Raw genomic sequence first — 238,083 nt, 5'->3', positions numbered from 1 at the left:
ACCATCCAATTCCCGTCGCAAGGTGTGTGTTGCTGTGGAAATACCCGCCCACATCCCTCCTTCCGTGTATCGACACATATCCATCAGCTTCCAAAAGTCTACATCCTCCTCTAAGCCGCTGGATTCATCGTCGGATTATTCAAACAAAACTACAAGGAGCCGGGCTAACCCTACCTGCAGGGGACTGGAGGTCATTGGTAGTCAAGGTGGCACTGCCTTCGAAAGATCCCATTCTGTACTACCTCCACAGCCCGAGGCTGCAAGATGGTGCCCCCCAAGAAGCTGCAGAGTGAAATCGGGAACAACGGCAGCAAGAACAATATGTCCTACAACAAGAGAGATGCCGCTATGGGTAAGGCCGACGGAAAGGGCCAGAATGGTACGCACCCCTGCTCAGACACCCGACATGACGGATCTAACAGCCAACAAGGCGCTCGGTCTGGATTTCGAACTGACACCGCCATCTCCACCAACAACCGCCTGGGCAACGAGCGAGCCCTTCAGCCGTGGGTTCCAGACGCCGGCGATGGCATTGATGGGAGCTTGGAGAAATCCTCCAGCGGCGGAGCCTGGGACCAGTTCGCCGAGAACGAGCGACTCTTCGGCTTGAAGACTGACTATGACGAGAACATCTACACTACCACCATTGACAAGAGCCATCCTCAATACCGCGAGCGCATGGCTGCTGCAGACCGCAAGGCTCGAGAGATCGAGCGAAGCCTTCCCACAACGGCTCACGTCGCCGAGGAGCGTGTGATGGACTTCGTCGGTGGTGGTGGTAACGATCAGGGCGGTGACGAGGAAGACAAGTAAGAACGCTTCCTTCGTCATGTCCCGCTGCAACGTTCAACTGACAATTGGTTTAGGTATAGTGGAGTCCGGCGCGACAAGTACACGCCCCCAGCCAAGCGAGCTCCTTCATCTCAGTCTACGGTGACTGGCGCCCCTGTCGATCCCGCAATCATCTCTTCGCAGCTGAGGGCGCCGGCGAAGAAGCAAACCGCGGTCAAACCAGAGGATGCCAAGCTCCTCAACCAACTCGCAAACAAGGGCGGCGCTGCGCAGGGAGGGGAGGCTCCCAAGCCTGCTGATTCTAAACCTGCCGCGAAGCCGACTCCGAAGCAAGAGCCAGCAAAGTCAACCGAGTCGAAGCCAGCGGACGCGAAGGCTACTGCTGCGAAGGCCAACGATGCCAAGACCGACAAATCCGCTGCTGCAGCCCGTCCCTCGGCGGCCACTAGTCGCACCATCTCTCCTCAAGTCAAGGAGGGTGCACCAAGTGCTGCCTTGACTGTGGAGCGCGATGTTCTCAACTCTTTCAAGTCGTTTGCTAGCCAACAGCGACAAAACGCAGAGAAAGTTCGGAGCAGCAAGGCCAAGGCCGACAAGGAGGTCAAGTTGACAGAGTTGAAGAAGTTTGCCGACACCTTCAAGCTGTCAACCCCCGTCCCATCCGATCTGATTGGTATCATCGCCAAGGACCCATCCAAACAGAAGGAGATCCAGGCAAAGGCGCTCCAGAATGCTGAAGACATTGCCCGTGCCAAGGCAGACGCTGCCACAAAGCCCAAGGAAACTCCGTCAAAGGATGGTGCTTCTAAGTCGGCTGCCGACACCCCGGCCACACAGTCTGTCACTACAGACACAAGAAGTGCCTCACGTCCGACTCCCACGCAGCACACGATATCTCCCTCGAACGTACCGAACCGGCATCCGAACGCTCGTCAATCTTATGCTTCTCCCCAGTACCACACCCAAACGTACCGGAACGACAGGTCAGGACAGCACATGGCGCAGCAGAATCGTCAGCCGCTGGCGCAGCGTCTCCGCAACGTCGAGCAACAGAAGATGTCGCAACCGCCGGCACACCCGCATGGTGGCGGCCAGGATATGCGTCTCCCTCCGACTGGGCCGGCAAACAATAACGAGGCGTTCTCTCGACGCATCACTGGCGTTCCGAGCCACATTGGTGGAAAGTTAAACCCAAATAGCCACGAGTTCAGACCCAGTCCCTTCGCCGCGTCTTTCAACCCCAATGGTCACCCCAGTGCGGGATCTAGCCCTAGCTCCTCCGCTGCAAACAACGCGCCGACGAGCGATGCGACGACTCTCGTGAGCTCGGCGCCCACTGGCCAGCTAATCCGCCGCAAGACGAAGACGGTTGATGTCAAGAAGTGCTACATCCTTGCTCACGTCAAGACTTACCAACCACCTCAGGGCCGCAACTGGGATGACAACGAAGGATTGAGACCGTCCTACGACACCCCGCCTACGTGGAGACAGGTTCAAGATAATGAGAAGCCTGATTCCACGATGCACATTACGTCCAAGGAATTTCTGGAGCGTCAATCATTTGCCTCCTCGTCCATCGCCACGCCTAACCACACGCACGTCGTCCCCAGTGCCCATCAGCATCAGCTCCCTTTCCATCTGCAGCAGCCTGCGCATGGTATGGGCCCGCGCCAGTCACCTCATATGCCGCCTATGCCGATGCAGAATCAACATGGAGGCCACGTGCCTCACGGACCCTACCAAAACATGGACGATCACAGGATGATGCACTCCAACTCGGCACAGTCTTTTGCGTCGCCTCGAATGGGCCAGGTTCCTATCACCTACACGCCAGCCATGGGCTCCGCCGGTCAGGTGCCCTACAACCAGCCGATGATGCAGCCATTCGTGCCAGGCACGCCGAACATGGGCGGCTTCCGCAACTTCTCCAACAATCACCAGTACATGCCGCAACAGCCTGGTGCACCTATGGGAGGACCGATGATGCCGCAATTCATGAATCCCCAGGGGATGGTACCAGCACCTCAGATGCCAATGTACGCCGGAGGCCATGCGCAGTTCATGCCTCCGAACGCCGCGCCGCCCCAGCCTATCCCGGGATCCAACGGCTATCCTAGTCCCGGACGACCAGTCGCGCCCATGATGGCCCACCAAGGTTCGCAGCAGGGTCAACCGGTGTACGGCATGAGTCCCAACGTGCAGTACCAGCAGCCGGCCTTCACCCCGCAGCAGCCTGGCGGTCAGGGTAAGATGGTACCTGGCGCCCGCTTCCAATAAGTTGCTAACGGTTCAACTTAGTTGGCAGGGGTTACAACGGTCCGGGTCCTCAGCACTTCGGGACGAGTCCCTCCCAAATGCATTCATACGGAGCCCAGCATCGAAGTGGAAGTAACACCTACGGAGCCAAGCCCTTCAACAACCACGGACAACACCAAGGGTCTCAGCAGGGCGCGGCAGTCCCAGCCGGTGGCCCCGGGCGCGGTCCTGATGGCTCCGAGGAGGCCAAGTGAATGGTGAAAACAGCACCGTGGCAGAGGTAGACCGTCGCCGTCTGGAATGCCGCCCTCGCCAACATTTATGCCTGGTCAGCTCCCGCTGTTAATCGAATATTGTTTACCGGCTGGACTTGAGCGGACACAGGCACTTCGGCATTTCATGGCGGCAAGGGGGATTATGTTAGGGGGCCCATCCAGCGGCAGGCAACGGGGTCGATCCTGTTGCCCGAGCATTGGATGGAGGTATTCTTTCTGTGCGCCATACCATTTATCGGCAGAAAGTTACTTGTTGGCAAGAAATGATCCAGGTTATTCTTGCAGGATAGCTAGGTGATACGGAGGCGAGGGAGATGCTGCCGCTTGGATGTCACCGAGGGGGGAGGTGACTGGGTCTGGCTAGAAGTAGGAGACGATTGAGGACCAGAGAGGACGAACGTGGGGACGTTTGGCCATGATCCGGATGCGTACCTGAAGGCTGGGTGGTGCGGACAGCTCAGCAGAGATATGAGGGGCAGAAGCGTGAGAGCTGGCAGTTCAGGCTAGAGCCATCTATCAATAGGTGGCTTGAACATGATAAACCATTACTTCATACACATGTCCAACGAGTGGCTGTCGTCTGTCGCCCATGTCGGGAAAAATAAACTCTGACCGAATGCTTTAAATTTGACCCCGACGACCAGTGTTCACCTTGGAACTGGATGGGTGGTCAAGAGAAAAGGGAGAAAAGAATGAGGGCTTCACTAGTGTTGCAGCGACGACTGGGGCGGAAACTACGGCATCGAAGTGCGCCCTGGGGCGGCAGACGAGTTTGAAAATGGAACATGATCATGTGTAGTTGCTGACAGTTACATAAGAGAGATTCGGGCTCGCGTTAGGCGCAGGAGGGTCATATTTTTAGGCGTGGCAGGGTTGAGATGACGCAGGCGGCAGAAATAAAGACAGAGTCGCATTGTGCGGGTTAGATATAGCACACACACACAGAGATGGGGAGAGGGCTGATGTGAGAAGGTTAATGACAGAATTATCCAATGTCAGTCGCCTGGTGTGGCCGGCTGGGATTAAGGTAAGGTATGATCGGTCGGGGCACGGCGGGATCAGATCACAGGAGAGAGGTTAAGGGACGGTCGTGGAGTTCGATTTTCGGTCAAATGTGACTACATTTTGCTGGGCGGCAGCGGTGGTGGGTGGAGGATGGCAGGAAACATTCTGATTCGTGGCGGCTGCACAGGGCATGCCATTTGACGGCGCATGTCGCATGTTTCAGGTCTTCACCTTTCCTAACCTGGCTGGACGTTTTACCTACTTAGCAGAGGAAGAAAAAATGCCTGCGGGCCTCGGCCCCAGGTAACTGCGTTATATAAGCTACGTGGTTCAAAAAAGAGACTTTTTGAGACTAATTAACAGGGTACTCACAGATAGTAGCTACACTACTGCGAATCCTCCTACGCCTAATACCACTATATCTTAGCTAATAGGGCTATTTACTATACTAATATCGCTAGTATCTCTAATAATATAATCTCTAAGGGTTAATGTAAAGTACTATTATTAATTACTATTAGTATATATTTAAAAACTTTTTATATATAAGTAATATATAGTTAGTTTGTTATTAAGCTTCTTAGAAGCTATATATAGCTTAATAAGCTAAACTAAACTCTTTAATAATAACTTATCTTACTATCTATTAAAATTAGCTTAACTATCTATTCTCTTAAAGCTAATATTCTTAATAAGATTTATATAGAAGTAAGGATATTATTAGAAGTTAGGATCGTTTAAATAGCTAACTATAGTAATCTCTATATTATAAATATTAGTAAGATTAAGTTAAGCTATTTTAAAAGGGATTAATAAAGATATTATAGAGAGGTTAATATAGTATTATAATCTCTATAGCTAGCTTAGCTAGTTTTATAGCTACACTAATCCTTACTTTTAAGGTTCTCTATAACCTTAAAAAATAAGGCTAAATAGTAGTATATCTATTGATGCCTTGAAGCTTATTAGTAAAAAAAATCTCTTTCTAGAATACTAAAAAACTGGGTAACAAAACCAAAGCAAAGCAGAGGAAGAAAAAAAAAATCCCCGTCACGTCACAATCGGTTCCCGGGGGAGGCTGCCGCTTAGGGAGGCGCTGGAGCGGGGACACCTGGTCAAGGAAGGGGGATGCTGAGGGAAAATCGCAGATCCTGGACAGTGGGACCATTTGGCTTGGCCCACTGCGATTCCCTCATTTGCTGCTGTTCGATGTTCAGATGCCTGAAGAGCGCAACGACTACCATGCACCTCGTGGTGGTGCAGTGCTTCCAACAACACGTTCACTGCGGTGGTACAGCTGGAGATGAGCGCTGTGAGGTGGTGTCACAGGGCAGGTTGAGTAAACGGGCTGCGCCAATCACGGTAACGGGCGGCTCACCGATGCCAGGCACGCGGGCCGTCTGATTGGATCCGGTCTGGATCCGAACCGTCGAACCCGTCGTGGTGCCCCTGCTCTCTTCAGTGAGGTGCAGTGTGTCGTGCTACATTGCTCCCAGGGCAGGGAAGGAAGCTGCCCAAGGTCTCTTTGAAGGCGGCGGCGGCGACAACGGCCAGAAGGTAGGTCAGTTTGCGCCCCTTGCGCTTCAGATCTTTGGCGCGCAACTGCCGCTGTGGCCTCCCATTCGTGCATCCGTCCCTTCGCCAATGACTGGGCTGGATCAAACCTCACGTCTAGTTTCTGACCAGTGACTGCCGCTCTCTCCGTGTTCATCCCACTTTTTTTTTTATTTTTTATCGGGGCAGAAAATCAGAGACAAACGCGCCTGTCTCTGTCTCTCCTCTCTGTCAGTCTTAGCCTTAGCGTAGGTATCTTGGGCGCCCTCCCGCCGCTGTCCCCGCCGTTGGTACAAATGTGTGTGTCCCTAGAGACCACGCCTTTGTGGAGCGACGACGTTGAGCTGGGCCCACAATGCGGCGGCAGGCGTGGTTGGGCCGTTCTGTGCTAGGGCGCAAGGGGTGAAGACACAGGAATCTTGCGGTCCCTCTAGGCGCAAGTCGAGTTTCTCGAGGTTTTCTCGTCTGTTGGACAGGATTAAAGGGCACGGGAGAGCCGAGGGTTGCCGCCCGATTTTTGGATCTGAAAAAAGAATCCAGAGGGAGAAGGAAAGGGAGGCTTGGATTCAGAAGTAGGTCGTAGGTCGTAGTCCAGACTGGATCGGCCGGCCTGGGTACAGATACTCTGGAGGGATTATCATGATGGAAACCGCCAGCTCAGAGCTGCCAGCATCCGAATAGCCGATTGCAAGAACAGCTTGAAGCTGAGGTAGATCTACAAGCGTCTAGGAGGCATCCAGCTTGCGAAGATGAGGTATCTCAAAGTAGAAGGTGCCGAAGAACCTGAACAGATCCTGAACAGTGCAGGGAAGCAGCAGGCCGACAGGGGTCGTTCCTTTCCGGCGCGAGAAGACCATGAAGGGTAGGAGTGGTGTTGGCCAAGCGCAGCGCACCCCGCGACCGCCAGCCAACCCGCAGGCGGGACGGGATCACCTCTCCTCAGGGCAGAATGCAGACAGCCTGGTACCTGCACTAGAGCGGGATATCTGCAGAGTCTGGGAGGCAGACCGGCCCTTCACCCTTGCCTTCTTCGCCCTCCTCGCCCTTGACCCTGGTTCGGCGCGCCTTGCCTTCCTTCGACGGGCTGGTTGACTGCGGATCTCATCAACGATAAAGAGCCCGTGACAGCCTCCCGCCTTCCTGAGTCTCTTGCTCCATCCGCACCTGACATCAACAACACCTCGATCGGGTCTCGGCTTCTCTTTCTCTTCTCTTCCCTTACCTCACTTTCCATTCTCTTGCTTCCTGACCTTCCCTGATATTGCGTCACACACGACACCAAATTCACTGTTGCTCAAGCAGAAACCAAAATCCAAACTTTTTAGCCTGGGTACCTACCTTGCCTGGCTTACACACCTTCCTTACACACACACACACACAACACACACCTGCGCACCAAAGTAGCAGACCCACGAAGAAGAAGGCACGCCGTTCCTTCCCTGCCTCCTTCCACATCGCAACGGTTACGTACTGGGCTTTCCCGACCAACCTTCTTGCACAACCAACACATTCCTTCCTTACTCTTCATCGTCAGTCCTTGGACTTTTGTTTTCCTTCAAACTGTGCTCGAGTCTGCAATCCCCATTTTCGGATACAAAAAAATCCAAGACGCCCGTCTCAGTCACCTTGACTTGAACCGTCTCACCCTCATTCACCTCTTTCACCTTCACAACAACAACACAACCCCAAGCCCGGGATCACACCTGACCCGCGCACATATCAGGACGAGGAGCAAACTCACACTCATTCAAGAGCCAAGTTTTCCCCAACCTTCACCTACACCCTTCCATCTTCTCGGCCTTTCCTCGAGATTCTTTTTCTTCCTCTCTCAATAACCTCAGGAAAAAGACATCATGAAGTACTCCTTCGCCGTCACCATGTGGTCGCTGCTGGTCAGCCAGGGTATGGCTCACATGGCCATGACCTACCCTCCTCCTCTGCGCTCCAAGGAGAACCCGTTTTCCACCTCGGCCAACATCGACTACAGCATCACCAGTCCTCTGAGTGCTTCGGGCAGCGACTTCCCCTGCAAGGGCACCCTCAACCTCCTGGGAACTGCGGCTGCCCAGTCGGTCGCTACCTGGCAGGCCGGTCAGCAGTACAACATGACCATCGCCGGCGGTGCCAACCACAACGGCGGTAGCTGCCAGGCTGCTCTCTCTTACGACAAGGGCCAGACCTTCACCGTCATCCACAGCTACATCGGTAACTGCCCTCCCGCTGGCACCTCGTCCTTCAAGTTCACGGTCCCCGCCGACGCTCCTGCCTCCTCGGATGCCCTCTTCGCTTGGACCTGGTTCAACAACGTTGGCAACCGCGAGTTGTATGTCCCCCAGCTTTCTCCTCGAGTAATTCTGAGCCTTGCTGACCCTTCACAGCTACATGAACTGCGCCGTCGTGACCGTCACTGGTGGCAGCAGCGGTGCCTCAAGCAGCGCCACTTCCTCGTTCAGCAGCCGCCCCAAGATCTTCGAGGCCAACATCGGCAATGGCTGCAGCACTGCTGAGGGCTCTGACGTCGCGTTCCCCAACCCCGGCCCGGATGTCGACAACACTTCCAGCAAGACCGCGCCCCCCTCCGGCAACTGCGCTGCCGCTGCTGGCGGTGGCTCCGGTGGTGGCAGCTCTGCCGCCCCCGCCAACCCCGTCGCTTCCAGCGCTCCGGTCGCCAGCAACCCTGTCGCTGCACCCTCTTCTCCTGCCGCGGCTCAGCCTAGCGTTGTCGCTCCCGTCTCCTCGGCTATCCAGAGCGCGCCTCAGTTCAGCCTTGCGCCCACCACTGGCGCCGCTACAGGCTCTCCCGTCGCCACTTCGCTGTGAGTAGCTTTCCCACCCACCCACTCACTTCTGTAGATCACATTGCTAACCGTCTACAGCCCTGGCGGCGTCTTCATTCCCGTGTCCAGCAGCAGCGTCTCTTGCGACTCTGAGGTGGAGACCAAGACCACTCTCGCTACCATCAGCAGACCGGCTCAGACCAACGCTGCTCCCACGGCTAGCGACATCGTGCCTGTCCCCACTCCCACTGCCCTTCCCTCGGGCGGTGCCAATGCTCCAGGCTCCATGACTCCTGGCCTTGCCTGTACCGATGAGGGCCAGTGGCTCTGCATCGAGGGCACTCACTTCCAGCGATGCGCTTCCGGACGGTGGTCGGTTATCATGAGTATGGCTGCTGGTACCAAATGCCAGTCCGGAACCACTGAGTTCGTCACCTGGGCCAAGAAGAGAAACCACAAGAGAGCCCACGTCCGCCGCTTCCGCTCTGGACACATCTGATTCTTCCAAGGGATGCTTCGATGGCAGCTAGCATGACGGGCCCTTTGGTCTAGACTGTTATGTCGCTTCCGAAGACCTTTACGTTTTTATGCCCTTTGGATGATCAATCACGTGGGCTACGACATTCTTATGAGAACTGTATGAGATACGCGGGATGGGGGTCAAACATCATAGACATGGGAACAACCTGGTCTGGTTTCGCAATTTCGGCGTTGAGGTTGACATTGAATCTCCAGGACTGGCTCTTGGTTGGCATGGTATGGTTGGCTGGCAGGCAAAATACGTCAGGTAAAACAAATAGCAACGCGCAATTCAATGATCGTTGTAACACGAGAAAATAGCGCGGATGATTTGATGCTGTGACGTTGATGTTAAAGTGAAAAAGACTTTGGGGTCTGCTGCAGGTGGAGAGCGCCTCAATCACAGGCATCCGCCAGCTGCCACCAGCTGGTATAGAGCACAATGCACCTGCACGCCACCGTAGGCAACATCAGCACCTGTTCTCTGTTGTGGCTGGAGCATTGAACCTGAGACTTCACATTCAACTAAAAGGCGCCGCTCACTCACGAACTGCACCAACCAGCGGCATAATTATCCAAGAGACCGACTGGGCTTGGGACGGGCAATTGTTGGACAAATTTTGACGACGTCGCGTTGGCCTGTGCGGCCGCGCCTGACACATTTGGTCCCTTGCAACCAGGGTAGCTCTCACTCACGTCGACCGCATCCTCAGAAGGCTGGAGCAGGAAGTGATGACTGGAGGAACACGCTCATGAGGCTTGCTCAATAACCCCAACAACGCGAATATGGCGATACCATCCGGCAGAGCGTCGTTCAAGAAGAAGGATGGTGTCTTGACGTTGACGCCGGATCAGCAGTCCGTCATCTGGACACCCGCGCCTGGCAATGGCCCGCCCACCGTATCGCTATCGCTTGCCAACATCACGAGTGAGTCTTTCGAGTTCATGAGCTGGCACCGCTCGCTGACGTGACAACAGACTTGCAACAAACACCAGACACCGCGGCCAAGGTGATGCTCAAGATCTTTGAGAAGCCACCTGATGCCACAGACCAGGTGCCGTACCTCTTCCACTTCACGTCAGAAGAGGCCCGATCCGAGGCGAACGCCATCAAGGACCTCCTTTCAAGACTCCTCGCCGACATACGATCCGGCGACCACAACCTGCCCAAGCCAGCCGGGACACCAAACCCTCACGCAAATGGCGGGAACTCCACCCCCAATCCTGGGGCAGGCGGCTCAGGCTCCGGCTCCATGGCTTTCGCGAGCTCTGTCAACTCCAAACCCAGCACAGCGCGTTGGTTCGACGACGCCCATCTCAAGGGCGATATCGAGTTACAGCAATCCCTCATGAAGAAAGACCGGACCCTGCACCAGACGTACATGGACGCCCGCGCCACAAAACCCGAATCCATCTCTGACGCTGCGTTTAACGCGCAGTTCTGGTCCACCCGCACCAACCTACTCCGTGCTCACGCCATCGAGGTCAACCAGCAAAAAGGAGCCTACAATATCCTGCCCGCCATCAAGCCACGTCTCGAGAACGATGTGCTCAAGCTCGACATCACCGTGGAAATGGTCCAGCTCATCATGGCACAGCACCCGCTCGTCAAGCGTCTGTACGACGAGAACGTGCCCAAGGTGCCCGAGAACGAGTTCTGGTCGCGCTTCTTCCTCAGCAAGCTCTTCCGCACCCTCAAGGGCGACAGAATCTCGGACGAGAAGAAAGAGGGCATCCGCCGCGACGCGCTCTTTGACGCCCACGATGCGAGCGAGAACACGGCCACGTTCCAGCGCAAAAGCATGGCCCAGAGCGTGCCGCACATCATCAACGTCTACGGCAACGAGGAGAACCAGGGCGGCTTCCGCAGCGGAAACCAAAAGGACGTCGAAATGCGTCCCCGCAAAAACGTGCCCATCGTCAACACCCTCAACTCTCTCAGCGAGAGAATGTTGGCCAACGTCGCCCCCACAATCGACAGGGAGAACGGCGACGATCCAGAAGACTCAACCTTCCAAAAGCTCGCCCTTCGCGACCTGCAAGGCGACGCAAAGGAAAACAAAATCATCCTCAACGTCAAGGAACAGAACCGCTTCTTCTCCAAAAAGCAAGAGACACAATCAGCAAACAACCTCGCCTTTGCCAAGCAGAACCCCGCCGACGTCATCTTCGAGATCCAGTCGGACCTCGAGATGATCGAGACGGACGACGCCGACGGCCTTAACCTCCGCGCCGGCATTGGCATCATCGACGACAGCGACAGCGACGAAGAGACCCAGCGGCGTCCGCACGTCGGCTCCCGCGCGGCACGCAAGGCGGCCGGCGAAGACATCATGGCGGGCATCCGCCAGCGGCGCTCTGAAAAGTACGGCGACGCCTCGGCCGACGCGACCAGGCCCATGGGCCTCCCAGCCGAGATTGCGGAGCGCTGCCAGCTGACGCACGCGACGACCGTAGAGTTCCTGCACCAGTTCTGGAACGCGTTCCTGTCCGGCGACCCGGACCGCGCGAACGAGCTGCAGTATCTCGTTGAGTCTCTCAAGCGCTCCGCCGAGCGCATCCATGCGGTCGCCGACGAGGCCGAGAAGGCCCGCGACGACATCATCGCGGCGAAGAAGAAGGAGATTATAGACCACTACAAGGCAACCGGCAAGAAGATTCGCGGATGGCGGCCGGAGCACGAGAAGGGCGGACGCAAGGCCGTGCTGGCGGTGATGCAGCCCACGCTGGAGGCGTTGAAGAAGGCCCAGGCAGATTACCAGCGGGCTCTCGCGGCCGAGGGCGTGCAGCTCTCTACGGAGGCCTGAGTTACATGACCCTGCCCAAATTATTAAATTGTTCTCGAGTTGAATACGTCATGAGAGACATGGCGCGAATGTAGTAGTACTATAGATCTTTACAGGAAAAAGCCCCTTTTTTATTTCGCCAGTATCATGCAGCTACACGGCTATCATCACTTCTGCAACGTACCTGATGCAGCCAACTACCTAGACAGATATCTCAATGTTGATACACTCTTATCCGTCCACTCTCAAGCTTCTCTATAGTCGTATAGACCTTTCACGAGACGGGACCTATCGCGGGTTTTTTATGGAAATCATACAGGCCCAGGGAGAATATGAGATGATACCTTTCCGGTCTACTAGCAAGAGGTTGCCCTCTTGAAACGAGAAAACAGACAAAAGAAAGATGGATGGAAGAAAAAAAAAGGATCGAGTCTGAATTTTTTAAGAATGAGTTGGTGATTTTACACTGCAACAGCTTGCCGTACCCTAGCCTCCTCCGCATCGCTCGGCGTCGGGATGACGCCGAAGCCCATACCCTTACGCTTCTGGCTGTTCTTGGACCGCACGTCGCCGTACTTTTCGTCGAAGCGCCGTATGCTCTTGAGACTGTCCATGTCCTCGCTGACGCTGGCGGCAATCATCTTGAGCGCCTTGTCAAAGTGATGTTTCCTCAGCGTGCGCTTGGGGGGGAAGACGTAGGGCTCCGGGCCGGTGTGCTTGGCGGCCTCCTCGGACTCCTCCTGCACGGCGGTCATGGCGGCGGCGACGCAGAGGTTCTTGAGGTCGGAGCCGGAGTAGAGGACCGTCTGGCGCGCAACGTCGTCGATGGACACGGAGTCGTCGAGGTCCTCGCCCTTGAGCAGGATGCGCAGGATCGAGGCGCGGTCCTGCTTGAGGGGGAGGTCGACGAGGATCTTGCGGGGCAGGCGGCGGAGGACGGCGTCGTCGAGGTCGAAGGGGCGGTTCGTGGCGACCATGATGAAGGCCTTTGTGTCATTCATGCCGTCCCATTCCCGGAGGAACTGGTTGATGGTCTCGCGATGGGCGGCGCGGTTGCGTTGGCCGCGGGCGGCGAGCAGGGCGTCGGCCTCGTCGATGAAGATGACCAGCGGCGAAAGCTTCTTGGCCAGGGAGAAGAGGGCGCGGACGTTTTTCTCGGACTGGCCGACATACATGTCGTTGATGCTGGCGCCCGAGACTTCGAGCATGTTTGCGCCAGACTCCTTGGCGACAGCCTTTGCTAGGAGAGTCTTACCGGTACCGGGGGGTCCATAGAGAAGGCAACCTGGGATCCTGTCGGTGGCGAGAACGCCATAGGTGAAGGCTTCAGGCCGGATCAGGGAGAGGGATGTGAGGAGCTTGAGAGCGGACTTGGTCTCCGGGTCGGCGTGGACGTCATCAAAGGTTGTCTTGATCTCATTGGAGTTGACGAGGCCTGCCAGCAGCTTCTTCTCGTAGTCGTTGTAGCTGCCGGATACACGAAGACGTTCGGGCTCGGCGCGAGCGGAATCGGCGGATGATGAGGAGGGAGAGGAGGGTTTTGAGCGGGTTGGTTTGTCCTGGACGCGGTGCAGTTGGGCGGTGCTGTAGGAGCTCGACTCCACGACGTCGAAAAGAACGCGCCAGGACTGGTCTGGGGAGACGGAGCCCTGGCAGGCGTAGAAGAGGCGGGTGATGTGGTAGACGTCCGGAAGGGGGAGCACAGAGGTGGCGAGGACGCGGGGGATGAGAGAGACTTCCATGTAAGAGCCTTCTGCGTCGTCAAGAAGGAATTGTGGTGGGTGCGACTTCGAGACGCCGACGATGCGGAGCTTGGAAGTGTCCGGGGAGGACCCGGCGATGGTGCGAAGCATGTGTTGGATGTTGCGCAGGTTTTCTTGCAGGTAGTCGTTTGCCTCGTAGATCTTCTTCGTGTTGCTTGCGTTGGTGATGCGCTGAAAGTTCAGGGGGAGCGGAACGAGGCATTCCTCGGCAGCAATATCCTTCCGTGTTGTGGCGTACTGCTCCGATGGGTTCTCGTTGGAGGAGGTGCCGACGAGCGTCACTCTCCGGCCAGACCGCCACATTGTGTCAACGATGGAACGCAGTCTGCCAAGGATGAGAGCCCCCTCAAGAGTCATATTGAGCTCAACGAAGTCATCAACATGGATGATGAGGTTGCGATCCGGTTGCGAAGACGTCTTTGTCGTCGCGTTGGCGATCTCCTCAAGGGCGGCATTGATCTTGAGGTTCTCCCAGCGGTCGACGGAGGGAAGCATGTAATCCTTTGCGCCCTCCTTGATCTTCTGAAGCTCATCCTCCATGGGGTTGTTGAAACCGTTTCCTCCTTCTTGTTGGTTGATATGAACCCACGCAGCCTCAATTTCTCCAGCCACATCTTCATCGCTCGGCTTGGCAGGCTCCTCCGATTTCGCCAAGCGGCCGTTCATCTCTGCCGCGCGGTATCCCATCATGGAGATGGGGCCTCTGGAGTATGCGCAGTCCTGGCCGATGTAGTCACCCACGAGCATGCCCAGCTCCTGCGCATCAAGATGGATGATGTCCGCTTCTACGCACGAAGCAACATGCTTCATGAGTTTCCTCGTATGGCTTCGACCAGTGTAATTCGGGATGTGAACGACCGTAAGAGGCCTCTTGAGTTCCCTACCCAGCATGTCCGTTGTTGGTTGCAGCGCAAGCTCGGCGCGCACCGCCGTGACGATCTCACCCCGAATCCTAGGATCAAACAATCGCAGACCGTCACGTTTTGGCAGCGGCCGTCCCTCCTCGATATACTGCTCGACAAGCGTCTGGAGTACACCATCCTGATCCGCTGTCTGCTCCTGTATGGGATCGCTATTTATTGTGTCTCTCGTGTGTTGCGACAGAAGGTTCGACAAAACAAACTTGTTAGAGTAGCGAAGCATGTCGGCGAAGTCTGTCGTGGGAAGCGGCTCTCGGGAGCTTTGCAAGTTGTTTGAAGACCGCATCTCGTCAATAGAAAGGCTCAACCACTGCGATGCTTCAGCCAGTATCCTGTTCCGCCTCTCAACAGCCTCGGTATTGCCCTCGCGCAAGTTGCGCAACGCATCCTGCAGCCTCGATTCGCTCCATGAAGCCTGGCTAAACACTAGATCCAAGTCCTTCCATAGCAGGTCGTGCCAGCGGGCGCCCATGTACCGGTGGTGCCAAAGATCGTTCGTGAGGGTATTGATTCGGTTTTCGGGGTCGTAGAGCGACACGTTGCTGTCGAGGAAACTCTGCGGCAGCTTCACAGGCGGAAGCTCGTCCGCCGCTCTCGGCCTCGAAAGGCGCGCTCGGGCAGACGCAAACGCGCCGCCTCTCGATCTGCGGAAAGCCGACTCGTTTGTGGGCTGTTCGGTTTTCACACCGTCCTGATCTCTGCTGTTGCCGTCATCCTGCTCGCTCGCGGGTTTTTCTGGTGGCTTTCCGTCGTCTGCGCCGCCTTCGGACGGGCCTTTCCGCAACCTGAAGGACGGGTGGAAGTGTCGACACTGGCGGCGGGCCGAGAACGCTGCTAACCTCGACGACGCAGAGACTCGAGAGGCTGAGGCAAGGGCCCGTGGCCCTATTGCATGCATTCGGAAGAAACAAGGGCGATATGCCAATAATTGGCGGTGTCGTTGTAGGGCGAAAGCACTCTTTGTCGACAAGCTGTTTGAGCCGGCGCTGTGCTTAGTGAGGGCGGCGGAATCTCGGCAGACTCTTCACCGAGCCTCACCGAGGACCACACCGAATGGGCTTGTGATTCGATCGAGAAATGGGGCCCATGACCCAGCCAAAATGGATGTCATCAGGTGTACTAGAAACAGTGCGAGGATTTTACATCTGTGCATGTTTTTATTTGTATTGTCGTTGACGCTCCTGCGCCTCATCTTCGCACCCATGCCCTTTGCTGCCAACCATATGTCATACACTCGTAACGCTATTCATATGATATTCAGAATAACGCGAAATCTTCAAAATCAAATCCTCCTTGGGCTCCAGGCGCTTTCTTTCCACTAATCCACCATTGGCTCCATACGCGAAGTTGGTCATGCAAGGTGATGAAAAGCTCCTGATTGTCCCAGTCAAGTTTGATCGTGCCATGTGCAGGTTGCGTCGAACTGTTGTCGCAAGTACTTCCTGGAACCGTCCACACCGGGCCCTTGACCACCCAGTTCCTCTGTACGTCATCTACAATGACTCGAGACCACTCAAGAACCATGGCATCTTGAATCTTGAAGTTCTTAGCCTCTCTCAGACGCCGGAAGAGGCCTGAGGGAGATAGAGGCGGAACCTGTGATCTCTCAAGTTGAGTATCCAGATATTCTTCGGCTCCGTTGACGAGGACGCTGAACCAATTAAGGTGTTCCATGACTTCATCCCACCACTTCACCTCACCTTGCTTCAAGGAGTAGGACTCGAATGTTGGCTGAAGGGTGTTGACTAGCCAAATGATTTTCCTCAGCACGTGAATGTGCTCTGCGCTGACAGGGGTGCCTCTCAAACCAGTCGCCCAGTCAAGCGTAGATGTGATCAGAGTAGACATGGCGGTCAGCACATCATCGTTTAATTGGCGGGCAACGACTGAACCATTCCACTCCAGCTCTAGAGCGTCGCAGAATACATCCAGCAGAGCGTAAGCTTCAGGGCTAGACTTCGTAGCGTGCAGAACTGCAGAAAGCATTCTGAGGGTGAAGGCTACTACGGCGTCGCTCTGCATAGCCGTCTTCAGCAGCAGCACTTGTTGTGGCAATCTACCCAGCTGGAGGGCTTTCTTGAAGTTATTGAGCAAGAGATAAAACAGGCTACTGGCGATTCCAGTGTTGCCCTCCGCCAGCTTCAGGCCATAAGACAGGATTTTGGCCACTTGCAGCTCAGGATCCTCAGCAGGGGGAGAGTACGCCTTGCTCACCTCCCTGAAGAAAGGGGGCACTTTGCAGATGTCCGTGCCGTAGGTTGTGATGAGGGATATGATGTTGCGAACAAATCTGACATAGGTTGAATGCTCTGTCGAATCGTTTGTTGAGTCGTTGGCCGTGACTTGAAGATCAGTTCGCATTTGCTGCATGGCATTGTCCAACGCCTTTGAGAAGTTGGATAGTTCTTTCTTCTTTTCGGCAGCATTCATTGTCTGCAGGGACTGCCGCATCCATTTCATCGCGTCTGCAAGAATTAGTCGGCCGGCCCTCAATTTCGGCTAGGGGCACTTACACTCGAAGAAGTCGCGATTAGACATGTAACCTGGATTGGCAACAAACCCTAGTGTCCTATTGGGGACATAGGGAAATCTCTGGCGTTGCATTTGCTGGCCAAGCTGATTTTCAAATCTTAAGCAGTGGTTTGGTTGAACAATAATCAGCAACCACAGATGGAGGAGATCAATACCCATGTCCTATTTCAAATCAGCAATGGTCATGTCCAGCGAAACTTTGTGACTTACGTCTAGCTTCACATCCCCCGGCCTCTGCATGACGGTCGAGAGAAAGAGCGGAAGGTATGGCCGTTGTTCCAAGCTGAGCTTATGAGGCATATTGTCGAAGAGACCAAATCTATGATTGCGCTTGAAGATTTGAGAGTATTGCTTTGGACATCAGTACATTGTTCTCTGAGGTAGAATCTCAAACTTACCATCATTCGACAGCGGACAAAGAGGCTGGACGTCATGCCAGATAAAACCACGCACTGCTCAACGCACGCACTTGAAACAGACTTGACCAAGGGTTTGCCTTTGTTGGCTTGGTTGGCCAAAACACAACGTGACATGGAGAAGAATCCAGCGGCCAGCTCACGCTCGAGCATCTAGGAAACTGTCAGACTCGAAGAGAAAGAATGGGTGATACGGCTTACTAGGATAGCTTCTTCCGACTCCACGCCCACCATGCTGTCTTGGCTGTCCCCGTCTTCGTTGAAGACTGTCTCAATCCGTACAATGAGTCGTTCAAAGGTAGTCAGGGAGGCTTGCAGAAGTGCCGACGGGAAGTCTGCAGGAAGGGCGGAAAAGTGCTGGAAGACGTGTTGCAATTGGACTGACACATGTTAGTATGGATTTTCAGAAAATGAACTGGCTCTAACTGACCAGTACTTGAGGCAAGTCTTGCCAGCTCCAAGCTGTTTGCATATTGTACGACGTCCATAGACGACTTGACAGAGAAAAGCATGATCTCCATGGTAGCAGCCTTGTTCTTTTCTACGATTGCGTTCATGAAACTTTCGCTGATTCTATTTGTCGCATCCTTCGGCATTGCCAAGAATTGTCGTTGCATATCAGCCGCGGCGGAATTGTACTGGTCAACCAACTGCTTGAACACGTCTGCCTGCCAGTTGGCCAGGGGAAGGAACGACAGAGAGGACTCTTCGTGTACCACGAATCGTGCGAGTTGGTTCCAGGCCCGCAGGCTGATCAAACAAGCTTCCTTGTGAGAGCTAGCGGGAATGACGAGCTTCTGCAGGTTGTGAATAGGAGGCCGAAGATCGGGCGGCGCGGCCCAGAACAAGGTGCAAAGAAGATCGTGGTGGTTCCTGAGAGCAGCCAGATCATGTGCGTGAACGTCCTGTTCCTTCGAATATTGTCGGTCGTGATTGGGAAGAGTGCGAGTCACCAGATTCCGAATGTCGTTGACCATGTCCTTCTTCCTCAGCTTCTTGATGACCAACGCCACCAATTTGAGGAAAATGTGGAAGCAGCGATCCTCTGCTTCAACCTTCAACGACGGACTAGTGTGGAGGTTGTCTAAAAATCGAGCAGAGCGGAATGCCTCTTCGTTCCGCAAATGAGACAGATTCTGAGAACCGAAGAAGTCGAAAATTGTGCCAATGATGCCACTGCATTTCTGCCATCCCCATTGTTCCACCAGATAGTGACATCTGGCCACCAGCGTGCGGCAATAGTCATTGAAGCTTGGAGATTGACGGGGGTTGTCGCGGTAGAGCTGGAAGACGCGCTTCAAGACTTGCTGAGGAAGGTTCCAACCTTCCACCGGGGTGTGATGTCTCTTGTCGGCAATGAGAACGCCCAGATTATCGAATTCGCATAGCGGCAAAAGGGTGAACATGTCCTTCCATAAACACTCGAATTCTTGTGCATTCGACCCTCGAATGATAGCCGGCTTGATAAGATGAGGGAACGTGACGTCCCAGAAATTCATCCTCGGTATCCGAAGACTTTCCAAGACCCTCATCAAGACTACCCAGGCGTGTGGAACAACCTTGTCAGAGCGTATACCACGCTCACGATACCTCAACGTCTGAAGGTCATCATAAAGATTGGTGACCTCGTCCAGTCCAGACGTTAGAAGGCTGCTGACGAGTGCTTCGGCAGCTTTCCTGAGGAGGTTTTCCAACGTGAAAGTTTCCGAGATCAGCGAAGCACGGTTCTGGCAAAGACGAACTGCAGAAGAGACGATGAGCAGCAGGTTTGAAAGTACGTCCGTCAGCTCTAGACGTTGACTTGAGTCTAGAGACAACTCGGAATCCAGGCGAGACAAGGAAGCTCGGGTCACATCGCTTAGACGTGTGACAAAAGAGAGAGCGCCATTGTCGTCGGTGAAGCTCATTGACTTGAGAACGTAGTCCAGAACAAAACGCGCTGCATCTTTGGCGTTGAAGCCAGCTTCTGATGTAGGCACAGGCTTCAGGACTTGATCGAGCATTCCATCCATCAAAATGCCGAATTCCGACGAAACCTGCTCAGTCCAGATGTCCCACCGAAGAACCTGTTCTCCCAAATGGAACGATACTCGAGGCCGAGACTCCCAGAGCTTGTCTGAAAACCGTTCATCAACTGCGGAATCAACCTTGCCGCTTCCTATGAGAGTACTCTCGTGGAAGAACACTCCACGATCGAGTGGGAATGTATCAAAGTGCTGCGTGTAGTGGGTACCAAAGGGGCCGAGGCCAAGCAGTTGGTTATCAGCATGCGTAGTCCTGGGCGCCTCTGCTGGGGTGGACACATCAGTCGCGGGCAAAGGATCGTTTGCATAACGAAATTGGGCAGCGGCGACGTCGATTCGAACGGGCGGAACAGCTTTCCTCGAACGTTTGGGGCGATGCTTCTCAGTAATCGACGGCTCGGGAGATCCTCTGGTTTCAATGACCCGCTCTGAGACGACAGAGCATGCATCGTCAATAACAGAGTCCAAATGCATACTCCGGGCGGATAGCGACTGTGAACGACTTCGACGAAAGAGAGCATCAAGTGCCCTTTTCCTAGCTTGGAAAGCAATTCTGCCCGGCTGCTCTGCCAGATCGGTTTCAAGCTGCGCTGGTCTATTGGTGGCATGTTGGCTGGCGAATGAACTTTGCCGCGAGAGTGGCCGTTGCGGCCGCCGACCACTAAGGGACGGGGTCGCGACCTGGTCATTGTCTTGTATCGTTCTCGCAGGCTGAGTGGCCGTCCGACTCTTAGGGGAAGCTGCCGTAGTCTGCGAAAACACATTCGTCGAAAGCTGAGCGAGTGGATTTCGCGCAGTGGGTTTAGTTCGGGTGCTCCATTTGCGTTGCAGCCCCTGGCGAGGCTGTATTTTATTTCCTTTCCACTTTTGCAACACTGTCCCAGCATCGACATTGTCCTTCCTCGTTGCTAGACGAATTGTCTTGTTCCTCGGGCTTGACTTTCCCAGATTGCGTCTGCTCTGAGCTGCCCGCGCTGCAACCTTCAAGAACTGCGGCGCATCTGGCTCGATGACATCCAGGATACTCAAGCGCGGGGGTGTCTTCGCCCTGGCGATAGCTTGAGGTGAACCAGGCGCTGATTTCTGAGTGGTCACCCAGGGATCCAGGCGGGGTGTTGTGGTGAATCGGCTTGCGCTTTTTGGAGGCCTTCCACGTTTCTTTGGCTGAGCATTTGAAGTCGATTTGCTTTTCTTGAGTCTCTTCGCTGGACGGAACGACTCCTTGAGAGTCATCTGGCGTTTTCGGCTCGGAGCCATCTGATCAACTCCGTTATCTTCCATAGCGGAAGAGTCCCCATCGTCAAGCTCAATGACCGGTGGTCTACGTCGTTGAGGGGACATCGTAACGTTGACCAGAGCGGTTCCAGCAGGCCGTGACGCCGACGTTGGTTCTTCATCGGAGTCATCAAAAATGAACGACGCCGTTGTTGTAGACGTCGAGCGACCAATACGACGGACGGCAACCCCACGTCGCTGCGTCATTTCAGGCGATTGTTCGCGGTGATGCTGTTGTGCGGGCTTCGGGCGGCTTGCTTGTTGGTCAAGTCTAAGCCATGATGCCGGGAGAACGCCTCGGATTCTTCGACCAACGTTTCTGAGGGCTTCCGATTCGCTCTCTGGGCCACTGCCAGCACCATCCTCGGATTCTGGTGCAGACATAGCAGCAAAGTCTCCAAAATCAGGTTGATCGTCCTCTGCGGCAGAAATGTCGTCCATTGTAATATCAGCAACTTCATGATTTGCGGGAGCTGAAGCTTGTCTCGGCGGCGACGGTGACCGAAAGGGGTCATCGTCGTCATCATCGTCAAAGAGGACTTGAGCAAGGTCCGTCCCAGACGGTGGGATAGAGCCGGCTCCTAAATCGACGGGGGCATTCGGTAGCTGTGGAGGTAAAGGAGAAGAAGAGAGAACGCCGTAGATCTCATCATACGTCTGAAATGTCGGACCTGGAGGCGGCTGCTCGGTCGTGGCCACCTCCTTCACCGGTCGAGACCTGACAACGCCTGTGCCTATAAGCCTTCTTCTCTTTTTACCCTGTGCCGTCGTCGATTTGCGGAAAATCTCGTCAATCGAGGGAAGATCTCCGTTGTCGGACAAGCTGGTATTATCCGTTTCTCCATCATGGCTCGGTTGACTGCTCGGTCCACCCTTATGCTTGGGTGACGAGGTTCGAAGCGGAGAAGGAGACGGCGACAGTGACATTCGCAAGATATCGTGACTCAACGGTTCCTCCAATCCATGAGACTGGCTCTCGTCCGTTGTCTCGTTCTGTCCATCCAATACGCTCTCTTGACTGGCTTCGAAATCCTTCTCCTGGGAATCCTCATCGGCTCTCTGTCGCCTGGCGGCCGGCTCATTTGGCATCGTGACAGGCCGTAATCCGTGGGATTTGAAGACTTTGCTGTATTGTGCATTTTCGATCAAATATGGATGTTGCTGGATCGGTTTTCGCGGCCTGAAGGAGCGGGCATGCTGGGCGGCAGTTTCCCTCGCAATTTGTTCGTCCCTGCTCGTGTCCGAGTCTCTCTGTCTGACTGGTGGCCGTGGTTGACTGCTCAAAGAGGATAGTCCGTTTCTCGGCAGACCTTCTGGACTTGTCCGTGGACTCTCTTGACGCATTCGCGGACCTTCTGGGCTCGTTCGTGAACGCTGCGGGCTCGATGGTGGGCTCTGCTGACTCCTGGGAAGGCTTTGAACATTTTGTGCTGGACTTCGTCCTCTCCTCAGCGAGCTAGATGGCATCCTGGGTGGACTTGCCATCAGAGCTGTAGGGGGTGGCAGGCTTCGAGTATCGTTCTCGCGGGGAAACGCAGGCGGAGGGGCTGTGATCTTGACATAGCTCGTAGATATGCTGTCGTCACCTCCGAGAGGATCTGGGGACTCGTCTCGGCCGCCAACTGTGTACATATGCCTCGTCGGCGGAGGGGCCGCAGCTGGCAGGTCCTCTAAGTCAAAAATATCCGCGAGATCGTCCACATCTTGCGCCGAGGAAAGGGGCGAAGAGGCGGGCTCTTCGACAGGAGGTCTAGTTTCCTCTGGGCTCGAGGTCGGGGGATTCGTCTTCGAAGTCGCGTCTGCGTTTGCTTGGGAGGAGGAGGGAACATCCCACACACTGTCTCCGGGGGCTTGCGGCGACTGCAAGGCTTCATCGGGTCTCTTCATGGGAAGGTCGGCATCTTGATGGGTTCCCTCGAATTCCTGGCTATCGAAGTCCAGTTCGTCGTCCGAGTCTGGGACCTCGCCCAGTTCTTTCCAGTTCGCCATGGCGTGAATCGTTCATCATAAACAGCTAAACATGGTATAACAAAGGTTTCGCAAACGACGTGCTTGAGAATTTCGGGTGAATAGAAAAGAAGTCCTGGGATGTGATGCTTGGTCGGGAACGAACCGTGCATTACCTAAGATTCAGGTACCCTTGAATCACTAGCTGTAGCGTGCACTTCGATATATGTTCAAGCCGGACGCGTTCAGACGGTCGGTGAGCGCGTTTGGTGGGGTACGCGCTGTCGCGCGGTGGCGGGTGGCTACGGGGGTGAACCACTTTAGCTCAAATGCGTGCACGGCCGGCCGGAGCCGAACTTTTTTTGGGGATGGCACCGTGAGCTCCAGCTGGCAGCTACGGCTACCGATCTCGGTATTCAATTACATCACATTCGACTTGACATTTGCGACTGGGTTCAAGCTGGAGATACTCTCCAAACACCGACCTTACCGCCTATCTTTCCGCATCATCAATCACAAGTTCCAGTAATCCCAAAGCTCTAGACATGAGTCTCACCAAGAACATTCTTCCACTCGTTGTGGCCGTAACAGCTGGCGTCGGCATATGTTCGTTCCCTGTCCCTGCAAGCGCATCGCGAAGCTCGTTCTTGGCTTGAAACTGACAGTGGTGATCGCTGCAGCCGTATACACTCTGAAGCCCGGACTAGAACAGCAACAGAGACTGCGGGAAGAGCGCGAACGGGACCAACTCCACGCCGCCGCATCTGGAGCACCCAAAACTCCTGACCAGCCAATTCAAGCCAAACGATAGCGGAGACCAACTCGGATCTTAGTGACACCACGAGAACTCATGAGCTACAATAGCTTCGAAACTTAGAGGGGATATTGGTGGGCTACGACATTCCGAGCTTTGCTCGTCCTCCTTAGACATAGGAGGCTTCAGGCATCGGGCAGAGTGAATACAGGTTCACAAGAACAGCTTCATACCGACAACAGGGCTGGCGCGTATTTTCAGACTCGCAATAATTCCATCGACTTCTTATAGTTGCGCCACAAGCTACGTGGTTCATTCATAGCATACTCAGGATCGAATACACCGGGAGAACGGCTGTCAGCTGTCAAAGCTGAGTTTTGGGGGTTGCTTGGCTAGAAGCTGCGCTGTTGTCTTGTATGATCTCAAAAGATAGATCGATGAGCACCACAGAACTTCTCCTGAGGCCATTGGCCGGAGGCGGCGAAAATGTGCTGCCCAAGTTAGTCAACCGGCAGGGGCATGCATCAACAACACCTTGATGCTATTCGCGCTGTCTAATGGTGGCCCAGTGCAGCAACTCGAGAGCCATTGCGGTAAAAACGAAAGCATTCTTCGATAGACAGCATGGTATACAAATGGAAATACAAGCCAAATCCAAATGAAATGTTATCATGTTGAGTCGCAGCCTCGCAAGTGACGCCATCGAGATCCCGGTCAAACGGCGACGGCGGTATTCGGAATGGACCGACAACCGAGCTTGCACTTGCACCACCACCAACACAAAAACAAAAGCTGTCAGCCCAGACACCGAGGTGAGCTCCCAGCTGGCACCCCCGGCCATTCCATCGATCCCATTGGAAGCCCAGTCCGTGCACGGATCAGTTTACATCACGTGATGCCCCAATCACCCAGTCGCAGCCGGCGTATTGCAATCGAAATTCCAATCATACGATTGCCCGGAACTTCTAGGTAGCCAGAAAAACCCTCTTTTCCCTTTCGAACAGAACAACCACCTCCTCGACCACCGAACCCGCGAGCAACCTCCACCCGACCGCCCCCGTCAATTGACAACCTCTCCCCTCCGAGCCCAGCGGTATCTCGATTTTCTCTCTTGGACGACACATAACGAAGCCGACACGATGTTCAGAACCCCCACCGTTTCCCTGGCCCGCGCCGGCCTGCGCGCCGCTACCCAGCAATCGGTCATCCGCCGCGCCGCCACCACCCACGCCATCTCCAACCCTACGCTCGCCAACATCGAGAAGAGATGGGAGGGCATGCCTCTCCAGGAGCAGGCCGAGCTCTGGATGGCGCTGAGAGACCGCATGAAGGGCCCCTGGGCTGAGTTGACCCTGCAGGAGAAGAAGGCCGGTGCGTTCTTCACCCGAAAATTCCACACACATTTTCTTTTGTCGTCGATCGCCAAGTGGTCCGATGTTCCGAGAGAGGGTTCGAAGCTATTCGCGAACAGCTCTCGGTTCCCGTCCCCCGCCTTCCCCCCTCCCATCCCAATCGTCCTTTGACGGGCCCGGGTCATCTATATAAATACCTCTTGGTCAAGCTCCGGATGGATGCAACGCCAATTGGATTGGCACGACCGTCCAATGTGACCGGGCTTCATATCCCTGTGCATATGCATTGCGTCACAACGAGAGAGCCTCACAAAAAAACTAACGCAAATTGTCTCAACAGCCTACTGGATCGCCTTCGGCCCCCACGGTCCCCGCGCCGGCCCTGCCCCCGGTGAGGGTGCCCGCGTCTTCTGGGGTGTCATGGCCTCCATCGCCGCTACCTTCGTTATCTTCGGCTCCGTCCGCATGCTCGCCGGCCCTGCTCCCGACACCATGACCAAGGAGTACCAGGAGGCTTCCAACGAGTTCCTCAAGGTATCAACCCTCCGCACCGACACAGACGGCCTCTGTCTGGCTGATCAATGGCTGACCCCTCGCCTCCTAGGCACAAAATTCCGACCCCATCACCGGTCTCTCTTCCGAGGGCTACTCTGGCAAGGGCATGGTCCAGTCTCCTCCCAAGAACTAAATCGATACCATCTTTCCCTTTCGTCTCTAGAATCACAATCACAATTCGACCATGGCAGTTTGCCCATGTATAAAACTAGTAGAGCTGGCATGGGCTGGGGGGCTTGCGACGTGACTCGAGGACAACCATCTGCTTGGTGTAAATACTGTACCAAAAGAGCCGAATTCCAAGCAAAGTTCCATTTGTTTTTTAATACGCAGACTATGAATGATTCAGAAATTACATGCCGCCGTGACAGCTGTCACCTGTGAAGCGTGAGGCATCCCGTGACACAGAAGGTAAATAACTGAGTAATCTCTTGATAAGTCTATTTAGTTTGGGTCTACAGATGATTTGCTTTTGCGTGGTTCTCGTTACAACAGCTTCAATTAATTTTCGTTTCCATCTCAACTTCTTTTCAAACGTTTCCCGGCACGATGTCCTTCAGGCATTGACTTCCCTACATCTAAGAGTTTTGGGTGACAGGAGACTCCAAACCAAGCACCTAAACATCGTTAGTTTTTGCGCAAAAGTCCGCTTCATTAGATTACGTACCAGAGCAGTCCGGCTTGGGATGTACACATGAGTCCAATTCTTGCGGTTGTTCCATTCCATGGGCGTGGTAAAAAAGCGAGTGCCTTCATCAATGCGACCATGGCCGCCAACATCCTTGTGGTCGGTGTTCAGAATGACCTTGTACGTTCCAGAAACCTCAATGCCAATTCGGTAGTCAGCGTAGCTCTCGGTGGGGTGGAAATTGAAAATGAAGACAACGCCGGCCCTCTCAAAGACGATGACCTTGTCTCCCTCGTGCTTGAGAGAGATGTATGCTTGTGGCGCCGCCAGCCAACCGTAGTTCTGCTCCGTGGTGTTCATGAGACGATCAAAGTGGTCGAGGAACTTGTAGCGAAGGAGGTGATCATCAGTCAGGTTCAGCTGGCGACGAGCGTACCAGAATGAGTTCTGGTTGCCTTCACGCGGGAAGTCGAGCCACTCAGGGTGCCCAAATTCGTTACCCTCAAAGTTAAGGTATCCTTCTCCGCCGAGACCGTGGGTCAACAGACGGATCATTTTGTGGAGGGCCATGCCACGATCGATTGTTGGCGTCAAGGGGGTGAGGGTCGACATGTTGGTGTACATCTCGGCATCACAAAGATGCATCATCAGGGTTTTGTCGCCAACAAGCCTAAAATGGTCAGGTTGGCTGGAGAGAGGGAGGGAGGAGAAGACTTACGCCTGGTCGTGACTCTCGCAGTATGCAATCGTCCTTTCGCCATGTCTTCTGTTCGTGAGGGTAAAGCAAATGTTGCCAATATCCCAGTCCTCGTCCTTCTTCTCCTTGAGAATCTTGATCCACATATCTGGAATTGCCATGGCAAGACGATAGTCAAAGCCAACACCACCAAGGGAAAGGGGAAGACAGAGAGCGGGCATGCCAGAGACATCTTCAGCAACAGTGATAACTTCTGGGTAGAGAGAGTGGAGCATCTCGTTGGCAATCATAAGGTAGACGATGGCCTCTTCATCAGCATCGGAGCCAAAGTACTCGTGGTAACCCCCAGAAAACCCACTGTTCTTGTCAGTGCGCTCACCCTACGGAAAGGGTCCGAATGCTTCAAAGTACTTACGTGCCAATACCATGGTGTAAATACAGCATGCTGGTCACTCCATCAAAACGGAAACCATCAAAGTGGTACTCATCCATCCAAAATCTCAAGTTACTGAGAAGGAAGCGCATGACCTCGTGGTGACCGTAGTTGAACAGCCTACTATCCCACAGCTCATGACGACCGCGGCCACCTTCATGGAAGTACTGGTGGTCTGTTCCATCAAATTCGTTCAGTCCGTCCAACACGTTCTTGGAGGCGTGACTGTGGACGACGTCAAGAAGCACGACGATGCCCATGCTATGAGCAGTATCGACCAGCTCCCTCAAGTCCTCGGGTGGTCCATATCGGCTACTCGCAGCAAAGAAGTTGTTGATTTGGTAACCAAAGCTGGCATAGTACGCATGCTCCATGACCGCCATGAGCTGAATGACGTTATACCCAAGGCTCTTGATTCTAGGCAGCATGTTGTGGGTAAACTCTTTGTAGGTCGCAACTCTCAGCTCAGGAGAGGAAATTCCAACATGTGCTTCGTAGACGCGAGCGCTCTTAGGCTTCTGCGGCCTCGGGTGTTTGAACTCGTACTTTTCGGCTGCGGGTGGGTTCCAGAAGCGAGCTTCGTACGCGGGGGATATGGACAAGTCTTGCGTCACGTATTTGATCCATGCGGGAAGACGGTCGACGCGCTCGCCGCTCGGGAGCTGCAAGGAAATCTAGTCGCCAATGAGCTCATGCGCGATTCAGCGCAGTAACAGTATGGCACTGACCTTGATCTTGGAGTTATGGGGAATGGCAGCTCCGCCATTGACGGCAGGGAGAGTGATTTCAAAGACGCCAAAGTTGTTCTTTGTCATCTCATGGGAGTTTCTGTCCCAGTTGTCTTGAGAATTCCAGGTAAGCAAGTTTCTAGCAGGAGACGCAAAACGTAAGTCTTACTGAAATCGCCGGTGAGGAAGGCCTGGGTGGCATTAGGAGCCCACTCGCGGTAGACGATGTTGTTGTCCTTGTCTACATTGAATCCGAAGATGGACGTGCCCTACGATCGGTCAGTTCTAGATCGATACATTCGGTGACATGCATTTTTTGTACCTTGGAGAACTTTTCAATGCCGCCCTCGGTATCGTTGATCTTCTGGATCCAGTCCTGGGCGCGGGCGTAGCGCCGCTTGAGGGATTCCTGAAAAGGCGACAGCCAAGGATCGAGCTTCACGACACCTGCACGCGATTAGCAAATGCTCAAACAGAGCCTCAGGGTCCCGTGTTTCTCACCAGTGCCATCGTTGGGGATGCCCTCGGCAGCTCCCTGGTTCCCGTTGAGGGTAATCGAGTTTGCCGAGTTCTCGACAATGGCGGCCATGGCGAATAATGTCGATTGCGCTTGGGACGGCCAGATGTTTGAATGGCGGGGTAGGTCTCGCGGCAGTTGGTTGTTATTGGTATCTATCAATTGCAGACGCAGAACGTCAGATGTTGCTCAGGAGGGAGTCAACGCAGGGTAAGGTAAGATGATTTAGAGGAAAGTCGATTGGGAAGCTACCGTGCCCCGCGTGTGAAATGTTGAGGTCGGGGAGAGCTCAGAGAGCTATGGACAAGTACCTGTGCTAAGCTGGGAATTCAGACCTTTCCTAACGTAGGACGGTAGGGGTCTGAAGCTAGACAAGGAATGCGCAGATTGGTAGCAATCTCGTCAGGAATTGGGCGAGTCTGGAATCTGTAGAATCTCGATCAAACGTTGGGCTCGTCCTCACTTGAGCAACAAAGTAGGTGGGAAAGGCGGGGAGCAAAGCAATCGAAGATGGCAGAGTGATATCGAAGGCACTTGTCGTCATGCAGTGTATGTCAGTGTCCAAGATAGATGGTTCCCCCGCACTGCTTGGGGCAAGCTTGGGATGGATTAGACTTTCATTTTATCGGACGCGACAGAGGGAAGAGCTCGGGTATATTATCAGCGTGGTGCATATGGTATGACGTCGTGGGGCAACGCACTTGGCTTGTCCGATTGTGATGGCGAGTAGCTCGCAGCTTCAGGCAAGCAAGCAAGTAGGTAGGTACCATTATGGTCAATTGGGCTGGGCTGTCACGCTCTCCAGTGTCTCTTCTCTCCGCATTCTGTGCGGCCCTTCCGCCTGGGGATCCGTTGGTCTGGGGCGACCAATTCAACGAGAATTGCTGCATCGGAAGCGACAGGCCGCTAGAGAGGGACGAGAAAAACACGATGCCGCCACCCGAACACCTCCCTGTCGATGCCTGCGTCTCAACACAATCGGCAGACCGAATCATAGCAGGTGGACGGCCTTCCAGCGAGCCATTCAGCAGCTCGCCACCTCCGACGTGGTGGTGGGGGATGGCACGCTGAAGGTTGGGGTGCTTTTAGCGACCAATGTCGAGCTCAGCTTGTTGGACATGAAAACTCGAACTCGGCTCCCCCGTGTTCTTGCGTGGTGTAGCCTGCCGTCCTCCGCGTGCTTTGCTCCTTTCAGGCAAGGATGAAGGGCGAGTGAGGTGCGACAGGCCACTTCCCCGGCCAGTAGCAGGCCAGGCCAGCAGGGTATCCAGCCAGTACGAGCAATCTGCATCAGTGCTGTGGAACCAGTTTGTCGTTATCGTGCCAGATTGCCATCACAGACACGTCGTGGGCCTTCTCAGAATCGCATGCCAGACGCACAGTGGTGGAGCGCTGGACGTGGAGTGGGCTGCTGGGCTACACTGTATTCGTACCAAGCTAGGTACGTAGGTGGGTGAAGCTCCCTCTCATACAACATCTCAGTGCACATTGCTATGAGGTCTATCCAAACAATACGAATCAAATAAACATCCCCTGACGTTGGCATTCATCCAAGACAGCGCCCGGCCGTTGAAGGCGATGTTCCGGATGGGGCAGCCGTTGTGTTCACAAAACAAAAGCAAGCTTGGCAAGATCTGTCAATTCACTGCCTGAGACGCCTGCGTCCGGAATTGGTTGGACCCAATGTGCGTATGGTCTCCTGACCCCAGCCTGGAGGTTTGCTATGGAATAGTTGGGCTTTGCCAGGAGTCTGACTTGTGTCTTACAGCCTACTGGCATGTATGACATGATCTGATCTGTGAATATCCCGCAGAGCCGCCCATTGCCCGTCCCCAGTTCGTCTACGGGTGGCTGGCAGGAGACGCCGCCTGTAAGGAGACTGTAAGGAGACCAGGGGAGCTCTCCGAGATGCCAGTTGGGTCGGCACTAACACTGCAGCGCAAGCAGCAGGGTCTGCGATTGGAACATCACAGACACGATAGCGATAGAATTGCGTCATGAGTGGCCTCGCGTTGCGATAAGCTATTTCCCATCAATGTCAAATTGACTTTGGAAAGGCAGCAGCAAGTCGTGTCAAGGAGCAAATAAACCATCTGATAACAATCAACTGTATCCCCAATCTTAGCCGCTCCTAAGCGCTGGAACTTGAGCTCCTCAACCCCGCATCCGGGCCACTGCGGCGGGCAGCTCTGACCAAGCTTCCTTATGCGGCCAACCAGCCACAATCTCACGACAGCTGCCATCTACTCCGGTAACCGGACTTTCAACCCGCACCACCAACGTCTACTCGACACAAACGCGACAGCTACCTCTCTAACGATCATCACCCTTCAGCCAGGCTATGGTTCCCTTATCGGGTCTCCTGCACCATGCCTCTACCCGTCAGGCCATCGGCCTACACCTGCGCACGCTGCCTGCTGCTTTCCAATGCTAGGCGCCCCTTCTCCGTCTCACCCGTCGCACGAGTCGCACCGAGACGCACTCAGGACTTCAACTCCGGCTTCACGAGCAGCTATGATCCGTCTACCGAGACCGGCCGAGGTCCCATGTTCAACAAGAACAAATTCGGCGTTCCGCAGTTCTATCCCCGAGACCTCAAGAAGCGCGTCGACGATTACGTAGTCGGACAAGACCGAGCAAAGAAGACGATATGTTCTACCATCTTCAACCACTACCAGGGTGTTAGAAGAAGGACGAACCAGGGCCATGAAGAGAGGGTTCAGAGGGAAAAGGCCGAAAGACAGCGATATGCTCGGGATAGGGATTTGCCCGAGAGGCGGGACGTTCATCCCGTCCAAGGTCAGCGCAGTCGCTACTCGCCCTTCCAGCGCTATCGTGCTGATGAAGAATGGCCGCAAGATGAGTTCCCTGGCCATGCTGAATCTGTCCAGCACATGGACGAAGGTTACAGTTCGCCGACCGGCTTCGACGGCTCTTACCTGGTCGAGGAGCCCACGACCCCGCCTCAAGTCAAGATTGACAAGAGCAACCTCCTCCTCATCGGTCCTACCGGTGTTGGCAAGACCTATATTTTAGAGTCAGATGATGGCCTCCAGTCGTTCCTCATGTTTCGGTTTGCTAACTTCCTGCAGGACTCTAAGTAAGAAGCTTAACGTGCCTTTTACGATAGCCGACTGCAACTCCTTCACCCAAGCCGGTTACATTGGGCAGGATGTGGAGACGTGCATAGAACGATTGTTGATCGAAGCGAATTACGACATCAAGGCGACCGAGCACGGCATTGTCGTTCTGGACGAGTTTGATAAGCTGGCCAAACGGGACAGCATGAACGGTCGAGATGTTGGTGGAGAAGGCGTCCAGCAAGCTCTTCTGAAGCTGGTTGAGGGCTCCAAGGTGACCGTCAACGTCAAAGACAACAGGTCATCGAGGTCCGCTTCACCTATCACGACGAACTACACATCTTCAAGTTCAACGTCGGCCCCGCAGTCCACTCCTCCGCAGGGCAAGGTCGATCAATACACTATCGACACCACAAACATTCTATTCGTCTTTTGTGGCGCGTTTGTTGGTCTCGACAAGGTAGTTGTACGAAGAGTGTCGAAGCCCTCGATGGGTTTCGGCTCCGAGTTGCGAGCTTCACAAGGTCTTGGCAACACCCATCCCATTCCACGACAGTTGTTCTCGCACCTACCGCACGTCGACGCGGAGGCTCCGGCGTCTGCGTATACACCACTCGATCTAACAACTCCTGTAGATTTACAGGCTTTCGGGTTCATTCCTGAGTTGATTGGCCGAGTGCACAATATCTGCGCTCTCAGCCCGTTGTCCCTAGATGACCTGTTTAGGATTTTGACGGAACCGCGCAACAGTCTCGTTGCGCAGTATACCGCTCTGTTCGAAACATATCCTTCACGCTTACACTTTACTAGAAAAGCATTGTACGCCATTGCTGAGAGGGCTGCCAAGTCTGAGACTGGCGCTCGTGGCCTCAAAATGGAAATGGAGAGGGTTCTGGCTGAGCCCATTTTCGACGCCCCCATGCCGTATGTATTGATTACCGAAGCCTGTGTTAAAGGTTCCCAGAAGGCAGGTTACTGGGGTAAAGATGGGAGACTGGAGGTTGAGCGTCGGATAGCTGAGGAAGATTCGGACAATGCGCCACATACTTCAGAGGTGACTTTCGAGCAGTACCGAGAAGCTGGCCAGAGCGGCGCTTGAAGGCCATGGCATATATACCACGATTTGTTTGGGAGCATATACCTGTGCGCGGTATGGAGTTGGGGAGTAACATGCTTAGTTGAGATGATGATGCACCCATACGCGAAGGCTGCCGGGTTTGCGGGTTTGTGCAGAAAGGGTTCGCTCCATCTGATAAACCATAATGCGTAAGGTGAAATTTTGGAATACATAATTCTGTTTTGTTCACTGGAATAAATCATACAGATCGAACATATTCACGACATTGTAGCGAATCAGCAAAACGCTTGCAGAAGTTTGTCTAAGTAGCAAACAATCGATCATGTTGAGCCACGATTTTCATCAGCGTTCTCACAGATCAGAATAACGCTGATAACCACGGGTGCTTGATCGCTTCTTTGGAAGACACGATCCAGAGTGAAATGACGGAAACGGCAGGGTGACAGGTAAAGCCACAGCTGATGTAATCTATGTCTTATCACCTAGCGGCCCTGTCAGAAATGCGCGTTGTACCCATGGTGGTCCTTCCTCCCAAAGTCACTATGAGGTTCCCCGTGATTTTGAGAAAGTGACTGATTGCAGGATATCTCTCGGAGCTTATTAGCAAAAGATCAATCAGCTGTATTTAGAAAAGATGCAACAAAGGCTTAGAAAAAAGAAGAAGGAAAAACAATTGAATATCGTTACGTACATCAAGTCCCGGGAGGCGGCGCTGACTGTTGCTGCCACAGGTGACCGCCATAGGTCATCCCCACAGATGACAGATGACCACTGACCAGCAACCAATGCCATGACCAGGATATCCCTATTCTAAGAAACCTACAATTTTTCTCCACCAGTCCCAGACAGATTTGCCGCAGGCCCGTACGAACCCGACCCCCTTCTTCCGAGGACCGACTCAACCCCGGCCCCGTCATCGTACAGCTTCAGTTTTTGCTTTCCTTTCCCTTTCCATGTCCATTCGACTCCCTACATTCCCTCCCATCAACCCCAACCGCCACCATGTTGCGAAGCTCCGTGTGTAGAGCTGGCACTCGGGTGCTCCAGGCCTCGAAACCCACGGCCTCGTCGAGCTTCTCGACGATCGCGTCGCGAACCTCTGCGAGGAAGCTCGCCTCTGCTCGTCGCCCCTTGGCCTTGACCAGCCAACGTCATTATGCGAGCGCAACCGACTCGGCCCCGAACCCCAACGACAACTTCCTGTCCGGCAACACCGCCAACTACATCGATGAGATGTACATGCAATGGAAGCAGGACCCCAAGAGCGTTCACGTCTCATGGCAGGTCTACTTCAAGAACATGGAGAACGGCGACATGCCCATCTCCCAGGCGTTCACTCCTCCCCCTTCTCTGGTTCCTGGTGCCATCGGTGGTGTTCCTGCCCTCGGCGCCAGCCTCGGCGAGGGCTCTGAGATCACCAACCACTTGAAGGTCCAGCTTCTCGTGCGTGCCTACCAGGCTCGAGGCCACCACAAGGCCAACATCGACCCTCTGGGCATCCGAAACGAATCCACTGGCTTTGGTAACATCAAGCCCAAGGAGCTTTCCCTCGAGCACTACCAGTTCACCGAGAAGGATCTCGACGCCGAGTACGAGTTGGGACCCGGCATTCTCCCCCGCTTCAAGAGAGAGGGCCGCGAGAAAATGACGCTCCGCGAGATCATTGCCGCCTGCGAAAAAATTTACTGCGGTTCCTACGGTGTCGAATTCATCCACATCCCCGACAGAGAGAAGTGCGACTGGCTGCGCGAGCGCATTGAGGTTCCCCAGCCCTTCAAGTACTCTATCGACGAGAAGCGCCGTATCCTCGACCGTCTTATTTGGAGTTCGAGCTTTGAGTCTTTCCTCGCCACCAAATACCCCAATGACAAGCGTTTCGGTCTCGAGGGCTGCGAGACCCTGGTTCCCGGTATGAAGGCCCTCATCGACCGTAGCGTTGACTACGGCGTCAAGGACATCGTCATCGGCATGCCTCACCGTGGTCGTCTGAACGTCCTCAGCAACGTCGTCAGAAAGCCCAACGAGTCCATCTTCAGCGAGTTCGCCGGAACTGCCGGTGGTGAGGACGAAGGCTCCGGTGACGTCAAGTACCATCTTGGTATGAACTTCGAGCGCCCTACCCCCTCCGGAAAGCGTGTCCAGCTTTCTCTTGTCGCCAACCCTTCCCACTTGGAGGCTGAGGATCCTGTCGTTCTCGGCAAGACCCGTGCTATCCAGCACTACAACAACGACGAGAAGACTCACCGCACCGCCATGGGTGTCCTCCTCCACGGTGACGCCGCCTTCGCTGCTCAGGGCGTTGTCTACGAGTGTCTTGGATTCCACTCTCTGCCGGCCTTCTCGACTGGCGGCACCATCCACCTCGTTGTTAACAACCAGATCGGTTTCACCACTGACCCTCGTTTCGCTCGCTCCACCCCCTACTGTACCGACATTGCCAAGGCGATCGATGCCCCCGTTTTCCACGTCAATGCCGACGACGTCGAGGCCGTCAACTTCGTTTGCCAGATCGCCGCTGACTGGCGCGCCGAGTTCCAGCAAGACGTCATCATCGACTTGGTCTGCTACCGTAAGCACGGCCACAACGAGACCGATCAGCCTTCCTTTACCCAGCCTTTGATGTACAAGCGCATTCAGGACCACGATTCCCAGATTGGCATCTACATCAACAAGCTCCTGGAGGACGGCAGCTTCACCAAGGAGGATATCGATGAGCACAAGCAGTGGGTCTGGGGCATGCTCGAGGAGAGCTTCTCCAAGTCCAAGGACTACCAGCCTACCTCTAAGGAGTGGACCACTTCCGCCTGGAACGGCTTCAAGTCCCCCAAGGAGCTGGCCACTGAGGTTCTTCCCCACAACGAGACCAGCGTCGACGGCAAGACTCTGGAGCACATTGGCACAGTCATCGGCAGCACTCCCGACGGCTTCCAAGCTCACCGCAACCTGAAGCGTATCCTCTCCAACAGGACCAAGTCCGTTGTCGAGGGTCAGAACATCGACATGCCCACTGCTGAGGCTCTGGCTTTCGGTTCGCTCGTCACTGAGGGCCACCACGTCCGTGTTTCCGGCCAGGACGTCGAGCGTGGTACTTTCTCTCAGCGTCACGCTGTTTTCCACGACCAGGCGACTGAGGACACCCATACTCCTCTCCAGCACATCAGCAAAGACCAGGGCAAGTTCGTCATCTCCAACTCCTCGTTGAGTGAGTTCGGCGCTCTCGGTTTCGAGTACGGTTACTCTTTGTCCTCCCCTAACGCCCTTGTCATGTGGGAGGCTCAGTTCGGTGACTTCGCCAACAACGCTCAGTGCATCATTGACCAGTTCATCGCTTCTGGTGAGGCCAAGTGGATGCAGCGTACTGGTCTTGTCGTCTCTCTCCCTCACGGCTACGACGGCCAGGGTCCCGAGCACTCTTCCGGTCGTCTGGAGCGCTGGCTCCAACTCTGCAACGAGGACCCTCGCGTCTTCCCCTCTCCTGAGAAGTTGGAGCGCCAGCACCAGGACTGCAACATTCAGATCGCCTACATGACCAGCCCGTCCAACCTGTTCCACGTCCTCCGCCGACAGATGCACCGTCAATTCCGCAAGCGTAAGTTGCTATGGTTCCAAATTTTCAACAAAGTATGCCTGCTAACATGAAACAGCTCTTATCATCTTCTTCTCCAAGGCTCTCCTGCGTCACCCTCTTGCCCGCTCCAACATTGAGGAGTTCACTGGAGATTCTCACTTCAGATGGATCATTCCCGATCCTGAGCATGAGACTGGTGCTATTAAGTCCAAGGAGGAGATTGACCGTGTCATCCTCTGCTCTGGTCAGGTCTGGGCCACTCTGTCCAAGTACCGCGCCGACAACAAGATCGACAACGTCGCCTTCACTCGTCTTGAGCAGCTGAACCCCTTCCCCTGGCAACAACTGAAGGAGAACCTCGACCAGTACCCCAACGCCAAGACTATCGTCTGGTGCCAGGAGGAGCCTCTCAACGCGGGAGCCTGGAGCTTCACGCAGCCTCGTTTGGAGACCCTGTTGAACCAGACTGAGCACCACGACCGCAAGCACGTCATGTACGCGGGCCGTGGACCCAGTGCGTCTGTTGCTGCTGGTAACAAGGGCCTGCACAACAAGGAGGAGCAGGAGTTCCTGGAGATGGCTTTCAACGTTAAGCAGGACAAGCTGAAGGGTGAGTAAATTCGAAAACAGACGGTCACCTTATGACTGAAGGGAATGGCGAGGAATAGAAGATGGGAATGGAAGGGATCAATCAGAATGGCGGGCGCAATTCCTGGCTTGTACAACTGTAAAACTATACCTATGAGTAATAACCACACGCCCTCCATGACGGAGAGATTGTGCAAGTTACAGCAAACGGACGGGCAGGGAAAGCATCCTAGATACACTAGCATCAGGGCGGGTCACAGCGCCGCCTTTTAGCGATATACCTGCTATCTACTGAATTTAAGTTATGTTCAAAAGATGTTCATGAGAATGAGAAGGGAAAAAAGAGGTGACAGCTTTGATAAACTCAAGTTAATAGGATTAATACGTAGTCACTGGAAAATCTCATTGCCGTCATGAAAATAACATCTTACAGTTGTCATGAAGTAGAAAACTCTGTTTCGTAAGATACTCAAAGAGAGTAAATAGGAATCAAAGGCTTACAGAGGGTGAGTTGAACCTTGAAGGCGTGTAGTTGCGATATCGCTGTCCAGTGTCGGCGGAAAGTCCTCGGCTCGGGGGCGGATTTGGTGATGTTCGGAGAGCGGAGAGTGAGGAGTCGAGCCGTGGTGGCAGGCGCTCATCACCGGGGAAATCAGGGACACGTACTCGGGGACACTGGACCTGGAGGGCACTGGTTGCTGGGCTTCTCTGTCTTTCTTCCCTGGTGCCTGGGGCTGCAACAATTGCCAGGAAAAGAGGACCCAACATTTGCGACATTCACCCACAGTACCCACTGCGAGTGGAATCTCTCAATGTCTGTTTTTTTTCTTTGCTTCTCGACAGCATCGGGCTAGAAGGACAGAAAGTTCCCAGTTTCCCAGGAGCTGCCGGGCTCAGCGGGAAGGCTAGAAAAGTGCGGTCCAGCGGTTGTCAGTGGTGTCCTTGCGGCTACGTCCAGTGTGTCCAGTGCTGTGTGTCGCTGTGTGTCATGCTCTCCAATTGAACCCGAACGTGGACCCGGTGTCTCCCGGAGGGACCAGGACGCCTAGATCGGGATTAGCGTGACGAGGTAATTTTTCCTGCTCGATATCCGATCACGTGATGCCCCCAGCAAAGCTCTAACCGACGAAGCGTAGATTCCGAGCAAAACTGCTCACTTCCTCCTAAGTCCTTCCCCAAACCTCAACCATCACCTCTCCACTCCCATCCGAAGTCGCCCTTTTTCATCTGTCAAGATGTTCAAGAGGTTCGTACCATCTTCCTGATCGACTTTTTGAACCGTCCCGCGTTCAATTGGCCCCAATTGAGCTAACCATGCCCGAATAGCGGCATTTCCTCCTTCGCCAGGGCGGCTCGCCCTTCTTTCGCGGCGAACGCTACCCGCCGCGCCATCAGACCTGCCAACTTCAGATTCCCCGCGAGCAGCAGATTCGCCTCTACTGCCGGTGTCGGTGATGGAAAGATCTATCAGGTTCGTGGGCCCCTCGTTGCTGCTCCCTTCCGTTAACCCGAGGGCCATGTCGGTTACTGACAACAACACTTCCACAGGTCATTGGTGCCGTCGTCGATGGTTCGTAAACACCGAGAGAAAAACTTTCATGGGGCCTGCCTCCATCTCAACGACCTCGATACTGACATACAATGCAGTCAAGTTCGACACTGCCAAGCTCCCCGCCATTCTGAACGCCCTCGAGACGACGAACAACAACCAGAAGCTGGTTCTTGAGGTGTCGGTACGTACCTTGACGGACACCGAAAAAAATAACTGCCGCAAAGTTCCGCATCTAACACATTTCAACAGCAACACTTGGGTGAGAATGTCGTCCGTTGCATTGCCATGGACGGTTAGTACTATTGCCTGGAAAAAGTTTTCCGCACTCAAACTCACGCTCTTCCAGGTACTGAGGGTCTCGTCCGTGGCTCCAAGGCCACCGACACTGGTGCCCCCATCACCATTCCCGTCGGCCCCGCGACTCTGGGCCGTATCATCAACGTCACTGGTGACCCCATTGACGAGCGTGGCCCCATCAAGACCGACAAGAAGCTTCCCATTCACGCCGAGCCCCCCGAGTTCATCGACCAGTCCACCACCGCCGAGATTCTCGTCACTGGTATCAAGGTCGTCGACCTCCTCGCCCCCTACGCCCGTGGTGGAAAGATTGGTCTCTTCGGTGGTGCCGGTGTCGGCAAGACCGTCTTCATTCAGGAGCTGATCAACAACATCGCCAAGGCCCACGGTGGTTACTCCGTCTTCACTGGTGTCGGTGAGCGTACCCGTGAGGGTAACGATCTGTACCACGAGATGCAGGAGACTTCCGTCATTCAGCTTGACGGCGAGTCCAAGGTCGCCCTGGTGTTCGGTCAGATGAACGAGCCCCCCGGTGCCCGTGCCCGTGTCGCCCTTACTGGTCTTACCATTGCTGAGTACTTCCGTGACGAGGAGGGACAGGATGGTGAGTTTTTTCTCGCAGCAACATGCGCCACGATCGTCTCGCTAACCAGGTCACAGTGTTGCTCTTCATTGACAACATTTTCCGTTTCACCCAGGCCGGTTCTGAGGTGTCTGCCCTGCTGGGTCGTATCCCCTCTGCCGTCGGTTACCAGCCCACCCTCGCCATTGACATGGGTGGTATGCAGGAGCGTATTACCACCACCAAGAAGGGTTCCATTACTTCCGTCCAGGCCGTCTACGTCCCTGCTGACGATTTGACTGACCCTGCCCCTGCCACCACCTTCGCTCACTTGGACGCCACCACTGTCTTATCCCGTGGTATCTCCGAGTTGGGTATCTACCCCGCTGTCGACCCTCTTGATTCCAAGTCTCGTATGCTGGACCCCCGTATTGTCGGCCAGGACCACTACGACACCGCCACCCGCGTCCAGCAGATCCTCCAGGAGTACAAGTCCCTTCAGGATATCATTGCCATTCTGGGTATGGACGAACTTTCTGAGGCTGACAAGCTCACCGTCGAGCGTGCCCGTAAGATCCAGCGTTTCTTGTCCCAGCCCTTCACCGTCGCCCAGGTTTTCACTGGTATCGAGGGTAAGCTCGTTGACCTTAAGGACACCATTGCCTCTTTCAAGGCCATTCTGTCCGGTGAGGGTGATGCCCTTCCTGAGGGTGCCTTCTACATGGTCGGTGACTTCGCCTCTGCTAAGGCGAAGGGTGAGAAGATTCTGGCGGAGCTGGAGAACAACTAAACGACTCCTGACGAAAATACCAATGAGCGTCGAGAGGTGGGCATATAGCCTGTGTATAGAAGAGGAACGATGGAATGGGGAGGTTTCTTAGCTCAATTCAAGTCTCTTTTGTGAGCTGTGTACCAAGAAATCTACTTAATTCCTCTTGTAGTTGAGAGAATCTCCTTATTTCTTCAAACGCCGTCCCGTGCCGATTGTGAGATTACGCTCCCCCCGCCCCGGTGATAAAGCTGCCCCTGCAACGTTCTAGACTGTCACTTGCGTGAGCACCCCGCGCGAATCGGTTATGACGTTGGTTAGCCCCCTGCCTGATTGGTGTATCCCATGCAGATTCTCTTTCTGGGGTAGAAGTACCGAAGGCCGGTCTGGGCGGATACTTATCTCGGGTGTGTCGAACACGCCATTCATTCATTCACTGCCACGACCATTGAACATTGATCAATGATGAATCTCTAGACTTAAACCACTACTCTAAGTTCAAACAGCTATTGTTCTGTTATCCTTCGTCTTGTAAACCCTATCATCATCCGCCCATGCTGCACGCTCCACGCCATCCTCCCTCGAAAGTAGTCAAGAAGGATGGACAATCTAGGAATCGAACCTAGGACCTACCCCATGCGAAGGGGTCGTTATACCACTAAACCAATCGCCCGTTTACCTGCTTTAAAGGCATGATGCTGTGATGGGAAGCATGGTTGCAGATTGGAATATGAAGGGCGAGCTGATGGGCTCTGGGAGTCGATGGATGGGGTGTAGTTGTGTCTCGCGGGGATGAGTGGCTGAAGTTTAGGCGCGGGTGATTGGTGTTGAGGTCGGGGCTGGGAAGGCGGTGTCACGTTCGGAACGTGTTTTCGTGTGTTTGTGAGATGCTGCGTCGTCCTTGACGGATGTCTGAAATGTCGACGAGTCCTGAGTCTGAGCATTGAGCTGTATCTCGGGAGTATCAGGGCCAAGGATCAATGCTCAGGCGAGGATCGTTGGTGGCACTGGCGGCTCACGACTGCACATAGAAAAGCTAGACCCGTTGGGAATGAGCAGGTTTGTGGTTTTTAGAGAACCGTAAAGATGTCTATCGATGGATTTTTGTACACGTCCAAGTTTGCGAAGAGAGCCATGTGGCCTTCACCATTGTGAGAATTCGCTTCGTTATATTCGTATGTTCTATTCGACCAGGGAACAATGTCCGGAGAATTACCGGGTAGAAAAGCCACGAGAGGAATGTCATGTCGAAAACAAAGCAGACCAAGTGGGCTGTAACACGATGCCATGTAGCTGCCGTTTGCTCTGAAGGCTATCTGTTAGAGAAATTAACATCACTGCGGTGCTTGCATTTAGAGACTACACGCACATCATCAGCCGCCTATCTATCAGAAATAGCTGGTAGTGTCTATTGCGTCTCCTGGGTAAGGCAGGTCAAGGCCCCCCCGCCTGAGCTTATGGATAATTGCATCTCGGAAGGTAGTCGTGATATCCAATTCTTACATTGGAGGACTTGTGTACAATTGTCTGTAATTGGGGTCCATTCGTGAAACTGATGATTATCTTCATTTCCGTACAGTTATTATCCATAATACGTCTCGGAGTGCCCTTTCTTTATCGATGCCAGTGGCGCCAGTGCATAGGCATTTTCACATAAAGCTTTCCTGATAGGGACTGTTTCTTACGTGGGAAGAGCACCATCAGCGGGCGATTTTATCCCGGGAAGGAATCTCAGACGAGCTACGTTGGCCTGGGCTGTTATATGTAGATCTGAAGTGCAAAGCTGGGCGCAGCCCAGGGATGTGAATTATTTTGTCCCAGGGATTATCACAGAAAGGAACCAAATATACATAAGCACGTTCGGAAGATAGCTCCCACACTTCGACTCATATTCGGGATATATCTTCCTGCACGAATTGGATGAATGTGGTTGCGTCAGGTGAGGCGTTATCTGTCAACATCTCTAGGTCCGTATTCTCAACGACACAGGTACGTAGGCTCTGCTGCAACGAGGGCAACGTGTTGACCTTGCACAATTCTGTGTATAAAACTCCTACCAGCTACAGGTCATGAACTATGTGTCGTAGTTGGTTCCCTCGGTGGGTTATTGCTCTTATCTTCTACAATGGCGCTGAGATGTTATTTAGTCTCTTGCATTCCATGCGTGTTCTTCGAGGAAAGTTTACATTTGATTGACATCGCCACGCCCGAAGACTTACTTTCGGCAATAAAAGGATGTACTGGATCTCATCGAGAAATTAGAAATACAGACAATCTTCTGCTTCCTGCTCGCGAGGCAAACATGTTGAGGCTCATGATCTTGTCGTCAAGATACATATAATTCTATCTGAGTTTATCTCACGACTTATCGTCTTATTCCTTTCATTACAGAACTGAAAACCAGCTGCTTGGCAGTGCTGTGAGATTATTCCCAGTGAATAGGCACTTCAGAACATAATGGACGTCACTGCATCGGCGACTCTCGTAGCATGTCCCCTGGACAGCCATGGGAAAGATGACCAGTGGCACTGCACCCCTTTGGTATGACCAAGAAACTGAGACTATGTAGCATTTATGGGAGAAGTATGCGCAGGATCAGCGGGCTGTTTACAGCCTCATGATGGGGCTTCATGCTTGCCACGGTGTAGCATCATAGACCGAGGGAAGGCAGCCGGTGGCAAGAAAGCAGCAGTTGAGGCCAGAATAAACTTCACTCACATGGATGAGAAGACAAGTATTCTTTGAAGAAGTTGATGTACATTCAGGCAGAGTAGGCTTTTGTCCACCTAAACCGACATCGAGCAACCCCTATACATGACTTCACAAGTAATGGCTCATATGTTTGATCTCCAGACGAGTTTTTCATACAGACCAAATAAACCCCCAAACGGTTCACCCACACATGATGATGGCTGAGGATAGCCTTGGTATCGCAACGATCGTCAGAGGATATGGCATAGAAAGAACATAACATGGGTCTGTGTTGAATGGTTCATTTATACATTTTCAACTAAAGGGACGACCAACGCCCGTAGCAGTCGACCAACTGACAAACAAAACGATGCAGATGCTGGCATTGAAATCGATGTTTTAACACCATATGGGTATCAGAAGTCGCATGAACAACTTTCCCTTCTCGCGTAGCCTGCCCAAGACCTTTTTTCAAAGTCTCTTCGGTTCACCGGTGAACCTCTTCTCGCCACAAGGCCCCCGGTCAAACTCATTGTAACCAATTATTTCCATCATTATCATGTTTATCATGGACCTGACCTATGCAGCGGTCGCTTCTTTTCCGTTTGCCGCCCCGTTCCCATTACCCGCTCCTGTGGCGGGATGGTGCTGCCCCAGACCGAGGACCCGTTGCAGGCTTCTTCTAATGCCCTTGCCGGTTCCAGCCTCGTCATGGCCCTCTGTCTTTTCTGCCCTGCCCAGGAAGCCGAAGCTCATTCTACGAACGGCGTTCTGCCCTGCACCCTCTGTGGCGGACTTCTTCCTCCGCCGCACAGCGACGATGCCAACGTCGGCAGCCGGCTTCGGAGGCCACTCACCGTCTCGCTTCCACCCTACGACACAGGCTCTAATCATGTCTGACAAGTTGACAGGGCATGAGGGCGTCAGGGCGTGTACAATCACCTTCTCGTACAATGAGATGTACACCGAAGGAGTGATGGATGCACGCATTGGGTTTCCGGGAGGAAGCAGGGGCGCGGGTAGAGGAATCAGGGTCTCGACGGGGTACGTCACAGCCGCGGCCAATGCCGCTGACCGTGCGGACTCCTTAGACTTTGACGCAGTGAGCTCTTTGGTGAGCTCGGAGCCATCCGACACAACGGCCGAAGCATCGTTGCTCGGCCGCTGCTGCAGAGAATGAGGCGGCGACGATGGAGACGCACCGAAAGATGCTGGCGAAGGCTGGGACATTGAGGAGCGGAAGAAGAGGCGGCGGGGCGACAGCGGCGAGAATGTCTGCGTGGGAGAAACGGGTTTGGCGCGAACGCGCACCGTACGTGCGCCTGTCCAGGCATTGCGCCTCGCCTCGAAGCAGGCCAGCCCTTCATTCCACTGCATTTCTTCGCGCAGTGCCCGCCTCCGCGCCGCACGCTTCTCGGCGACGGAGGCTTTCACCGCGGCGCCGATCGCATCGGGGCTGTCGAAGCGGAACGGGGAGAGAGACAGTGGGACGGGTTCCTCGTCGGAGAGGTCAGACACCCATTCCAGGCGAGGCTTGAAGCGTGCCGGGTCTTCTGAGACTGTGCTGTAGACGGACTCTGCATCGCTGTCTGAGAAACCCCCTTCCTCGTCGTCGTCGTCACTGCTGTCCATGCTTTCGACTGCCACATCGTCGTCATTCGTCGCCGTCTGCGTCGCTTCGGGCTTGGGCTCGGCGGTGTCTTGAGTCTGTTCTACGGGTGCTTGTACGGGCGCATCAGCCTCGGTTGCTGGCGCTGGCGTCGGTTTTGGTGCAGCCTCACCATCGCCGTTCTGTTTTTGAGGTGGGATGACTGGTGGCCAGACAAACTCCCAGTCGTTGCGGATCTTGGAGGCAAGGTACTTCTTAACTGCCTCCTTCTGCTTGACCTTATCCTTGCTCAGGAGGTCTGGATCATAGTCAGGCAAGTCCAGCGTCAAGGGCTGCTGGGACATGGAGTGCCTGAACTTGGCGAGAGGCGAGCGTGGGGACTTGTAAATGTCTGAGAAGATCATCTTGGTGGTGGAAGATGAAGAGGCAGCGGTGGTGTGCTGTGGCTGGCTCTTTGGCTGGGTGTTGGCCTCAGGCGCAGCAAGAGAGGAGGATGGAGGAGGGGAGGAAGAAGTAGGCATGGAAGGCGACAGGTCTGGCTGGAAGCAGGGCGTCTGCTTTATTATATCGGGATGCGCAAGTGAAGCTCCCGGTCCAGCAGCCGTGACCGGGGATGTAGTAATAGTTACCGCAGCTGGAGTAGTGGCAGCTGGGTCTGGAGTAGCAGCGGTCTCCGTCGCAGTCGCGTGCGGGGTGGGCTGGTGGTGCGGGTGATGGAGCGCGCCGGTTTCTGGGGTGGTGGCCGCGGCCGCGAGTGGCCTGATGGTGGCTGCCAAGGGGGCTGGATTTGGTCAGTTTATAATTCCGTCATATGTAGAATAAATAGGCCTGGTCGATGTTTGTGCAGTGAAGTATGTGTTGTGCACCTAGGAATCATGCATTGAAAGTCTGGGGCATCGGATGAATAAGAAGAGAAAAGCAAGGCGAGGGGAAGAAACAGGAGCGGAAAGCGAGACAGTCAAGAGGGGGGATGCGAAGTGCGTGCCACTCTCAGGCATCGTGTAAGGCAAATGGCTGTTGGGGAAGCAAGGTAGTAGGTAGGTAAGGTAAGGTAGGTAAGGTAGGTAGTGTACGTTTTGTGTGCGTGTGTGTTGCGTGTGTTATGGCGGGCGTATGGCAAGGAAGCCAAGCCCGGTCCAGAACCTTGACTTCTGCGTCCCGTCGTCGTCGTCCACCTCCCGTCTGTTTCCCTGAAGGTAGGTTCTTCTTTGCGTCGGTGCCCGTATGTAGGTAGGTATGGGGAAGGAGAATGCGGGTGGATGCAGAACAAGAGAGAGAAAGGCCGCATACATGAGAACAAAAGGAAGCAGCCCGGGGGAGGGGAGGGAAGGCAAAAGCGACAAAGCGAGGCTAGCGGCCCTGTGCCCGGTGTGGTGTCTCTCACCTACCTACCTTGATCTGATGTACGAGAAGCGGTGTCGTTGGCGTTGGCCTTGTCGCCGCCGGGGGCAGACGCAGCATCTTGGCCGGACCTGGACATGGATGCAACAGCTGAAGGATCTGCCGTGGCTTCTGCTCTTGGTGCTGTTTTTGCTGTTACTGCTGCTTGAGCCATTGACGCTTCAACTGGCGATGTAGACGCCATGGTTTTGGCCGATATTTCTCGTGCTCACTTTTTTCCCCTCCTTCCTCTCACAAAACTAGGAGAAACTAAAAGGCTGCCCAATTGGCAAGCACAAACCGCCTGGCACCCCAGTTCGTGAGGACCATTTTTTCTTCGGGGCGGGCACAGGGTTCCATCACTAAAGCGTCGGATGCGCCTCTGTGGCGGCTGTCTGAGCCGGTGAGATGAGAAGCAGAGGTGTCCCCGCTGCTGAGCCCGCTCTGCCCTGCCATTGCGCACCTTCAAAGTATCAAGTATCAGAACATTCTGGAGGGGGGTCGGTTACCCTCTCGCGGTTTAAGGTTCGCCATAGAGGGAACCCGAGGCTTAGCAGGTTTAAAGTATTCGTAACCAGGAAGCAATCCGAAGTGTTGAATTGTCAGGCCAAGGAAGTGCGGCAGTCTGTGGCCCCTGGTGTCTCTGTCTTTCCGTGACTCTTCTTTTGAGCCCAGGCCCTCTCCGAGTTAAGGTAGGGTAGCGGACGGGGAACACTGGAGACAACTGGAGAGCGCACGAGGGCAAAGTGGGGAGAGATGGGCAACGCTCCCGTCCACGAGACATGCCATGTCTGCAAAATCTTTGCCCTTGCAAGTGACTAACTGCGCTCCTCTCTCGTGATCGGACTCCAGCCAAGACGTATCGAAGACTCCATGACCATGGCCACGACGGCTCAGCCTGCCGCGCTCGGAGTCTTGTTGGAAGTGCTTCAGATCCTTCGGTACCTGACGACGCCCAGGTGAAGGAATCTTGTCTGTCGTCGCCGTCGCCTGTCACTTGCTTAGTACAGACAATGGGCAAACCGCCCTAACGCAGTCCCAATCCGTCTAGACCACTTTTGGTTTTGTTACTTAGTTTTTTTAGTGTTCTAGAAAGAGAAAATTCTTATTAATAAACTTTCAGGTATTAATAGATATACTACCTATATTTAGCCTCATCTCTTAAGGTTATAGAGAACTTTAAAATTAAGGATTAGTATAGCTATAAAACTAGCTAAACTAGTAGAGATTATAATACTATATTAACCCCTCTATAATAATATCTTTATTAATCTCTTCTAAGATAGCTCAACTTAACTTTATTAACGTTTATAGTATAGAGATAACTATAATTAGCTATTTAAATAATCTTAATTTCTAATAAAACCCCAGCTTTTATAGGGATATTATTAAGTACTATATTAGCTTAAAAAGAATAGATATGTTAATCTTAATAAATAGTAAGTTAAGCTGTTACTAAAAAGTTTAGATTAAGCTAGTAAACTATATATAGCTTCTATAGAGATTGATACTATAGTAAATACTACTATATAAGCTACTTCTTATTTAAGTATAGTAAGCCTTTAAAGCTATATTAATAATAATTAATAATAGTACTTTATATTAAGCTTTAAATATTAATTAATAGAGATATTAGTGATATTAGTATAGTAGATAGCTCTATCAGCTAAGATATAGTAGTATTAGGTACAAGAGGATCTGTAGTAGTATAGCTATGAGTACCCTGTTAATTAGTCTTAAAAAGTCTCTTTTTTGAATCACGCAGCTTATATAACGCAGTTGCCTAGGGCTGAGGCCCGCAGATCCATCTAGACCACTGCCTGGCTTGCCAGTGACAGATCCAAACGAGGCAACAACATAGTCTCGCGAGCTAGACTCCAAGAAGAGTGTTGGCGCCTCCGGTGTCGATATTCCCGGCGAGCTGCAGCAAGGTCCCCTTCTCACCTGCTTTGCCAGCCAACCTCACATGCTGCCACGGCTGCCAACCATTAGGCTCCCCCCGCCCGGCTTCTTGCAGGGTGCAGATCCGGGGTTTTTGGTTGGACGGCTGGCCCTGGGGGTTTGAAGGATGCGTGGATGGAGCGTGTTTGGTCCAGTAGGCAGTAGGGACGAACTGTACTCAGCACAAAGTACCAATCTCACCAACACGATCACGAATTATACACCTGGATACCTGTCCTCGGAATCCATCCATGCTGACCACGAGAAGGGAAACATGACGCTCTCGACGGATTGATTACCAATCCGGAGTTGGGCTGAGTGGTTTCCCACAACCATGCGATAACGGCGTTGAGCGCCCGTCTCTTACCCCAGCTTGCGTGTCCGAGATCTTCTCGTCGCCTACTCAATCTATGCTCGACCGTGCCGGCATCGCACCACTCCCACATATCGGTGCTCAACACTCACGATCCCGCAGGCGAGATACAACCCACGACAAAACGATGACAAGCAGATCAACGAGGGACAGCCAATGGCATGGTCCTGCACAGCAACGCTCTCTGTGATTTGGGACCGGACTGTGATAATGATCGTCACCGTCATTGACAAAGGCATCTGTCGCGGGCTTGGCTGCCACCGGTAGGGTGCCCACCACCACTAATACAGCCAGCAGCAGCAGCAATAGCAGATGAAATGTTGTTTCCGATCGAAGGCCAGAGTAATTGCGGAGAACAGAAATAAACAAGCTCCTGCGAGTGACAGGCCCGCGTCCGGGCACCACATGACTTGTCCTCCAATTGGCAATGCAGGGTCCTTGGTGTGTTGCAATTTTGCTACAGTGCCTATGTGCCCCGATATGTTGATTACATAAGATATCTCAGCCGACACTGTCACGTCACCCTACAGCCATCATCAGTCGAAAGGGCATTGAATCCAAGAGCCGACGGCCATCTCCGAGGTTCTCAGGCACCGACCTGTGGATACTCGTTAGTGAAGCAACTGTCGCAATCAACCACGTGAGCGATTTAGTTTGCGACTTGCGCATGCCGGATGGACATGCGGGACGGATGATGGCCGACGCAGATTTATGCCAATTAACCAATTCTGTCTAGAGACCTAAGAACAATTACCAGCTTCTGCTGATCTACCTATATGCTGCGTACGATACCAGTCTTCGCCCAACGCCGTTGTTATCGGATACAAGTGCTCCGTGTTTCTATGATGAGTTTTCTCTGAGTCGTGAAGACTGGCGCGGGCCTTCGTCCTAGGCGACTTCCTCGACCATCTTTCCGGAGTTGAGTCCTCCGGGAACAAACACCTTGCCCGCCGGTCCGCCGATCATCTCCTCCGGCACGGCAACGATGCTGCCCTTCTTGGAGTTGACCCAGCGGACGAAAGCTACATCTGCCCTTGGGGGCTCGTTGCTGGGAGTATCGTTGCCAGCTGCCTGGCCCTTGCCCTTGGTCTTGGGTGCCTGCTTCTTTAGAAGCTTGTTGATGGTTTCCATCTATGCTTGCGTTAGCTCTCGCGCTCAAATACTGTTTCAATACCAGGGAAAATAAGCATGTTACCTTGACTTCTTCGTTGCGCTTCTCAGACAAGTTGCGTCGACGACGAGCCATTTCCGCTCTTCTCATGGAAAGCTCCTCCGCTGTGAAGACCTTCTTTGCTTGAACCTCTGTTACACAGTTAGCGCGTCTCCTCGATCTCGTCAGTAGGCATATTAATTACCATCCGAGAGCTTCATATACTGCTGAGGCTCTTCCTCAAAACGAGCACGTTGTCTCCTCGTCATCTTAGTCAAGTCCGGCGTTCCCTCTCGGCTGCCAAGTTCGCTGTCTCCCTCACCCTCGGCATCTGCGACCTGAGTTTCGTCGGCAACTTCAATCTCCTCCTCTTCACCTTCGGCATCTTCTTCCTCACCCTCGGCGTCCTCTTCTTCGCCCTCAGCGTCTTCCTCTTCGTCTTCTTCGTCCTCCTCCTCATCGTCATCGCCGGCGCCTCCAACATCGATGCTCATGTCCATCGTGTTCTCCGGGTCACTGACTTCAATCTCACTCAACTCCTCCTCATCGTCGTCGTCATCATCCTCGATGACTCTCGCCGCCGCCGGTCGCCGAGGCGTAACCTTACCAGCTTTCGGCAATGAGATTTTGATCGTGGAAGCCGCAGGGGTGTCCATGTCAGCGTCGCCATCGGCATCGTCTTCGCCCTCGGCGTCGACATCCATGTCGTCCTCATCGCCATCAGCGTCTTCATCGTTGGGGTCCTCCATCTCCTCGTCCTCATCCTCTTCCTCCTCACTGTCGGACTCAACTACGTAGCTCTTCTTGGGACCACGGTTACGTTTTCCAGCAATGATCTCGCTGCCTCCAAACGAGCCCCGGCTGTTTACAGAGATGCTGTTTCCGGTGGAATTCCTGCCTCTGCTGGTTGCCTCACGAAGCTTATTCGCGGGAACTTTGACGGTAAGGTTGAGGTGCTCACTGCCCGGCGACGAGGGCGGGCCGCGAGACACACCGGAGGTGCGACCCTCTGAGCGGCGAGCGCGGGTGGACATATTGCTGCTTCGTTCGCTGTCGGCCCAGTCAACGAGTGCTTCGGAAGCCTTCTTGGCCGCTGAGCGGCGCGGTCGAGAAGCCATTGTGTGTGATGGTCAAGGATATATGAAGCGCGTTTGCGGATTGCTTGGCACCGGGGGATGTGGCTCAATGTGAGTGTTGTTGCGCTTGCGGGCTGGGTGAAGTGTGTGAGGGAGAAAGGATTTTGGGGGTAGGCATGCAACGGTTGTGTTTTTGGGACGATCGGTGGGGGATTTTCCCAAGATTGCGAACGTGGGAGGTTGAAATAAGGTAAGCTCGGGGGGCGGAAGTCCAGACAAGGAAGGGTTAAGGTGAGGTGGCACTGCTGCTAGGAATCTGATCCCCTAGATACGGGAGATGAGGTAAGGCAACGTCCGTAGTAGCGGTAGCAGTGGCAGGCCGAGATGCATGGAAGTTATTAAAGCGTGCGACTTGCGGTAAGTTTACACCTTTTTTTAAACCGTCCACGTGCGGGCGCTTTTTGTTTTTTTTGCCTTGTTTTTTTTTTGCTTCTGCTGGCCGGCTACTTTCCCTCATCAAGTTGCATTCTTGGCGCGCAGAGTGCCGTGCGTGTACCTTGCTCTCCTTGAAGATGTTGGTTTTGGGCCTCGAGGTAATTTGCCGTTTGTTTGCCTCACTTGAGTTGGCAAACTCGCCTCAAGAACGATGTGATATGTGATGAAGAGATGGTGTTGACAGTAGATGCAGCGCAGAGAAAAGGCTCAAGTCGAAACAAATGTCGCAATTAGAGATGATGGCTTACCGATTGTTGAAACCCCTTCCCGGGATAGATGATAGACGACGGCTAGCCGCAGAATACGCGCAGCGGCAAGTGGGATAATTCGCCCTTCTTCCCCTTTGGTGGCCTATCGCCTCTCGGAGCAGGACCCCAAGCACGACAAGGCAAGGTACAGAGCAGTAAAGTAAGAAGCGGTGGCTGTGAACCAAGCCAAGATGGGCAGAAAACAGGACCCCCTGAACTGAGACTTTCTGGCTATTGGATCTCGTGTCGCCTCCCGCGTCGCTACTCTGCGTTTTTCTCTCCCTCTCAACGCCTCAATGTCTTGCGCGCTTCGAGAGTCTGTCCCCTTTAGCGAATCCACTCGCTGCAGGTCCTCTTTCGAAGGGTTGTAACGCAGCAGATGAGAGCTTACCTTGATTGACCGTGGCTGGAATTGGTTGCTGGGTCTGCCAATCGCTCGGTCGGTGAAGCAAAGCGTCGAGCGGAATGGTCAGAGATCGTCGGTGACAGGAGAGCGACCAAATCGGGTGATGTCCTGGGTTGCTGAAACAATAGATCCCTCGAACGATGAAAGGAGTACTCGTTGTATAGATGAGACGGATAAGAATGAGATGGCTTCGATATCCAACCCTCTGGCGTGGTATTGCGCTTTTCACCAGGCTCACCTTGAGTTCAGCGCGAGGCAAGCTTCACTCTGCAACAGGCGCTGAAGTCCGCTGGAGCACCGGAAGTTGAAAACGGAGACCCGTAATGTGTGGACACCATGGGCACCGTGCATTGCCCCACATCCCGCCACCCCAGACGCGCTGCAGCTTAACGGTGTCCCGCCGTAACAAGCCAGACGGGCTCCTGGGTCGCGTTTTGTTCGGCTACAGGTGCCCGTAATGAACGTTTCCTTGTACCAACCTCTCCGTTTTCGCGGTACTCCCAGCCGAGGCATGTGGTCATAGGTCCCGAACGCCGATGTTATTCACCACCTACCGAGAATTAGACCGGCTGTTTTCCGGTGATTGACCTCGCGCCGTCCTCAACGTTAGCAATTCCTTACTTCCGCCGAGCTTGTAGGATCATCGAACATGAGCGACTCTGATGACAGCGGCAGCTCGTCAGGCATTCCTGCCTGGCAGCGCGAACAACAACAGAGCGAGCCCCAGCTGGATGTTGAGTCTGAGCCTGCATCGCAACAATCCCAAGAGGATACCCCTACCGATGACAAGCTCGAGGTCGCGCGGCGCTTCCTTCAGGACGACGAAATAAAGGACGCACCAAGAGAAAAGAAGGAAGAGTTTCTCAGGGGCAAGGGGCTGGAGCCTGCAGAGATAGAGGAGCTACTGGGCAGCGGTTCAGCACCAGAACCAGCGCAACAGGTAAACCTCGCTTTTCACTCCTTGCCCGTCGCATCGCGACTAACATGCCCAGACTGCGCGAACAGAACCCGTTGAAGCCGAGCCAGCAACGATCCCAACACCCGAGCCGCACGCTCCTACTCCCGCTCCCGCTACCACACAAAACGAGATCTCTCTTCCAAGAACAAACGATAATCCCCCCGTTGTTACATACCCCGAATTCCTCACCAAACCAACCCGCCCACCACCCCTAGTCACAGCAAATGGCATCTTGAACACCCTTTACGCCTTTGCCGGCATTTCAACCCTTCTATACGGCACAAGCAAGTTCCTCGTCGCCCCTATGGTCGAGAACCTCAACGAAGCCCGCACAGAGCTCCACGACGCAACCAACAAGAAGCTGTCGGCCATTATCGAGAAACTCGAAAGCACCGTCTCCGAGATCCCCGCCCCCAAGAAGACCGGCGCCGAGGCACCAAAGGACGACGGCACAAGCAGCGACCCGGACGTCGAGGATCCTTCAGAAATGTTCCACCGCGACATCGGCACCCAGACGTCCAACCCCCCGACGCCACCACTAGGCTCCTACATGGACCAGAAGCATGGAAGATGGGGCACCAGTTTAGCTGGACAAGGGAACAATGCTACCGCCGACGCGCAGGTGAAGAGCCTTGCGCAACACGCGACAGAGATCAAAGATAAGTGCATCGCCGAAGCGGAGGATCTCGCGCACGTCAAGTCTGAGATGGACTTGCTCAAGGATGATCTTATGCAGCTGGCGTATCCAGCACCTAAGGAGTTCACGGGCGGTCTTTACGGCTTCCGCTCCAACGAGCCTGATGACGAGACCAAAAAGGCCAAGGACAACATCCGACGTATCAAGGGTGTGTTGCTCAGTACAAGGAACTTCCCCGCCTCCGTCAGGTAGGGAGTAATCCTACATTTTCAAAGATGGAGATAAAAGCGCGGTGTCTATCCGTATGTATGTGGAGTGGCGAGCAATATGATAGGGCTCGGCATGTGAATGAAGCGTCGTCACTCGTCAGCCACTAAGGGGGACCTCATACACTCGAACAAACGCTGGAAAGAGAGCCGCTGAGTGCCGTAGTATGATTAGTCGTGTTCTGCTGTAATATGTCATGGGTTGGCTCTGGCGCAACTTTCTAATTCTATGCCCATTTGTTATGCCAACTTTGTCTTGATTCAGGAGCCCTAATGCTCTGTGCAATGTAGCTATCTCAACTGTGTGGACAATGCCCATAGGTGTTCAGATACAATATTCGTACAAACCATGTTCCGTCTCCATGTGAGGCAAGAGTTACACGCCTCGTTGCGCGCGTCCCCAAACCCCCATGATCCCTTTCTGCCGGATCCATACTATCACCTCCTACCATCCTCTGATGTCTCCTTTCTGTCCTGGATGCGTTTGTACGTAGTTTCCTCGGGGATTCGCAACCAGTCAAAGATATTCTTCCATGAGCCAACGTAGATGTGCTCGAAGTTGCGATTCTCCGCTAGTTGCTGTCTCTCGTACCACTCCACGGTTGGCGTGAACGTGTACGAGAATACCGACCGTGATGAGTCTCGCCTTGCTACGTCCTTGACCCATTTGAACAGCAGGTTCTCGCAACGACTCGCTCGAATCGGCCTCGGGCTACGAGGCGGATGAAAGATGGTCTTGCTTTTGGGGTCATCTTCCTCGGCAAACAGATCTTCAGTCGGGTCTAGTTCCATGTCGCTGGGGGAACCGGTGTGGGCTTGTGCATCATTCTGAGCCCGCAACACAACCGGACGGAAACCATTCTCTATCAGGTCTTTCTCCTCGGGCATCGTGGCTTGGTCGGGATTCATGCACATGGTCTCCAAGGCATCCAGAGTCGCGTCGAGTGGGAGAATGTCTCCAGACGGTTGTTCTCCCCCAAGCCAGACTCTGGTAAGCGGGAGATCTGGATTGTTGAGTCTGCCATGCTCCTCCACAAATTCAATCAAGTGTCGCTGAGCGTGATTCAATCGAGAAATTGGTATTTGGCTTTCAGTCGGAAAATTGATCCTGGCCGAAACATCCCAAATGACAATTTCCGAACCTTCCCAAGGTCTGATGGTTGGGTGCTCTGGTCGATAAACTGCGATCCAGGGATGTCGACCCTCCCACTTATGTTCTGCCACCTGTCCTTGAGGAGTATAGAACAGTGAAATGTAGGTGTTGAACAGCTTTGGTACATTAAGCTCGGGTGTGTGTTTGGGCGCGTGGACTGGAACCATCTTGGAGTAGAACGGCCACGGAAACTCGAGCCACTGCTTGTATGTTTTCAACTCTCGGTAGAAGTCCCTGAAAGAGTCGGCCGTTACCTCGACATCTTGGTAATAGCCGACCGTGAAGCCGTAAGCTTTGGCGATGATCTTCGGGGGTTTGCCGGTCCTAATATTGCCCATGCGCTTCGAAAGATCCATTAGAAAGGGGGTTATCGAGCGAGGGTCCCAAGAGGCCAGTCTTGTAGTCCCCATGGGCAGTAAACGGTCCACGCTGCTAGGGTCAGCTCCAGGTTGTGCTGCTGGGTTCGGCTCACCCTCAGCAGCCAGATCGCGGTCCGTTCCGGGCGAGTAAAGAGGGAGATCTTCGTATTTGATGCTGTGTCGGGCTTCGAGGCAGCGGTCAGTCCCGAGCACGAAGAATTTCCGGAACTGGTCGTATTGAGTCTGTGACCAACAGCCGAACCAGTTCACCAAGCTTTGCTCGTCGTTGGCGTCGATACATTCTGGAGCAAAAATGATCGGCTCGAGCTGTTCGTCAGCCTCAATGCTTTCCATGAAAGATTGCCGGAAACTTTCGACCGCTGTCCAGGTCTCAAAGCGAGCCATACAATCATCATAGCCAAGTCCTGCTTTCTGTACGGCGTCTTGTGTACTGCCTCCGGCTAGCATGCTCCTCATCTGGTCCGCCCTGTCCAACGCAATACCTTGAAGAAACTTGGATAGACTTGCGGCTGCCACGATCTTCGTATTGGAACTAGGCTTTGCATGTGTCTTCTTGTACCAGTCAAAGAGTTGCAAGGCACGCTGCGGCTCAGCGACGAGGAAGCTCGGGGTGACGAGGATCGCGCTACCGTGCGGAAACAGTCTTGTCAGTTCAATCGCACCGACCTCAGTTATGTCGTGTGCAGAACGAATGGACGGATACGCTGGACGCAGTCGAAGAGACTCGCCGAGGCACCAGAACGTGTGAGCGGGCTTTTTGTTGACGAGAAGATTCAAAATGCTGGGATAACGATGGATCACGTCGACGGTTGTTTCGTGGAATATGACAACGCCATGGTTCGCAATCTTTGGATCTATGAAGGCTCTCCAGTCGCCTGGTGTCTTTGACGAAAAGACGCGGCAGTGCGGATTTTCCATATGAAGCCACTCGCTTACAGTATCGAGCATTGCTTCTCTGGACGGGGGAAATGCCAAATAGAAGTTATGGCGTACGTCCTTCAAGCCAGTCGGCATGAGCCGATGGTAGTCGAGGCCAAGCAGGGTTTGTAGAATTGACGCGCGCTTGTCTGTCAAGCTCGACGCAATGGGCCTCTGTCCCGGGATAGGTTTGTGATGTGGTTTGTATATGAGATACCTGAGGGCGACGTCAGACGGGCTTGATTCGTAGTTCAGGTCATCGACCTCTTTCATAGCAGACTTCCATTCGTCACAGCTCGCAGGATAAACAATGATGGAAAAATCCTCATGTAGGCATGCGGCCCCGAAAGATCCCACTTTAAGTTTTTCAGCAGCGCTTTTGATCGCGCCTTCCCCTTGGGACGATATTGCCTTCACAGCTCCCTGAGATAAAACTCGCTCAAAGAGAACTGGGCGTTGTGCAACAAACATGCGAACGTGGAAGGTGGTGGAGAATTGCAGGATGTCTTGTGCCTCCACTTCAGAGTACCATTTCTCAGGGTCGATGCGGAGATTATCGAAGGTCACCTGAATTTGTTTGCTTCCTCTTGGTCCCATCTCAATGTTCTTGTCCAAGCTGTGCATAAACGTTTTCCCTCTGTTTTGATAGTCCGCGATAGACAGCTTCTTTATGGTAGGCTGCACTTGTTGAGGCTCGAGAGGCTGGGGTTGATGAGATGTGGTTGGTTGAGGGGGAGACTTGAGCCGCTTTGGTCGGCTAGTTGAAGAACTATTAACGTCCATGTCCTCAGGCTCATCAGTAAAAGGGATTTGAGGGTCCCACTGAACAGATTTCCTCTTCTTCGCTGGCGGACGCGATGGCTGCGACTGCTCTGAAGTTGAGGGAACCGCTTCCGACGCCGTGATGCTCGACTCACTAGCAGACCTGGGGGCAAGGTCATCAGCTGGGCGCTTCAACACTGATCTAGGCTTGGCGATTGCGTTGCTGGTGTTGGACTGAGGTGGAGGACCGCCGCTGATGCTGAATAGCGTAGACGGAATAATAGGCGGCGCTTGATCAGCCTTGTCCCGTCCTTGCAATTCAGCTTTCCTTCTAATACGGTGGTTGGTGAAGGCGCGCGGGGATTGATTCGTGTCGGCCGCATTGTCACTCAATCGGGATCGCACGCGAATGGGCTTCCCGCTTGTGAATATGTTGCCTGCGGCCTTCACCATCGTTCTCGCGCCCGGTTGAGTCTTTTTGGCCGTCTTGGCAGGCTTCGAGAATTTTGAAGCGAGGGTTGTGAGGCTTCCGGCTGTCTTGGTACTGTATCCTCTTGTTACTGTGGGTTTCCTTGCAGTGCCTTGATACCCAGTCGGTTTTGATACAGCGGATACTGTCGGCGGACGTTGCGACGCCAATGCGGGCGACTTCTGTTTGGTCGGTGACTTTGACTTTTCTCCTGATGAGGCCCGTTTGCGAGGAAGGGATGCATTTCTCTCGGCTGCTTGCTTTAGTGACTGTTTGGGCCGGTCCTCGACCGAAGGGAGAGCTTGATCGATCTGCCGTTTTGATGTTTTCGGAGGAGGGAGAATGTCGTTGAAATCGTCTTGACTGACATCGTCGTCGCTGGAGTAGTAGTCCTCTTTGGATTCCCCTTCCCATAGAGTAGGCCGTAGGCCGCGCCGAATGCGTAGGCGATTGCGTTCTTGATGCCGGTCGAAACGATTCCTCTGGAAGTCCTCACAAAGCTCGTACCAGCCCTTGATGTCGAACTCTGGCTCGTCGCCACGTCTTTGTTTTTCTTGCGTCGCTTTCCACTCGTCCAGCAAAATGCTTGACGCGTTTTCAGGCGGCTCCCACGTAGCTCTCTCAAGAGGATATCCTGTCCATTCTACCAAATAATATTCTTTACCATCCTCAGTCGTTTGGTAGAGAATCTGTTCCACCGACCATTCCTCGTCCGAATCATGTTGTGATTCTAATGAGGACGTGATGGAGATGTCGTCGTCGTCTTCGTCGTCTTGCTTGATGGGGCTGCTCTGCGGTCGAGGGGAGGCCGCGTTCACAAACAAGCCCGGAGTACCCATTGCGAATTCAGGGCACGGAATTCATCGCATCTTCGGAAGATAAAAAGCGCTTTGGTCGGGTGGATGGTTGCGTTGGCACACGTGCGTAATGCAAGCTGAGTTGACAGACTTGCAGGACCTCGTTTGTTGAGAGTAGCGCAATGAGTGTGATGGAAAGGCCTGAAAATCGAAGATCCCAATGAGAAAAGACGGTTAACCAGACGCAGTGTGGCGAAGAGATGGAAAAGTTGACAGCAGGAGTCCTGGGGGTGTGTTAGACTTTGTGATTTCTCTTCATCGCGTAGGAAAAAGGAAACGTCGATGAGACTGCCCCGGAAATGTCACCGGATGAGCCGTCACAAATCGTTCACTTACCGGCGGGTATCGTTCGTCGTGGGGTTGATTGTTTGAGTGAGGTTGGATATGTGTGCGAGTCTGGAGAAATAACAAACGGGTGCTGATGAGAGCAGCCCTTAAAGTCCAAGGTATCCCGCGTTGAGCCGTATTTATCTGAGTGAGGATGTCGGTTATTGAGATGAGGCAGGGACGATAGGCACAGAGGCTTTTGGCCCGTGCTTTCTGTCGCCGGGTCTGATGGGGCCCAAGGAAGAAGGAGGGGTCTGACAAGTGCCATCTTAACGGGAAAGCGCAATCTTCCCCATGCTACTCGGTAGCTAGTTACTTATACGAACAAGAGCTCGACGGATCGTGCTACCTCATGACGTAGAGAGCTTTAAAGTTGTTTAACCCCGAGTTCCTGGTCTGACCGACATGTTCTTTTCAACGCCGGCGGTTTTTTTTTTTTTGTGTCTAAGTGGCAAGTACTTACCAAGGACAGATAGGCAGGCAGTGGCATGCAAGCATCATGGCATGTTTTGGAGCATGAGAAAGCAGTCAAAACAGGGGACCTTACCCATATTATTTGTGTAATCCGAGTCTCCCGGCTCTTTTGATGATCACCTGCGGGCATATCGACGGAAACAAGTCCGTTACTATCCCAGCTCGCGAACATGCGGGGAAGCAAGCTTATAGGTAGAGACGACCTATTTGCGAGACAGTTCGGCATCCGAATAGAAGAGCATCACCTCAGTCGCCCAACCAGGTTTGTGGCTCTACGAAGGTCATCCGGCGCTGTCAGAGCACTGCCGCCTTGCCTACGTTTCTCGTCTTACCTCATAGAAGACGTCAGAGTGTGAGATGTGATGCGAAGCATTGAAGTAAGTACACCAAGCTCCGGTGCGGGCAAGGAAGACGTTTCTCAGATCGGGCCACGGGTTCGGCACACGTGATCCTGGATATGAAACGCGACACTTCCGGATACCGACGGCGGAATCCCATCATGGACACTGCAGTTGACCATATCTCATATACCTTACGCAAGTTCTTAGGCAGTCAGACGGGACGGAGAGGGAGAAACAGACAGATGACGGCTGGTGGTTGGTGCATGTTCTGCGGTGGTGTGGCTCAGCGGGTTGTTGTCTTTCCGGAACGTGGAGGATCCCCCTTCGACGCTGATGAAGGCAGGCAAAGAACCAGGGAATCTGAATAGGCACCTACGTGCGGATGGAAGGCATTGTAGCTAAGAAGGTCGTCGTCGTGCAAAGAGATGGAGCGACCTTTCTTCCTGGCCAAATCCCCCTCTCCACAGCCCGGGCATGATTCTACATAGGTAGGTAGGTACGCAGGGAGCTCCTCATTGATGATGTTGACAACGTCACCTGCAATGCCTTGTTCTCTTTGAAATACCTGGGTAAACATCGCCGCTGTTCGTCTTCCTTCTCCCCCGGTCAGTCTATTTGAGGGACTTGTAAGCCTGAAGATACATTATATCCCATTGCTTCGCTTAGACACCTTCTTCCGTCTCACAAAGGTGCTTTTGTGCTACAGCAGCCTCCCTGATCCCTCGAGCGCCCCGGTGTTCCATCTGCTCCATGCCTTGGTGGACACCGCAGCCCTTTTCAGCGCAGCCCCGTCCCTTTCCCCCTTTGCCCAACTTTCCCTTTAGTGGCTGACCACCTCCAGTACCCAGCCCCAGCCAATCCCAGTGACCCAAAGCTGCTGCGCCGACACCATCATCCAGCAACCTTTGCTGCCTCACCTCCACGCTCCTACCTACACCTGCACCTGCACCTGCACCTAGACCAACCTGCACAGTCCACCTTTTCTAGGTACTTACTCTCCAGTGTTCTGTTCTGGTTCAGTTCTAGGCCCGTACACCTTGCCTTCGCCTCAACTCAACTGCTTTATCTCTGGAGGCCGCGCACACCTCCATCGAGCCGCAGAGTCCTGGTTTCGCATTACCAACTATTCTACATCTCCAGCACTCGTCCACCGCATCGCATCCAAACCGTCAACATGGCCAACGACGAATATGACGTGAGTTCTGCCATCCGTAATCGCCCATTGTCCCCTTGGACCCCTTGGACTGCCACTCACCCCTCTCTCCCTCTAACTCTCTTCCCCCCCCTTGCGCTAACCTGTCGCCTTCGCAGTTCCTCTTCAAAGGTGCGCCGACGACCACACGACCTCCCGATCCCATCGCGAAATGGCCACGACGCCTCCGAGTAGCAAGCTGACATTTCACTCCTTCTAGTGGTCTTGATTGGAGACTCCGGCGTCGGAAAGTCCAATCTTCTCAGTCGATTCACCCGCAATGAGTTCAACCTGGACTCCAAGTCGACAATCGGCGTCGAGTTCGCTACCAGATCCATTCAAGTCGACTCCAAGACGATCAAGGCTCAGATTTGGGATACCGCCGGCCAGGAGCGATACCGCGCCATTACCTCCGCCTACTACAGAGGAGCTGTCGGCGCCCTCCTTGTCTACGACATCAGCAAGCACCAGACATACGAGAACGTCACGCGATGGCTGAAGGAGCTGCGGGATCACGCCGACGCAAACATCGTCATTATGCTTGTCGGAAACAAGAGCGATTTGCGACACCTGCGAGCCGTGCCCACAGAGGAGGCTAAGTCCTTTGCCAGTACGTTGCGGTGAACGACCAAGAAACGCATCGTGAACCCCTAGTTGGCTGACATGAGTCTTAGGCGAGAACCACCTCTCCTTCATTGAGACGTCTGCCCTCGATGCCAGCAACGTCGAGCTCGCATTCCAGAACATCTTGACCGGTGCGTTGCTTTGCCCCCACCCATGCAAATGAACTACAAAACACCCACCCCCTGAATTGACCCGCGTTCTGACATGGCTCCTTTCTTCCTACAGAAATTTACCGAATCGTTTCGAGCAAAGCCCTCGACTCGGGCGACGGCGCCCAGGCCTCGATCGGAACCGGTCCCAGCATCGCACTCAGCAAGCCCGCGGATGACAGCGCAGAGAAGAGCGGCAAGTGCTGTTAGGCACCTTGCCCCCCACCCCTGGAAACTTCCTTCTTCACGGCCTTTCGGAGGGCTGCTACGGTCGATATCATGGCGTCTCTCATATGCCCCGGAATCTGTATGTCACTTGGTCAAGGAGGGGTTGTTGCATCGAGGAATGACTAGGAATCCAACGAGTCTTTTTATGATTTCCGAGGGGACGGAGTACAGTCTCGGCCTTTCCTTTTTTGTCCGTTATACGGCTCAGTGCGGCCTGTCTGGGATTTGACGTTTCTGACGATCGCTCTGCCATGCTTACGTAGTTGAATGAATCCATCTTAATGCCTTGGGGTTGCTCTCCGTATGCTTCCTGATGTGAGATGGGGGGTCGAAGACATCAATCGTTGCACGGCGCTACCGCTTGCTCATACGCCTCCTTATAACGGAACGCACACAGAACAGCAGAGCCTGGGACAGCAGAGCCTGGGTTCACGATATTGCAAGGGACGCATGGGTCGCGTCTTTGGCCGCGTGAGCTTGAAGGGGGATGGATACTCATTTTGTACACTACAGCCTGTTCTGACGTACCCTGCCCACACCCACAGTACTGACTGGCATGTGCCATGACTTGACATTGCGATCCTCACAGCTCCTAAATGCTTCCCCTGAGCCGCCATAGGTCTGTAAAGAACCAGTTACTGGAGCACTCACAATGCGAAGGAACACCAAGGGTTCCGTACAGTCGAATAGAATCTTGCCATTGCATCTTGTACGTAGGTAGGTAGCAATGACAGCACGCACAATGAACGGAAGTGGGCTGCAAGCTGCTGCGATCCACAAACTTTCTTTCCCCCCCAGGTGCAGCCCGCTCGGTCTCCTGGCGCGAAGCGCACCCTTTCCCACAGGTAGTCTAGCGCTCCTCGCATTTGCTGAGGTGAGGTGAAGCAGGGGGGTACACCCCCGCCCCGCTCGGCCACCAGCGATAAGCCTTATCTGTCGGAGAAAAGTAGCCTCCGGCAAAAAAAAAAAAAAGTCTGGGTCGCAAAGATCGAAGAACGAGTTGGATACAGCTTTCTGCTACCCTACCTGCTAACTCTCAGAAGGCTTTGCGACCGCGCTTTGTCTCTCACGCCGCCAGAACTTTACGGGGAGCTTTGGAAGGACTTTGCGACTAACGAGCTGAATTTTTCTGAGCCGGAATTCCTTTTCATCGTCCGATTGCCCCTCCCTCGCAGCGCCGCGGTTGATCTTCCTCGAATCTGCGATCGCGATCGTCTCGACGGTTTTGCACCAACAAGCTCCTCGAACCGAACTCAACCCCTTGGATATAAATCATTCGACACAACGACAGTCAAAATGGCGGCCGTCTACAAGAGCTTGTCGAAGAGAACCGACCAGAAGGAGGCAGCGCCGGTAGATGGAGCTGTGAAGAGCGTCAACAAGCAGCGTGTCCTGCTGCTTTCAAGCAGAGGCGTGACGTACAGGCAAGTTCAAAGATACATTACACCCTCTGGATGTCATCTGAGCACTTGCTGATCCATGACTGTCTAGACACCGACACCTGCTCAACGACTTGGCGACGCTGATGCCCCACGGAAAGAGGTAAATTCGGCACGGATCATCTATGCAACTGGAATTTTGGGCTAAGCTTGGGCTAGAGATGTGAAATATGACAAGAAGGGAAACCTCAACGGACTCAATGAGCTGGCTGAGTTGTATGCGACCTGCTTTCCGAACGTGCGCCGGGGCAACGAACGCTGACAGTACCTCTCTAGGTACAACTGCAACAACATCGTCTTCTTCGAAGCAAGAAAGCACAAGGATCTTTACCTCTGGATGGCAAGAAGCGGCAACGGATGCAGTATCAAGTTCCATGTTCAGAACAGTATGCTTGCTGTCTAAATCAGGTCCGAGGCGGCAACTGACATGCTTCTAGTCCACACGATGGAAGAACTCAACTTCCCAGGTATGAACTCATGCTATTGAATATTTTCCTACGCCCCTCTGTTCTCTTGCCATTCTGCCCACATTTGAGGCGCATGGAAGATCACTACATAGCATATTAAGGTGGGAATCATGCTAATATCGTCGAAAGGAAACTGCCTCCGTGGTTCAAGACCGATTTTGTCGTACGTTCTCCCCCCCTCTCCCCTCGGCAACTATCTCCTCGTCCCACAACGACTGACTGAGTACTTAGCTTTGACCAGGCGTTTGAGAATGATGCTCATTTGCAGTGTATGTTTAGCTCCTTACTTTCGGGTGCTCCGGACTGACAACATGGCAAAAGTGATGAAGAAAATGTTCATTGCTGCTTTCGGAGTGCCTCCCGGGGCGAGAAAGGCCAAGCCGTTCATTGATCACGTGATGAGCTTCTCGGTGCTGGATGGCAAGGTGAGATCTGCCCGCCGAGAACTTGCGTTATAGTGACTAACGTACTTGCAGATCTGGGTCCGGAACTACGAGATCCAGGAGAAGGAGGGCCAGGAAGACGATGGAGAAAAGACTGTGACCAAGGGTGGGAAGACGATTTCCACCTCTCTGCAAGAAATCGGCCCCCGCTTCACCCTCACGCCTGTCGTCATTGTAAGTTGACAACGTCCCGATATCCAGTTAGAGAAGTGCAAAGCTGATATCGTTTGCGCGCACGCAGTTGGAGGGGGCTTTTGGAGGGCCAAAAATCTTCGAAAACAAGGAGTATGTCAGCCCCAACCTGGTCAGGTCTGATATGAGAAGGAAGAAGGCGGTCCGTCACACGGCGAGGGCTGAGAAGGTTGTCGAGCGGATGTCCAAGAAGGGTGACCTTGGTCTTCGATCTACAGGAGGCAAGCCGGCGGCCAAGGATGAGCTGGACACCAAGACTTTGTTCGCTTAATAATGAGATATCCACCTTCTTCTTGGGAATGATTGCGTAATGGGAAAAAGTTGTTTGTTTTGTAAGCTAATTGTCACAACGACTGGAAGTCTTGATGATTTCAAGACTGTGTTAGTCCAAAGTTTGCAGTGATTGGCCGGTGAGTCTCATAATAAGGTGCCCAAGCTACAAGCACTGATAGCGATAAAACACCCCCGTCAATTGGCGCTGACGCCAGCCAGGGGCGGGAACCCACTGTGAACCGTACCTGCCTCCCAGAGTCAGTCCGGGCCGACGTTTAGGTCAGCAGGCAGGAGCGACCTGCATGTCCTCTGCGTCACCGTCGCGTCCAACCTCCGTCCGTTGCCTTTAACTCCTTTGCTCTCGCATCTTCGAGTCGCACTTGATCTTCCCACACCGCGGCCCTTAACTACCTAGGCAAGGCTTATCGGGAATCACATTGGCCTACATCGATGACAGCCTCTCCATCGAGGTAAACAATGCCAGTCCGCGTCCTCGCCGTCCTTGATAGCCCCAACGCCGGGGTGGTTAGAAAATAGGCCATTCGGTCTTAGGCCTCGCCGGTGAATTGATTCGTCCGCGAGGTTCGACGGAGGTTTCGTCGCCTCTATTCTATTAATCTCATTTCCTTGGCTAGACTTTACTCGAGTCTACCGGTAGAAGGTTCTTTCACGACGGCCAACGAGACGATAAGCTCTCGTCTGCCCTTCTGGTTGTGGCATCCGTCTGCAATCATTGCGATCCAGGATACTGGTCACCAAGATCCAACGAAAGGGTCACACACAAAGCATAATGCTGCAAATCACCGGTGAACTCTACCACATCTAAACGATGTAGTCTTGTTCTAATGTCCCAGCAGAATCCAACCGTCTCATTGCCGCCAACGGCGTCTGTTTGTGCCTCTGACACATCGAGTTCACTTTTGAGAAACAACTCCATTCGATTAGCAGTTCACAGCAATTTGTTACCTCAATTCATCCGATTGCTTTCTTTGTCAACCGGTGTATCTTTGTGGTGTTATCCGCCTTATCACCACTTACTTCAACCACACCCCAGACACCAAGGCGAAACCCCGTTCACCAACGTCTTCGTTTCAGCAGTCTAGTCGTATCTGCTTCGCTGCTGCCACTGAATTCTGAACGACTTGTGCGATTTGTTGAGCCCCCGAACAAGTCAGTCGTCTCGTCGCCATCTATCAGACAGCATCGTCATCATCATAATCCACGAATCACCTCCACTCCGCGCTGCGGTACGTATTCGAGATGGCATCCAAGTTCTCATCCCTGTTTATTGCATCCCAGCTGCAGTTGGATGCTGAGCGCAAGGTTTCCGATGATGGCGGCAAACTCGAGGGTCTGGAGGGCCTCCCACTTGAGATTATCTTCGACATTTACCAGCAACTTGACGTTCGCAGCATTTTTTCTTTGGCAAAAGTCAACACACTGTTCCATGGACTGCTAAAGAAGAACAGGGCAGTCATTCTGCTACCAGTTTTACAGCGGGAGTTTAATCCATTTGACGAGCTTCTCCAGGTCTACACGGCATCGGATCAGGATTTAGGCCAGTACGGTGACACTTTCCAGCCCCGACGAGTAGTTTTCAGGCGCTTTCCAGGCGACGTGTCAGGAGTTACTCTGTCACAGGGTGGCATCCGTTCAGATTCTGCGCCATCTCCCGAGCAGGTTCTGTTTACCAGAATTCTCACCAACGGCAAGTCGCTGTCTGCGACTACACTACCGGCGCCACGATCAGTCGCCGTCAATGACCGTGATTTTGACTCCTTGCTCAAGTATTGCCTAGTAGTCAGACGGTGGGAAGAGCTCTTTCCTCAACTTCACTGGTTTTCAAACCCAGAAGACTGTCGTCAACTCAAGGATACAGAAAAGTTCAGATTCCGCAGGGCTCTCTACCGCTGGTGGCTGTACGCCTTTTACTTTCACGGCGAGCTTCCTCGACCTAGAGGTGGCCATCCTGAGGCATTTGTCAACGACGTACGAATCAGCCAAATGAGACTCTACCCTTCGACGGAGCTGATGGAGCTGAAAGACCTTTTCACCTCTGTGAAGCAGCTTGTGCGACATTATGTTTATCCAAACCTAGAGCAAAACCTGGAGCCTGTATGCGACTCCTTGAATGATATTCTGTGCCTATTGCTGACACCGTAGCTGCAGATCCAAGACATGAGCTCCTTAGATCGAATGATTGAGAACACCATTCGCGAGCGAATCGTAGATACCTACGCAAAGCTCGACCCGCGAGATCTCATGTTTTATTTTGAAAATCTGTTCAACTATCCTAGGAAGCGTCTTGTAACGGATGTGAACCTTAGGCACCCCAACTTCTCTCGAGATCAAGAATCACTCGAGGCAGCCGTGCAGGCCGTAGTGGATGAGCGCCCGTGGCTCTACGAGGTCGATGACTTGAGTACTGTGGGAGGTATCGTTGATGTCAACAAAGAATGTGAGGATCGCCTCAACAATGACGGTAGTCATGACGGTACGATCCCGGCACCCGGAGCTTTTCAGCGGCCACTCAGCGATTGGGCGCCTCCTGGAGATGATGGCCGAACTCTTGCTGAGCGAGATCATTTCCATCGGTACGCGCGGCGCGTGTTAGGCAATAACTTAGACTAGATTCAGCAGAGATAGACTCTGGCAGTATACATGTGTTTCTCTGCTACACTCATGCGCGCTGCGATGACTTGAATATCGTGTCATTTTGAAAGTGTCTGATGAAATGAGTAACGATGGGGCCTGGGGAGTGCACTGATCCAACTTGCCTGAAATGGGTGCTCCATACCTTAGTGTACGGTGTGTCTTAGTACGAGGCTGCGGTTACAGGGGTGCTGCTGTGCTGTGGCGGGTGCACCCTGCAAGGCGGCAGGCTTGTGGCCAGCTCCCGCCTTGTCAGTGGCCCAAGCCTCCCATCTTGCTCTCACTCACACCCGGCCATCCATCTATTAATCCTCCTATACAACGGTCTTTGCGCAACAACACAGCGTCTCTCTGTTGCGCATATTCTGCCGCTGGATTTATGATTATCCTTCCAGACTTCTTCGATTCGTCTAAGTCGGCAATCTTGACAGAACGGGGCCGCGCCGGTGTAGGTCATCTTGCGCTTGCTGGCAGTTCTCAAGCAAACAAGCCCCTCGACCTCTCTGTCGCATCCTCGACATCAGCCATTGTTCACCCAAGATTGGTAAGTGATGTTATCTCGCATGTTACCCATCAATAGAAGGAAGGAACAAAGGGCCAGCCACGGCGCGGCGTTTCGTGACTGAGTGAACAGCGGAGACCGTACGTCTCTTACGGCACCTTCCTGGTCAGCATCTTTCATCCAAGTTGCGAAAGAAGAGCCGCAATGCGGCACTCAGAGGTCCCAGTGCTCTCATATATGTCTATCCAGAGTTACTGAACCGCCAATCTGGATGATGCTTCATATTCTGCTTTATCGAGACGTCTCCTGCCTCTCACGCACTCACACATGTTCCTGAAGTACATCATTGTATACTGACTTGCATTAGATATTCGGTCTCTCTGTTGGGAATCGCAATAAACAGGCTTTCTCAATTTAGTTTGAGAGACTGCGCCTGCCTGATTCATACTTCAAGCGTATCGCCTCAGATAGAGCCCGGCTGCTTTTCTCTATCGATCGTGTCACGTCTACTCCAGCGCCCAAGACCGTCAACGCAGTCAACGAGACAAAAAGTTAATTTGCATTTCTCACCGCACGCCATATTGCTTGCGCCTCTTATTCCCCCCAAGATTGGTTCTAGATCAGGTTGACCAAAGTCCTAGGGGCTAGTCAACCCAGCCCATCTTCGCACCATGGACGGTGCCGACCCAGACGTCGTCATGGGCGGTGACGACGGGCCATCAAATCACACGTCAACCCCCAACGGTGTCGCCTCGGCTGCGGCTGGTGATCCGAAGAGTGGAAACCCGACGCCATCTGACGAGGAAGAAGAAGAGGATTACGAAGAGTACGATGAGGAGGTAGACGTCGTCGACCAGACCCGCAGACGCGGTCTCCTACCCACGGCGTGTTGCTACGACGACCGAATGAAATTGCATGTTAATGCTGACTTCGGCGCCACTCCTCATCACCCTGAAGACCCTCGTCGCATAGAGGAGATCTTCAAAGCGTTCAAGAGAGCCGGCCTGGTCTACACAGGCCCCGAGGCGAATGTCGCTCAGGTGTTGAGAGACACCCCTACCAAGTACATGTGGAGGATTGGCGCGCGCGAAGCCACCAAGGCAGAAATCCTAACCACCCACACACCCGATCACTACCGCTGGGTCGAAGACCTGTCCCGAATGGACTACGCAACACTGCGAGAAACCAGCAAGCAGTACGACCAAGGCCGAGCCTCTCTCTACGTCGGCAGCTTGACTTTCACAGCGTCGCTTTTGTCTTGCGGCGGTGCCATTGACACTTGCAAACATGTGGTCGAGGGAAACGTCAAGAATGCGTTCGCCGTCATCAGACCGCCTGGTCACCACGCAGAGTACGATCAACCACTGGGGTTCTGCTTTTTCAACAACGTACCTGTTGCTGTCAAGATCTGCCAGCAGGAGTACCCCGCAGATTGCCGAAAAGTCCTTATCCTAGACTGGGATGTCCACCATGGCAACGGAATTCAGAACATCTTCTATGATGATCCCAACGTGCTGTATATTTCTCTTCACGTGTATCAAAATGGAATCTTCTATCCTGGCAAGCCTGACAACCAAGATATCCCAGACGGAGGCTTAGAGCACTGTGGCACGGGGCCTGGCCTGGGCAAGAACATCAACATCGGATGGCATGACCAGGGAATGGGCGACGGCGAATACATGGCCGCATTCCAGAAGATCATCATGCCCATCGCCAAGGAATTCAACCCGGATCTGGTCGTCATATCGGCAGGTTTCGATGCTGCCGCTGGGGACGAACTGGGTGGTTGCTTTGTGACACCTACCTGCTACGCCCACATGACGCACATGCTGATGTCTTTGGCGGACGGTAAAGTTGCTGTGTGCTTGGAAGGAGGTTACAACCTTCAAGCAATCTCTACATCAGCCGTCGCCGTTGCTCGCACCTTGATGGGAGAGCCCCCGCCAAAAATGGACATACCCATGCTTAACAAGGATGCGGCAAGAGTGCTGGCAAAGGTACAGAGCTACCAGGCGCCGTACTGGGAGTGCATGAGACCTGGCATCATACCCGTTCCTGAAATTCAGGATCTCAATGCCACCAGATTGCATGACCACGTCAGACTCGGTCAACGACAGGACCTCTCGCAAAGACATCAGATGATTCCTCTATTCATCCAAAGGGACCATCTCTTCAAATCGTACGAAAACCAGGTCTTGGTGACACCCGACATTCAATCTGCGCGCCAACTGCTCGTCATCATCCACGATCCGCCAGAGTTCCTCGCCCAGCCTGACGTCATCGACCGTCACATCGAGCTTCATAACGCATGGATTGTCGACAGTGTATCCCAATACATTGATTGGGCTGTCAATGAAGATATTGCGGTGATGGACGTCAACATCCCTAGCAAGGTTGTGCGGGACGAGGATATGGATCCATACAACCCCAAGATAGCGGACAAGGAGCTCCTTGCTGAACTCCAGGAGCTCTTGAACTATCTCTGGGACAACTACATTCAGCTTTACGAAGACGCAAACGACATCATTCTCATGGGCGTTGGCCGTTCTTACAATGGGGTCAAACAACTCCTCACGAGCCGAGGTATGCACCCTCAATAAGAGGTTTCCCGGTAATCATTGCTAACTATCCTTCACAGACTGCAAGTCACGCATAGCTGGAGTCGCAAGCTTTGTGGAAGGTATGCTGCGCCCAGTGAAGTCTGACGTGGACAACGAGCTTTCGACGTGGTATAAGGACCATTCGCAAATTTACGTGTCTCACGACCACCCCTGTTGGGACAGCGAGGACACAGTTCGCCGAGTTTCTAAGAGGCGCTTTGGTACTGTTATCCGCAGCGAGACGAGTGGCGTCAATAAGATGATGCAGACGCATGCAGCTGAAGTTCAGAGGTGGATGTTAGACAAGCTAGCGGCTCGTCAAGGTGGCGATACAACTGACGACGAGAAGATGACATGACAGGTTTCAGGGTTGCGCGACTAGGTTGGGTGGAATATCTTTGTGGTGTGAATGGACAAGAGATGAGGCAGATGGCACAGTCACAGCTTCTGTCAATTGTCACGGCTGGCGGCAGAGCATCATTTGGCGGGTAGGATACCAGGAGCTTCCAGGTTAGGAGGGCACACGATGAGTGAGCATGGAAGTTATTTGTCTGGAGTTTTGTGAGCGCAGGACAGCAGTCGACGACGTAGATTTCTGGTTGTCCATAAATCCTGACATGTAACACTGTGCTGCCTTCTACATGCTTCTGTGTGAGAATGAAATCTTTCACATCGCATTCTTGGTGTATCATCTTGTAAGTCGTTGATTGGCTGATCGTCCGGCGACGCTCTTGACATCCTTGACTGTCAGTTGAATTCTGCAGCTGTGATTGGCTTACGCCTGGGACAACTATGTGGGTTAAGTGCATGCAGCGCTCGGACTTTCATTGGCCAAACATTGTCTTATCCGGACTAGGAAGATGGATAACGCCGTTCTCAGCGTCCGAAGTGGGTACCCTTTCAATTTTCAGGGGCCGATCCAATGTGCCTGCCAGCAACCCTGCTCCATCAGACGTCGGCGCTGGCGCATGTAAAGGTAGCTGACCCTCTCAACACCACGACCGCGCGCATCACGGCTATCACGAGCTGTTGCGAGCGCGTCTTTACTCAAACTACAACACCTTCGCGTCAATCAGGCATCATTGACCATGGATCGCGATCGGCGAAGCAGGTAAGTCCCTTGTTGTTTGTTGTTCACAACTTTGCGGGCTGTCGACCCCAGCGACTGGTCAACGACATCCCCAGGTCTCGCAGACTTGTGTTTTCTGCCTTCTGGGCGAACCGGTCTACTGGCCTGGATTTTTGCCATAGGCTGCCTGCTCATGAAGTCATCAAAGCTGCCTTATTGTTTCCTCCTGTATCGCGCTCGACGCTGGTTACGTTGGGCGCAGATGCTCAGAGAGCGAATGGATTCCGCAGCCTTACCCATTGACTTCTATCGCCAAGGCATCCCGCCAAGACGTCATTGCAGCTTCAACTACAGAGTCTTGCTAACGTATAAAATCACAGGTACGAGGACGGCGAGGTCACTAGGTATGGCGCCGGCGAGTCCTGGAGACCCTTCCCTAGAGGGGAGAGGGGCGGAGGAGGAGATCGCTCTCCTCGACGAGCTCGAAGCCCCCTCCGTGACCGTGACAGAGATCGCGATCGTGACCGCGACAACCGCGACCGAGACCGAGACCGAGACCGTGATCGGGACCGCGACAATCGCGACAACCGCGACAGAGACAGAGATCGAGACAGAGACAGGGAGAGAGACCGCGACAGAGACCGCGCTCGCACTCCCCCCTTGACCTCCGACAGCTACGTCCCTGGCAGATCTCCTCGCCGCAGGTCTCGAAGCGGTGACCGCTACCGACGCGACAGGTCTAGAGACAGAGATCCGCGCCCGCAGAGCGACACATGGCGGAGGCGGGACAGAACCCGAAGCCCTGTGAGGCGGCCATCGCCGAGACGTAGTCCGTCAAGGCGTCGCAGTCCCATCGGCAGGTCTCCCGCCATCCGAGACGAGCGCAGTGACCGCGCCAGATCCCCGCGCCGCGATAATAGGGACAGAGACAGAGATCGCGACCGCGATCGAGAGAGGGAGAGGGAGAGGGATAGGGACCTTGATCGACGGGACGACAGGTACCGCTCGTTGCCCCCCTTTGCGCAGAGCCCAGTCTCATCCGCTCCCTTTAGAAGACGGTCGCGCTCGCCGTTTGGTGGACGTGACAGGCCCCCGCGTGACAGAACTCCTCCGAGGAGATCACCGCCTCCTCCGGCGGCTAGAGGCAGCTATCGACCCCGATCTCGTAGCACGAGCCGTCGCGGCGGCGAGAGATACCTCGGATCCTCCTACAGACGAGCGTCACCGCCTCGAGATTCCGGCATCTCGTCGGCCATCACGTCTCGATCAGCTTCAGGCAAGTCGTCACCGCATCCTCCTTCCTCCATACGAGCACGTTCGCGGCCGCAATCGAGGGAGCGGGAGCAGCGGGAGCAGCGGGAACGGGAGCGAGAGCGCGAGCGGGACCCCACACCACCCCTCCAGACCGGCGGCGCTTCTGCCATACCGTCGTCGTCATCGTCCGCGACGGCGCGGGAAGCACCGCCGCCGCCCTCGAACTCGAAGCCTGCCGCCGTCCCCTCTACCGCCGCCGCCGTTGTTGCCCCCCAAGAGCCGGCCCCTTCGCCGGTTGCAAAGACGCCTCCCCGAGGCCCCGCGGCCCTGCGTGCTCCTCCAACCGGCCCTGCCGCGACCCGAAACTTCTCTGCGCCCGCCGGCTCACCCGTTGTCCAGCCACCTAGACACCCGCAGACCCCGAGCGTGCCGCCCCCTCCCTCCCGATCGGACGCTACGAGTCCCACGATCCCACCCGCTGGCCCTCGAGGTTATGTAGCTCCTGCGCGCGGTGGCGGATACAATGGCCGTGGTGGACGAGGCTCTTGGTCTGCCGCGCCTCCTCCTCGTCAAACCCCCGTGCCCACGACATCCCCTTCTGCAACCGGCAACGGACCATCGACCATACCAACCGGTCCGCGCGCCAACCCCTCCAATGCCACCCCAACAACCTCATCAGCACCCAAGGCGTTCAACCCGCCCACAGGGCCTTCGTCCCAACACGGAGGCCAGGGCCAGCGTCTCACACTGGCGCAGAGTATGCTCTCTACCCTCCCTCCTCTCATCCCGGGAGGCAAGATCGACCCGTCTTTACTGCCGACAACTACGGGTATCACCAGAGAGATCGAGCCGCACTACAAGAAGCTCAAGGGCGAAGAGGAGAAGGCACGAGCGGAGCTTGACGCTAAGCAGGACAAGCTGCGCCAGAGCCTGCAGGTATGGGATAAGCTTGAGATGGAGTCCAAGGCATGGAGGACGAGGGTCGATCTTAGTGAGCAGAGCCTCAAGAGTTTGGCCGGAGAGGGCTTGGGAGGTGCCGCGTTCTGATGGGGTCGCCAGCAACTGTTGAACAGGTCATGGAGAGGAGAGTTTCTGCCACTATGTGTTTTGCTTTCATTTTCCCATTCTCAAACGGAGGAATACGGTTTTGGTGGATGAAAGGGATTGACGATGATCATGTACTATTATTAGCGGCGGGAACCATCAGTTCACCCGCGCATGTACGAATTGAGAGGGTACTGCGATAGTCATAGCATTAAAGTCACTTGATACCCTTTTCATGATCGTAGCGACACGTTGTCTTGACAGGGCCCGGGTTGGCTACGCAGTTGCGCGGGGGATATTCTATCTGACTGACGTCTGGTAAAATGGAAACGTTTATGACCCCTTCTTTTGACTTAACACACAAACACACACGAGATCAGATGGTCACTTGAATGGCAAAATGAGCGCTCATATGGTGAGATCCTGGTTGGACATCGCAGCATCTTGGAGCAGTGAGTGGGTAGGATTCAGCAAACACAATTTTATTCCCTGCTTTAGCAAATATTTTTGTATCTGACCTATCCGAGCACGCAAGGTAGGGTAATAATTGATGCCATGGAAAGCACATCCTTGCTAGCTTCCCATATGATCATGTCGTGACGCGTTATCTTGCCCACGTATAATCCGTATAGCCTTCCAGGCGAGTCCCTCTCAGCCTAAGATTCCCATAAACGCCCCAAGAGCCAATCGAGCCTTATAAACAAAGTAAGTAGTCATCCTCACAACCATCCTCCACAGAGTATACGCTCAGGGTCGCATTGACACACTGCTGAGACTATACAATGCATATAAAACTACTCTGCCTTCGGAATTGACGATGATCGGGCAGGGAGCTAGTAGTCCTACTCAAAGTCCATGTCACCATTCCACTCATCGTCGGTCTCGAAGTCACGCTCGTCGTTAAGAAAGTCCTCCATGCCGTACTGATGCTCTCTTGGTTTCTGGTTGTCGATATTGATGTCGACGAAAGTACAGAGGCCTTGTACGAATGTGCCGTCTGAGATAGCAGCATCTCCTGTTTCTTTTGTGTCCTGCTCGGAATCGTCCTCGGATTCCTCCACGGTCTCATCGGCATCATCTCCGTCCTCGGAATCGAATTCGTCGCTGTCCGGCTCGCGATAGGATTTTGGCTTCTGCTTGTTGGTACGGAGCCCTCTCGACGAGCTGCTTCCGCGTGAAGATCGCCCGGGTGCATCTGGAACGACACGGTTGCTGCGACGAGTCGGTTCTCCAGGAGCCTTCCTGGGTCTGCGCTTTGCGGGCGCCGCCTCATCATCCGCCGGCATGCGCAGCGAAAAGTTCGGCTCCGGATCCGTGATTGGCCGCAGGAAGACCTTTTCGAACTTCTCCTGCCATGATTTGCGGAAGTCACTGCGTTCCCGCCAAGGGATATCGAGCATGGCTTTGATAGACAAATATCTGAGCATTGGCAGTACGGAGGCATTGTCTATCAAAGAATGGAGGAACATTTTGGCGGTGTTCATGTCCCAGTTCCGAAGGTTTTCCAAGTGAAGTGTTTCGAGAGCCGATGGCCAGCTAGGTACTTGATCAGAGAGCAGTAAATGATCGTAAAAGGGTTCGTTGTCATCGACAGTCTCCAACAGACTGAAGTATTTGAAGTTGGCCCGTAGCTCCTGAAGGTGTGGGCAGGCAGTCCCCAGCACCGTGAGAAAGGCTAGACTCAAAGAACGATTGTGGTTGAGTACCAGCGCTTCCAATTGATGGCCGTTCGAGATCAGGAACTCCCCGAGGTTATCGGCCGTTACCTCCGCACAATTTACCAGCTCGAGTCGCTTCAACTTGATAGGAAGAAGGGGCAGAAATGCCGTGCAGACAATGGTTGAAGATTCGAAGACCAGATGCTCGAGATGATCCAATACCGTAAGAGACTCGGCTAGGAGCTTCATAGATCTTTCATCTTCAGCAACCAGCTCGGGGTCATCATCCGGATCTTTGTCGAGTCTGACTGACGGTAGTTGGTAGTTGACAAGTTTGATCTTTCGCAGGGAGGTAAAGCTTGGTGTTTGGTGCACTTCCTTCATTCTGACAAGGCTTCCCTCCCAATCCTTGTCCATGAGTCTCGAGCTCCACTGCCAGCTCTGGAGCCGCGTGATGCTCGTTTTGGCACCAGCTTCATCCTCTGCGGTGGGCGATGGCTCGAAGGCTTTCCATAAGTCAGCAGGGTAAGTCCACTTGATTTGCTCTTTCAGCTTGCGGTAAGGCGCTTGGTCATAACCATGTGACAGCAGCACTTCAGACAGACGAGGCAGACTTTGCATTAGGCTGGTAGCAGGCGTGTGATTTTGCAAAGACACTAGCCGGACATCGATGTGGAGTGCCTCAATTTTCGCTCGATAGTTGATGGCCGTCATGGAAGGCGGTTTCTCGAGGAGCTCCGCAAGCCTTTGAGCCTTGACCTCATCCTTGACGGGCGGACGTCGGTAAAGAACTGTCAGAGCAGGTTCCACAAAATCTCGACATACCCGAGCTGTTGCGAGTAGCCAGTTGATATCTTGAACATCCTCTTCTTCGCCAGATATAGCGGCATATCGAAAGACCTGAACCCAGATTGCGTGTTCCATGCGAGGGTCTAACCAGTTCGGTATGATGGAATTATCTATCTCCGATGCACTGGGCGGTGTTTTCCCAGCAAGCGTGGCGTTGATCTTGGGAGGCCGTCCGACCTTCTTCTTAGAAGGCCTGCCACGGCGTCTTTTTGCTGGGGAAGAAGTGGGTGGAGACTTCATCGCATCATCCCCATCGGGCTCATCGTCGGATCCATCTTCGCTAGTCTCGTCGGGGGATGATTCGTCCTCAGGAGTTGATCTTCTCGGCTTCGGCGGGCGGCCTCGCTTCCTGGCTGTCTTTCCATCAATACGTCCAGTGGCGACTTTCTTTAGCCCAGCACCCTCGGCTCTGTTTTCCCTAGCAGTCGCGCGATTTGCTCTCGCCTTTGATGCAGCAGTGGCGCCGGTGGAAGCAGCCGCACGCGCGCTCCGGCGCCTGACTGCGGGCGACGTCTGGGTAGACTCCTCGAAATCGTCCTCTTCCTCCTCCATTGGTTCATCGTCCTCGGAGCTTTCACGGTATTGCGGTCGTGACTGGGTACGTGTGCTCGATCGGAGGGATTGTACTTCTTTCGCGGAATCAGATCGACCACGAGGTTTTGTGACCCGCATCTGAGAGGAAATGGAGGTTGAACGGTTGGAGGTTCGTGACGAATTGCGGCGGGAGCTCGATGCCCGCTGGGAAGCCATGGCGCAAGGATGCGTATGCCTGTGTCGCAAGGATGCACATGTTAGTGGGCGTTGAGGATGATGCTGGGTACCAAGGATCAAGGGCAAGACCAAATACCTGAGGCGATCTTTGCGTGAGAGCTATTGCTATGTCGAGCAAGGTGGCCTAACAATAGGCAAAGAACAAGATTCAGAGTCGGCGCATCGCCTTAAGCCGTCTGGCTATGACGTTTGCGACAGTGCGAATGCGCCAGTGGATCGGAGTGCCGAAAAGTGGTAATTGATTGCAACGCAATTACGAAGGTGCGAAGAATGCGTGTATGCCAACGATGGGAGATGGGACTGGTGGAGCGAGATCGGGGTGGGAAGAAAAGAAAGAGTTTTGGCTTTGAAGAACGGTCTTGAGATGGTGCGGTACATTCACCTTTGCCGGCGACTGGAGTTGGAGTCGGATGTGGTGGGGCAGGAGCGCGCGACACTCGAGTTGAACCAACACAACAGAGTATGAGAGCTTGTAGCCTTGCACTAGCGCGCAGCATTCTCAAGGCTGCCACGCTTGCCCAGGCGCTTGCCGAAAAGATGCCTGGCTCCACACAAACATCTGGCCCGTGCGCATGTCGCCAAAACCTCAGTGTGAAGGTGGCTGCAGAAGCTTTCTGTCGTCAGTCGTGGCTCCCATTCCCATTGTGCCTTGCACTGAGTATTCCGACCAGGTGAGAATAAGTAAGGTAGGCCATAGGATGTTTCGCGGCCCTACACCTTTCTTAGGGCCTGGAAGGTCAAAGTATCAAGGAATGCGAGTTCCTAGTCATGGACGATCGTTAGGGGCTCCGTTCAAAGTCGGCATATCGATTTGACATACTCATGTCTGTTCGTTCTTTTGGAGCAAATCGAGGGGAAAGTTGGCCGTTGAAAGCTCCCGCCTCAGACAAAATTTCAAGACGGAGACCCTCTCCCAATGGGAACACCAAACCAGGCCCAATTCGACCTGGCTGTAGCACCGTCGGGATGCCTGCCGCGTTCGCCTGAGAGAGTCCCGCCCCATTTTAAACTCATTCAACAGCCAATCCTGTGCCGTGGCTGCCTTTGAATGTTCAGCAAGCTGCGGGTTGCCATCAGTCCCCTGTTACCTTAGGTAGGTAGCGTAGCGGGAAGGCGCCAGTGGCATTTGCCGATTGCTGTTCCCTGTTCCTGGGTGGAAACAGCCTACTGGCCCCTGGGCGACAACAATGCGAGCGAGTCCCACCCCCAAATTCACTGTTCCTGGCCCCGGGGTGTTTGGTCCACGTCCACTCCCCTTGGGCCAGGGCATCCATCAACGACGCGCTTCAGCTCACACGTCGCTCTCTCCCAGCTTGACTTGACCAGAACCTGTGCCGGCTTCTCTCCCAAAGCGCCACTATTCCCACCTTCTTGACGCGCGACATTCATTTCGCGCCGGACTCGAACTCACTTTTTCTAGCTTCGAGCCCGCTTCTCTCTGACACTCTTCTTTCTCGTCAAAGCGGCTACGTAAGGTACTTCGGTCTTGTTTCCCCTGTCTCAGCCAAAAATCGCGAGTCGCGTTCTACCGGGTTCCACCCCGTATCTTGGCCATCCGCCATCGCATTGCTTTCACAACGCCTCTCTCACGCACCTCACAAACGCCTGCTTTTGCGCGCCGCCAAAATTTTTCTCCCGTCACAAAGCCCAAAAGGTCGCCATCCATCGACCGAACGGATATTCTGACGGGTGCGCCTCACTTCGCATTGCCATGGGAAGTCACCTGCAGACCACTCGCATTCAATGAGCCTTGGAACAAGCCAACGAGACCTCTTCTCCGGCTCACCCCGTCAAAGTGGGCTTGACGAAGTAAGGGGCGACCGCGCCTGCCTCCGGGTGGACTGAAGCCGTTCAAAACTTAGACTTTCCGGCGCACCAAGCGGCATTCAACCTCTATAAACCTCATATGGTCCCCCTCTTCCAGCTATGACGGCTCACTCGCGGCGTCAGCGCAGCACCCCTTTTCTCCAGAGGAACATCTTGCAAGGCATGGGAAACTCTCAGTCGTCGGCTCAGAAGGCCGCTGCTGCTAGAGAACCCCCCATCGACAATGATGACAACCGCGCCACCAAGCGTCGACGGACCGAGGCCAAGATCCAACCTCACACCCTGCAAGACCAGCTTTTTCATGCCCGCGAGGTTGGCGATGTTCAACGCAACCTATGCGTCCGCATAGGCAAGATCAGCCACAAGGAATCAAAGCGCGTCAGCCTACCTCCGGACGCGTACGAAGATGTCATTAAGCTGCGATCCAGGTGTAAAGTCAGCCTGTGGCACTATGAGACGATCCTCTACTGCAACAGCCAAGTCTGCGACATCACGTCCTTCAAGGACCCTGGCGGACCCTTGCGCATGGCCCGCGTGAGCCTGCCGCGCCCTTTTTACATTCCCAAAGATACCATGCGCGTCAACAATGAGAGGAATAACTCGTTCGACCTGGCCGATGAATATCGCCTCTGCATCGAGTTGGAAGCCGCTGCTCCAACTGTGTGGCCTCCTATCATCTTGAACGGCGAGGAACCGGGCCGCTCGCACAAGTCTGAGGCACATCGCTGGGTTTTCGTCGCCGCTATGTCCAACCTGTTCTCAAGCAAGCCGGCATCGCTGATTCTTAAAGTGAGGACGGGAGACTCAGAGCTTGTTGCGACAGATTATGTGATCGAGGTGGATACCCTGTGGACGTCAGCGTTCGAGGCATCCGCTATCCGTCCTCTGGAAGACGGAGTCAAGCCGTCTATTACCGTCCACCCGGAGCTTACTGGCGATGCCTTCCCCGCGGATTTCCAGCAATTTGAGAGTCCGCCTGTGAGTCCTGTCAAGGAAGTGAGGAATGGCCTTACAACACCTGTGAAGGGTCTCAGGAACGGCGTGGTCAATGGGGACGCTCATGATGATGACGAGGCAGAAGAGGAGCTCACTCCCAATCGGTCTCTCCGGGTTCGTGGCGCCACTAAGAACTACAACCTCAAGGTTTTGAGCGACAAGGCTCAGGGCAGAGAGAAGAAGCAGAGGAGACGCCGGAACACAAACGCCGTTGAAGACGGAACTGTCCTCTACAAGATGCCTAGTGAGCAGGTGCAATTGGACAGCTTCCGCTGCGTTACCTGCGGTGCGGCCCATGATCAACTGCAGCAGCTGCAGGCCCATCTTGTCAACCAGCACGCGGAATACGACTTCAAACCAAAACGTTCCGCTCGGGGCTTGGAATGGTTTGAAGTCGAACATCGTTACAGGTCGTACATGTTTGGTGCGGAGCCCTTCACACTGCGCCGTCCGACGAAGGTCTTTTCTTTGGATCAGTTCGCCGATGGAAATATTTCACAGGTGACCTCACGATTGGATGCTGATGACGAGACTGCCTCATCTGCCCAGCCCCGAGGCCGGAGTCGAGGTCGAAGCAGGCACTCGGCGACTAGGGCCCCGCCTCCAGAGGTTTGTGCTCTGTTGTTTCAACCGACATCGTTTGACTAACTAGGCATAGGCACGTTCGAAGCTAATCATTCCGGATATCAAGCAAACACTGTACGACCCGGTCACAAGAGCCACGTTAGACCCGGGCTCGGAGTACAGGAAACCGGAACCCAGTGACCAATGGCTGATCCAATGGCACCGGGACGCGTTAGCGGACTTCTCAGATGTCCCGCCAGATGAGAGAGAGTACATGCAGGAGTGGGATAAATTCATGCTCACGAAGCGTATCTCATCAAATATTTACTTCCCACGGGCATGGCTGAGCTTTGTGAAGCTCAAGGCGGACTGGCTTCTCTCGTCTCAAAATCGCATGGTCGAGTTTGGAAAACACTTTACCTACCTCTTAGCCAGGAGCAGTCTGGACCATGCTACCGTCGAAGAAGCTCTGGAGCACATTTCAGTCTGCAGAGACAAGCTCGGTGTGCAGAATGGTAATAGCACAACCCCCAAGCCAAAAGAGTCACCCAAGGGGCCTCACATCCGCAAGAGTGCCGCTGGCTGCCAGGTGTGTGGGCTCGCCGTCTTGGGTCCCAGACTGCTGTTGTGTTCCAATGAGGTAAGCCCCCTGCGAAGAACCCCGTCTCTTTCCGTTGCTGATTTGAGAAACAGGAATGTGGGAAGCGTTTGTATCACTCGGACTGCATCAGCGAAAACGCCAAAAAGGACGTTGAAGCCCCCGACTGGCTCTGCAACGAATGCGTCGGCAAGCAGGAACAGCAGTCTAGGTAGACTTGTACAAAAGGAGACAGGGCTCGAACGTGAGGTCGAGCACAAAAGGCGGGCGGGTACATACTTGTTTCTTTGCGAAGCGGACGCGTTTGCATGGGCATGGGCATGGCGTCATCTCATGGGAGGCGTCGATAGAACTGGATAAGCTTAGACAAATCAGGCATATGACCCTTAATATGAACACCACACGATAGCATACATTTTGAAAGAAAGACATGGAAATCATATTGGTAACTTGTCCCATTGAACAAGATCGCGGGTTTGGAAGGGAATAGCAAAAATGTATCGAATTCTGTGTGCCAGCCCCGGCGCCGTTCCTATTGCACATGAAATACAACACCCAGGCTGGGAGCCACTGCCCATTTTCCAGCTAACATTACACATGGGTTCAGTTTACCCGGTTCTCTAAAACCTGTACTTGCTCTCCTTCTTCTCCTTGTTTCGCTTCTCGTCGACCTTTTGCCTCTTCCTCGACTCCTGAGCAATCATTTCCGACAAGTCGTCCTCGTATGCCCACTTGGCACCGATGCCGTCCTCGCGCTTGCCCTCCTCGAACCGCCGGCGCACTTCGTCCTTGCTGAGCCCGTCGTTCTGCTGCAGCGAGTCGACGTCGATGGCAACGTCGACGTCGCCGGGCTTCTTGCGCTTGCGGGTATCGTCCTCCTGACCCAGGACCGGCACGCCGTTGTTGCCCTTGAGATCGTAGACGCGGTCGCTGCCGAAGAAGCCCTCGGCGCGCTGCTGGCGCTCGGGGATGACCTGGTACGCGGACCGAGGGTGTGAGCTCTCTTCGGTGTCGAAGCCACGGCGCTGTTTCCGCAGGTCCATCTCGCCGGCCACAGACGTCTCGACGCCGTGGCCTGGGTAGTCTGTCGGTACGGAGGAGACCATGCCGCCCGATGTCTGGATGCCGCTGGGCGTCTCCAGGCCGCCGGGGACATCGTCGTCTTCCTCCTCCTCTTCCTCGGACTCCTCTTCTGAGTCTTCTTCCTCGGACTCTTCCTCGCGGGGTTGAAGCTCACCCCACAGCGTCTTTTCAACGGGCTCGCCCCCGGCAAGCGGCGCCGCGACCTGCTGTTGTGCGGGGGCACCGGGCTGGTTTGTAAGTCCGAAGACATCACCGCCGAACAACGGGCGGTTGAACTCGTCGACTGGAGGCTTGCCCCAGCCACCGGGGTGGAAGCCCCAGGAGCCGCCTGGTGGGGGCGGCGCGTTGAGGCCGGGGATCTTAAGGGTGGGATATGACGGGGGAGGACCAAAGCGCTGCTGGTTGATGAGCCATGGTGGAGGAGCACCTGGGGGCATGCCTAGAGCTTCCTTTGTGGCCTCGCTGAGCTCACCTGGTCTAAAGTGTTGGAAATCAACCTCGCTCTCCTTGCCCTCGTAGTACACCTCGCCGAAGCGAGTGAGTTCCGGCTTAGTCTGGAAGCGGAAGAACGCGTCGTAGAGCTTCTGGTAATCGATGTCAAGCTTGCCCATCTTGGGAGCGACGCGCTCGCGTTGCTTCTGCTTCAGAGATTGTTGCTCCTGCTTTTCGAGAACCGCGTCACGCATCTCTGTAATGCCTGTCTCGGCAATAAACTTGGGTAGCCTGAAAGGCGGCTTCTCGATACCTCTCTTGGAAGAAAGGTACTCCCTCTTGAGCTGCCAATGGCCGGGCACGGGTACGACGTTTCTTTGCGCCTTGATCTGCACCAGCAGACGTGGGTCTGTTGATGAGACGTCTTGCCATTCGACGACGTCGGGGATCTTGACCAGAGCCTTGAGCTCGGCAATGGACAATTTGTTCATTTGCTTCCTCTTCTTCTTGGATAGTTTGGTCTGCCCTGAGGCCTCCTCATCCTCACTGGGAATGTCGTCCTGGTCCCAGATGACCTCACCAGTGTTTCCGGCGTTGGCTTCCTTGGCGACTTCGTCCTCTTCTAACGACGCGCCGAACTTTAGGAAAATGTCCTTGAACATGGCAAACGCCTCATCGTCGGGGTTGATATCGTCGACCGGTCCGTCAGCCTCGGTCTTTGAGCTGGTATCGGCATCCTTCTTGACCTCGAGGTCCTCGGCGGGCTTCTCCTGGTTCTCGGGCTCTTCAGAATTCTGCTCGTCGGGCTTCGCGGCAGCCTGCTTCATGTCAGCGTCGCGAACACGTGCGTCCGAAGCAAGAGCGCGTACCTCTGTCTGCGCCTTCTTCTGCTCCTTCTTCTTCGCCCGGCGCATCTGGTTCTTCGTCATCTTTGGGGCCGCCATTTTGAATCGAGTTGCGCTGCTGAGCGGAACGACTTGGGTAGTGCTTGAGCAATGAAGTAGGTAAAGACCACAAGACCAATGAATCGTACAGGGTCTGGGCGAGGTCCCATGCTTTGGCGGCGCAAAACAATAAAAAGCACACAGTCGCCGACGGCGGAAGCGCAGTCGGTTGGAAAAACCTGATCACGAAGCGATGGCGATGGGTTGGTTCGTTTGTCGCCCGATGGAGAACAGATCCATTGGTGACGGCAACTTGCGATGCGTGACAGCCGCGCCAAACTTTTGGAGGCTGAACGGACAATTAAGTGGGTCTACGACTCTGCAAGCCCGTCGAGGTCTAGACGGTACGTACCGTTGGGATTGTCCTCTCAGCATGGAAATGGAGCTTTGACTCGCCGGCTCCATCGGACCAGGGTGCTGCACATCCAATTCTATCGCGGTCCAGCAGTGCTTTTAGGTCCAGTGTCCTCGGAAGCACGGCATAACTCTTAATCCAGCTGCAGCATCGCCATCGCGCAGCTGCCAATCCGTAAAGCTGGTTTGCTGCAGTGGATTTCCTCTAGTGGACGCAGTGGGCTTCCCGTGGGGGCGTATCTCCCCTGGCTACCTATGCAGGGATGACAGCCACCGAAAACCAGCCATTCCCAGCTGCTGACGCTGCACCGTGGTGATTCCGATTGATTGAGATGAGGACAGCTTCCCCCAAGCACAGATACGGCCTCGACATTCGTAATCCTCGCCCTTGATCTCGAGACCTCTTGGTTTTTTGTTTTTCTTTTCTTTCCTTTCCTCATCTCCTCGCAGGAGCCCACAGACGACCGGACCTACCTTCAACATCAGAGCGTCCCGTCCATCTGATTTTCTCTCTATGCGAACCTACCTCACTCTAGAGACAATGCTTGAATTCCTTCAGCTCTAAACTTTTGTCGCGCATTATTGCCGCTTCTGTCGCTCGTTTATTCAACAACTTCAAGCACAAGTAAAGGTAAGGCGGACGAGTAATCAATTAAAAGCGTTGTGATTCGCATTACCAGCGAAGCCTGGGAAGCTGGGTTCCATTTGATACCAGTCCTTGACATTGTCCCCGCCAAATTTCCACCCCCAGTATTCGCGTCATGCCTCGCTCCACAGCGTCCAGCTCTTCCATTGAAACCTCCTCAGCATCTGCTGACCATCGATCCTCACAGCACTCGCCCAGACGATCAAGTACCGGCGACGAAAGTGATAGCGACAGCGACAGCAGCGCTTCTTCTGCCACCGGCGGCATGGAGAAGTTTCCCGACCACATCGACTCGCACCTCACCAACGGCTCGAGGGGGACAAGCCCCGCGAGATCCAACGGCTACGCGCTCCCAGGAGCACCCAACGGTGGCGACCGCTGGCAGCCCAGAAAGGAGAGCATCCAAGGTCGCGCCTCACGGTGGACGGCGCCAGGACAACCGGCGACCCGTTATGGCCACGGTAGGCAGAAGAGCCTCGGCGACGCCATCCACAACATTAGGACTAGGGGTGGAAGTGTCAGTCAGAATGCTCATGAGATCGCCGATGCGCTGCGGGCCCCCGTCTCTCCCAAGCTGATTGTGAGTGCTGCTGTAAGATCAAATAGTCTATGCTGGCGCTGACCCTCGCATCGCAGGGGCTCTGCGTGCTGTGGTACACCTCGTCCGCCCTCACGAATACGTCCTCAAAATCCATCCTCACTGCGTTCGACAAGCCTGCGACACTCACGCTGATCCAGTTCGCATTCGTGGCGACCTACTGTATCTTGTTCGCATGGCTGTCCAACGTCTTTCCGAACCTCAAGACGGCGATACCGGCGCTCAAGCACGGGATTCGCTACCCTTCGCGCGATGTCATTAAGACGACCATGCCCCTCGCAGCGTTCCAAATCTTTGGTCACTTGCTGAGCTCGACCGCGACATCGAAGATTCCCGTATCGCTTGTCCACACCATCAAGGGCCTTTCTCCCTTATTCACGGTTCTCGCCTACCGATTGATCTTCAACATTCGATACTCTGTAAACACCTATTTGTCGCTGGTGCCCCTGACAGCAGGCGTCATGCTAGCATGCTCAGGCAAGCACAACCAGTACAGTGGCGAAATGCTCGGCATCTTCTACGCCCTGCTCGCCACCATCATTTTTGTGACGCAAAACATCTTCTCGAAGCGCCTATTCAATGAGGCTGCCAAGGCAGAGGCCGAGGGCATGTCAGCCAGGTCTCAAAAGCTCGACAAGCTGAACCTGCTTTGCTACTCTTCCGGCATGGCGTTCATTTTGACAGTTCCAATTTGGTTCTGGAGTGAGGGAACCGGCATCATCCGAGACGTCCTTCACGACGGCGCCGTCGATCTGAACAAGAAGGTCGGCTCTTTCGACCACGGCCGCCTGACCGTTGAGTTCATCTTTAACGGAACCTTCCACTTCGGACAGAACATCTTGGCATTCGTCTTGTTGTCGCTGGTCTCCCCGGTGACTTACTCCGTCGCAAGTCTGATCAAGCGCGTCTTCGTCATTGTCATTGCGATCATCTGGTTCCGAAATCAGACGACTTTCCTCCAGGGCGTTGGTATCGCCTTGACCTTCGTCGGTCTCTACCTCTACGATCGCACGCACGACCGTGACAAGGCAGACCGCAAGGCTAAGATGATGGAAGTCAAACCAGAGCCCCTGCTGCCCCTGAACACCAAGGATGCGCTGAGTAAGAGCCAGAACGCGCCCGTGTTCGAGAGCCCCATGGTCTCCGCTGGAGCCTTCCAGTCCCTTGCCAACGGGCACGGCGACGATGCGAAGAAGTCTGACGGGCCGAGTAACGGCCGTTCCCGCGGCGCAAGCAACGCCGCCTGGCTGGCACCGGGTACGAAGCAGGAGGACACCTGGCGGCTGGGAGACCGCCAGGCCGGCATGTAAAACTCCATGTATCATTGTTTTGTTTTGTTTTTATGCGACAACTGTTCAATGTACTATCACGACAAGCGCCAAGTATGGGATGGATGAAACAACGCACAAAACTGATGCTCTCTCATGCGTCTCGATGTAACAGAAGCTCGTCTGCGTGGGGTATAGATCACGCCCGCGGTTGCACAAGTGAGGTCACCCTCTAGGGCCAGTCTGATAGACGAAGGACACAAAGGATGCACGCACAGGGAGCGAGGACAAGGGGCGAGGGTGGGGGATTAAGGTATATAGACAGGGCTCTGGCGTTTGGCTAAGAAGATTCATGGCGCTCGTGCTTGAGGACTCTGAGGATCCCGTGGGTCACGCGTCCGCGCTACATCGTCTGTGGATGCGCTGGATCATCGCAGCTAGACGCGAGGTGTTGGCGATATGATGTTGGGCAGATACCCCGGAAAACCGAAATGAGCGCAAAGTTTGGTCTGGCACTACAATCTATAATGTATCGTGATGAAACTGGGGACGAATGATCGTATCATATATCATGTTAATGTGTCTATGGTGAATGTCCAACAGCTCAGTCGATGAGCCACTCTTCGACTTCGATACCGAGACTTCTCCCTACGCCTCTAATAATATCCCACCCTACGTTGATCCTCCACTTGCCGCCCCTGTCCATAGGATCGCCAGCCGTGCCGACCTTCATCAGCAACCTCAAGCTAGCGAGGGTAGAGAGTGCCATGCCGACATCGCCGTCTACGACGCTCGCGGAACCACTGCCAAATATGCTATCAGCAGCCCATTCAGCTCGCAACGCCGCAAAGATGGCCAGCATGCGCTCTAGTACGAAAGCATGCGCACCAAGCAATTTCCGCGAGATCTTGCGGTGTTTGCTGGGGCGTCCACGCTTCGGAGCTACGAAACCGCCTCCGCGACGCTTCTTGCGGCCGTGGTGGAAGGTCGAGAAGAGGACTAGATCGTGCTTCGCGGCGTTGTGGGAGGCTAGGTATGCCGCAAGAAGCAGCAGACGGGCCGTGGTGGGCAGCAGCGTCGTCAGGTCCGTCGTCGGGGGGTTCGGCACCTGCTGAGCGGCATGTTTTGAGGGAGTGCCCGGGGGCACGCCGTTGCCATTCACCGCTGGTCCTGATGTCGTGGCTCCGGGTCCGATAGAAACGATGCCCGGGTTCAGGAGAGATTCATCCTGGAAGTGCACGCGGGAGGCGATGAGGAGCTTGGAGAACTCGCGGGGGCCGTGAGTCCTTGCCAGGATAGGGGCTACGAATCGTGGCCAGAGGGCCTCGCAGCTGTGTCTACACGAGGGTAGTGTTCGGGCCGCGGAGGTTGTGAGAGCATCGCAGACGGCGCCGCAGAAGCGCGTCCAGAGGAAATTTGTGTCGTCTTGCGTTGTGGTCGGGGTCGGTGGCGGCGGGGTTATGGAAAGAATCTTCACGAATTCTTGTTTGGTGTAGTTCGGGAACTGGATATGTGGTGTGAAGGAGGAGCGCAGAAAGAAGGGCGTTGGTGCGGTGACGATGAAGACACAGGTCAGGCATGGTATCTGGGCAGGATGTTAGCTTGCGCGTAGTAGATAGTGAGAGGCTCTTAGAGACTGACTACTTCAGATAATCTTGCCAGTGCGGGAAGAAGGGTGCCCGGGGCATCTCTTTGGCGGTCAATTGAGTCGAAGACAAGTACGAGTCTCCAACCTTCAGGCCTCTCGGTGTATTTGAGCATCTTGCAGAGCTCGACGGTCAGTTGAGCCAGCGACTCGCACTTCTTCGGGGGCGATTCCCATTTTATCGCGTCCACGACCGCGCCTACAGTCCTTTCGAATAGATGTCGTCCAGTGATACATTGTATGGAGTTGACGATAGCATATTTGAGAGAGGATTCCTCTTGCGAATCGTCGTTCGGAGGTTCGGACAGACTCTGGAGAAGTGACTCTACGACGGCCGATTTGCCAGTAGCTTCGGTGCCGTATACCACCAGGTTCTGGCAAGGCGCTGCTGTAGGCTAGGTGCATCCATGAGCTTGAGATCTCGTGGACAGTAGGGAGGCGCATTGAGGACTTACATGGAGGAGAGTGGCCAGAGACTGAATCTGCTGTTCGCGACAGGGGTAGCGCTCGAACAGAGGCGATAGCAAGAGCTCCTCTGGAAGCTGAAAGAGTGAGCCCATGTCTGCATGAAGCACCAGCACCGACACCGCCTCCTGCTTCTCGAACTCTACGCGTGCTGCGGCTGTCACAAGCTATGATCCGAAGGGAAACAATCGGAGTGTCGGCCGAGAATACGGGGTGTCGCGTACCTTTCAGACGGAAGAACCAATCTGAGACGCGCAGTCACATGATGCGCACACTATGGCGGCTCCACTTCCTAAGCTGGAAGCAGTGTGGAGCTTTGCCTCAGAGCCAGTGGAGGAGAGCCGGAGCAGCGGCGCATCTCTCTAACCGCCTTCGGGCGAAGCTCTGGCCAAGCCCGTGATACGGCCCAAGCGTCCCCTCAAAAGCTGTGCCGGGGCTCCCCACCAGCTCCAGGTGTCCCAGCCCGCCTGCCTGGCCACCCGCCCCTCACAAGCGTCCCAAAGTTCAAACGTGCTCTCGCCGAATTCAAACCATGCTGCCAAAATCCCCGATATGGAACAACGTGCAAGGAAGGGGGGGGCATGAGGGAGGGAGGGGCGCAGATGGTTGGTGTCATTGCTTGATCTCGAGGGAGACGGATGGATGGATGAAGGATGGATTGCTCGAATCAGGCTGCCAGACGCCAGCTGCGTCAGCCCTCTTATATCGCTGCTGTCGTTCCTGTCGTTCTGCCTGGCGTGTCCACGCACCCGCCGTACGTGTGATGCGATAGAGAGTGAGCTGCTTGTCTTTGCTTGGCTCATGTCGGTTTCCCTTGGCACTTGTAACGCCGTACTTCTACGAAGGATTTCCCCAACCCGGCCCTAGAACCATGCAACTGTCAATTCTACCGGCGAGTCATACCTATCCTGCGGTCACGGTTGAGCTCAGCTCCAAGTGGGGTCACGGCGGTTGATTCACACGCTGCGCATCCATGATTGTGGCAGTGAACTCAGCCAACATCGGGTTCCGGCCGCTGCTCTCAAACCACAACAACACAGCACCTACTTATTTGAATTGTTCGTGAGGCCTCACAACCACTCACATACTTGAAGATCCTCCTCTCTGGTACTCGGCAGTTCTACCGTTGCAACTCTCCTGGATCAAAAAGGCCCTTAGTCGCGGACTAGCGGGCGACTAATCAACGCAAAGGAGGACGTGTTTTATGGCCCTTCATCCGATCGCTGGGCGTCTCATTCCGTCAGCAACGCAACGTCACCCACTCACTGAACTTTGTTTCAACTCCGACGACGCTCTTCTGCCGTCCGGCCGTTGACAGCGTCCCTGTAAAAGAAGGCCCGAGCATTTCTCCTGCACCTCCGACTTCACATTATCCTCATTACCAAAACATTCATCGCCACTGCCGAGCTCCTTCTTCCTTCATCCTCCCTCTCACCCGTCCGTCAGCAGCCCACCTCCCTTCACTCAAACAAGCTTATCTCCTTCTCCCTGGGGTAACGTAGTCAGCCGGTCATTAGAGCCACCAAAGGACACTCAATGACACGATGACTGTCCTCTCAAACCCAGAACAAGCGAACAACACCTCATCCTCTGGGGGCTCCCCACCGGAGGACAAGCCGTACCACTCAAAACGGCCTCACAAGAAGTCGAGAACAGGCTGTCGGAATTGCAAGACCCGCAAGGTCAAGTGCGATGAGGCTCGCCCGACGTGTCGCAACTGCGTGCTCCGCAAAGCCGAATGCGTCTACCCCGGACCGGCCCACTCCCACGGCGACCACGCTCCGGGGTCTCCCTCATCCAGCTCCGGCTCAAGCTCATCGCGTGCCCATACGCCGGGCCAGAGCGGCGATGAGGACTTTAACGCGATGGTCGTCAAGGAGCCAATGTACATCGCCTCGAATCAGCATGACGCCATCGATATGAAGCTGCTTTGGTTCTATACCACGAATACCTTCAGCTCCTTCGCCACGCAGGCCGGACGAGTGAAGCGGATCGACGACATCCTCAAGATCAAAATCCCCGCACACGCTTTTGAGAGCCCATTCCTCATGGATTGTCTTCTGGGCACGTCGGCACTCCAGCTCCAGCATCTCGGACAAGACATCGCTCCCTCACGAGCATTGCGTTATCGGGCCCGCGCATTCGAGGGGTACCGCAAAGCCGTCGAAGAATTCAAGCCGGAAACATTCCCCGCTCTCATCGCCACTTCACTTCTTCTTACCGCCCTATCATCGCAAATGTTCCGCGAAGAAGGCACCAAGGATTTATACATCATCGACTGGATGATAGTCTGGCGCGGCATCGGTCTCATGATCGATATGGCCACTCCGCAGACGGTCTGGGAATCGGGCATGGCTGAGCTCTTCTTCCGGCCGCCAATCGACCTCGACAAGGCCGCGTTGCACATTCCAAACAGTCTACTTTTCATGATCTCATCGATCAAGCCCGGCGATCCGGACTACGAAGATGTGCCAGTTTACTACGACACGCTCAAGTACCTGGGCTCACTCTACTCCGAGCTCGTACACGGCTTCGGGCCAATTATGACCCTTCGTGTTGTGACATGGTTCACATTTATACCGAAAGGTTTTGTCGAACTGGGTCGGCAAAAACGGCCTCGGGCTTTGGTTATCTTGGCACACTACCTCATGTTTATGAAGTCGGTACAAAATTTATGGTGGATCGATGGTATCGCGGACCGAGAAATTGCAGGAATTGCAAAGTACTTGGGCGAGAATTGGGCAAACGAACTCGCGGCACCACGCCTGGCATTACTCCTGAACGACCGCACCGACGTTGCGCGCCTTTTACTCAACGACCCCGAGTGGGAATCGCCCGGCGACTTTTACAGCGAACCCACAAGAGACCCCCGTGCAGAGGCTCTCACATGGGTTGACGACACCGGTAAGCGGTATAAATCTATGCCCAAGACCGTGGGTGCCTTGTACCCGTCGGATCCAGCACCGAGAACGAAGGCGTGGGAAGGGGAGAACTACTATCAAGATAAGTTGCTACTTTCAGCGCCAAATAGAGATTACGCGGAGTCTGTTTTGCAGGCCATGGACATGGGGGTTCAGGATATGGATATGTCCAGGTGACATTGGATGGGACTGGACTCTACTGGGGCCGGTTGGGTTGGCGGCGTTTGGCTACAATACCCAGTTGAATACTTGACATGCCTACAAAGATACTGAGACGTCGATTAGACAGCGAATTTAAGTGTTGAATACAATCAGGCAGTTCCAGTAGCATCGCCACTATGTGCAGGCAAGGTACATATTTCTTGGGGTTCTACTCAAGTTGGATAAGAGGCAATTGCCTTTTTATAATCAACCAAAAACTTCGACATAGTACATGGATCTTTCCTAAGACGTTGTGCGAGTGAAGATACAAAGGCGACCAGGAAAAGCTCAAAGAAAGACATTGTGAAAATGTTACGGCTTCATGAGAAGAAACGGAGGAAGAGATGAGGGTAGAAAAGGAAACTCTGTAGTTTTATCAGAAAGACTAGGGCTTATATTGCTTCTCCGGCCGCACCCTCAATTCTGTCTCGTTCTTCCCACACTTCCAGCCCGAACTCTCTTCAGAACCAGCTCTTTCCATCGTGCCAGTGATACGAAACGCTGTTGGGCGCCATGAGAGCACCGCATTCCGGGAAGCGGCAGCTAATGCGAAGGTCTCTGGGCTCTGGCACATAAGGGCTTGCGTCGGGGTGCTCCTTCTTCCGGTGATTGATAAGATCCTTCTCCCGACTGTAGCCCTTCTTACCAGTCTTGATGCACCCAGCAACGTTGCAGGGAAATGGAGTAAAGTCGTGGGCTTCCTTCATGTGCTTGGTGTACTCCGCCTGCGTGCTGAAGGGCTTGGTAGAACGCTGCTCTTCTGCGCTGAGATATTTGAAGAAATCTCCCCGATGGAACTCACATCCTGGGTAAGGACACACTGGAGGAATTCCATGCTTGCCACGACGGGAAGGAAGGATATCACCAAGCTTTTCGTCGGCTTCGAACTTGTGATACCCTCTGATATGCTGAACTAGGTGATCCCTTCTCTTGAATCCGTTCTTCCGGCGGTGTTTCTTGCAGAATGAACACGGGTACTTCGGCATTTGGTTTCCAAGAGAGTCAAGGTGTCGATTGAGAACATCCAGTCGAGCAAATTTTCGGCCACATACACAGGCAAATGGACTATGCTGCGCTTCAATTGCGTGTTGCTGTAGCTTTGCCTTGCTCTTAGACACTTCCTTGCACTCTGCGCAAGAGAATGGATGGCTTGTCTCTAAGCGCCGATGACCCTCGAGGTGAGGCCTGCGCTGGTGGGCGTCTCGTTCGGCCTCAGCAACGAATCGCTCTTTACATCCAGCGGCGTTGCATCGGTATGTCTTGTGCCCTTTATTTCTTGCATGGTGGCTCAGGTCCCAATGATATACGGCGCTGTAGCCGCACTCTACGCATGAGTACTTCAATGAAGACGTCGCGTTCACAGATGCACTACTCTCGTGTGAGGTTGGATCTTCAGGCCCAATAGGGGCATCGTGAGTCTCCTCTTCGATGTGCATCGACAGGGCGACATGATCCATACCAGAACTTCTTAATTTCATAAGATAAGTGACTGGACAACATTGGAAGAATATATTTGACTTACAGCCAGTCTCCACCATCGAAAGGGGGGAACAGTCGGTTCTCTTGAATTTTAAAATTCGAGGCAACCATCGCTGGTCGATGGGTCGCGTTTGATTGGGTCCTGTTACTGACACCCTTTTTGTTAGCAAGTGGTAAAAAAAAAAAAATCTCACGGATCCAGGGGTGCTGCAGGGCCAAGACCGCTGTCATCAACGAGGCCACCCTCGTAGCCAATGGGGTCGACAAGATCCATGAAGCCGATGTCAGTGGCGTGAAAGTCGCTCTCCCATTCGACGAGGTACTTGTCGAGGTCGGTGGAGTTGAAGAAGTCAGACATTGCGACGAAGGTGTTTGGTGCGGTGTTGCGTTCAAGCGGCGGGGGAAAATCTAGCTGTGAAGAGCTGTGTGCAAGAGACGAAGGTGTTGCTGGTGCTGCTTTTGGTGAAGAGGCGAGTAGGGGGGAACACCATGCTTATCTCTTTTTGGGAGGAAGCCCTTCGCTGCTTTAACACAGTATCGGCGTAACACAGTATCGGCGAGGTGCAGGACCTTAGCAGGGCAGTAATGTTGGTGCTGCAAGTCGGTGAGTGTCGACGTACGTGATAGGTTGAGAGGCCAAGCCGGCTTCCGCCCTATTTGTGTAGACGAAGAAAACTGACACCCTTTTTGTATGTTGGGAAGTGAGGCTGTACAAACAGAATTGAGAGCTATGATTGGTAAACTCGTAAGCAGCTGCAAGGGTTCAGGAGATGGGCAGGCAGCAATCGACCGTGGGGGTTTGTATTCTGTGCCTGGTTTGGCTACTGAATGTAGAGAGTAGGATATGGGATGTTCTCGCAGATGCTAGCCCGTGGTGGCAGATGTTTCATTGACACAAAAAAGAAAAAGAAACGTGACGGCGGCAGGAGCAAGATGATTTACCTCTTTTGAAAGCTGTTGGTTGTGAAATGGTATTGCCTATTGACATACTAGGCCTCAGAGCTCCTTGCATGCATGACAAGGAAGCAAGAGTGCAAATACAGAACAAGGCAAAGAAGACAGAGACTGGATAGAAATGCCGGCAAACAAGACAGCGGACAACGACATCGTGATTTCTGCAGACAATCAGACGTAAGATATAATGCATTCAAATACAAAAACTCCAATTCGAGACATGCAAAAACATTATACCTTTTCCAAGCCAATTTATCATCCACCTATGGTATTTTCAACAAACTTCAACACAATTCTCCATGCAGTGTTAGCATAAGAAAAGACATGTACAATATCCACCAATTTCTACTGCTCAAACAACGGCGCCGCGGGGTTACCCATGAGCACCTTGAACGTCTCCTCGATCTTGTCCAACAGATCCTTGGCATGTCCCTTCCACGACTCGAACGTCACAATCTCGATGGTCAGCTTGTCGCCCTGGGGGAAGGCCTGGATCTTCCACTCGCGCAGCGGCTCCTGGTGCGGGTAGATGGTCTCCATCCTGCTGCTGGCCGACGAGAAGCCGAGCGTCTCGACGTGCTCGACGTCCTGGTGCACCACGGTGTCGAACCAGTCCACGGACTCGGGCCAGTCGGTGCACAGCTTCGCAATCTCCTTGAGGCCGATGCCCTCGTGCGCCGAGCTGGAGATGTGCTGCTCCTGCACGAGGTTGAGCAGGTCGAGGACGGTCCAGTCGTCCTCGAACTTGACGCGCACGGGGACGTACTGCCAGCAAGGGCCGACGACCATGTCCGCGTTGGGAAAGTCGATGTTGCGGCCGCTGACGACCTCGCCAAAGGTGACGTCGCGGGTGTCCTGGAGGCGGGCAAGGGTGAGGGCCCAGGCGGCGGTGGGAAGGGTGGCGATGGTGACGTCCTTGGAGCGGGAGGAGATGTCGAAGGTGCGGTCGATGGCGTAGTGCTGTCTCTCCGTGACGGGGGTATCGGGCTTGAGGACGTTGACGGAGGAGCCCTGCAGAAGGTCCTTCCAGTAGTCGATGCTCTGGGGGATGTTGGACTTCACGACGTGGCTGACAAAGGAAGAGAAGGGGAGGGCTTTGGGGACGGGCTTGCCCTCGTGCAGCGCGGAGAGCTGGTGGAGCATCAAAGGCAAGCAGATCTCGTCGTACTGGGCGTGGGAGACGCGGAAGATTAAGGCTGATTGTCCGTTGACGCTGTGGACGAAGAACCACTTGACGAAGATGGAGCCGAGGGGCATGCGAGTCTGGACATCGAGATTGCAGAGTTGGTGGGTGAAGGCCTCGACGTCTCCGTCGATCTCGTAAACCTCGACAGGAGTCTTGACGTCCTCGAGGACGACGCTCACGCAGGTACCGTCGTGCTGGACAAAGACCGAGCGAAGGACCTCGTTGCGGGAGACCAGCTGTTGGCAGCTCTGGAAAAGACGCGGGCGGTCAACATCGCTCTCGAAGTACATGGCCTCGTATCGTGCGGAAAATCTGGGGATCTCAATAGTTCCCTTGACGGCGACCTCCTGGAGTGGTCTAGCAGGGAAGGCATCGACAATCTTCCATGACTGGTCAGCCAGCAGGGGGCGCAGGCTCTCAGTCACAACGGCACCAGGATTCTCCAGCAACTCGAAAGGCACGACAGCCTTCGTCTCCTCCGAACTCTGTGTAGGCTCCGAGTCTTGAAGAACGGAGGCCATGTCGTAAAGTGTCCTCTTGGAGAAGACCTGGTTGACAGTCAGGGTAAGGCCGGCCAGGCGGGCCTCGGAGACGAGCTTCATGGCACCGATGGAATCACCACCAAGTCTGAAGAAGCTGTCGTTGAGACCGATATCATTCTCTGGGAGCTTGAGGACACGGCTCCAGAGAGATCTCAGGCGTCTCTGCTTGGAAGACGTAGCAGAGATGCGCTTCGTAGGAGCCTTGGGTGCGACCACAGTCTTCTTGAGGTCGCTCTTCTTTCCGGCATACTCGATGGTTCCATCAGGGTTGAACTTGGCAAGACGATCGGTCTTGTAGAATTTGGCACCATCTGTCTTCTCGGCCCACGAGGCTTGGTCGAGCGTGGGAAGTGTCAGCTCGGTCTTGCTGACAACAACGAGCTCACCAACGACTCCGGGAGGCGTAAGAAGAGTAGAGTCGCTGGGGTTGACAATCCATGCGGCCTCAGCCTCAGGGTACTCCGCCTTGACGGCAGAAAGGCTCTCGGTACTCAAGCGTGACACTTCAGTCTGGTCCTCTTGTGTAAGGTACTTAACATCAGCGAGGGGGGTGTCAGTAAGCTGGCACATTTGCTGGGCCACCTGGGAGAACTGAGCCAGGGCCTTCTCCATCAAGGGCTTGCCAACAGTCTTGGAATCGAAACTGGCCATCACCAAAAAGCCCTTAGGATCGGTAGAGCAGACCAACATGAGTGCGTAGGTGTTGAACTTGAGGGCCTCCTGAGCGGCCTCAGTGTCACCGGCAGGGACCAGGCGGTTGGCAGGGTACTTGTTGAACTCCTCCTGGTCGAGGTCATCGGCGCTGGGGTGGAGTACGATACCAGTGCGGAGCTCACAAGCCTCGAGGGCATCAGGGCTGAGACGGCGAATGTGCTGCAAACCAGTGTGCTCGTAAGGAATTTGCTGAACGGTCTGATCCTGAATATCGTGGAGGAAGTCGTTGACGGAAGTCTCACCGTTGACCTGGACGCGGAAGGGAACGGTGGTAATCATGGGACCCTCAATTTCCTCAGCACCCCTAATAGGAGCGTTACGTCCAGTGAGCGTCTCACCAAAGACGACATCTGAAGATCCAGTGTAGTGGGAGGCAACGTACGCCCACGCACTGCGGATGACAGTTGCAACGGTAACGTTAGAAGCCGGGCGGCCAGTCAGGGGAACGTAGACCTCAAGCAGAGAGTCAGCCTGGGTCTGGTAGCCCTCGTAAGGCAGAGCAGGGAATTGAGTGCCCGTGGCTCCTTGAAGTTGTTCGCGCCAGTAAGTCTCACCAGCGGCGCGGTCCATGCCGTTGAGGTACTTGATGAAGTCCTTGAACTCCGAAGGACGCTTGATCTCCTCGCCGTCAAAAGCCTTGTTGACCTTCTCGACGACCAAAGGCATAGACCAGCCGTCGTACAGAGCGTGGTGCATGGTCAAGACGAAGTGAACCTTTCCAGTCTCCTTGTCGGTGATCATGGCGTATCTGACGAGAGGCTTGCCCAGATCTGTGGACTCATCGCGATCCTTGACAAGATAGCCCTGGAGGTCGTCACCGACAAACCAGGATATTTCCTCCTTGACAACGACCTGAGCAAGGCCGCGACCAGGAACCTGGACGATTCTGGTGCGGAGGATAGGGCAGTCTGCAGAAGCGACGTCAAAGGCCTTGCGAAGTCTGTCTGCAGTCTCGGCGTCAGGAAGATCGACGACTCTCTGGGCAGTGTATGCCGCCTTGACCTTGGCAGAGAGAGCCATCAGACCCTCCTGAAGGGGCGTGCAGGGATAGATGTCCTCGATGGCAGACTCTTCGATACCGCAAAGCTTGGCAGAGTCAGCGCGGGCATCCTCAGGGGTCCATCCCTCCTCAAGGAGAGAGAAAGGAGCGATGGCGACATCGTCATCCTTGGAGACCTTCGTCGCGTTTTGGGCCATCTCCTTAAGCGTAGGGAAGTTGAAGATGGTCGCAACAGTGAGAGCGATTCCCTCTTCTCTGGCAGCAGCGACAAGCTTCATCGCTCTCAGGGAGTCACCTCCAAGCGCAAAGAAGCTGTCGTGCAGGCCGATGGTGGCGTCGCCACCGAGAATCTTTGTCCAGACTTGCTGCAGCGCCTTCTCCATCTCAGTCTCGGGTTCGCTCTTCTCGGTAGGAGCGACACGGAGGCGGGCGACTTGCTCACGGGTCATAGAAGCACCGAGTTCACGAAGCTTCTTGCGGTCAATCTTGCCAGAGACGAGAGACGGCATCTTGCGAAGAGGAATGTAGGCTGAGGGAACCATGTAGCGAGGGATCTCAGCGCCGAGGGCGATATCGATCTCGGCGATGGCTTGGCTGAACTCAGGTGAGAAAGTGGTCACATCGCCCTCGGCATCGGCAGATTCCACAGGGTTCTGCTCGACAACAAAGGCGACGAGAGTGGGCTCGCTGCCACCAGGCTTGATAACCTCAGCAACGATCTTGACGCCAGAGGGCATCTTACCCCTGAGGTGATGCTCGACTTCAGCCAGCTCGATTCTCTGACCACGGAGCTTGACCTGCTGGTCCTTGCGACCGACGAAAGCGATGGCACCAGTACCGTCAGGGTCGTAGCGAACCAGGTCACCAGTCTTGTAGAGACGACCTTGTCTGCTACGGGCAGGTCCTCCACCTGCAAGAAGCCAGGTAGGATCCTCGATGAAAACCTCATCGGTCTTGGCTTTGTCACCGAGATACCCAGGACCGACAACGGGGCCTTCGACAAGAAGCTCACCAACGGCGCCGACGGGCATCAGGCGGTTGTGGTCATCGGGGTCGGTAATCCAGGTGAGGCCACCAACACCCTTTCCAATGTTGGTGGACAACTTGACGTTGTTGTTGATGGTGCAACCGACGGTGCACTCTGAAGGACCGTAGGCAATTACGACACTAGTGGTCTTGCTCCATGTTGAAGCGTCGCCTGCTGAGACGGCCTCACCTCCAAGACCAAGGACCTCGAGAGAGGGGATGACGTCCGCGTCCAGAACACGAGCGACTGAAGGTGTCATGTGAGCCATGTTACACTTGCTGTTGCGGATGGCACCGCTAAGGTCGTTCATGCGCTCCTCGTCAGAGGGAATGCAGAGGCAGCCGCCCGCGGCGTACGTGCAAAGCATGCAGTCAATGCTGACATCGAAGGCGTAGGAAGCGAAATCGAAGCAACGAGTGTGGGCGCGGTAGCCGACAGCGTCGCCACGGGGAATAGCACCGCTGGTGAAGTTCTCGTGAGAAATCACAACACCCTTGGGCTTACCCGTGCTACCGGAAGTGAACTGGATATAAAGAGGGGAGGTAGTTGGCACAACGGGCAGCTCAGGGGCAAGCTCCAGAGAGTCAGACTTGATGACCTCCTCGGAGGCAATGATGACGATTCCATCTCCCGCAATACGACGGCCGAGCTCGCTTTGAAGCTGGGAAGTAACGATGATCGTCGCTCCAGTTTGTTCCACGATGGTGCGCAGACGGGCCTCAGGCTGACTAGGGTCGGTGAGGGCAAAGGCAGCACCGGCCTTCATGACGGCGAGGAGAGCAACCGTCGTCCATCTTGACTTCTCGAAGCACATGGGCACCGTCGAGCCGACGGTGACGCCGCGATGCACCAGATGGCGCGCCAGGCGGGTAGAAAGCTCTTCTACCTCACCGTAGGTGAAGTTTCCGTCCCATGACTCGATCGCTGGCCTGTCCGGACCGTTCGCGGCCACTTCTGAGATGATATCCTGCATGCACCGTTGAATGTTTGGTGGCAGCTCGGCGTTCCAGGTCCAAATCTGCTCGAGGTCCTTCGCGGTAGGGCCGACGGTGTCTCCAACGAGGCGATCGGGGTTTTCGAGGATTGTAGTGAGGATCTCGATGAAGGCGTCAAGCTGGGAAATGGCAGTGCGGTACGTCAGGGCGGCGCGGTCCCATTGAGCCTTGATCACCATCTGCTTCTCAAGGACTGTCGCTTCGATCTGGTATGTCCACTGAAACGACAGATCAGCATACGTGAATTCAGGAAGTTGGTGAAATTAGGACTATGAACGGGTCTACGTACGTCATGAGATCTCTTGGAGGGCGTCTTCTCTGCGCCATTTTGCGCGGGCGTTCCATTATTGAAGTATATCACCGGGACAGTTTGCGCTTCACCGTCCGACTCGTTCGCGTCGAGATCTTTGATGACCTGAAGGGCTTCGGCTATCGAGTTTTCCTTGCTGAACGGTACTTCACTCAGGTTTAAGCTGTTGTGGGTGGCAGAAGACGGTTGTTGGCCTTCGCGGGTTCTGAAGCCCCAGTTTGCACGGCTAAGGCCGTCATCGTTGTTGCGGTAGAGCACAAGGAGCCAAGCAAGGAGCAGCTCAAGCTTGTAGGCGGCGACATCGGTCTCGGCGCCATCACGGGGCGCAACAGCAATGGTTCTCGTCGAGGACGGGTCAACGGTGCCGTTGGTGAGGCCGTTGGTACCATTGGCGTGGTCAGCCTCTTGGTAGGCGGTTCCGCCACCTTCGCCGTCCCGCAAATGCATGGTTCGTGTCTGGTTGTCTTTGATCGAAGGCGGGGGAGGGGTAACGAGCGTTATGAGGTAAGGTGAGGACCGGCTTGCAGCATTTCACAAGCTGACAAGACGAGAACTTCCTCTGGAACGGTTTGGAGTTGAGGTTCCTGAAATTTTTGTGACGAGATCAACCAGCAGGGTGGAGAGCTACCCTATTCCGCGCGCGAAGTTCAGTTGGATGAACCACAAGAGGCTCTTATGTGCAACACTGCAGGTCTTTGGGCGGCATCCTTGCATGGCGCCCTGGAGAGCTTCCCGACTCGTTCTGGATCGACGAACCCCATGGCCGGTACCGCGGCCGAAGCGACGTTCCCTCGCAAACCCGAGCTGCGGCGGGGAGGGTCAGCGGAGAGCTTGTGAAAGGCGCGGGACACACACAGGCCATTCATTTCGCGATGAAGCGCAGATGCGAGCCACAACGGCGCAACGTGCCTAATCCATGAAGCAGTCCGGGTGGGTAGGGTAATGTACCGAGTTGTAGATACTATGTAGGTACCGAGCAAGAATGGACGCGAACGAAAGGGCCGTACTATGCAGCATTATGCCATCGTGCTAGACGATGCCACATTAGCGGAAGAACGTCAGATGCGAATGAATAGAGCAAACCCTCGCGTTACCAATAGGGCAGGAGTTTCATGACGGACCTTTTGCACTAGGACGCCATCTCATCATACGTTGGAGGAAAGGGGGGCGTGTGGTGATGATGTCGTGGGTCAGAATGCTACCCTGCAAACGAGGAAGGAGGGGCTACAAGTACAGGACGGTACCTGACAAGCGGGACCGGGGGGTGTGGTGTGTGGATGTTAAAGAACGGATCTGATTAGCAGCGCCAAGCAGCGTGTCCGCTTGTGGGCCGGAGGCGAGGGCCGGGGACAGCGCCGTCATGGAACCGTCCACGGCATCTATGATCCATCCGTCCAGCGTCTGTGTTCACTGTCTGTGAGAAAATTTCTCGCCGTCGACGGCTCCCTGTAATTGCGCACAAACAAAAAGCCTCTCGCTCTTCTTTCCATCGCGGATCTGATAACTTTAACGGATCACGGCGGCGCTTGGCTAGGGTGTGCGACCACACTGCCACACACTTTGGTCATCACATCATTGATTCCCACGCCGTTGTGGAGTGGAAGGAGTTGGTGATTGTGACCCTACCATAGGACAGCTTCCGAGTCCGGCCAAAACCTGTCCAGCGCGGGCACACGCAACGGCTGAAAGTGCTGCTCCGGCCAGGACCAGATTCCTAAGCAGGTCATGACGCCGTGGGGGAGAAGCGAGTCGTGATTGCGGCATTTCCTTAGCCCCCGTTGCGTAGTAGCAACTGGTGCGAAGTGCCGCGTCAACCCTGAAAGAATTGTGTGAAAACCAGGGCTCGGCACTCGAGTCCACTTCTTGTCGAGCACTGCGGGACGTCCTGCTCCAGTTTGTAAGGAAAAGTCTTCAAGCGCGGCGCCAGCCTAAATATCCAGAAACCGCTGTATGGTCGACGGAAAACAGAAAGTGGGATGCCGCTTCGTCTTGCCTTGCTGCTGGTTCCGAAAATACCGCCTCTGCCCTTTTACGCTATCAACTGGCTATCAGACGCACAACACGAGCTGTTCTCGTCGGATCGAAGCGACCCTCCACTCCAGTTCATCGGATCTCAGCTCACATTCTGAGTTTACCTTGCCTCACTTGCGCCTTGCCCTGCCCTGCCCTGCTCCCGTCTCTGCCTGCTGCGGAAAAACAGACCGACGCAAGACACACGCACAAGTTACAACGCCACAGCCAGTGATCACGCCCTACCGCAGTACATCTCGGCTCATTCCTACAGACGCAATGGGTCTTACCGTCCTACCCGCTTTAATCCCCGACCTCCCCAAGGTATACGATGCATACTTTGCAGCGTTCAAGGGGGACGCCATCCTCAGTCTCCTGTTCCCGGGGGGCACGGAGGGCGAGGACTTCCGCGCAGAGCACACCAAGAACACGGTCGATTATTGGCACAAGAGCCCTACTCAGTACACGCTCAAGTGCGTCGACTCGGAGACCGGCGAGATCGTCGGTATGGCCCTGTGGGATGTATTCCTCAAGGAGCGTACCTACGATGAATACAAGTTCCCTGGCATTACTTGGCTCAAGGGCGAGGAGAGAGCGAGAGCTGAAGAGTTGATCACCCCCATCTGTGATGTGAAGGCGAAGCTCTGGGGTGGCCGGCCGCACGTTTGTGAGTGGAACCCGTGACTGTTGTTTTCATCCTTCCCCTGCCCTCGCTAGTCCGTTCAGCTGCTTTCACCGAGAAAGAACCTTTGCGCCCCCATGCTGTCAGTTTGCTGATGCCGTACGTTTTTCACTCGCGATGCAGACTGCCATGTTATTGCTGTTAGGCCAGAGCACCAGAGAAGAGGTGTTGGCGCGCTCCTGACAAAATGGGGCCTCGATATGGCCGAGCTGGCGGGGCTTCCCGTTTACCTTGAATCGTCACCGCTCGGTTACCCGCTTTATCAGCGATTAGGTTTTGAGACGCTGGACGATAAGGTCGTCCACCGAGCGGCGTTGGTGGGCAAGGAGAAGGACGTCGAGATTCCTTTGATGGTCAAGATGCCATCAAACGCCAAGGGAATGTCATTCAAGGAGTGGCGATCTCAAGGATACCCGCCCTTGAAGTGAGTGGCTGGACTTGGGCTTGGCGACGGTTTGGGGGTGGCTGCTGATGGCAGGGCGATCTCTGTCTGCGTACTGTATCCGTACCGGTATCGTACTTCGTAGTTTGTAGGGCAATACCAAGACTCCTGTGTCACGTACTCCCCGTCCAGATTGTTTGAACTTTGGTGTGTTGCCGGGTGTGGTGCGAATCTGCGAGCCAGGCTGAGAAGAGAAAAGGTTCTGTGCCTAGATTCTTCTGAGGACCTGCATGTCTTGGCTTTGTATATTAAATGGCAGCCAAGCCAAACCCTTGTTCGCATGAAGATCAGGGTGCCCCGCCGACTGAAACGACGTGTCGCGGTGACGAGTCTAACAGCGCACTAAAACCGGAGTGTGGGAGGGAGTGTGGACTTTTATGGCGTGTTGAGGAGGAAGAAGCCACTTGAGCCACCATTGTGGCAGCAGCCTTAGGGAACAGTCCGTCTTCCAGAGTGGGCGACGAAGTGGGCAGATGGTAGACAATGCAACCTGGCGCCTTGGGAAGCGGCAGAATCGACGACGATCCGTGGGCTGGCTTGGGGTTTTAGGAAGGTCTATAGGTTGAGAGGTGAGCAAGCGACTTCGGAGGGTGGGAGCGGAGGCATGTCGGAGGGAGTTGAGGTTACGTTGAAGAAATAAAGCGGAAGGAGGGATGAAGAGGGGCGTGAGAAGGGATGCGATGCGATGCCTCGGGTGAAGAAAAAATTTTGCACAGGGAAAAGCGAAATGTTCCTTCCGTAATCTTATCTGATCCAAGATTTGATTGATTAGATCAAGTCCCGAACCTATCCGAGGAGCCACACAGTCATGGTAGGGTCCATGCGCTAGCATGTGGGAAGAGACCGTGTCTCATTGGCTGGTCGTCATCAGGTAGCTGCAAGTCTCTCCAAAACAGGGGACGGCGGCAGGGGGCGGAAAAAGAACTGCAAACGCCATTCACCAATTCCCGCGTCGCACATGTCATGGACCATGGACGACCAGTTCTTACACACCACACCCTCGCCCGATCCATCGCATCCCACTCTGACACTTCAGCATCATGGGTGAAGGTGTGGGTATTGGCGCTGCTGCAGACTGCCATTGGCATCAACTGACACGATGCCCTGGAAGGCTCGTGGCCCATCTGCTCGACGCGACCTCCCTTAGCCGAAGTATGTGACTGAATTTGAGTGCAAGTCGCCAGTTCAAGGCCTGCTTGGATGACGCGAGTGGCTCTGAATCGGTCGCAAAAGCCCCTCATCCACACCTTCAACAATGGAATCGAGGCCTCCCTGAAGCGAAGCAGTTGCCAGTTCGGTATAGGCCGGGCTGACTGCATGCATTGGCCAAAGGGAGGGTACCCTAGAAGCCAGAGGCGCGCGACTTCGCAACGTCCCGCGGCGTGGCGCTTGTCTTTGGAAGCTCGGAGTCGGAGACCGCAGGGCCAGCAGAGCGAAAGCTTGGCCGGTCCAATTCGGTGGAGTGGAGGCGACCTTGCTCGCTTCTGGCTGGACCCAGACGATCCCCGAAAGCCGTTCTCCGGTGCGGTGACGCAGATGCAGGGCCCAGTACATGGGTTCTCGCTCCAGGCCAGTTATTTCTGCCACGCGAACCCGACAAGGCGGCAGCGTTGTAGGAAGATCGCGGAGTTTCTCCCACTTGCCATTGACAATCTTGACGGCGACGACGACCAACGACGCATCTCGCTCCAGTAGAATATTCAAGCAAGTCTCCATCGCTCGCCCGTCAACACAATGGCCACTGAACCATCAACCACGCCCGTCTCGGAGCCCTTTGCGCCCACGCAGAGGCTGTCCATCCTTCACGGCCCTCGCGATCCACCTCTGGTCGACCTCAGTCTCGGTGAACTCTTGGAGCTTCAGACCTATCAACACGGCACCAAGGAGTGCTTGGTGATTCCCTGGACCGGCGCACGATGGACCTACAATGAACTCAACCAGCAGAGCTTACTGCTTGCGCAGGCTCTGCTGAAGATGGGCATCAAGGCCGGAGACAGAGTTGGTGTTATGGCTGGCAACTGCGAGCAGTACGCCGCCATCTTCTTTGCCGTCGCAAGAGTCGGCGCTATTCTTGTCATTCTGAACAACACATACACGCCCAGCGAGGCCATGTACGCTGTCCAGTTCTCAGGTAGGACCGACTGGCGCAGTAGGAGTTCCAAGCTCACAGTTTCCTAGAATGTAAGATCCTGTTCACCACCAAGCAGATCGGCAGACTCGACAACCGGAGGTTCTTGGAGCAATTGGCGAACGAGGTCAACGGCCCAAAGGTCATCATGATCCGAGGTGATACCAGCGGTTACGAGACATACGACGAGCTCATCAAGTCAAGCTCGCGCCAGAGCCCGAGAGAACTGCACTTGGCCATGAGCAAGGTTGTTCCTCACCAAGTTTGCAACCTTCAATTCACCAGCGGAACCACCGGTCGTCCTAAGGCTGCTATGCTCACCCACCAGTAAGTCTTCTGGTGTAAACAAGGTCAACAGTGCTGACGTTGAAATTAGCAATGTCGTCAACAATGCCCGATTCATCGGTGACCGCATGAGGCTTACCCCCGACGACTGCCTCTGCTGCCCTCCTCCTCTCTTCCACTGCTTCGGTCTCGTCCTCGGTCTCCTGTCCGTCATCACCCACGGTGCCAAGATCGTGTACCCGGCCGAGGTCTTTGACACCAAGGCGACGCTCAAGGCCATTCTCGAGGAGGACTGTACGGCACTTCACGGCGTGCCTGCCATGTTCGATTCCCTGTTCCAGGCTGCCCCTGACGACTTCAAGTCCTCCAAGATTCGCACGGGTATTGTGGCCGGCGCCCCCGTGCCCCGTTACCTGATGGAGTTGATGGTCAACCGTCTTGGTATGAAGGAGTTCACCAGTAGTTACGGTTTGACCGAGGCATCCCCTACTTGCTTTAACGCCTTCACCGACGATGCGCTTGGCAAGAGACTTACGACTGTCGGTACGCTGATGCCCCACGCTTCGGCCAAGATCATTGACAGAGATGGCAACATTGTGCCCATGGGTGAGCGTGGTGAGTTGTGCATGGCTGGTTACCAGCTTCAGGCTGGATATTGGAACAACTCGGAGAAGACCAATGAGGTTATGGTCCGAGACTCCGCCGGTGTTCTGTGGCTGCACACTGGTGACGAGGCTGTCTTCGACGACGCCGGATACTGCTCCATCACTGGCCGTTTCAAGGATATTATCATCCGAGGTAAGTAGAACATTCGTCACTCGGGCCGATTGCGCTGTTCCTTTTTGCTAACAGAAGTTAGGTGGTGAGAACATCTACCCTCTCGAGATCGAGGAGCGTCTCATGGCCCACCCCTCGATCTCCCAAGCCATTGTCGTCGGCCTCAAGGATGAGCACTACGGCGAGGTTGTCGGCGCGTTCGTCCAGCGCGCCGAGAACAGCGAGAAGCCGACGTTCCAGGAACTCAAGGACTGGGTTCGCCAGCGCCTTGGTGGCCACAAGAGCCCCGCGCACATTTTCTGGCTCGGCGAGGATGGCGTCCCTTCCAACGTGCCTCTGACGGGCAGTGGCAAGGTCCGCAAGTTCGAGATGGCTAAGGTCGGCGACGAGCTTCTCAAGAAGAACAAGGTCTCCGCCAAGTTGTAATTTGTAATACTGCCTAGAGATGGGATAAAGATTGTGTATAGAGCGATACCATACAAAAGTGCTTTTTTTTGTTCGTGTTTAGGGCCAAAGAGATGGATAGAATGCCCGTAGCCAGATTTTTACAATTATTTTATATGACGTTGAACAGAGTTTTCATATAAGTGGAACTGAAGCTTACATAGCATTTACTGCACGGAAGTTTGGTGTTTGTGTCTTTCGAAACTCTATCGTGCGTGTCGCAATCGGGTCAATCCGTGTTATTTACTAAAACTTATTCTTACACTTACTTTGGCTTGTTTCCTTATCTTCCCCAAGTCTTGGCAGTGGAATTGCGGAAGAACAGCGGGAGAAGAGCGGCTGACGGGGATGCGCCCGCCATGAGGGCCCCAGTGAGGCCAAATCTGCAGTGAGGCCAAAATCGCCATGACTCTTTGGTTCCAACACGGCAGCTCAATGTGTTTTTCGCGCGCAAGTGCGACAAAGTGTCAGCACTGGTGCAATGCACGAACTATCATAATTGGTTCGTTTTGTAACATCCTGTCTTTTTGGAGAGGAAATCATTTCCTGTTGATTTGAGACTCGGGTTGAAACTGTGTAAGCGGGTGACTCATGAGACGGCCTTACGGCAAGTAAGCTTTCAACGAGGCCTTCTTGTTTGACGATCCAGTGAGAGAATTTGCTTGATGACATTTCCAACATGTGTATAAAATCACCATACATTCAGCCTCAAAATTCAATTTAAGTCCCGTCTCAACCACATCGCAATTGAATCAATAAATCTCCAAAGGCCACCGCAGAGGTTTCAAAGATGTCTCAACCAACAATTGCCGCTCTCGCGAAAGCGTATCCCCACGACCCAAAACACCTCCACTCGGTCATCGTCCCCCAACTAACCCACCGGCTCCGCCTGGCATCTGTCTGGTCCATCGCCCCGTCCTCCCGCGTCCTTGACATCGGGTGCGGCCAGGGCGACTCCGCCCTCGTCCTGGCGCATACGGTGTCCGGGTCCGACGGAGAAGCGGGGTCTGCGGCGGCCGGCCATGTGACGGCGCTCGACCCTGCCCCGGGCGACTACGGAAGCCCGTACACGCTCGCGCAGGCACAAGCGTACATCTCCTCGTCAGAGTATGGCTCGAGAATCACATTTCACCAAGCGGACGCTCCGTCGTATCTGTCTTCCCACTCAGAAGACCGATTCGACGTGGCGACGCTGTGCCATTCCTTATGGTACTTTCCCTCCCAGGACGCAGTCTCGTCACTCTTCACGGCGCTTCACTCGTCTGGCCAGGTGCAGAAGCTGTGTTTCGCAGAATACTCCCTGAAGGCGTCCAAACCATCCCAAATTCCCCATGAGCTGGCGGTCGAAGCCCAGCGCAGATTCCACATGCTGCGAGCCGATCGCGGGTTTACCGTCGACCAATCCAACGTCCGCGGCGCGCTCGCACCGGAGGAACTCATCCGACTGGCCGAGCAGTCCGGCTGGAAGCTGCAGGAGAAGGGCTCGGTTGATACGCCGGGACTGTTGGATGGGCGGTGGGAAGTCGGGGCTGTGGTGGATCCCAGCTGGACCGAGGAGGTTTTGGGGGAGAAGTTGGGGCAGGAAGCGGAAGAGGAGTTGCTTGGTTACGTGGGTAGGATTAAGGAGGCGGCGGATGGATTGAAGCAGAAGGGCGAGGGGACCGAGACGCTGGATGCTGTTTGGGTGGTCATGCAGCGCTGATGAGCAGGGCCTTTTCATGCCATGTCTTCCAAAGAGCCGATTAAGATATTCAAGTCCGATGTACAATCTAAGTGTTGAAAGAATTCAACTCTGACGGCTTCTCATAGTCTTCACTGGGTTCCGAAATTACCTTTTTGAGGTGCATGATTTTTACATTGTTTGAGACCATTCACCACAAACCTTTCGCGATGATCCTCCAGATCGCGAGACCTGTATGCAATCCGACATCACAGAAAGCCATGCTGGTTCTCTTCTAGTCGAGGAATCTAGAAGGAGGCACTAAGACCGATCCAACCACTTTGTTGGTACGGCATCCACTGGGGCAAGACCGATACCGAGCTGAGAGCCGTCTTAGAAATCAATGTCCGGTCCGCAGTCTCCTTGCCGAGAACGCCGTCCGAGAAGGCATCATCGATCTGCAGGCATCCAGGCTCACTTTCAGCAGCCCCATCGCCCTGACCGAGAGACAGAAATATGCACTCAATGGCAGGCACGGCAGATCCTGAGTCACGGTTTCCAAGTTTATCAATCTCGGCGGGGCCCAGATCTTGTACCTGTCCAAAGTGGATGACAACCGTGGAGCTTGAGTCAACATTGGAAAGCATTGCGCTGGGGGTGAGAAAGGGCAGGTTGATGATTCTACCGGTGCCGTACCGGCATCTCCAAAGGCGCCTCCGCGTCCCGAGTACGGGAGTCTCCGAGTTTAAGGTTGATTCCAGAGGCACAGCAGATAGCGAATGCCGGACGCCCGTTGAGCACAGCGGGCGGCAGATGAGACTTGGCAGGCGGGGAGAGAGCCGATCGAGGAGACACTGAGATCGTCTCAAGAGACACGGCGTCTTCTCCTCAGAAGGTGACGGACTAATCCTGAAAGCTTGTCGCTTCGGCAACAGAGACACACAGGAAGCCACATGTCTGAGGAGCAGCACCTGCTGCGCCGCTGTGCCAGACAAAAGGGCCCCCGTTCGTCCCACCTGCGATGGGCGACACTGGAGTGGTGTGGTGGAGATGATGTGAAGGGGAGGGACGAACAAGAGTCGCGCACACCCTGTGATCTGCGATGCTCTGAAGATGTTCCTCTGCGTACCGCCAAAACAGGCCACTTCGTCCGAATCTGACCCCACAAACCCACAAATGCACACGCCCCCCCTCTCCTTCGTTGAAAAAGAAGTGCAGGGACCGCGGGCAGGTTCGGGTTGCGGTACGTACCGGAACATCGGAGCTTAGTGGAGTTTGTCTTCCCGCTGTCCCACCTTTGAGAAAAAATTTGACCTTATCTGATCCGGCTGGTGGCCGTTTCTGTGTGGATCGAAAGGCGCCTCCGACGCCGGAGCCATCGCTGGACCGGGTTCTAATAAAGTTATCAGATCCGCTAAGGGTCAGCCAGTGCAGCCACCTTCCCTGGAACAAGAACCGCCTCGCACGCAACTGGCGGCATCGACATTGGATCGAAATGTCGACGAGGGATGAACATGAGCCACACACCCACACCCTGTCCTGTCCCTCTCTTAACGCCGAACACTGCTCAACCTTTTCTCCACCTTGCTCCGAAGCTGGGCTGGGAACAGGGTGGAAGAAAGTTCGTTCATTCGGAGCATTTTCGTTGCGCCCCGTTTCCCATCGTCCTCGACCCGAGGTCTTGGCCGCTGCGAGTGCACGCCATGGAGCCGTCAAATTCACACGAGGGATCCCTCCCATGTCCACATGTCCCATCAGCGACTCGTTCCCCTAACTCGCCTCCTCCGGTACTCACTTGTATCCATCTAGATGTACCCCCTGGGAGCTTCCAATGGAGCCAAGGCCAAGCGTACCCCGCCGTCAACCTCTCTCCCAGTCTGTCTCTGACCACCACCCCCGGACTGGACCAAGCTGATTGAACGGTGTGCTGGAACGATGTCATGGGCCGGCCCTGGAAGCTGCAAGGCGGCCCGGTTGCTTGCTCGAATGCTGTGTCGCCTGCGGCCTGCAGCCTATTGAAGAAGAAAAAAAATCTGAGCCATGGCATGGCACGCCATACAGCCACCCACGAGCGGCGGGATTCCGACGAGACAGAGAGGGTGACCAGGGTTATCTGCGTTGTCAGGGTGTTCAATGGCTGTAACTCGGCATCTTTTTTACCCTTACTGATTCCAAAAGAGTAGGCGGTGGTGACATAGCCTACGCGTGAAGCTCCGAAGCTCCAAGCTCACATTCTCTTCCAATCTTCCGTCGTCTCCCATATTCCCAAGAAGAGCTTCAAGCTGTGATACCAATTGCGTCAAACTCGAGGACATCTCATACCCCCAGTTCCTCCCGTCGCATACATTCTACTTAATTGGACTTTTCGAGAGACACACTTAGAGCTTCGTCACAAGCAACACCGCAGCCATGTCGGCACCCGTCTCCCTCTCCGCCCTCGCCTCCTCCAACGAGAGCATCGTCAAGCTGCCTCACCCGTACCACGCCGAGTACGCCGTTCAGCGCGCCTTCAACCACGATACCTTCGCCGGCAAGACCGCCGAGGGCGGCCTTCACTTCTACCGCCTGGCACCCCACGCCTCCAACGCCGGAACCTCCAAGCAGGTCCCCGTCCCCGAGCGCCTGCACAGCGAGAACCTCTACTTCACCGAGCCCGCGGACCTCAAGTCCAGCGAGCTCCCCGCCGACTCAAACAACAGCGCCTGGGCTCGTTCCCGCCGCTCCCCGAGCACCGTCTTCTCCTGGGACGGCAAGACCGCGCCCACCCTCGCCCAGGCATGGCTCCTCGTCTACGTCCTCTGGGTCCTGCGCCCGGCCGACGAGCTCCAGCGTCTTGAGCTCCGTGGTGCCGGTGCGGCCGTCCTCGGCCAGCAGCTCCGCGATGTCCTCCTGGCCATCGAGCACCCCGTCCAGAACGACTCCCAGAAGCCCGCCGCCACGGAAGAGCAGGCCACCGTCGTCCTCCTCCGCAGCGCCTTCTGGCAGGGCGCCGGCTCCCCCTTCGGCCCCCGTCCCGTCTGGCTGCCCGCCGAGTCTCCCGCCAGCCTCGAGCGCCCTCTGTCCTCCTACCCTCTTACTCCCCTCCAGCACACCATGACCGCCGTCCCGGCCTCGGACCCGGCCAACCCCAACCTCTACCAGCAGGCCTGGCACCCCATCCGCCCGGCTAAGCCGGCGCCGGGCTCGACCGTGTACAGCCGCTGGATCCCGCACTTGCGCGAGACCTTCTCCATGGTCGCGCTGGACTACCACAACGAGGAGCACCTGCGCCTCTTCCACGAGTGGCAGAACGACCCTCGCGTCTCCCAGGGCTGGAACGAGACCGGCACGCTCGACCAGCACCGCGAGTACCTGCGCAAGATCGACGAGGACCCTCACCAGTTCGCCATCCTCGCGGCGTGGGAGGACACCTTCTTCGCCTACTTTGAGGTCTACTGGGCCAAGGAGGACAAGCTGGGCGGTTACTACGACGCGCAGGACTGGGACCGCGGGCGCCACTCGCTCGTCGGCGACGTGCGCTTCCGCGGCCCCCACCGCGTGAGCGCGTGGTGGTCCTCCCTCATGCACTTCCTCTACCTCGACGACCCGCGCACCACCTGGGTCGTCGGCGAGCCCAAGAAGACCAACGACACCGTCCTCATGTACGACTTCATGCACGGCTTCGGCCTCGACAAGTTCGTCGACCTCCCCCACAAGCGCAGCGCCTTCGTCCGCTGCTCGCGCGAGCGCTTCTTCCAGCTGTGCCCGCTCGGCGAGAACGAAAAGGTCGTCGGCGGCATGCGCCTGGGTCTCGTTCCCAAGTTGTAAATTTGTCCCGTCCACCAGCGTCCCTCCCGAGTGGAGAGTGAGCAGTGAGCAGTGTGTGTGGATCTAGGTACGCGCGACGTAGAGTGGGGTGTTTGTACGTAAAAAAGGTGCCAGCAGCTTTCAGGAATACCTCTGCTGTAGAATTTATTTCCATAATTTGAGTAAAGATCTGATAAGCACAATGTCTTTTTTTCTTGATATGCAGGAACATGATTCATAGCCTAGTCTAATTCGGATCACACACCCCACACATGGGAGAAAATTGGTTGAAGTTCATAAAAGATCATTGCATTTATGTCTAGCGGTAGGCAATTTATTCTAAACTACCGGATGGACGTTGCGTCATCATCATTGCGCCCATGAACACCGTTGTAGCCCCAAAAAAAAAGCAACAAATAAATACCCAGAGAATTTTTCAAAGCAAAGAGCAGATTCAGTTGTCGGCCTTGCCAAGCTTCATGTGGTTCCAGCAGACTAAAAGAACCAGGGTTAGTACCGTTGCGATCAAGTAGACAGGGGTGTCCAGGAGAACTTACTGGTGAAGCCGAGGTCGTCACGGAAGTAGGAGTGCATGACGTCCTCGCCCCACGTGGTGCCCTCAGAGCTGCTGGCAACAGCCTTCTTGCCGACAGCGAGACCGATCATGGGCTCGACGAAGCCGAGCTCGTAGAACTTGGGCTTGTGCTCCTTGTTCGTGAGCTTGACCAGCATCAGCTGGTGGATGTTGATGGCGGCGACGTGGCCGTGGTGCATGGCGGTACCGCAACGCTTGATTCCGGGCCACTTGGCAATGTCGCCGACGGCGATGTGGTCCTCGGCGTTGGGGATGTCGGAGGAGAAGACCAGGTTGGGGTGGATGGGGACGTAGCCCTCCTCGTCCTTGGCGGCGGCGGGAACGAAGTCCGTGGAGGGGGTCTGGCGGGAGATGGCCATGACGACCTCGCTGGCGATGAGCTTGTCGCCGTTGGTGAACTCAACCTCGTAGCGCGCGCGGCCGTTGGCGGTGGGCTCGATCTTGCGCGTCTCCTTGACGCGGGTGTTGAGGAGGACCTCGACGCCGGCCTCCTTGGTCAGCTCAAGAGCCTTGTCCTTGCACAGGTCGGACAGTCCCTCGGAGGAAAGAAGCTGGTTGCGGGAGTGCACCAGGGTCACCTTGGTGCTGGGCTCAACGAGCTTCAACTCGGCGGCCATCTCGATACCGACGGCACCGCCGCCGACGACGATGACGCCATCGGGAGCGTTGCGGACGGCGTGGATCTGCTCCTCAGCCTCGAGCAGGAACTGCTTGCGGGTGAGGGACTGGGGGACCACGGGGAAGGCGCGGCGCAGGCCAGTGGCGCCGATGAAGAAGTCGTAGGAGAAGTCCTGGGGCTGCTTCGTCTCGTGGTCGAGGACGGTGGCGGTCTTGGTGGCCGGGTCGACCTTGCTGACGCTGCCCTGGACGAAGCGCACGTTGGGGCGCTGCAGAGAGGGGATATCTTGGAACTTGACCCAGGACTTGGCGGCGTAGGCAGAGTCGGCGAAGGCAAGCGGCGAGCCGATCAAGTGGACTAAGAAAATAGGTCACGGGTGAGTTGGTGGTCAGACAAGAGGGGCCGCGCCGGGGATTTTGTTCTTACAGAAACCATCACGCTCATCGGCAATGGTGATGTCGAGCGGGATGTTCTTGAAGTCGGCGTGGTGCTCGTACGGGGAGTGAGCGAGGCGGGGGGACTCGCCCTTGCTGAGGTCGAGCAGGTTGAGGGCCGTGGACATGCCAGCATACGAAGTGCCGGCGATGAAGACCTTGAAGGGAGGGACAGTAGGAAGGGAACCCATCTTGTCTTTTGCTGCGGGGTCTGACTGGGAGGAAGATTCTACGTCGAGCGGAGGAGAGGACAGCGAAGAGAAGGAGCGGCGAGAGCAAGTATTGAACGACTCAAAGGAAAAGCCGCGATGGGGGAGACAGGTTGAGGCAAGTGAAGAGAGCGAAGATGCAGTTGTAGACGGGAACATGTGCATACTAGAAAGCAGCAAACATAAAGATAGCGTCCGCCGGAAGCCGAGCGGGCCTGGATCGGAACGGAGTCCTGGTCGGTTTGCGCGAGGGGCACGACGACTGAGACTGGTTAAAGTTGCCCAGAAAATCCCACCAAATCCTCCCAACGAGGACCCAGAATCACCCCTCCATGGAGAAGGTGACGGGCTGGAGGGCAGGTTCAGCCGAGGACGAGCTCCTCGGAGGAAGCACGCTGCAGCCGAGACGGCAGGGCGAAGGGCAATCTGGATCCGCTGGGCCATGGCGATCGAGGGGGCGTCCGACGGGCAGGACAGCGAAGAAGGAGGGGGAGCGCCAGCGGAGATGACGGCATGATTGGGTGGGTTTGGACAGTCACTTTGGGCTTTGGGAGCGGGATCCTAAGTATCTATTAGTGCAACACTGGCGATGTACCGAAGAATCATTAATATCGGTAGCAATGGTGCCGAGAGGGGTGATGGACCGAATAGTTTCTGAAATACGTAGACAGGAGACAGGAGACGTGGTGGCCATCCCGCCGGAGGGGTTTTGGTTTGGTTTAGTCTGGTTTGGCGTGCTGGAGCATGGAGGGGCGATGTGTGTGTGGTTGTGGTTTGCCCTGCCTTGAGATTATCAGATGGTGGAGGAGTTAAAGTTATCAGATCCGTTCAGAGACATGCAAGCCACTCCCAGCGCCGGGACAGACCGGTTTTACTCGGTGACTCCAGGGCTCGAGGCTCAACGCGTACTGGCTGGAAAGATCAACCCGTTACCTAATGAGGACAAGTCAAAGGTACGCGTTCCAGGGCTGCGCCTCGTTTTCAGTGGGCGCCCGGCGTTCGTTCGTTGAATGCTAAGTAAGGTGAGGTGGGCGTGAGGAACAAAAGGTCGGAATTCGAGTTTGGTTTCTCATTGCATGTCGGGTTCCTTGGGTGCCGTCTGACCTGACCGGCCGTTGGGACTAGTGCGTCAGGAGGAGTCCTGGGGCGCGCGGGACTACTCCGTATTGCGACACGTACGCCCAATGGTCTCCCTCTGCGAATTCGAGATGGATCAGACTGGAGTGGGTGTGTGAAATGTGTGTGGGTGGGAGTGACGGTGGGTGGGCGGGCAGCGGCAGCAGCAAGCAAGTCGAAATGCGCTATTTTCCCTACCGGTGAAAATTTTTGGGAAGGCAGAGGGAAATGTCACAGTGAGAGAGAAATGAAGGCTGAACAGGGCAGGTTCGTAGCAAGATCCGCAGAGGAGCCAGGGCCTCCGTACTCGTACCGGCGAACGCCTTACCTCATCCGGAAGGGATTCACCGGGCTTTGCCAAGACAAATTATCAGATCCGCACCCACACTCCGGCATCGGCCCCACTCTGGTCGCCTGCTCCACGTCCCTCGCTCCACATCCTCCGGCCTTCCAACTCCCCAACTCTCCAACACTACAGGGCACTGTATCCGTAGTGTAGCCACCTACCTGCCGCATGTCTCGCCCACAAGCAGTGCACCCTCGCTGGGATCCCACAGGTACTTTTCACGTGCTGCACTTGTAACGAATGTCACTGCACTCACGGCGCTGGAGACACGCTAAACGAGCAAGAAGAGAGACGGCCACTGTCACACACCATGCCTCTTACGCAGTACTCCATCGAATACGCGCCACGATGGTCGATACTTCAGCTCTACCGCGACGACGGGTTTCTTAACTCCCCGTGGCGGGGTCTCGGCGAGCAAGTTACGCTGTCGCGACCCTAAACCACCTGAAAGACCACTCTAAAGCGGATGTTGATGACAAAAGAACGCCTCTATGATGCAAATGTTGAGCCGGTTCGCCGAGACGGTGGCTGTAACGGCCGCGCGCCGATGCTTTGGTGAAGCTACTTCATGTCTGTCCCAGCCAAATGAAGACGCTTGCTCGATGGACCTGGTCGTCAAGTGGGATGCCGCACTACCATTACCATGGTTGTTGAGCGAAATTCGACTTCGGCACCAGCCGAACAGCCAGTCAACCACGCACCCAATGTGACTGAGGAGCAACAACTGCAACTGCATGAGCAGGCCCCAGAGAAGGCGGGGTCAAGCGTAAGTCAACTTCACGTGTGATCGTCGTCCACCGATAAGCTTACATTCGATTAGCGTTTCGAGACCTTCTTCAGCTTCTTCAACCTCTTATTCTATGCCGAACCAACATGGATCGACATTACGCTATTCGTCGTGGGCGGCATCACGGCCGCTGCTGCCGGCGTGCCTTTCCCCTTGATGGGAATCCTATTCGGCCAACTGATCGACGACATGAACGGTGCGACGTGTACCAGTGGAATAGGAGATGCCGACGTGTACATGGACGCTGTCGACGACAAGGTCTTGCAGCTCGTGTACATCAGCATCGGTGCCTTTGTCTTGATATACAGCTATACCACGGCTTGGAGCATGCTAAGCCAGAGACTGGCACAGCGCTTGCGGGAGAAATACTTCCAGAGCTTGCTCAGGCAGGAGGCCGGTTTCTTTGAGAATCGACAAGCAGGCGAGGTTTCATCGCGTTTGAACTCGGATATCCAAACCATTCAGACTGGAACGTCTGAGAAGGTCGGAATCTTCATTGCCACCATTTCGTTCTTCATCACCGCCTATGTCATTGGCTTCATCAAATATGCGAAGCTCGCAGGAGTGCTGGTTTCCCTTATACCGGCGTTCCTGCTCATGTCCATCATCTGCGGAGGGCTCGTCCAGAAATGGACAGGAACTATGTCGGATGGTATTGCGAAGGCCTCGTCAATTGCATCTGAGGCCCTGTCCCATGTTGCCGTCGTTCAGGCTTTCGGAGCTGGACCCCGCCTGGAGGCCAAGTTCTCTTCGCATATGCTTGTTGCCCAGAAGGAGGGCATCAAGAAGGCTGTTGCTGCCGCTACTCAAGCTGGATTCTTGTACTTCCTGGCCTACTCTGCCAACGCCCTTGCCTACTGGCAAGGAAGCAAGGCCATCTCCGAGTCCGTCGCTGGAAGAGGTGACGGTACATCGGTGGGCGACATCTACACTGTCGTGTTTCTCATTGTTGATGGTGCGTGGTTCCGAAAGATTCTTTCTGTTCAGATTCTGACTGTCTACAGCTTGCATCATGCTCGGCACCATCGCACCCCTCTTGCCCCTTTTCGGATCGGCCTCTGCGGCATTTGTCAAGCTCCGAAAGGACATTGAATTCCGTTCTGCCATTGACTCTGTCACCGAAGAAGGCGAGAGACTGCCTTCGACTATTGAAGGCTCAGTCGAACTGAGCGGCGTGACTTTTGCCTATCCCTCCCGACCTGACCAAGATGTGCTCAAGAACGTATCTCTTGTCTGCCCTGGCGGCAAATACACCGCCATCGTTGGCCTCTCGGGAAGTGGCAAGTCAACCATCGCAGGCTTGACCACGAGATTGTACGACCCCAAGGAAGGCACTGTTCTCCTGGATGGTCGAGACATTCAGAATTTGAATGTGAGAAACGTGCGCAGCTATATCAGTCTAGTCCAGCAAGAACCATCACTCCTCGACCGATCCGTTCTCGAAAATATCGCTCTCGGCCTCGTCAACTCTCCAAAGGAGGAACACCAATGGCTCAAAGATACCCTCCACGGACCTCAGCTTGAACAGCTTGCGGAAGATCTGCAAGGAGGAGCCGAGCTCGACGTTGCAACCCAGGAATATGGCTCCGAGGTAGTCGAGATCGCCAACCTCGTACAGCACGCCGCTGATCTTGCCGACGCAACTTCCTTCATCGACCGTCTGAGGTATGGCTTCGGAACACCTGTCGGCACCGGCGGCAGGTTGGTTAGCGGTGGTCAAAGACAGAGAGTAGCTCTTGCACGGGCTCTCATCCGCGATCCTAAGATTCTCATCCTCGATGAAGCGACCGCAGCCTTGGATTCAGCCAGCGAACATCGAATTCAGCAGGCCGTAGAGAGCGTCTCCAAAGGTCGCACCCTGATTTCCATCGCTCATCGCCTGTCTACTATCAAGAATGCCGATAACATCATCGTTATGGATGCCGGAAACATCGTTGAGCAAGGCACCCACGCCGATCTTATTAGTCGTAACGGAGCCTACGCCAACCTAGTCAACCTCCAAAACATTCACATAGCCGAAGAGGACGTAGCCCCATCTCGTGCCAGCACGGCTGTTGAGTCTCTTGACTCCAGAAATACCATTGAAATCGAGAAGAAGGGCGTCGACCCAACAGACCTCGCCAAAGCCATCACAGAAGCCGAAGGAAATGGCACCAAGGAGAAGCCCAAAAAGACGGCGGCAGAGGAACTCCAAGCTAGCGGACTCGACAGCAATAAGTCAGCCTGGCAAGTGATTAGGCAGGTCGGACCCATGGTTCGTCCCCATATCCTCTGGCTTGTTCTCGCTCTTGTTGCCGCCTTCATCGTGGGCTGCACATACAGTGGTTCTGGAACAGTCTTTGGATACGCCATCGGCTCAGCGAGTCCCTGCAACACGCCCAGCTTCATTTCCAGCAAAGGCGCCTTCTACGCCGGCCTCTTCTTCATGATCGCCTGCGTGGAGCTCTTCGCCAACCTGGCCAGCTGGTCCGCCTTTGGATATCTCGCTGAGAAGCTGCTTTACAGGATCCGGGTCCTTTCCTTCCGATCCCTTTTCCAGCAGGAACTCGAGTGGCATCAATCTGAGAATCGCAACCCTACAACCCTCTTATCCGTCATCACGAAAGATGCGGCTGCCATCGGAGGCTTCAGTGGATCCATCATGGGCACGATATTTGCCGTGGTTGTCAACTCCCTGGTCGCAATTATTTACTCTCATATTCTCGCGTGGCGAATTGCAATCGTGTGCCTCGTGATCCTACCCATTCTCCTCGGCTCAGGAATAATGCAAATCAGGGTCCTCTCGCGGTTCGAGGAGAAGCATGCTGGCGCGTACGCCCAGGCTGTCGGTATCACCGTCGAGTCCGTCAACTCTATCAAGACCGTGGCCACCCTGTCGCTTGAACACGAGGTGCTGGGCCAGTACAAGCGTGCTCTCAAGGGCCCGAAGAGGGAGATCATCTCGGCCAGCGCCATCGCTAACATCTGGCTCGCTATCGCAAACAGCACAGGCAACATCATCTATGCGTTTGCATACTGGTGGGGCTCAAAGCAGATTGTCGAAGGCCGCGCGACCCAAACACAGTTTCTGATCATCCTCGTCGCGATGCTCGTGGGAGCACAGCTCTGGGGACAGATGTTCAGTCTTGCGCCCGAAGTGACACGCGCTCGCATGGCCGCCTCGAGAATCTTCAGCCTCCTCGATCTGGATAAGTCGGAAACCGACCCGTCAAGCAAGACCGAAGATTCCAAGGGGAAGGAGAAGGACGTTGAAGCCCTTGCCAACCCCTCGCCACGCCCGTCGCCGGGGAAGGGAGGCGTGTCCATCACCTTCAAGAACGTATCCTTTTCCTATCCCGCCCGCCCCGAAGTCCAGATCCTCGATAACATGAGCTTCACGATCCAACCAGGACAGTTCTGCGGCCTCGTAGGTCCCTCAGGTTCAGGCAAATCAACCGTCATGTCGATCGTGCAACGGATGTACACTCCCTCAAGCGGTACGGTTGAGATAGATGGCCAGGACATCTCAAAGTTTACCACGACCTCCTTCCGCGACGACATCGCCGTCGTTCCCCAAGACAGCGCCCTATTCGACGGCTCCGTAAAGTTCAACGTCTCCCTCGGCGCCCGCCCCGGCCAAGACGCCTCCGACGCCGAGATAACCGAGGCCTGTTGCCTCGCAAATATCCACGAAACCATCGTCGCCCTCCCGCAGGGCTACGACACCGAGTGCGGCCCCAACGGCTCCCAGCTCTCGGGTGGCCAACGGCAGCGCATCGCTATCGCGAGGGCGCTGGTGCGGAAGCCCCGCCTGCTGCTCCTGGACGAGAGCACGAGCGCGCTCGACGCCGAGAGCGAGAAGGCGCTGCAGGAGGGTCTGGAGCGCGCGGCCCGCGGCATCACCGTCATCGCCATCGCCCACAGGCTGCACACGGTTCGCAAGGCGGACGTCATCTTCGTCGTGGAGGCGGGTGCCGTTGCCGCCAAGGGTCGGCACGAGGAGCTGATGGAGAAGAGCGAGAGCTATCGTCTCAACGCCATGCAGCAGATGCTTGGCCACTGATTCTGCTGCTTCTTCTTTCTTACTGGGGTCTATTGGGCTGTCTGGAGTCCGTATGCATTTACCCGTTGTATCTTAGCTACATTTTAGGAGTTTTTACGAGGCGATTGTTGAGACGAAAGATCGGCTGCATAAATACAAACGTCAGCTTGCGATTCGCTCCCAACTTGCCTCAAATTTTGGTCTCTTCTAGACCCGGGTTTTTGCACATGTCCGTCTCCGCGACCGATACTTCTTGGAATCATCATGCATGGATCCCGGGACCGAAGTTGCTGGCGGGTTCGCGGGCTTCTGTGAATCACCGCATGGGTCAGACGAGCTCTTTGACCATCAGGGGCTGCAGGTAGGCTCATGCGTTTTGCTAGCATTCAGTCGGATTACACGCCTTCGGCTGCAAGGCGTCTAAAAACTGCGCGTTACAAGATATCCCAAGTTTCAGATGACATGTAGACAAGAAAGCGGCCCGAAAGACCGATTTGACAGCACGCGTGTGATGAGGTTGTGCGATACGAATGCTCATAGGGGAATCACCGTCAATGTAGGGAGAGAATAGGCAGAAGGCAAATGAGTATGCGATCTAAGGAAAACCACTTGAAATTCATAAGCCCCATTTCCTTGTCAAAAGTCCTCGCAAGCCTTCATCGCTTGGTTGTGATACCAAGCCGCGCAAAAAGGGATTCAATGATGTCGACCAGGGTCGCACCTGACCCCGTCCTGTGACCCCGCGCGATAACGTGACTGCGTTTCTTCATAAGCCCCTACTTGCGGGGGAACCCGATATCCGTGAGAGAAAAACCATTCCTAAAGTGCTGAACCGTAGCAGACCGAAACGCCGTGAACATTCTGAGGTAATGTTGTCAGAAGTTATGGAGCTCACGCCGTCTCGAAACCGCCGAAGGTATTCTCGCCCGAGTAGGTGATGTACAGGAAGCTGCAGACAGATTAGCATGCTGAGAATAATCACAGCTGTCTCAGGGGAGAGCACATACCCATCCTCGTCCTTGTGCTCCTCGTAGATGCTGCTCATGAGAGCGGCAGTAGGGGGCAGGACCTCATCAACGAAGATGAAGATGGCCTTCTCCGGAGAGAGCTTGATGCGCTTGCGGATGACGTAGACGAACTGTCCAACGGTGAGGTCCGCGGGCACGAGGTACTTCTTCTTGTCGATGGTGGCGATATCTGACTTCTCGACCTTCTCGCAGATAACCTGGGTGAGGATGGTGGTTAGCTTGAAAGTGCACGACGGGATGATGGGAGATCGGCGGTGACGGTCGGGGAACGTGGAGCACCAGCGATAACGCGCGAAGCTGACGAAGGCGGCGACGACGATGGCCCCGTACTGCAAACAAGAATCGAGGATGCAGTGATGGGAAGGCAACTTACAGGAATACGATCAGAATACTTCTGACGGATGCGCTCGGCCTCGGCCTTTCGCTTCTCGAAGGGGTGCTCGTCCTTGAACTTGGATCGCATGTTGAAGGTGTTGGTAACGGACGATGGGGTAGTTGTGGGTTCCTCAGTGGTCTGCAGCTGGTGGAGTGCGGGCGACAGGCAAGTTATAGATGGCGAGATGTTTGGGCGAGAAGTGATGATGACAGATGCGGAAGAAGAAGTGTGTAGAAAGGAGAGTTCAGGTAACGAGGGGTCGTTTGCGAAGGCAGACGAGGTGCTAAGGTAAGGTATGGAACGACAAGGTAAGGCAAGCAAAGGTGGTTGCCGCCTTGGGGGTGTCGGTCAGACACACGGGGAATGCAATGGGCGGTCACTGAGTGAATGGTCTGGAGGAAGAGGCGGGTGGCTCAGGCGACGGGGATGCGTACCTGCCTGTGCTGCCTCCATGTACCTCTCTAGGCAGCTGGACAAGGAAAGATACCTGGGTGCGCGGCCCAGGTTAGAGAAGGCTTGGAATGACTAAGCCGCATGGAAGATACTCCCCGCCCCTTTCCCCCTTGGTTTCCACGCTTCCTACTGGTCTGAACTGCCTCAGCAGCACCCATCAGTCCCGTCGTTATCCTTATCGGATTATCGGAGCGGGGCAAGACACCGATTTCACATAGCCAGTCAACTGGTGCAGGTGCGTGCAGGGTGCTGGGGCAAGATTGGCAGAGTCCAGCGCCCAGTGTCCAGCGTCAGCTGGGCAGGTGACCACTGGGAACCAGTGACGGACCACAACCACTTGACGCAGGCTGGCAACCTGGCACACCTACCTTCTGGATCTGGCCTGAGTCACAAGAGGTCCTGGCACACAGTTATTTGTGACTATTCTGCTGCAGAGTACTTGCTGAAAATTTGGCAGAGTCTCACGGGGTCGTGGGAGAGACGATCTCCTGATACGTGCACACTGCTTGTCTGTGCTTGCTGCTGTCCTGTCACCCAAAGGCTTTGAGTGCTTGGTCGTCATCGAGGAGCATCACTATGCCGTTCCTTATCGGCGATACTCTGCCTGACGTCATTTGTCCCCAGTAAGAGGTGACACTGAGGACTCTCGAGGGGACGGCGTAGCACTCAACTCAGACTGAGGCAACGTGGGGACAGTTGCCGGCCGAATAAGTACACATCGTCCGGCCTTGCTTATCTGGCAGATAGGCGGGCTTACTTACCTAAGGCAAGGTTGCAAGACCCGCTCTGGACCTCCGATAGCCGACGATGCAGGTGACAGAATGAATGAACCAGGCGACAGTCCCTTAAGCTTAACTACTTGGGCATTCCATTCGTCTCACGAGGCAGAGGAGGATTGAACCGCTTTCGCAGAAGCGGATGATGGAATCAGTATGGAACTATCATACGATCGTGGTTGCCAGATATGTTGCGCCATCAATGTGGTATTGCTCCCCAGCTCTGGACCCCATGGAACTCGTCCATTGCGACGCGCTGAAAGCTGACGGCCCGACAAGCTGGAAAGGGTCGCTCTGGGGCTGGCAGGGCAGCTCTCCCACTGGTCAGCCGTGCCAGCGACTCGGGAGGGAAGGCGGTAAGGTGCCTCCGGCGTTCGGCGGCAATGCGACACCTCATCCCACCTCACCATGGATCAATTGGGCCCTGCGAAGGCGGGAGCTGTCCAGTCCCACTGCTTATCCTCCGTTGCCGTGACCGGGGTTCCGCCCATAGAACGTGGAACGATTAAGTTGCCGAATTTACTTTTACAGCTGGCCTGACTGGCTCGAACGACTTCCAGTCAGTCCATGATTGCTACTTAGTGGCCTTATGCCTCTTGCCTGGGAATAATCATCCGATTTTCTGTACTCTGTACCCCAAGTCACTCTTTTCTTGCTATTCCCTTTTAGAACTCTGTCTGTATTTATATTTTCTGTCCGGCCGCATCATGGCGTCAATCAGGCATTCGCAGAGGGTGCTCGCACAGCTCGGCAGTTCTCGCACCAGACTCGCAACAGCAACCGCAACCAAGCTCCAACAACCGCAATTGGGTCGCAGACTCGTCTCATCATCCGCAAAGTCTCATTTCAAGGGTCACCAGTCCAACCCGGCCTTCTCCCGACTTCTAATTGGAGCAATTGGTCTTGCTGCTGCAGCACCCCTTGCCTACAAGATGGTACTGCAGCTTCACTCCGTACCACCCACCCATGCCGGTGCTTCCGTCACTTTGACAACCAATTGCTAACCTTCACCTTCTACCAAAATGCAGGCCGTTCAGGAACCCTTTCAACTCGATTCGCCGTCCCTGGCCGAGCGCGATGCCCTCACCAAGAAGGAATCCGACATCACCGAGGAGTCTCCTATGCGCCTGCGCATGGAGAAGTTCATCAAGGAGCAGCAACAGATCATCGTGAAGGAGCTCGAAAAGGTTGATGGAGGAAAGTTCCGCAAGGACGAGTGGACTCGTAAGGAGGGCGGCGGTGGCATCACCTGCGTGCTGCAGGACAGCAATGTCTTCGAGAAGGGTGGCGTCGGTGTGTCCGTCGTCTACGGCACCCTACCCAAGCCCGCAATTGCTAAGATGCGCGCCAACCATAAGAACCTTGATGACAGCGTCGACGCCCTCCCCTTCTTTGCCGCCGGCCTGAGCATGGTTCTGCACCCCAAGAACCCCATGGCCCCGACGGTCCACCTCAACTACCGCTACTTCGAGACAGCCCATCCCGATGGCACCTCCAACGCCTGGTGGTTCGGCGGCGGCAGCGACTTGACGCCCTCCTACCTTTTCGACGAGGACGCAGTCCACTTCCACAAGACGATCAAGGAGACATGCGACGCGCACGACAAGAGCTACTACCCGCGCTTCAAGAAGTGGTGTGACGAGTACTTCTATAACAAGCACCGCGGCGAGTGCCGTGGCGTCGGCGGCATCTTTTTCGACGACCTCGACGAGACCGAGAAGGACCGTGAGAACACATTTGCCTTCATTCAGGACTGCCTCAAGTCCTTCCTGCCCGGCTACCTCCCCATCCTCGAGAAGCGCAAGGACATGCCCTTCACCGAGGCGGAGAAGGACTGGCAACAGATCCGCCGCGGCAAGTACGTCGAATTCAACTTGGTTCACGACCGTGGTACCGCCTTTGGTCTGAACACCCCTGGCTCAAGAGTCGAGAGTATCCTGATGAGTTTGCCCCTGACGGCAAGCTGGAAGTACATGCACGAGCCCGAGCCGAACAGTCGCGAGCAGCGTCTTGTAGACGTTGTGAGGTCGCCCAAGGAATGGGTGTAGATAAGGCAATATGAGGGGTAGAATAAATACCTGGATATGGAGCAATGGGATGCGAGCGATATTTGCTGTACAACTATCCCCTTTTACGGCGGACATAATGAGATTAGACAAAAGCCTTCAGGCGGCAAAACTCAATAAGAGATGTTTTATTCTGTTCATTTCCGCCGAAACTTGTCTGAATGCTTGCATTGGTAACTTCAAACGGTGGCTGCCTCTAATTGAGCGGGAACTATCAGAGCTCCGATGTTCCCAATTTCATACAGCATCTTCAACCACGCATTTTGGCACACACCACGCCACCAAAGCAACTACACTCCGGCGAACGATTTCTTTCCCAAACAGAACCTCATAAACCCAAAATTGCGCTCCAAATGAAGCCAACTCATGCTGTCCAGAGAATACCATGAGCCCATTACAACCAACACCTCGCGCTGTCCTCTCGAGCCTCATAAACACTCTTACAGCATCACCGCTGACCCCGCTGCCACAGCCCGGCAGCAATCCGCTCAAATCCCTTCCTCAGTCCCAGCGTCCGATACTGGTAACCCTCCACGTTCTCTTCCCTTCGCTCGTCCTGCCCGCTCTGGATCTTCTCGACCGCAACCTCGTAACCCGGGTGGTCAAAGTCGACGCACTTCCCTACGACACCGATACCGATACCGACGACGAGGACCAAGTACCCGACGCCGCCGCCGGCGGGGACCCCGCCATCGACCCCGCAGACCAACACCACCCGCCATCATCCCCCTCCAATTCCGACGACCAGGATGCAAACGACCGGGATGGGGCGACAGCCGTCCCCAACCGCGACGAACCGGCAGCATTCCACCTCGTCCGCTCCGTCGCATCCACGTTCCGCCGCAACCAGTCCGCTGCCATGACAACTTCCACGGCGACGACATACCTCGTCCAGCTGGACGCGTGGAACTGCACCTGCGCCAATTTCGCCTTTGAGGCGTTCCCCGCCGGCACGACCGCATCAGAGAGCGACTTGGAGGTCTTGGGCGCTGACGCCGTTGAGGACGAGATCGAGGTGTCTCCTGATTGGCAATTCGGGGGTCTAAGTCTCGATGGGAAGGATTCTGGCGGGGTGCCGTGTTGCAAGCATTTGCTTGCCTGTTTGCTGGCAGAGCAGTGGTGTGACGTTCTCGGGAGCTATGCTTTGGAGAAGAGGTTGGATCGGGAAGAGATTGCGGGAACGATTGGGGATTTGTAAATCATCACGCGATGTGAACCATGGATACTATCAGTTCAAAACATGCTATCATTGTACAAGGCACATTCTTTTCTTGTGAATATGCCTGTTTCCCGCCCCCGGCCTGCCCTTCTGGACGCCGAGATATTATGACATGCCACACGGTCCCAATGTCTATCGCGGGTATCAGTCCCGTGCGTGTGTGGGTTTCCCATCCGTCTCCGTCGTAATCAAGTCATCTACTTCTTCTTCTCCTTCGCCTCCTTATCCTTGTCCGAAGACTCCTTAGACTCGCCGTTCACGCCGTTGGCCTTATCATCCTTCTTCTCCTCCTTGCCGTTTGCCTCGTCCTTCTTGGCCTCCTTCTCCTCCTGCTGCTGTCGGTTCTGGATCTTGTTCTCGATGAGGTCGTGGAAGGCCGTGATCGCACGGATCAGACTGCTGAGGTAGATGGCCATGAGCTGGTCGTTTGTCTTGATGCTCATGGCATGGGAGAGCTCGCCGCCGCTCGACTTGCCGTCACCCTTTGGCGGCGTCGACAGGTTGGGCAGAAGGTTGAAGACGTCTTGGAGGTTGCCTAGAATGGCGTGGTTGACCGGGAGTTGGCCATCGAGGACCTTTTGGAGGTAGGCGCCAATGTCGCGCAGACGGAGGTGTAGCCCTTGGAGGGACTGGAGCTGGTTTGTTATCCGGGTCGACAAGGTGCCGACTGCAACGTCGCGAATATCGCGGAGAAGGTGCTCGACACCAATCTCCTCTGCTTCCTCGGCCTCGATGATTGACGGAGTGTGGACAAAGGTTCTTGAGGTGGTTGTGCCGTCCTGGACATACTACGTCAGTGATAGGTATTCGCTTGAGGACCAAAGCAGGACTCACATCCTTGATCTCCTCCACGGCGAAGTATGCGTCCGTTGGCACGCCCGCCTCCTTCGGTTGTACATCAATAATGACTAGGAGAGGGTTCGGGGTGTAGCGCTTGAACAACTCGTTGATCTCGAGATCCGACGCCCGCAGCTTGGGTCCGGAGTGGTACCAGCCGATCAGCTTTTCCCTTGCATTGACCTTCTTGAACATGTCGTTCATGCCCTCGACGTAGTTGTGGTCCAAGAACCACACTGAGGGGTCCTTGTCATCCTCCTCGAAGGGTACTATGGGTTAATGTCAGCCTCGCGAGTAAAGCCTACGGGTGGTGTGCCGTCGTTGTCATCGTACCTGCGAAACTGTTGGATACGCGGACGTTCTTGCCATCGTTAGAGCCCAAAAGGACACCGACCACTCTGCGTTTCGATCCCTTGACTACCGCCCGGTTGTAGTGATCGACAACGGAAAGAAGAACGAGAGGGGCAACGGAGACGTTCCGTGTGACGAGAGACAGAGTCTCTGCGGTGGTAGCAGGCATGATAGAGGTGTTTTCGTAGCTTCGTTAGGTCGATTGGGTCGGCTTCGTGGAGGATGAAGGGTTGACGAGGCGGCAGTGATTTTTGGATGTTGGTGTAGTGAGTACCGTGAGGTAGTGGTGCTGTCGTACTGCTGAGGCTGCCTTCCCGCCCAGCTTAGCTACGAATCGGGCTTAGGCGCAAACGAAAGCTCGAGCCTCGCCAGATCACGTGGAGCCATGGCAGCTTCCATTACCTAAGCAGGGACTTGGAAGGTGGTCAAACGAAAACAATTGGAGTGACGGAGTGTTCAGACCTTACTTAAGCACAAGCTCTAGCCACTTGAGGCTCAAGCAGTGGCTTGACCTGCCTGCCACCTGCCACCTGCCACATCGGCATCTCGTTTTTCGCGATCAAGATCTCCCGACAGCCAAGTCCGGCGTCGGCCCCTGCTGGCTCCATCTGTGCCCTGCTTTCCGTCCTCACTGACTAAGGAAATTCAACAACGGATTCATTTCCATCTGAGAAACGGGTACTGCGGTATCGTCTCAACAAGTGACATCTGAACACGAAGCCTCCTAGCCTTCTCAAGCCTGCAATGGCTTTCTCGGAGAATTGCGGATGACTGGGATGACCCTAAGAGACTCACATGTCGCACGGCACTAGAAGCCCTCGAGACCAAGACCTGGGCCTGGTGACCTCATAGCAAGGCGTGCCCATCCGGTGCGCCGGAGGCTGGGTCTTCTCGCGAGAGCTTCTGATGCCGTCCGCCGTGCCTTATCCGCATATTGCTTAGTGGTGCCTCTCTAACAGTCATGTAGCGCAATTTGGGTGTCTAGGTCTTAGGAGGGCTAAAGGACGCCTGTACCTGCCCGCAATGGACCTCGGCGGAGAGGGAGCGGCGAGGACCGACCAATGGCGGGCGGAGCGCTGTAACGGAAGCGCACTCAATGGCACCTGGGCGGAAATATGGAGATTGGAGAGAGAGACCTTTGGCAGCGAAACAGCCGAACGAACGCCTGCCACCCTGTTCCCCCAGCAGAACCAGCAGAAAGGGCCCCAGTAGATCTACCCAATCACGTAATCGTTAGCCGACGCCGTGGCCGCCAAATGGTCTGTCACCTGCCTTCACCCACGCGCAAAGCTCGGTACGGCGCAAGTACCCCCAGCCAGAGGTGCAGCAGAACCCAGCGCACTGCAACTTGCCGGGCAGTTCCAGTCCCAGTTCCAGGGCCTTTTAGGTGGTACATCCGTGCCTGGAAACCACTGGAGGCGGGAACCTGGGCGACCTTGGCCGTTCACTAGGACTTCGCAGCAATTCTCAACCTCTTTCGCGACTATTTTTCCCGCAAAGCTTTGTTGCTTCTTCTACCCAGTCCTCCAACCTCGACAACTCTCCTCTCTCCCCTCCCTCTCCCACCTCACTCTTCTCCCTCTTCTCTTGAAGTAGCTCTCTTCTTGCATCTCTTTGCTCACCACTCATCCCTCCGAAAGCCTCGGTCCGGCCTAAGTTCACTCTTCACAAGCCGTCAAAATGAGCAGTCTCGTTGAGGAAGCAGTCAAGAAGCTGACCAACACGGTCGAGAGCCTCGAGTCTAGAATCAAGGCTCTTGAGGACCGCGCGGCTGGCGGTTCCGGCAAGCTCTCCACCGAGGAGGTTCGCATGATCCTCATCGGCCCCCCAGGTGCTGGTAGGTGTCTCCAATTGAGCTTTTTGGCTCGCATCGCCTGCTCGTCGCAACAGCCATGCTGATTCTTAAACTCCCGCACAGGCAAGGGCACCCAAGCTCCCAAGATCAAGGAGAAGTTCAACTGCTGTCATCTGGTAAGCCAATTGACATCTGTCTTTTATGCCGCATGCTTTCGATCATCACTAATAGCGGGTTTCACATCTAGGCCACTGGTGACATGCTGAGATCCCAAGTCGCCAAGAAGACTCCGCTCGGCCGAGAAGCCAAGAAGATCATGGACCAAGGTGGTCTCGTCAGCGATGACATCGTCATTGGCATGATTAAGGAGGAGCTGGAGAACAACAAGGAGTGCAAGGGAGGGTATGTCGGATCTATCTGTCGCGAAACCTGCCAACGGACACCGCTCAGCAGCCGTGGCGCACCAGTTGCAGAGCCAACGTAACGCTAACCTACGGACCAACCTCACAGCTTCATCCTCGACGGCTTCCCCCGTACAGTCCCCCAGGCTGAGGGACTCGATGCTATGCTCAAGGCGCGCAACCAGAAGCTTCAGCACGCTGTCGAGCTGCAGATCGACGACTCCCTGCTCGTCGCCCGCATTACCGGCCGCCTCGTCCACCCCGCTTCCGGACGCTCCTACCACAGCACCTTCAACCCTCCCAAGGAGTACATGAAGGATGACATCACTGGCGAGCCCCTCATCCAGCGCTCCGACGACAACCCGGAGGCCCTCAAGAAGCGCCTCGCTACCTACCACGCCCAGACGGCTCCCGTGGTCGGCTACTACAAGCAGACCGGTATCTGGAAGGGTCTCGACGCCTCCCAGGAGCCCGGCCAGGTCTGGAAAAACATGCTCGAGATCTTCGACTCCCAGCGCAAGGGTGGTCACGCCTCCGGCATCCTCAGCCGCATCACCTCCAAGAACTAAGCTAGCAACCTCCAGAGCCCGTGGCTGTTGCTGTGTCCACGCCCGCCACCACCCCAGGGCGCGCATGTCACACAGACAAACGAGAAGACTTGATCAGAACTCCTTTTTATCGGCTGTCAACCCTTTTCGAAAACCACGGCCGGCAAAGGAAGAGGAACGTGGATCGGAGGAAACGTTTTTACGGAACTGTTATTTTATGGATCATGAAAGGACCGGGAAAGGGGAATACCGTTTCCCAACCGTCGTCCACGCCTTTACCAAGCAGGCTTATATTTTGCGAATGACGTTTTGGCCATTGGGAGGGAAAATTCGGGAGCTTCTCGCACTTCTTCCACGACGACCCGCAACACACTCTCACACACCCAAACGAACCCTATCGTGTAGAAATATCGCACGCTTGTATGTAACACAATTACTGTCTCACTAATAACCAAAACCGGCGGTTTGCAGTTGGATGGGCACCGAATACAAACAATTCTTCAAAAATATGGTTCTTCATCGTCTCTTCAACCCCTGACTGAAACTGCAGAGGTGTGCGTCAGATCGATCGCCCAAAAGCAAGGTGAGTAAAAAAGACGCGTTCGCTACACTTCGGTCCGCGTAGCGCCGAATTCGGGCACCCTCGGCATTACTGTGTCTTACCTGGCCTGTACAAGAAAAAAGTGAAAGGAGGCAAATTATGGGGTCGCTCTCCCCGACATCCATTCCGTCTCCGACGGCCACGGCCCTCATGGGTTCGCGAAAACTGGACCTCTTTCATGCCCCAATTCCCGTCGAAACCGATCTTCTCCCAGCATGACGCAAGACGGAGCTGGCGGCTGTCGATGGAGGTAGATAATGTCGGAGAGGCAACGTTCGGGTCACCGCGGCCGAGGCATTCGCTTGAAAACCAACGCCGATGGGGGTTACTAAAAAAAAAAAAAAAAAAAAAAAGGCAACGAGATGATATCGATAGTTTGGTCCATTCTATCACACTCCTATCAAACGATGAGAAGAAAGGCTTGCTCCTCCCATACGCGCTAGCAACTATGAACAAAGAAAATATAAGGAGGTCGATCACAAAGGGGGCCCGGAATTTGAAGGTAAGTAGGGACGAGAATAAGCCGTTGAAAGGAACAGAGAGTGCCGCCACCATCCCCGCGATGCAATGCAATGCTCCCGAGATGCAGGCCAGCCAAGCCATCCCCTTCACTAAGACAAGAAAGATGCCAACGCCAACGATGCTTTCCGCTACTCCAAAGCCAAACTGCCAGATATGGTGAGATAAGATATAGTAAGAGTTGAAGAGAGGTCTAGATGCTTAGGATGGGTTCCTGCTCCGGGTGAATTGGACACTTTGGGCTGCTCTACCTCCTAGGAGTGGCTGCATAAGAAACATCAGCACTCATGTCCATAGCGTTCACTAGCAAGTTTCGTACCGTTGACCATTTGTCTCTGCTTGCCCAGCCAGCTCTTGGGCACTTCGTTTCTCCTCTGCAACACCACGTGGTTGCTCTGGATACGGCTAGTAAGATCGTACCAGGCGGTGGCAATGAGGGCGTTCTCGCGTTGAAGATTCTTAATGATTTGGTCACTCGCAGCCTTTGCAATTATCGTCAGTCACTGGACAATCATGGGAAACGAGAGGAGAGACGGTGATATCAAATTCAACCGCATCAATAAAGCATCAAAGCATACCTTTTGCGCCGCAGCCGCTTCGCCGCCCTCCGCCGCCTTGAGCTTACGCTGCAGGTCGTACTTTTCTTGCTCGGACTTTTCCAGTTGCTATAAAGGGGTCCCGTCAGTCACTACTGCCCGTATGCGTTGATCATAAATTCAAGTGTCAAAACTCAGCTCTCAGCCGACGCCATGACGAGGGAGATAAAGTTCTTGGGCGCGATGAAGACCTTGATTGGCCAAACACCTTGCTTGCTACATTCTTGATCCATGCCTTCTTCTGCACCGGTTCTTTGTGCCTTGGCTGACATTCTGAGAACGTATGAGGATGACAAGGGGGAGCCATGAGCCGGGGCTTCGGATCGTTGTCGTACAACATCGATGCCCGCGGCTCGGCAGGCAGCTCAGGTGATTCAGGGGCGTCGGGCTCGGATTTAGGGGAAATTTGGAGAATGTGTCTAAAACGTACCGATTGTCGCTCCTTGAGTCTCGCCCGCAGCTTCTCAATCTTGTCTTCGCGCCTCTGGCTAACCTCGCTGGACTCGGCACCATCTTGCCGGCCCTCCTTGGCTTCGTCAAGTTCCTTTCGAAGTTTGTCCTTCTCTAGCAGAGCGTTGATTAGTGAGCTTTGGCGGTTCTCCAAGTCAGCGCTGAGGTTCCTTATTTGTAGGCGCGCTGCCTCAAGCTCCTCTCGAACCGAGGCTGAGATGAGCTGGTCAGTAGATTTGAGCTCCTCCAGGGCAGTAACACTATCTTTGGCAACAGCAGAGAGGTCTGTCCTGGCGCTGAGGAGCTCACGATCCTTGTCGGCGAGCTGAGCTTGCACCTCTGTGAGCTTCCTCTTCTCGGCTTGAAGCTCATGGGTCATCTGGGCAACCTGAATCTTCAAGTTGGCCAACACCTCGCTAAAGTAGTATTGTTGCGTTAGCACTCGTTCCAGGCCAAGTGGGATAAGCATATTAACGAATTCGACTGACTTTTCGCCGCCGCCGCCCCCAATCAAAGCGCTGACTTGGGCCTCTGCGAGCTGGTGCTTTTCAAACGTCTCGTTGTACGTGCTTTGGAGACGCTCCCGCTGTCGTCGTTCGTCCTCGAGCTCTTGTCGCAACCGAGCATTTTCTGAAGCGGAGCCCATGCCGCTACGGAGCAAGTTGTTCTCAGCCTTAAGTCGAGAGACCTCAAGGCTTAGGTTGGGAGGAGCACTGCTGCCAGCACTGTCAAGCTCCTGCTCCAGGCTGAACCCAGCAGAAGCTGCGTCTGGTGACATGGCTGATGAGCCAGCCCCAGTGGCAATCTGCTCCTGCAGCTCAGAAATGAGGCGCTCATCTGAAAGACGCTGAGCGTCAAGAGACTGAAGGCGAGCCCTCAGTTGCATGGTATCATCGTGAAGCGCCCTTCGCTGGGCATCCAGCTCGACGTACTGCAGCTCGTAGTCTCTGAGCTTCGAAGCGTACTGCTCATTAGTCTGTTCCAGCGCCTGATTCCTCTTTAGAACCTTCTCGTATTCAATGAGGTCACGCTGCATCTGCTCCTTTTCGTAAAGCAGGTTGTCCATCTCTTTCGACAAGGTGGATTGGGCCTCGAGCTTCTGCTTGTACCGCTCCACCATATTTGCCTTGCGGGACAACTCTTCATTCTTGAAGCGCAGTTCCTTCACTTCATCATCGAGAGCCTCGAGCTTCTGAGTCTTGGCCTTGAGCGCGGAGACCTCGCTTTGCAGCCGCTCTTTTGCGATACGATCGTCCTCAGCCTGAGCCTCCTGGTTGGCGATAAGCTCATCCTGCTCACGCAGCTTCAACTCAAGCGACCTGATGACCTCCTTTCCGGCACCATCTTGAGCGCTGTGGAATGCTTCCAGCTCCCTTCCCTTTGCAACGACCTCGTCCTTTAGATCGTCATAGCTCTCCTGCAGATGGCCCAAGCGTGTCTCCATGTCTGCGAGGAGCTTTCCTCTTTTGTCTAGTTCGGAACGAAGACGTATGTTGTCAGCCTCCATCGCAAGGTCGGCATCGTGGCCTTCGTGGGTGGCGTCGGAAGTGTCGTCGAGGTCTGCTGCGTCAGCTTCTTCCATGGCTTGCTTCATGTCCTGAGTGATTCGCTGGAGCTGCATGAGGACCGACTTGTCGGAGATGTCCTTGGTAATGCGCATGACGTATCGTTCGTTGTTACTCCCGAGCATCGCGATTGCAAAGAGAACGGCAATGAGCTGTGTGAATTTTCGAATTAGCGGATCCATGGGCCGAAAGAGAACGACAGTGTCCTTTATGATGATAGGTACCTGGGCGATAGCTTCTGGCTGCGCTTCTCTGGCTCTGGGTCGAATGTCCGCAGACTTCACCTTGCCCACGAGCCCGGGGCACTCGCGATAGACCAGCCTATGGATGCCCTTGTAGACATTGTAGAGAGGGCCTTCGCTGGTATTTGCGTCGAAGGAAGGATCGAGGTCCTGCAGGACCTGAGAGAGTAGGATGCCATCGAGATAATCGTTTATTGAGTCAGCCTTCTTGTCGAGTGGAAACGTGTTCGCCTAAAGACACCAAAAGTTAGCATTCTACTCTCTTAGGACCTGAGCTGAGGTCTGCGCCTGGCTATGGAGGTGAAGTTTCCACATTAACGGCGATCCATATTGACCGATGACTTACCCATTGGACCAGCGCGGCCTGCGCGCTCTCTGAATACGGCATGATGCTGTCCGTCTATCGCGTCGTGACTTCGTGGTAGTCGTCGTCGTGTGTCGTCTTTTCCGTCGATCTTTGTCAAGATGGCAGCCCTCACCTCGGATTTTGAGCAGCACGTGGGAAAGAGGCCGGGTTGGGTTCGGGTTCCACTAGGTTCGTCGTGGTGTTCGTGCTTGGTGCAAGTCAAAGCGGCAGGGTATGTTGTATTGTGGTTCCATGTGCTCGGAAAGCTCGCATCGCATATAGGCAAGGTAGTCGGACGGGATCAGACACCTAGGGAGAGTGCGGAGAGAGAAGATAAGGTGTATTAAAGAGGGTTTCGACAAAACCTCGTGTCGTCGGTCGAGGAAGGGCGGTGAAAGGCAAAAAATTGGGAGGAAGCCTTGTTCGCGCACAGGTGGTGGTTGAAAGGGACCTGCAAGTGCTGCTCCTCAGTGCAGCAGGGAAGGGGAGAGGAAAGGGAAAAGTGTCTCGTCGTCCCAAGACAGACGCATTGTTCAAGTCCAATGCTCCTGCTTCCTGCCTCTCTTCTATCGAATCCACTTCAATCTTGCATGACTGACTTGCATCGTACATAGCTCCTCCTCCCCTTATCGATTACCAAAGGCAGCTAGCTAGGCTAGGGGAAGTCTAGTCGAGGCACCTTGCCGCGACGTGCGCGCCTAGCAGCTTTAGCATCAGCGTTGTGATGTGTACCAGCCTGCCGCTTATTTCGAGTTGAGGTACCTGATTTCTCTTTCCCAGGTGAGGTAAACTAAAAGTACCTCAATCGCTCAGGTGGGATCACTCAGTGAAAACAACTGCCGCCGACAGGTACATCCTTACATTAAGGCATCTCCCGCCCCCAAGCCCGAAACTCCAAGTGACGCGAAGCGGGACGGATGTCCAGGGGCCCTGATGCTATAGTGGGGCGGGCGGTTCTCGAGGCCACTGACAGCGCCGTGTTTCCCTCTTTGACCCTTTGGCCATTGTGGGAGACCAACCAAACACAAGCCTCAACGGCTAGCCTTTGAGTCTCCAGTGATTTCTGCATGAGATACCAGCCTGATCCTGCCGGGTTTTCCTTTCTACGAGGGTGTCCTCCGAGTGCCTTGTAGAGAGCCTTTTGACCATCTGCAAGTCTGCGAGCAAATAATCAACATGACACGGTGACACAGGGCCTGCTGGTCGGCATACCGTCATTGTCCCAGACCTCCCTTGTGATGAACAGTAGATAGTGGGTTTCCTCTGAACAATACCGAACACGGATCAAACAGCTCTATTTCCGTAGACTCAAAACCCGTCACTCGCTAGAGCACAGACTCGTCCTGGATGTCCCTTGAGTGCTGCCTTGGCCAACCCCTCCAATATCGCTCCCAGCGTTCCAGTCGCAATCGCCCACGCTCTTGGTTCTCAGATCCTCACGCCTAGATTGCCCACTTCGACAGCTCCGTAGACGCTTGGGAACGTTGGTTCGGCACGGTCGCTGCCGTAGGGTTGCTTTGGGCGTATTGTCTCCCGCTCAGCAGAGATACAACCCGACGGCACTCTCCTCTTGCTTCCAAGACCCTCGCATTCTCTTCATCGCGATTCTTGAAATCGCATCTTCCCCAAAGTGACACTGGCGTCTGGAGCGTGGCTTGCCAATGATTCCCCCACAGCGCGCTTTGACTCGTCTGTGACATGACCTTGTATTCTTCATCAGGAGTCCACACGCCCAATTGGCAAACTGTCCGAGGAACATTAGAAACACCGGCCTTCGTCCCACAGAGTACCCCCTAATGATACAGCATGCCGCCCCCTTTTTCAGCTGCTGAGCTGCACACTGGCGGGACGAGGGCACGAGAGAGCACTCTGGACGATACGTAAGCCTGGAAGAACAGAAATTGCGCCGCATGGTGACATATCCATTTCTCATCAAGTTCAATGGGGATTCTGGACCGTCCAGTGGGGAAGCTGGGACCTGGCAGGAAATCCGCTTTTGATCTGCGAATTTGCGCCGCACACGATTCGCTCTCCACTCCTCAGGCACATCGTCTCCTGTTTGGACTGTCACCGGGAGGCTGAAGGAGTTCCCGTACATAAGGCTTGCTGTTGACGTCGCTCGCCATGTGGTTCTCAGCCGCATCCGTCCTGTCTTCGGCGACTGTTCATCCACCGGGCCGCCATGACGTTGGTCTTGTCGCATTTGGCGAGATCCTACATTCCATTCACTCTTGGGAGCAGCTGTGGCCGATTCAGGCAAAGCGTATGCTTACTATTGATTTTTTGGTTTGGGGCATTGGGTAGGATTCAGCTACTGGCGGTCTGAACCCGTCTCCTGGTCCTATTTGATACTAATGGCGTCCGGAGACGCTTTATAAAGGGCGGGAAACTCCTGACTCCGTAGCAAAAACCCGTCTATGACGAAAATGGGGGGATAAAAAGTGCCTCCTTGCTTGTCCCTGTCGCAGCCGCCGGGAAGGGGGCGGATATCATTTGCCCTCGTGACCTAGTCCAGCCATAGTCAAAGTCCTTTTTTATTGGTCGAATCTTTCACACAATAATCGTATCGCAAGTCGTGTCATCGGTGTTGGCATCTTGAGTTTGATGAGGCGACACGTTGAGCTTAGCCGCTGACAATCTGGTCCTCGTCGACGTTCATGTCATCACCGCCAAAAGCCTTGATGTCGTCGAGGGCCTTGGCTGGCGCAATCGCAGCAAAACCCCTGCATAGGAGAATCAGCATGGAACGCGGGTCACAGCAGACCGCGCCCTGAGGTCTCCAATGAGTCTTACCTGAAGTTATCGAGCATGTTGTAGGTGTGGGTGATTTGTCCCTGAGCCTCAACAATGGCGGCCTTGGCACGATCGATCATGTCCTGGGTGACGGACTTCTTGTCGGTCCAGATGATGACGGACTTCATCTGGTCGACGGCGACGACGCCGGAGACGGCGGTGAGGACGGCGGTCAGGAAGGCGGAAAATCTCATCGTGACGGGTAGAGGTCGACGGTCGTCGGAGTCAAAGGTGTTTGGTGATGAGCGCTTTAGAGTTGAAAAGTGGGCGGGTAGTTCGGGCAGTGCAGTCAGAGCGACTTTGTATCGACCGATTTCGAGGGGTTGCACGAACAGGCGGAAATGGCGAGGGCTCTTCGTATTATGCGGTAAATGAAGCCACCAAGGGTCTGCTGACAGCTGGGTGGGGGATTCGCGGGTGTTAAATGGTTGTTTGCTGGGGACGGAGACGGAGATGGAGCGAGGCGAGTAGTGTAAGGGTTGATGCAAGAAACAAGTTCGACAGTGCAGTTCCTGGGTACAGGTAGGGAGGAAGGACAGCAATGTCTCCTGCTTGGACAGTAGGTACGGTCCGGTGGCGGAATTCTGTTTGTTACTGGCCGAGCTGCTTGATGAGGAAAGACACTTCATCGCTGCAGTAGGCCACTAGCAGCCAACCTCGTTCTCCTACAGGTACCACCTGCCCTGAGAGGTGCAGTGGGCGCGGCGTCATTGGTTCTGGACGTGCCCATCACACTGCACTGAGAGTGGGTGGAGCCGGCAGTGATGGGACAACCCGTCCACACCGTGCTCTAGGGGGAGGGAATGGGGGGGCCAGGGTGCCAGATTGCATAACCATCTGCCCCCAAACACTGCGAACCACCTCTTGGCAGTTCCGTCCACTCCAACACTTCCGCCTGAGTCACGTGTAGACGGTTTCGTTCGAGGTTTGCATGTTCCAGTATCCTGCTACCCCCATCCATCACATTGGGCGCATATTCATGAGCTGTGGATTTAGCCGCTGGCTGAGCATAGGGACGCAAACGATTGCGATTCATTACCAGTACAACTGACCTGCTGGCTCTCCAAGTGGTGTGCATTTGACTCCTCAACGCCGATTCGTGTCCTTTGACAAACTCCAAGCCGTTCAAGTAACCCCCCAAAACAAGTTGTTGGTGCAATCCGTATGCAAGATACTGTGTTACTGGGAGCACCAGATCGCTTGCATAACCCATGGAGGCCTCTAATCCTTTGCACTACCGGTCGTGCTGTCGTTCTCGGCCCAGATGTCCTTAGTCTCCTGCTCGACAGCCCGCATGGCAACGGCAACATCCTCAAGCTTGGCCACGACATCCAACACGCCCTGGTTGACTCGCTGGAAGTAGCGGTCGTTGGCCTCCCGTCTCTTCCGAGCAAGCAGAATGTCCACTTCCGTCTCTTGCTCAAGCTTCGCTCCGAGACGCTCCGTTCCCCCACTGCTTCCCGGTCGAGCGCTACCGGTCCCCGTACTTCGCGGTCCGTCACCGCCATCCGACCCCATGCCTGTCTCTCCGAGAACGGCACTCTTCAAGTTGCGAACTTCTTCCCCTGCCGCGGACGCGTTGGATCGCTGTCCCGTCTCAATTGCCTCGTCGGCCTCGCTGCGCGCCCAGGCTTGGGCCAGGGCAATCTGAGCGGCTCGCAGCTCCTCCAGCTTGCGGTCGTGGTCCGGTCCAAAAACATGAGTTCCGCCGGATGCAGACAGCTCGACCTCCTCCAATGTTGCCTGCATCTCAGCCCACAAGGCGTCTGTCCTGTCGGTACTGCGAGCACTGTCTGCCGTTTTGAGGTTACGACCAGCCGGCCTGGCGACGGACGGCGTGACCACTGAGCCAGTGTGAAGAGATCCGTTGCGTTGCAGGCTCATGACTTGGGGCGGTAACGGTGGGACGCCTGTAGATGTAGTTGCTGCCGGCGCACCTGGCGCGAGGATGCCTGGGAGCGATGCATGAGAGGCAGCTGGGGAGGGATGGAGGAAGAGGGATGGCGGGGGATCCCGCTGCTTTCCTTTGCTTTTGGCCGATTGAGACATGCCTACATTTTGCGTGTCGTCGTGAACATTCCACGCCCTGGACTTCGCGCCTGAGACAGCATCTCTTGAACCTGACGGCATCTGCTCGGATTGGTTGAGAGACCGGTAAGTTGCGGACCTGGGGGCACCCTAGTCAAGCCTGCAGAGACGTGGGGTTCGTCGATTGAGGTGACCTGGCCGATGCATGATTGGACCAAAGAAGTGGCTCGTTCAGCCAGCACCAGCCACTCGGCTCGCTCGAAGCTCAGACCACCTTACACGTGACTGCAACTTTTTGCAGTTCGTCGACTGACTCTAGGGCCACCAAACCCTACGAAAATTCCCTTGGGCCAGCTCAGTTGGGTCAGGTCAACTTTTTCGACGTACGCAGGCCCATACCGTCACCACCAAGTCAAGACTCGCGATACCCCCAAACAAATCGGTACGTTCGCCATCATACCCAAGCCCTTCGCATCCGTTGCCGACGAATCCCAATCAACCGACGACGACGAATTTCCGAACCCACGCCCTTTTTATAAACCTCTTGTACAGAACTTCTGAACTGACGATTTGATCTTGAAGCAACCATGCCTCGTGGACTCAACGCCGCGCGCAAGCTGCGCCTTAACCGCAAGGACCAGAAGTGGGCCGATCTTGGATACAAGAAGCGTGCTCTGGGTACCGCCTTCAAGTCCTCTCCCTTCGGTGGTTCCTCCCACGCCAAGGGCATCGTCCTCGAGAAGGTCGGTGTCGAGGCTAAGCAGCCCAACTCCGCTATCCGAAAGTGCGTTCGTGTTCAGTTGATCAAGAACGGCAAGAAGGTCACTGCTTTCGGTACGATACCCCACCCCGTTATTGTTGGATGCGATTGGAGGAAAAGATGAAGTGGACAATGTCTTCGCACAACGAGAAGACCATGTGGTAGAGAGGTCAAATTGCTGACATTCATTTCTTCAACAGTCCCCAACGACGGTTGCTTGAACTTCGTTGACGAGAACGACGAGGTCCTCCTGGCTGGTTTCGGTCGCAAGGGCAAGGCCAAGGGTGATATTCCCGGTGTTCGTTTCAAGGTCGTCAAGGTCTCTGGTGTCGGTCTGCTCGCCCTGTGGAAGGAGAAGAAGGAGAAGCCCAGATCTTAAGCGTTCGGCACGACAATTTGGGAGGCAGTGGAAGAAAATTCGGCACTCGGAGTTTACGCTTGCATTGGCATCACACGGTTATGGATGGTCCTGACTACTACTGCGGGGTAGACTTTGGTCGATGAAATAAAACATCATGAAAGTCACCAAAACGGACATGAGGCATTGCATCATCTACGCAAGACACAAAAATGGGGCTGCGGGCGTGATGAAAAGGGTATTCCGATTTCTATGTGCTATGAATACAGGCAATGTTGGTACACGTTCCTACGCTATGATCTCCTGCTCCTCCACCTTTTCGCCTTGAATATATCGTGCAATGTAGTCGGCAAAGAGACCGATGCTAATCGCGCCGCCTGTGAGCCAGCAGCCATTGCAGAACCACCACCAACAGTCCTTGACGCTCTTGAGGTTGACGCGCTTGATCATGATGCCAAGCGTCAGTGCAGCACCTCCACAGCTTCCGATGTAGAAGAGAGGTCCGGCACCAGCAGCGAAGCCCGCCATGCCCAAAAGACCGATCTGGACTGCCGCCAGGCCGGTCAGAACCTGCTTCGTCTCGGCGTCATGTTTCAGTGCGATACTCTTGATACCCGCCTTGGCATCATCCTTGATATCTTGGTGGGCGTAGATCATGTCGTACAGCACCGTCCAGGCAACATTTGAAGAGTAAAGACAAGCGGCAGCTGTCAATGCTGCGCTGTTAGAGAGCAGGTCGATACCGAGGGCCGGGAACCCCATCATTGCTCCCCAGGAGAACGTCAGTCCGAGGACGGCCTGGGGATAGTACGTGACGCGCTTGGCGAGAGGGTATGAGGCGACAAAGAGCAGGCTTGGAATGCCGTAGAACAGGCAGGCAGTTGGAAACTGTACCAAGACTCCCAGCCCGGCCAGAAGCTGAGCACCCGTGAAGACAAGTCCTTGGAAAGGAGTGACGGCGCCCCGCGCAATGGGTCGAAACTTGGTTCTCGTGACGTGGGGATCAAGGTTACGGTCCCAAAGATCATTGATAGTACAGCCTGCGCCACGCATGATAAGAGCGCCCGAGGCGAAGAGGAGAGAGGTTCCAATCACTGTGCCGGGAGTTGCCATGGCCATCGGCGCCGCCATGAGTGTCGAGAAGACGCATGGAAAGAAGAGATAGTACGTTCCTACAGGCTTGTCGATTCGGACGAGTTCGGCGTAAGGGACCCATGATGCAGGCAGGTAGGAAAGGAGCCCAGTCGTGGGCGGTGTGTAGACAGGCTCAGCAGGGCCTGTTACAGCAGCAGCAGCATCTTGCGTCACCGCGGCCGTGAGACACTTCGTAGATGTGTGAAGCGCTGTCTGTTGTTGGCGGACTGAGCTCCGGACGATGAGGCTCGTAGTAGGCTTTTTATGCGCTTGAAGTCCAAGCCGCGACGAGCACCTTGTGGGCAAGAGTGCCGATGTCCGTAGTGAGGGCTTACATGCCGTCCGTAAGGAGCCGCTCAGAATGCTGACTTGCCTCATCTTTATGGACTGGAAAACGTCAGTATTAAGTTTTGGCAAGGGGGTAATGTGCCTCGTCGACTCCTATCGGACATCACGAAAGCAAGATTGATGGCTGCATTGCAACGCCACAACGAAATGAGGGTCTGCGATACATTAAAAGGATTGATGCAAATATAAAAAAAAAAAAAAAAGCCGTACATCAATCATGGACAAGCTAGACGGCGCATATGTCGAGTCAAAGGCCGAGCAGTTTCTCATGAGCCTTGCTTGCTCATGGGAGACGGTTACGCTTACACGTTTGAATGTAACAACGTCAATCACCGGACGAAATGCCACCTGCACTCTCATGACGTACGAAAATAATCAAATCCAGAGGAGAAACGCATAGAAATGAAAACAACTCACCGAATACCGGAGACAAGTCTCGCGTTCCACCCACGTTCTCACTTTTTCCACCGAAGAAACCGAATTTTAGAAGCTCCCAGTCAAAGACCCTTCAAAGAGCTGGGTGTGGTCCGTGCTCCCGCCTACCTTTTGATTGGGCGCGCATTTGAGTTTCCTCCCATCTACCTAGGTAGGTAAGTTTGGATAGCTTTGTCCGACGCGACATGCCTGGGCGCTATTACGATTGCCTCGTGTCACTTGCGCCTGCCATCACCCACGACGTGCACCATAGCTTCTTGACGCGCCGAAAGAAAATCGAACTCACTCATTGCCTACGACTTCACCGAGGGCATTTTGCACACCGTGCAGCCCGAATGACTTCATAAAAGACGCGTCTCGGAAGATACCCCACCTGGCGAGGTAGTCCTCGATCGTCAAGATGCCGACCGCTCTGCATCCCCAGGCGAAGTTCGATCCGATCTCGCCGGATCTGGATCTTCATAGCCTTGTCGACAAGACGCCTAACTTTGAATGGGTACTTCGGATCTCGACGGCACAGATCCAAGGCCTTGGTCCCCAAGAGTTCGAGAAGTTGGTGCAACTTCAGGTCATACAGGGTGGAAAACCTTTGGTCATTGAAAAATGGAACGATGTTCTCCCGAAATGGCTTTTTGGCGGCGAATGGCTTGAGAAGACCTACGACAAGAAACGTCAGTCTACACGCCTCCATACGACATCGAGTGCTAACGTGTTTGCAGAGGAAAATGTCCGTGATATTGGCAGCCAAAGCGAGATTCCGATGACCATGGGGCACTATCTGAGAGCGATGAAGCAGCTCACGAATCAGTGGACGCCGAACAATTTCCGCGACGAGCGACGCCAGCGGCTTTACCTCAAAGATATCGACTGCCCACCTGAGTGGCACGAGCACCTTCAAAAGGTGATTCCCCCGAACCTATTTTACATGAACGAAAACATCACAGAGAAGGGAGGGTCGGATAATCGGGTCAGCGATGTCTTCCGTGGCTTGGGCGAGAAGACGATCGCTTCTGCCGGAGATCTCATGTCAAGCCTGCCGGAAGAAATGCGGGCTCAGAACCTTATGTGCTACATCGGCCACGAGGGAACATACACCCCCGCGCATCGCGAGATGTGCGCAAGTTTGGGACAGAACATCATGGTGGAGGCGTCAGGAAGTGAAAACGGAGAGAAGCCAGGCAGCTCCATTTGGTTCATGACGGAAACCAAGGATCGAGAAGTTGTCCGCGAATACTTTCTCTCCATGCTGGGACACGACATTGAGATTGAGAAGCACTTCGCACAGATCAACGCCTGGAAGAAGGCGACCTTCCCAGTCTACATTGTTGAGCAGAAGCCTGGTGACTTCATCCTTATCCCACCTCTGGCACCTCATCAAGTCTGGAACAGAGGTACACGTACCATGAAAGTCGCCTGGAACCGGACGACAGTTGAGACGCTGGATATGGCACTCCACGAAGCTCTTCCCAAGGCTCGTCTAGTCTGCCGTGATGAGCAGTACAAGAACAAGGCGATAATCTACTACACCCTAAAAAAGTATTACGCGCAGATGTTGCAGGCGGAAGATAACAGCGAGATGGGTATCTTTGGACTAGGCTCTGAACTCTTCCGCTCATCTTCACGGTTCAAGCAGCTCGCCAAGGATTTCCGACATCTGTTCTCCCTTTTCACCGAGATTCTTGTCGACGAGATGTTTGCAACCAAGGAAAACAACATCGAGTTCGTCGAGTATAATTCATGCGTCACCTGCTCATATTGCAGATCAAATATTTTCAACAGATTTTTGACATGCAAGCATTGCGTGCGAACTCTTGTTAATGGCGATGAGGATGCATACGATGTTTGCATGGAATGCTACGCCATGGGACGATCTTGCCTCTGCGTCTCCAAGCTGCAGTGGTGTGAGCAGTGGAAATGGTCAGAGCTCACTGAGAACTATGAGCTCTGGCGCTCAATGGTCATCAAAAATGATGGCTTCGTTGACATGGAGCTGTCTCCGCAACCTCTCGAGATCGCCCGTAGCCGACGTGGCAAGAAAGCGCTCGCCCAGATTTGCCAGGAGGGCTTGCGCCGACGACCATTCAAGGACATTTCCAAGATCGAGGAGGAGAAGCGCCTGTCCGAGTCCGAAGATGAGCCGGATCTCGATGACAATGGAAAGCCGAAGAAGAAGAAGTATAAGCGAAAGAAGAAGCAGGGAGATCTTCGCCGTTGCCACGTCTGTTGTCACAAGGATTATGCCTACAAGGTCCAGATGTGCTCCAATCCAGAGTGCAAGGAAGGATTCTGTTACGGAGTTCTCTACCGCGCCTTCGACATGATGCCCCAAACGGTGCAAGAGAACGAGAATTGGCTCTGCCCAAGATGCTTGGGCATTTGCAACTGCGGCGCGTGCCGTCGTGCCGGGACAACCAAGCCGTACACGCCAAAGAACACTCTCCTCGGCCATGACACACGACCAATCGCTGACGACCGAAGCGTTGAAGCGCTTGTCGATTTCCGCGTGCATAACTTGAACTGGCTGAAGGCGTCAGGCGAAGAGGGCCGAAGTACGAACAGCAAGCGCATGAAGCAATTACGAGAACAAGCCGACACTGCCAAAGCCCAGGAGCCGGCAGCTGTTGCAGCCGAGGATATTGCGAACGGCGCCAATTCGGCATCGAACGGTGCGAATGGTTATGGAGATCAGAGCCATATCCTCGACGGACACGATACGCAGCAACTTAATGGCGAAAATGGCTTTAACGGCGATGTCGACATGTCTCAGCAACATGAACAGCCCGTACCGTTCGCCGACATGGGCATGAATGGCAACTGGGACCAGTCGGCTTACCCAGACCCCATGGGAATGGGCGGTCAACGCATGCTTGGAATGGGTTATTACGAGCCATCCGGGCCTGATCAGATTTTGTTTGATCCGTTTCAAATGCCTTCAGCCGACGCTATGGTCTTCGATGAGGAGGCTGAATTCCTCAAGAAGACCCTTAAAGCTGCCAAGAGGAAAGCGAAGCACGAGAACGATCTTGATCCGGACTTCAATGCGCCACGCAGTCACCACAGAAAGAAGCCGAAGAAGGACAACGTAACAGACGAGTCTGCCATGGATCCTGCGTTGTTCGGATCCGCCGTTCCTGACGCCGCTCCCGCAGCCGCCAGCGGTGAGTCCGGCGAGGCAGGTGAAGGCGGCTTGACCGTCGACGACGATCCGTCGGCTCAGCTGGAGAGAGAGGCGCAACAGGACGTAGAGGGCCCACAGCGCTGGAGGGGTGGATGGGCCACGCCTTGGCCTCCGTCCTTCCCTGCGAACGTTCCAGAACTACGACATGCAAGACCTAAGGTGTCTTACGCCGAAGTTGAGGAGCCCGTTATTGACGACCCGGAGGACATGGTCCCTGCTTACAAAGCCAAGCCTCTGGTCGAAAATGATGAGCAGCAACCTGGCGACAGTAGCACTGATCCTCTGGATCTTGCGTCCGATGCCATTCGCGCCCTCATCCAGAAGGGAACCGATGCTGCTGCCGCGGCTGCTACCGAAACGCCGAAGGTCCCTAAGAGACGTGGGAGGCCGCCAAGGGATGCAAGCTCAACTCCGGCCTCGGCCACCAGAGCGGCTGCTGTACCGAAGCAATCTGCGTCAGACGTTGCAGCCAAGAGACGAGAGGAGCGCGCATCTCGAAGATCAAGGCTTAGTGGTGTCGTCACCATTGATGGAGCTAGCTCATTCAACCCCCGAAACAGCATTTACGCCGAGGACGATGATGATGAGCCTGGAGGGCACAATGTCACCGAAGCTGAACTGGAGGCCGAGTTGGAGCGTGAGTTGGCTGGCGAGGACACTCAGCAATCTGTCACGAAATCCATCGAAGGTGCGAGCGCGCAGCCAGTCAAGAAACGGCGTGGCCGGCCACCCAAGAACAAGACCACTGCCCCGGTTGCCGTGGAGGATAACGGCGATAAGTCTCCTCCACCCCCTCCGGCTGGCGCAAGTCAGATGATGTCCATGGCGGCCCGCGTCAGAGCTCGCGGCAAGAAGTTTAGGATCACCTCTCGCAGAGATAGCGCCAAGGGTACACCATCCGCTACACCGGCCCCGTCAGAGAGACCAGCTGGTGAGCAGAGCAATCAGCCGACGCCGAATCTAACGACAGAGAGTGCGCATGTTCCATCCGAGGGTCCGTCTGAGCCTCAAGAAGTCGCTGTGCCAGCCAGAGAAATATCAAAGGAGCCGACTCCAGACATGACGCCGCCGCCGCCGGGGAACTCAGCTAGAGATGCGTCCAAGGAGCAAAGTCTCGATATGACGCCTCCCCCGCCAGGCAGAACGACGAGGGATTCTACGCCTGACTTGACACCTCCCCCTCCGGGCAGAGCGAGAAGAGATTCGACTCCCGATATGACGCCGCCCCCTCCAAACACGACGGGCAGACGCTGGCAAAAAGACGAGAATGACGGAGACTTCGCCGCTCCAGGAGGCTCACCGTCTTCCGCATCTTCTCCCGACTCCGGAATTCCAGGTGCGAGCCCGAGTCCTCCACGGCCGCGACGAGGCAGACCTTCCAATGGGCCAACAATTGTCAAACTTGGGGGGTCCGACTCGGAGTCGGAGAGCGAAATTTCTTCGTCGTCTGAATCCGAGAGCGGTATTGGTTCTCCTGGCTATTCACGAGGTTCTTTGACGGGCAGGGGGGGTGGAAGGGGTCGTGGCCGCGGCCGGCCCCGTGGGCGTCCCCGTGGACGTGGACGCGGTGGCTGAGCTGTCCAATCAAACAGCATTGGGCTTGGTTTTCTTTCCATTAGATGCGGGATCAGAATGGGCGTTTGGGCTCAAGGTTTTGGCAGTTTGTATCGTATGATACCCACAACGAGTGAAATTTAGTAAAGAAGCAGGCAATCAACATTGTGCCTCTTAGTCACTACAACAACTTTCTGCAGGTTCTCAGTGATGCCACCACATATCATAAACTTGGGACAGCATTCGTCGTAAAGGTATCATCTATTCAGCCTCATCTGGTTGCTGTATTACTCAAAAGCGAAATTACGCCACCGAGAGCGGTTTCATCTTCATTTCTCTTTTCTCCTCCCTGCAAGCAGATCTCGTCGTCTGCTCATTTTAACCCATGCTAAATGTACAAAAAACCAACAACGCGTCAAAATACATGCTGCGATGAGCCGCCATTCTACTCCGCCGAGGCCCTGGCAAGAGCCTCGTGCAGGTGGGGTGGGAAGCGGTAGCGCAGCTGGCTGGTGTAGGTGGTCAGGTCGAGCGTCATCTGCCTCATCTGCTCGACCATCATGCGGCGGGTACCCTCGTTGCCGCTGAACTGGCCGCCAGTCAGCTGGTCGCGCTGGCGGGTGCAGCAGATGATGGTCCACATGAGCAGGTTGGGGACGTTGATGGAGACGGGCTGGGACAGGCCCGAGAACTTTGAGGCGTAGGCGCGGATGATGCTTGGGTCGCCGCTGGCGTCCAGGGGGAGGATCTCCAGGGAGCGGATTTTCTAGCAGCAGATGTTAGTCTGGGGGTTTCGCGAGGAGAGGAGGTTGCTACTTACGTCGAGACACTGAGCCCACTGGCCGGCTTCGACAAGAGACTTGATGGTGCTCATTTCCAACAGGACGCGGCAGGCAACCTTGTTCTGGTCCTGGATCTTGCGATGGAACATGGCATCGCGCTCGTACATGGACATCATGGTACGCGCAAGCTCGACGGGGTCGTCGATGGACGCCAGGCTGAGGCTGCTGCCGGCCGCGGCCTCCTGGCCAGCGGCACGGGGCTTGACGGGCATCAGGCGCATGGGGTCCTCGCCAATCTCGAGAGAGATGGCCTCGCTCAAGGCACGGCTGACGATCGATACGACGGTGTCGTACTCGCCAGCCAAGTGATACAAGAGGACGGAGTCGGTGGTACGGCCGTTTTCGTCTGCGAAGCTGGCAGCCTGTACGGTGACTGTGTTGATGAAATCGTTCTCCTCCGTCAGACCAATTAGCGGGCCACGCTCCTCGATGATGCCGCGAATCCGCTGGCCGTCGGGACGAATGTCGCCAATGAGCTTGCTAAACTCTCTTGTCTCGAGGACGAGCTCGCGGAGGGCCTCCCAGCAGAGGTTGGCATGGCGGCGGCCGGCCTCGCCTGCCAGGTCCATGTTGAGGCAGATGAGGGTCAGGTAGTCCACGGCCGAAACGACGTCGGCAGCACGGAAGTCCCTGGTGTAGTATCCAATCATTCTGCCAAAGTTGATTTGGACCAGGTCCTTGACGTTCAGGCTGCGCAGGTCGTTCGAAGCGCTGAATGGATCGGAAGGACGGAGCAGACCATAGTATTCCAGGGCGATGGCGAAGTGGACCGCATCAACGTACGAAAAGGGGTAGAGGTAGGCAATGGCCTCCTCGAACATGCCGGAGAGAACCTGCAAGTAGAAGAACATGCCAAAGCTGCCGCTGTTGTCTTCAGACGAGGACTTGGGGAAATGCTTAGCACCAATCTCCTTGATACTCGACTGCAATTCGGAGAGACCGTACGCCTCACTGGCAACCTCGACTGAGCGGTCGCCTTCTCTGGCAAGGTTGAACTGAAGCCAGATCCAGTCATTGATGTCGGTGTTAAGTCCGTCAAGGCTGCGGTTGTTCAAATCGCAACGACCAATGATCTTGTAACAGGCCATACGGAAGGGATCGATGGAGTTGTCGGGGGCATTGCGAACTCTTTGAGTGTACTCGGCGTTGCATCTGTCCTGCAGCGTCCTCTTAAGTCTACGGTCTTCGTTAGATGCGTAACCGTTGAGGTAACTCTGGAATGTCCGGTCGATGCTGCGGAATTGGTTGCCGTTATCATTAACGTACTTGGCCGCCTCGCTAACGTTACCAGACCGCAACAGGTAGAAGACGATGGCCCAGACGTATTCTCCCCCGACTTGCTGAAGTTCCGTGTTGTCAGGCACCAGATCCTTTCTGGCTGATCGCAGGCGGATATACGCTCTAATCTTGCTAACGATATCGGGACGACCGCCGAGGTTGGCCTCGTGGGGATGTTTTGAAATAAGACCTTCAACTTCCTGCAAGAACTGCTTCTCCAGAAATTTGTTGGCACCCTCAAGTAGCCGCTTCCGCATGGCTATCGAGTTGGACGAGTTGGGGGACTCGTCCAAGTACATCTTGGCAAATTGTCTCTCCTTGGCCGTGGCACCATTGATGGTGGTCTCGGCTTCAGGATCCTCACCGACAATCTCTCTAACGGCATGGTATGCCTCGACAATGTGCGGGGCATACGGGTCGAGAGAGCGGTGCTCAACGTCTGCGAGCGCTGAAAGAATAGGGTAAGGGTGGTTGATAAGGCGAGCCGAGTTGAGGCTGCGAACCTTTTCGGAAAGCTTGCTCTGTTTCTCGCGCAGAGACCTGTCGTCAGTGTTGATGTGGCCGGTCAGAGATCCGCCGTTATCGGTAGAGCGGTCAACATCGGAGAACTCGGGCTGATGCGTGCCGATCTTGCTGGCGTTGCCAATGACAGAACGGTGCATGCTGGACTTGCCCAGGACACTGGCTCTACCGGAGCGAGCGCCAGCCGCCTGACTCTTGGTGCGGCGTGAGCGACCAAAACCGCCAGTTGACTCCCTCATGGACGCCGCGCCTCCGAACGATGCCTCTTCGCGAGGCTTGATTCCAAAGTGTTCGTAGATACGCTTGCGCTGGTTCTCCCACTCCATCGTCACGTTGTCCTCCAGAAAGTTATCAAAATCGCGAACGGATCTCTCGAGGCCGTCGGCAATCATGCTCATTGTAGTCTTCGTTTGGAGGTTCGCGAGGTAGGTCTCGACGTCGATCTCGGCGGGCGAGTAGCCAGTCGGTCTCTCAACACGGCCGGTCTGAAGGTCGAGGGATCCGAGGTCCCTGGCAGCCGTTCCGGGGTCGACACCAGACGCGGCGAGGAGGTAATGTGCTCTGCCATCGGAAGGGCGCTCCTGGGCCTTGGTTCCCAGCTTCTTCAGGCGCTGGCGCAGGTCACCCAGGCCGAGCTGCAAACTGGGGAGGTCCTCGACGCCGCTCTCGCCATCTCCCTGCCTCTTGCTCTTTGCAAAAAGGCTGTCGAAGTATGCGCCAGAGGTCTGGCCCTGCTGAGCTTGCGATTGGTTGTTCGTGTTCTGGTTCTGCTGTTGTTGCTGCTGCTGTCCCTGCTGTCCCTGCTGGGGGAAGAGAGAGCTGGCAAGGGGATTGGTAGTAGTCTGGCTGAGTGTCGTGCCGGCCTGCGTTTGATTCTGGTTGCCGCCGAGGCCGCCACCGAAGAGGGATGGCTTCTGCGCTGTCGATGCCCCGAGACCTCCCAAGCCGCCCAAGCTGAGGCCGCCCGTTTGTTGCTGTTGTCCTTGTTGCTGTTGCGCAGGCTGGCCGAACAGAGAAGACTGCTGCTGCGCCGGTTGCTGTGTCGTCGAGGCGCCAAAGAGTCCACCGCTGGCCTGAGGCTTGTTCTGATTCAAGTTGCCAAAGAGCCCACCGGATGCAGGCGTCGTGCTCGCAGGCTGGGCACCGGGTGTCGCTTGTCCAAAGAGACCTCCGCCGGTCGTCGCTCCCTGCTGGGGAGTGCTGGTCGAGCCGCCCAGGATGCCGCCACCCAAGGGCTTGTTGCCGAAGAGCGACATGGTGATATCGTGAGCGCGTCAGGTCGAATTCGGATTGAGCGCTGCGATGGGCGTGGGAATGGCAGTAGTGAAGACGGTGGACGCGATCCGATGATGATCAGGCGCGTTTGGGGATGGAAATTTTGAGGTTTGGGAGAGCTCTCAGCAACAGCTCCACTGATTGGTGGGGAGCGACCAGGCAACGGACAACGTTCCAGGTTGCGAGTACAAGCGCCCCTGGCATTGCAAACGACGAATGAAGGTAGACGCTACTTGATGCTTGCAGACCCACCTGGGGCACTCACCGAGAAGCAGTGTCGGTGAGAGGTTGACTTACAACGCTGGCTTTGTGTGCCATTCACATTGTAATTACTCCATCTGGGCGAGAAGATTCCCGTTCGATATTCATGTACTATATTATTGCGCAGGAATTAAGAATAACTCCAAGTGCCTATGTTTCCAGGCTTCTTTTAGTCGCTACAATAAGTTAAATACTTACTGGCATAGGTTACCAATTTGTTAGCTGGCTTCCTATCAGGACCAAGTACAAATCAACGTCCACAGATATTAGGATAGTTACTTTCCACGGACTACGTGGCTTAATATGCCATCGCGATATTCCATGGTATCTTCACCTATTACAATGAACATATTCTTCCTAGTATGTCTTCGTCGATCCTCATCATTGTCTATACCTGTATTGCAGAAATAAGTTTATATCCATAGACGGTGGTCTGTATGAACTATTCTGTAGCTCAGATTCTTACCTCAAACGATTTGTTCTGTTTGTGAAATATGAAGGAAGTCTTTAACTGCGACTTCACCTGCCTCTCGCTTCGAGGCTTCGACAAGCTGGAGGAAATGCCCTCCATAGAGCACCAAACGGTTCAGGGCCACCCCTGAGAAGCACTCAGAAACGAAAGGCTCTGGACACTATATCGCCTGTATACTACGTAGTCTAGAATCATCCAGATGCAGAATACCCAGGAGACGCCATCAAGCTTTGAAGATCACTCTGGTGACCACTGTGCGTAGCCTGCCTCACCGCTGAAAGACTCACATCCCGACGGCGATGATGCCCCCCTCTGATTCTAAACAGCTAGACACTATCCAACTACTCCCCCAAACGGCTACTTCATCTTCTTCACGAGCCATGCCGAAAATGGGGGTACATGGAATTTAAAGACGAGGCCCGCAAGCGATCCGCTAATTCTCGACTCTGTTCTAACCCCCGAACAGAGCAGTCGAGATCAACTCAATCACCGAGCCAGCCTCCCCTAAAGCTGACCATGATCATCACACTACATCTACCGAGGAATATAAGCCCAAAATGAACTGAACTTTGGATCTCCGAAGTATCTCGGCCTTCCTTCGCCCTTCGGAGACGAGCCGTCCTGTACACCTTGACCCGATCCCCTGAAATTCACACCGAAAAGGAGCCGCCGCAATCATCACACCACACGATCCGACCCCGCCGCCCCTGGATCTACCCTCTCCCCCGTCAAAACCACTCAAGATAGGCCGCCGTCGGGGAACATCATTCCCGCCAGCCTCAATCCAACTCATAAATCTCGTGACCTCCCGGTCCGACCTCGAACAGCCTATCCGTACACCCACACACTCCTTGACCTGGGATCTTTCCATCCAACTCCCGCAGAGCCTCACCCGGAGATCCATACCATACTAAATCTCGCAGTATTTATCGCTGAACCATAGCCTTCGTCTCCTGATCCGCCGGCCCGACTACAGAGCCTCATCTCTCGGCGCCTCTGCCATGCAGATGACTGAACACGACCTCACAGATCCACGGCCAAACAAGCATCTGGTTCCTCGGCCCGTACAAACATCCCACGTCGAGTGTGACAAACCACCCGACATGTCAAAACCACAACGTCGGTCCTGCCAATCACGCCACCCCTTAACCCACGGAACGGGAACCGAAGCGACCTGCCATGTCTGCGCCGCTAGTGCACCAGAGCGGAGCCCCTCAGTCTGTCATCACCTGTCAGCGCCGAGTCCAATGTTGCAAGTGATACCTGTTAGTCAGGCCAGTCGTGCCTTGTTACATGCATCTTCCGACGACGCCATTCACATCTGGCAGCTGCTGCACCTGGCTAGATTATCAGATATGATAGACTTCTTTTGATCTACGTTGCTAGCTAAAGGCCGATTCAGGCTCTAGTGTGTTGTGTTCTGTGTATGAATGTTTGTTTCTGACAAAGCTATTGCAAATGGTAGCAAGAAGGAGCCGCGAGGCTTCCTTGTATCGTTGTGCGTCATATGGGTATCTTTTTTTGACCTGTGTGCTGTGAGACGGTCTTCTTCGATTCCCAAACGCCTTGCAAATGCTTCGACCCTTCCACTAACAATGTCGAGAAGTCCATGTGCTGAAAAAACAATCATCTGCAGGAACCGTTTCTATCCCACACTCCCAAGCAAAAAAACATCATAGTCGTAGTTGAGTTAACCTCGCACCCCACAAACGCCCAAGCGAAACATTACCCATTATTGTTGTACAAGTGTCGTCGTAATATAATACAGTCCAGAATGCCCTGTTCTCTGAGCTCAGGCAGCGCGGTCGACGGTGCGCTGCGGGCGGTAGTTGGGAATTTCGGAGAATGTCGACTTGTCCGCGCTGTAGCGGTATGCGTGGAAATCGTATCCGTAAGGCTTGGGCTCAATCGAGTACAGCATACCCAAGGGAACATCCAAGTCCGCAATCTCGTTGCGGGTAAGATCCATGAAGTAGGCCATGAGAACTCGGCAGACCGAGCGGTGGCCGATGATAAGGACGTGGTCCTCGATGCGCTCGATTTCGCGCACCATGTCGCGAAGGCGGGCTATGACTTGGAGGTATCCCTCACCTCCAACACCCGGATAAGTGTAGTGAAGCTTGTCCTCAGCGCGCTTCTTGTACTCGCCAGGGAATCTCCTGGCAATCTCTTCGTACGTCATGCCCTCAAACAGGCCTGCGTTAAGCTCGTTCAACATCGCCCAGTTCTTTACGTCGTAGTCGTCATCAGCATCAAAATGCTCCGCTGTCTGGACGCTACGCTTCAACATTGACGTCCACACACAAAAGTTCTTCTCCTCCAGCTCGCGGTTGAGCTCAGGGTACGGCGGGGTATGGTCACCAGCCTTCGGCGGAAACGACGATTGGGCGATTTTGTCCTTCTGCTCAATGAGCCACTCCTTGCGCTTCTGTGTAATGAAGTCATGGAGGGCCTTGCCATATCGCTCTCCATCGGGAGTTAAATCCGAATCTCCGCCGAGCTTTCCGAGGCGGTTGTCGACGCTTTGTCCGTGCCGGGTGAGCCAGATCTGCCGCGGCGCCAGGTTGAAAGTTGTCAGGTATGAGCTGATACCGCCGCTCAGGAACCCGCGCAGTCTGTATTGGACGAGCTTACGACCGACATCAATCATCTGCAGTCGGTGTTAGTGATTGACGCGATGTTGTAGATGGGTGCGCACGTACCTGAATGTATTGCATGTCATGCTTCTCCTCATAGTCCCCGATGGGTACGTAGGCACTCTCATAAGCCGCAACGCGCTTCTTAAAATCCGCGAGGGACTGGTGAGGATCCTTGTCCTTGTAATCGGGACCCGAAAGCTTCAGGCGCATGTTTGCCTCCAAGAGCTGCATTAGTGTTAGACGACTTCAAACAAGGGGAAGAAAGCGCGTCTCTACTCACGTTCTGGTCGTGGCAGATACTCTCGATGAAGAGAATACCCAGCTTGGGCTCCCTCTCCTTAATCCGGTCGACCAAGAGCTGTCGGCGGTGAACTGTGCTGTTGGTCGCATCGAGGATGCCCACAGAGCCTCCCTGATGAAGGAGATAGTCCAGCAGCTCGTCCAAAGTATCCAAGGCAACCTGCTCGCGGATCTTAGATGCAGTCTCGTTGGTCGGCTCGAAGAATCTGGCAGACTGATCCATAGTGTCGGCGTCGGGTGTGTTGAGGTTCAGCTCAGTGGGCTCCTTGTTGCCCTGCGCAGGGAAGCCGTTCAACAGGATCGAGGCAGCTTGTGTCGGGGGATCAAACTTGAGTGGCGAGGGAGGCCATGGCGACTTCAACGGCGACTTCATCGGCGAGGAAACGCCAGCAGCCACACGTCTTCTGTTTCCAACATTGAAGATGCGCGAGTCGTACTGCTGCCATGAAAGGTACCTTTGCACCTTTTTGGTGATGTATGATTTTCCTCTCGCAGGCAGTCCGACCATGATAATAACGAGCTTCGCAGCAACATCTCTGTCGCTGATCTTTCCATCGGGCGAAGCTCTCGACACGGTCATGCCGGGTACATTCAGTGTGGCTGGGTGCGGGCGAAGTCGTGGGGTGGTTCCTCCAGAATTTTGTCTTACAGGCGGGCTGTTCAAGGAGCAAAAGTTAGTCAACCTATGCAATACCAAGCTATATGAAGGCGCCAATTCTACGAGCAGCTTTCTTGACGCAGCACAGAGAAATATAGTTGTACACATACATTCTAGGCGAGTTTGGGGCGGTTGAGACGACGCTTCGCATGGCTGGAGGGGTGTCGGAGGAGGCAATGAGAGATCGGTCGCGCAGGGCAATGGGCCCGCTGAGGTCGTTCATGGATCTAAGACCATGCGCCATGGCGGGGGGAGGCAGCAGCGCATCGTGGAGGTGAGGATGGGAAACGGGCGGTGGTGGCAGTTCGCCGTTGGTAACCGCGATCGTGGGCGACCTGGTATTCGAATGGGTTGGGGGCGATGACGAAGGCGCGCGGGAATCCCTGGTGTTGGAGCTCATTGCCAGTTTCGCCAGAGCAGATTGCTTGGCCTGTATGAGACCAAGGTCTTTTTCCAAGGGAAACAAGAAATGTTAACGATTATATTATGGACAAGAGCGATTTCTCCGAAAGGTCGAGTGGGAGGGAAGTTTTTGGGGTTGGACCTTTTGGGCAGGAAGCATGAAAGTTCAAGGAATCTACGAACCTGGACTGTATGGAAAGACTGCGGAAGGCATGGGGGCGGATTTAGGGTGTGGAAGAGTCGGCGACTGGGGTCTAAAAGGTGGAAGGAGTCACAGGGTGCCACTGCTGGCAGCAGCTGCTACTGGACTGGTGGCTACCAGGTAGGTAGTGTCCCAAGGTAGGTAGGTAGGTAGGTAGGTAGGTAGGTACTGGAGGAAGGTAGCGGAGTGAGACTGGGCCTGCCCCGTTTAGAGCGTTGGCCGCTTTGTTCAGGGAAATGTCGTTCGGTTCCAATGTCCCAAGGGCTGCACCCAATGGAGGTGCAGGGATGGGGAAGCTGGTCGAGCTGTCCGACGTGGGTGATGAAATGTGGCGTCGAGGATGGCCTAGCTCGTGCCTTAGCGCGCACAGGGGTCCGGGCGACGAGAGAAAAAAAAGGGTTTGTTGAGAGGCCGGACAGGGAAGGAAGCGCGTGTAAGTGGACTGCAGCAGCCGGGCGCGGTCACTGGAGGCGAGGGTATTCTGTACGAAATCGGTATGACGGGCAGGCTGGCTGGTCGTTTGGAGGTCACCGTCGTTGTTGGAGAGGTGATGTAAGTCGATGTTGATGTCGATGTTGCCGATATCCGGAGTAAGGTAGAGGTGCCCGACCTGGTGCTGATGTGTATTCGGCAAGCTGTCGTCGGTAGGTAGGTAGGTAGACAGACAGACGGAAGGATGGGAGACGAAAGAGATTGCAATGCAATGCGACGGGCTTGAGTCTGGTTAAAGTATAGAAGGAAAAAGAAGAGGGGAGGGGGAGGGCCCGAGCGATGGAGCCCCGAGATGGTGGAAAGGACCAATAAATATCTCCAACTTAAGGTAGGCAGAGACTCGTTGGTGGATGGGACGGGATGGGATGAGATGGGATGGGCGTACGAAGTCAGGGTCGACTTGACTTGACTTGGGGCTCAGGGCTGGGCTCCAGCCTGGCGCAGGTAGGTATCCGTCGACACCAAACACCAGATTTATGATGGGTTCTGATGGGGGTGAAGATGAGAATGGCCGATGAATGAGGTGACTCTCACTCGCTCTCACCCTCATCCTCACCATGCACCACACGGATACACATCCTGCTCTTCCGTCTCTCCCGTTCCATTTCTCTCTGCCTGCTCTGCCTGAGGTCTTGACTCTGCCTCTGACTGACTCTGAAGGTACCAGGACGGGAGGTGCGAGGCCGTCGGGGAGTGAGGCGTGTCAAGGCCAGATCCGAACCGAACCTAGGTGACCTCGAGCTGGAAATAACCACTAAACTCGTCGTGTCGTAGCATCTCCAAGGGCTCTGGAGCAATGGACACGCTTGGCACCGATCCAGGACCTGGGACCTTTTCACCATGCACTGGAAATTGCCAGAGAAACTCGGGCACACTGCCAAAAAAACCGCACCCCTCCCCTCCCCCTCTCCTCCAGTCCCCTCACGCCTACGGTAAGGTATGTCGCCCCCCATCCACCACCGCCCTGTGGCCAACGGTCGAATCGGCGCAAGCAGATGCAACCACCTCGCCCACGCCCACGCCCACGCCCACGGCCATGCTGCGGCGACGGCGCGGCGGCCTTCTAGAGGCGTTCCCTCAGTGGGGATTCGCCCTTCCAGCGTCTCCCCCAAGATGGGGCACAGGAGCCCGCGCTGCTGCATGCTCGGTGGCCGGTCGCCGATGCGCGAGCGAGCAGCAAGCCCACCAAGCCCTTTCTTTCCACTGGGCTTCTCTCTCACTGCCCTTGTCCAGGACATTCAGGCACATCCCCGCCATCAGAAAGAAAAACCCTTGTCCAGCGCCTCGAATGGCACCAGAGCCCTGGGATCGCTGGACTGCGTGCCGTGGGAGCCAGACGCGGGATGGGGGTGTCGGGGGTTTTGCCTCGAGTCGTTTGATTTTCATTTTATTTTTGCTATTTTATTGTATTTTGGTTTTCTAGTCCCTCCCTCGTTCGGAATAAAGCCTTAAGGTGTGGTTTTGGACTGACAGTGGTGGGCTTTCCCTGTCAAACGCGGCGTCTGGGCGCCTTCGGCAAGCCACCTTTTTCCCTGTCAAACCTATCCGTCCGACGGTCCGTTTGAGAGGGCGTAGATATGCCATGTCTAATCATACCAACCCCAGCGAACCAGTGCCAAACCATTCCAATAGTCAAGAATGCGGTGTACGAACATGTCCTCTCAGACTCTCTGCCAAGGCAAGGCAAAGCGCAGCAAGGCGGACGGGATGAGTACTGCGCTGGGCTGGGCTGGGCTGGGCGACGTGGACGGCGGCAGAATATCCACGAGTGCCTGTGCCCCTGCTCGCACATGCTGCCTGCCCTTCTTTCGCGCGTTGAGCGATTGCAATGTCAGAGTGGACTCACTCTGCCCCGGAGGTGAGGTGAGGTTCAACACTCCGCCAGCAGGGGCACCTGGAAGCTCCCAGCGATCGCTCCCCCAATTCCGTTCGCGGCCCAGACAATTCATACGCAAAGCCTCTGGCTGATTGCCAGCATTCCACTTTCCACCTTTCCTGAGGTCATTTCACGTGTTTGCCATGGGAGGCACGTACGTGTGTGTACTGCTGTTGCTGGGCGATATACCTTATTCTAATGATTTTCCCGCAATCACTGGCCGGCAGGTGGTTGTCCAGCGGATGCCAAGGTCCATCTTCCGCGACTACGTAGACGCCATGCAGCAAGATGTGACTCAGAGATGAGATCGTCTGGGTACGGCCGAGCTGATATGAAGCTGTAACACCGTCGAGCTGGGCATCTCATCTCATCCATCCCCTTCAGTGAGCCGCTGGCACGGTAAATGGTAATTATGGGTGTAATTCCGGCCCCCAATACCTGTCAGGCCCTGCCTCAGGCTGGGTCGATCTGATGCTGATGCTTAACAAACAACCCAAATAGAAGGGCCGCTGTAAAATCAATAACATTTACTTTTTTAATACTGCGTACCTTATTCTACCGCATTTGGCCCTGATAGTCGTTGCTGTTTGGTGTTTTGTCCATCTCTGGGGGTCTTGGCCAATGCCTGGAGCCAGTTCATCCACGCCCTCCTCCCCCCATGTCCATGTCTATGTCCAAGCCCTCCTCGCCTTGTCCACAGTCCTAACGTCCACCGTCTTGCCATGTCAAGGATGTCAACCAGTTAAGCCACCCATCCTCCGTGCACCATGCCCGACGGAAACCTCAACAATCACCCTCCTCTCTCCTTCCCGTCGTCCAAAATAAGCCCAAACATCATCTTTGACGGCCGGCCCCATCCTCTGCCTCTCCCCGTATGCCTGGGTCAGGCTCTGTGCTGTGCGGTGCCTTGCCCGGGTCCCGTCGTGTCCATCCCTCGCATTTGTGTTGTGTTTCCCCAGGTACATGCTCCTGCCACACCAGCCTGCAAACCTGGAAATAGCTGCAGAACGACTGAAGTGCCGTCTTGGCTTATCGAGGCGTTCAATGCTCACTTGTCGCCCATCACCTCTCGGTGCTGGGTGAGGTGGCCTTGCCTTGCTCACCGGGCATGTCGGAGATACCCCGTAGATCCATCTTGCCTCTGCTGCGCTTCCCACTTCTCTTCCCACTCAAATGTTTCACGACTCAGGTCTTCATGTACCAGCCCGCCAAGTCTGCCTCCTGAATCAACTGGTGCCGGCACCGATGGCTAATTCTATGAACCATCTCAACTTCTCAAGCATTCCAGCCATCAGCCAAGAAGAAAGAAGAGACCACTCACGTTGAGCCTCGTCAACACGCCTTCGAGCCCACCCCAAAGCTTATCCTTACCTTAGGCTACGGCTACCGGCTACGCTGTGCCGCCCTCCCTCCCCTTCGCATACTTTGACGGTTATCTGACTTGGTTAGCTCTGGTTGGCGAGAAAACTAATGCTTGATCAACACCTGGTCCTGTCATCTGGCTTTCTGCGGTGCTGCAACATGTCTCCGACAGCCCTCTCAACAAAGTCGCACACACAAGGAGGATGAGATACACAGCATAGCTTGACACACCACCTCCTGCGGTCGCTGCGGTCGCGTGTCGATGATATTCCATTACATATTCTGTTGGCGTTGCGACAACTCAGCTAGCGCTTGGGCTGACCTCGGAACCACCCCGAAGTCCGGAGGCTGGCATGAGAAACCTCCACGCCCCGGAGATCCGCTCCAGAGCATGGCTCCGCTGCGTCTCGGTGAACCGTGGGCGCGAACCCCTCATCGAATCCCTGGCCGTTCTCGACTCGATGTGGGGTTGAAGTTCTGGAGACTCCAGGAAGCTGTCTGTCATTGTCAATTGTCAACTGTCGATCGATGAACGCCAGCCTTCTGTTTGACGTCTCGTCACTGCGAGATTGCCAATCCTTCTCCCTTGGTCTGGGTGGTGATGTCAGAAAAGGACTTCCCTGGCGCATGGCCGCCCTCAACCACAACGAAACACCGTGCCGAGCCCGTTTGCACAGCATGCAGAAACGGCAGGATATCAATCCGCATGTCCCGCCAAAGTATGGGAACGCCATGTCATCGGCCTCGAGACGAGCGAGGCTTGCGTCCAACACCACCATTTTTCACTGCCTGGTTGCACCATGTCATTGGCAGAGCCAATCACCTCTCAAGTCGTAAAGCTGCCAGGCTGTCTCCATGTCTTCCTTCATGCTTCCGTTCAGAACAAAGTCTGGGCATGGATGACGAAGGGGAGAAATTTGGCACAGAACCCCCACTCCAGGCTCGTTGCGAAGGCTGTGGCGCTGTTATACTGCAGGATGCAGACTGCAGAATAGACATCGGAGCTTCCCTTCCAAAGTCCTCAATATCAGATTGTGTGGAGCAAAGATTCGTTTGATTGATTAATTGCTTCAGGCGCCGGCGGCGCGGGCCTCATTAGCACTTTTTTCCTGCCATGCTGACGGGTGCCGCCGCGCGGTTTGCTGCCCCTCCTCGTCCTCAAATCGAGCAGCTGCAGGCGTTGTTGTGTGCAAGCAGGCTATTCCCTTTCTGCCGCTGACTCCGCGTTCATCATGAGGGGTCCACGGCAGGCCGTGCCGTCGCTTGCTGAAAATCCCACGATCTGCTTTTGGACAGGGGACCAACCAGAGTGGCTGGATTCTCCAAGAATCTACTATGCAGTTGGAGCGCCTGCTGGATCTGCAGATGCGACGGCGTCGCCCCCCGTCGAGTCTCCTGGGGAATTCGCGAGGGGAAGTTGCCGATAGTCGGTGCAGACTGGTGCGTGTCGAAGACAAGCGTGAATTAGCAATAAGATGCGGTCGATGCCGGCGGGGGGACATGTGTAATTTCGCCGCATGGCATGCCGTCATCGGAGATTGAGAGCTACCTTAACTCAAGACGATGGGGCTCCCACACGTGGGGTTGAGTTGCCGTTGGACGATTGCATTTCTAAGCTGCCCGCGGCGCGGTGTCTCCGGAGAAAACAAGAGTTTGTCTGGCTTGCGAGACTTTGCGCCGAATGTTGATAACCAATGAGACACTTGAGGATCAGCGTGACAGGTTCTGCTTGAAGATGTTGTGAGACACTCTGGGAACGGCAAACAGCGATGACTGGAAGAATGGGAATAGCTCCTGCGCTTGTTGGAAGGCCTGGAGCTCAACCATTGAAGCCCGGGAATGCAAAGACCTCCGATAGCTAGAGCTCAGTGCAAGGACCGGTTGAAGTGTATTTTTGGTGAGGTTTGGTGTGTCTTGGCTTGGTGTTGTTATTTTGTCCATCATCTCGATGGGCTAAGTCAGTTTCAGCGACAACGACAGCGACAGCGATGCGAACCGTCCCCAGCCTCCGCCTCTTTTCCCTTCCACTTCACCATCTCAGCCGGCGAGTCTTTGGCGCCGAAGTGTCTCCTACCCATGGATACTCGCAATCCCACACGGGGAAGTACGAGCCCCTGGCCGAAGCCCGGTATCTTGAGAAAAGAACCTCCAGCGCAACCCGGGCGCGAAGGAAGTCCAAAAACAGAAAGAAACAGTTGCAACGTGCAACAGGTCTGTCCAGGTGCAGTTACAGGAGCGAAATGCCCCACTACGAGGTGAGCGTTCGCACCGAGATGCTTTAGCGAACCGCTAGATGCCTTATCGATAAGAAGGGTGGCACCGGGGGACGGGGATCCGCTAGAGGCTCTGCTCTGCGCTACGATTCGATGCAGGGTCGTGCCTGGACATGGTACGGCGCCGGGAAGCTGGATCGTCAAAGCAGTCAAATTTTCTGATGCCTCACTCCCGTCTCCCGTGCCCGGCGCCGCCCACTACACTATCCACTGTTCGGACCGTTTGCAGAAGCTCTTGGCTTTCAGATGCATTGTCCATTCATGAGAGACGCCAAATGATCCGATAGGGCCTCAATCTTTTGTTGTTTCTTTGTTTGGTCCCGATTTGGCCCCCGTCGTTTCAGGAACCCGGCTGACGACGACGTTGATCTTCACGTCCCTGATTACATCCGCTCTTGGCCCAGCTAAATGGAAGGCAGTCGCTGCGGCTGAGACCGAGACTGAGACTCTGACACCGAGAGATATCAGACCCGCTCACCGTTGATTCCAAGAATAACTGCATCGCAGATATCTCGGCGGAATCTCTGAACAACTCTCAAACCAACCTCCTGAGCCATCCAAGCAAATTGGAGCTTTGGTCTGGAGACTGCGATAGAGACCGAAAGAGGGACTTCGAGGTCTAGCTTGCTCCAAGATTTCTGCCTGTCTTTGTGTGTCAGACGCTCAAGGCAGCTTTCAGAGAAACCAGAAAGACAAAGAGGACAGAGGAGGGTGAGGAAACAGAAACGGGCGGGAGCAGGATTGCTCATCGAGGGTGCAAGTGCCTTCCATTGCTGGCGTACACTGTGGACAAGTCCAGTCCTGCCCTCCACGATAGTGGTGCTTGCCTCACTGGTGCCTCTCGCTGGCTTTCACCCCGTGACTGCCTGGGTGACTTCCATTTCTAGAAGGCTACACAAGACGTTTCTACGCCACCTTCCTGCTGTATCTCCAGCCAACTGCACCTGCCCTCGGCATCTCCTGAGCCAACGGAGAAGTCTTCAGCACTCGGGGAAGAGGCCATATTGTGACATTCCCAGTAGCAAGAAGCTGTTCCCAGTTTATTCAGGGTAGGAGTCACTTGTCGTGCTGCTGCTACCTACGGAACGACGCGCAGGAACCGGTCCACGTCCTCTGGGGCCCTTTCTTGTCGTTCGTCGTCTACTTCTCCGATCACTCGACCAGAAATCACAACATCTCCCGACTCCAGGGAACCCCGGCTTCGACTCTTTTTTGGCGATTTGTTCCATCACCATAACTCAATTCAGGCTTCAAACCTTGTCACCAGCTTTCTCAAGACAAGCGTTTTGCCAGTTCGCAGACAGAAAACCAATATATTCGTCCTTCTACGAAACCGACGTTTCCTGCCCGGTTTGGTGGTGTTCTGATTCGTTGCGTCAATCATCGTTGACCATCGCAGTCGGTCGCTCAGTTTACCTGCCAGGCCTTGCCTCGTGTCAATGTGAGTCAGAGCATCAGCCGTCACGGTTCACGCCTTGAGTCCCCCAGTCTATTAACACACCCAAGATTCACCTCTTCCACTCATTCCAGCTACGAGCTCAACATTGTACGAAAAAGAACACCGTCACAATGCTCGCAGTCGAACGCTCTACGCTTCCAGAGGCTGTCTCTGATAACACAGAGCTGCGGTCCGAGGAGAAGCCTGAACACACTGGACCCGATGTTATCCAGCCGCATCCCCTCGTTGACGAGCTTCTGCCGCAGCAACTCGGCCGTGGCGTTCTCATCCCCTTGAAGACAACTCTGGAAATCCGACAAGACCACACCATCGTCCAGGCTTTGCTTACCAGAGCCCCAGCCAAGTCTACCAATGATGTCGTCAAGTAAGTTGAAGCTACCTGCAATGATATGGAGAGGCGATATTAACACCACTGTAGTCTTCTCCGCTCGATGCTTCCTGAGGGTGTAGCTAACAGCTTGCCTCACCTGCGTCGATGCGCGAAGCCAGCCGATATCCCGGCTCACCTCAAGACGCAGTTTATGAACGACTCCCCGGAGGGTCGTCAAGTTCACACTGGGAAGTCGACCTGGATCTACATCATGCTCGGCGAGGAGAAGGACTTCGACAGACAGAAGTTGGTAGCATCCTTGACCGCCATTGACGGCATGGAGGAGAACTTCTTCCTCACCAGCATCCCCATTCCCCTCGTCCCGCCCACTTCGCAGGTGCAAGCGGCCATGTGGACTTCGCAGTTCTGGCCCACAGTGTACCGGAAGAACAACCCCCTTGGACCCCATCCTAGCATGGTGGGACGTTCTACCGACACCATCAGAGATGAGACATCTCTGTGGATGTCTCTCGCTCATCGTGCTGCCATCAAAGCGAAGCAGACGGGTATCGGCGAGCCCATGGGAGCCGTCATTGTCCAGCGCGAGGGCGGTAAGTCCGAGCTTGTGGCGATTGCGGGAGATGCTCGTTGGCACCAGGAACCCAACAGACGCGGTACCGGCAATCCCATGGGACACTGCGTTCTCAGAGCCATCAGCATGGTTGCGCAGAAGCTTGTTCGTCACGAGAGACGTGTGTCTGGTCGGCCCAACAACTCTCCCTTCCTCGAGTACGACGCTTTCCAAGACAAGCCTCTTCTTGACGACGAGAAGATCGTCTTCGAAGACGAGCACCCCAACGCAGACGGCTACCTGTGCCACGGCATGGAGATGTACCTGACCCATGAGCCTTGCGTCCAGTGCTCTATGGCTATCCTTCATTCGCGCATGGGCAAAGTCGTTTTCGCACAGCGCATGCCGCTTACCGGGGGCATGTGCTCTGAGGACCGTGGCCACGGTCACCCTGAGCTGGAGAGCTGCGGTGGTGGCGAGGGCCTCGGTCTCTTTTGGAGACGTGAGCTGAACTGGAGCTTGCTGGCGTGGGAGTGGGAGTCGAGCGACTGTGTGGGACCTTTGCCGCCGGTTGATCACAGAGTCCATGCTTAGTCCCCATGGGACTTGACGACAATACCTTGGTGCTTATGGCTGGGAAACCGGCCTAGGCTTAAGCAGTCTTTATGTGGAAGGAGGCCATCAGAGAGGATGGACTCGGCGATCTCGACACGCCATTATCAATATCACCTGTGCGCAGACCTCTGCGTCGGCTCTTTAACAGCCTCTGTGTATCATATTTTCCCTGGTGTAGTTGGTTGAGACATGGGTTTGGAGGGCCAACAGAGAGGATTTAGATAGTCCTCTCAGCTCCAGTCGGAAATGCGGCGTTGGGAGGAAACCTCAGGAGCAGGTCGATGGAGGCGCGGGCAGGAATTATACCCAGGGCTGTCTCATGTGTATTATGCAGCAGCCTAACAATGAACAATGTTCCCTATTCCTCCTATTCTTGTTCGAACAAGGTCTACAAAGAGTGAAGTTGCGATGAATTCAATTCAGCCGGCCGCCATTGTTCGGCCGAAACGGACCGCCGCCATTGACGAACAGACAAGCCGCGCTAAGGCATGTTACCTTACCTTCCTCACCTTAAGCTCTGCTGCTGTGCTGTGCCGCGATTTTACTGCGGGGAAAGGCGGATTCTTATCTTATCAGCCGGTACGATCCCAGTGATAGACACGCGGTGAAGCGCTGTGTGACTCTCTTTTCGCAACGCCAGTCGCTGTGGTCCTTCCTCACAGGCCTTTGCCGCCTTCCTCATTCTTTCCCGTTGCGCTCAGTATTCTCGGCATGCGCGCGGACGAAGGGAGTTGCAGAGAAACGATTTCTGATTTCGCAGCGCTCGAGTGTGTCATTCCGCGACAAACGCGCATGCAATGACCCGCCTTTGACTCCTCCACTCCCACGCGACTCGCACATGGGTAGCTCTCGTACCAACTGAATGCGATTCCAAGCCTCCCCGGCAAAGACCGTTGACCGACTCCTCCTCTGCGGACGAGTTCTCAAAATACTCGTGCCGCCTGCGACGCAACCAAAGCGGGTTATTAGAAGAGACTTGAGCTCAGGGAGCTGGTGGAAAAGAAGGGCCGAAACGGACGGGCAACCGGAGAAACTTTTCACGATCCTGCGAAACCTACTCGACGACATGCCAGCCAAGAGGACTGCATCTGCAATGGCCGATGCGACGAAATCCAAAAAGCGCAAGGATGAGAAGAAGTGGTACGCTGTCAAGGTTGGTCTCCGACCGGGCGTATACGAGACGTGGGATGAGTGCTCAGAGAATACCAATCACCAACGAGGAGCCGTATGTGAGTGAACCGTCCGTCGGTCTGCAATCTAGCTGCTTGGGACTATTGGCTAACAACAGCTTATGATACAGACAAGTCCTTCACCTCCAAGGAAGATGCGGAGGCGTTCGTGGCGGGAAAGAAGATTCCGAACAGAGGCGGCAAGGTGGAACCCATCAAGTACTACGCTGTTGCGCGCGGTAACTTCACTGGCATCTTTCACGACTGGGACAAAGCCAGCAAGGCGATCTACCAGTCCACGAAGCCCAAGTACAAAAAATTCGATACCCTCGGAGAGGCAGTCCGATTCATAAAGGAGTGGGGTGACGAAGACACAATCGAAAAGGTTCAGGCCCTGGTCGATGGTGATTCTGAGTTCGAATCCGAGGTCGAGGAACATGATGACCTTGAGCCGGGTCTGGCTCATATCTACACGGATGGCAGCTGTCTCGGAAATGGCACGGACAACGCGACTGGAGGCGTGGGCGTGTTCTTTGGAGAAAACGATCCCAGGTAAGTCGCTATGGACTCGACTTTCCAGAAGCCCGTCCCAAACAGAAGACTGGCACGCTCCAAATCGACGCCACAAATCACAGAACCGCTGACCTGTATCTAGAAACGTTTCTGAACGTCTTGAGGGCAAGAAGCAAACAAACCAGCGCGCCGAACTTACTGGCGTCCTACGTGCGTTGGAGAAGACTCCCGCCACACAGGGAGCGCAGATTCTCACAGACAGCAGATACTCCATCAACTGCGTGCAGAAATGGGCTCCGATTTGGCAAGGAAAGGGCTGGAAGACGTCAGTCCTAAATAACGACGTCACGAACAAGGACTTAGTCCAGGCCATTATGAATAAAATTGCCGAACGCGAAGCTAAAGGCACAAGGACCGTGTTCACCTGGGTCAAGGGACATTCGGTAACCGACGGAAATGTACAAGCGGATAAGCTCGCAAGGGGCGTTGCGGAAGAAGCAGTAAAGGCGCTTGCTGTGGCAGGTGCTTACCACCCACCGTCGACGCGCGTACAGAAGTACGCAAAGCAGCAAGCAGATACAGAAGCGCCGGAAGCTAAGCTGACGAAAACACGGAAGAAGTTGAAGACGGAGAGACAACAAACTCCCGAACTGGACCTCAAGTTTGATAAGGAAGAAACTCCCGATCTCGACGACTACTCGAGCATGCCTTAGGTTGCAACAGGACCAACTTGAGGGGTTGTAGTCATGAATATGCGCTGGCAATGGACAGAGTCGGTGACCGACATGATGCAAAAGGGTTGCTCTGCCTGGGTCGATGCATGGATGCAAGCACCCCTTCCCAAACCATCGTATCTTCCGCTCTTGGCAGATACGAGTTTTGGTGTCTAGATCCCTCGTTGAAAGGTTTAGCGGCCTGCCTTCACGCAGTCTCAAGGCTCGCCCAAACCTCTGCTTTGAGCGGTTAAACGGCTTCGGGTTTCTACTGAAGGGAGGAGCTGTATACTGCACACGATAAGGAGACAGCAGGAGGATGTTTGACTTGTTTCTATCATAGCGGCAAAGGGTTTGCGGGAAGTTTCTTCTAGTTCATCGATGATGGAAACGGAGTATCTGGTGCTTTCGTTTTGGCGGAATGATAGTTTTTTCTTTGCAATGGAGATATCCCCTCAGTAACCAACGAAACCTCTCGATGCTATGCGCGGTTCTGTTCCTGACAACTGAAGTGCTGCGGCCATTGTCTATGCAGTATGTTCAACTGTTTAAGGCACAGTCCTTGAAATAACAGACATATCAACCTTACAACTCTAGTGTAGGTTGTAGTATGTAGCGGTCTGTCTGAACATGTCTCACGATTCAGACTAGTGGCGCTGCAGGTTCAGATTTTCACGGACATCGCAAACCGAATGTCGCCCGCATCTTTCCCGAGTATCCAGCCGCAGTCTCCAGGTTTCTCATACGCCCAGGCTTGCTCGCCGAAGACTGATACGGCCAGCGTTATGCATTGTCAAGTTAGGCAGAGATACATTAAATGCGCCAGAAGACAATAGCCAGTAGCCGCAACTGAATGTACCTCTGCCATCAACCGATACCGTCTAGCTTCCTTCGGATGACTACAACATAATTAGACAACCTTGCGCAAATCCCTGACGGTACGGCTTTGCTGCCCCACGTGTCAAGCCTGTCGACCCCGAAGAGCGAGAGCTTTGCGCGCGGGCAGGATCGGTTTAGAGGTAAACAAGAGGACCCCTACTATTTCCCCCCAATTAAGCGGTGATGATGCACTGATCGCACACACGCACCAAAAACAAAAAAAGAAGCTGCGGCGTTCGTCCCGTCTACCTACCCAGTCGTTCCCAGTCGCCACGCCACTGCCTCCTTTCTTCCTCTTCTTTTCCCTCCCCGCCACCGTCGCAGACCTGCCCAGACCTCTTGACACCTCTTACCCCGCCAATTCAGGCTCACTGCATCAATATTCCGCATCTACTGTCCAGATAAGGACCATTGCGTAGTCTCCAGAGATCGCTGCGACCCAATCAAAAGGCCGACGTCATCAGCGAGGCCCGCCCCTTTCGCAGACCGCTTCGACTGTCTCAGTCCCCTTGAGGATCCTCACACGGCGAAGAGGTCGGCGACAGCAACGAGCAGGACGCAAGGGAGAGGGAAAGAAGGACGGAACGCACCCCAATGACAGTCAGCCACGCAAGCGCCGCATTCCTCGTCGTCATTCTGAACCACGCGATTCGATAACAACCTACTACCCTTGAACAGGGCAAGGAGACAAAACACACACCATTTTGTTTGCATATTCGAGATTGACTGGTGCAGGGCCCGGTCTCTGTTTGCTTGGCTACGTGGTAGTGCCCGATCGCGACTCTCATTGGAGCATCTCGCAGAAGATCGCGGGGTCATCTTGGGCTGCCATACGTAAATTGTGGACAAAGGGACCCTTGGCAAAAGCTTGGTTGGCTAGTCTTGCGACCGAACCACAGACGCGATGCCTACTTTGGCGGTTACCAACTTCAACATCATTGTCGGTGTGCTGGGAGGATGGATATCGCTGTTTGGACTTGTGTCGTACCTCTGCAAGGAGAACTACTACCTGTCTGAAGCTCGTAAGTTTTGTCATTCGACTGCACATCCCCCCCACGATGTTCAAGGTAGCTGACGAGACTCGGCAGTGATTTCCCTCTTGGCAGGCGTAGCCTTCTCGCCCCCAGCCGCCAATCTCATCAGACCGCTGGAATACGCCGGCACCGAGGAAAATGTCGATAGCGTCACCCTCGCCTTCTCCCGCCTCGTCCTCGGCGTGCAGCTTGTCCTCGCCGGCGTGCAGCTGCCCAGCCGCTATCTCCGCACCCAATGGAAGCCCATGGCCCTCCTCGTCGGGCCCGTCATGACCTGCATGTGGCTCGCGACGAGCCTGCTTGTCTGGGCCTTGGTGCCGCACCTGCCGTTCCTGCACGCGCTCGCCGTCGGCGCCTGCGTTACGCCCACAGACCCTGTGCTGTCTAACGTTATTGTCAAAGGGCGATTTGCGGATCACAACATCCCCAAGGAGCTACAAAACTTGATCATTGCTGAAAGTGGAGCAAACGACGGATTGGGATATCCATTCTTGTTCTTCGCGCTGTATTTGATCAAGTACATTGGCGACGGCGGCAAGCAGCAGTCTGGAGGAGCTGGCCTCGCGATGGGCTTGTGGTTTGGAGAGACGTGGGGGTACACCATTATTCTGAGCGTCATCTACGGTGCCGCTGTGGGTTGGCTAGCGAGAGTCTTACTCAGGTGGGCGGAGAGTCACAAGTACGTTGACCGCGAGAGCTTCCTGGTATTCGCGATCTCGCTGGCGCTCTTCATCGTGGGCACGTGTGGAATGATTGGTAGCGATGATGTGCTGGCATGCTTCATTGCTGGCAACGCCTTCACCTGGGACGATTGGTTCCGTCTCGCCACCGTCGATGATTCACTACAGCCCACCCTGGACATGCTTTTGAATGTCTCCGTCTTCTTATGGTACGGAGCCGTCATCCCGTGGACCTCGTTCCTTCACAACGAAGTTATCCCGATCTACCGGCTCATCCCGCTAGGCATCCTCGTCCTGATGCTCAGACGGCTTCCATTCGTTTTTGCAATCCACAAGATCATCCCGCAGATCGAGGAGGTAAAGCAGGCCATCTTTGTTGGCTTCTTTGGCCCCATCGGAGTATCTGCCGTGTTTTACCTTTATGTTACCCTCGAGTTCTTGCACACCCTCAATGAGGGCGAAGAGCCCCGATCTGACGTCAAGAACATGGGCGAGGTTGTCCGAGTCGTTGTCTGGTTTCTCGCAGTCTGCAGTATAGTAAGTGACCCGCTACCACGTCCACGCTGAGAAGAGCCGGTATAATATAAACATAGGTGGTCCACGGGCTGAGCATCCCGCTCGGCAAGCTCGGCTACTACGCGCCCCGGACGCTGTCCCGAGGTGTCTCATTCATGAGTAGTGACGGCGATGAGCCGCGTTCGTTCCGCATCCGCGGCAGAGCTGCATTCCCGTTCAGCCGGTCCAGGTCCATGGCATCCAATGGAGTCGCGGATGCCGAGTCCGGCACCCCGTCCGACAACGAGGGTGGCCGGACAGTCTACAGGATTGGAGGTTCCATCATCCCCCGAAGGATGGCCGATGGTGCTACTTCAGGCACGTCCACGCCGAAGCGTGCCGATGACCCGCCCCGTCCAGGTTCCGAGTCCGGAGATGTCCGGACTGAGGGGGTGGCCAACCAGCCACCGCCCCTTGAGCTTCCCAATCGCACCATCCGGTTCCCTGACGAGGCGCCTGCGGCCCAGGAACCTCCCCGGGAGCTGCAGAGTCTGTGATACGAACTAGCAATATTGCAGCAGCATGCAGCAGTTCTGTGAAGAAGACTCCTGCACTCAATTGTTTTGCGTAAGTTGAATATGCGGACGCCGTTTAATGACGGTCGTGTGGATTGGCTGGATAGCCAGCCAGCCATGCACGGAGATGTCCGTGTTTATAAGGAACACCCGGGCAGAGGCTTGGAGGCTTTCCCGCTTCCTGCTTCCTGCTGTCAATAAGGTCTCATATGGCGTTCAGAGCTGGATCTATTCCTGTTTTCTGAACCCAGAGAGTCTAGAACTCAATCAAAATTGTGTGCGCGTATGCCTTTAGATACTTGCTTTTTAGTAATTAGACATCACTTTCCTCTGATCTGTCGTCGGTATTGACTCGGGCCGCCCTTTTCTGCAGTGTGCTACTATTGGACTGCCACCTACTTGCGAGACGTCCGGGGTCGGATTGCTGTGCGACGCCAACTGATGCCTGCTCATCGGCGGTTCCTTCGATAGCTGATCCTGGACGGCGAGTGAACTAGGGTTATCGCCGCCATCGGGTCCAGCTGATAACTCTTTCTGGGTTTCGTTCTAGGTCAGATGAAGGCCAACTTTCATGCGCCGCACTCTCAGAGGCGCAAGGTTTACATAATGAGTTTATGCAGGCTGTGCTAATTCAATCATCTTCTTGCGCGTAGAAGTAAAAATCCTTCTGTGCCAGCAGATTGCGGACGACTATGACGGGTGATACAGAGCGGCAAAAGGCTGAAGGGGGGGCCGATTGCAATTTGGGGTGGTGCTGAAGTCGGTTTTTGCGAGATTCGGAGCGACGTCGGGGCTGACAGGTTAAAGCGTTGCATCATTGGGGATGAGGAGGAGGTTGGCTGGGACGGCGGCGTTGCGGTAAAGAAAACCGCTCAGACGGGCGAGGCGAGGCGTGGGCTGGAAGCTAGGTAAGGCCGCCACGGAAAGGAACATGATCGACTTTGTTGAATATTTTCTTGCTGACAGCACAGAGGAAAGATAGTGGTGGTGCAGCTTGACACCATCCTGCGGAGAGGGTTGCATTCAATCGCCGGGTTCTGGTTCCTGACGTTGGGAGGAAGCGCCGCGGGAGCCTATCAGTGCATCCCGAAAGAGTTGACATCGGATATGCAAGATGCACAACGTCGCCCGCATCCGTTTTTATATCGTGCTCAGCCCGTCATCTGCCGGTCTGCCGCGATATTCGGGGCCGGTTGCCTGCAACAGACCACCAAGAGAGATGCGTGCCAGGTTATTGCGGGCTTGGGTGTAGCATCAGCCCAGCGTGTGTTGCGGATAACATAGAGTGTTTAGTGTTATGTATAAGGGGAAATGAGAGAGATAACAGAGCCAATGGGATGCATGACTCCCGAGCCGTGAGTCGGGGGAGAAGAGAATGTCTTGGACCGTGTGAAGAAGATCGGGTGGTTTCTGGAAGAATGGGTAAGTAGTGAGCTTTCGTGGGTAGTAGAACGGTCCGGCCGAAGTTAAGTTTAGGAGACGCCGCAAGGTCGCATCATCTGTTGTTGAGGAAGGTGCTTGAGGAGTTGCTGCATAGTGAGAGCAACTAAGGTCTGAGGCACCCGGCCTTGCAGTTGTACGGTACACTACCTTGCAAGTACCATGATTAGGTTCGCCGGGAACGCACCTACTGCCCGCGGTGTACTATCCGTCGGCTTCAAGCTTGCTTAGCGGCAAGAGGTAGCTAAGCGCTGAGACGACCGGCCGTGTGTTCGGAGGTGGATGACAGAGTCCGTGAGAGAGTTAGTTTCTGTGCGGCAGTGGTTGGTTCGGTGTAACTCGAATCCAGAAGAAAAGGTCAAGATGCTGCTTTCGTCAACAACGGAGTAACGGCCGTCAGTCAATATTGTGTGAGAAATGAAAAGTCGTCTGTACATTATTAGAATAAGCACGCCACCTAACCCAAAGCGTCTCTCTTGGTGGAGCAAGAGAAGGGGAAACCTGGCGATGGCTTCCACGATGGCGGGAGATGAATGTCTGCGTACGAACAAGAACGAGATCGTATCCGTACTCTTTCCATGTCGGAGTCGGCCGCCGTTGTTGAGTCCGGTTGCGAGTTGAGGCCAGTTTTTCAAGATTGCCTTGGTTGGTTTGCAGAGAATATGCTGCAAGATGAGGGAGGATTGACGTTGGTTGTTGGCCAAGTGCTCGTCAGCGCTGGGGTGAGGCAAGTCAGAGCAAGGAAGGCAGTGGCGGGATTGCGACGCTGGTGCATGACCATGCGCACCTACTCACCAACCTACCACACCTACCTTGCACCATAGGTATATAGTAAGGTAGTTTGGGTAGGTAGAAAGGTCCTGTTGGCCACACCTCGGTCAGCCCAGTGGGACCCGAATGATCAGGGCCTTGGGAGGCGCCTAGGCAGGCAGGCAGGCAGGCAGGCAGGCAGGCAGGCAGGCATGCCGTCAGAGTTCTTGGACGTTTGGATTGAATGAAACAGTGCAAGTGGAATGGGGGGAGGGGCCCCGAGGAATGAGGGCGATCCTCTCTGGGCTGAAGTGGGTGCGACATTGGCCAGCGGATTGGCAGAAATACTGCGCAAGCGCAAACGAGGGCAAAGTGAGTCGTTCTCGAGGGCGGTCATCTCAGTCACCTGCGGTAGCGTAATGTCGCAATTTACCAGGACTCCGTACCCGTGGATTCGACGCGTGTGTTTTAGATGCCCTGGCCTGGGCTGCCGTGCATCTCAGAGTTGCCCTGAATGGAGCAGGTGTTGCGCTACTCGTTGCCCGTTGCATGCTGCGCAATGCGGCTGCTTATCAGTCGGAGCTGACGAGCCAGACCCCAACGATGGAAGGGAGGCGGATGTGGTCTTGTTACTCATCAACTTATCCATACCTTAAGGTAGGTATCTATTTGAGGTCGCACTGTATTCAGACCCTCCCCGGTCGAGTTTTGTGCCAAGCAAGTAAAATGCCCATTGGACCAAAAAGAGAGTGGCTTGAGCGAAGTTCGGGCGCTCGAGTGGGCGCTCGGAGGAAGACTGCCATCTGTCTTGGCGGCGCATGGCGCAGGTGCCACACGGTGCGTTCGCGTAAGTCTTCCGCCGCCTAGCACGGTACGTACCTACCTTAGCTGCCTCCCTCCCCTACTCTCTCAGGAAGCGCGGTTTTATTTTTCTGCCCACGAACCCACGCCCCTCTCAAACTGGATCTTTCCACTGTGCTCGAACACTGAGCTGGCCATTTGTGTGCGTTGTTCCATGAGCAAAGTGGACCGTAAATGCAGCAGCAGATGCAGAGGACAGGATCAGGCAATGAGAGAGAGGTACGCAACGAGAAGGAAAAAGAAGACGTCGTATCAAAAGGGCCCTGGGTAGGGTGTACGCAGCCAAGTGGACACCTCAGATCAACGAAGGGTAAGTGTAGGTAAGGCAGGCAGGCAGGCACTTATCACTTCCACCCTGAGAAAGTCAAAAAAGAAGTTCCAAAACAAAAAAAACCAAAATACCACCATACCCAAGGACCCAAGGGCAAGGACTGGCGTTGGAACTTGGCACTGGCGCTGGCGGTTCGGGAAGCACAGGGCGTCAGTCAGTTCCAGCTCCTCCAACACAACCCGGTGAAGGTCGCTTGCCTTCCGTGGCCTCCCTCTGACCTTCTTGCGGCAAAGCATTCGCCCTCATCTTGCCAACTTGGGAAGCTTGAGCACTGGGCACCCGACGCCACAACGCCGCCGTGTAGCTTCACCTCTCTCGGCTGCGGAAACATGGCCCGGAAGCTTTGGTCTGCCATACTCTGCGCGCCGATGTTTCGTTCCAACTTGCCAGTCCCTGCCAGCAACACCGAGGAGGACGGGGGATGTAGATACAAACGCATGCTATGCCACCTACCTACACCACAACGTCCTGCAAGGTAGATCGGAGGAGGGACGGTTTGATAGCGGACAAGATTCAGACCGGACATGATCGTACTCGTTCAGTCCTGCATCCCAACCTTGCCCGAGCTTGCGTCAGGTCGCTTCCTATCTTCGGCCGCCTATCTACTTAACTCGATGCTATTGCTATCCTTGACGCCGTACATAGACGCCGCCGCTGCGTCTGGCCCTGCATTTGGCTGATGTACAAGCACACACAACAACAACACACAGGCACACATCACCGACTTTAGGCTCCGTGGCTCCCAATTCACAAACAATCAAAACGCCTTCGCTCCACATTTCGTTCCATTTCGCCATTATTGGTGCTGTCGACGTGTCTGTGCCTGTGTTTTTGATTCGGCTGCTGCCCGGGTTGCCGCACCAGACGTACCAGAGTGGCTCTCTGAAGCTCGCTCGTTGCATACGGACCGACCTCTGTTTCTGAGTCTTTTTGGAGAGCAGGTTCTGGAGGGGCGTTGTTCTTTGCGCCGCTCTTCACTCCAATTGAGCCAAAAATCCAGCGAGAGTTGTTGCCTCTTCTCTTCATCCCAGAAATCTCGCCGGTCACCGGGGGTCAAGGTTGCACAACACCGATCGACATCCCGTCTGCTCGTTGATACCACCACCCTCTACTCTGTACCGCACAGCCGTCTGGACATTCCTATCTTCCATCTCTCCTCAACGGCCGACGCACCACCACCAACACCATCGGTCTGGACGTACTGCAACTGGCTTTGGCACGACGGACATTGACTAGACTGATTGGCATCATCTATCCCCCCGATTTGCGCCGCCCATTGTGCCCCTCCCCCTGTTCAGTCCAGGGCAGGGCAGCAGTTTTGGAGTCACCGCTCAGAGGGACAGGTTCATTTTTGAGACATTGTTACCGCTTCGACTGTCCGTCCGTACGTACATGCGCCCAGCACCAAGACGTTTGCTAGCTGGATGCTGGCGACGAATAGACCAGAGAAGCCACAGACCAAGACACGCTGCCTCCGATTCTGGGCGTACAATTTCCGTGCAGGCTTTCCTGCCTCCCTCTGCCCATCCTAACCTAACCTAACCTAATATTACCACTCCCCTTCTCGAACGGGGGAAACAAGAAAAAAAAAACCAATCTAACGAGTCCCTCGCACACTTTCTCACTCCCATACTCTCCAACTTTCTCCGGCGACAATTCTCTCGGGCAGAAAGAAAGAAAGACAGACAGACAGACAGACAGAGAGAGACGAAATTCGCGTTCCCGGCGCCACGATGAACTCCTAGGTCGCCCTACCCATCTGCTACGTATCAGCTCCGCACCGTACAGATTGCACTCTGCAACGAAGCGAACCTACGAACGACAGGCACCAGGCCGCTATCCTAGGTGACAACCTACCGTCTACCGTACCTACCTTGCCGCACAATTCCTCCGACGGCATTTCCTCAGGGTCTGTTGCACCGTGTATCCGCACCGGCCGCACCGCCCCCCGCGACACTCATCTGCGCAGTGTGCCCAGCCCAGCCCGGCCCTGCCCAGTGCGACACACCTGCTTCCGCACTCCCACTCCCACTTTTACTCGCACCTTCGCCCTCTCGCAGTCGTGGCCTCCTTGCAAAACTGTGAACTCGCGACTCCCACGTCGGACTCGCATTAGAGGGACACAGTGCTGTGGGCCCCCACTCCACCGCCTGGGCTACACCACTTTACCACGAGACGCCCTTTTCCCCACAACATCCCCAGACCGAGCTTTCACCACCTCCCCTTTCGTCGCCATCTCCGTCCTTGTCGCCGTCGTCGTCGGCTTCAACTTCCATCCTCGATCATTGCTGCTGGTCAAGGTATGACGACTGCTGGTGCCGCTGTCGGTGCCAGCCCTATACCACACGCCACGGTTATGTCCGCCACCATCGACTTCGAAGAGTTCTTGGAATACGACGAGGAAGGCTTCGGTGCCGCGAACTCGATGCCCAACTTCGACCTCTCCAATCCCAACGCCCTCAAGTTCCTCGAATCATCGCAGTCGCTGCACGAATCCAAGTCTCTCGAGCCCCAGGCCACCCTGCTGGCCAACGGCACCGTCGCCGCTGGATCACCCGACTCCCTCGTCGACTCATTCCGAGACTCGTCCTCCGATTCCGCCTCGTCGAAAAGGACCGGTAGCTCTGCCTCCGGAAAGACGGCCTTAACAGCGGGCGACGTGATGATGACAGATGGAGCCGATATCAAGCCTGACTGGGAGACTGCGGCCTTCGCCGACCGCCCGGAAGACAGCGTCTACCTCTTCGGCGGGAACGCCGACGCGACGCTGCCGGGCCTCGACATGGGCGACGACAGATTCATGGAAGAGTCGTTTGACTTCGAAAGCGCGTCCAGCAGTCCGGACGCTATCAGCGCTGTCAACATGGAATCACCAGAGATGCCCACCATTCACACCAATGGCCCGCAGAAGGCTCCCCCTCCGAGCAATACCAGAGCCGGAAATCACGCCAAGAGGAATTCCGTGAGTCTTACGCTGAACGGTATCGTGAGATCCGACTAATGTTTCCAGCAATACTCCATTTCGCAGCCCATGAACGGACTGAAAATGACCAACTCGAGGGAGTGCTCACCAATGTCTCAGAACTTGATAACGAGCCATGAGGCATCCCCTTCAGCCGCCTTCTTCAACAGCTCACCGTCGCCGCGAGGCGCCGGTCAAGATTTTTCGAATGCCGCCACAATGAACGCTATGAACCCGAACGGATTTTGGCCGACGAAAATGGATCCCGCGCAACAACAAATGTTACACAACATGTCTATACAGTCTCAATTTCACGCACACGATGGTCTACCAGTCATGCCACAACATATGCCGATGTTTACCCAACCCAGCTACGACTTCCTCAACCGTGGGTGTCGGTTGACGATCCACCCAACGCCAACAAAGTCCCGCGTCGAGACTCAAATTCCCATCAAGATGACTCTCTTCCCGCTTCCTCATGGCATCAAGCGCCTCCACCTGCCCACACATACCATCTCTAAGCCAAAGTTACTAGCGAAGCCACCAGTCGAGCGTTCTCAGGACACATTGGAGCTCTACACCATGCTAGTGTGCACTAGTGCCATGGTCAGCGAGGATAACAAGCGCAAGGCCTTCCAGCGCGCCGCAGCCGCCACCCACAGCCCTTCCTTGAACGCCCGATCTGCCAGTGAGGACGATGATGAGGAGAACAAGCCGCAAAACGGAGGCGAAGTTCGCATTTGCAACGGGTGCATCACGCGAGAGAGAAAGCGAGCGGCTAGAAAGAAGATCAAGAAGGTGGAAGAGGAAGAGATGTGGAATCGGGATGAGAACCGGCGCGTGATCGTCTTTAACACCCAGGAGATCAAGGAGTGGCAGACGCCCAACGGTGTCGTATCTGACTCTACCGTAACAGGGCGACCAGAACCGGTAGCTCCTCCTGGAGCGATGCAGGTGGACGCGCCCATGCGTATTGCCTGTTACTGCCGCCACCATGCAGAGAAGCAGGGTTTCCAAGTCATCTTCACCATCAAGGATTGGCAAGACCGCGTTGTCGCCCAAGAAATATCTCAGTCGATCATGATTACCGACGACCACAAGACGCACCCATTGCCGTCATTGCCTCCCGCTGCCTCGACCTCCGAGAACAACCTCGTGCCGATGATGAACACGCCACTGGATACCAGCCCACTCAGCTCGGGGGCTGCTCCGTTCCGTCTGTCGCATTCCAGCTCCGATCTTCAAAGCTTGCAGCGTAACGCACCTCCGGCTCCGGCTCCGTCGTTCCCCGCTGTGAACGCCGTGGCTAAGCAGCCAGCCCCCGCACCCTCGACAACGAATGCTCGCTCTTTGTCTCGGCCCCCGTCCCCGAGTTTACACGCCGGGCCGATGACAAAGAAGCGCAAGGCCAGCGGATCGAGGGTTCCTGCTCATATGACGATGACTCGGTTGGATACGACCCCGCCACCATCTCAGATGCCTGTCAATCCAGTGCCACCGGCAGCCTCTGCTTCCACATCGCCGTTCACGCCTAACCTCACCAACTTCCAGACTCCCCCTGATACTGTGTTCCAAAATGGAGCTCCGTCGAACATCCCACAGCCGTTCGCTACCGGTCCACCGACACCCAACAGTAACGACCAGACCTTGTTCACCAACGCCAACCGATCTGCCAGCATGGAAAATATGGCGATGCCCATGTTCTCAGCCCCTGCATCAGCCCACCAAAGTCGCGCTGCAAGCCCGAGTAGACTGGCAAACGGTGTGAACGCTGTACAACAAGGTCAATTCAATACCATGCAATATCTTCCCACTGCGGTTGCTCCAGCACGGCCTCAGCCAACCATTCACAAAATCATTCCCAACGAAGGACCTAAGTGTGGTGGCATCGAGGTGACCATTCTTGGCGCGAGCTTCTACCAGGGCTTGGAGGTACTTTTCGGAGACCAGAAGGCCACAACCACCACCTTCTGGGGCGAGTCCTCCTTGGTGTGCCTCTTGCCACCGGCGCCCGTCGCTGGGCCAGTCGTGGTTACTTTCAAACAAAGCCAAGCTCAAGCCGGACAGCCCTTCAGTGCCCTCTCTAAGCAGAATCAAGTATTTAAGTATATTGATGACGACGAGGAGAAGCTCATTCGCACCGCGCTCTCGATTCTTGGCCACAAGATGTCTGGTCAGTTGGTTGACGTCAAGGAGCTTGCTCAACGCATCATTGGTCAAGGAGATTCCAGTTGGGGCGGTCCTGGCCCCTCGGGCAACGGTGGGTTTGGCGGAAACACCTTCAACATGAGCACGGAATCCCAGCTGTTGAAGTTGCTTGAGTTGATCGACCTTGACGACAACCCGAGGATGTCTCGCCTGGATCTTAGGAGAAACACAGGCCACACCATGCTGCATATGGGTTGCGCTCTGGGATACCATCGTTTCGTTGCTGGGTTGCTTGCGCGTGGTTCTAATCCGGACCTCCGGGACAAGGGCGGCTTTACTCCCATGCATCTGGCGGCAATGAATGACAACGAATCCATCGTTCGCAAGCTCATGCAGGCCGGCGCTGACCCTACGATCCGTAGTCTTTCGGGACTGCGGCCGGCTGACGTTGCTCAATCACGCAAGGTGGTTGAGCATATCCGTCGCTGCGAGCGTCACATTCGGTCCCGCAGCGGAGGTTCTCTTCACAGCAGAGCCAGTAGTGCCGCTTCGCTGCGGTCTCTGTGGGACCCTCTCGGCATGTCCAGCGAGGAAGAATCTGCAGACGACGGTGAGGAGAGCCTCGAATACTCATCTGGCGACTACGAGGAGGAAGAAGAGGAGGAGGACTCATGGCTCGACATGCGCCGTCGTTCCAGTGGGCATGCGTTCACCCCTCGTCCAGACCGACAAGCACTGCAACGAGGTCACGATGAGGTTGAGCCAGGCCTCGCGTCACCGACCACCGCCATAGCCTCGGCCGTGAGGGATCAATTTGCTGCTCAGATTCAGCAGTTCCAGCAAGCGATGGCACATTTTCCCAACCTGCCTCAAATGCCGGCATTGCCAAGAATGCCCATGTTGCCGGACTACCAGGCGTATCTTCAGCAGAACCCGTTCATGGGTAGAGTTACTTCGCTGATGCCTGGTATGTCAACCTCTAGACCAGGATCGTCAGGCGATGAAAACCCGCGACAAATGGACGGGCGTTGGTGGGATCTGTCAGCCTTCAGAACCACCAACAACAACTCAGCTCCGCCACCGGCATACGACGAGATCTTCCCTCAGGAGGAGCTTGACCGCAAGCAAGCCGCGGCTTTGAATTCTGCTGCTGAGGCTGTTGCGGACAGATCTATCGCTGTCGGAACCCAAATCACTGAGACCGTTGAGATATCGGAGGCTTCATCAAGCACGACGCCAGTGCCGAGTGTGCTCAAGATCGGCCGCAAGAGTGCCATCACCAAAGAGCAGCAACAAAACTTCCTCAGGGCGCGCGAGGCCAAGTTCAAGGGGATGCGTAGCGACAAGAACTTGTGGTTCGTCTGGGTAAGTAAACCAACTCAACATTGTCATCCAACACACGCTAACGTCCTTCAGATCCCGCTCCTCACCTGCATACTGGGTGTGATGCTGTACAGCCGATTCCCTCAGTACTTCGCCATGCTTTGGGCCGTCATCCTTCGTTCGGCTGCAAAGTTTGACCAGGTGCCCGACATGGTCAGAAATGTCCAGGACCGCGTCGTCGAGGTACTATAAATCATTTTGTTACATTGCAACCGCTTCGCTTTTACGAGAGACACAACAGAGTTCCTCCTTTACTCGCGGTTTCGGATCTACGAGATAGGGAGAACAGGAGTTGGTGCGTCTGGGAAACGAGGAGCAATGTTCATTCAGTTCCTCTAATGAGCATTGGAGGGGGGGACTGGTGCGGCCGGGAGTGCCGCACCGTTCGTTCTATGCAGGCGGGAGGTCTCGGATATCGACATCGCACAGCCAACAGCGCTGCTTCTAGGGCAAAAAGCCAGTTTTCTTATCGTTTTCACGGAACCAGTAAGCCTCCTCACTGGGAACATTAGCTTCCATCTTTTCTTGAATTTTCTTCTTTTTTGAGCTCTTCTTCATTCATTGGAGTATCGCGTGGGAAAGCCTCGGTCGACCGTTTTGCTGGGACGGAGAAGTAGATATCCGAGGAGGTCTTGATGACCTCGGGTGGATACGGGCTGTATGTAGTATATACACAGCGAAGTTACTGACGAGCTGCGTTGTCTTCTATAGAGGGCGTAAATGTATGTCGGTATAGGCCGTGGAATAATGTCACACTGGTACATTGAAAGAAATCGTTTCATTACCGTGCTCAAACATGCAGGTTTGCTTTGTAAACGAAATGTAGCCATTGTACACACATCCAGACCGGCTATCCAGAATCCTTCAACGACAGGGAGCTTGGATGTGGACGTTTACTGGCCTTGGGGGAAATGCTCACTCGCGGTAGAAGGGTTGGTTGGATGTGTGTGGTCTTGTGCTGTGAATCGTCCGTCTCGCCCACGATGCTGAACACGCCTCAAAAGCCTGCGAAGCATTTTCTTCTACGCCACTCAACAGGAACCAAACTGTTTCATCCTCTCACTACCAATTCAAAGCCTGAGTGAAACATGAATGTCGTCGACGGGGGTCAAGTTCATATATATTCAGCCAAGTCATCCATCCCACCCCATACCTCATGACTAGACATGCCACGAACAGAAGGTCTCCCACACCTCTCTTCTCTCTCGCGCGTGCCATAGCATCTTCCACCTCCTCACAAACACCAACACGTTTCACAAACGAAGACGGCACACGTACACAAAACTCGAAAAGTGTTTTTTCCATAACCCCATACACACACACCCCCCGACGTATTCCCCGTCCCATTTCGACACATGCCAGGTCATGTACAGCGAGCGCATCGTTACGGAGGGGGATGAGTAAAAAGACATTCGAAACCCCGTCAACCCCCTCCTTCCATACCCTCTCTCTCACTCTACTCCTCTCGGCGTAGGTGGAAACTGGTGTGAAGGAAAGAGGGTGTCGAGACCGCGGAATGTCGCTACATACACGAAGAGAGGAAGAGCCGTTCGTTCCTCCGATAACATAAAAACCTCGAGGAGGAGGGCGGGCCCCAGTTACGGGATGCCTCCTCCTATCCCTCCCCCTTTTTCTTTTTTTTTCCCTTTTCTCACACCACCGATCGTTCCTTTCCGAGTTTCATCCTGCCTCCAATCCGTCTTGTCTCGTTTGGGATACCAACGTCTTCCTCATCATCATTGCGTCCACCGAGGGTTTTCCCGCAAGGTCATGGAAACACACAAGATTGATAAGGAGTATCTTCTCCCGATCCGAGTGACAGCATGGCAAAACAATGCGTCGTACTGCGCGGTCGAATGCTGATTTCATAAAAAAGCAAAAGAAAGAATAGAGAGTGGTCATTTCATGTCGTCAAAGTCGTAAAGCTCGTCGAGATTCAAAGAACGCCAGACGCCACTTCCCACATCCAAATCCGCCACATATGTAATGGGCCCGTCCACCGGTGCAAAAAGGCAGCAAACACTTCGCTTGCCTCTTGACTTAGGTGAACCGCATGCCTCTCCAGCGCCCGGGAAGCTCGCGCTCCTGCACAGGGATGCTGTTGTGGTTCTCCCCCTCAAAGCCGAACCCGCCGTGGCTCTTGTACTGCTCAGGTACGCACGGCACGGAGGGGACGCCGTGGTTCGAGTTGGGTCGGAGGCCGAGAGGCTCTGCCGCTCTGCGGATGCCGCGCGACGTCCACGCCCGCGCGGACTCGACAAAAGACCGCCGCGAGTCATTCGAGTCGATGCTGCTACGGGTGCTGGCGGCGTAGAGCGGGTTCGGGGGTGCAAAGTCCGTGTCCATGGGGCCAGAGTACGAGGCCGACGGGGCATGTTTGGCGAGCTTGTTGCTTGCGCGGGCCGAGTTGCTGAATGATCGTCTGACGAAGACTCCACTGCGAGGGGGCGGCGGGGGCATGTAATTCGGCGGGGGAGGAGGGGCTGCGTAGTTGGGCGGCGGGGGAGGGGCCATCGATTCAGAGTGCGAATGCATGTGAGAGCGCGGTTTTCGTAGACCGGGGAGGGAGAGGTCAACAGAGATGCGTGAGGCAGACTTGCGCAGCTTCTTGACGGCAGACATTTCCTCCTCGTCTTCAAACCCGAAACCGCGCTTGCGGTTGCCGTCGCGAGAGTCTGGCAGGGGTTCCACCTCATCCTGCGTTGGAGGCAGGGGCCACTGTCCCGACATGCGCTCCGCAAACGACTTCTTGTCAACAGGGGGTTTGGTTGAGTAATTGGTGCTTGACGGAGCGATGTTTGGTGGAGGAGGCTGGCGCGTGGAGCGGATGGCGTGCGCGTCGAAGAAACCGTCCTTCATCAGCTGCTGGTAGCTGGCCATGATCTCCTCCCTAGAAGGCATGCCCGCACCGTTGGCTAGGGTCGGCGCCGGGACAGCGTTCGCACTGCCGAACCCTCCAGCTCCGCCTCCGGTGGCAAGAAGCTTGCCGTCCAGGCTGAGCGGGCGCTTAGCCCCCCTATCCTTATCCCTGACAAAGCTCAGCTTCTCGCGGAGACCGCCCCAGAACCCCTTCTTTGCGACGTGGCTGCTAGCCGAACTGGCGGGCCTCTTAACCTCGCCATACGTGACCGTCGGCTGGTTCACGGAGGGGTGTTGTTGTTGCTGGTGGTGGTTTTGCGACGACAACAGCGACTGGGAAGACTTGTGGTGTTGAGGCTTGGGCGGGGACAGGACGCCGGCGTCGGGGGCCTCGACGTAGAAATCCATGCGGAAGCGACGGGCAATCTCGGTCGAGTCTTCAGGGCCGAGGAAGTTGGGAGGTGGTGCGGCGGAGGTACGGTCGTTCATGGAGCCCTCGACGAAGCGGGAGTTTGCACGCTGCGTAGAGTTTGCGCGCTTAGCCGTAGGTCGCTGCGCAGATGCAAACGCATTCGTCGGGGGAGGGGCCATGACTGGGTGAGAGTTCAGAGGACCGGGGGGTTGAGGATCGTCGATTTGCATCATGGTTGATAGCGGACGCGATTCGGTTGTGCTCGGGTTGTGAGTTGATCTGGTTCTCTTACTCGAGGTGGAAACAGAGCCCCCTCTGCCCTAGCTAACAAGATTGATCGTGGTCTCGCGATGAGAAGGGGGGTTGAAATGCGATTAAATGGTAGGTATCGAGAGGAGGGGGATTGTTGGTGGCAGCAAGGCAGCGAGCGCCGTTGGGTTTTTGTTTACTTGCCCGTGCCGTCGCACCATCCGCACCCACGCGCTCCCGCAACAGCTGCTTTTCAACTTCGGGCTTCTTCCTTGCACGTCTGGGACAGCAGCAGGTTGCGAAGTCGCAGAAAAAGGGATTGGAAAACCTGGAATCGGGTGAAGAAGGTTTATGAAGGGTGAGGGGAAAAGTGGGAAAAGCCAGGTTGATAGTGAGTGGAAGGTAGGTGCGAGAGGGCGATGCGATGGGCTTGGGGTTGAATGTTGATCTTGTAGTATCGGCACTATTGGAAGGGCAACGCGCGATGGAGTTTGCGGTCGGCCGGGGATCGTTGCCGACAGCGAGGTACGCCGGACGCGAGGCCCAAAAGGTAGCGTCTGCCATTGGATTTGGAGGGGAGAGTGGCCCCCGTTGCTCGGGCAAACAAACGCGCCCACCACTGGCTGCGCTGCTAGACCCAAACGCGACCCTCCCGGGGTCCACTTGGCTTGCACCCGCAACTGGTGCCGCCCTCTTCCGCGTCCCTCACCTTGCACTTGTATACTGGGGTCTGGTCCGAGCTTGCACCGCTGAAGCACGTGACGCTTGGACCTTTGACAGACAACCACACAACCTATGGATACCTTATCTAGGTACCTACCTTACCTTAAGGTGAGGTGCCTTGGGTAGGGAGCGGATAGGTAGATTGAATGAAAATCTACTTACGTCTGGTGCTGTCATGTCCAAGTCAGCCTCGTCAAGCTTAACGTCCTTCCAGCGGCACCGCACGATCCGGAGACCGAGCGTCCTCACCCACTGCAGAAGCACTGAACCACAGGCAGATGGGAAACAAAATCCTCCCCACACTTCGTATCTCACTGGCACTAGGTTCACATTGGAGATCGAGAGCATCAAGTTTCAAAAGATATTCCCTATTTCCCTATGCAGGATACCCAACTGTGACTGCTGCAGCATGTACATGCCGCGTGACCAAAAAATGATACAGTACCCCAAAAACCTTTGACAGAGGAAATCAGGCCAGCAGATGATACATTACAACCACATCAAGTGTGTCCGCGTCTTCATTGCCCTGAGTCGTTTCTTTTTGTAATCCAATTTGAATCATGCCGCAAACCATTCCCTATCAACCAAACGATTGTAAAAACACAAAAAGGAAATGAGGAAGGGGAGGTGATGCCAAGAGAACATCGCCAACGTGATGAGGGTTTCCGTGTATGGATTTGGACACACAAATGAAAGGCGTGTCGAAAACGCCACGTTGAAGTCCGTGATATTTACAGTCGAAGAGTGAGAAAAAATTGAAAAATCCTTCCGAATGCCATGGGGTGCCGGAAAACGCCTCGAGTCCAAGTGCTCGCCCGCCCTTGGTGCCGATCATGCTGTATAAGCCAAAGTCCCGGTCCGCATTAGTCGTAGTCAAAACACCGTTATTTGTATGCATCCGCCCTCATCTATTGCTCACTGTAGCTGCCATTCGGCTTGGTCACGGTTGTGCCGCCAGCACGCTTGTAAGTCATGCTCTCGGCATCACGAAGGCCGTACATGGGTGCGCGGTGATGAGGTTCGGACGGGCGCTGGCCGTCATACAGAGGGCGCTGGTAGTCCTGGAAGGTGTCCGAGTAGCCACGCTTGGAACCGGCGCGAGCCAGCTCCAAAGGAGGAGGCAAGTTGGGGCTGGCCTCGATGATGTCGCTCCCACGCAGCATGTGAGCTGGCAGAGGCGGGGCAGGCAGACTGGAAAGGGGAGGAAGGACCACAGAAGACCTGCTGTTGTCGGCCAAGGGCGCCATACGCGGGTAAGAGTACGAGTCTCTGCGCGGGTCGGAGTCGCGACGCATGTAGTCGACGTCTCTGGGGACGTGGGTGGACGGAGACTGGGGCACCATCATGGAACCTCTTCTGTCGTACGAGCCATGGGGAGTCGGGGGCGGGTTGCTCGGGGCGTATTGTGAGCTAGGTCTGCTAGAGTAGCTGTGGCTAGGGGCCTGGTGGTACGGCGAAGGCTGGTTGGAGTAGTACGATGCCGTGGGAGAGGGCGGAGGAGGCTGAGCCATGGGCTGAGCGTGCTGGGGAGGGTACGGCGCGCTGGACGACGAATCTCCAAATCGGAGGTACGAGTTTGAAGCCGGGGCAGCACCAGCCACGTGAGGTGGAGGAGGGGGAGGCGGCGGCTGGAAAGACTCCACGGCAGACGGCCTCCTTTCTGGCACCACAGGTGCAGGTGCCTGTGGGTACGCGGCGCGATGCTCGCTGCTGTTGCTCACTGATCTGGCGCGGTATGGATCTGCGTTGCTTCGTAGTTCTGGCGTTTGTGTCCTCCTGCTGTTTCTGTACTCGTTCTCTGGGTTGCTGTTCTCGAATTCGTTGCCCGCTGGCTTGCCTTCACGACGTCTCATGCGGACATCACGTCTGATACGGACACGACAGCCCTGTTCTGAGATAGTCTTGCTCAGGTGCGTGCTTTCAGTCAGTCCAGTGAACTTCTTGGCACTGTAAACGCTAAACGGGATGGATTTGACGGGCATTCTCCAGTTGAAGCAAGGCTGGTCGTCTTCGGCGGGATCGCTGTCATGATCCCGGTCTTCGGGATTTTTAATCTCCTCATACAGGTGGAAAGCTAATACGTAGCGGCCCTCGTGGCGAACTGAGAGGTCTGGAAAGAGGAAATAACCAGCCTCGGATGGGCGGTCCAGATAGGCCATGCCGGAGACAGGCATACCGGTCAAGACAGGAGTCTGACTGCTGGTGGCAGCCGGCGTTTGGACGCGACCATGAGCAATTTGACGTGCCGGGGCAAGTTCAGCAAACAGAAAGAAGTTGCCGTTGTAGGCCATGGTAACATCCTTCGCATCCTCTCTGTTAGGAGTTGGGCCCTTGGCCACCTTCAATTGGACAACTGGAGGCGGGTCGACAGGGCGGCGATCGGCGGCAGCTGGTCAACAAGGTTAGCAGAGAATTCATGAGAACCGAGAGGTCGAGATCGTCAAGGTGTCTTACACTTGGAACCGGAACCACAAGCGCGTGCGCGCTCGGGCTGTTGCAATACGTTCATTTCATAGAAGAAATAGCTTCCTCCGCGGGTGCGTCTCTCAACCAGGGATCGAGTTTCCGAGATGTCCTCGATGGACGTCGGTGGTGCGGCGAACATCATCGTGGCGGTTTATGGACTCGAAGTCGTCAAATGGTCGGTGCGAAATTTAGTCGATGCGGCTGGAGGGATATGAAGCGATGTTCTCTGATACTGGCAGGACGTTAGGATTTATTTTCCAACCGATGGGGGCTGCAGCAGCCCAAGCGTTGGCAACGACGTGATGTGCTGATTTATAAGAATCCGCGCAGCTGGGAAACCCCGTAGACCGAAACGCAGCAGGGCGTCTGGGCTGCTTCCACCAGGCGGCAGGAGGCAACTCACTTTATAGATGGCGGCACGGTGCAGTGGCGGCGTTCCTATTTCGATCCTCCACTCCGTACTGATCCAGTCAAGCTCTTGTTGTGGTTGGGGCTATGTGTCGAGTTAAGGAACGTTGTCCAGACGAGGCGAAGGCGACGACTGCGTTGGAGCGGTTGTCGAGGATCGCAGACGACTCGGTGGTGGATGACCAAGAGAAGAAGGGGAACGGTGGGTGGGAGATGGGATATGAAGGGGAAGACGGATGGTGAGCGAGTGGGACGACAGGATAGAAAAGAGTGGGAAGCGAAGGAACGCAATTGGCTTTGAGGGGGGTGTCAGTCTCTGATGGCTGGGAACCGGGCTCGACCGGGTATGGGTAGTATGGCAGGACTGGGGACATGGGTGGAGGGGATGAAAACTGGGTCCAGTGGATAATGGATGGCCCCAGGACAGTGAGAGCTGTATCGTTCACTGTGGACTGGGGAGACACACACTGGACGTGCTGAGTGAGTGTGTACCATGGAAACCTGGGAGGAAGGCCAGGTATCCGTAGGTAGGGGTGGGGTTTGGCTAGGTTTGGCCTGGCCTGGGCTGGCATGACACTGGCGCACTGCCAAACTTGGTCTTGGAGTGAACCCAGACACCCAGAGACCTCACATTTCCCGTCTCTCTGGCACACTGTGAATCTGGAAAAGTGCCCCGATCGCCTCTGGTCTAGTGTAAACTCAAGGGGGGGGGGGTGGGTGTGAAGAGGAAGAACAGAGCCAGCACCAGAACTCAGAAAGGGACCCAACGCCTCGGACTGGGGCCCAGCTGACTCGGCGGTAATTGGTAGGGACGAAATTTGACAATGATGGCGGCCGCTCCTGGCTCCGGGCTGCGCTGCGCTGCCTTGTTGCTCCTGCTCCTGCTCCTGCTCATGCTGCTGCTGCTGAATGACCTATGCGTAATTGTCTCCCTGTCGTTTTCTCTGGACCAAAGGTTGTGTGCGACAAACATTTTGGTGTATTGTCGCGGGACGCACAGCAAGGTAGTGAGCGGCCTCCCCGCCCGACAGCCCATAAACCATAAGTACATACCTGTCCTCGGTGGACTTCGTATCAAGCCAACTCAACGTATCCGTACCTACGTCGATATCGTTCGGTGGGCGGCGCCTCAAAAACTCCACATGCCATTGCGGCGTCACTGGCCATCGCTGTGAGGTGACGGAAGAGGACGACGCGGCAGGAATAGCTCTGCGTCCCCGTGGTGGATGAGGACGTGAATGGCCAGGGGGCAGAGTGCGAGCAAGCACGACTTCGTTAAGCGGCAGGGACCAGCAGCAGAGACTGAGCGTCGGGCAGGGGGCGGGGACACAGGACCACACCGGTGATACTGTGGAAATGGGTGGGAAGCGAGCCCCCCAGGACATCGGCAGACTGCGAGCATGCTGCGTCCAGATGCTGCGGTACTTCCCACTCCTGCTCATCTCTCTGCAATCTGGTGCGTACCCAGTGTCCGCCATGTCGTGAACCGCGAGAGAGTGAGAGGGCGAGAGGTCTTCCACGTCTAACTGACGGCGATAAACGATGGGCGCACAAGGCAGCGGACGCTAGATCCAGAATCAGAAGCTCAGAAGCCCAGAACCTACACCTGCTAGTCCATAATTGTGCTGCACTTCGTCGTGCGCACATGGGACCGGCAAGCCAGACACAAGCTAGAGCTTTTAGCGCTGGTTGGCTCCCCCATTCCCTTGTTGGCGGTTCGCTCGAAACCCGTGTCTCCTGTCCAGTGAGCAACTGCGAATGCAAGAGGTGGAGATCGGTATTATGAGCCGACGCAATCGAGTTAGCAACAAGCCACCGTCCGTTCCAGCGCCAGCACTTCAGGAGCCGAGGTACAATATACAGCAAGGTACAGATATGGAAAAGGACTAAGTAACCCTAATAGATATAACCTAAGGTATAAGTATAGAGGTACTATACTTAGTACTAGAAAATATAGAAGTCTTCAGAGAAATAAAAATAGAGTAAATAAAATATAAATAACTTTTCTTTTACTATAATAACTTTAATTACTAAAATTATAAATACTTTACTTTACATAAAAAAAAAGTAGTAGTAAAGTAAATAATTAATACTTTCTATTTATTGAATAATATAATGATAAATTAATAATTTCATAACTTTAATAATAATTTTAATTTGGAGAGTATTATATATACTGACTTTTTAATAATTAGTAAAAATATATGAGAACTATAATTAAAAAAAAAGTATAAAAGTTTTTTATAAATACTACTAAACTTAATACTAAAAATATTATTAGTATATTTATTTTCAGTATTAATTTCTAGAAATAAACTAAACTATAACTAATAAGTTAAGAAATATAAGTTCTCTCTTATACTTATAAGAGTTACTAATAAGAAGGGATAAATTAAATAAAGTATAAGTTTACTAAAGTTCTTTAAAGTAATAAATATACTATTTATAGAACTACTCTACTAAAAGCTTTATTGATTACTTAAATCGTATAAAGAGGGTAAGATAAGGAGTTAAGGGATAAAGTAGTATACTAAGACTAATATAAGAAATTCAAATAAATAATAGGCTACTCACACCCTAGGGTGGGGGGAGGGTCAGCACTTTAGGAGCGAAACCTATACGGGCAAAGAATCTGGAGCCGCGAAGAGCGTAGGGGAACCTTTGGAGCTTCTGACCAACGCCACGCCTGCCGCAATACCTTTGCGAGACCCAGGATATTTGGAAGGTTTAGCTGATTCTTGATTCCAGGCGACTTGAGCGATGATCACTGACCATCCTTTTCCAGCCGGGTGGTTCGTCCAGCGTGCGTACCGGGCAACTGTTGGCTGTGTCCCAGCCAAAAGGTCCTCGGGTGCTTTGGGGCTGCTCCTCCACTCCCCATGAAATTCCCTTTTGCCCGTGCGTGCTCACTGCCTGCTGCCCACTTGCCAGTGCGAACCCAAACCCAAACCCAAACGCACACGTACAAAGAGCCGGAGACTCGGGCTCATCGTTCCAAGTCCTGTTAGGCTGGTTTTGCTGGCACTGCGGTCCCGTCCTGCGAGCAGGCGGACTGAATCCGAGTTGTGCTGTTGTTCGTGTGGACTTGCCTCAGGCCATCTGCGTCGCGGCTACGGATACATGCTCTGGAGCCAAGAGAGACGGGCAGGCCTCTCTGTCCATTCACCAGAGCACTTCAGAGTGAAGGCCTGCACAGAACCAACCAGGCGAGGATAAAAAAGGACTCGTCCCTCTCTGGACTGGCCACCTGCGTACGCGGGCCCGGCTACCGCCCGCCAAACCCGCCCATCCATCATCCGTTCAGCCAGCCAGCAAGCCCAGGGATCTCTCTCCTGTGACGCCCCCGTCCCTGCTGCTGCATCGCCATCTGCAGCCGCCTTCTGTTAGCTGCAGCTTGCGGTCCCCTCGATGCGCCTTGGGTTCTTTGTGCGTGCCTCGTACCGCTCTCGGCCTTCGCGCGATGTGGCTCATCTCATTGACCCGGCCTATCACTCGTTATTCCCGATCCCACCCCTCTCCACTTCCACCTCGGAAGGGCCAATCCCGTCTCGTCGTCCGTCCCAGCCCTTTCGTCGCTCCCCTGTCCACACCACTATCCCATGCCCCGGTCCATGCCCAGGACCTATCCAAGCCGGAAGTGCCCAGATGCCAGCATCTCCAGAACCGCTGCCAATGGGAGATGAGATTCTGGAGACGAGCCCTGCCCGTTGGGTTGCGTCCAAGTCACAGTGCGAAAGTCCGGCCCACATCCAAGGGTATGGGAAAAGATATGCTTGTTGCCTCTGATGGGTAGTGGGTGCCACACGGACACTTAGTACAGTTGCCGCCTTATGTAAGATGGGTTGAGCCTACAGAATGCCTTCTGTGCTGATTCCCATCGTTCGAAATGCGACTGACCTGACGAGGGAGGTGGAAGAAAACGCCCGTCGTTGTGAGACATTCCGCACACATTGCGAGGCATCTGCTCGTGGACATGGAGACGTGCTTCAGCGGCATTGCGTCGGCTGGATTGTTCGACTTCCAAACCGTTCCACCCGTACTCTGGCTGCTGCAGACATTCGCCAGATGTATGCTGTTTTCAATGTGCGTTCTTGATATGCAGCCCAGAGGGCGGCAATAAGAAAGCCGCTGCCATTGTTCGGTGCACGTGAACCGTCTCACCCAGTCGGCAAGTCACCACTCGGTGCGGCTTCTACCATGCACTAAATTCATGTGCCGAGCCGTCGAGATGCAAGATCTGCGTGTCGAGAGGCTCAAGTCTGTGGTGGCCAGATCTCCTCACGGCCTCGTCGGTAGGAAACAAGCTCTTCTGATATGCGAGCGCCAAAATGAAATCAAGCACCTTCGTTCCTTGTCCATTCATCTCTGAGGAGAACGACAAGGCTAGGAGGATTTGCGTACAGCAGCATGGGCAACGAGATGAAGGTCCGTTTTGGCCTGCTTGCCTACCGCACCAACAAGAGACGTCTGCTGGAACCTTGAAGAGGGGAAAGTCGATCCATGGTGCTCAAAACGGGCGTCCTGTAAAGTGCGCCTGCAAGGCATCGGATGGCCTTGCCCTCAATTTTCTACTTTCCCCCCCTCGGTGGACAGCAGACCCTGTACGACGGGGTCTGAAGAGCTGAAATCCCCTTGCTGCGGTAAGCAGTATCCGTCTCATCGGCACAGCCCGCAAAAAGGCCAAACCCCAGCATCCGGACGTCATATCTTCTCCTCTGCTTCAGATTAGGCTTGGCTCCGGTCTGAGTCGGCCAAAGTTTAGAAACAACATCTATCGGGGCCCAGAGAAACGCCGTAGCACCCGAGCAGCCGTTCCCGGTTCTCATGCGAAGAGAAATGGGATTTTTCGTTCGCACTTGGAAACTAGGAATCTAGGACGACCGCCGACGTGGGTGTCGCGCCTCGTGTCCGTGACGCTCGTCATAGGGCACAGAATAGAGTTTCTGACGGATCTCACAAGTTGTCGTGAATACCGATAACGCGTGACCTTGTTGGCTGTAGCGGGTAGCCACCCGAGCTTCTCGGCCGGGCGCCGCTTCTTGGTATCCCTTTGATAGTGCTCTCTGGATTCCTCAAGGCTTGAAAAACGCGATTAAGCCAACAAGGAGTGTCCGAAGAAGACTGAATCAGTTACGCTCCTGGGCAAGGACGATTCCGAGTGATCAGCATCTACCGAATCCCCTAGACCCCACACAGGAGATTTATTTATATTGGTATTGGCCGGGCTAAGAGGTCAAAATGAGAATGGTCCAGTGTCAGGGTCAGGGCAGACGGGGGGCTGTGGGGGACGGGCAGACGGGAATGAGGGACGATTTGAGCCAACGTACCAGGACAAGTACTCCGTGCCAGATGGGCTTTTGAACGGACAAGTATGTACGGCCGTGGATCTATGAGCGTCGCGGGCTGGCGGGTAGCACTCGTAAGGTTGAGAGTCTCGACCACGCTCGGGTGGGGTTGATCGTTTCCCATGTTGAATGCTGGAGGAAATGGAGCCAAGGCTCGATGAATGTTGCGGCGTTGTGAAGCGTCGTCGTTGCACAATTGATACCCAGGCTGGATCGGCAATGCAGATGCTTGCCAACGAATCACACACAATCCGGGCTGGGGTTGACTTGACTTGACGAGCACACGATTTGGCTTGTCTGCCCTGGTACTCTGCATTATCGTGTGCTTCTGACTGTGTCGTCTCAATGCATCCGTACCATCAATTCCGCGCCGCGATGTCGTAGCATTGCGGAGACGAGTGGATATGTCGGGACCGAACGTTTAAGTTGCCAAGGCCCTGGAAGAGATTCATCCCGTCTTTTTTCTCTCTCTCTCTCGGGCTTCGACCGGGCGGCGCTTTGGGGATGGAATGCCAATGCAATGCGCTGCAGCCGCGAATCCTAAGTGCCATTCCAGACGTGTGATCTTATGACGGGTGTGAGAGAAGCGTGAAAGAAGGAGGAGAGAAGAGAGACAGCCACAGCGTATCCGTAAGGTATTGTTGGCAGCCTCGTGCTTAGGGCGTGGAGGCAGGGAAGGGCAGGCGGCGGGAGGGAGCTAGCGAGGATTGTGAGGGAAACGTCTCGTCGGGATCTGAGTGAAATGAAAGCAGCTGGCATCAGATCCCGAGTCTGGGTGTGTTTGCCACTTCCAGCATGCGTACGGTACCGCAGACATGGATGAACGGCGGCGCTTTGTCCACTGTGTCGAAGAGGGGAGACTGGACTGAGAGGAGCCTGACTACAGACTCCAGACTCCAGTACCGCAGCTCCGGGTGTGCTGAGTGAGAAAATGGGACGAGGTGAGTGGTCAGAGTGTGTGAGGAGGTGTCTTGGATTCGTTATGCAATCCATAGCATCGGGTAACTGCCATCTCCAAGGGACGGGGGAGGTGATGACATGCTATTGGCAGCCCGGCCTGTCGCAGGTGTGGTGCTGACGTTTGAGCGTGGCCTTGTCCGCCTATCACAGTAATAAAAAAAAATCCCCCAAAGCAGTGCCTTCTCCGTCAGCCTCCCCACTCTCTTGCACCCAACGTGAACGAGAACCGTCCCAAGTCCCAACACAGGCAACGCCAGCGGGCAGCGCAGCGGGCAAGCGGCCCAGCGACCCAGCGACGAAGCAGTGGTCAAGGGCCTTGCCATGGGCCTGGGTGCCTTGCCCTGTCGAGGGAGCTGCAAACTCCCTGAATTTGGGGGGAGTTTTGTCGCTGCAATGCCCCAGTTGGCAATGAATGGGTGGCCAGTGGAGTTTGGTGGAGCACTGCGAATTCTGGGAACTGGAGCTGGACGGGAGACATAAAGACGGAACGGATGCGCTACGGGAATCGTCGCTCACCCGGCGGCCTGAGCGTCCCAAGCCAACCGACGCGGAACAGGAAGTGAACTGCTGCCCTGAGATGGAAACCGGGCAGTGAATCACCAAAAGGTGGGTCCATTTTACCTTATGTAAGGCGGGTTACTCCAAAGGAGCACGACCTCCCGTCTGGGACTTCGCGCCTTCGCCTTTTGTCCCCATTGGCCCTTGAGGGGGAGGAGAGGGGGAGGAGAGATGAGGAAGCCGCCATCCAGATCCATCACACTGTGACTGCCCTGGACCTTGACACCCGACGGGATTGCTCGGGCGGTCCCCACCTCCAACTGCCCCCACCTGCCAGAACCTGCCCTGTCCTCGCACGTTCGTCTACCCGCCCAATCAGCCTCTCCTGCTCGTTCAGTTCAGACCAGACCAGACCAGAGAGCCTTGCGTTGCGGCCCTTGCCAGTGCCAGCCGGCTAAACAGTATCGACACTGTACCTGCATCCCCCCTGCTTCCTGCCTTGCAACCCATCCTCCCTCACGAACCCACTCCAGAAGCAACTTCGACCCGCATTTTGCTTAAGCGAGCAAAACGTGAATCCACCTCATGATCTGATTCCATCGTGCCTCCTCACTGACGCATCCGGTGCCCATCACGGCCGCCCCCAAAATCAAACTCTAATGGACGACGTGTCTATGAATATGTAAAAGAGGCGCCTTCTTATTCATCCTCTCGACCCATCGTAATATCATCCGATGCCTTTGCTAACGCGACGCTCCTGATGAGGGGTCTCCAATATCCAATATCCAGAGTGAAGAGAGAACTTACCACGCAGTAGAGGGATCACTAACCGTCGAAGCGATGCGAATCCGTACAGTTGCTTCATCCCCCAAACACCCACCGTCCGATTCATTACCAACCAAACCTGTCAAAGAAGGCATGGACAGGGACGCCACGCGAAGCTAGAGATCCGCACCTCGCCCCGTTGCGAGATGACTGACTGCGCCAAATATCAAATCCGACGGAAAGGTTCACCCTCTACTGTACAGATACCCAAGCCGCCGGCATGGGAAAACGCCTCTCGAGACACACACTCTCTCGTTTTCATCACGCACTCCTGCGGCACAGGCGGCGAGAGCCCATGCTTGTTTTTGGCAATGTTTGCCTGTCTGGCTGTAAATAATTCACCCGCATACTTCGGTTCTGCTCATGGCAAAGTGAGCCACCGCCGCCCGCAATTCGACAAGAAGCCAATGATCGGCCGTGATCACAGACTCATCCAGAAGGCCACGGGGAACCTTTTTACCACGCGTGATTGTTCCGTTTGCCCACATCGAGCCTGGTCCAGGTTCTTTCTCTCAATAGCGCTGCAACGTACGGTGGGCAAAGTAGCAACCAGCCTTCACTCTGTGAGACACGGCACGCAAGGGAAGAGAAACTCATCGCCAAAGAGTAAATGTCAAGTCTGCCAGCTGGGTACACCTTCGAAATCCGCCAGGGACATACCAATCGAAAGCCATCTCGCATGTCAGCCACACCATCTCGATTTGCCATCCTCTCTTACCGCCCCCATCAGCTGGTCCAATTCGCCAGTGGACTGCCGCTGCTGCCATGTAACGCGACACATAATGGAAGTGTAAAGGGTAAGGAAGCTTCTGTCGAATTCACTGGTGGTAGTGAGGCTGTGAACTGGCTGAGTGGTTGACTGTATGGTTGGTTGGTCCCTTGGTTGGTCGCGTTCACTGCTGTCTACCGTTGGACGACATGTCCCAGATCACCCATTCCCATCCAACCATCTCGTATTCCCCTATACCATGTCGCGGCGTGCGTTGACCGTCCTGCCTCATCGAAGCTTCAAGACGTTTGGTCGCCGGTCGCACGACATGAGGAAAACCCACCCCGGTCGGAGAGCTCCTACGCAGAAAGGGCAAACAGGTAGGAAAATGGGCTAGGTGAGATGTGATGCCTGCCGTCATCAACCACACCGGATCTCTACCTGCGTCCTGCACGTGTTTATCGTCAGCCATGCAAGCCGGGAGCCTCCATGCGCATGCAACAGCGCTTGCACTTGCAGCCTTTCATCTCTGCTGCTCTATCTTTCTCACACACATACACACACAGGCCCCGTCTCGTCTGTCTTCTTTCTACAACGGTTGAGGCTGAAGCATTCCTTGATATCTCCACGCCGAGAATCAACGGGGGCGCAGACGTCGAGACACACGTACCGCCGCCCCTACATGGGAAGGGATGACTTGACCTTTGCCCTCCGCCGTCACAGGCATAGGCATGCAACGCCATGTCGAGAAAGAGAAGCTGCACGAACCCGTGCCTTTAAACAAGGGTTCCCCGAGCAGAGCCGGGCCTTCTCATCCCACGATTGCCCAGTCGTTCCTTAACCCACCAAGCCTCATGAAACCTCCATGGCCCCCCAAAGGAATTCTCAGCTCAGCTATCCTCGCCGACGCCCTCCTCACTGGGTCATCCACACACACACACACACACACACACATATACATACAAACAAGGATCCGAAGCTGTGGTGCAGAGAAACCAGAAACATGTCCGGCGCACATACCTCTGTCAAGACAAGACACCATCAATGACATATGCTCTCCAGCTTTTTCCTCCTGCGGGCCTAATTCGGGCGCGCTGCATAGAACACCACCATACGCCTTCAAATGCCGAAGCCGGGGAGAGGGAGGGTGCGAGGGTTCACGCCTTCCTGTTGTCTTAGAATCATTCGTTTTTGCCGGGTAGTAGCAGGCGTGGGCAATGGTTCCACGAGAGGGCAAAGACGGTCCAAGTCCAGAGCCAGAATGGCATCATGGTTCCCTATCCTCGTTATTCTAGACGTTCGAGTTCGCTGTGATACCTGCTGGTGCCGGAGCGCTTCTTCAACCACCGCCTCTACCAGCCTTTATTTTTCTCCTCTCTGCACCGTGTGACGTGATCTTTCACAAATACCTCCCTTAAACCCAAGATGCTACTTGCTTACAAACCATTCTCCTCTCGTCAGGGTTCTCTTGTTCGCGCCAGTAACAGAAATCGGTTGACGCGAAAGAGCGAAGGCGTGTGAGTGAGTGGGTTGGGTCGGGTGTGTGTGTGTGTGTGTGTGTGTCCCCCGTCTCAACCTATTTACCCCCATCCCATAATTCAAAACGTAAAACGGCCCTCTTTGCAAAAAAGACATCTCATCCCAGACACCCGTCGCGTTTCTCCAAGTTTTAGCCCGCCCGGTGACACCAAACGAACTTGTCGCAATTACTCGTTCATGGCTTTCGAAAGAGGGATCCAGGGGGGTTTCTCTGTTAGCCTTCTCGCAGTGTATGTGTGTACGTATTATCGGCGACACTGCATGAATTCCTGTACTGTGCCAACACATGAGACTCTCTTATTCTCTCACTCTCTACCTGCAGTCCTGCCCCGGGTCTGCGGCTGCGGGCTCTAAATTGTCTTTTTCTTGGTCTTCTATCTTGAGGGAAACTCTGTACCTTATTCCCGTAACCTGTGTTGCAGTATCTGTACGCTGTACGCCAGTATGTGTCCTCGACTAGACTTGCCGCCGAGAATCAGAAAACCGAAAAAGAGTTCGCCGAGACAGAAACACGTATACTCTCATTTTCTTTTCTTGGGGTTTCTGCTCCTAGACGTGAGCCAGTTGTGCCTATCCTATACATGTACGATGCGGCATGCGCCATGGTCTGTTCATTTTTTGATACTGCAGTATAACTCAGCGCGTGGCGCGACGGTCATGTGGCCAGGCATAACATACGAACATTCCTCCCTGCAGCTCGCGGAAGACAGGAAGAAGGATTTAGGGGCTGAAAACAATCTTAGACCCGGAGACATATTGGCCACGTGGTGAGGATTGAAGGATTGAAGGAGGACGAGAATGAGGCTTGCCGCCAACGACCAGGTTGCGGTTTTGAGAAGCTGTCCCCGGACTCATCGGATCGGTCAGAAAATAGAGACAGAATGCCTTTAGTACGAGCATTGCAGCATCTCGATTTGTGACTGCAGCAGGTCATGTATTGGATTTTTCTTTTTCGTGAACGTGACGCATGTCTTGGTGATGTTTGGGCCACCTCGGTGTTTGCTTCTAGCTGCTTCTCGCTACTGCATGTCTTGCTTCGAGAGGCGGGTCCTCGGGGAGTTTGGCGTTCCCGTTGATTCTGGCGGCGGGCAGCAACGGGATATGGACAGGTGTCCGGCGTTTGGGTTTCTGGATGTTGGCTTGGTATATCCTCATTGTCGATCATTGATTGTTTCTCTGATAAAGGGGGAGGGTTTGATTTGCTCTCTCGCGGAGTTCCGCTGTGATATATTTGCTTCTTCCCTGTGCGTTTCGTCAATGCGCTCGTTCATTGAAGTCGGGAGTGTAGAGGTTTTATTGCTTTTCGGCCCCGTAGGCTGGTTCTACCCAATATCTTCCTGTGTCAGGAAGGCTTGTTATTTGGCGCCCTTGGGGCATCTTGTGACGTTCAGAGGACACACAGTCTCCATTTTATAATGTGCGTTGACATTGCCGAAGCCGAGTGTCGACCCCAAGGTGTGACGCCAAGGACCGTAGATCAGCAGCAGGACGAGTTTTCAAAAGCACTCAGATGAAATTACAAGTCAGTCTCAAGTCTCATGTGTGGTGCCTCATGACATTGTAATTCACGCAATTCAGGGCTTAAGGATACCAGAGGCAGTCAGGGTGATGAAGCCACCTGACATAGTTCATTCCTCGTGGCTTTGGGGTCGATATCTTACATGTTATCTTCATTTGGGAGCATGTTTATGACATGAGAATCTTATTCATGTAATTTCGAATGAGTGTGAGATGTTTGGCTCATCGCACCACTCGCGTAGTTTTGTTCCTGAATATCGAGCCATGACTCCATGGTATCTGCCCCCAACGAGGCTGATTTCAACCAAACGAACGCTCAGTTGTATCTTCCGGCCATCGATGTTGAACAGGATCTCACGCGTGGATAGTAGTCTCATTTCTTATAGGATAGATAGCAATTATTGGTCAGGCACACATATGTGAAATTTGTTTGATAAGACAAGATACTGCAGAGCGGCCAATAGCGCTGTAATTATGACTTAATACTTGTTTGCAATGACTCCTTTGAGACTCCTTCAGGTATTGAACAAGTTTCCGTTTTGAAAGTTTTCATCTAAAGCTCTCAATCGTCATCGGGGTTGGGCGCTGAGGTCTGGTCAGGCTCGCTGTCATCTAAAGGCTGAACATTATGCGACTGAAGTCGAACGACTGAATGCAGTTAGCCAACAAGTCTCCAAAAAGGTATACCTCGTTCCGTCTCAACCCTATCATGGCAGATGAGACCTAGAAACGGGAGCATATCGTACGCACTTACCCTTCCTAGCACACTCACAAGCCTGCCCCTCGGTGAGTGAATTTTGATGCACCAGGGCCGTGGTTCCTTCAAAGAACAGTTGCTTTCCAAATCATCAGCAATTGGACCCGGATGACTCAGGCCGTAACTTACATAGACAAATGTTTCCATCTTCTCCAGCTCTAGTTCGAATCGCCGGACGATGGCCTCGTCGACGCTGCTGTTTTTGAGCTGTGTGATGAAGGCGGCCAGCTTCTGGGCATCGCCCTGGCTATACCGCGTCACACTACGAATGCTGTCGAGTACGACCTGTTTAGCGTGGATGTTGTCTCGCAAGTCGTGGAGGCATGTGTTGATTTGATCCTGGTCAAGTTCCCGGGAGGGATATCTCGGGCGGGCGATTCGGATAGGGCAGTAGCCGTGCATGATGACTCTCTGTGTGTTGACTAGGAGGCTACGTGAGTTGTTCTGGAGATCTGTTGGTGACTACTGATGCGCTGAATCCCACGATGCGAGAGATCCCCTATATACCGAAAGGTCCAAGGAAGAGGATTTGTCTCCGGGGTCTTTGGAGAAAGAGAAAGATGAGGCTCCGCTGCCCTGGTCGTCCTTACGATATTGCTCCTTTGTTCAAGGCTATCTTTTCATAAGCCGCGACTCTCAAAGTTGAGGTTCTTTGGCAGCAAGGACATCACCATCGACCTTTGATGAAACAAGGCAAAGGGTTGTCACTTGTCAATTTGACAACAGTTTCATTCGAAACATGAAGCAGAAGAACTACTATCAAACTCAGGGTTTACAGTTTCATCCGAGGACCTTAACAACCCTAGAGTGCAACCGGGAAGTCCCAGGAGCTGCTTGGTTCTCTATTTACCTTGATATGGCCAAAAGTTCTGCTTCCTGAGACTCTTTGCTGTGGATTCGTCGCATTGCGATTGCGATACAGCAACAACGAGAACTGAACAGTCAGAAACAATGAAAGCTTTGAATCATAAAAGACCACCATCATACAAAGACAACAATATGGAAGGTGACGGCATTATAGACACAAGGAGCACAACCAACCAGATTCTTGCATAATACAACCAGCGCTACAAAGAGTCCACGTGAATACGATATTCATTTTGAATGTAAGGGACTACCATTTTCCATAAGACCGCCTAACTTTCCTATGTCTGAGCGGCTATATTTCCTGTACACTTGATTACTCCTATAGAGAGCGAAAGTAGCGACAGCGACGATGAGGACGGGGACGAGGATAAAGACGACTATAACGATAACGACAATAACAGAAGCGACGACAACAACAACGAAAGTAAATAATTAGAGTATAGTCATAAGAAAAGTAGTCGCTCTAGCACAGGAAAAATAGGCGGTTGTTTTTCAATCTATTACACATTAATGGGTCTTTCCTCCAAGCGCTCCCACCCTTCTGCCACCTCTTCAAAATGGAATGGGAATATTTGAACGATCAAGCGAGTGAGGGTATTTCGAAACGATACTCCGTCCAGTCTATGCGCCTGTCCGCACAGTCAACTCCTGTTTCAAAAGAGTGTGCTCCCTTCTTCTAATGGAAATTTACGTTTTCGACCGTGTATCATCGGAGCGTCGAAATACTCGTGTCGTCCATGGCGACTTGATGCCACATGCGTCGGTGACTCCTTGATATGACTGGGCTCATCCTCGTCATTTGACACCGACAAGCCCTCACATCGGAGAATCCATATGTCATTTAGACAGCAGCCGTAGCGGAAGGTGCCGCCGGGGCAGCAGCGGCAGACTTCTCAGGGAAGTGTCCTCCCTGAGGAACGCGGCCGTACTGAGTAAAGTAGAGGTTCAAGGCGTTGTAGTCCCACTTCCTGGACAGCATGAGGAAGAGCACGGAGCCAAAGGGGATCATGAAAACGTCCAAGATGCCGAAGAAGATGAAGTGAGGGGTGACGCCAATCTTGTTGCCGCCCTCAGAGACACCAAAGGCGATGGGGTAGAGCAGCCACAGGAGGTTGAAGTAGCCGGCGAGAATGAGGTAGTCGCCCGTAGTACCGACGCGCTTGGCGCCGACGGTGCCCTCGGTGAAGGTCGAGGCGGCCATGGCGAGATAGGCGATGGTGCCGAAGACGAAGAAACCCCACTTGTAGACGGAGGGCGTATAGGCGGAAACGAGGTAGCTGATGACCCAGACCCAGGAGAGGAAGATGTGCCAGGCAATGGTGGCCCAGGAAGAGTTGGATACAAGGCCGAGGAGAATGTTGACGATGGGGAAAGAGACGACCCAGTTGATGTACTTGTTGAAGAAGATTTGGCGATCCGAGACGAGTGACCATCCCAGGTCGGAGGCATTCGAGAAGTAGGTGATTGCACCGACGAGCAGGGCGATGTTGAGGAGATAGTGAAAGATCTTCTCACCGCTTCTAGGCTTGAAGGATAGTGCGAAAACGCCGAGCTGCGGTCATGTTAGTGGGTTGTTGAGGTTTGCAGATTCATGTTGGCCGACTTACGAAGACGAAGGAGTAGATGGCCACGCAGGCCCAGAGCCAGTTTGAGCCGTTTAGACTGAGACGCTGCTCGACCGCAGGCGGCGGATTGATGTCGAGAGCCTCGTTTACGCGCTTTAGGAGAACACCCATGGCTGGTTGCGGTGGTAATTCTGCGGACAGCGTCTAGATTGAGCGGGATAAGAGAAGGACGGTTTATGTTGCTGTAAGATCCGAATGAGATTGGTTCTCACGGTGCTTGATGATGTTATGATGAGACAGAACAATGTGCGAAAGGCGGGAGAGGCGGAATGGTCTTATACTTTTCGTCGTGCAAAACTTCTCCCATCCTACAGGCACTGAAGTCACCATGAGGTTCCAGAACATGAAGCACACATCACTCCTGCAAGTTCACCGTCACATCAAACTCCGAACCCGCCGACATCTCCCTCCACCCGAAAAAAAAACCTACGATTCGAGGCCGAACTACAAGATCCCCCATCCAATGATCTAGGCGAGCAGCACAGGTCAAGGCCTCCCAGACGGATGAGACGGGCGGAAGCTAGGTGAACCATAGAAGGTTCCGTTACCGTCAGAAATCTGAGAAAGTCAGAAGACCTTCTGACTGAAGTCAGCCAAGGTCGGGGTCTGGATGCAACGGTCCTGCACGAGGGAAGAAGACGAAGTGGGCCATTGTGGGTTCCAACGAGAGGCCCGCTCCCAGGGCTGCCGGGGAGCGACCCTGGACCAGAGTCGTAGCTTGTTTATCGTTGTTCCAATCCAGTGCGTCCAGGTGTGAAGGTGCCGTGGGGAGGTGCGATGAGTCGATGATGGGACCAGAAGTGACAAGGGGTTTTGTGAGCGCCAGAGCCGCTTGCACCGGAGATATCCCGGTACTCACCTGCGGGAGTGCCTGACCATGACACCGAGAAGGGTGATGGCAGGAGTCAGGCAGTCAGGCTAGGCAAATTGTATCGTTACTTCATCTCAACCTTACGCAGTACACAGCAAAGGTCTCAATTCTTAGATGAAAGGCGTGGTCATAATCGAAAGCTAGTATTGAACGGTAGTTGTCGCAGAGGTGTGGCACGCCGGCTGTCGAGTACAAGCGCACCTTGGAACTTCATGACATGTAGGGGTCCTTGGATTGTCAATCAGACTTCAGACTACTTGCTTGGTAACTTGAGTTTTGAAGCCGACAGGAGGTCTAGTGTGTACCGTAGTAGTCATATTGCTTCGAAGTGTGGGGGACGAAACCAAATGCCGACCTATGGAGGTGAATGCACAGACGCACCGTTCGCCATTTGCCACCCAAGACAAGAGAGACGACCCTTGTCGCTACTCGGGAGTGACCTGATGTTCGTGACAACGGAAAGTGAGGGAAACCTTGCGATGGGAAAAACTGCAGAATGGCGCTTCCCGAGACCCAATTACTGCGCATTTCCCGCGTGGTTCGGCATTGGTGGGAGGTGCCGCTACAGGAAAGATTGATAATCCTAGAGGACAAATGAGAAAGATTTTCCAAGAGGAAGCTATGACATCGTTTTGATGCCACCCTGCATGCCAATCGCACGTGGTGCTCGGTATCCAAAGGATGACCCGCTCCGGGATCCCCGGCCGGCCTCAGCCGGCGGACGTTCGGGACTATCGGAACTAGCCCACGTCCTCTTTGTCCGATGACTAAAGGGTGCATTTTCTATACTCATACGATTCATTGCCCTCGGTCGGTGAACCAGCGGCGTCTGCCTCCATCTGAGACGAGGCTTCAAAGTTGAATTCTATGATGGGGGGTCGACGTTGCCTTCCACCATGTCACCTCACGAAACTCGTCCCACCACTGCCACCCACCAATAGTCTCTCATTCCCCTCTGGCCTGGACACTGATTGTTTAATTGCCTTGTAACATGCGACCTCGAGCTCAGAGCCCTCGAGTCAACACATAAAAGTTTCAAGATGATAGCGGGGTATCAACGAACCCAAGAGAGTCTGTCAGATGAAGGTATCGCGGCGCACCTTCAAGCCAAACCATCTCTATCTCGCGCGCTTATTCATTTCTTGTAACCGGGTAGCACACGGGAAGCTACACCACCAAGCGCCATGGCGGCCGGTAGTTGGGACGCAGCGAGCGAGGCACCACAGATTCAGCAGGCGGTTTCTCGATGAGTCGCTCCTCGTTCACATGCAACCATCCCTGTCTGTGATGGGAGGTCCACACCCTCACGTCATGCCACCAAGACCCCTGCGCACCCCGAACGACGACCCTGCCGTCGATCGTTGGCCCGGTTTGGACCCTTGCACATGCAGCGGCGCCCACTGAACCTCTGGTGGATCCCCCACCCAACGGCTCGAATCCCACTACCGAAACTTCTTGGTTGTCGGCGGGCTTTTCCAGAGCTTTCTTCTCTAGATCCTCTCGTGATCCTCAGATCATATGGAGATGAACTTATCCGGGGCTTCCGGCACACCGATCGTCGAATAGCATCTTGTCACCAGTGGCAGCTTGGGTAGCTAACAGCGATTATTAGCATACACATCGGCTGATATGCTCAATGAACGTCTCTCGGCAGTCACCGAAGGGACCACGAAGTATATCTTGCAATTCTATGGTCTCGGAGTTGTTGGTCAGAGAACTCCTTCACCTACGGGCGTTGACGTCCGAAACTCCGCTACCAAGTGAGACAGCAGCCGAGATCCTCCGCAAGACGTAACCTCGCCGTATGCAGTAAGATGAGTAAGAACTCAATCCACCCGCACCCAACGTCTCTCGGAGAATTGTTTTCTGAGACTTTCTGATGTAGATTTGGATAGCTCGTCAAAATGACGAAGAAACTCCGAGATACGCAGCAGGGCTGGGGCATGGATACTAAATTTCATTACCCTACCCTGTCTTCGTGAACATACTATGCAGTACCAGTACGTGGGAAGGAAATCTCTTGGTAGCAACCACCTCAAACTCAAGCGAACGTCAGGATATAAGGCTTATGTCCTGTGGCACGTCTGACAACAACGTCAGCAACAAGTTCACGTTCCTTAGTGGTCGAAGATGGTCTCATCTCAGTGCTGAGAGTGACTGACGAAAGGCACCAGTTATCCTACACCATGGACCGAGGAATGTTTGCAGAATCCGAAGTATGCCTGTGCTTCATTCATCATGTACTGTTGTACCGTATACAGTATCCCTGCAGCAAAAATCTCCATGTACAGTCTATCGTACATTCATATGAATCGGCCGATCCAACACCCTTTCCTACTTCTAATAACTGCTGACCTGCTTCATTTGCCAAACAGCGCTCTTAGCCCTTTCCCTCACGTCTAGTTCACAGTCGTCCTCTAAGCCCTCAAGTTTGGTAAGGAAACCTAATTTCTTCAGCTCGTAAGCTCTCTGCGCGCATGCGCGCGCATCGCTCTCATCATCCTGCCATGTCAGGTTGCTGATCAGATGGCAGAGAGCCACCCGTACTTCCTTGTCCTTGCTGTTAAAATGGTTCGCAAGGAGTTTGAGCAGATCTGTCTGGGCGATCACCAGCTGCCGATGCTTTGGGATACTCGCAGCCATATGAACCAGAATGAATACAACTGCTTCGATGATCTTTGCCTGAGGGTAGAGCACTCGGGCCTCGCGTCCCGCGGCAGATCCTACCGCGCGTCTCGACGTGGGATGGAGGACCTTAGCCTGAAGTTTTCTGGCCAGTATGTCGAAGAACCTGTCCTGCCCAAGCTCGCTGAACAGGTAGTCAATCATCTCCGTGGTCTCGTTCGCCGACTCTGTGCTAGAGCCAGAACCAGCCGCCCCGATCAGGTTTCTGATGAAATCAAGTCCCTGCTCCTGGATGGCGAGATCGTCATTCCGTGCTTTTCTGAGTGGGTTGAGTTCAGCCTCGCGCAAGGCTGCTAGCCTGGCTTCTGTTTGCCGGAACTTAGCGGGACGCTTCCCATCCACGTCTTGTGGTGGGATGCTGGAGCTCAACCAAGACCGAGATAATGAATCCGGCTGATCCATCTCCACATCGCCGTCCATGTCGTCGCCGACGTCTATAGCATTCTGCTTGTCCATCTTTGACCTCGCGAGGAACAGTGCATCGTCCTCGGTATCATCGCAAATGAGCTGCACGAGCCAACCGGATTCAAGCTCCTCTAGACATTGCTTTTTGGTCTCGGGATCAACGGCATGGACGAAGTGCTTCAATGCCCATAGAGCGTTGAGTCGTAACGCAGCGTTGAGCGAGTGTGCGTGCTCACACAATATTTTCATTACGCCCTTGTCGGCCAGGACCTAGAACGACCATTAACACCGACCTTCTTAAATGTTTCGGCTTGCAACTTACTTCTCTCATTGGACTCACTTCGGTGACCAAATTGCAAATCGCAGCGGTTGCAGCAATTTGGACGTCCACGTTCGGGTGCCTGAGGAAACGGTATAGGGGGACGGCGACTGCGTAATCGACCAGGGAAGTCCTCAAAATACTCACGGAACGCGACAGCATTCTGACTGCATGACAGCCAGCAATCAGCACAGACAGGGGATTGCTTCCGTATCCAGAGTTATGATCTGATGCAGAGGCGTCGGGTACAAGTCCATCTGGCTCGCTATTCTTCGAACGATCCTTTGGATTTGAGGGCTTTCCAGGTGTCGGCGAAAGCGACTGAACAATATGGGCTACGACGTCCTGTTCAACAAAGGCTTTGCGATACTCGTCCTTGCCCGCCGCAAGTGCTCCAATCGCCTTGAGTGCGCTTTCACGCATTCTTACTTTGTGCGCCAGGAGCGGAGGTTGTCCTTCTGGCCCTAGGGCACACGTCGGATAGGTACTTTCCAAGTCCATGCCCGTGTCCGCCTGGGGTGACCATAACTTAGCGTACGCTGACGGTGGAATCGGCTCATACGCATCTTTCAGAAGCTTGCTGAAGGACTTGACAGCGCCGCAATCATAGGCCGCTTTCTGGAGGTGTTCGCTATCCGTGATCATGCGAGCCAGTATCGCCGGTGTCCGCTCCAGGATCGTCCATTTCATAGCCGTGTCCGCGTCAACCAAAGGAGACATAACCACTGGTGGCGATGCCTGAAGTTGATCTAGCATGTCCATAAGCACAGGGACCACGAGGAGGCCGAGACTGGTTTCTCTTAGATGCTTGCTGCCAAAACCGGATCTGAAGAGCGTTGTCAGAAGGTTGGCGGCCATCAATCGTTCCACGTTCTGACGTGTCCTGACCAAGAGAATGAGCCATGGGATGAGTGGAGTCTCCTGATCCTCCTCGGGTTCACCTTCGTTGCCAAACAGCTCAAACCGTGAAGCCTCCCAAACTGACGCAGTTGAACTGTACTTGCTCGCCGCAGAGCGGGCGCGCTCTCGGGCATCGGAAACTCCCAGAGAGGGAAAACGTGACTGCTGAGAGCCAGAGAGTCGCCCCTGGAGTATTGGAATAGCAGGAAGGAGATAATCCATAGCACTAAGACTTTGCTGGCGCGCATACCCGAGGCCGCCGATTTCGAGCGAGTTCCAAGGAGCTCGAATCTCCTTGGACGGTGTGAATTTCAGAGACGGGAAAATAGCCATAATGGCCGGAGAGCACAAAAGCATACAAGCCCTGAAGCGTGAGTCCGAAATGATGGTAGCTAAAGCCTCCAAGATAGGTACCAAATTAGAAGTCGAAGGTTCCGGTTCGGGGAAGAAATCAGACGTGTGATCCACTCGCCCGAATACTTCAGCGTATGGAATAACATGCCCTTGGCCAACAGCGATACTCGCCAGTCTTGTTGCGAGTGAGTCGAGAACATCAGAATTCGCCAGGGCAAGCTGATGCCTCTCCTCTCGACAAAGTTTACTGATTATGTTCGCTACCAACGCGATCTGGGTCTGTTGTGCCGCGGTGTTAGACGCGCCTGACAATATCGCATTCAAAGACTCGATGTGTTCGGGCGCAAAGACGGCCTCGGCCAAGGCCTGTGTATCCACTGGCGAGTCGGGCGTTGCAAGTGCAGAAGACTCGACGATGTTGAGCAGCGCGCGGAGGGCCGTGGTAACGAGCAAGGGAGCATTCGAAATCGGGCAGACGTTCGCTAGCAAAGCAGGTAGGGCACCGGCAGCCAGGATTGGCTCGACAAACGCAGTTCCTCCTGAAAACATTCAAGTTAGCATGCGATTAGAAGAAGATCGTGTCAGGACGAAAACGCACCATTGGCGAAGCTTGCCAGAAGCTGGAGAGCCTGGAACCTTACGGTCTCCTCCTCACTTATCGATCGCGGGCTGGCATGGGGGGCACCGTCCTTGCCATTCACCTTGGCTGGTGACCGGGCAGCATTGAGTATCTTGACGATGGGTTCCAACACGCCGCGCCGAGCCCACTGCTCCTTCTTTTGCGCATGGCCAACAATGTCATTCTTGAGGGCCCGCAGCGCACTTGTCTGTTCGATATAGCTCCTCGCGCTGAGGATCTGGGAAAGAATCGGAGGACTCGAGGACCGGGCCATGATGGAAGAACTTGGTGATGATGTGGGGAAAGGACCTCGGCTCTCTGCTGTCAACTTCAACCAGCACGTCGTGTGCTTGCAAGGACGAAGTGGTGCGGCGGCGACGGAGCTTGCGTCAGAGGCCAAGGTCCATGCAAATGGTCGAGTGTCAAGCAGAAGCGGTTTGAGCTTCGCACAGCGTTGCCAAGCGTTTTCTCAGAGCGCCTAGAAATGCAATAATCGATGATGTCCTCGAACGGAGGGGAGGGGATGTCGTGAGAGAGTCGTTGGCAGTGGTTACTCAAGATGCAGATGAGCCGGGAAGTCGCCCGCAAGATGGACCACGATTAATCACGTCAAGGTCGATAGGTATCGGTAGGCTGGGAGACTGACTGAGTACCAGTGCCAGTTGGCGGCACCGGGGATGGCCAAGGCACGTGCACTCACTGTACATCGCAACCAACCGTTTTCAGAATCCTCACATGCTAGCTGAAGCTTGGGGCAGCGTGGCAGCGTTGGTCAACACCGGTCAATCGTCAATGCAACGATTCCTGCCACCACCTTTCGACTCATACCGGATCGGCGCTAATGGAGCATGATTCTCAGAACGAACTTGCAGGAGGTTGGAAGCTTATGGGGATTTCATCTTGACAATATGCACCCTCTCGCAAGCTCCATTGAACCACGACTTTTATTAGATGTTGTATGCAGTCCCCAATCTGTCTCACTCTTGAAGTGTCTATCCACTGTTATGATTCACACAGAGAATGTTTCCGGAAGAAGACGAATTAAAGTTTACTGGCACTGCCCCAACTGCCCAGAGTGAGTAGGCCAATATAAATGAGCAAAAAGTTTCGAGGGCCATCACGTGATGGAGTTGTGTCCTGTCGTCCTCATTGGCGCAATCGGTTTAGCGCGTCCGACTTTTACGGCTGATTCTAGGTCGGTGAAATCGGAAGGTTGTGGGTTCGAGTCCCACATGAGGAGAACACGTTTCTTTTTGTGTGTTTAACAGCTGTCATCTTGAAAGCTTTTGCTCCTTTTTGCCTGGTTTTGGTTCTCTCTTCTCTCAATAGTTAATCAGCCTCGAAATATGATCTCATTTAATGAGCACATATAGCGTAGAGAGGTTATTTAAGTTCTAGTAGCAGACACGCAGTTCAGATGAGAAAAGTGTGAGGAGCGATTTGTTATCAAGCCCTCAGCGGAAGCTAAGTCGCACAATACAACGGTTACCGCGATGCGTCTTCCTGGTGCAGAGAGCAGAAGTCGATGGCCAATATAGTTTGTGAGCCGCGCTGGTAAGCGTGGCCCTTTACGAGGCACTGTTCAACCCACGCGGAACGGAACGAGTAATTAACTTCCACACAGCGGAGTTGCCAATTCCTCTAGGTGTGTGAGACTATGAGAAGCAGCGCTGGAGCGGGGCATTCCACAGCATCGGATGTTGTGTGGCTAGTCTCATTGAGACAACCTGGTCTGGACGTTGTCAGGGTTCCGTCATCGTGAGAAAAGAGAAATATCGAGCCTCTGTGTCACTGAATAGCGCGTGTGCAATATGCTACTGCGTACAAGCCGTTCACTTGAGCGGGCAGACGCGTTGGCCGCCGCTTAACTAAGGTCAAGCAGATTGAGAGTAGGTAAAGTTGTTCTCGGGTCCCATCGTGTCACCCGAGGCGGCGCATCGCGGCACTCAGCCAAAAGCACCGGGATATCTGACGCAAGATAACTGACATCTGACGACTTTACAGTGATTTTGGGACCAGGGACTCCGTGACAGCGGCAAGCAAAGCTGGGGCATCGGAGATCAGCAGCAGGGGTGTACATGATAAGGAGAAAGCGCGAAAAAATCGCAGCGGCAGCTGACGGCACGTTGTGTCGGTGAGGGTTCCCATACGTTCAGTCGGGTCTCCCTTACCACAGGGCAGATACGAAGAGGAAGAAGTTTAATCCAGAGAGATTCTCCTCCATGGAACCTTATGTCAATGCAGATGGACGTATAATAGAATGCACAGTGTTATTGTATTAGTAAGGTACCTTGACTGGCATCTTGTTGTGCCCCAGGTAGAGAACATTAGACAACTTCTTCTGTTGTTCGAGGAAGGTGAGAAGAAAAGGGCAAAGAAGATTGAGCCTCCCAAACGGCGCTTCCGGCTCCAGACCAGGCATCGCAAGCAGCCAGAACCTTGTCAGCACCTGGCCGGGAGGCTGTAGAAGGGTTGCACCGCTGGCCTAAAAGCGACTTTAGCGGCGTCTCTCGGTGTCCAGAACCAGAAGGGCGGCCCACCATTATGGCTTCAGTGCAAAAATGGTACAATCAGCGGCCCTCAAAAATTAGAGAAAAAATCCTCAGAGGTGTCTTTTACCTCAATTGTCCCCTCCCCCTTCCCCCCTCTTCCATGCTGCATGGCGCAGATAAGTAGGTACTACCTAAGGTGCCCAAGGCAGCGAATACCAGTAGCACCACTGGCACGTTTTTGCGTGTCCAGGTGTCAAATCCCCCCACCAAACCCACCACAGACGACTGGTTGGCACCAGAGGCGTCAATGTAAGTCTTGGCTCCGGTGCCGAGACCGCAGAAAATCAGATTCGCGCGTCCTCCTCCTCCACACATGGCATGCCAATCCCACTGACTGACGGCGACCAGTCCAGTTTCCCGACATTTGGGGCCTTGCCTCACTGTTCCACTGGTACCTTGCCTGTTACTGCTGGTGCCGAATGCCGTCGACACCTAAGGGATCTTAGCTGCCTCTGATGGTCTGAACCATTCACGCGATTCAATCCAGTGCATCCGCGGAACCTGGATCTGGAACCCAATGAACCACCAAACTACCTACCGCGGCGGCGAATACCAAGCGTCGACTACTTACTAAACCATCCCAGTTCCATGTGGGCAAACGATGCGCCCCTCGTCCCGATTTTTCGACGTGTGGTAATCTGATCTTGGCTTTGACAATCCGCAAATCTGAGCCGACCCCAGCCAAACCTATCCAACCCAGCCCGTTAAACTATCAACCTAACCTTACCTACCTTACCTTCCTACCACTGGCGAACACACCCCCTCGGCCTGCCTCCTCAGTATCCATCGACTGGCGACTACGGCTGTCGACCCTCGCCCGCCCGCTTCTTCGACCCACGATGCGCCCGAGACCATGTTGACAACATCTCCCATCGTGGCCAGCTCCGCCAATGCGTCGCCCAGCAGCTTTCATTATGCCCCTACGCGCTCCTCCCCGCACTCGTCTCCTGCCCGGCTTTCGGCCCCTTTGCCGCGGCGGCACTCTGCATCCAGATCCTCCCCGTCCACCTCAATGACCTCACCCTCCCAACCACGCCCACGACAATATGTAGCTGTCGATGCCGGCACTCAATACTCTCCCATGGAGTCTCCGAATCACCAGCCCCAGGCACACCCGACAGAAGATGTCGCCGATGCCCCGCGCACCTCAGTGCCCGCCACGCCCGCCGAACCCCCACCAGCGCCGCGTCCTCAACCGATAGACCCTTCCGCGTCTCTGCCGCGACCCCAACCTCAGCCGACAACGCAAACGCAGACTGTCGTGCCTCCTGCCGTACGGCAGTCATCAGTCACCATTGCCTCACCTGGCAAGCGACGGAACTCCCAAGACCCCGCCATCGCGCAAGCGAGCGCATCCGGCGCCGGCGAATCTTCGAGCGCGGCTAAGCGCCCCAAGCCAACAGCTGGGCCGGCCAAGGTACTGCCGCTGCGGTATGAGCTGTGCGGTGTCGAGGATATGGTTGTATTGATATCACACATGCTATCTGAACTCATCGAGACCAATGACGCCCTGGCTCTTCGCTCTGGCAGCCTGACTCGGTTCCACTCGAGGTAAGCAAAAAAAGGCGCTTCCTATCCTTTTGATATCTATGTATGCTTACTGATATGGTGCGCAGGACGACACCGAGCATTTCTGTACTTGACTACCTGAACAGACTAGCGAAACACGCGACACTGACACCGCCGCTGCTGCTGTCCATGGTCTACTACATTGATCGACTATGTGCCTTATATCCAGAATTCACCATCAACACGCTCACTGTACATCGCTTCCTGATTACGGCGGCCACAGTCGCGGCCAAGGGCTTATCGGACTTGTTCTGGAACAACACTACATATGCGCGAGTGGGAGGCGTTAGGGTCGCCGAACTCAAGCTGCTGGAACTAGAGTTTCTTTACAGGGTAGACTGGAAGATCGTCCCAAACCCCGAAGTACTCGTCGCATACTATCGGGGCCTGGTTGAACGCTGCCCCGGGTATGCTCTGCAGGATGAGGATGCGGTCGTCGAGGATGAAGACTCTGACGAGGTTGACGACGAGGATGGGTCAACCGAAATTTCAGATGGCGGCGGTGACGACAGTGGGGACTCGCCCGATGATGAGAGCCCCGCGAAGTCGCCGCCGCCCGACGCAGCAGGTGCGGCATCGTAAGCTGCTTACGGGATGTCGGGGGTTCTGATCTACAACATGAGGCGTGGTTTTCTTTGGTTGTTCCTTTAAAAAGGGGTGGGCAGCTGCCCTTAGAGGCATAGCAAAGTGGCGTTTGGACAGGCGGTATCATTTTAACGCTCAATGAGTGATAGCGGTAATGAAATACCACACTTTTCTGATTTCATATGAGAATGCTTGGGGCGTGTCGAATTCTTCAGATTGTGCATGGGACTGCTTTCCCGTGGTATTTCTTAAAATATTCCCCGTGTCTTGGCCACAAATTCGATGCGGCCATCGGTCGTTCATCTAGGTGCATTTCTGTGCTGCGTTAGGTAGCGTAAATCTGCCGGACTAATCCCGCATCCGAAGCTGGGTCCCCCGGAACCTCTCCTCCAACAACCCCCGTCTCCTTCAATCAGCGCCATCACCCAGGCCACCGAATCCGACGACTGAACGGGTGCAGAGAAACCGAAAAATCATGCGCGCGACATCGTTCCTGTCGGCGCTCTTCGCGGTGACCCTCGCCGCCGCAGCTGAGGCGCGCCTCGCCAAGATCTACGTCGAGCCAGTCTCTCTCGCCGCGAGCAAGTCGCCCTCCTTCCTCGCCGAGGTCGAATACGACGCAAAGCAACCCGCCGAGGCGACCGTCTCGTCTTTCGAGTTTCCCGAGCTGCCCGAGGACGGCGCGAAGCTCGTGCGCGTAGGCGTCTACGATACCGCGACGAAGCAATGGACGTCCTCCGTGTCGGTGGCCTCGACGGAGAACTTTGCCAAGGGTTACCAGCCCAACATCCTCCTGAGCGTGGACGCTGAGGGCAACGTGGTTGGAGCGGGCTTGAAGGGCGTCAGGATCGATGCGGGCGCGACGAGGGACTTCGGGCCGCAGGCTGTTGTTCGGGTTACGGGACAGGGCAAGACACCGGAGCTGAATAAGCCTGTTGTACTGAGTCCTGAGGGAAGGAAGGTCGTCCAAGAGGAGAAGACCCTCTTCCAAAAGTATACCATTCCTCACAATCGGGTGTTCTTGAGCTTAAGGCTAACGTCGGCACAGGTACTGGTGGCTGATTGCGATCGTTGTCCTCATGACGGTCACGGGCGGCGGCGATGGAAAATAGACGACGATATAGAGGATGGCAGCATTGATGAATACCCATTAATTGATGTTTTATTACTGCATTAGACCGCGAGGTCTGTTCACGCGAAGCTGTGCTTAGGTGTCCCGGCGGTGTTCTCACCCGATTCGAATCCTTAACCTCCCCCCTTCTGTCACTGTAAACTGGCTGACTTGACGCATCGGCGGGTGCAGAAGGTATCCTTCTTCCTAAGTCTAGCGGTGTACTCTTATCGGGAACCTTGGACTCAGAGCCCAGGCTATAGAGACTTGCGTGCACTAAATATGGGGACGTCTACAAGTCCAATTGCCAATGATTGGACAGGAAACAGAGCTTTAATCCTGTCTGATGCCGCATCTCATATCGATCGCTCAGCCTGGAGCCTTCAGTTGACAGCCTATCGCAAGCCTTCTATCGCCTTCCGTCTTCCAGACAGCTCTGACAGGGACTGACACGGCACGTGTGGTATGGCTTTTGTGGCGCTAATCCTGGCCGGGACTAGCGCCGCTGCTAAGAGACATGCAAACCACTGCTAAAAGCTGGGACCTGCTGGGGAAGGTACGATCGAATTGATAAAATCCGCCGCCTACCTTACCTTGACCGGCGCAGCTTCACCTCCACTTTCCATCTACACCCACGCTATCCCACCCGATTCTTTCCACAACCGCAACACTTACGTTAGGTCAACGGCAATCGCCTTTTCGTCGCCTAAGCTTTACTTGACAATCTTCCCTCTCTAACACTTTCAAACAAACACAATGGCCGCCGAGAACTCCGTCACCGACCCTACCACCGAGCTCGAGAACAAGGGCAAGGGCAAGGCCGTCGCCAGCGAGGAGCCCGTCGAGCAGAGCGAGGCCATGGACGAGGATGATGACTCTAGCGAAGAGGAGGAGGCTAACGAGGTACTTACTTCCCAATCCTCCCCCTCAGTGTATGCGCGCAAGCTAACGTTTTAAAAAAAAACAGACCGCTGAGCCTGGTAAGAGCTGATTACCGCGTCGCCTACAGCGCAAGACTCTTCCCACGACCACGACTAACGATTGGGTTTACAGTTGACGAGGACGATGGTATGGACGAGATCGACCTGAACAACATCGTTGAGGGTGGTCGCCGCACCCGCGGCCGTGTCATCGACTTCGCCAAGGCCGCCGAGGAGAACCCTGCCGACGACGAGGACGACGAGGAGGACGATGACTTCCAGGCGCCTGCCGACGACTCCAAGATGGAGGAGGACTAAGCGATTCCTCGCCACGCCTCGACTCGTCTTGCTTGCAGCCACCAACACACAAGGTGGCACGGTTACGGTTATGGAAACGAACAGCACATCAGAAAACGGAATGGGGGGTTATACAAAAGTTTTACGTGGGCTTAAGGGTTTTCTCGCTTTTGATGACGGCGTGTCCGGTGATTGGACACATGCAGCAGGCAACGGTGGATGGATATTGCCCGTTTGGACGGCGTTTAGAGACGAGTTGGTCTGCTGTCTCGCCCGCCCAGGGGACCTCAGGTGGGATGGAATGTCTCTTATCCTACCTACGCTGCTCTGCCCGCGGGCGTCAATACCCCGACCATGAGTGCTATGGAAACGAATACATGCAAACACTGTACGGCCATGTGCGAAGTAGACGTGATCAGATCAACAGTGATGCTAGTAGTCAATGCTGGTGTGAAGGAGGTAACCGGCGTTATGCGTTGATGCAGGTCCCAGTAGCCGTCCCTCGCAGCAGTTTTTCATTAGCTGTCCAACGGGGATTTATCCACATGAAAGCTGCCAGCTCGATCGCTGATTCATGCATGAAGCGGCCTAGATCCGATCGAGGGACCAGCACTGCCTTGGCAAATGGCAAGTACGTAGTCACGTAGCTTTCCTTTCTGCGAATAATTCTGCAAGGCACCGCAAAGCAGACAGGACGAACCGATTCATCCTTTGCAGGTCGAGTTTGGCACAGCTGACGGGACGGACCATTAAGACGTATTTCTAAGCTCTAGGGTCGTCGGGACCCGACGAAACGCGGTGCGGCCACTTGCGCTAGAACCACTTCAACATCTTGGACGAGTGCTGCTGAATGTAGGCAGCGGGGGGAAGCTGGCCGGTGTCAGACGGCGTGCAATTTAGGGGACTTTACCACAGACGGCGGTTCAAGGAACCCGCCCGCCGCTTGCACGTTCTGGCCCTTCCGCCATCTTTTAGGTTATTGTCACTGCTTTCGATTGGACAACGGGACGACACGTACAAGAGCCTGGAAAGCACTTACGTTTTGCCTCCGAGAACAGGACCTCTCGCAGCAGGACAAATAGGTCGCATCCAAATTGACCACCTTACACGCCTGCTTATTTCTCCGTTCCCACGACGGTTTCTTACAACTGAACATACTTGAGCCACTCATCTCCCTCGTCGATCTCGATTCCACGACCCGGGCCATCTCTCGTCATATTTCCCCTTTCCCACACATTAGCTTGCCTTTCTCAACAGGGGTGTTGACGGACCAAGAGAAAAGCCAAAGACGTCAGTGGACAGGACTGCCGCTACGGAAGTCTTGCCAAATAAAATTAAAGATCGCCCAGCCGTCATAGACATACCCCGGCACGCACCGAAGCGACGACCCAGGCCGACCGGGCCCTTCGACATAGCAACGACCAGCCTTTTTTTCTTCGACGGCTGGAAGACGCGGGCAAGGACTTCTTGAATTTTTCCCCTTGTTTGACACAAGACACCCCTTTTGGCATTCCGCCTAGAGACAACCCGCGATCCGAACGACGGCGCCCGGATTTCCGTGTTGCGCGCGCGACACATAGGTTTCCAGTAGCTTAGGGGGTCCTCTGGACACGCCGCGACAAGGCGACGGTTTGGACACCATGGCTTCAAGGTTAGTACCTAACGGTTGATACATCTGCGCCCCTTGCTTCGTACCCTGGCATCACGAGCTTGCGCATACATCTCGAGGTCATCTCTTCTGCTTCGGAATCGTTCTGGCGGCCGTCATGGTTCGAGTCCGTCAGCCGAAGCGTTGCGGATGAGACAATGGCGCCTCCCCCCACCAACGTCCTTCAGATCGCCAGACGAGCATGTCACGATGCGACTGCGAAGACCGCCATGGATCACCTACAACACGAAAGAACGTTGATCGAGCTTCTGCTAATGTTCATGCGTGAATGACAGATTCGGCGCGTCCTCGCTCCACCAGCGCGACTCCCGCAGCGCCTTGTTCGAGGGCTACACCGGCGACAACGCAAGGAGGCCAGTCAGCGCCTCGCCATCGCGTCTTGGCGGGTATGGCTATGGCTACGCCGGCGGTAGTGCCTCCCCCGCGCCCACGGGGAGCCACCTCGGCGTCGACAACGGCGCCCGGGGGTTCCGCCCGGCGACGCCCAACTCGAGGTACGCTCCCTCCAACGCCGATTGCATGACGGCGGACGCTCCGGAAGCAGGACCGATTTGCTGATGGATGTTCATTAGGGGTCAATACAGCGATGCAGTCCTCAACGAGCTCGAGAGCCAGAACGATGAGCAGGTGGAGGGCATCATGGGCAAGGTCAAGATGCTGAAGAGTGTACGTGACATCCTGGCGACAGCCTCCGGCCGGCGCGTCGTGAATTACAAGCCGCAAGACGGTGAACCGGCAGATGCGAGACCAGCCGCTGACGAGACCCTTTAGATGACGGTAGCCATTGGTGACGAGATCCGCGAATCCTCCGCCCTCGCCGAGAAGATGAACGACACCTTCGACTCGACCCGGCTGCGCCTTCGCGGCACCATGAACCGCATGCTGGTCATGGCTCAGCGCACCGGCGTGGGCTGGAAGGTCTGGCTCGGCTTCTTCGCTGCTGTCTGCTTCCTCTTCATGTACGTGTGGCTATTCTAAAACTTGAAAGAGTTGGGAATACCACACCCCCCTTATGGGTCACGGTGTGAGGGCTTGACAAAGGCCAATGAGTTGACCTTGAAAAATGGCATGCTCAGAGACGAAGTTACGGCAAGCGGGAGGAGTTTTGCGAGAGAGACGTTCGGATTACAACCCTGGTCCACAAGGGCACAGGAAATGGCGTCTTTTCTCGCGAGGTTGTGCTTGATCTTGCATTGCCCAGGGTCGGCCGCGACTGATTGATCTCGCATCGCTCGGCGTTACTAGGAGTACTTCATTCACAGGCTCTCGTATATCTCAACCTGTTTATATTCATCACAGGCACGCAAAGATTGGAAATTGCGAGCAAGAGCGATGCATTTGAATCACTGCCGATGAGAGACGCGACGAAGAGAAGAACCCCCCCAAAACGGCAGGCCTTTTGTGTGTCTTGCATGTGTCTACGTTTGAAAGGACGGGAAACGAAATGAAGGAGTTTGTTGCCTTTGGCCAGTATAATACACACTTTTTGTAATAACGGGGTATACCGACTAATGCTACCACTTTTTCTGCCGCCCCTCGATAGAGCAGGTTCGTTTTGTTTGTCGGACTTTGTAACTGATACATTACTGTGTCTCCTCCATCCCCGTGATAGGATTGTGAAGAAAGGGGGAGGATTTCTATAAATGAACATCCACTTCTTGCTCCGTTCGCCTCGTCGTTCGTCGCCATCCGTGATGTGAATAGCTTCGTTGTGTTTCAAAGGGTATCTATCGTTCATGAATCTGTCCTATTCGTCCGTCTTCCCCAGCCTGCAATGTAGGAACGCATCTAACGCCTCTGGGCCCTGACGTTGGGACTGCTATGCAACATGCTGCTGTCCATCATGCTGCTGTCCGCAGACAGCAGCCCGCTCAGATCCATGCTGCTCCTGGGCCCGCGCTCCCTCGTTGGGCTCAGCGGCGCCCTCAACGGCGCGGCAACCCTCGGCGCGAAGCTGATGTCCCCGTCGTCCTCCTCCTCGTCGCTGCTGGCCCCGCCGCGTCCGTCGTCGCTGCTGCTGCTCAGGTTCACCTCGGAATCGGTCTGCTCGTACACACCGCTGAGCTCGCCCGCCTCGGGGATGTCGTCGTCCAGGTCCGCGTCCATGTCCATGCCCATGCCCATGCCCATGCCCATGTCGTCCTCGTCGCCGGCCGCCAGGAGGTCTTCCTCGTCGAGCATGCGGCCCCCGCCCTCGGCCTCGAGCTCCTCCTCGCCGCCGTAGATGTCCTCGCCATCCGCGTCACCACGGGCCATGGCTTGCCGGTACGCATCATCCGCCATGCGCATGCGCGCCTCGACGAGGTCCTCCCGTCTTTCCTCCTCGTCTTCGTCCCCGCCGCCGCTCTCGCCGGGGCCTTGCGTGGTATCGTCGTCATCCTCCTCCTCAGAAGCTTCCTCGACGCTGCTCGTCATTCCGCTAAGACCATCCTCGTCAGAGTCCTCTCCGCCGTCGAAGCCGAAACTGCCGTCCGCGTCGGGGATCTCGTCATCCAAGTCGCGCGGCTCGTCGTCGCCGTCGGGAACCTCGGCGTCCAGGTCCGGACCGAGGTCGTCCCCGCCATCCTCAAGCACATCCTGCCCCGCACCGCCGGCCTCGGCGAGCTCCTGCACGAGCGCCTCGCGACGCATGGCCTCGGCGTGCTCTTTCTGCTCCTTCTCCTCCTCGCGCATCTGGTGCAGCGTCTTGGGGATGCCGGGGGGCTTGAGCCAGCCGCTGCCAAAGTTGCGCACGTTCAGCCTGCGCCGGTCCATATACTGCTCGTCGGCGCGTAGGCGCGCGAGGGCGGAGCGCTCGATGAGGAGCTGGCCCGCGCGGCGGGATGACGAGCCATGTTGTTGTGCTTGCTGCTGCTGCTGCTGCTGCTGTTGTTGTTGGGTCTGCTCGCCCGACTGTTCGTGGGCTTCGAGGAGGGCGGCCTGGGCCAGAGGGTTGCGGGACGAGGTGTACCAGATGGAATGCGACTGTTTTGGTTGTCCTCGCGTTAGAAGACGTCACGATGGCGGGGTACCCTTTGAAAGCTTGGTAGGGGGGGGGGCTTACATCTCGTGGTGTCAGGTCGGGTAGGAGGCCGAACATGATGGATACTTTTCTGACCGGCGGGAGGGCGGTCGAGTGTATGTAGGTTGGGTTCGCCTAGGTTCGTCAACGTCGTTGTGTGCGGGTATCACACATGATCAGGTGCTGTTGAAAGCGAGCTGTCTCCCCTATTGCGTAGCTATACCTAGCTGCAGGCACGCCAGAGTGGTTGCGAGTGTAAACATTTGACAGAGTACGTACTGGCAGCAGCGACGGGGGTTAGGGGACTTACCCCACACTCGCAGACGCGCCGCGCCTAGCGCGCTTGATCCCTGTCGCAAGAGTTCACGATGCTTCACTGTGGGCGGCAGAAAATGTGGTTAACTACGTATTTATTCAACGACATCCCGTCTCGTCACACGCGGTCTTCACGATGTCTCAACGCGCACGACGAGGTGTGTGTGGCACAAGCCTGGGGAAAGTCGTGTCCCCGCCCCTCCTACAACAGCAGCAGCTGCCAGCAGACAAACAGTCGGTCAAAAGGGTGCATCGGCCGTCGCCCACCGCCAAATTGCTCTCGCCTCAATTTCTGACCGAGGCGTCGAGCCTGTCTGCTCTGCCCTGGCCTGGATGCCAGGTTTCACTGAGAGTGAAGTTTCCGTGGTTACCCACGGCGCCTACGTCTCCTTGGGTTCCAATATTTCTAGTTTTTGTGAGGTAACAAAAACAAGGTCCGGTACCGCTGCCGCCTGGCTCCCGCCTCCCGCCACGGCCCACGAATGCTGCGTTTCTCTCGCATTCTCGACCCATCCGCAGCGGACGGGGAAACGAGGACCAAACGCTCCCTCGCGCCCCGCGACGGACGCTCTGATGTGTCTCATCGGGAAAAGTCGGAACCACCGCTGACATCGGAGTTATTGGCATTGGTTGTGTGTGCTCTAGTGGAGGTTTCAAATGCCATATTTCCGCAAAGTGGGATCTCTTCCCCTTCCTTGCGCGGCCTTGGGCTGACTCGAGTGGACACTTTTTTTTTCTGCCATGTCCCTGCGTCAACGGTCTGGACAGTTTCTGGCCGCTCCGATATAGGGCGGTCTGAGAAACCGCAGTCCAAGACCGCTCCGCAAGGGGTTACATCCGCACGGCCCTAGTTGGGAGGAACCACCGAGCCGACTTCGGCGGGGCTCTGCTAGCGCTATGGAAATGGTAGAAGCATGCTATGCAGGACATAGGTCCGCTTCCGTTGTCGTGCCCCACACAGCGGTGCGGAATTCGTTCAAAGAAAGCCGTTACCAGAAAAGACGCAGCTATTTCTAATTGCAATTGATCGAGTTGCTGGTCTGACAGTAGCCGGTGACACAGGCCAGGCATGGGGCTAAATAGGCTCAGTCTGACCATCTTGTTTGACAGCATTTAACGTGTTGTTGATTCGCCCGTGCCGTCATGCCCAAATAATTCGCCGGTGGCGCTGCAGAGACCTGCACCAGGACTGAGGTAGTGAATCCGAGCCTGTGTCATACCTCGAGACCTGAGTTGGAGGGTGGCCTCGAGAGGGCATAGGTGATCAGCCGCTCCCAGCATATTGGGCACATTTACATATGCGTCCATCCAGATCCAGGATGCTAACACGTGCTTGCTGCGAGGGATGATCTGGGAAACCCTAACTGCCTCCCCGAGTTCAAAATTTATCAGGGTCGGAAAATGCCTTTCCGGGTGCGCGTTCTGACAGGCATTCGGCTTATGCACCTCGACAGCATCTGTGACGTAGGAACTGCGTGGCGCCCAGGCGGTTCATCACCGAGGCGTGAGTCTCTCGTCTGGCAGCTGTGCCGTCCATGCCTGTGCCTCTCGTCTTCGGCAGGCTAAGCGTTTGATTCCCTGGGACGAGAAAGGCCCCTCTCCTCTCCTCTCCTCCCCTCCAGCTCCAATAGCCAAGAGCGAGAAACGTCTGTGCGTAGACGCCAGCAGGGGTCACACCAGCAGGGAGCTGTGAGATCTCGAACGCCTCCGGCCGGCGGGGTTGCATTTAGCATGGGTGAGACTAGGGGATGCCTAGCTTCGCTGTAGCTCAGATGCAGATGCAACAAGTCGCCGTCGTGGTTGGGCCGAGATAAGACGGTTGAAGATGCGGCTACCATTGTGATTGGCCGGCTTCTCCAATTTCACGTTGTCGATTTTTTGACAGCGACCCTTTCTGCTCTGGGCGACAACATCTCTCGATGCTGCACTGCAGTCCGGTCACGCGCCAACTTCGTTTCCTTGGGCTGGATATGCCGGACGACGAAGAGACTTGTCGCCTTATCCGTATGTCACTCTGTGCGGCAAAAGAATACGTTCCCTCCATCCATCTCATCTTATTACAGCAAGCCTTCCCTTCGTGCTGCCCTTGACGCATGTGCTCGGTGCTGCCCGCCATTGGCCAGCCTTCCCATTGAACCCGTATTGTTTGCATTTGTGATGCATCTCATCGGGAATCTCGCTCTTCTGGGCCACGCGCAACGCTGCTTTTCTGACGAGCAGCGCAGGCTTGTCTCTGTCAGAGCTTTTGTCCGTACATTCCCGCCACTACCCATGATTGATAACGCCTCCGGCGCTTTTGAGAAATGTGAGAGGTTGCGCTGCTGACCGGTCCCCTGATTTCCCGTCGGCCTCTGCCGCCGCCCAGCCATCGACACCACCAACTTCCGTAGATCGGAGGGGGTGATAGGCAGAGGATAAACACCATCCATTCTAATTCGCGCTTGATCTTCGGAGTGAAATCGGGACATGCATTCTTGTCGTTCCATGACGCAACGGACTGAGATTATCGGACGTTGCTTGGTGCCTTGAGCCTGCTGCCGCCACCACCGCCAAATGGCGTACGCACCCGCGAGAGATGGATTGAAGGACCCTAGTCGTACACACTAGGCAAAGCTTTCGGCATCAACGCGCCCCCCAGCAGCAGTAGCATGTGCAAGCGCACTTGTAGATGAACGATGTTGTAGTGTACACCCTCACCCCGTATCCCCAAACTCCATCCCCCAAATCACCCGCATCGGTGCTGGATTCGCCCTGGTAAGGGTCCGGGTCCAATTTCTTGGGGGGTTACTGCGGCCTGTCAGGGGCCCCCAAGCGGAGGCGACATCGGCCAAGGCCTCTTTGAAATGCATCAAGGTGATTGGCCGATGCCGAAAGCTTGCTCGTCGATGACATTAACCTTTCAGCTATTCAGTTTCGCAAGATGCGTAGGTCAACTGGGTGCCCCCTGCTTAGCCTGCATGCGGTGTGTGGGGTGCATCTCTGTCGCTGGATTTGGCCGAAGCGCTGGGTTTCTCTGCTGAATTTCTTTTACACCAAGTTATTGTCGCAAACAACACTCGACTGGAAGACAGCTCGCCTGGGGACACCAAACGAAGATTATCAGGCAATTGCTCTGCCGCCGGGGAAGAACGCGAGAGGCTGGCTAAATCGGTAGACCCTTGGCATGCGTAGCCAAAAGCCAGGTTGCTGGCGGTCACGAACAGAATTGTGCGAATTGTACGTAGTTTGAAAGTCGACTGAAGAGGACGGTAGGAACGAGCTGGGCGTTGGTTGTCTCGACCTTCAGCATCAGCCCACGGGAAATCTTAGCCACTGCCAAAACACGCGGTCAGAATTATTCCTCGTGTCGACGGCTGAGATGGCAGACAATGCGGTCTAGCTGATTTACCACTAGCTCGACCTGTCGAGTTGTCGAACCAAGCCGCCGGCGGCCCGCGGGTAAACGAAGACCAGGGAAAGAAAACGGCATAACCGCCCATTAAGGACCCTAGCGAGCGGCTGTGGGAATTGCTAGCAAGTGACAGATCTTTTCTTGCTGATTTGAATTGGCGACGTCTCCAATGGCGACGGAGTCTCGGAGGGCAGGCGGCGACGTGAGGAGGCGAAATGGCTCCCGAAAGATACTATGTGCCGAGTCCAGTGTACAGTGCCGGTGCGGACGACGTCGCAAAACGGAGCAGAATCAGAAGAAACGACTGTCGGTCTAGGGGCTGGCTGTGGATCGGGCATTATTGCAAGACGAGTCTAGCAACATCGACCTGGCGGGATTGGGCGCGTTGCGGACAACATCCATGTTCCCCCAGACGAGGCGGCGAGGTAGTACGTCAGGCAGTCAGTGTTGTGCTGGTGTTATGCCTCGTGGTTGCGGTTAGGCCCCGTGTCGTTCAACTAATGAGAAAAAGGGGAGTAGTAGAATATGGGGCCAAGCGCTGCGAGACTGGTACGTAGCACGGCGTGAGGGAACCTCAAACGGTCAGGGTTGGACCCCGCAGAGCAACGTTGGCACGTCCGTTGTGGTGGGTGAGCCATTTGTGGTTGGGGACGTTGTTGCGGCGCATGGGGACACAAATTACCGAGACGTGTTGTCTATGGAGGCGTCTGGGGACGAAGGTTTTCGGAACTCGTGTATTGTTGGAGAGGAGAGCATCGACAGAGAGGGTAAGACATGGCGAAGATGGTAAGTCGAATCGAACGAGTGGATATTGTCGGCCAATAGATGATGGGTGAGTCGACGCGGAGGAAAGTCGATCGAGGTTGACGTGGCCGGAGATGAGCAGAATGTATGCTGAATGGTGGTGCACCGGTATGTGTGGTGTCGTTCTGTTCCTAGCCATCCGCGGCAAGAGTCTGAACCTTTGAGAAGGAGGGAAGCAAGAGCATCCCGGCGTGCAGGTTGTTGCTGCGTCCAATACGGCGGTACGTGTGCTGCGTACGCAGTACAGACGTAAGGTAGTAGGGCATCTGCGGGATGATGGGCAGAGGTGTGATGCTTGCTTCGTGTCGATGAAGAGCGCCTCCCAGCCGATGTGCGCTGTTTTCTGGCATGTGGTTAACAGTAGTGTCCTCCTCCTCTTTCCTCAGCACTGCACAGCGCCGAACAGCACCATGGAGGGGCAAATCGTGCGCTGGACGGTCCACCTGCAGGCCGTCCTCGCCATGGACAGGCCACTCGAGAGGGAGAAATTCCAAGGTTCATTGCAGGGTGGCAGTTCAGCAGCCCTGGATTGTCTGGGCAGTCCATGGCAGACAGGGAAAGCTAGCAGGGTAACATGGGCAAAAATGGCAACATCAGAGGCAGGGGAGCGAAGAGAGTGGAACAGCCCACCGAAGAGACATGGACCGAAAAACGGAGCATTGAAGATGGAAGCGACGCAGCCACCGACCGGAGGCGGGGCGGAGAGGAAGAGTCAGAGATGCTGTTTGGACCCCACCAATGAGAGACGATGCTGTTGGATTGAGCCCATGGCTGATTGGCTGGCTCCGTCCCCACCGACGCGGCAGTCTGGAGGAGAGTGAATCAGAGAAAGACCGACTCGCCCGAGTGGGAGGAACAGCACCACAGCAGCTGCAGCGCACAGACGTCAAGCGCCGTCCACGGAGCCTTACCCAGCGTGTACGTACCACACCCTTCAGTCCCCCTCCCCCCATCCCATCCCGTCCCATCTCTGTCGCTTTCGCAGCATTCTGCAGAAGATACGTACCGTTTCCATGCCACCCACGCACGCTGCAAACCCCCACTGCCCACCATTTCGGCCCCTCTTGCCAGTATCCAGCGAAAACGAAAGCCGCAGCATATCTACACTGGCACACTCAGTAGAAAGCATGAGCCTGTGCTGGCTCCATCTTCCGTCTCGTCTCGTCTGCACCGCAAATTGGGAGGGGATGAGGTATATGGACACTCCAGGAGCGGACGTTCCGTTGCACTACGCCTCTAGAGTCCTCTCAGTCTACTTGCAGCAGCGGACCAGTTCGGTTTGCATTGCCACGGCCCATTCCGATTCCGAATTAACCCCCCCAATAGCCATCTTGCGCTGGGTTGAAGAAAAAAAAAAATTGGTATCCAATATCCCGAGAAATGGCCTACTCTTTGCCGGGTGTTGTCGTTCTTGTTCGGCGCCTCACCCGTGGCTCGGCTCTTAGTCCGCATCTTGCTCTCGCTCTCTCTTTCCCTCTTTCTCGTGCTCACTCTGTGCCTCCGCTCGCCAGGCTCCAGAATCGACAGTGTCCACCCATTGTCTCCATCGACAACCGTCTTATTCATCCAATTTACCTTAGCTCCGTCTGGTCTGTGATCCCTTGTGGTCTTCGTCGGGTGGCCGCTGGCGAGTGAGAGTCCTTCCCTTTCCAATCCGCTCCCCTCCCGTCCAGTCCAACCACCCCCGGCTTGGACCCAGCGTTGCCAGCGCCGACTCAGGACTCCATCAACTCCTGTTCTGTCCATCCCACCTTGCACTCACACACAACCTCTTGGGCTAGGACCGTCCCTTTCATAAAAGGTTGCTCTTTTCCCTCCTCCCACCTCTGCCCTCCTTTCCTCTCTCTTTCGCCCTCCCATTCCTCTCGCGCGGTGCCTCGACGGTAGTAAAATAAACCCTCTCGATACCATTGCGCATCCAGCTTGACCATTTGGTCCTTTCAAATACACAACGCTCGCCGGTAAGTGATAAGTGCTCACAGATAGACACGCGGAACTCAAGCCCAGCCTTGATATCCGAGCCCGTTTCCATGCCACTTCCACGTTCATCCTACCTGCCCTTCAAACACACAAACACAATCGGTCGAATAAACCAGCACCGAAGGTCGCGTAGAGCAAGAAAACGATGCCAGAGAGGAGACACCACACAGACAGACAGACAGATTCGGAGAGAACGACGACAGAGACAGAGACACACGGCATAGGACCTAGGACCAAGACATAGAGTTCCACAGAGACACAGCTCCCGAGACGAAAACGGCGGTTTACACAGCGATGCCCAACAGTCCCGCGCAAGCAGCAGCAACAACAGCAACAGCAACAGCGGCAGCAACATCGGCAGCACCCACTCCAGCCATGGCAATCAGATAGCAGCAATCCCAATCGCGTGCCATCCCCATCGGTTTGGGCATCTCCGTCTGCACTTTTCTGCGCGGCGCCTGTTTCCACATGCTCTTTTTGGGGGGGGGGCTTGCGCTTGCGACTGCGAGACGACCCCACACACCCCCAGGTCCAGACGTCGACCCCTGGTCGCAATCCCTGTGGCAGTGATGTAAGGTCACCGCGGGAATGGAGCTTGCAGTCGCCTATCAGCCGAAGCCAAAACAACACCAAAGGAGAGAGAAAAAAATTCTTGGAGGGGCAGTCGGCCGGTGGCGGCCTAGCACGCAGCTAGCGCAGCTCCATGGGCATGGCAATTTGGGTGTGTCGCCTGTCGGGTGTGTGCGATGCTTGTCCGTCTCTGATAGACGGGCACTGGCGTCACGCATCGTTAGCCGCACACTCCTTTTTCCCATTAGCCCGCCTGCCATTGGCCACTGGCTCATGAGCGCCGCGGGGCCCGGTCGGCACCGCGGTCTGCATTCTGCAATCATCCCAATGTCTCTATGCAGTCTGCTGCAGTCGGCCTGGTCCAGTGTAGGGATGCGCAGCTTTGCCTGCTCTCCTCTGCTCTGCGACCTTGTCTGAGCTGAGTTGTCTTGCGGATGCTGCTGATTGTGGCTTGCTCTGGAGCTTGCCCCTCCCCCTCAATCCTGGTCCGGCTTGCATATCAACAATGCTTCGATGCTTGCTCCCGCTGCTTGCTGCTGGCGCCGTCATTCCTGAGGCCATTGTCTGCTTGCTTGGGTACAAGTGCGACTTGCTGCTTCTGCCTTGCGTCCGTCGGAAATTCCGTCCGGAAGCCCTGAGCTTACGGCGATATCGACTAGCACCATTACAGGCACCCTCATGACCCGGAGCTGCCTCTTCTCGGGAGACGTTGCACAAACGCCGGTTCGAGAGTAGAGTTTCCGCTACTCAGAAAAAAAAAAACCCGACTTCTATCTTTCACCGTGCGTCCCTGGATCAGCTTGAGCTTAATTGAAAGAAATCACCCCGCATTCGATCTCTCCAACATTACCCTCCGCCATCACCCTTCTCTGTCGCCAAAATCTCTGTCAAGCAATCGCATTGGCTGTCTGCTACCTACCTCTGTCTCTCGCACACGCGAACGTCTTTTCGCTTCCTCTGTGCGATCCTCCTGCTCAGCATCGGATATTGCCCTTCACTTCGTCTCTTCGAGCTTACCAAAAGTGTCGACTTCGTTTTTCACCTTGCTGACTTGCGTTCGCTGCTTTGAACAGATCAGTAACCGAGCCTCTGCTCCTGCCGATCGCCTGCCGACGACTGGAATAGTCGCTCCCTCGCCGACCTATACCAGCCTTTTCATTGATACACAGGCTCGAATCCTCGCCTAGCATGGGCCTGCCCGAGGATTTCGACGACCGACAAATCCACATCGAATCTGAAAAAGAGCAATACACTCCCTATGAGTATCAGACAGAGAACAACGACTCATGGGCGGGTGCTCTGCCGGTGAAGCAGTATGTGCGACCACTCGAGGTACAACTTGGATAGAGACTGACACGAGATTGCAGAGGATTGTATGATCCGAGCTTAGAAAAAGATGCATGCGGTGTCGGCTTTGCTTGGTATGTTCATGGTCATGACTACTGACTTTCTTGGAACGTTGCAGCTGACCTTCTGCAGCCACATCAAGGGCAAGCCTAGCCACAAGATCGTCAGCGATGGTAAGCTTGACGCTTCAGACATCCCCAGAATTTCCAGCTAACCGTTCCTACAGCGCGCAACCTGCTTTGCAACATGACCCACAGAGGTGCTGTGGGATCTGATGCACGAGACGGTGATGGCGCTGGCGTCATGACTTCGATCCCCCACAGGTTCTTCATCAAGAACTTTGAAAAGGAGGAGGGCATTAAGCTGCCCCCTCTGGGACAATATGCTACGGGAAACCTGTTCTTTAAGCCAGACGAGGAGACTCTGCAAGAGTCCAAGAGGCAGTTGGAAGATATTGCCGAATCGTTAGGCCTGCGTGTCTTGGGATGGCGAAGGCCTCCCGTTGACTCGACTCTGCTTGGCCCTGCTGCCAAGTCTCGTGAGCCCATTATCATGCAGCCCTTCGTCGTCTTGACCTCCGCCTACGGCGAGGGCAACGCTCCCGCGAACACCGACCCCGAGCAATTTGATGACAGACTATTCGAAAGACAATTGTATGTCCTCAGAAAGCGAGCCACCCACACTATCGGTCTCCAGAACTGGTTTTACCTCTGCTCCCTCTCCAACAAGAACATTGTTTACAAGGGACAGCTGGCCCCCGTCCAGGTCTACCAGTACTACTATGATCTGGTCAACGCCGACTACGAGGCTCACTTTGCCCTTGTCCACTCTCGTTTCTCGACCAACACTTTCCCCTCATGGGATCGTGCTCAGCCTTTGAGATGGGCTGCCCACAACGGTGAGATCAACACCCTTCGTGGTAACAAGAACTGGATGAGAGCTCGTGAGGGTGTCATGCAGTCTGACATTTTCCGCGAGGAGCTCGAGGGGCTCTACCCCATTGTTGAGGACGGCGGCTCCGATTCCGCTGCTTTCGACAACGTTTTGGAACTCCTGACCATCAACGGTGTTCTGTCCCTCCCTGAGGCTGTCATGCTCATGGTTCCCGAGGCTTGGCAAGGCAACACCCACATGGACCCCAAGAAGGCTGCTTTCTACGAGTGGGCTGCTTGCCAAATGGAGCCTTGGGACGGTCCCGCGCTCTTCACCTTCGCCGACGGCCGTTACTGCGGTGCCAACCTCGACCGTAACGGTCTTCGTCCTTGCCGTTTCTACGTCATGGACGACGACCGCATCATTTGCGCCTCTGAGGTCGGCACTATCCCCGTCGAGCCTGAGAAGGTCATTCAGAAGGGTCGCCTCCAGCCCGGTCGTATGCTTCTCGTTGACACTCTTGCCGGTCGCATCATCGACGACAAGGAGCTCAAGGAGGCTGTTTCCAGCCGCCAAGACTTCCGCGCCTGGATTGACCAGGAGCTCATCACCTTGCCCAAGGTTCTCGAGATTGTGGGCCAGACCGTGGATGTTGCGGCCAAGCCCGACGCTACGCGTCTGCAGGAGGATCCTCTTCTCCTGGCCTTCGGTTACACTCACGAGCAGGTGAGCTTGTTGCTGGCTCCTATGGCTTCTGACGAGAAGGAAGCCCTTGGATCCATGGGTAACGATGCCCCTCTGGCCTGCTTGTCTCAGGCTCCTCGCCTTCTGTACGAGTACTTCCGTCAGCTCTTCGCCCAGGTCACCAACCCTCCAATTGACCCCATCCGTGAGTCGATCGTCATGTCTCTGGAGTGCTACGTTGGTCCTCAGGGCAACCTCCTTGAGATGGACAGCTCTCAGTGCGGCCGTCTCCTTCTGCCCAGCCCCATTCTCTCCATCCCCGAGTTCAACTCGCTCAAGAACATGGCCAGCATCCACCCCGAGTGGACTGTCAAGGTCATCGACCTGACCTTCCCCAAGAGCGAGGGCACTGAGGGTTACCTGCGCCACCTCGACTACATTTGCAACGAGACCACCGCAGCCATCGAGAACAAGGACCGCATCATTGTCCTCTCTGACCGCGCCACCTCCAAGGACCGCATCCCCGTCTCCGCCCTTCTTGCCTCTGGTATGGTCCACCATCACCTGGTCAGCAACAAGTGGCGTTCCATGGCTGCGATTGTCGTCGAGACTGCCGAAGCTCGTGAGGTGCACCACATGTGTGTCCTTCTCGGTTACGGTGCCGATGCTGTCAACCCGTACCTGGCCATGGAGTGCATTCTTAAGCTGAACCGCGAGAAGCTTATTAAGAAGAAGCTCTCTGATGAGGCTCTCATCCACAACTACAAGCACTCTTGCGATGGTGGTATCCTCAAGGTCATGAGTAAGATGGGTATCTCCACCCTCGCTTCTTACAAGGGTGCTCAGATTTTCGAGGCTCTCGGTCTCGACGAGACAGTCATTGAGCGCTGCTTCAAGGGCACTGCTTCCCGTATCCAGGGCTCCACTTTTGAGCTCATTGCTGAGGATGGTTTCCGCTTCCACGAGCGTGGTTTCCCCTCTCGCTACACCGTTGGTGTCTCTGGTCTCCCTGAGTCTGGCGAATACCACTGGCGTGACGGTGGTGAGGCTCACATGAACGACCCTACCTGCATTGCCAACATCCAGGATGCCGTTCGCACCAAGAACGACAAGTCCTACGAGGCCTACTCCAAGTCCCAGTACGAGCAGATCAAGGCTTGCACCCTCCGTGGCATGCTTGACTTCAAGTTTGAAGACTGCACTCCCGTCCCCATTGAGCAGGTTGAGCCGTGGACCGAGATTGTCCGTCGCTTCTGCACGGGTGCCATGTCTTACGGCTCCATCTCCATGGAGTCTCACTCCACCTTGGCTGTTGCCATGAACAGACTCGGCGGCAAGTCCAACACTGGTGAGGGTGGTGAGGATCCTGAGCGTTCTCAGCGCTTGGCCAACGGTGACACTATGCGCTCTGCCATCAAGCAGGTCGCCTCTGGCCGTTTCGGTGTCACCTCTGCCTACCTCGCCGACTCTGACGAGCTTCAGATCAAGATGGCCCAGGGAGCTAAGCCCGGTGAGGGTGGTGAGCTTCCTGGACACAAGGTGTCCAAGTCCATTGCTCGCACTCGTCACTCCACCCCTGGTGTCGGTCTCATTTCTCCTCCTCCCCACCACGACATTTACTCCATTGAGGACTTGAAGCAGTTGATTTACGACCTCAAGTGCTCCAGCCCTCGCTCTCGTGTCTCAGTCAAGCTCGTCTCCGAGGTTGGTGTCGGTATCGTCGCCTCCGGTGTCGCCAAGGCCAAGGCCGACCACATCCTGATCTCCGGCCATGATGGTGGTACCGGTGCCTCCCGCTGGACTGGTATCAAGTACGCCGGTCTTCCCTGGGAGCTTGGTCTTGCTGAGACTCATCAGACTCTGGTCCTCAACGACCTCCGTGGTCGTGTTGTTGTGCAGACTGATGGTCAGCTCCGCACTGGTCGTGATGTTGCCATGGCTTGCTTGCTCGGTGCCGAGGAATGGGGCTTCGCCACCACTCCTTTGATCGCCATGGGCTGCATCTTCATGCGCAAGTGCCACCTGAACTCCTGCCCTGTCGGTATTGCTACCCAGGATCCTGAGCTTCGCAAGAAGTTCACCGGTACTCCCGAGCACGTCATCAACTTCTTCTACTACGTCGCCAACGAGCTCCGTGCTATCATGGCCAGGCTCGGTTTCCGCACCATCAACGAGATGGTTGGCCATGTTGAGGTTCTCAAGGTTCGCGATGACCTCCGCACGAAGAAGACCTCCAACATCGACCTCTCCCTGCTCCTGACTCCCGCTCACAAGCTCCGCCCGGGTGTTGCCACCTTCAACGTTCGCAAGCAGGATCACAAGCTCTACGTCCGCTTGGACAACAAACTTATCTCGGAGGCCGAGTTGACTCTGGACAAGGGCCTGCCTTCCAGAATCGAGTGTGACATTGTCAACACCGACCGTGCCATGGGTACCTCGCTCTCGTACCATATCTCCAAGCGCTACGGCGAGGATGGTCTGCCTCTGGACACCGTTCACGTCAATATCAAGGGCTCCGCTGGTCAGTCCTTCGGTGCGTTCCTCGCTCCTGGTGTGACTCTGGAGCTTGAGGGTGATGCCAACGACTACGTCGGTAAGGGCCTGTCTGGCGGTCGCTTGATCGTCTACCCTCCCCGTTCTGCCGTCTTCAAGGCCGAGGAGAATATCATTGTCGGTAATGTCTGCTTGTACGGTGCTACCAAGGGTACCTGCTTCTTCCGCGGTGTTGCCGCTGAGCGTTTCGCTGTCCGTAACTCCGGTGCCACCGCCGTTGTCGAGGGTGTCGGTGACCATGGTTGCGAGTACATGACTGGTGGCCGCATCGTCATTCTTGGCAGCACTGGTCGCAACTTCGCTGCCGGTATGTCTGGCGGTATCGCCTACGTTCTCGACATTCACAAGGACTTCCTTTCCAAGCTCAACACTGAGATGGTTGAGGCCGAAGCCGTCGAGGAGCCTACTGAGATTGCCTACCTGCGCGGTCTCATTGAGGACCACCACCACTACACCGGATCCGAGCTTGCTGCCCGCATCTTGGTCGACTTCAACCGCGCTCTGCCCCGCTTCGTCAAGGTCATGCCCGTTGACTACAAGCGTGTCCTGGCTGAGGAGGCCGCCAAGGCCGCTGAGGCCAAGCGTGCCGAGTACAACCTTCCCGTCATCTCTGGCGTTCCCGCCAAGAAGGAGGAGAAGGCCGCTAAGCTCCAGGACATCGAGGAGACCATTGGCGACAACGCTGCCGAGAAGAAGCGCGCTCTGGTCCTCGACAAGACCAAGGGTTTCATGAAGTACCAGCGCCGTGCTGAGAAGTACAGGAACCCCAAGACTCGTACCAAGGATTGGGCCGAGCTCTCCTCCCGTCTCGACGAGGACGAGCTCAAGTACCAGTCTGCTCGTTGCATGGACTGCGGTGTCCCCTTCTGCCAGTCAGAGACGGGTTGCCCCATCTCTAACATCATCCCCAAATGGAACGAATTGGTCTTTCAAAATCAATGGCAAGACGCTCTCAACCGTCTTCTCATGACCAACAACTTCCCCGAGTTCACTGGCCGTGTCTGCCCTGCTCCTTGCGAGGGTGCCTGTGTCCTTGGTATCAATGAGGACCCCGTTGGTATCAAGTCAATTGAGTGCGCCATCATTGACCGTGGTTTCGAGATGGGCTGGATGATTCCTCGTCCTCCGGATGTCCGCACCGGCAAGAAGGTTGCCATCATCGGTTCCGGACCCGCCGGTCTGGCCGCTGCCGACCAGCTGAACCGTGCCGGCCACACCGTCACCGTCTACGAGCGTGCCGACCGCCCCGGTGGTCTCCTCATGTACGGTATTCCCAACATGAAGCTTGACAAGCGCATTGTCAAGCGCCGTACCGACTTCATGGCAGCCGAGGGCGTCAACTTCAAGTGCGGTGTTGCTGTCGGCGAGGACATCCAGCTCATGGACCTCAAGGCTGAGAACGACGCCGTTGTCATCGCCACTGGTGCCACCGTCGCCCGTGACCTCCCCATCAAGGGCCGTGAGCTCGAGGGCATCCACTACGCCATGGAGTTCCTTCACAAGAACACCAAGTCCCTCCTCGACTCCGAGCTCGCCGACGGCTCTTACATCTCCGCCAAGGGCAAGGACGTCATCGTCATCGGCGGTGGTGACACCGGTAACGACTGTATCGGTACCTCCGTCCGCCACGGTGCCAAGTCCGTGATCAACTTCGAGCTGCTGCCCCAGCCTCCCCCGGAGCGTGCCCGTGACAACCCGTGGCCCCAATGGCCCCGCATCTACCGTGTGGACTACGGCCACACTGAGGTCAAGCAGCACATGGGCAAGGACCCCCGTGAGTACTGCATCATGTCTGAGGAGTTCGTCGACGACGGCTCTGGCAAGGTCAAGGGTATCAACACCATTCGCGTTGAGTGGACTCGCTCCGCCTCTGGTGGTTGGGACATGAAGAAGATCGATGGCTCTCAGCAGTTCTTCCCTGCCGACCTCGTCCTCCTGTCCATGGGTTTCCTCGGCCCCGAGGCCCGCATCCTCGGTGACGACATTGAGAAGGACGCTCGCAAGAACGTCAAGACTCCTCCCGGCAAGTACAGCACCAACATTCCCGGCGTCTTCGCCGCTGGTGACTGCCGTCGCGGCCAGTCCCTTATCGTCTGGTAAGTTTTATCTCGTCCTGCATCCAGGTCAGTCTCGATCAGTCAGCTAACAAATCTGCAGGGGTATCAACGAAGGTCGCCAGGCTGCTCGCGAGATTGATCTGTTCCTCGAGCAGTGCACCAGTCTCCCCGTCACCGGTGGTATCGTCAAGCGCACCGCCGGCGAGATCTTCAGCCGGGTGAAGCCTGCCCAGGCTTAAACTCTCCCCAAAAAAGCATAAAGTTGACGCAGTCGTTGAATTTGAGGAGTACGAAGAAATGATTCAGAATGACCGCGAGGTCGGGTGGCACAACAGCGGCGCGGAAGCGGGAAACCGGAAAGGGTTCTTTCATGATACCCGATTTACTACAAAACATGCCTTTTCAGCGATCCTTTTTCGTGCGGGAATGTTCTCCTTTGGTTTTTAGAGTGGTTGCTTGGATTATACCATATTTGTACATATCTGAAATATTAACAGTGTGCATACGTACATCTTCACTTGTGATTTTGGATGTTGTTATTGTCGAATCTGACAACCAAAATTGTGATACTCACGTAACAGCTCTTGTTGATGTAGTATTCGATGCTGATGCGTTCTAGGTAGGAGTGCATACACGACAAGTTATTTCGAGCAAGAGTGGTATTGCTGTCGCCGCCGTTGTCGTCGTCGTCATCGTCGTCGTCATCGTCGTCGTCGTCGTCGTCGTCGTCGTCGTGCTTACTGTCGCTCATGTAGTCTCCTCTGCCTACGTCGTCCTCAATCGAACTATAGCATTATTCACTAAAAAACAGAGCCAAAGGACTAACAACTTGGATGCCGGCAGCGTTTTTTTAAGAGTTTGGGTCCGATGAAGGCAGCGGAAGCTCATCCCGATCCCGATCCCGTGTTACTCTCTCAAGCGATCCAGCTCACGCCCTCAAGGTGTCGTTCACCCTAACACAACAGAGAGCCCGCTCGCGAGTCAAGGCAACTCTCACCGCGGCTTTTCAGCCCTAGTCTGATGGCAACTCTCCCCGACAAAAATACCATCAAAGAGCCCAGACGACTTACGCCGCTGGCCCACCTCCTATCATTTGCTTACGGATCCGAAGCCCACGCCGTAAGCTTATCGGGTGCATTCGCGTTGGGGGCCATGTACGGCCATGGAACCCACAAAGCCCCATAGCGTCCTCCCTTGCTAGCCCCCATCCTCCACCATCATGTCCATGCCCGATTGAGCATCGCGGGGTACCCTACTTAAGATGATTGTTTGCGTCCCGAGTCATCAATCCGGCATAGTGTAATGGTTAACATACTCCGCTTTCATCAGTTCGCATCTGAAGATCCGGAGAGCTCCGAGTTCGATTCTCGGTGTCGGAACACGCATTTCTTTTTGCAATCTTTTCGCATTGTCATTGAAATCATCAGTTTCAAGGGTGGTTAGTCGAGCGCTTTCCATGCTTTTGAAGACCAGCACGGGTGGAGTGCCAACACATGTGGTTTGATGTATCCGAGTGTCCTCTGATGATCAGTGCTTTGAGAAGTGAGTTGATGAAGGATGATGGGTTTGGTGTTGATGATTTCGCCAATCTCCATTATGGCCATTGATCATAACTGAAGCAGAAGGGAAGAAGCTCCTAATGATCGAGGTCTTGACACCGAACCAATCCATGTAATTTCGTAAGTTGATCCATAACAACATCCCTAGGAAAATGCAAGATCGTGAGTGTAAGCGCGTATTTCCCCGCCTGTATTTTGTCTCGAGGTATTGAAGAAGGCTGAATAAACTACAGCTAATTGCATTCTTCCGAGAAATTACCTGTTGTGGGGACTTCGCGAGACCGACTTGCTCTTTTTTTTCCGTGACTTGTCCTGTCGCGTTTGTATCTCAAGGTTCGATACTATGGTCATAGAATAGAGAACTTGCCGCTGTGCCTCTCAGAAGCCTAGCGCAGCTGCAAACCCAGAACGGGGTGATCCAAGGGCTTTCGCTAGTAATTTCAATAGCTTGTACTGTTTTTCGGACAGCTCACCGACCAAAAGATCAACTAGCCCACTCCCGCTCTCCATCATGACATGCTTCTCAGCCAAACCACCCTATGACAAAACATGTTCCGCCATGGACACCATCAAAAATTGAAAGCTCCAAAATACGGATGGTAGACTACACACACACACACACACACAAACACAGAAGGAGGAGGCATATTTAGACTCAAAGCTTACCAGCCGCGTGTGATTCAGCCACCGAAAGATATCATGTAAGCTTCATCTGAACGCTTCCTACCGCGCTTGGTAGATATCGTTGGTTTGGTGGTCGTGTCGGGGGGTGCAACCGGAGCACCGAATGGCATGCCTGAGTACAGTCTACGCCTTCCTGTGCCTCGAGATATCAAAAGCAACGCGGTCCAGCTTTGGGCGTAAGTTTGCAGAGGCGAGGCTCTCACCGAAACCACGTTAGAGACTATCCAGCGAGGCGGCGTAGACCGGATGAGCGGCATCCGCCATGCGAGTCCGAGCAGACGGTGGGATAGCAGGTTCGCTTTGGGGAGGTCGAGCCTCGTCTATTCCATAACGTACCCAGTATCTCATAGATACGATCCGGCCGCACTTCGCCGAACGCACCCACGGCTACGTTGAGTTCCGTAGGTCTAGTGACTTTCTGCTCTAGAAGTGATGTTCGCGACCGCTACACCTTGGGTATAAGAGGGCGCTTGTTATATAGCTCAGTTCAAGGCATGAACTGCATGCTTGGTATTATATCTGAGGGCATGAACTTGGCGGCATGTCGCTGAGCTGTGGATCCCCACCGGAACAAGCTCCGGGCAAGCTTGGGTCATGGCAGAGGGGAAAAGAGACCTCCGGGCAAACCTCGTGAGCTGAGGGGAACGGACGCAGCACATGCGAGGATTGCTATTATCGTCAGTAAGGTAAAGCTCAGGGTCCAAGTGCCTGCCCACCGGTTATCTAGACTGCGTTGCAAAACGAGCATCCTAGAGGGTCCAGTGCGCACAGAGAGTTGCGCTGATGTTCAACCCAGGTTAATTAGCGTGTAAGCCAGCCGCGTATTTCGGGGCTGTTCTGGGGACTTTCAAGATTATCTCCGGCAGTAAATGCCAACTTCGATGATGCCCATATTCTTCGGTTCTCTACATTGAACAATGGCCTTGGGCTACGTACTCTATCGGGGACATCAAAGGGACCGTCCAAATATACCGCAGTAGTGTGCAGAGCTATTAAGCGACGCCAACTCGCGGTTGAGCATTGGAGGTATACCAGACCACCGATATGGGCTTCAGAAGATCAGCATCCAAAATACCATGGACCCTGAACCTGGCTGTCACACCACCTGAGCGACAGGTCGAAACACCAGATCCAGAGTTACACCAGGAACATCCATCAGATCGAGGAACCGGTCAGGCCACTGGTCCACTGAGGGGAGTCACATCGTTAGGTCGCAAGAACACGTCAAAGCCAGACGCGTATATTAGCCGCGGAGTTAATATTTGGAGATGGCGAGGGGCAGAAGATTGCGGTTTTCCATGACGTAAAAGCCGTTCCTGATAGTCTGAGGCAATGGACGTAGGGCGGCTTGGGCTATGCGGACGGGGCGGGAGTCGGAAGTGTCGGATGTTGGTTTCTGGGAGCGAGAGAGTTGTAGTCCGGTGGCGGGCATCCGAGTGAGTTTGGACGGATAGCGGGTATCGCGACATGGAGGTTGACTCTGGGCCGTTGTTTCGTCCGTGATGGCTGTACCTGAGCGGCCTGCGCAGGTCTTGGGAGGAGGTAGGTAGAATGCTGGAACCGGCTCCGAAGACTGAGGAGGAAGACTGATTGGCTAGGCGGTGGTTCAGCAAGACGGGGGCTCGATCTCGATCGAACAGTGGTTTATCGGGCGTCGAACTCCCAGAGTGTCATCGGACGGTGGATTCGATTAGTGACGTGCATGGACGAGGGTGACAAGAGACCGGGCAGGGCGGTTTGTTGT

General features: G+C 54.8%; 63 protein-coding genes and 3 non-coding genes across 66 annotated transcripts; 38 read left to right on the top strand and 28 right to left on the bottom strand.

The window, feature by feature from the left end:
- Positions 1–264: 264 nt before the first annotated feature.
- On the top strand, positions 265–3,302 carry COL26b_001235 (uncharacterized protein; the record flags this gene model as incomplete). Its single annotated transcript, XM_053174190.1, has 4 exons — positions 265–379; positions 431–809; positions 867–3,037; positions 3,091–3,302. 4 exons carry the CDS (start codon positions 265–267, stop codon positions 3,300–3,302), a joined length of 2,877 nt encoding a protein of 958 aa, XP_053041900.1.
- A 4,433-nt stretch (positions 3,303–7,735) lies between these two features.
- On the top strand, positions 7,736–9,158 carry COL26b_001234 (uncharacterized protein; the record flags this gene model as incomplete). The annotated part of the gene is made up of 3 exons (XM_053174189.1): positions 7,736–8,205; positions 8,261–8,698; positions 8,759–9,158. 3 exons carry the CDS (start codon positions 7,736–7,738, stop codon positions 9,156–9,158), a joined length of 1,308 nt encoding a protein of 435 aa, XP_053041899.1.
- An 806-nt stretch (positions 9,159–9,964) lies between these two features.
- COL26b_001233 (uncharacterized protein) lies at positions 9,965–11,985 on the top strand (the record flags this gene model as incomplete). Its single annotated transcript, XM_053174188.1, has 2 exons — positions 9,965–10,106; positions 10,157–11,985. 2 exons carry the CDS (start codon positions 9,965–9,967, stop codon positions 11,983–11,985), a joined length of 1,971 nt encoding a protein of 656 aa, XP_053041898.1.
- A 440-nt stretch (positions 11,986–12,425) lies between these two features.
- COL26b_001232 (uncharacterized protein) lies at positions 12,426–20,093 on the bottom strand (the record flags this gene model as incomplete). The annotated part of the gene is made up of 8 exons (XM_053174187.1): positions 12,426–15,421; positions 16,087–17,112; positions 17,161–17,341; positions 17,390–17,530; positions 17,578–17,602; positions 17,645–17,748; positions 17,797–17,975; positions 18,026–20,093. 8 exons carry the CDS (start codon positions 20,091–20,093, stop codon positions 12,426–12,428), a joined length of 6,720 nt encoding a protein of 2,239 aa, XP_053041897.1.
- A 2,257-nt stretch (positions 20,094–22,350) lies between these two features.
- COL26b_001231 (uncharacterized protein) lies at positions 22,351–22,883 on the bottom strand (the record flags this gene model as incomplete). The annotated part of the gene is made up of 2 exons (XM_053174186.1): positions 22,351–22,384; positions 22,525–22,883. 2 exons carry the CDS (start codon positions 22,881–22,883, stop codon positions 22,351–22,353), a joined length of 393 nt encoding a protein of 130 aa, XP_053041896.1.
- A 1,851-nt stretch (positions 22,884–24,734) lies between these two features.
- CYA4 (Cytochrome c oxidase polypeptide 5, mitochondrial) lies at positions 24,735–25,635 on the top strand (the record flags this gene model as incomplete). The annotated part of the gene is made up of 3 exons (XM_053174185.1): positions 24,735–24,966; positions 25,288–25,481; positions 25,552–25,635. 3 exons carry the CDS (start codon positions 24,735–24,737, stop codon positions 25,633–25,635), a joined length of 510 nt encoding a protein of 169 aa, XP_053041895.1.
- Positions 25,636–26,080: 445 nt separating this feature from the next.
- Positions 26,081–28,577, bottom strand: COL26b_001229 (uncharacterized protein; the record flags this gene model as incomplete). The annotated part of the gene is made up of 8 exons (XM_053174184.1): positions 26,081–26,119; positions 26,170–26,800; positions 26,849–27,184; positions 27,243–27,922; positions 27,989–28,101; positions 28,158–28,257; positions 28,311–28,435; positions 28,490–28,577. The coding sequence occupies 8 exons, from the start codon at positions 28,575–28,577 to the stop codon at positions 26,081–26,083; spliced, it is 2,112 nt and encodes a 703-aa protein (XP_053041894.1).
- Positions 28,578–30,874: 2,297 nt separating this feature from the next.
- On the top strand, positions 30,875–32,684 carry COL26b_001228 (uncharacterized protein; the record flags this gene model as incomplete). The annotated part of the gene is given in 2 exon segments (XM_053174183.1): positions 30,875–31,578; positions 31,598–32,684. The coding sequence occupies 2 exon segments, from the start codon at positions 30,875–30,877 to the stop codon at positions 32,682–32,684; spliced, it is 1,791 nt and encodes a 596-aa protein (XP_053041893.1).
- A 981-nt stretch (positions 32,685–33,665) lies between these two features.
- On the top strand, positions 33,666–36,849 carry KGD1 (2-oxoglutarate dehydrogenase E1 component; the record flags this gene model as incomplete). The annotated part of the gene is made up of 2 exons (XM_053174182.1): positions 33,666–36,252; positions 36,308–36,849. 2 exons carry the CDS (start codon positions 33,666–33,668, stop codon positions 36,847–36,849), a joined length of 3,129 nt encoding a protein of 1,042 aa, XP_053041892.1.
- Positions 36,850–38,054: 1,205 nt separating this feature from the next.
- ATP2 (atp2, beta subunit of the F1 sector of mitochondrial F1F0 ATP synthase) lies at positions 38,055–40,020 on the top strand (the record flags this gene model as incomplete). Its single annotated transcript, XM_053174181.1, has 7 exons — positions 38,055–38,065; positions 38,146–38,290; positions 38,368–38,389; positions 38,467–38,552; positions 38,621–38,663; positions 38,718–39,272; positions 39,329–40,020. 7 exons carry the CDS (start codon positions 38,055–38,057, stop codon positions 40,018–40,020), a joined length of 1,554 nt encoding a protein of 517 aa, XP_053041891.1.
- Positions 40,021–40,600: 580 nt separating this feature from the next.
- COL26b_001225 lies at positions 40,601–40,672 on the bottom strand. The gene has a single exon. It is a non-coding gene; the product is annotated as a tRNA-Ala (tRNA).
- A 2,597-nt stretch (positions 40,673–43,269) lies between these two features.
- COL26b_001224 (uncharacterized protein) lies at positions 43,270–44,703 on the bottom strand (the record flags this gene model as incomplete). The annotated part of the gene is made up of 1 exon (XM_053174180.1): positions 43,270–44,703. One exon carries the CDS (start codon positions 44,701–44,703, stop codon positions 43,270–43,272), a length of 1,434 nt encoding a protein of 477 aa, XP_053041890.1.
- A 4,178-nt stretch (positions 44,704–48,881) lies between these two features.
- On the bottom strand, positions 48,882–50,261 carry COL26b_001223 (uncharacterized protein; the record flags this gene model as incomplete). Its single annotated transcript, XM_053174179.1, has 3 exons — positions 48,882–49,124; positions 49,189–49,295; positions 49,349–50,261. 3 exons carry the CDS (start codon positions 50,259–50,261, stop codon positions 48,882–48,884), a joined length of 1,263 nt encoding a protein of 420 aa, XP_053041889.1.
- A 1,756-nt stretch (positions 50,262–52,017) lies between these two features.
- On the top strand, positions 52,018–53,215 carry COL26b_001222 (uncharacterized protein; the record flags this gene model as incomplete). The annotated part of the gene is made up of 2 exons (XM_053174178.1): positions 52,018–52,308; positions 52,361–53,215. The coding sequence occupies 2 exons, from the start codon at positions 52,018–52,020 to the stop codon at positions 53,213–53,215; spliced, it is 1,146 nt and encodes a 381-aa protein (XP_053041888.1).
- Positions 53,216–53,667: 452 nt separating this feature from the next.
- On the bottom strand, positions 53,668–57,750 carry COL26b_001221 (uncharacterized protein; the record flags this gene model as incomplete). The annotated part of the gene is made up of 1 exon (XM_053174177.1): positions 53,668–57,750. One exon carries the CDS (start codon positions 57,748–57,750, stop codon positions 53,668–53,670), a length of 4,083 nt encoding a protein of 1,360 aa, XP_053041887.1.
- Positions 57,751–60,084: 2,334 nt separating this feature from the next.
- On the top strand, positions 60,085–61,085 carry COL26b_001220 (uncharacterized protein; the record flags this gene model as incomplete). Its single annotated transcript, XM_053174176.1, has 5 exons — positions 60,085–60,105; positions 60,222–60,234; positions 60,323–60,712; positions 60,777–60,857; positions 60,952–61,085. The coding sequence occupies 5 exons, from the start codon at positions 60,085–60,087 to the stop codon at positions 61,083–61,085; spliced, it is 639 nt and encodes a 212-aa protein (XP_053041886.1).
- A 1,314-nt stretch (positions 61,086–62,399) lies between these two features.
- On the top strand, positions 62,400–63,915 carry COL26b_001219 (uncharacterized protein; the record flags this gene model as incomplete). Its single annotated transcript, XM_053174175.1, has 6 exons — positions 62,400–62,521; positions 62,595–62,645; positions 62,819–62,928; positions 63,331–63,434; positions 63,486–63,626; positions 63,694–63,915. 6 exons carry the CDS (start codon positions 62,400–62,402, stop codon positions 63,913–63,915), a joined length of 750 nt encoding a protein of 249 aa, XP_053041885.1.
- A 1,262-nt stretch (positions 63,916–65,177) lies between these two features.
- On the top strand, positions 65,178–66,531 carry COL26b_001218 (uncharacterized protein; the record flags this gene model as incomplete). The annotated part of the gene is made up of 3 exons (XM_053174174.1): positions 65,178–66,032; positions 66,087–66,411; positions 66,452–66,531. 3 exons carry the CDS (start codon positions 65,178–65,180, stop codon positions 66,529–66,531), a joined length of 1,260 nt encoding a protein of 419 aa, XP_053041884.1.
- Positions 66,532–67,742: 1,211 nt separating this feature from the next.
- Positions 67,743–70,029, top strand: COL26b_001217 (uncharacterized protein; the record flags this gene model as incomplete). The annotated part of the gene is made up of 2 exons (XM_053174173.1): positions 67,743–69,654; positions 69,710–70,029. 2 exons carry the CDS (start codon positions 67,743–67,745, stop codon positions 70,027–70,029), a joined length of 2,232 nt encoding a protein of 743 aa, XP_053041883.1.
- Positions 70,030–70,759: 730 nt separating this feature from the next.
- COL26b_001216 (uncharacterized protein) lies at positions 70,760–73,041 on the top strand (the record flags this gene model as incomplete). The annotated part of the gene is made up of 2 exons (XM_053174172.1): positions 70,760–70,782; positions 71,121–73,041. 2 exons carry the CDS (start codon positions 70,760–70,762, stop codon positions 73,039–73,041), a joined length of 1,944 nt encoding a protein of 647 aa, XP_053041882.1.
- An 839-nt stretch (positions 73,042–73,880) lies between these two features.
- COL26b_001215 (uncharacterized protein) lies at positions 73,881–76,097 on the bottom strand (the record flags this gene model as incomplete). The annotated part of the gene is made up of 1 exon (XM_053174171.1): positions 73,881–76,097. The coding sequence occupies one exon, from the start codon at positions 76,095–76,097 to the stop codon at positions 73,881–73,883; it is 2,217 nt and encodes a 738-aa protein (XP_053041881.1).
- Positions 76,098–78,242: 2,145 nt separating this feature from the next.
- COL26b_001214 (uncharacterized protein) lies at positions 78,243–80,516 on the top strand (the record flags this gene model as incomplete). Its single annotated transcript, XM_053174170.1, has 3 exons — positions 78,243–79,748; positions 79,798–80,292; positions 80,397–80,516. 3 exons carry the CDS (start codon positions 78,243–78,245, stop codon positions 80,514–80,516), a joined length of 2,121 nt encoding a protein of 706 aa, XP_053041880.1.
- A 405-nt stretch (positions 80,517–80,921) lies between these two features.
- Positions 80,922–82,760, bottom strand: COL26b_001213 (uncharacterized protein; the record flags this gene model as incomplete). Its single annotated transcript, XM_053174169.1, has 2 exons — positions 80,922–82,634; positions 82,686–82,760. The coding sequence occupies 2 exons, from the start codon at positions 82,758–82,760 to the stop codon at positions 80,922–80,924; spliced, it is 1,788 nt and encodes a 595-aa protein (XP_053041879.1).
- A 1,115-nt stretch (positions 82,761–83,875) lies between these two features.
- On the top strand, positions 83,876–85,668 carry COL26b_001212 (uncharacterized protein; the record flags this gene model as incomplete). The annotated part of the gene is made up of 2 exons (XM_053174168.1): positions 83,876–84,340; positions 84,397–85,668. 2 exons carry the CDS (start codon positions 83,876–83,878, stop codon positions 85,666–85,668), a joined length of 1,737 nt encoding a protein of 578 aa, XP_053041878.1.
- A 562-nt stretch (positions 85,669–86,230) lies between these two features.
- COL26b_001211 (uncharacterized protein) lies at positions 86,231–87,387 on the bottom strand (the record flags this gene model as incomplete). The annotated part of the gene is made up of 2 exons (XM_053174167.1): positions 86,231–87,211; positions 87,271–87,387. 2 exons carry the CDS (start codon positions 87,385–87,387, stop codon positions 86,231–86,233), a joined length of 1,098 nt encoding a protein of 365 aa, XP_053041877.1.
- Positions 87,388–89,280: 1,893 nt separating this feature from the next.
- On the top strand, positions 89,281–90,834 carry COL26b_001210 (uncharacterized protein; the record flags this gene model as incomplete). The annotated part of the gene is made up of 1 exon (XM_053174166.1): positions 89,281–90,834. The coding sequence occupies one exon, from the start codon at positions 89,281–89,283 to the stop codon at positions 90,832–90,834; it is 1,554 nt and encodes a 517-aa protein (XP_053041876.1).
- Positions 90,835–91,319: 485 nt separating this feature from the next.
- COL26b_001209 (uncharacterized protein) lies at positions 91,320–92,695 on the bottom strand (the record flags this gene model as incomplete). The annotated part of the gene is made up of 2 exons (XM_053174165.1): positions 91,320–91,623; positions 92,532–92,695. 2 exons carry the CDS (start codon positions 92,693–92,695, stop codon positions 91,320–91,322), a joined length of 468 nt encoding a protein of 155 aa, XP_053041875.1.
- A 941-nt stretch (positions 92,696–93,636) lies between these two features.
- COL26b_001208 (NRPS) lies at positions 93,637–99,512 on the bottom strand (the record flags this gene model as incomplete). The annotated part of the gene is made up of 2 exons (XM_053174164.1): positions 93,637–98,973; positions 99,045–99,512. 2 exons carry the CDS (start codon positions 99,510–99,512, stop codon positions 93,637–93,639), a joined length of 5,805 nt encoding a protein of 1,934 aa, XP_053041874.1.
- A 1,842-nt stretch (positions 99,513–101,354) lies between these two features.
- On the top strand, positions 101,355–102,185 carry COL26b_001207 (uncharacterized protein; the record flags this gene model as incomplete). The annotated part of the gene is made up of 2 exons (XM_053174163.1): positions 101,355–101,742; positions 101,881–102,185. The coding sequence occupies 2 exons, from the start codon at positions 101,355–101,357 to the stop codon at positions 102,183–102,185; spliced, it is 693 nt and encodes a 230-aa protein (XP_053041873.1).
- A 1,748-nt stretch (positions 102,186–103,933) lies between these two features.
- On the top strand, positions 103,934–105,815 carry COL26b_001206 (putative NRPS-like protein biosynthetic cluster; the record flags this gene model as incomplete). The annotated part of the gene is made up of 4 exons (XM_053174162.1): positions 103,934–104,330; positions 104,378–104,654; positions 104,704–105,410; positions 105,472–105,815. The coding sequence occupies 4 exons, from the start codon at positions 103,934–103,936 to the stop codon at positions 105,813–105,815; spliced, it is 1,725 nt and encodes a 574-aa protein (XP_053041872.1).
- Positions 105,816–106,623: 808 nt separating this feature from the next.
- Positions 106,624–107,535, top strand: COL26b_001205 (uncharacterized protein; the record flags this gene model as incomplete). The annotated part of the gene is made up of 1 exon (XM_053174161.1): positions 106,624–107,535. One exon carries the CDS (start codon positions 106,624–106,626, stop codon positions 107,533–107,535), a length of 912 nt encoding a protein of 303 aa, XP_053041871.1.
- Positions 107,536–107,801: 266 nt separating this feature from the next.
- COL26b_001204 (uncharacterized protein) lies at positions 107,802–108,140 on the bottom strand (the record flags this gene model as incomplete). Its single annotated transcript, XM_053174160.1, has 1 exon — positions 107,802–108,140. The coding sequence occupies one exon, from the start codon at positions 108,138–108,140 to the stop codon at positions 107,802–107,804; it is 339 nt and encodes a 112-aa protein (XP_053041870.1).
- A 1,762-nt stretch (positions 108,141–109,902) lies between these two features.
- COL26b_001203 (uncharacterized protein) lies at positions 109,903–111,300 on the top strand (the record flags this gene model as incomplete). Its single annotated transcript, XM_053174159.1, has 1 exon — positions 109,903–111,300. The coding sequence occupies one exon, from the start codon at positions 109,903–109,905 to the stop codon at positions 111,298–111,300; it is 1,398 nt and encodes a 465-aa protein (XP_053041869.1).
- Positions 111,301–111,733: 433 nt separating this feature from the next.
- On the bottom strand, positions 111,734–113,118 carry COL26b_001202 (uncharacterized protein; the record flags this gene model as incomplete). The annotated part of the gene is made up of 3 exons (XM_053174158.1): positions 111,734–111,774; positions 111,837–112,850; positions 112,926–113,118. The coding sequence occupies 3 exons, from the start codon at positions 113,116–113,118 to the stop codon at positions 111,734–111,736; spliced, it is 1,248 nt and encodes a 415-aa protein (XP_053041868.1).
- A 2,123-nt stretch (positions 113,119–115,241) lies between these two features.
- On the top strand, positions 115,242–119,427 carry COL26b_001201 (uncharacterized protein; the record flags this gene model as incomplete). Its single annotated transcript, XM_053174157.1, has 3 exons — positions 115,242–115,364; positions 115,419–116,340; positions 116,390–119,427. 3 exons carry the CDS (start codon positions 115,242–115,244, stop codon positions 119,425–119,427), a joined length of 4,083 nt encoding a protein of 1,360 aa, XP_053041867.1.
- An 870-nt stretch (positions 119,428–120,297) lies between these two features.
- On the bottom strand, positions 120,298–120,897 carry ATG8 (ubiquitin-like protein atg8; the record flags this gene model as incomplete). Its single annotated transcript, XM_053174156.1, has 3 exons — positions 120,298–120,355; positions 120,414–120,631; positions 120,808–120,897. 3 exons carry the CDS (start codon positions 120,895–120,897, stop codon positions 120,298–120,300), a joined length of 366 nt encoding a protein of 121 aa, XP_053041866.1.
- Positions 120,898–123,061: 2,164 nt separating this feature from the next.
- On the top strand, positions 123,062–124,087 carry HEM13 (Coproporphyrinogen-III oxidase; the record flags this gene model as incomplete). Its single annotated transcript, XM_053174155.1, has 1 exon — positions 123,062–124,087. One exon carries the CDS (start codon positions 123,062–123,064, stop codon positions 124,085–124,087), a length of 1,026 nt encoding a protein of 341 aa, XP_053041865.1.
- Positions 124,088–124,490: 403 nt separating this feature from the next.
- On the top strand, positions 124,491–125,303 carry COL26b_001198 (uncharacterized protein; the record flags this gene model as incomplete). Its single annotated transcript, XM_053174154.1, has 1 exon — positions 124,491–125,303. The coding sequence occupies one exon, from the start codon at positions 124,491–124,493 to the stop codon at positions 125,301–125,303; it is 813 nt and encodes a 270-aa protein (XP_053041864.1).
- A 218-nt stretch (positions 125,304–125,521) lies between these two features.
- Positions 125,522–126,681, bottom strand: RPN8 (proteasome regulatory particle subunit; the record flags this gene model as incomplete). Its single annotated transcript, XM_053174153.1, has 3 exons — positions 125,522–126,112; positions 126,159–126,430; positions 126,495–126,681. 3 exons carry the CDS (start codon positions 126,679–126,681, stop codon positions 125,522–125,524), a joined length of 1,050 nt encoding a protein of 349 aa, XP_053041863.1.
- A 1,511-nt stretch (positions 126,682–128,192) lies between these two features.
- ADK1 (adenylate kinase) lies at positions 128,193–129,277 on the top strand (the record flags this gene model as incomplete). The annotated part of the gene is made up of 4 exons (XM_053174152.1): positions 128,193–128,349; positions 128,431–128,483; positions 128,555–128,709; positions 128,818–129,277. The coding sequence occupies 4 exons, from the start codon at positions 128,193–128,195 to the stop codon at positions 129,275–129,277; spliced, it is 825 nt and encodes a 274-aa protein (XP_053041862.1).
- Positions 129,278–130,623: 1,346 nt separating this feature from the next.
- On the bottom strand, positions 130,624–133,617 carry COL26b_001195 (uncharacterized protein; the record flags this gene model as incomplete). The annotated part of the gene is given in 6 exon segments (XM_053174151.1): positions 130,624–130,679; positions 130,696–130,858; positions 130,955–131,041; positions 131,403–133,139; positions 133,212–133,460; positions 133,576–133,617. 6 exon segments carry the CDS (start codon positions 133,615–133,617, stop codon positions 130,624–130,626), a joined length of 2,334 nt encoding a protein of 777 aa, XP_053041861.1.
- Positions 133,618–136,198: 2,581 nt separating this feature from the next.
- Positions 136,199–136,562, bottom strand: COL26b_001194 (uncharacterized protein; the record flags this gene model as incomplete). Its single annotated transcript, XM_053174150.1, has 2 exons — positions 136,199–136,298; positions 136,369–136,562. The coding sequence occupies 2 exons, from the start codon at positions 136,560–136,562 to the stop codon at positions 136,199–136,201; spliced, it is 294 nt and encodes a 97-aa protein (XP_053041860.1).
- A 1,027-nt stretch (positions 136,563–137,589) lies between these two features.
- COL26b_001193 (uncharacterized protein) lies at positions 137,590–138,252 on the bottom strand (the record flags this gene model as incomplete). The annotated part of the gene is made up of 1 exon (XM_053174149.1): positions 137,590–138,252. One exon carries the CDS (start codon positions 138,250–138,252, stop codon positions 137,590–137,592), a length of 663 nt encoding a protein of 220 aa, XP_053041859.1.
- Positions 138,253–138,983: 731 nt separating this feature from the next.
- Positions 138,984–139,535, top strand: CRP28 (40S ribosomal protein S23; the record flags this gene model as incomplete). The annotated part of the gene is made up of 2 exons (XM_053174148.1): positions 138,984–139,230; positions 139,357–139,535. 2 exons carry the CDS (start codon positions 138,984–138,986, stop codon positions 139,533–139,535), a joined length of 426 nt encoding a protein of 141 aa, XP_053041858.1.
- Positions 139,536–139,802: 267 nt separating this feature from the next.
- Positions 139,803–140,645, bottom strand: COL26b_001191 (uncharacterized protein; the record flags this gene model as incomplete). Its single annotated transcript, XM_053174147.1, has 1 exon — positions 139,803–140,645. The coding sequence occupies one exon, from the start codon at positions 140,643–140,645 to the stop codon at positions 139,803–139,805; it is 843 nt and encodes a 280-aa protein (XP_053041857.1).
- A 1,186-nt stretch (positions 140,646–141,831) lies between these two features.
- Positions 141,832–145,672, top strand: COL26b_001190 (uncharacterized protein; the record flags this gene model as incomplete). Its single annotated transcript, XM_053174146.1, has 2 exons — positions 141,832–145,540; positions 145,584–145,672. 2 exons carry the CDS (start codon positions 141,832–141,834, stop codon positions 145,670–145,672), a joined length of 3,798 nt encoding a protein of 1,265 aa, XP_053041856.1.
- A 936-nt stretch (positions 145,673–146,608) lies between these two features.
- Positions 146,609–150,061, bottom strand: NIC96 (nuclear pore complex subunit; the record flags this gene model as incomplete). Its single annotated transcript, XM_053174145.1, has 2 exons — positions 146,609–146,929; positions 146,984–150,061. 2 exons carry the CDS (start codon positions 150,059–150,061, stop codon positions 146,609–146,611), a joined length of 3,399 nt encoding a protein of 1,132 aa, XP_053041855.1.
- Positions 150,062–152,605: 2,544 nt separating this feature from the next.
- Positions 152,606–154,332, bottom strand: COL26b_001188 (uncharacterized protein; the record flags this gene model as incomplete). Its single annotated transcript, XM_053174144.1, has 3 exons — positions 152,606–153,463; positions 153,516–153,677; positions 153,733–154,332. The coding sequence occupies 3 exons, from the start codon at positions 154,330–154,332 to the stop codon at positions 152,606–152,608; spliced, it is 1,620 nt and encodes a 539-aa protein (XP_053041854.1).
- An 8,254-nt stretch (positions 154,333–162,586) lies between these two features.
- Positions 162,587–163,951, top strand: COL26b_001187 (uncharacterized protein; the record flags this gene model as incomplete). Its single annotated transcript, XM_053174143.1, has 2 exons — positions 162,587–162,840; positions 162,895–163,951. The coding sequence occupies 2 exons, from the start codon at positions 162,587–162,589 to the stop codon at positions 163,949–163,951; spliced, it is 1,311 nt and encodes a 436-aa protein (XP_053041853.1).
- Positions 163,952–165,065: 1,114 nt separating this feature from the next.
- On the top strand, positions 165,066–166,367 carry COL26b_001186 (uncharacterized protein; the record flags this gene model as incomplete). The annotated part of the gene is made up of 3 exons (XM_053174142.1): positions 165,066–165,201; positions 165,273–165,693; positions 165,797–166,367. The coding sequence occupies 3 exons, from the start codon at positions 165,066–165,068 to the stop codon at positions 166,365–166,367; spliced, it is 1,128 nt and encodes a 375-aa protein (XP_053041852.1).
- A 1,783-nt stretch (positions 166,368–168,150) lies between these two features.
- COL26b_001185 (uncharacterized protein) lies at positions 168,151–170,012 on the top strand (the record flags this gene model as incomplete). Its single annotated transcript, XM_053174141.1, has 3 exons — positions 168,151–168,268; positions 168,335–169,497; positions 169,554–170,012. 3 exons carry the CDS (start codon positions 168,151–168,153, stop codon positions 170,010–170,012), a joined length of 1,740 nt encoding a protein of 579 aa, XP_053041851.1.
- A 5,756-nt stretch (positions 170,013–175,768) lies between these two features.
- COL26b_001184 (uncharacterized protein) lies at positions 175,769–176,413 on the top strand (the record flags this gene model as incomplete). The annotated part of the gene is made up of 1 exon (XM_053174140.1): positions 175,769–176,413. One exon carries the CDS (start codon positions 175,769–175,771, stop codon positions 176,411–176,413), a length of 645 nt encoding a protein of 214 aa, XP_053041850.1.
- A 309-nt stretch (positions 176,414–176,722) lies between these two features.
- COL26b_001183 (uncharacterized protein) lies at positions 176,723–180,097 on the top strand (the record flags this gene model as incomplete). The annotated part of the gene is made up of 3 exons (XM_053174139.1): positions 176,723–179,489; positions 179,511–179,887; positions 179,939–180,097. 3 exons carry the CDS (start codon positions 176,723–176,725, stop codon positions 180,095–180,097), a joined length of 3,303 nt encoding a protein of 1,100 aa, XP_053041849.1.
- Positions 180,098–181,945: 1,848 nt separating this feature from the next.
- Positions 181,946–183,409, bottom strand: COL26b_001182 (uncharacterized protein; the record flags this gene model as incomplete). The annotated part of the gene is made up of 1 exon (XM_053174138.1): positions 181,946–183,409. The coding sequence occupies one exon, from the start codon at positions 183,407–183,409 to the stop codon at positions 181,946–181,948; it is 1,464 nt and encodes a 487-aa protein (XP_053041848.1).
- A 1,647-nt stretch (positions 183,410–185,056) lies between these two features.
- Positions 185,057–186,756, bottom strand: COL26b_001181 (uncharacterized protein; the record flags this gene model as incomplete). The annotated part of the gene is made up of 2 exons (XM_053174137.1): positions 185,057–186,537; positions 186,603–186,756. 2 exons carry the CDS (start codon positions 186,754–186,756, stop codon positions 185,057–185,059), a joined length of 1,635 nt encoding a protein of 544 aa, XP_053041847.1.
- A 12,222-nt stretch (positions 186,757–198,978) lies between these two features.
- On the bottom strand, positions 198,979–199,575 carry COL26b_001180 (uncharacterized protein; the record flags this gene model as incomplete). Its single annotated transcript, XM_053174136.1, has 2 exons — positions 198,979–199,035; positions 199,303–199,575. 2 exons carry the CDS (start codon positions 199,573–199,575, stop codon positions 198,979–198,981), a joined length of 330 nt encoding a protein of 109 aa, XP_053041846.1.
- Positions 199,576–200,881: 1,306 nt separating this feature from the next.
- COL26b_001179 (uncharacterized protein) lies at positions 200,882–201,776 on the bottom strand (the record flags this gene model as incomplete). The annotated part of the gene is made up of 2 exons (XM_053174135.1): positions 200,882–201,592; positions 201,648–201,776. The coding sequence occupies 2 exons, from the start codon at positions 201,774–201,776 to the stop codon at positions 200,882–200,884; spliced, it is 840 nt and encodes a 279-aa protein (XP_053041845.1).
- A 3,100-nt stretch (positions 201,777–204,876) lies between these two features.
- COL26b_001178 (uncharacterized protein) lies at positions 204,877–208,092 on the bottom strand (the record flags this gene model as incomplete). Its single annotated transcript, XM_053174134.1, has 3 exons — positions 204,877–205,896; positions 205,967–207,738; positions 207,798–208,092. 3 exons carry the CDS (start codon positions 208,090–208,092, stop codon positions 204,877–204,879), a joined length of 3,087 nt encoding a protein of 1,028 aa, XP_053041844.1.
- An 869-nt stretch (positions 208,093–208,961) lies between these two features.
- COL26b_001177 lies at positions 208,962–209,058 on the top strand. The gene has a single exon. It is a non-coding gene; the product is annotated as a tRNA-Lys (tRNA).
- A 2,324-nt stretch (positions 209,059–211,382) lies between these two features.
- Positions 211,383–212,521, top strand: COL26b_001176 (uncharacterized protein; the record flags this gene model as incomplete). Its single annotated transcript, XM_053174133.1, has 2 exons — positions 211,383–211,921; positions 211,987–212,521. 2 exons carry the CDS (start codon positions 211,383–211,385, stop codon positions 212,519–212,521), a joined length of 1,074 nt encoding a protein of 357 aa, XP_053041843.1.
- Positions 212,522–212,999: 478 nt separating this feature from the next.
- On the top strand, positions 213,000–213,636 carry COL26b_001175 (uncharacterized protein; the record flags this gene model as incomplete). The annotated part of the gene is made up of 2 exons (XM_053174132.1): positions 213,000–213,517; positions 213,573–213,636. 2 exons carry the CDS (start codon positions 213,000–213,002, stop codon positions 213,634–213,636), a joined length of 582 nt encoding a protein of 193 aa, XP_053041842.1.
- A 755-nt stretch (positions 213,637–214,391) lies between these two features.
- COL26b_001174 (uncharacterized protein) lies at positions 214,392–214,873 on the top strand (the record flags this gene model as incomplete). Its single annotated transcript, XM_053174131.1, has 3 exons — positions 214,392–214,538; positions 214,603–214,615; positions 214,689–214,873. 3 exons carry the CDS (start codon positions 214,392–214,394, stop codon positions 214,871–214,873), a joined length of 345 nt encoding a protein of 114 aa, XP_053041841.1.
- A 1,619-nt stretch (positions 214,874–216,492) lies between these two features.
- Positions 216,493–217,499, top strand: COL26b_001173 (uncharacterized protein; the record flags this gene model as incomplete). Its single annotated transcript, XM_053174130.1, has 4 exons — positions 216,493–216,503; positions 216,797–217,015; positions 217,094–217,187; positions 217,293–217,499. The coding sequence occupies 4 exons, from the start codon at positions 216,493–216,495 to the stop codon at positions 217,497–217,499; spliced, it is 531 nt and encodes a 176-aa protein (XP_053041840.1).
- Positions 217,500–218,309: 810 nt separating this feature from the next.
- COL26b_001172 (uncharacterized protein) lies at positions 218,310–219,600 on the bottom strand (the record flags this gene model as incomplete). The annotated part of the gene is made up of 2 exons (XM_053174129.1): positions 218,310–219,485; positions 219,565–219,600. 2 exons carry the CDS (start codon positions 219,598–219,600, stop codon positions 218,310–218,312), a joined length of 1,212 nt encoding a protein of 403 aa, XP_053041839.1.
- Positions 219,601–227,770: 8,170 nt separating this feature from the next.
- GLT1 (glutamate synthase [NADH]) lies at positions 227,771–234,335 on the top strand (the record flags this gene model as incomplete). The annotated part of the gene is made up of 4 exons (XM_053174128.1): positions 227,771–227,895; positions 228,062–228,102; positions 228,156–234,135; positions 234,197–234,335. 4 exons carry the CDS (start codon positions 227,771–227,773, stop codon positions 234,333–234,335), a joined length of 6,285 nt encoding a protein of 2,094 aa, XP_053041838.1.
- A 1,049-nt stretch (positions 234,336–235,384) lies between these two features.
- Positions 235,385–235,475, top strand: COL26b_001170. Its single transcript has one exon. It is a non-coding gene; the product is annotated as a tRNA-Glu (tRNA).
- The last annotated feature ends 2,608 nt before the right edge of the window (positions 235,476–238,083 follow it).

This window comes from Colletotrichum chrysophilum (assembly GCF_026319265.1).
Source record: "Colletotrichum chrysophilum strain AFK26 chromosome Unknown scaffold_5, whole genome shotgun sequence".
Taxonomy (NCBI): Eukaryota; Fungi; Ascomycota; class Sordariomycetes; order Glomerellales; family Glomerellaceae; genus Colletotrichum; species Colletotrichum chrysophilum.
Note: the sequence above shows the minus strand (reverse complement) of the source record. Positions and strands in the feature narration are given on the sequence as shown.